The sequence below is a fragment of the Pieris rapae genome, chromosome 24 (assembly GCF_905147795.1).
Source record: "Pieris rapae chromosome 24, ilPieRapa1.1, whole genome shotgun sequence".
Classification (NCBI taxonomy): Eukaryota; Metazoa; Arthropoda; class Insecta; order Lepidoptera; family Pieridae; genus Pieris; species Pieris rapae.
In genome coordinates this window covers 4,498,235-4,718,111 of record NC_059532.1, presented here as the reverse complement: position 1 = coordinate 4,718,111, position 219,877 = coordinate 4,498,235, and the positions used below count along the sequence as shown (strand labels likewise).

The 219,877-nt window shown below is 36.0% G+C and overlaps 13 protein-coding genes, 8 long non-coding RNA genes and 1 pseudogene across 26 annotated transcripts; 12 read left to right on the top strand and 10 right to left on the bottom strand.

Moving 5' to 3' along the window:
- Window positions 1-20,777: 20,777 nt before the first annotated feature.
- LOC123690323 lies at window positions 20,778-25,388 on the bottom strand. Of its 2 annotated transcripts, none has more exons than XM_045633591.1 (3): window positions 21,845-25,388; window positions 21,506-21,742; window positions 20,778-21,354 (listed from the first exon to the last, which is right to left on the bottom strand). In XM_045633591.1, the coding sequence occupies exon 1, from the start codon at window positions 23,097-23,099 to the stop codon at window positions 22,122-22,124; it is 978 nt and encodes a 325-aa protein (XP_045489547.1). In that variant the 5' UTR covers window positions 23,100-25,388; the 3' UTR covers window positions 20,778-21,354; window positions 21,506-21,742; window positions 21,845-22,121. The 2 variants fall into 2 exon arrangements, with proteins under 2 accessions (XP_045489547.1, XP_045489548.1); XM_045633592.1 differs by having other exon boundaries at window positions 21,506-21,667.
- Window positions 25,389-26,658: 1,270 nt separating this feature from the next.
- Window positions 26,659-49,347, bottom strand: LOC111001588. Of its 3 annotated transcripts, none has more exons than XR_006751010.1 (3): window positions 48,615-49,141; window positions 47,893-47,975; window positions 26,659-28,293 (listed from the first exon to the last, which is right to left on the bottom strand). It is a non-coding gene; the product is annotated as an uncharacterized LOC111001588 (long non-coding RNA). The 3 variants fall into 3 exon arrangements; XR_006751011.1 differs by lacking the exon at window positions 26,659-28,293 and adding an exon at window positions 49,249-49,347 and having other exon boundaries at window positions 46,815-47,975; window positions 48,615-48,761; XR_006751009.1 differs by lacking the exon at window positions 26,659-28,293 and having other exon boundaries at window positions 46,815-47,975; window positions 48,615-49,145.
- A 29,247-nt stretch (window positions 49,348-78,594) lies between these two features.
- LOC123690322 lies at window positions 78,595-80,250 on the bottom strand. Its single transcript, XR_006751008.1, has 2 exons — window positions 79,536-80,250; window positions 78,595-78,760 (listed from the first exon to the last, which is right to left on the bottom strand). It is a non-coding gene; the product is annotated as an uncharacterized LOC123690322 (long non-coding RNA).
- Window positions 80,251-86,699: 6,449 nt separating this feature from the next.
- Window positions 86,700-89,204, top strand: LOC123690394 (piggyBac transposable element-derived protein 4-like). Its single transcript, XM_045633853.1, has 3 exons — window positions 86,700-86,704; window positions 87,297-87,376; window positions 87,971-89,204. The coding sequence occupies exons 1-3, from the start codon at window positions 86,700-86,702 to the stop codon at window positions 88,522-88,524; spliced, it is 639 nt and encodes a 212-aa protein (XP_045489809.1). The 3' UTR covers window positions 88,525-89,204.
- A 2,234-nt stretch (window positions 89,205-91,438) lies between these two features.
- LOC123690393 lies at window positions 91,439-95,397 on the top strand. Its single transcript, XM_045633852.1, has 3 exons — window positions 91,439-91,497; window positions 92,969-93,162; window positions 94,915-95,397. Exons 1-3 carry the CDS (start codon window positions 91,439-91,441, stop codon window positions 95,295-95,297), a joined length of 636 nt encoding a protein of 211 aa, XP_045489808.1. The 3' UTR covers window positions 95,298-95,397.
- LOC111001541 lies at window positions 93,559-94,825 on the bottom strand. Its single transcript, XM_022271471.2, has one exon. The coding sequence runs from the start codon at window positions 94,479-94,481 to the stop codon at window positions 93,717-93,719; it is 765 nt and encodes a 254-aa protein (XP_022127163.2). The 5' UTR covers window positions 94,482-94,825; the 3' UTR covers window positions 93,559-93,716.
- An 11,179-nt stretch (window positions 95,398-106,576) lies between the features above and the next one.
- On the top strand, window positions 106,577-107,997 carry LOC123690319. 2 transcript variants are annotated; one of them, XR_006751005.1, is made up of 3 exons: window positions 106,577-106,801; window positions 107,064-107,234; window positions 107,427-107,997. It is a non-coding gene; the product is annotated as an uncharacterized LOC123690319 (long non-coding RNA). The 2 variants fall into 2 exon arrangements; XR_006751004.1 differs by having other exon boundaries at window positions 107,064-107,254.
- Window positions 107,998-110,083: 2,086 nt separating this feature from the next.
- LOC110999554 (chymotrypsin-2) lies at window positions 110,084-113,707 on the top strand. The gene is made up of 5 exons (XM_045633586.1): window positions 110,084-110,164; window positions 111,249-111,426; window positions 112,113-112,359; window positions 112,649-112,801; window positions 113,524-113,707. Exons 1-5 carry the CDS (start codon window positions 110,101-110,103, stop codon window positions 113,677-113,679), a joined length of 798 nt encoding a protein of 265 aa, XP_045489542.1. The 5' UTR covers window positions 110,084-110,100; the 3' UTR covers window positions 113,680-113,707.
- A 2,227-nt stretch (window positions 113,708-115,934) lies between these two features.
- On the top strand, window positions 115,935-119,491 carry LOC123690317 (chymotrypsin-1-like). The gene is made up of 5 exons (XM_045633590.1): window positions 115,935-116,256; window positions 116,566-116,743; window positions 117,613-117,859; window positions 118,330-118,482; window positions 119,221-119,491. The coding sequence occupies exons 1-5, from the start codon at window positions 116,253-116,255 to the stop codon at window positions 119,377-119,379; spliced, it is 741 nt and encodes a 246-aa protein (XP_045489546.1). The 5' UTR covers window positions 115,935-116,252; the 3' UTR covers window positions 119,380-119,491.
- Window positions 119,492-123,040: 3,549 nt separating this feature from the next.
- LOC123690316 (chymotrypsin-2-like) lies at window positions 123,041-126,718 on the top strand. Its single transcript, XM_045633587.1, has 5 exons — window positions 123,041-123,139; window positions 123,557-123,734; window positions 124,966-125,212; window positions 125,487-125,639; window positions 125,982-126,718. Exons 1-5 carry the CDS (start codon window positions 123,091-123,093, stop codon window positions 126,141-126,143), a joined length of 789 nt encoding a protein of 262 aa, XP_045489543.1. The 5' UTR covers window positions 123,041-123,090; the 3' UTR covers window positions 126,144-126,718.
- Window positions 126,719-127,666: 948 nt separating this feature from the next.
- LOC110999553 (chymotrypsin-2-like) lies at window positions 127,667-133,528 on the top strand. The gene is made up of 5 exons (XM_045633589.1): window positions 127,667-127,757; window positions 129,444-129,621; window positions 131,525-131,771; window positions 132,085-132,231; window positions 133,338-133,528. Exons 1-5 carry the CDS (start codon window positions 127,709-127,711, stop codon window positions 133,494-133,496), a joined length of 780 nt encoding a protein of 259 aa, XP_045489545.1. The 5' UTR covers window positions 127,667-127,708; the 3' UTR covers window positions 133,497-133,528.
- A 1,149-nt stretch (window positions 133,529-134,677) lies between these two features.
- On the bottom strand, window positions 134,678-143,198 carry LOC110999556 (chymotrypsin-2-like). 2 transcript variants are annotated; one of them, XM_022268655.2, is made up of 5 exons: window positions 143,062-143,198; window positions 141,566-141,743; window positions 135,448-135,694; window positions 135,090-135,242; window positions 134,678-134,941 (listed from the first exon to the last, which is right to left on the bottom strand). In XM_022268655.2, the coding sequence occupies exons 1-5, from the start codon at window positions 143,075-143,077 to the stop codon at window positions 134,783-134,785; spliced, it is 753 nt and encodes a 250-aa protein (XP_022124347.2). In that variant the 5' UTR covers window positions 143,078-143,198; the 3' UTR covers window positions 134,678-134,782. The 2 variants fall into 2 exon arrangements, with proteins under 2 accessions (XP_022124347.2, XP_022124348.2); XM_022268656.2 differs by having other exon boundaries at window positions 134,798-134,941; window positions 135,161-135,242.
- Window positions 143,199-146,621: 3,423 nt separating this feature from the next.
- LOC110999552 (chymotrypsin-2-like) lies at window positions 146,622-150,083 on the bottom strand. The gene is made up of 5 exons (XM_045633588.1): window positions 150,017-150,083; window positions 149,406-149,583; window positions 148,357-148,603; window positions 147,930-148,082; window positions 146,622-147,134 (listed from the first exon to the last, which is right to left on the bottom strand). The coding sequence occupies exons 1-5, from the start codon at window positions 150,063-150,065 to the stop codon at window positions 146,973-146,975; spliced, it is 789 nt and encodes a 262-aa protein (XP_045489544.1). The 5' UTR covers window positions 150,066-150,083; the 3' UTR covers window positions 146,622-146,972.
- A 2,133-nt stretch (window positions 150,084-152,216) lies between these two features.
- Window positions 152,217-155,254, bottom strand: LOC110999551 (chymotrypsin-2-like). The gene is made up of 5 exons (XM_022268651.2): window positions 155,157-155,254; window positions 154,526-154,703; window positions 153,906-154,152; window positions 153,479-153,631; window positions 152,217-152,733 (listed from the first exon to the last, which is right to left on the bottom strand). The coding sequence occupies exons 1-5, from the start codon at window positions 155,203-155,205 to the stop codon at window positions 152,572-152,574; spliced, it is 789 nt and encodes a 262-aa protein (XP_022124343.2). The 5' UTR covers window positions 155,206-155,254; the 3' UTR covers window positions 152,217-152,571.
- Window positions 155,255-163,052: 7,798 nt separating this feature from the next.
- LOC123690318 lies at window positions 163,053-164,413 on the bottom strand. The gene is made up of 2 exons (XR_006751003.1): window positions 164,020-164,413; window positions 163,053-163,619 (listed from the first exon to the last, which is right to left on the bottom strand). It is a non-coding gene; the product is annotated as an uncharacterized LOC123690318 (long non-coding RNA).
- A 2,512-nt stretch (window positions 164,414-166,925) lies between these two features.
- LOC110999557 (chymotrypsin-2-like) lies at window positions 166,926-171,550 on the bottom strand. Its single transcript, XM_022268657.2, has 5 exons — window positions 171,440-171,550; window positions 169,757-169,934; window positions 168,425-168,671; window positions 168,006-168,158; window positions 166,926-167,437 (listed from the first exon to the last, which is right to left on the bottom strand). Exons 1-5 carry the CDS (start codon window positions 171,486-171,488, stop codon window positions 167,276-167,278), a joined length of 789 nt encoding a protein of 262 aa, XP_022124349.2. The 5' UTR covers window positions 171,489-171,550; the 3' UTR covers window positions 166,926-167,275.
- Window positions 171,551-171,826: 276 nt separating this feature from the next.
- Window positions 171,827-177,949, top strand: LOC123690320. The gene is made up of 3 exons (XR_006751006.1): window positions 171,827-172,472; window positions 177,094-177,342; window positions 177,489-177,949. It is a non-coding gene; the product is annotated as an uncharacterized LOC123690320 (long non-coding RNA).
- A 4,534-nt stretch (window positions 177,950-182,483) lies between these two features.
- Window positions 182,484-184,661, bottom strand: LOC123690321. Its single transcript, XR_006751007.1, has 3 exons — window positions 184,568-184,661; window positions 183,943-184,138; window positions 182,484-183,822 (listed from the first exon to the last, which is right to left on the bottom strand). It is a non-coding gene; the product is annotated as an uncharacterized LOC123690321 (long non-coding RNA).
- Window positions 184,662-189,267: 4,606 nt separating this feature from the next.
- Window positions 189,268-196,303, top strand: LOC123690392 (zinc finger BED domain-containing protein 4-like). Its single transcript, XM_045633851.1, has 3 exons — window positions 189,268-189,444; window positions 195,737-195,974; window positions 196,071-196,303. The coding sequence occupies exons 1-3, from the start codon at window positions 189,268-189,270 to the stop codon at window positions 196,301-196,303; spliced, it is 648 nt and encodes a 215-aa protein (XP_045489807.1).
- A 557-nt stretch (window positions 196,304-196,860) lies between these two features.
- Window positions 196,861-198,568, top strand: LOC123690391 (annotated as a pseudogene).
- A 9,410-nt stretch (window positions 198,569-207,978) lies between these two features.
- LOC123690330 lies at window positions 207,979-211,713 on the top strand. The gene is made up of 4 exons (XR_006751013.1): window positions 207,979-208,128; window positions 208,360-208,558; window positions 209,734-210,281; window positions 210,877-211,713. It is a non-coding gene; the product is annotated as an uncharacterized LOC123690330 (long non-coding RNA).
- A 3,603-nt stretch (window positions 211,714-215,316) lies between these two features.
- LOC123690331 lies at window positions 215,317-217,030 on the top strand. Its single transcript, XR_006751014.1, has 3 exons — window positions 215,317-215,643; window positions 215,850-215,947; window positions 216,801-217,030. It is a non-coding gene; the product is annotated as an uncharacterized LOC123690331 (long non-coding RNA).
- Window positions 217,031-219,877: the final 2,847 nt, after the last annotated feature.

Here is a 219,877-nt window from a genome sequence, read left to right as displayed (position 1 = left end):
ACCGTCATGTGAACTAAGAAAATTAGGTTTCTTAGATCCTTTAAATTAATTATTTTAAATGTATTGTTTATCAATATATCATATATATTATTTATTCTTTATTAGACACAATATACAGGAATGTTTCGATAAAGTAGAGTGCACTGGCCCCCACACTAGGATTCCCTGTGTTGTGGGCAGCCAGTCTCTTCCTTTTCACATCTAAACAGTATTGCTTAATTAATTCTACATAACAAATTTATATCTATACTATTTTTGTACAATAAGAATGTTTTCTGTATCAGTATAGGACAGCTTAACAAGATATTGTTTGAGTTTTTTAGTAAAAGTATGTAATGTGATTTTTGTAATGTTAGTGATAATTTTGTTTTTAATGAAGTGGCTAAAGATGAATGGGCCTCTGAAGGAGAAAAAACGTTGAGCGTAAAAAGTGCGATTTTTATCCTCTTTGACTATATTTGCAGCATGCATTCAGTAAATTCTATGTCAAATATCTTAAGGTTGCATTAAAAAAGTTTAATAATTTTATATTGTGGTTAAGTAATTTTAAATTTTCTAACTTTCCGCGAAATTTCCTTAATTTTTTCTTTCATAAGAACCTTCTAATAACGAACAGAACAAAAAAAGAATTAGCGAAATCGGTCCAGCCGTTCAGGCGTGATGCTGTGACCAAGGGAAATAGGGATTCATTTTTATATATATATAGATTACACTCCATATTATCTAATACGATTTTGAAGGTTCGTCCAATATAATAGAGCTTAAAGGCCTGGATTATTCCTTGGTCCATAGATTGCAGTCGTGTATGGAGGTAAAAATGTCCCTTTGCTATTTGAATGCATAGCTTCAAGTTCGCGAGTACGAGCTGGTGCATTGTCCAAAACTAGAAGTGCCTTAAAGTCTAAATTCTTTTTTTTTTCAAGTAAATTTCGACTTCAGTAACAAAACAATTCCGAATTCAGTCATAAAATACAGCTCTTGGTACCAAAACCCTGGCAGGTTGTCCTAGTTATGATTTTTTAAAGCACGTGGATTTAGCGACCTGTAAAGCATCAATCTCCAGATGCATTAGAACATATAAGCAGTGTAACACTATCCTTTGCTGCATTAAATCCAGAATAAAGAAATTGGGTTGCATTTTTTTAAATCTGCGAATGACAGAAGCGCAAATGAGCAACTTTTACTGTACTCAAAAATCCACCCCATTTAAGACCAAACATTCACTTTACGAGTCTTTTGTAGGTTTTTTTTTAATTGTCTAGTAGGCTTACCTCCCCGGCGACTTACGCCCCGGGGCCGAGGAAGCTAAGATTTAATAAGTTTTTCAGTACAAGTTATTTATTTCAAGTAAAAGAACAATGGTATTTTTGGACATAAGTGAGGTGGTTGGGTTTTGCTATTTGATACAATAATTCTCCCCCAACCACCGCGGAGAAGTCCGCGTCTTAAAACTAAGTACAAATTCTTAAAATTAAAACTATAATTTGAAATTAAAGTTCTAGTGCAGTTACAAATCAAAAATTGGATATATTGAGCAATTAAAGTAAAGGTTTTTTTAAATAAAATAATATTACAATTAAAACTTAAATAGTCGGTGATTACAAAATGGGAATTGTTGTATTATAATTTTTCTTATAATAAGTATAGTTACAAATAGAAATTTTTACATTTAGAGAAGTTGAATAGTGTTGATGCTTTACCTATTATGTTAATTGTTGTATAATCATTTTCTTAAAATTAGGTACACATTAATATAATTTCTAAATTAGTAGCGTTGGTGCTTTACATGCGAAAATAAGAATTTAAATAAAACATAGTTACAATTTCTGGTTAGGTTGGTGGATTATTGTAATCTTTGAATGCGTCTATAATTTTTGTGCCATGTTTAATAAGGAGGTTAGGGTTTTGGGATTGTTATTTAGGAGGGAGTAGGGGTGTTTTGATTTCCTATTTTTCTGTAAGTGCGTATGTCTCAGATTTTCATATCTAGGGCATTCCTCTGTAAGGTGTTGTAGTGTTTGTGTGGTGTCTGTGTGGTGTCTGTGTCGCATGAACACGTGTCATTATCTGTGATGTGAAAGCGTTTTAAGTGATCTTTAGCAAAGGAATGTCCCGTGAGTAGCTGTGTAATTTGGAATGTGCTTGGGTATTGTTTTATGAATGTGTTGATGTTGTGAATGTTCTGTTATAGGTTTTTGGTGTGCTGAGCTGTAGGTTCATCATTGAACCGTTCTTCCAACAGTCTGATTGTTTCGCTCTCTGTTTAATGTATGCCATAGGGCACTGTGCATAGAAAAACTTTAGGTGGGAGTTAGCTGCTGATTTGGCCGCTTCATCGGCCGCCTCGTTGCCTGCAAATGTCTTTTAAGATGGTTTACAGCATACCTACATAATCGTGTTCAATCGGTGGTTATAAATGGGTTTACTTCTTCTCAAATAGTAGTGACATCCGGCGTCCCCCAGGGCTCCATTCTTGGGCCGTTGCTCTTTTCCTTATATATTAATGACATATCCAAATGTTTCTTACACTGCAATTACTTGCTCTACGCAGACGATTTAAAGTTATACAGAAAGGTAGTTACACTTTCTGACGTGAAACTTATCCAGGAGGATCTCGATAGGCTTGATGACTACTGCCAGATAAACAAATTATTCTTGAAATATAGTAAGTGTCAGCATATCGTGTTTACAAGAAAAACACATAACACAATCACCGCCAACTTCACCCTTGGATACCATGCCCTCGAACGTGTGCGGTCTGTAAGGGATCTTGGTGTCCTTTTTGACTCCAAATTAACCCTAGATAAGCACATAGGCTTAATTATTAATAAAGCCTACCGCATGTTAGGTTTCATAACACGAGTCACCAGACCCTTCAAAGACAAAACCACATACATCCACCTTTATAGGACGCTCGTGCAATCCCAGTTGGAGTACGCCTGTCCAATCTGGAATCCGCATTACGCTATATATGTCGCACAACTGGAGGCTGTACAAAAGAAATTTTTACGCATTTTAAATTATCGGATGAATAGTGGTAGGGCTAATTACAAGGAACTTTTAAAAAGATATAAATTACCTTCTCTGAGTACTAGGCGTAATCTAATAGATTGTGTCACAGTGAGAAAAATATGCGTAAATGAAATAAGTTGTTCAGATCTTCTTGAACTCATACCATTTAATGTTCCTGCCAGGTCTCTACGCTTACATAGAACTTTTAATTTTCAGACTCCCAGAACCAACATTGGGTTCCGCGAGCCTCTTCACAGGATGTGTTCTTCCTTAGATTCAATCAAAAACATTGACCCTTTTTCGCACTCCACTACTGCTTTGTTTAAGAATAAAATAAAGCAACTCTTAATGTCTTAACTTAATATTACTTTTATGTGTGTTGTTGTCATGTATTATTTTTTGTATCATATATAAGTGTAACCTGTTGTAGATTCATCCAGTGTGTTTGTATTTGTTTTATTTTTGACTGTGTTTTTTTATTAAGGATGTCTCTGTTTGGTTTCCCAATAAATAAATAAATAAATAAATAAATACCGTGATGACCTTTGATCCAATTGAACTTGAAGTTTATGTTTGAAATGTTTTTGTGTATATCCGTGACAATGTTATGTGTGTTGTTTGTTTGGCCGATCGCTTGAAGCGCGGCCATTGAGTCGGAGTTTAAGGTGTATGTGTGTATATTTGTCTGTTTTCGTGAGTGAGTAATAGCCCAGTCGCTAACTCCCTTGAGGGCGACTAATTCGGCCTGGAAAACTGTGCATTTCGGATGTAGTATCCACTTGTGTATAATTTGTGTGTTGTTAGGAGAATAGGCAACAAACGCGGCTCCTGTTTGCCCCGCCTCTTGCTTGCTCCCATCGGTGTATATGTTTATCGTATTATCTGTCGAGTGTTTATTGAGATTACTCTTGTACGTGATGAATTTTATGAGTGGTCTGGAAGCGGGGTGTAGTAGATCCGTAAAAGGTGTTGGTCGTTCTACTGGGATGTCGTCCGGTATGTACTAGCTTACCCCTATGATACGCGCACTTTCGATCTCGCAGGACTCAAGGACTTTAAGGTCCAAGGGGGTGAAACCCGGGAGAGCGATCTCCGCGTTCGTGGAGACGTTTTTGAAGGCCCTGGTTGCTCTGATTGCAAAACCTCTCTGAGTTTTTAGTAGTAGTTTTTTATTGGAGACGTGGCCCCAAATTGAGGCCCCGTAAGTTATAATGGGCTCAATTACCAATTTTATGTTTTCCAAGTGTGGTCCCCAAGTGGGTCGTGTGTATATAGTGAGTTTATTAAATAAATGAGTTGCTTTGGTGGTTATATGTGTGATGTGGTGTTTGAATGTAAGCTTGTTATCTAGAATTATGCCTAAGTATTTAATTTTATCTGTGAATAGTGGTGTGTTATTAAAAGTTGAGTTGCAATTTTGCGCTAGTTTAGAAAAGGCCATTGTTTGAGTTTTGTCAGGTCCGAACTGAAGTTTAACTCCGTCGCCCCATTCTTTAATAGTGTTGAGTGAGTTAGTTTTATCCTCCAATGTTTTGATGTCAGAGTCTGTAATTAATAAGAGAACGTCGTCGGCGAAGGCTTGGATGTGACACCCCGGTGGTAGTGGAGTATTTACTAGTGTGTTAAGGATAATGTTCCAGAGTATCGGTCCACATGCCGACCCTTGAATACATCCCTTCTGTGTTGTGTTGTGCGTGTGTTGCCCATTTGGTGTGTAACTGTTCTATCAGTGAGGTAGTTTTGTATTAGTTTAAATATATTAAGCGGGCACTTTACCGCACCTAATCTACTCAATACCACCGACCACCAAGCGTTGTCAAACGCAGCCTTAATATCGAGGGATACGGCTTTAGCTTTATTTATGATGTCGAGAGTTTTGTGTAGGGTAGGGGAATGATTTTTACTACCGCCTCTTTCCTAATGGAAGGGAAGTGTGAAATAGTCAAGCAGCAATTAAATAAGTTGGTGATGAATTCCGGAAACAGACGAGCGAACATGGCACAAATGTCACTGGTAAGGTGGTCATGACCCGGTGCTTTATTATTACCGATCGAGCTGATGGCGTCGAATATCTCGGTGGTGGTAAATTCTCCGTGTTAGGGAGAACATTGGCAGCCCCCCTGATGTCGCGGTGTTCGCTCGAGTCGGGATCATCCCCGGGGTAGAAGTGGTTTAGTAGTGCTTCGGCAGTCTCCTGCTCGGTGTTTGTGTATGAGTTGTTGATCATAAGTGTAGCCCAAGAGCGAGGGCGGCCGTGTGTGATTGTTTCGAAAGTGGGTGTATTTCCCACATTGCACAGGTGCAAGTCCGAGGAGCTCATGAGGTCGACCAGAGCGTGACCCCGTCTATTGCTACGGGGGTAGCGACCTCCGCCCCAGAGTGAATGCCATGCGTTGAAGTCACCGCAGACTACGATAGACGCGTGAGGGTGTTGAGTGATGAAGTGTTCTAGTCTGTTGAGAGTGTCATTATTGTCTGTTTCTGGCTCTATGTATACAGAAGCCACGTATAGTGTGGAGGTATGGGTGGGTATGGAGATGATTACCAGGTTGCCGGTAGAGTGTTGTGTGAGTAGCATAGCATTGATGTGCGGACGTGTACTATACACGCTTTCGTATTTCCTCCCCGATTGGTTTGGAATGTGCGTAGGCCTGGTATGTGCAGTGAGTGTGTGTTGTTACCTAGATATGGCTCGGAGATGACTGCTATGTCAGTGTGATTGTTATCGAAGTGTAATTTGAGTTCGTGAAATGCATTGCGAGACCTATCGAGGTTCGCCTGTAAGATATTAAGATGAGCGTGCATGTTTAATTGTAATTGATTTTGGCCTCGACGCGGGCACGCATGGACTTCACTTTGGGGCAGTTTTCGCCGTCAGCGCGATGACCGACATCGGTCTGGGTCTTAAACTGGTGGTTGTGTTCGGTGCAGTTAATGCAGCAAGGCTTCTCTGAGGTCGCCTTGCTGCATTCACCCGTTGAGTGTGTCTTTGCGCACTTAGCGCAGGTGGAGACGGTGGCTGGACAACGGTTTTTGGTGTGCCCAAAACCTTGGCAGTTTCTGCACTGTAGGAACGGTGAGAAATTCTCACAATGGACCCTCTGGTAAGTGATAGCGACCCTTTCGAGCTCCAGGAACTTGCGCCAGGCTGTACAGGTTTTCGTTCCTGTTGTTTCTTTTGAATTTAACGTCGAACTTTTCCTCTTTCAGAGATGGATTCTGGTCTTTTATTATATTAATTAGGTCCTCAGGGGGAGTGTTTTTGCTGATACCTTTAATATGTATCATGGGATCGAGACGGCGCTCCTCTTCCGCATTGAGCGAGCCCGTCTTTTTGAGATGCGTGAGCGCGTGTTGTCGGTTTTCGTTATTAATAAAAGTGATCTTTAATTTGCCCTTTGACAGGGGAGATATTTTTAACGGTGCGTAGCCGCCCTCTCGGAAATTAATCGATTTCCTAACTTTATCGACAAGTTGTTGGGGGGTTGAACTGGGTTCTCCGCTGACAACTACAGACGGCACCGACTCCTTTTTAGAGGTGGCTGTGATGCTGGCATATGATTTATTGAGCCCAGAGGGGGCGTTGGTGGTTCTGGTGGCCGAGTTTATATTATTGATTTTGTCCATTAATTTGTTCATTTTTTTGTTGTTGAGTTAAGGGGTGCCGTTGTGCTCTTTTAGTTTGTGGAGGAGTTCGTCCTGTTGGTGCGCAAAAGTATCCGGGCTCTGATTTATTGAGCCCAGAGGGGGCGTTGGTGGTTCTGGTGGCCGAGTTTATATTATTGATTTTGTCCATTAATTTGTTCATTTTTTTGTTGTTGAGTTAAGGAGTGCCGTTGTGCTCTTTTAGTTTGTGGAGGAGTTCGTCCTGTTGATGCGCAAAAGTGTCCGGGCTCTGATTTATTGAGCCCAGAGGGGGCGTTGGTGGTTCTGGTGGCCGAGTTTATATTATTGATTTTGTCCATTAATTTGTTCATTTTTTTGTTGTTGAGTTAAGGGGTGCCGTTGTGCTCTTTTAGTTTGTGGAGGAGTTCGTCCTGTTGGTGCGCAAAAGTATCCGGGCTCTGATTTATTGAGCCCAGAGGGGGCGTTGGTGGTTCTGGTGGCCGAGTTTATATTATTGATTTTGTCCATTATTTGTTCATTTTTTTGTTGTTGAGTTAAGGAGTGCCGTTGTGCTCTTTTAGTTTGTGGAGGAGTTCGTCCTGTTGATGCGCAAAAGTATCCGGGCTCTGATTTATTGAGCCCAGAGGGGGCGTTGGTGGTTCTGGTGGCCGAGTTTATATTATTGATTTTGTCCATTAATTTGTTCATTTTTTTGTTGTTGAGTTAAGGAGTGCTGTTGTGCTCTTTTAGTTTATGGAGAAGTTCGTCCTGTTGATGCGCAAAAGTATCCGGGCTCGTTTTGCTAGGAGGACCTTGCGGTTGCTCAGTTGTAGTAGGTGTTGGTGTTGGGCAGGGTGGGAGACGCGTGAGCCTGGTCTTAATAATTAGTGTGGCATTTTCGAGGGAGGCGTGAATGCTATTTTTTATTTCTGTCTTTATGTTTCTTGAGGCCCCGAGCGCCTCTTTGGCTTTGGTAAGCCATTCGCAGGCTTCGTCGATTGGGTTTGAATGGTCGCTGATGACCAAGTTGGTGGGACAGCGGGCAAACGACGGGAGAAGCGCTTCTGACTGCGCGCTAACCGCAGCGGGCGAGGGGGTTTGTCTGATGATTTTGGGTGGTGAGCGGAACATATTGAGTTTATTACCGAGCAGTATTATGTATTAAGATGGAATTTACTTTGCGATTGTATTTATATTATTATTGTTATATATATATATATTAAGCCTGTTTAAGAAAATTGAGTTTTAAGATATTTAAAACTAGTGAAATAAAATTTAATGCGCTTCGGTGGTAGACGGGTGACAAAGGAGACCCGACCCTAATAAAACGCTCGCTGGCGCACGTGCAAAAACAAAAGGCGACCGACGCTCTGGATGTATTTATTGCTTGAGTAATTTAGTTTCTGAGTCTAAAATGATTTTATATTTGTAATGGCGGAGACCAAGAAAAGGTGGGCCGAGGGGCAAGTGGAATGCGGCGTAAAAAGAAGAAATATGGGAAACACCACTCACCTTTAGTCCTCAGGCACTTCACTTGTCTCCGTGGGAGAAGACCACGTATAGAATATTAAGCGGTAAGTACTTGGTACTCTGCGGTAGCGTAAACACGGTAGTAGAAGTGAGCAAGCGTGACCTCGCGACGGCGGTAGTGGCTTCTCTCTGAGGCGCGGGCGCAAGTCTCATAGTCCCCTCCTTCCACTCTTTAATATTGAGAGAGAGAGAGTGGTGTTTAAGGAACGGGTGCGGTTGGGACAGAAAATGAGGACAGAGAGGACTAACGTGATTGGATGGCGTGAACATTGCCCCCGGCCTAAAAAACTTTTAGGTTTTTTATAAAGAGAAATAATAATAAAAAGACAAAAAAAATAGTAATAATGATGAGAAAAGAAAATTGATATTCGCGATTGGTAAAAAGATCATAGAACTATATGAGTTTGTTTAACGGTTTGTAAAGCGATTTTGTAAAGCGGGTTGTAAAATATTCATAAAGCAGTTTGGAGAGCGGTGTATTAAGCGGTTGATCGAGCGGTTTTAAAGCGGTTTTATTAGCGGTTTTATAGCGGTTTTGTAAGTTGTTTTGTAAGCGGTTTTATCAGCGGTTTTAAAGCGGTTTTGTAAGTTGTTTTGTAAGCGGTTTTATAGGCAGTTTTATTGGTTCGGTAATGGGCATAAACGCACAACAGGCCTTTTATAAATTCCCGTTGCAGTTTTGACTAAAACTACTCTACAAATTCCATCTTTTCCGGGATAAATTTCCATTACCTTTCCTAAAGGCCAAGAAAGTGGAGAAACGTTATCTGTCACTATAACTACAACTGTACCTATTGTGACAGGATTGGCTTGTGTATTCCATTTTGTTCTCGACTGTAGCAAATGGAGATATTCCAATTTCCATCGATTACTGAATGATTGTATCATACCATCCAACAACGCATATCGTTTTAAAAGTGAAACTGGTTCATCATCTACTTTCATTCTAGCGGGTATAAATTTTACTGGTGATGACATCAAGAAGTGAGCTGGAGTTAAAGCTGTGAGCTCAGATGGATCCTCACTTAAAAGTGTAAGCGGTCGAGAATTGATAACTGATTCAATTTGTGTAAGAACAGTTAACATTTCTTCATACGTTAGTAACTGTTCACCTACCACACGACGCAAATGGTTCTTAAAAGCCTTAACAAATATTTCGAAACAGCCACCAAAATGAGGACTTCGAGGAGGATTGAACTTCCACTGTATACGATTATTTGCAAGCTCAGTGGCAAATGTATCATAAAATTCACTCGAGTTTGTAAGTGTAAATATATCTGATAATGCATTTTTTGCTCCAACAAAATTCTTTGCATTATCTGAATAAAGAACAGAAATAGCGCCACGACGCGCAATAAATCGTTTGAATGCAGAAAGAAATGAACTGGTACTAAGGTCTGTAGTAAGCTCAACGTGTACAGCTCGAACCACCATACAAACAAAAATGCAAAGATAAGCCTTCATAGAGCGGACTCCACGTTTTCGATAAGGAATTATTGAAATAGGACCAGCATAGTCTACAGCGGTATGGACGAAAGCTTTAGATTCGTTTACACGATAGTCTGGTAAGTCACCCATGAGCGGTATAATAGGATGAGGATTTGCTTTAAAACAAAAGTTACATTTATGTATAACTGATCGCACTATGCTGCGGCACGATAGTATCCAATAACGTTGTCGAAGAATCGCCATTAAAGTGACTGGACCAGCGTGACAGTTATGACGATGATAATAGGAAATAATTAACTCAAGTATCCTGTCCTTTCGCGGTAACAAAATAGGATGCTGCTGATCATACTGTAGATTGGCATTTTTTAATCTACCACCAACCCTTATCAACCCATCAGCATCTAGAAAGGGACATAATCTTTGAATAGAACGCGAGCAGCGGCCACTAGTTTTAAGGCTATGGATGACATCATAGAAATATACCTTTTGTAAAACCTTAAATATCTGTATTTCATCAAAACTAATATCGTCAGCAGAGATATTAGTAGATCTAGGAAATCTTTTTAGAAAACGGTATATCCATACCACTGTACGGAGAAACAATAACCAAGAAGAAACTCGATGAGACAGTTGTAAAATTGGGTTTGGATCACTCCACACTGTAGCAGGAATAGAGACTATTTTTCTTTCTTCTTCTATATCAACAGCTGTTTCAGAGTTTAGAGATGTAATTTGCCACTCAGATGATTCCAGTTCTAACCATTTTGGGCCAGTAAACCAAGTAGAATTATTTACAAATGCAGTGGGTGATAAGCCGCGAGATATACAATCACTAGGATTTTGATCACCCGCAACATGGTGAAATTTTTCATTTTTAATTAAATTTTCTAACTGCGGTTGTTCTACTATAGAACATAGCGAAATAGCGGTATAACTGTTACAGTTATTGGTGCAATCAGAACCCAATAAGGGGACGTTACCGATGATAATATACCCGAATATTGTTTCGAAAGCGGTAGGAGTGCCAGGTGCGCCAGTAACACGACCCGACAACATTATATCGGCGTAATGTGGTGCACCAATAAGTATCTCTATCTCTGACGGATGAAAATAATTTTCATCCGCCAAAGTAATATTGTTTAAATGTTTCAGCGAAGACTTTTTAACTTGTGCCACCGGTAAACAGTCTGTTATTTTGTCTATAGTAAAGGCATTTAAAGGTATAGAATTATTATTAATCCGAGAAGAAAGAACGGTAGAAACTTCTCCTATTATCGGATTTGAAGCGGAACCTATACCTTTTACAAACTTATTCGAAAATTTAGTAACCTTTAAATTTAATCTTTCGCAACATTTCATGGTTATAAAAGTGCTTTGAGACGCACAATCAATTAAAACACGAACTGTATGTGGTTTACCATTTAAATCATATATATATACTTGTGCCGTACCTAATAAACATGTATTATTACTTTCGGAAATAGCCGGCTGAATATTACAAAGTGAAATATTTGAGTTATTAATCGGCTGATTGTCGCTGCGTGGAGGTAAATTAGGTGTATTATTAGCGGGAGGCCCAGCAAGCGGCGCAGTTGCATTGCTCATGCGATTCAAGTTATTAGCGTGCATGTTTTCTTGAGAAACAGTCGCATTACGACACAGCGTAGAATGATGTCTCATGCGGCAATTACGACAATTCCATGCAGACTTACACTTATTTAACATATGCGATAAACTTAAACAGTTAAAACACCCTTTATTGTTTTTGATAAAAGTGTATTTATCATCTATAGACAATTCGTTAAATGAATTACATTTATATAAATTAAAATGATCGATGCGTTTACAAAATGAACAATTAGACCGCTTCTCTGTAAGCGACACAAACGCACGCGAAGAAACCGGTTTGTTATCGAATGTGCGAGTAGTATCCAAATGCTGAGCTATTCTATTATGCTCGCGTACGAATGCAATTAAATCTTTATAACTAGGTATTGTAGGGTTGTTAATATTATGTAATTCGAAGGAACGAATTGTACTAGAATCTAATTTCTTCAATGATAAATATAGTAATATAAAATCAGCTAAATTTTCTAATTGTAATGATTCTAAACTTGATATTGCGGTGCAGTAATTGTCAAGAAACAATTGTAAATTTTTATGTGAAGCGGTGGTAAGCGGTTTGAAGTCTAGAATCTTTTGCATATAAGCTGAACCCAAACTTCGTTTGTCATGGTATTTGTTTATAAGCGTTTGCCAAATTAAAGCATAATTTTCAGCATTTGGAATTATACCTGCACAAACAGAGAGGGCCGAATCAGATAATTTACTTATTAAATATTGAATTCGTTCGTGATCTGAAAGATCAGGATTTTCATGAATGGTACGTTTAAAGGATTCGTAAAATAACGGCCACTTAATGACATCACCGTTGAAAATCATTAATTCCAACTTTGGTAAGCGAAACGATTTGCGTTGGTGTTGGTTTGCATCAGATAAATCATTCCTACCTACAACAAATTTATTAAATTTCTCAAAAATGAATTTACAGTGACAATACATGTCTTCAAATGAATTCATGCAATTAAAATTGACAGTGTATAAGGGATTAATAGTTAATTCGATAACATTTATTTTACTCACTGTTTCACAAAACGAATCCCGAATATTATCAATTGATATCATACCCGATAAAAAAGAATTTATGTCAGCCTCCTGCGAGGTTTTCTTTGACCTATCGTACAAGTCTTGTACACGTGAAAATAAATTGTCTCGTTTTGCAATTAAAACGGCTCGATCAATTTCAAGCGAACTGTTAGCGCCTTGTTTCTCAGAAGCCGCTTTACGAGTCTCCATAATGACAAAGATATATATATATATTAAATTAAATTAACTTAAATCGCGATTTGAAACAAAGGACCAAACAATGTAATGGCGGAGACCAAGAAAAGGTGGGCCGAGGGGCAAGTGGAATGCGGCGTAAAAAGAAGAAATATGGGAAACACCACTCACCTTTAGTCCTCAGGCACTTCACTTGTCTCCGTGGGAGAAGACCACGTATAGAATATTAAGCGGTAAGTACTTGGTACTCTGCGGTAGCGTAAACACAGTAGTAGAAGTGAGCAAGCGTGACCTCGCGACGGCGGTAGTGGCTTCTCTCTGAGGCGCGGGCGCAAGTCTCATAGTCCCCTCCTTCCACTCTTTAATATTGAGAGAGAGAGAGAGTGCTGTTTAAGGAACGGGTGCGGTTGGGACAGAAAATGAGGACAGAGAGGACTAACGTGATTGGATGGCGTGAACAATATTTATTATGGCGGGATTTACTGGGTTGCAAAGAACCTAAACAGTGCCTACCGGTGAATTTTAACGCGGAGTATTAATTTGACTGTAACAAGCCGTGGTGTGAGGAGTGAAGTGTAATATTAAGAATTTAAATTAATTAAAAAAACAAAAAAGAGTCGCTGAAGGCTAAAATGGATAAAATGAACTGCCGAATGACTTCTATATATCGCTTTTGAAAAAATGCCTATATTAAACGTATAAAGGGAAATTTAAAAAGATTTTAGTTGATAACTGAAATGAAATAAAATTGGCGCGAGACAAGAAACGTTTAAAATAAAGAAATATTCAAAATTTAAACAATTAAATATGACAAATAACTACAATTACTGACTATTCGTTGACGGCTGGCCGAGAGGTTGACGCAGCAGCAGCAGATCCGTGGGTTGAAGACACACACAGGTAAACTCACAGAACACGGATTGTAGTAGCAAATCGATCGCACGAACACAAACTTTCAACTCGTTATACGCGGTGGAATGAGAAAATTCCCGGTAAATAGATGATTATTCGCGAGAGCGGAGACGACCGTTCGAGATGGCAGCTGAATTGAGCCTCCATCAATTAGGTTTTTTTTTTGATCTAGTAGGCCTACCTCCCCGGCGACTCACGCCCCGGGGTCGAGGAAGCTAAGCTCAAATAAGTTTATTCAGAACTCTTGTTTTTATTAAGTAGGAATAATAATACAGTTGAACATGGGTGAGGTGGTTGAGGGCGAGTTTTGAGTTTTGTTTTGTTATTCGCGAGAGCGGAGACGACCGTTCGAGATGGCAGCTGAATTGAGACTACATCAATAATCAATTAGGTTAGGTGATTACGGTCTAAGTAGCTACAGTAGTAGTTATCTGTCTAATTGATTTAACTTTTTCTTTAATTGAGGCAACGTGGGACGGTTTCAGTAAGTTTGAGTTTATTTAAGAAGTTAACTAGTATCATTTTTAAGATATCAGACTTTTCTTCTTCTTTATTTTTGTTAACCAGAGCACAACCATGTCTGGCTAGCAACACAATCATAACCACTCTGAGGTTTAGGAGGAGATCGAGGTTTTAAGAATACTGTTTTTTTATATGAGGGATTAATAGAACTATAACGACTTAACTGCGGAAGAATATGCGGGTTTTGGTACTTCGGGAATTGTTGAACTTAATGCATATGCGCATGAAGGCTTAACAGAAGGAAAATATTTATTGGTTTCGGCATAAGACAAGCAGCTCTGAGCCATTTTAACTTTGATTTCTGTCTGTCTCACAAACTCTGGATATGATTTATCTATCGCTGAATGTGACCCTTCGACTTAACACATTACACAGGATCATCGACCTGTCAACATGACATACCGGCATGTTGGCTTCCACACTTGTTATTAGTATTGGAGTCTTAGATCGACATTGAATTTCGGCAACATTTAAAATATTGTATTATTGGAAAGATATATATTTCTACTGGAAGCGCATAATAGCACAAGAAAATCTATTGAGCAATTTAAGTAAAATAGTTTTTGAAAATTTAACTAGGTGGCAACACTATATATGAAGATTGGTTGTAACTGTGTGTTCTTGCTGTCATTCATCTTATTACCAAATGAAAGTTATATTTGTGCTAATTACTATCGTTTCTTTGATAAACGACCCATAATCCTTCAGGTTATGGGCCCAGTAGATTCTGCAATTGAAAGTTTTAAGAAAAATAGCAAAGAAAAAGTTACAATCGTATTGTGAAGAAATTGACAAAATAACCTCAAAATGGATTCAATGCGGTCAATAAACTTAAAAAAATTTGATGGAAATAACTTTAGGCAATGGAAATTCCAGATAAAGTGTGCCCTAAAAGCAAAAGGGATTGATATTTCAGTGCCTAAACCGGCTGGAAATAATGTTGAATGGACAAAGAATGATGGCATGGCCATGTTTATTATAACATCTTCGATGGACTTCAAACAAATAACTTTAATAGAAAATTGTGAAACTGCTAAGGAAATAATGATAAAACTTGAATCAATATACGAACAGAAGAGTGAATTATGTAAAATGTTGATCCATGAAAAGTTTTATCAGTATAAAATGTCTACAAATGACAGTGTAGCTCAACACATTTCTAAAGTGGAATCATTGGCCAAGCAGTTAAAAGAAAGTGGCGAAAGTATTAGTGAAATGGCTGTGATAACAAAAATACTTGGAACACTGCCTCATAAGTATAGATCACTCCGTCAAGCGTGGATGTCTTTGGATCCAGAGCAACAGACTCAATCAATGTCAGTGTCAATGTCAGTTGTCAATCTCACTGCTCGTTTGTTAGATGAAGAAGCTAGTTTACAGTGTGAAGAAGAACAAGAAACCGCTCTTCTTGTGGCTAAGAAAGGATGGAAAAATAGCCCAAAACAAAGTGAGCTGAATAGAAATGCTAGTAATTCAAATCAAAATAAAAACAGTAAACACAGATTTGAATGTTATAATTGTGGGAAACGAGGACATTTTTCTCGAGAATGTCGTGCTCCAAAGAAATCCAAGTATAGAAAACCTCAACAGGAAGGTGCAGACTTGTTAGCGTTTAATGTAGAAACCAAATTCCATGAAGCTGAAGACAATGTGTGGATTTTAGACAGTGGTGCCTCTGCACATATGACCTGAACGTAATACGAACCTAATACGATATGAAAGGAGTTCTTTGTAGAACTATTGGAATGTAACCAGAAATCATTGACATTAGGAAACAAACAATCAGTGGAAGTGGCTGGCATTGGCAAGGTGTTAATAAAGAGATGTGTCAATGGACAGTGGGAGAACAGTGAACTACATGATGTATTGTATGTTCCGAATTTGCGATGAAATCTGTTCTCAGAAGGTGTGATAATGCGTAAATCCTATATCATTATCAAGAAAGACTCTGGTGCATTCATTTACAAAGGCAATGACTTGGTAATGTGTGAAACAATAACAGAAAATAATTTATACGAATTGAAAATTAAAGCTGTGGTCTCAGATACCTGTAACTTAGTTCAAAATGATCAAAATAACATTAAAATGTGGCATGAAAGACTGGGACATGTTAACCTAAAACAAATCAAGAGTATGAGTGCTGATAATGTGGTAGAGGCTTGAAACTGAATAACAGTGATAAAACTGATTTTGTTTGTGAAGGATGTGCATATGGAAAGCAGTGCAGATTTCCATTTCACAAATCTACTAGAACTACAGCCAGGTGACCTTGTATATAGTGATGTCTGTGGACCTATGAGTCATACATCTATCCAAGGTATGAGATACTTTATATTATTTAAGGATGCTGCTACAAGTTACAGGCATGTATATTTTGTCAAACATAAAAGTGATGTGATGGACATATTCATGAAATACAATGCTATGATCAAAAATAAGTACATGCATAGTGTCAGAATATTGCATACTGATAATGGAAGAGAGTATGTGAATAAAACCTTCAATGACTATCTCAGCAAAGAAGGTATAATTAGTACATCTTAAGTTACGTGTTTTATTTTTAACTTCCAATGAAGAGTTTATATTTAGTATTTACTATAACCCTGCAGACGACATCTGAAAGCCGTGGTGTTTGTGAGGGACAGACAACTTAAAAACATTCATTATGATATGTCTATGTCATTATATTTCGGCACGAAACAAAGGATACCCAGCATATTATCACAATTTAAAAATATTATCTTAACAAAAATATTAAGTATCATGTCACTCTTAAAGTGATACTCTCCGCAAATGGTCTAAGGATTCGACTAAACAGGATGGATAGATATCTTAAATTTCAAAATGTTACTAAAGGTGATGAGTACCAAAGGTTTCATATAATATTTTGTTAAGATTAAATGTATAATAATAAATTTGGATCAAATCTATAAGCTTTCAATTGCTCAAATTCATACCAGTGTAAGTGATCAATATTGATTTTTATTGATATGTTGGAAATGACATTGCTATAACTTATTTTATAAATATAGAAGCTATATATATTAAAAAAGTAGTTATTGCTGCTGACTCCAGTTTAGCACTAAACATACCCTTTATGAGCCTGAACCATTGATTTGTTTCATTTATAAATAATTGTTTTAATCCAAATCAAAGAAAATCTAGGGCAAACCTTTATTAAGATAAAGGCGCACCCAACGTGCCATTCTTAAGATATCCTTCAGAAAACCTTTCCGCTACCCAACTTCAAAATTGTACAGTGAAACAGGGCTCCTAACTGTGAGACAACTATATTTAATGGCAATATGCAGGCTTTTTTTGGAAACAAACACCCCCTACACCAAATCTAACCAAACGCAAACCTTTATATAAAGCAACCTAAAAATCGCACTTTTTTCGCTCAACGCTCTTTCTCCTTCCGAGGCCCATTCATCTTTAACCACTTCATTCAAAATAAAATTATCACTAACATTTCCAAAATCACATTACATACTTTCACTAAAAATCTCAAAAAATATCTTGTTAAGCTGTCCTATACTGATACAGAAAACATTCTTATCGTACAAAAATAGTATAGGTATAAATTTGTTAAGTAAAATTAATTAATTAAGTAACGTTTAGATGTAAAAGGAAGAGACTGGCTGCCCACAACACAGGGAATCCTAGTGTGGGGGCCAGTGCACTCTACTTTATAGAAACATTAATGTATTTTGTGTCTAATAAAGTTATTTCTTTCTTTCTTTCTTTCAGATATAGGATTTTTATTCATACTATTGAATCAAAAATTATGTGCAAAATAGTGTATGTAATAAGTGCCTTTGTTACCATAAAAGTCTTAATAATATTTGGCTTATTTATGAAACCAGTTTTTAAGAAACTTTACTTAGAATTACAATAGTATTCCATACATTCTTTTTAAACTTCACAAGCCACTACACTTCAGGTTATCCTAATCGAAATAGTTTTAGGTTTTGTGTGTTGTTGTATTAATTACAATTAATAACTTGCATAAAACAATATGATTAAATTGCTATTGCTATGCCATATTATTGTGTATGTAGGTATGGTCACATACCACATCTCACTATTTACAATTTTAACAGATAACAATTGAACCACCAATTGGAAGAAGGGAATAAACGCCACTTTTTGACATATTAACTTTTATACACTTTTATATTCGTTAGACGTAGGGCTAAGTTGTGAGTTCGAAAAAAGAAACAAAGTCCATTCATTTCGTATAGGTTCATGCGGCAAAAAAAATTGTTAGTTGGAAGAAGGAAACAAATCCTTCCTTTATTCCCTTCTTCCAACTATTAACTTTACGAGTATAGAAATAATATTTCTTTTTGGCTGTTTTTTTATTCGATAAAAAAAATCGCATCACATAGTGGTGGGGGGCGTTATACTAGCGATCTAATAGCCGCCATTTTAGTTGTATTTGAGACTGCATTCGTTTGGTTTCGCGTCGAGGAGATTCTTAACCTATAAAAATTATTTCACCATTAAAGTTTAAATTTAATATGACCAGTGAAAGTAGCTTTAACGATTCAACTGATAACGAGTCAGAAGCTGAGACTCCAAAAAAGAAGAAAAGAGGTGTTAGAAATATCCATTTGTATAAAAAAGAAAAACGGAAGTCACAGCGTCTACTTGGTCAATCTTATGTGAGTACAAGTACTGGGAGGTTAGTGCCAGCTAAATCTAACAGTAATAGTGACTGTCTCTGTAAAAGAAACTGCACTCAGCAGTTTAGTACTGAAGAAAAACAGCAGTTGTTTGAATCGGTTTATAATGGACGACCGAAAAATGAACAGGACATATATATTATATGATGAGTCTCATTGAATACGCAAATATTAATCGCCACCGTTCAAAACGCGAAAATCCAAAAAAACGTGACAGCACTTTCATATATTTTGCAATGAAAGGAAATGAAAAAATTCGAGTTTGCCGTCAAGCTTTCTCCATTTTATACGCTATAAAAGGTAAGGCTATTTTTCGCCTTACCTCTCTTAAATCAGAAGAAAAACTACCTGAAGATAAACGAGGGCGGCATCGTAATCGAGGTAACGTCTTATCAAACGAAGCAATCACGGCTATTGATGAACATATTCGGTCGTTTCCATTAAAAGAATCTCATTACAGCAGCAAACATATACAGTATTTAGAAGCAAACTTACACGTTAAAATAATGTATGAACTTTTTCTGAAAAAATACCCCCATTATCAATGCGTAAAATACGACTATTACAGAAATTATTTTAATGATAGTCATGGCTACAGATTCGGTCGGCCACAAGTAGACGTTTGTTCGACTTGCGAAGAACTCGAAGCAAAAATAAAAAGCTCATCTCTCAATGAGAAGGCGAAGAGAGTGGCGGTTGCAGAAAAAATCATACATCTTAAACGTGCTAAAAAGTTTTATAATAAGCAGAAAGAAGTTTTGGCCTTATGTAAAGAAAGAAAAGATGTAGGAGCCATTGTATTTGATTATATGCAAAATCTGCCCATTCCTAAGATCCCAGTTCAGGAAATGTTTTATTTAAGAAAACTATGGCTGTATGTGTTTTGTGTTCATGACTTAAAGACGAATTCAGCTGATTTCTACACTTACCATGAGGGTGAAGCTAAAAGGGGCCCAGATGAAGTATGCAGCTTATTATGGAAAACTATACAGAACATGGATCCCTCTGTCAAAGAACTACACGTTTTTAGCGATGCTTGCGGGGGACATAATAGGAATAATACCCTTATAAGATTCTTTCTCACTCTTGTTGCAAAAAATCGTTTTGAGAAAATATATCAATACTTTCCTGTGCGTGGCCATTCTTTTTTACAGTGTGACAGAAGTTTTGGGACAGCTAAAAGACTCATTAGGAGAAGAGACAGAATTTACGTTCCAAATGAATACAATAATCTTATTTCGGCAGCAAAAATCAAGGGTTTTTCAGTTAAACCTGTTTCTTCAAACGAAATACTTGATTTTAAAAACTCATGGCAGCAGTGTTTTAAGAAAACCTGTAAGTCATTAGACAAGGCCACGACATTCAAGATTTCGCAATATAGAAGCTTTGAGTATAGTTCAAGTCATAAAGGTTACTTGACATGTTCCGAATTTATTGATGGTTTCGTCAAACCTACATTTTTGCTCCAAAAACCTTCTACAATCCCGAAAATACCTGAAACTCTGGCATATGTTACTAAAATACCTATAAATGAGAAAAAAATGAATGACATAAAAAAAATAATCCAATATATTCCTGACGAATTCAAAGATTTCTACAATTTAATTCTGACCTGGCCAACTACAAGATCCGAAAGTGAAGAAATTGAAGAACAACAGAGTGTCCTTACCTGTTTGTAATAAATAAATAGTTTTTGTCATTATATTGTCTATTATTTCAAATTATTTTGTACCTGTTATATGATAAATTGGAAGAAGGGAATAAATCCACCACATTTCGATGAACACACATAGATAAATATTATACATTTAAGGCAAATCTGTTGGTGAATAAATCAGGATTTATATTTTCTTAATAATCATTGATGTCCCATAAGCTTAAAAATTGAAAGTTATGAAGTTTTTTTTATTATCTCTGTTCTTATTTTTTGGATTTATTCCCTTCTTCCAATTGGCGGTTCAATTGTATTACAGCCATCAGCGGTAGTCATCAAGAACGAAGCAGATAATGAACAATGATGGAAAAGAAGATATATTAAACTGAGATCAACAATTGATTTATATGAAAAATTGTATGACTGTGTTTAAGATAATTGTGTACTTCATAACATTTATTTTTGTATTTAATAATATTATATTAATAAAATGATTTATTAAATCTACTATTTATTTAATGACTGCCTAATAAAAACGTAGCAACCTTAAATACATGGCTAAGGAGAAATAAAATATATTTCTATGTGTGTTTCTGTATAGGTAAATAAAAGAACAGAATAATAACTTATACAACATGATTTAATGTCAATAATAAACTTTTAACACGCTACAAAATAACTTTCAGTAATACAAACATAAACTTAAGTATAATAAAAACTAATCAAACCCAGCCTCACAAAGAGCTAATCAATTACTACTTTATTTTGTAGACAAATAAATATATTTATTTATTTTAATATATTTTCTAATCGGTAAAAAAATTAAAAAGCTTAATAAGTACTTAAACTATCATGTACATCATGATGGTATTTTATACTTGTGTAAAGCAGAATAATGTTTTTATTCAAAACCTTAATGTTATACCTATCAATATATATAAAGATATAAGAACCGCCAATTTTGGTTGTTCAGGCTGTGATATCGTTTATTATAAATTGAAGGATAGTTGAAATTCAATTATTTGAAAATATCTGCACTATTGTGTCTTTCTATATCCAGGGTCCTTGTCATTGATACAAATGTGACATTCTTCTTCAAAGGCAGAAAAATTCAACCAGGATTTTTTGAACATTGGAACTCTGAAATTATTACATTAATAATTTTAGTATACTTTACCTACTTATAAAATAGAATGAATCTACTGGAGACAAGAAATGATGAAGAGTCCATTGAAAAATTGGTTCTGAGATAAAAATTATATTTTATTGCTAAAATGATCAAAATGTTTACCTTAGATTATCTATTTACTAGACTCTTCGTTCATCTCAGCAGCCCATATAGGAAATGTTTTAGGTTTCGTAAATACCACATAATGTCTTGGGTATTGGAAAAAAGCGATAGTAACCAAGGCCGAGAAACCAATTGGTCGTTTCATGCCTTTTTCTTCGCCATCTATAGATATTGTATTAAGTATTTTTTAATTATTGACATAATTTATTAATTGAAATAGAGGTTTAAAGTGGTGTTCTGTAATAATAAAAAAGTTCTATTTTACTAAACTTAATGCTTATAGATATAAATTTATCGTAAAAAAATGCTGTATTTATAAATATTAATTTATAAACTTACCACATATATATAGATTGTCCTATATTAGAATATTTTCACATAAAACAGCCTTTAACTTCGCTAAAAAATGGCTAACTCACTTGTAAATCATGATTTCACCTAGGAAAGAGCAACTTTTAATTTGACGTAAAAAATCGAGTTCACTGCCGATTTTAATTCACACGAGATGTCAAATGGTGTCATCAGAATGCGAAATAACAAGACTATTTGAGCATAAGTGATGTGAGTCTTTTGTGGGGACTGGCAACACTGCGCGGGAGACGCTTCACGCCAGTCATTACCAAGCTTCGTCGCCGGCAGGTCGTACGATCGTACCCCTTGTAGTCCCTTGTAGTCTGGCAGTAGCGCCAGCATTCTGAATGTCTATTGGTTCAAATCCAAGAAGATTGCTGTTTGGAACCAAATTCCCAGGAATTAGTGCGTCTGGGAGTGGTAGATAGTCGGCCATGTTGTTAGTTGAAGCAATCACTCTCCGTGATGTCACAAGCGGAGATATGTAGCACTCATAAGTGTTGTGGTTGTTTGCAGCAATTGGCCCAAAAGAGCCGCTTGGTTGCGCAATCCCATCTACAACTACCGGACCAAGTGGTATAGCTGTTGGTGGTAGGTTGAGTCTAATTTCTTTGCCATCCTGGGTGATGACGGGTGCTACGTGTGATATATAGTCCACAATTGATTGTGGTAGAACCTGGTAGTCTGGGAGAACCTCTCTTGCATCCGTTCTGAGATTGAGAACGTTTTGGCCGGCTAACCTGGCTGTCTCTAAAATCTCTAAATTTAGGTGCACCGCCATTGCATGAGTAAACATGCTTAGAGGCAATCGCTCGTGTAGGCGTGGGTCTATGCCGCGCATCTTCTCATACGTCTCGTTTATTAGGGGAATAAACCCCGAGAACTCAAAATTTTGGCAATAGACGTCTTGTGCAGCCAAAAGCGAAGAATGAGGACCAACGTCGTACATTGGTTCGTCCCTGTATGGCGTTGAAGTAGTACTTGGTACTACTGTTTGCTCAGGTTCTTGTGGCCGTTGAGGTTGCTTGGGCTTTTTCTTGCCTTTGAAGGCAGTTGACCGCTCGGTTGGTTTTCTCTCCCTATTTTGAACTCGAGCTGGGTCAAATTCCTCAGGCTGGAAACTCATATCTCTGCGGTTGCCGCCGGAATTATGGCTTCTGCCACGTGGATTTCCACTATTATTTTGATTCATCTCAATTTGAGGAAAATATGTTTTGTCATATAAAACGAATTGAATATACATGTATGTTTAAATATATGGGGTTTCATTTATAACAACTCTACACCCCCATATATTGGTGACTCCGACGTGATTCAGTACCCGACGTGATGGACAAACAAGACGCGCGTGACGCTCCCGCGATCAATAGCGTCAGTGTCAAAGTGCCGCCATTTTGGCCCGACGAACCAGTGCTATGGTTTGCACAGATTGAGAGCCAGTTCACGTTGGCAAATATCACGGCGGACACTACTAAGTATAACTATGTAGTGTCAAATTTGGAATATAAGTATGTCTCCGAAATTAAAGACATAATTAAAAACCCGCCCACTACGGGCAATTATCATCATCCCAAGAACAGCGGGTGCGACAACTTTTAACGCACGAGGACACCGGAGACCGGAAGCCATCCCAATTTTTAAGACATCTACAAAATCTCGCAGGTCCGGAAATGCCAGATGACTTCATTAGGTCCATATGGTCGAGCCGATTACCAACGAATATTCAGATCATAATTGCGTCACAACCAAAGAGCTCGCTAGACTCCTTGGCGTCGCTAGCGGACGCAGTTACTGACGTCGTGTGTCAAGAACAAATTAACCACGTGGCGTCCCCGTACGACGAGATAAAAGACTTAAGGAATTGCGTTGCCGAGCTAACCAAGCAGGTCGCAGCCCTGTCTACTTATACATCTCGGCGTCCACGCTCGTGATCGGGACAGCGTGCATACGGGTCGCGACGCCGATCACACAGTCATGGCCGTTCACGGGATGCTTCAACGAGTGGCGTGTGTTGGTATCACCGCACATTCAGAGAAAACGCAACAAAGTGTCGTGCGCCATGTTCGTATAAGGGAAACGCAGCAACGCAACAACAGCAGTCATTAATGGCGACGAACAATGGCTGCTGTAACCACGTGCGTCGTATTTTTGTCGTAGATAAAAACACAAGACGGGATTTTTTAATAGACACTGGTTCGGATTTGTGTGTGTATCCTTATAAATATGTTAATAATAAGAAGTTAAAAAACTGTGACTACAAACTTTATGCAGCCAATGGCTCAGTGATAAATACATATGGAACAATCAATTTAAATTTAAACCTCGGTTTACGCAGAGACTTTCATTGGCGGAGCCTATCAATAACACCACTGCAGTTCCCAGTATGCCCCCTGCAAAGAAGCCTGATTATGTAACTCGTTCAGGCAGAAGAGTTCGATTTCCGCGCCACTTTTATGACCTATAGGTCTCCGGGGGGGCTGATGTGGGGACTGGCAACACTGCGCGGGAGACGCTTCACGCCAGTCATTACCAAGCTTCGTCGCCGGCAGGTCGTACGATCGTACCTACGCCACGTATCGCGACACAAGCCAATAATAGTAGTTAAACGATACATTGTATTAATTTATTAAGTGTAGTGAATATACATGTGTGTTTAAATATATGGGGTTTCATTTATAACAACTCTACACCCCCATACTTTAATTATAGTTCCAAATGTAAACAATCTCACTTGAGTGGCGCTTTTGTCGCGGTTATTGTTTATCAGAATACCAAATTGTAACCTGACACCTTCAGGAGTGATTTGAGTGCGGAATCCGCTGTGAGAATTTGTAAAGTGAGTTACAGAATCGACAGGCAGTAACTGGCAATAAGTATGTATTCCCCCTATTACCAAAGCCCACGTATGAGACAGTAGCATCAGAATGGTCTACTAAGGTACATGTCCCTCACTTAATACCAAGCATTCAACATGACTGCCCCTATCATATCCGATAGTATTGCCAAACTTAGCAATTTGGACGCACAAGTAAAAAATGGCACTAGGAGATACAGGGACAACATGGATATCTTATCCTCTTATCTTATCTTCAAACTAGATTTGCCCCATTTTAGCCGTGATTTAAGCCAATGGGTGGCGTTTATTCATTTATTTGATAGTTAAGTGCATTCAAGAGGTGATTTGACATCTGCTCAAAAGTTGGCATATTTGTTGGCTAGTCTCACCGGGGAGGCTAAAGGGTTAGTCCACCATTTAGCACTTGTGGACAATAATTATGATATAGCCAGAGATTCACTTATGAGGCGTTATCAAAACATGCGTAGGTTGGAGGATAGCCACGTAGATGTCATATTAAATTTACAGAGTAATGTGCACAAGTAGAAATGTTATTTACAAGTCTTTTACCGTGGGTGATTGTGTTCTCAATTCAACGAGATGAGGATGGAGTATACTCAACTTTTGAGAAGAGCATTTCACAATCTATAGATGTCGATTTACATGGTTTATATGTGTAATGAATTTAAGATTACTTGTTATTATTTTACAAATTCATTATTTAAGTCACGTTTATTTTTAAATAATATTTATATTCAATTTACAAGCTACCTTATTTTGATGATTGTACTTGATTCACGATGTAACGAATTTATGATGATATGTTATTACTTTACAATTTTATTATGTTTATAATTATTAACAGTATAGATTATTTGATGATTGTATTTGTTTAATATGTTTTACTCGATGTAAGTTAGTTGATTGATTCGATACCGACAGTTACAAACATAATGACGGGTAGTCTTGATACGATCTAAAATAAGTGAGGGTATTCGGACCGATCCGCTTGATAAGGACGGACGTTAAATTGTAAGCTGTGTGGTTGTTTAAGAATAAGAAGTGTTGAAAATATACTTAATTATTGTTGTAACAAAGCAGGCGTTTATTATTATACACCGAGAATCGAATAGGGCGAATTCATCACAATTCAGAAGCGGGACAAGACCCAATCTAAGTCTAGAAAACACACAAGACACTAGAAGTCACAAAATAATGACTCGTAAATTCACAACTAAAGATATTGAAATGAGTCTGAAACAGGCTTTGTTGGAGCAGAAGAAATTGCAGGATCTCAATAATAGATTGCTGCAAGAACGCGAGGACAGTGAACGGGAATTCAGAATATTGTTAGGAAAAACAGTGGACTTAAATGTGAACTATCTGAAATACATATGAAATATTCAGATATTGTGGATCAGTGTGTGCATTTACAGGATTGACTCTTATAAACAGTGCTATGATACTCAGGAACAGGCTTTGAATCGCACCAGTGACTTGGAATTAAGTTTGTCAGAGGCACATAAAACTGTGCAAATACTTGAAAATAAGGTTGCCATAGAAGCTAATGCCTCTCAGAGCTTGTTCAGTAAGTTAAAAAGCTGTGATCCAGGTATTGTAAATGAACTATGTAACAATATTGATATGTGGGTGCAATAAGTCAAACCCAATCGGTTCCCTATATTTTATAAGTAGGAAAAGAATGAAAAAATATGTCCGGCTTAGTAAATTTATTAAAAAAAAAACAACAAATTAACTAAAAGGAAAAATTATTTGAAACATCACTTATTACTAAGACAACAACATACATTATTAAAACAGAAATGGAAAACTTGTAAAGAAAATGTAATTGAAAGTCAATGTTCATATGTGAGCATAAGTAAACAGTTAAATATTAAAATTAATTAACTGGAGCAATGTATAAATAATAATGTCATAATCATCATGGCATGTTTAAAAAAAATATAGATTACTAAGTCTATATTTTTTTTGTTTGTTGTGTCAAGGCATGACATCATTGATTTATGTAATTATAGTACTGAGAGGTATGCATCTCTCACCAGTAAGCATTGTACTTGTGCTATTGAGCAAAGTAATAACTTAATTTATAATGACCAAGTTCCTTCACAGCTGAATAGAGATAATTCATCACCAAAGTACCATGTGCCAGAGTTTTATCCTACAAGCAGTTCAAACACTCAAAGAAATAATAATACCTACATATTTTCAGATAGGTTAGGCCTTAGGGCATGGGCTGGGACAGTTATTGGGGTATGAGTTACCTCAAAATGTCATTATTTGTTTACCTGGAATGTCTTACTCAAGGGATTGTTAAAATATTAAATTATCATTGTGTAGGTAGCAGCTCTTAATAAATATTATTGTGTGTTGACAGTATGGGGAATAAAAAAACCCACATTACTCAAACAATCACTAAACTTTTGGAGTTTGGCAGAAAAAAAAATGTAAAATAACACTGTGTTCTTTTCTATATGCAAGATTATAAATTTAATCGACAGATTTATAATTTAAATCAATTTATGCACCATCTGACATGTCTTCATAGTGACGTATTTTTTATATTTTGATTGTAACACGTTTGTTACTAAACTACTAAATACTAAATTTACACTGACCAAAGATATACACTGTATCTTTCTTATAAAATAAAAAAGAACAAATTGCTAAGCTGTTATAGCATATAATTTTAAAGAAACTGTCAAATTGATAAAGAAATATGATTGTGATTATAATAAAAAGGTATCGGTGACACATAGTAAAACTGCCACGAAAAATGTACCTTTTACAAATTTAAACTAGGACCTAAGACAAAAGCCAAGCCAGTTTTATTAAGAATTGTTTATCAAAATGTACAAGGTTTGGCTGGCAATTAATTAGAATTAGAACTGTTTACAAAAAGTCGCGAAATTGAAGTTATTTACATGACAGAACATTAGCTAAGAAGTTATGAAACTGTTGTCATTGACAACTTCCAATTGTGTAGCATATTATATTATATATATACTATTCGTGGTGGTTCATTAATATTAGTAAATAGTTGTGTCAAATACAAAGATCGTAAGGATATTGTAAGTCTATCAATTGAATGTGTTATTGAATTATCTTGTGTAGAACTGGAGAATTATGTTATAGTATGCGTGTACCGGCCCCCTTCCGGGGATTACTACAAATTTGAGTCAGTAATGGAAGATGTACTTAAAAGACTGACTAGTAAACGAAAATCGGTCATCATTTGCGGAGACCTTAACATAAACATACTTGAAAGTAGTTCAGTAAGCGCTAGATTTGTTTCAAATTTTAAATGTTTGAATTTTGTAAACCAATTCTCTGAACCAACTAGAATCACCTCCCATTCAGCGACTTGTTTAGATAACATATTTTTGAGTGACAAATGTGTTTCTAAATCAGTAATAACAAACCTTACTTCTGACCATTGTGGTCTGATAGTTGGCTTCTCTGATAAGTCGCGCGCGAGCTCTCGTAGCGTACGGACGTGTTTGGTGGGAGCTCCCGCTCCGTCGATCCGAACGCCTGCGCTCAGACGCCGCCATCTTGATTTCGTATTGAGGTCAGACAGACGCTGCGAATATTGAACGGTGTAGTGAGACTTTATTATAAAAGTGAGACTATTTAAATAAATGAACGTGCTACAGCCCCAGGGCTCTGTCCCTGGGGCCATGGAGGTCCAAATTTCTGGACAAAATAACATAATAAGTGAGAAGAGAGCCTTCGACGGGCCACGCCCTGACGCCCAACAGAATAAAATCCAAGACTATGAAATGGATAGTGCTACGACCAGTGGAGTGTCGGACATGAATAGTGCGGCAGAGAATATAATTGTGAAACCCGGTGACGGGGGATTAAAGAAAATAATCTGGGAAGGACGGGACAAAGAACTCGGACTAGTGAAATGTTATCATTGCAACAATGATCTACCAGTGGGGAATAGAACATGGAGCGCGTCGCAGATGAATACGACGCAATTAAAATGCGACAAATGCAAAAAAGTTACAATCGTGAAGATAGTGATTAAATCGTGGATCGCTCGAGTCGGGCTCGCGATCGAACCAAAATGTGAAATAACGATTGCCACGGCCTCGCCGAAAAATCTCATGGGAATCGAAAGAAAATGTAACAAGTGCCAGAGAATCGGAGTATTTGAAATAATTGACATTTTAAACATTATTTCAACCGAAAAAATCCAGTGCGTGAACTGTAAATAAAACCTTCATGCAATTCGATTTTGATCCGAAAAAGCTGGGGGAGAAATCCGCAAAAAAGAATAGACGCGGGAATCGCGGCGGCGTGAAGCATCGGCCAACGCCCAGTCTGGCGAGACATGACGCAACACCAGTGCCGCGGAGTGGGGGAGTCTCGACGTTTGCACACGGCACCAACGTCGCGCCGGCTTACGTCACCACGCCGACTGCGCACGGCACTACAAGGAGTGGGGGAAATGTACTAGGCTCACAGCAACGCGCGGGAGATATCGCACACAGTACGCCCCGCCCACAGACCAACGGAGTGGGGCTTCTGCAACTGACAGATCCCCGCTTTCTCACTGTTGCTAAGCGGAGAGGGATAAAGCTAACGAAGGAGGAGGAAGATATAGCGTGGAGAGCGCGGGAATTAGAAAAATCGTACGGTCGTCTGCCTCCTTGTGCACACGAGCCTCTACGCGTTTTTAATACTGCTATTGTTTTAATTGTAAAACACATACGCAGAAACCATTGAGTAGCCGCCTGCACCCGTTTTACGCCGACACCGAAGCAACGAACGCGCTGCGTCTATCCCGGCTTCCCACCAGAGGGTCTCACCGGGGATGCGCATGCGCGGGAGGCGCTAAGGTGTCCAGGCTGTGCCTGGCAGACTCCAGCTCCCGTCATGGAGCGAAAATCCCGCCGCGATACGTCTGGCCCGCGCGCCAAGGAACGCTCCCGCTCGCGCGGTGGAGCCGCGCCGCCGCCGCCGTCGTCATCGTCAGAACACAGTGCTCCCGCGTCGCGCATGGCTGACCGGTCCCTGAGCGGCTCTCGCTCGCGCAGCGATCGAGCCCCGGGACCAGGAGCCGAAGAACCGGGCGAGACAACTGTTTTTAAGAAACAGCTCTCGTCGCGGTATACTTCGATTGTATACCCCGCCGTATCGGCCCCCCACAACCCCGCCCCCGCGGAAAAAACTTTACCGCGGTACACTGCGTCGCAGAATGACCCCGAGGTCGCTGGTGACTCGCGCCCGGCTGGCGCTCGAGCCCCCCTCGCGGGTTATAGTGATAGTGACACTCAGGACCTATTAAATGTGCTCAGTGATAGTGATGCGAGGCCGCAGCTCTCGTCGCGGTATAGCGATGGCGAGAGCGCCCTCACCGCAACACCGCACAGGCCACGCCCCTCAATGGTGGCGCCACCGGAGCAACAGCACCTAACGGTGAGTCCACCAACTTTATCAATCCATGAAGACGAAAGTATTGCCCATGGGCAAGACCCGGCGGAGCTGCTGGCCTTCCTAGAAGGCGACCTGCGCCCGGCGCAGCCCGTGTCGCCCCGTGCCGGCTATGAGTCGGATGCGCTGTTTGTTGCGCAGACGCTCATAGGCCGGTTCGCAACGGACGGACTCGCGCGCGCCATGTGCGAGTATCTGTCGCAGACGCGCAGGCGCCTTTTAAACGAGGGCCTTTTAACTTCGCCGCTATCGAGCGACGAACACGATGCGCTCGTTAGAGTGAAACGAGCGCATCAAGCTCTACGCCGCCCGCCGCCGCCGGACTCAGACGAGGACGCCGCCGGGTCGGCGCCTAAGCGCGTATGCGCGCAGACGACGCCCCCTGGCGTCAATCAACCTCAGCAATCTCAGTCTACACAACACGCGCAACCGGCGCCGCTCTCTCAGAGGGACTTAATAATAATCAACTATTACTGTATAAATTGGAAATCACACACTACGTCAAAAGCCGTTCAAAGCGAAGCAGTAAAGTAACAAATAGCTTAGAACAATCATGGTCATCTGATATGTTTGAACAGAAGTTCACTGATGAGAGAGGCTTGGAAATAACTGTAAAAGTACCAAGAGGTCATAGAACTAATAGTTCTCATCGTCATCATGCTCCTAGGGGTAAAGAAATAGATAATGAATCGGCTAAAAGAGTAACATTGTTGGAGACGGTAACCTCTTCCACCACTACTTCTACTACATCTTATCCTTAAAGTGAATCATGCCAACAATTTAAGATGACGCTGGAAGGTGTAATATTTTGGAGCTATGTTCAGTTGGATAAATTAAAAACCGGTGAAATCAATGGAACTGGGTGTTTATCTAAAATACCTAATAACATTAGTTGGAAAACAAATCAAGGGAATGTTTGATTGTGAGTGTAGAACACTTCGCTTCCATTCCTTATCAATGTGGGAGTCCGTTTCTGTGGTTTTCCTAACTACAGCAAAATAGCAAGTTATCAATAGGTGGAAGTGGTTGATGGTTTGAATAATATGTATAATGATAACATGGGAACAGGGGGCATAAATACGAACTCAAACATCAGTGTTCTTCAGTCTCGCCATAACTAGTGTGCTAGTGCATTACCTACTCAGAAAACCGAAATGCAACTTTCAAAAATCATGTCTTCATCTGCAACCACCGCCTTGGCCAAGCTCAACACTTTCGGCAAAAAGGGTGAAAAGGCTCGCCTCAAAGTTTCATGCATCCAGTATGCAAACCATAGTGCACCTGGAAAATGGGTTCATTCTTACAGTACCTTACCGTTTCGATGACCTAATTGAAGATATGTTTAAATACATTCAGACGGAGGAGCCCTATTTAATAAATAAAGGGCCAAGCAGAAGATCATGGATTATACACTTTGAGGAGGAGCCCAGGGTCAACCGCCGAATAATCAAACCCCAACCATCCAGCAAGAGAAAATAACTTACAGACACACACACTACATACATTGAAAATGCCATAAATAAATCACCATGTCTTTTTTAATTGCAGTGTGACTGATTGAGATGAACAATAACCCAGTGCACTTATATGACAATGCTAAATGAGAGCAAGCAAGAGTGGATTCAGTATATATCGACCAACAGACTGTTGAAGTTGTGGACACAGTGTATCACTAATAAAACTACATGGAGATGTAAACTTAATACTTACGCAATTATACCAAGCTAGCAACTTTGGTGATATAGAAGTGTACGCGGTGATCCGGCTTTGGGATCTTATTGCAGCGCATCAGGAAGACACTTTAGGTAATATAAATGTGGATGTGATCTTCATTCAGCATTTGAATGAAACCCTAAGTGAGTGTTTTACACAAAACTTCACGGAAAGAGTAGGTAACCTTCTGATAAACACATTATTAGTGTGTTTAAGTGCAGGGATAGAGGTTTAATCTTTTTGTCTAGGTAATAATGGATTTCACTAATGCTCGATATTTGATTGATATAGATGGATCTCCAATTGAGGATTATTTACTTTAAAGAGCTTGCAATCTATGATTTACATAGAAATGAAGTAACTTTATTACATGTGAAGCTCCCCGATTCATTAATATCTAAACGAAAAACTAGGGAAGTAGTATTTTGTGAAAAAAATATTCACGGACTACCATTTAAATTTTTTTAGCACCGACTTGAGTTATAGTAATGTAATAAATAAAATTAAAGATTTTGATAAAAAAAACAATTTATTTGGTTATATAAAGGGGGAGTAGTGAAAAAAAATCTATTAATTTTTTCACTGAAACTCAATCGATGAGGTTATGTAATGATGAATTGTCTTAACTTACGTCTTCAACAATTATTAAGAATTAAATTCTACTATGAAAACCGTTTAAATTTCTTTAGAAAAAGATTTAAGCTTAGCCAAGTGAAAACATTGTATGAAGCCTCCAATCTTCTAGATAGTATATATGATCAAACTTCACTTGTAGATGTTGAAATCAAATGTTTTACATTAGAGCACTTGTTTTATTCATGTTTATTTAAAAAAATATGTTTATATATATACCTATTATGAAATAAATTACATATACACCTAACCACATTGTTTTATCTTTACCACATCCTTGTCAGATAAAAAGAAAAGATTTTTTTATTAGTATACCTTCTTTTGTGAGGTGGTTAATTTTGTTTTTTTTTTAATAATGCACGAGTGCCCTTTCTGTAGTGTTGCAGTCGCAAACGATCAATTAATTGCTCACTCAAGAACAAAACGTCATAAGTTATTATGTAAGCAAGATTCATCATTACATTTAGATTCAGCGTTCCAGTGTAGAATTGTGTCCTATAGAATCAATGGATCATCAACACTATAGGATCCTAAGCTATACTTGGCTGGAGCATCGGGAAATGTGCAACCCTCGAGTTAAAAACATACAAACAAATCAAAACTAACTTTGAACTTTTCTGTACATATGTAATGATTGTCATGGATGTGGACAAGAGGAAAGAAGAGATGGTTAGAGATCTAAAGTCATTCAACACAAAGAATGTGACTTTAGACCTTTCTACGAATTTATGCTCATTCTGTGAAGAGGTTTGTTCCCAAATGTTACGGAAATGTGAAGAGTTTCAGGAAAAGGATAATTTTCTCTGAGAATTTAGTAGCTGTGCAAATGAATAAAACTAAAATAAAGTATGATAAACCTATTTACATTGGTTTCACTGTTTTAGAACTTTCAAAATATGTCATGTATGAATTTCAATACTCATATAAAGGAAAATTACAAAATAACGTACTTACAAACGAAATTACAAAATTCGTTTATAAAGCTCCATGCTACGAGTGCGCAGATTTTTAGTAGCTGTATTAGAGAAATTAATAAGTCCATCATTAAACCCAAAGACATTATAATATTAATAATAGGTGCAAACGATAAACGTCCTTATACCTTCATCTCACAATTGTGTAATGTGTTAAAAAGGAATGGTCGCATTATCAGAGAGTTTATAGGTCTACGATCAATAATGTACAGTTACTTTATACAAGATGATGATGATGATAGTCACTTGACTATTAACCCTTTTCTTGATAGTGTATCTGTAGAGATACACCAGAATTAAAAAAATCTAGTGTTATTATTTTTAAGCGAAACCATGATATTTTTTTAAGAATATTTAGGCCATTTATTAGTTTCGGAACGCAACTTTTTGTGTTGATAAGACTGATAAGCTGTCAATCTTCACTTTAGTTCAAGATCCGACAAGTTGCCTCGCAAAAAGGTAGAAAAGTTATGATTTTTTCTTGTTTTTATGTATTGAATGAGTGGATGTGTTATTAATTATAGGTATATTTAGCACTAAAATATTTGCTTTCGACGTTCTTTAATTGTCTGGTTGATGCTTCATGTGACTTTTTTAAGGAATGTATCTCCTCGTGCACATTGCCAAGAAACTAACAATTCTGTATATATTTGATATGTATCTCATGGTACACACTGCTAGCTTTACTAACAACTTTTCAGCATTGATGAAATGATGGTGCCATATAAGGGCAAAAAAGCCCGTAATCGAAAACAATACATAAAGAGCAAGCCTCGCAAATGGGGGTACAAAATATTTGTTAGAGCTGGCGTTTCGGGCTTCATTTATGATTTTCTCGTATATGGAGGTGAAGACACTTTCAGATACCACCTATTTTGACCAGAAGAAATGAGTTTGGGCTTTGGGGCAAAAGTCGTCTTCTCATTATTCCCGATCCAGCATGTTCACTTGTGTACTTTTACAATTTTTTCACCAGTCTAGAGCTAATACATATGCTCCGATATAATATGGGTATATTCTCCTTAGCACCATAAGGTCAAATAGACTACGTGGTGCAGAACAAAAGCATATACCTGATAAAGCCCTCAAAAAAAAGGCCGCGGATTTTATTCACGAGTAGTATGCAATATAAACAAAGTCTGTATTGTCAAATGGCATGACAACAAAATGGTTTCTGTGGCAAGCAGTTATGTTTCTGAAACTCCTGTTACAGTGATACAACGTTACAATAAGGATTTAAAAAAAGAAATAAAGGCACATCTGCTGCAATCGTTAGAAAATTAAACTTTGACAATTATAGGAATGCCCTTGATTTCGATTTTAAACTCTATGATAACATGCATACGTTTGTTAATGATAAGCATGATGTTTTTACAAAAAAATTCAGACAAAAAGTCATCTGTGGTAATGATGATAAAAGATACATTTGTCCTGAAGATTGTATAACCACTTAAGCTTGGAGGCATTATAAAATTAAATAAAACACAGTGTTTTTTAAGAAATTTATTTTATTTCTTCCTCTTTCTTTCTGAACCCTCAAACACCCACTAACACCTGCCACACAGAGCTCAAATTACACCGGTTTCAAAGTGTTCCCGAACCGGCGTATATATGCTACTCACGGAGGCTTTTCTGCCTACCTGTATAGGTTTAAGTTGAAAGAGAGCGCGGAGTGCATATTTGGATATCATCATCTGCTGACCCATATTTTTCTTACGGCCAGCACATTGCTAATGAACTCCGTAAATATGATTCACGCACTTTAATATACGTCAAGCAAGCGATTAACAATGTGATATTTGAAGCTGACCCAGGAAAATAATCGAGTTATGGGTATTGTACCCAAAATTATTCAGTCACACTACACCTCAACGCCGTCTCCTCATTCCTCGACTCCGACTTTTCAGATTCCAGACACTACTCCTACTGCTGAACGTGAACCAACGCCATTGCCTATGGACGATTATTTCCCCTAAGTACTAATAAAAAAATTCAGCATCATAAAGTTTTAGCTCGTTCACCGAATGATAATGGAATTGTTGAAAGATTTCATTCAAATATTCTTGAATATTTAAGAATATAAAAGTTACAGAAACAGAATGAACCGGCAGTCAATCTCATGCCTTATTCTATTTTAGCATATAATAGTTCAATTCATAGTTTAACGAAGTGTAGGCCATTAGACCGCATTACGGGACATTTTGACCCACGTGACCCTATTGGCATTGACTTAACTGAAAATTTATAACAACAATATTCTCAAGACAATAGAAAACGAATGTCTCAAGTATTAATAAGTCAAGATGTTTATATAGCTTGGGCGAATATTTGGACTATAAGTTTGACAACAATTCATTGTAAATAGCTTATAATGTTATTATTATATGACTTGATGAAAACTAATGTATCATTTGCATGCCTATGTTTGTGTGTTTTTTATAATTGATCGGTATAAATGTATGTATCAATTTCTTGCAAATAAATGATTTATTATTATTATTAAAACGAGACTTAATTACACGAACGAACACAACTGACTGAAATTAGGATAATAACAGTGAACCAGAAAAAGAATATTGTTACTTGTACTGACCAGCAAGTGTTTATTCGTAATCCTTTAGCATCTCGACAAGCTGCTGAGAACTTCACCTTCCTATCCACATTTATACAAAGGAAAAACGAAATCCTATTGCAAAATCACGCCTTCAGCGAAGCCCTAAAGATCTCACCTCGTTATAGGATTCCAATTTTGTTGATGATCCTTCTACATAAGACTCAAGGACAATTGAATCTTTGGACAATGGACAAGGACTACTTCCATTCAAACTAGGTCCTGCTAAGGTTATTTTGTCATTATCATTCCATTTTTAATTACATAAATTTAGATAATATACAATCTCAGATAGAATAGGTAAAAAAATTCAAGTCGGCAATTTAAGTAATAAGACATCTATGTTTAGCTCATGTAGGACATTTGAAAAGTAAACTTATAAAAATATATGGCCAGCTTCGTGCTTTTTCAATGTCATCGTTGTAAAAGAGGACTCAAAGGCATTGCATCTATAGTTATTATTCTATTTGTTTATTAATTAAATCTATTTCTGGTAATTAAGATTATACTGTTGCAATTAAACAGGAAAATACTATTAATTTGTTACAAGAAAATGATGCAACAATAGAGTCTGAAATCAATACCCGAATAAGTTTAAACAAAGAATGGACTGCCCAAAGTTCCAAACATATAGAAAACATTATAAATATAAACCTAAACCTATGTTTTGCTTGGTTGACCGTTTCGAGTTTGTTGTGCCTACTTGCATTTTTGTTACTGTATTTGTTTTGTGAATTTTTGTATAGGTACCTTCTGTGCGTTTTAGTAATAATTATTTAGTCTTGTAATGTTTTTCTCAGTAAGCGAATTTTTTTAATTCATATGAGAAATAAAGTTATTCTAACCGTTTTATAAATAATCAGGAATCAATTGACAAATATGTAAAATTAATTTTAGATAAAGATAATCAATTGGACGCCGATTTAATGGAGTATGCTCATTTGGCTCAGCATCTCTTCATTCTATCAGAAATACTAAATAAATATAGAGGATTTATCTGAGGAATTGTTAAAACACAGTTTTAATTCATCACACCAATTGAAATGGTATTCAGATTGTATTAATAATTATTGGATGACAAAATAACAATTCATTACGATTTTTCTCAAAACTATGAATGGAAAATATCAGAAGTACAGTCAAAGACACAAGTTACGTTACACACCGGTGTCATGTTTTAAGGCTGGAGAGAAATCATTTTGTACAATCTCGCCTTCTAATGTGCATCAGCCTCCTGCAATATGGGCGCACTTAAAACCGATCATAGATTTAGGTAAAATCTTAGTTGCCAATCTTACAACAATCCACATATTTTCAGACGGTCCCACTTCATAATACCGCCAAAAAGAATAACTTTTACCTTATTTCGCATTTTTATTCCGTATATAATGTTAATGTTACTTTGTATTTTTTTTGACAAGGAAAAGGTGTTGCTGATGCTATAGGGGGAGCGGTGAAGAGATACCTAGACAGGCAAGTTGCTTACGGTAAAGATATTACGAACGCTGTTGATGTTTCTTAAATATGAAAGTTTTCAGTTAACGCAGTTGAAGTATTTTAGCTATGGAATATTTTTACAATTGCCTATTATTAGCGCAAAGCTTAAAATGACAAAATACTGACTGCTACGGAACCTGAAGGCTTCATTAAAGCCTTTGACGAAAACGGAACTTCGACAAGGTGAAGTGGCCAGCTACTGTTCGGATTTGTCGATATGTGTATGGCTAGATGTTAACATAGCTGGATCCCGTACCATTACCTCCAAATCAGATCTCGACAAAAACACAATCGACTGACATTTAAGTCAAGCATTGTCCTAGACTACAATAAATCCATGGGAATATCAGCGATACTGATGACTGGATGGACTTCTTATCCTACGTGAGAATGCGGCTGTATGGTGGCAACCAAAACTACCATTATATCGTGGAAGGATTTCGAGGATGCTTTGAGAAACCGGCATATGAAATTTATTTAGATGCCTGTGGAATGAAGCAAGCACCTGGCGTATCTACAGATGATTTCATCACAAGAAAGAGGATGTTGTTCTCAGAATTACATAGCAATGAACAACTGAACTCTAAGTAGCAGCTAAATATCGTCTAGGGATTGCTAAACCTTCAAATAAAAGAGAGGGTACCTAGGGAGAAGGAACAGGATTTTGATGACATTTTGAAGCAAGCATGGAGGCTCTACTAAAAGAGAAAGCAGGAAAAGTAAATATAATAGACACCAGCGAGAAAACCGTAGAAACTTGTAAAGCTGAGGCCACACGACACACACAAGAAAGGTGGTACGGTGTAATTTCTGCAAGAAATTAGGTCACGTCTTAGAGGAATATAGAAAGAACACTATGGAAGCTAGAAACGAGCAAACGGATACAGCGCCATCTAGATTCAAAGATGTGAACTTTTCGTGTTACGGTTGTGGAAAACCGGGGGTTTATCGGAGTAAAACAGGAAGATATGCAACAATAAACAGACCGAGGTGCCAGACAAAGGTGGTTTGGGATTCTGTGCCATCAATACAGCTGGAAAAGGGATCTCGTACCATGGTGTTTATCGAGGTCAATGGTATTAAAGGCAGACCTTACGTAGATACGTGTGGCAAAGTAAGCGTCACGTCGTTTGAATTATATCAAATGTTAAAGGCTCGACAAAGCTTCTCCGAGGAAATGGCTACAGACACGTTGGCGGATGGATACTCAATAGTACAGAGATTGCTATGAAAACTTTTTCGAATTTCAATTTTAGAACTCTTTGGTGACCAAATGTAGTATATTTCATTCGTTTGTCATATTTTTTTGTGAATTGGCGGCAAATCTAAAACTCTTGTTACACGTGAAAATTAACCTAACGCGAGAAAATTTTCGGTCAATATTTATTATGACTTACGTTGTGGGCTTTCTCAACAACAACAAGCCTATGATAGGCTGCTGAATAGGTTTAACGGATGGAACGTATACAAATAGATACTTGGGACAACCTGATATCGCATGATGTCTCTAATTTATAGCCCACAAACGCCATATACAAAATGAAAACATTTTTATACTAAGAATTGCATATTATTGTCACAAAAAAAGTACAGATGAGCAAGACCTGCCTGAGGAAAATGATGTTGTGAAGTTGGACCTAGCAACGAGGCTTGTGTCTCTACGAATCCTCCAATCTATCACATCCAGATCAAAATGATTGTTGGCAAAATAATTTACTCCTATCAAAAAGCGCGGATATCATTATTCCGAGGTTTCTGCGGACAGCATTCTCCATTTCGGACCGCAGTCTATGGCTAGCGGAGGCGGAAGTGACGTCACGCAACTGAACGCAAAGACAAGTTGAGGGGAACGAAACCACGCTACAATGGCGGACTTAAGTTTTTTCTGCGGCAGCAAACAAATTGATATTGTGAGGAAAAATTTTATTATGTTGGTATCATTTAATCTTTCATCTGTGGCTAAAGCAGTGTCGATTCGTATTTGAAATACAATTAGCCCATTGAAATGTTACATTTTTTACCCAACTCCCAACTCGAGGCCGCAGTCGATGATGGGGGTCCCCATCTCCTTCATTGGAAGGCGAATTAATTGAAAAAATTTCTTCTCACAACTCACAGGCCATTGATATTGCCCTAGCGAGCGATACGCATCTAGCCGACACACCAACAGAATAAGCGTCACGGAGACTGGAAGTCAACCATCAACCTAGCTCGTATATCGCCCTCCCAGCCTATTTTTCAGGTTCAGTTTCATATTTGCGTGACGTGAGTTTAAATAGTGTATGCAATTGCATATAATTAGATATTAAAACACTCGTGTAATCTTAACGTCTTTGTATCAGTGACATATAAATATAGCTCGATTACTATTAAATTGTATTTAAATTTTCTAGTTTGTAACAATTGCAAATTTAACGATTTAATGTACAATTTTTCTATTTTAATAAATTGTACTATAATAACACTGTCGTATTATTTAATGTGAAATATCTATCGCAAAAAACATTGTCACAACTTAAAAGTGCACTACGTACTTTTAAACGCGGGCCGCGAACGTATTTGCACGTAATAGTTTGTCTCTCAACAAGTCAAAGGTTGCCTCCTGCCCGTTTGCCCCCTGTTCTATATAAAAAAAATACCTGACGTAGACAATCGATTTCGAGCAGGAACAGGATGCTAAGGGTCTGTTTCACAATGTATATTTAATGACGTAGAATAAATGATCCCTGTATCTTATATTCCAATCCATCTTTTTATTGTGATTCGAAAGAGCTTGGATTCCTCAACTTCAAAAAATGTCGACGCAATAACCTGAAAGAATCGCCAATTTCAGCAGAGAAGTTGAGTTTCTAACTGACTTGCTGAACATAAAAATGTACTAGAAAATAAAAAGAGTGACTCAGTCACCTGGCTAATACTACTGGAGAGGAAATAAATTATCAACAAAACAAATCGTCGACAGAATAAACCCGTAAGATCAGCTGAAAACATTAACCGCACCGCCGCTGCTAAATTAAATTCCATCCATACAAAGTTCAAATAGTCCAAAAAATCAAACCCGAAGACCTCACAAAGCGAAAAACTTACTGTGAACAAATGTTAGAGAATTTCGGACCGGAAAATGACCTGGATAAGGTTTTCTTCAGTGATGAAGCCCATTTTCACCTCGAAGGCTACGTCAATCGACAGAATTGTCGCTACTGGTCGCCGAGCAACCAACATCAAAAGCAATTACAGAGTCCTAAGGTAACCGTTTAAGTAACAGAACTGCGACACGAATAATCGAACCCTATTTTTTTTGAAGATAATCGCGGCACCGCAGTAACTGTTAGTAGCCATCGTTACGTAGCGATGTTAAACAATTTTGTTGTGCCGGAGATGCAAGAAAATAACGGGCCAGATGAGGAAACGTGGTTTCAACAAGATGGGGCGGGGCTACCGCTCATACTGCTAGGGTGTCGATGAGCAGGGTCAGGGCTTTATTTCCTGGTAAAGTCATAAGCAGGTTTGGGGACATAGCCTGGCCACCTAGGTCCCCAGATTAAACACCAGCTGATTTCTTTCTCTGGGGCTATTTAAAATATCGATTTTTTGTCGAGACGCCGACGAATATTGCGAACTAGCGAAATGTGGAATCGACTACCGGCGGAGTTCCTCCCTGCGAGATACAGGCCTTAAAGGCCGGCAACGCTCCCACTAAAAATGGGTGTCTATGGGCTGCGACGACTGCCTTTTGGGCGTCCCGCAGGATCGTTTCCCCCCCTATTATATAAAAAAAAGACATTCAGACTGTGGCATTATCGTTACATGTAAGTAACCACTAAACGATTTTATGTGTATTCTGCCCTCGCTCGCATGTAACTTCAGAACTGCGTGATATAATTAGAGATTTGCCTAAGGCTTAGGCAATCTAATTATATCACTTTGGCTATTTGGCTTAGGCCCTAAGCTAATATATGTGGCTGGAGATTTCAACGCTGACCATGTGGCATTTGGGTGTATAACTAAATTGACAATTTCTATTTTGACTCAAAACGAGACATTATTTTAATTATACACAAATAATAAATAGGCAGTGGGAAAAAATCAGTTTTATAAACAGTGCAACGTGGTTAACACGAAATTCTGAATAGCCTAAATATTTGGGAATTGCCACTATCGAGGAAGACATTAAAAGATCAACCGTGCTATACAAAATGAGTCTTCAGCAACACGTCAAGCTTCGAGCCCCTTAGAAGCGACGGCCACTGTGTATCAGATGTAAACGGCGAGCCGCTGTCTGACAGTTTTACTATTTACGGAGGGAATAAAAAAATATTAGATTTGCGTTCCCTGTTTGCCATCATTTCTAATAAAATCGTATTTTGTCCATGTTGACCCATGCTGGTATAAATGCTTTTATTGTGTATATGTTGAATAACAGAATTGAAAGGAAGAAAACTAATCTTAGGAAGAACTTCATCAAGCAATTGGGACTTTCTTTGCTCGAAGACCACATTAGGAAAAGGAAAGACAATCCACATATACCACGAGATAGAAGAAGACGCGTGCATAAAATTTTTCATGAAGTTCCAGGACCACCACAAAAGCAACTAAGGTCTCAGAGATGTTCTTTCTGTCCAAGAAACAAATATAAGAAGACTCTGAACGGTTCTTTCAAATGTAAGGAACATGCGAATTTGATGTGTCAAAATTGTACTGATTTGGATAACGAATGATCTCCCTTATATAGGCATAAAGTCTATATAATATATATCTATATAATATCTAGTTTTATAAAGTAAAATAATTGTATTAATTTTAAGAAATACTTTTGTTGATTTTTAAATTTGTTGTAAATGTTTAATTTAATAAATTTTTTATTTTATTCATTAACTTTGTGATGTAGTTCTATAAAATAACTCATTCAAACTTATTGCACTTGGCGCATACATAAAGTAGAGGCAAGCCCTTGTGGGGTTAATTTAATCCCACGTTGTATAGGTGGGGATTTTTTTTCACCTTGTATACCGAAGGTTAAAAACCTAATTGTAATATTAATTCATTGTAATTTTTTTTAAATATATTCTTTAAACTAAATTTTAATTTTTTGACAGAACAACCACCTTAAACTAAAAACATCCACGCAAGTTCATCTTCATGAATTGAAGACACGTTACCTAGTACTTAAGGTCAGCCACACGAATTAATTATTACACAGAAATATTGTACTTATGTGTGGTAGGTAGTTAAAACCGTTTGCCTTGTTTGTAATGTTTTTTGTCGCTCGTCGACATAAAGCTCGGAAGACGTTCTACAACAAGCAGCCATATTTTACTATCGCCAGAGAGCAACAGATATGAATTATTGAAAACCAGATTATTGACTGTAAAAAATTAAAGTGCTGTTCATCATACCGAAATAGAAGGACAACTTGGACCACGCACAAAAATTGTCAAAAGGTAGAGTCGATTCTAAATTCCCGGTTATTTCATCAGTTTTTTCAAACGACCCCCTTAAAAGCCTGCATATATTTTGGCAAATGAAGAAGACGATAATATCTTATCAGAGAGGTTTGTCAAGCCCTGTACTAAGTGATTGTACAGTCGATAATGATGATAATGGTGATAATGATGATAATAAGGACAATTATTCGTTAAATGTTGAACGAGCGAAACCAGATTGTCGCTGTCGATTGTGAGAAAAAATAGACATAGGCCATCCAAGATAAGACTTGTGCTACTTTGGTTCCTGATACATATGCTTTTACATGCACCCTAATGATTACAGATGATACCTATTCTATGGAATCATCTGAGAGTTACTCAGTTGAATCAAGTTTCACATTGAAAACAATAAGCTTGATTATTATATCATCGAACAGTTCCTTCCCTTAACCACTTCTACAAAATCTTTAAAACCACTTCATGAAACCGAGTTCTCCGACATCAACAATACTTCAATAATCCAGTGGACATGGACAATATCGCACACTATGAGACAGCTAAGCATCCTTCTTAATTTCAGTTTAGGAATTTAAATTTAGATTTAGGAATTTAAGTTTAATTTTTTAATGTTTTAATGTTTGTGTGTAGGTTAGTTGGTGTGGGTAATATAATGGAATTCTATCGCATTAGTTGTAACTGTTAAGATAGGAAAATTTACTGGAAATAAATAAATTGTTACAAAAGGATAAGAAATTTGAAATACCTCAATAAATTAAATTTAAGTTCACCGAGCAACCACACACTAAGCCCAGCCCTAGTTCACCCATGAATATTATAAATAATATTACCTATCTAGGTACATGGTCTTCAGATATCTTATCAATGTATACACAATATTGTAAATCTATTAAGAATAACTTTATACTTTTCTAGCACATTCTTCTCCATCTGAAACTACTATTTGGAAAGCTACTACAGTCATTTTTAACATGTAATTTTGACTCTAATTTGTCTAAACTACTGAGAGTCTGACAGAAAAATGCAGAGCATGGAGCTTTCTGCATGGGTGTGATTCTTAAGGATCAACTGCCCAACTGCAATGTCTTTGCTGGGAAAAGTATTACTCATAAAACATATGAAAAAATATCCTCTGCAATGTAAACAAGACAAAACAAAGTAATTCGGGACAACAAATAAAATTGTGAACATTGGCAAAAACTTCAGAAGAAGACTAACAACAAGGCATCAAAACGCTTATCCAAGAAAGTGGGCCTTCACACATTTAAGTACAATATTTGTAAGAAAATATACATTCATAGCCTTATTTTTGCAAAAAATCAAGACGAACTGACACAAATTAGATCTTCTTTCTTTTGCAGTTTTCTTGGGCAATAATATTCAAGTTATTGAAAAACAGCGGCACAAGAAGTGGAGGTCTGCCCTCTTACACCTTCCCTAGGATTCATTTAAATGGTAGCTAAAGAAGCACCTCCTGGACTACCCTTCCCCATAGGCAAAAAGGCTTAGTTCTATGTAAGAAAACATTGAACAGTCTTAATTGACAATAAAAACATGAAGTGTTACTGATATAACTCATAAACAAACCACCACATCTTTTAAAAGACAAATTTAATTAATTACCCCTGTGCTTATAGTTAACTTGTTAGAACGGGCCTTAAACTTATAATATTAGTGCTTGTTTATTTGTGTTTGTGTGACTATCTCACCAGAAAATGAGAGATGGCAAATTTATGTTGGTATAACACCGCCATATTGTAACAACTGCATATTAGTATTGTTTACTCGAAATAATATTCATTTCCTTTGTTATTAAGATGTCTAATAAGGCCAAACAAATAGCTGCTGCCATAAGAGTAAATTAGACAGAAGAGGCACTCATAGCTGCTCAAATGATTAAATCATTCATATCTTTAGCAGCTGATCAGTTCAAAGTTCCATGAAGAACATTGGAAAGGAGAATGAAGCAGAATAACACAAATATGCATCCAAAGGACTATCTAGATAATTTGAAGATGAAAATGAAAAAATCCTACACATACCAGACATAGTACATGTACTTATTGACAATTATAAGAGGCTCAAACAGGGTAGTTTTATTATAAACTTTACACTTTCTATGCATGTGTTCAAACACAATAAATTAAAAGAGAAAACGGTATCCCAATCCTTCCCCCCTTTTTTACATTCAAACTGATTTTACAGATGTATGTAAACCTCGTATATAATTATAAGAATTCAATTCAAATCCAAAAGAATAGTTTCTAATCACTTTAAGTGATAGAAGAAAAACAACCTTGAAAATACGACCCACGAGTTAAGACTTGTCCGTATGGAATTTGCAGGATATAGTCAATTTTCTCGAATTTTTGCAATATATTTTATCAATTTTTTCTTACTTCCGTGATTATAGCCAGTTAGCTGTTAAATACAAATTGTATTGAACAGGAATCTACCTATATCCAACAATTCAATTGTGTAATCAAACACACAGTACACACTACACAGAATACGACATAAGTATCGGTAAAGTTATGTATAATGGACGACAGACGACAGTCGACAGTGGACTAGTGTTGCCAACTTAATTTTAACGAACCCACCAATTTTGACGTCGCAACCCACCAGAAAACCACTAACAGCCACACTATTTAATATTATAAATGTAAGTGTGTTTGTTTAATTATCCTTCTCTCGCGCCCAAGGAAATATAGGAGCGATGTGACTTTTATGCCCGCAGATAGGAGGAGGTTAGGCAAGCAGCCCGCGAGCACAATTTTTTTTGTTTTTACCGAGGGAAACACATGTTTTACTTAAGAAAACAGTAGTCTATGTCACTCTTTACTTTAGATGGAAAGTATACAGCTAGAATATATTTTTTGATATGATTTGATGATTTATGATATGAATAAAAGAACAATATTGTAAATTAAATTATAAAATTAGTTTATTTTCATTACAAAACAACTTATAGAAGACATACAAAATCGTTAAAAATCATCTTCAGCAGAGTCGGTTTCCTCTGCACCTTCAGATTTTAAGTACTTACATTTCTTTCGTTCATATTTTCTGGACTACAGAATTGGAAATGGAAATGAAATGGAAAATGGAAATTTAGAATGAATTTAACTTGTTTTCTATTGACGTTCAGAAGTGTCTTTGGTTACTTATATGAATAAAATTATTTTTGGGTTTGAGTGTGAATTTCATTAGGAAAACACAAATATAAAGGTGATGATACTGAAACACATTTAATTTTGTTTTCCGCACAGCAGTATATCTAAGATATCATTATATCATCTGTGGTTTGTCCAGTAGCTGTCACATATTGCCGCTTTTATTTTATATCTGACTGTATCCACTTTTCATTTATTATTAATTCTGTGTTATTCTTATTCCATATTCCATGATTCAACTTTCGTTTTTTTTGGCGTGAACTCCAAATGTGGCGATCGATTTAATTTTTTTTTAATTGTTTTTCGTAAAAATATCCTGTGTAAATATTACTAAAACTTATTTTAGTCAGTGTAACTAATTGTAAATTTTGTTAACTACTAAAATGAATTAACCGGAGGACCCGGGTGGAACCCTGAAACCACCCAAAATTGTTCGTAAAAGAGGTGCGAAGCAATGTGGACCTGAAGTAGGCGGCGGTGTGATGTGATGACTTTATTCCGTTTTTTAAGCCAGGTTATCTGAGACTTTATCCTGAACGTACAAATACAGACTTCAAAAGTTTTTGTTGAAAGCCAGGACCAACAGGTTTAACTTGGAAATAAAAGCCCAGTTTACTTAAATAATATTTTTACTTCGGAGGTGAAAGGTGTCGTAGTGTTACATAGAGTAAATGCCAACAAAATTGCGATTGTTTTTAAAAAATACAATACTGCTAATACTTTCATCACAAATACAGACTTTCACAAAGCACAACTTAAAGGCACATATTCCTGCAGCGCAGATAAAAAATTGGAATCATTTGATATGTGCCTACCAGCATTTCAAACAAGGAATTATATACGAAACTGTCTTCGATTTATGAAATTATTTCAGTGAGAATGTAATAAAATCGGAACTGTATAGAGAATGGCGAATGTTAAGAAATGTCGATTTATCTTTAGACCATACCAAAATTCCCGATATTATCGACTTTTGGAAACATGTACACGAATTAAGAAATGGAGACGAATATCAAACATTCCCTACATTGTGTGTATTGGTAAAAAAACTTTTGTGCGTACCACAAAGCAGCAGAAACAAAATTACGCAACAGAATATCGACTACAAATACCTATGTACTACGTTTTTTTAGTTTTTGGGGGTTGGCAAAACTGAGCCAGCCATTTATTATTTGAAAAATAAAAAACTTCTGAAAAATTTGGTTGGCCGTTGATGTTTCTTTAGTGTAATTGTTATTATAATTTAGCCGCCTTATAATTTAGTTTTCATATCTCTCTTGTCAGATTTGAAATATGCCAATAATAATAAGTCCAGTGTTTATGTTTTTCTGGATGTTGAAGGTGCGTTTGATAATGTAGACCCTGGCATTTTGGTTCAAGTTCTTTCTGACATTAGTATACCAGGCATACTTTGCCAATGGTTATTTAATTTTTTAACAGATAGAACTTTGTATATAAGGTATAATAATAATCTCCATGGTCCCAGAAGTTGTTAGCCAACTCAAATAGTAGTTGTATAAAAAAAACTAGACAATTCGAAACAAAGCTCTGCAAATCATTTCTGTGGCTGTGTTTAACTTCCATACAAACTATGGAAGTTGAAACCAAAATAATGCCACTTTGTCTTAGAAGACTCTGCTAAGAGAGAGATGAGAGAGAGAATGATAATGTTCTAATAAAAAATAGTACCTTTTCCTGTACAAAGCTCGGCCCAGCTGACTTCAGGAGGTGAGCTCTTATGAGGTTATTTCCCAGTTCTCCCTCTCATTGTACTGCAAATGAATGAAGATTTTAAAAAAGTTATTAAACAATCAAAGTGGACATGCTACTCATACTCATATTCCTGTATTATATTTGAGACCAATATTGTTACTAAAAAAGTTTTTAACAATTGTGAATTATTAAGTTTTCTTTCCGACAATAATTACTATACTTTGTATACAGATGGTAGCAAAAATGAGCTCTTTGTGCTGTTTATGATCCCTAATCCAAGTTTGGTCAAAGTCTTCTTCTGGACCCTAGCAGAGGTATATGTGGTCCTCGAGGATCGCACATATAAATATTTTTAATAATTTCTTAATTTTAACAAACAGTTTAAGAATAGTCCAAAGTTAAGTTAAGTATAACCAATCTCAGATTTCACTTTAAAAAAAACTATATTTTGTATAATTTTTAAAAATTTGTTGTTTATTTATGAACAAAAGGGTATACAGGTCTCTTTCATGTGGATTCCATCACATAGGGGCATAACAGGAAACGAGATAGTAAGTAGATAAAATTACACGTAATGGAATCAACATGTTGGATGTTAGCTCCATAGTAAAAGTACCTCTGACCGACTGTTATCAATCTATTAACAACCTGGTCATATTATGGAGGTAAATGGTATAGAAATGTTCAAGCAAATCTACCTGTAGCACCATGGTATAACAAACTGAAAATGGCCAGTCGCGACTTTATTACGACTATAAACGGATTGCGTTTTGGTCACTCCACCGTCCCGGCCCACCTGGCTAGGTTGGGCATAGTGGCGAGCAGCCACTGCACCTTCTGCAATCCTGTTGGTGATATCGATCATATCATATTTATTTATGTGAGTGCTTTTCGTTTGACAGATTGATTCTTGTAAAAGAAATTAATGACATAGTGCAAAATCAAGTGAGAGTGACAGTGCAACATCCCTCCCGCCGCCTGAGTGATACGTTTAAAAATAGATCTTATTACGTGCCTCTATATAAATTCATCAAAAATACAGTGGGAAAATTATAAAAAGTCAAATAAAAATACTGAAGACTTGGCCTGAAGGTCTAAATCTGTTTCAGTATCATCACCTATTTGTGTGTTCTGAACGTCAATAGAAAACATGTTAAATTCATTTTAAATTTCCATTCATTATGCCAATTCGCAAGTGAATAACGCAGAGGGGCAAGAATCTTTTTTTAATGGCCAAGTTTTAAGTAAGAACAATTTTTTTGAGCTGGAGCAAATCAATCCAAAGGATTGGGTTCATTTCATTAAATAATTGTCAAATTTATGAAAGCTTACTTGATTAATTTACGTTTAACAAGATTATTGAATTTATTCTGTTGTAATTATTTAAATTCGTTTGGAATCATATTTTACAGACTAGTATTCTACTAAAATATAAAAAGTAATCTGTAATCTGTGCCTAGACAGGAGGCACAGAATACTTTTTATATTTGGATAGACTATCTGCGGTTCTGCCGCCGTGATCCATAGAGAAATAATATATGCTAAATAGCGAAAATCTCCCTTAACGAGCGGCGTTATTATATTATCCGCTGGTTACAGGTAGCCGATTCGGCTATTTTTTTTCGGAAACATTTAATTAGCAAATTATTTTTGTGCAGAAAAAAAAAAAATTTACAGCAACAATCAGTTACAATTATTTAATCTTTTTTCTGTTGAAAATAATTTATTGTTAATTAATAGTATGAATTTAATAGATATAAAGCAGTAATATTAATGAATTTATTTCAACTTTCCCGCCTTAATAACCTGTGCGCTATGATGGGGCTACAGTTTACACGCGCGCTCTGGTAGGGCGATTCGAGAAAAAAAACATTCTGGTAACACTGGCTGTGACATTCACTAAGTGTGCCAATGGACTTTGTATCCGGCTAATAAATAAATTAAAAAAAAAAGATATTCACCATGTTCTTAGAAATTCTTTTTTTTTTTTTTTTTTTTTTTTTTTTTTATGGCCCGCACGGTTTGTGCATTGTGGCCCAGGGTCAAAACAGGGAAACGGGTAAAATAAATGTATCGGATGAAACGGAATTAAGGAAAGGAAAATAATCTATAAAATAAAAGATAAATTCTTATAGAGATAGATATAAAAGGAGTGTAAGAAAAGATATTTACATATATACATTCATAAGATCTAAATTTTTATATCATTACTTAAGATAAAAGCTGCTAAAAGTTTATATATATGTGGGTTCATTGTTGAAAGTAAACAGGATATGGATGAAGGGAAAGGAATTTGAAGGGAAATGAGACCGTCGATAAGAGCCGACCGTTCGCGCCGAGAACAAACAAAAATGATGTGATTCAAATCAGCTTCAGCATATCCACATTCGCACGTAGGGTTGTCAATAATATTAAACTTAGCAAGGTGAGCTGGGGTGCAGACGTGTCCCAGACGCATACGAGACAGTATTGTTGTAACTCTTTTACCGAATCTCAGTCTCCAAAACCAGGGCTTAATGGGTATAGAAGGTTGAATAGCACGATAATGGCGACCTTTTGAACAATCTTGATTCCAGGATTCAGTCCAGGAATTCCGGAGATAAATCCCAGAAAGAGCCATCAAGTCATGCGCATAGTTTCCAAAAATATCCACATCTCCACTATCCACTGCCTCATTGGCAATACGGTCGGCTTTTTCGTTTCCAGATATTCCACAGTGACCAGGAATCCATGCAAATGATACGGAATAGTTTTCTTTCAAACATTTCAATAGTAAGTTTCTAATTTCGGAAATGACAGGGAATTGATAATGTGATCCAAATGGGAACCGGGCTAGGGCATTTAAAGAACTAAGCGAATCTGTAAAAATTACAGTTTTTTGAAGTTTCAGTAGAAGGATGTATTCTATAGCTTTGAATAGGCCAATACATTCGCCAGTGAACACGGAGGATTCAGGAGGGAGTTTAGTTTTTTGGACAATATTGTAGTTAGAATGTATTACACCAACACCTACACATCCATCACTGGAATGTTTAGATGCATCTGTGAATATTCGATGCCATTGTGGCCACTTAGTGTCAACAATATAATTAAATGTAAACTTTTGGTTTTTCTCAATTTTAACAAGACCTATGCTTGTATGTATATCAGGAGAGATTATAAGGGAATCGTAACTATATTTGAACAAAGGATTGGAAGTCGCTTGGTGAGTAGGAGCCTTAAGAGAAGTAAATCTTGTGTAACTTGTAACCAAACATGGTGTGCGTTTGTTTTTCCAAAATTGAGAAGTGTGGATTATATATGTCAGGGATGTCAGTTTAGGTGTAAGAATATGGTTACTAAATTGCATACAGCGGAAAAGGAATTTATCAGATAGAAATTGTCGGCGTAAGTTTAATGGTGGCTCTACACATTCGGTTCTCATACAATTGATTGGGCTTGACTTCATAGCTCCTAAGACTATTCTCATTGCTTTTGCTTGAATACTATCCAGTTTTTTGAAAGCAGAAACATTTCCTGGTTCTAACAGAAAAGTACCGTAATCCATTACACTTCTGATTATGGCGTTGTAAATCAGTTTTAAGGAGTGTGAATGCGCTCCCCACCAGATGCCCGATAAACATCTAAGAATATTTAAATTTCGTTCACATCTCGCTGTTACATACTCACAGTGGGATACACCGGTGAGCTTAGAATCTAGAATTACCCCCAAGAATTTGACATTATTAGTTGAGGGAATCAAAACATTATCAAACTTTACCTGGATCGGGGGAGGCTTACGCATTCTGGAAAACAACACAACCCTGCTCTTGGATACAGATATGTCTAGACCATTCGAAGTCAGCCATGAGTTTAAAAATGAAAGGGAAGATGTTAGAATTTGACAATTATTTTCAATCGATTTGCCCGATTTGTATATAAGAAGATCGTCTGCATATTGTAGTACGTTTGTTGATGCCTGCAATGATGTTTCTAAATCATACGTATAGATGTCATAGAGCAAAGGACTGAGTACAGAACCCTGTGGTAATCCTTTCCATACGGTCCGAGATAGTTTGACATCTTCAATAAATAAATTTATGTATCTTTCACTGAGCATATCTATAATAAAGTTTGTTAGAATTGGTGGTACGTTTAAGCATAGCAGTTTTTCCCTGAGAACCGAAATAAGAACATTGTCATAAGCTGAGCTTATATCTAAGAAAGTAGCTACTACTGACTCATTGTTTGAAAATGCTAATCTTATGTCTGTAGTGAATATTGCTAAGCTATCCATTGTGCTTCTACTTTTTCTAAAACCGAATTGGGTCGTTGCTAATAGATTTTTACTCTCTAAAAACCATTCTAAACGGATTTTTACTAGGTGTTCTGCTATTTTCATTAAAACAGAAGAAAGGACAATGGGTCTGTAAGAAGAAGGATCATCGGTTGGCTTATTGTCTTTTAAAATAGGTATAATTGATTGAGTGATCCAAGACTTGGGAATGCACCCAGAAATCATAATGGAATTTATAATATTTAAGTACAGAATCAGCACACGGTCCGAAAGATTTTTCAAAAAAGAATATGGAATCCCATCTTCTCCTGGAGTAGAGTCTTTTACCTTATTAAGCACACCTTTAAGTTCGATCAAAGAAAACGGAGCGTTTATTCCACTTAGGTCATCAAAAATGTAAGCAGGAATAGATAATGGAGGATATCTCTGTTCCGGTACAGAAGGGGGAGCAAGATGATCCATAAACTGATCAGCTAGAGTTTTCGGTAATTTAGAAGAAGGAGAATTATTATATGCAGATCTAAATCTACGAATATTACGCCAGACCTCTGACGGGCTGACATCTGGACTAATGGAGGCACAAAATGATTGCCAACCATCGTATTTCTTTTTCTTAAACAATTTTTTAGTTCTACGGGCAGATTCTAAATATAACTCGAAATTTTCTTCTGACATATGCTCGCAGTATTTTTTTTCGGCCTGTTTTCTTTCTTTTATTGCAGCTGTACATTCATGATCCCACCAGGGAGGTGAAGGAATTTGCGATCGGATCTTAGTTTTAGTGCAAAAAGATTCATCAGCAGCTTCAATCAAAACCTGAGAAAGAATTTCTGCGGAGATCTGGCTACCTTCTTGAGAATAAGTATTAGTTTTCTGCTCTACTATTTGGTTGAATAATTTCCAATCTGCATTGTTTAATCTGTATTTAAAACGAGGAGAGCGATTGGTTTTGATAGGTTTGTATGAAGGAAAAGTAATAACAAGTGGAAAGTGGTCACTACCATACGAAGATGCTAGAGGGTGCCAGTCCAAAGTTGAAGCTAAATCAGGTGAACATAAAGATAGATCAGGCGCACTTGCACCTTCGCGTGGACCAGTAACACGAGTTGGCAGCCCAGTGTTTAAGATACATATACCATGAGAATCTATAATATCTAATAATTGATCTCCATAATAGTTGGAAGAAGTGCTTCCCCAAGATTGATGTTGGCAATTAAAATCACCTAGGACTAAGAAAGGCCTTGGGAGGATGGAGAACAGTTGATTAAGATGAGAAAAAATATTTACATTAGGACGAGAAAAATAAATAGATACTATACAAATTTTATTTACAATAGCAGCAATGACTGACAAGTCATCACCGAATGAGGGAAGTGGAAATAAGGAATAGGGGAGATTATTTTTAATGACTATGGCAACACCGCCATAGCCGTCAGGTCTGTCCTGTCGGATAATAACATAACCTGGAATTCGAAATGTCAATTCCGGGCGAAGCCATGTTTCCGACAGAGTTGAGACAAAAGGTTCAAATTTATTATGCAAATAGATTAAATCGTTTTTATTGCAGATTGCGCTTCTGCAATTCCACTGGATTATTTGTTCGCGTTCGGGACGCATAAGTGGATTTTAATTGAGCTAAGGAAGCAAGTGTTGGGCGGCGTTGTTCGGTTACATTGTTGTCAGAGTTAGAAATGGATTTTATTTCAGTCAAAAGTTGGATAACATCAGAGATTGAGAACATTGTTTCGTTATTGTTGTCGTTACTGTTTATTAAAGCGACCCCGTTAGGAGAAGCTGGAGCATCATAGTCCTTTATTAAACTGAAGTGTTCTGTTTTGTTATACCCCAGTCGTTTTAGTTTGGGGGTTGTTGGTTTAACAAATATGTTTTTCTTATAAGATCTACTATACGACGGAATCGAGGAAGAGGCAGGCGATACAGATGGCACAGGAGAATTAGGAGAATTATGCATGTTTGAAAACTTTACTATTTCAGCAAAAGATTTTGACACAGGATCATACACTTTGTTTGCTTCTGCATAAGATACACATTTCTGAGCCATATATAATTTAATTTTAGTCTGTCGTTCATATTCTGGACATTTCCTGTTTGTAGCAAAGTGTAGACCTGAACACAGACAGCAAGATGCTGCATCATCTTGTATGTTGCATGTGTCCCCAGTATGGCCTTGGCCACACTTGTAACATCGGGGTCGAGAGTTACAATTGGACTTAGTATGACCAAATCGGCAACAAGAATAACACTGAATAGTGGGGTATGAATAAAGTTCCACGGGTAGGGCATTGTAGCATACAAACACATGTTTTGGTAGAGCTTGGCCATCAAAAGTTATAACAACAGTCTGTGATGGCTTCCACTCAGGTGGGGAGCTGTTACGCACTTTATAATTTAGGCGTCTAATTTTTATTATTCCTCCGCTGCCTACAGGTAAGGAGATATTGTCTAATATATCTTCAGGAGACCATTCTGCGGGAATACCTCGCACAAGCCCCATTCGAGTCACATTAAATGAAGGAATAAAAGCTTTAAAATTATTAATTGTCAGGCAAGGGTTATTAACAAATTCATTTGCAAATTTGTGGTCTGAAAATGATAGGGAAATTCGGTTTCTGCCTATCCTTTTAATGCTACCATTAATAATGTTTTTAAATGAATTTTTCTTTAGGAAATACCCAAATTGGACTGGGTGCAGGGAGGCTATGCCAGTATCTGAAGAAAATTTTTGCACATGAACTACAAACGGCCCTATGTCATAGGCCTCATAAAACGATCTGCCTGTAGGATTTTTTGGAGACTGAGAACAATCTGATGGGGGGTGTTGTTGGATATTAACAGTTACACTTGTTTTATGTGCTGTTTCACCTTTTTGCTGAAAACTATCTATATCGTTAGCGTTCTTAATCTCAGTACATAATGAGGGAAATTCAATATCCGGTATTTGGCACGAACAATCAGTCTCTTTTTGCTTGTTACGACGCGTCGGGTCAAATCTTTTTTTCCTCTTATTACAATGTTTGCAAATTTTACCTAATCTCATTCTTTTACGGTCACTCCGTTGATCCACATCTGTGTCTACACTGGACTCGTCCAGTTTAGAAAATCTATTTTCTACTACAATATTACATGCAACCTCGGGGGGCGAGCCCCCGATATCCGGGGGCTCGTTCATTTTATCGCCTGATTCCAGGCCTTGAGGAAAAAGTATAAAACTTACCAAATATTGAAGAATATATACACAAATTAAAAAAATAAACAATTAAGTTAAACTACTACATACGATTATATACAAATTGATCTTTTATATCAATTAAATTAAATTTATAAATTTTACTAAAAAACAAAACTCCCGCCACGACCAACGTTTCCCGCCTTTTTTTTCTACTCCTAGAAATTCTTTGTGTCATCCATTTTACAATTTTACACAGTGTGACCAGATTTAGCAGAATTCTGCGATTTTAGCAGAATATGACCTCCAATTCACAGCGTAGCATATTATGTCGCAGATTGGAAAAATTTGGCAGTTATTAGCAGAATTTAGAAAAATATAAGCATAACATTAGCATTATGCAAACTTAATAAGTTAACTTTTATATATTTCCAAAAGAAACAACCAATCTACCAATTCCAATTTATTAAACACTATATATATTCATTAAACTTTATTTTTATGCCCTATATTACATTTCACCCATCCCAAATAAAATGAATGTAATATTTCGAGGGGAGTAGGTATTCCACAGCACAAAGAGTACCTATACAAAGATTCAGCCGATATGCTTGTTTTACTTCTAAGCTGTTATATAAAAACGACCTACTTGAGGAACACACATCCTTCGGACTTATTTACTTATTTTTTACCTTTAAATGATATCTATCTCGTAATATATGTCAGTAAACTAATTAAAATATTAGCCCAAGATGCCAGACAAAAGGCAGAAATCTTAACATTCCAGCAACGTATTCAATCATTTTTGATCCAACTTTGTGTTCAACTAAAACAATGTTTACCCCTGAATAAAGAGTTTGAGTAATTGCTCAAGTTCTGTGGATCAAGACATTGTAATTACAATGTCTTGATCCACGAATGTTGTCTACAAGGATTTTTCAAGTCTTGCCGATTTGGTATCCCAATTTCCAAATTTGATCCATGAACCTGACGTACAAATTATTGACAGCGATAATACAGGGAGCTGAAATTGGATAAGGCAGCTGTTAGAATTAAGTGGAAGCTCTAACCCCACGCCTATGAATACTGAACGATTTTTGGGCCACATTGCAAAAATGACTCGAGCAGATGGAAATAAGTACACACAGTTTGGTTGATTTCGCGAAGGCCATGATGATTTTACCAATGTCCAATACAGCTTGTGAAAGAATATTTTCTCAGGTGAATAATGTAAAAACAGGGAACACAGGAACAGATTTAAAAATGAACATGTGTCTGCAATCCTACATGTAAAACAAGCTGTAAAAGAACAGGATGGATGCGTAAATTTTACGCCTACAAAAAATATGTTAAAAATAGCCCAAAATTCAACTAAGTACACTTAATTCAAATATTGACGAGTCAGATGTCACGGAAAATTAAGGAATTTAGATTTAAAATTAAATTTTAATTTTTCAATAAAAAAAAATGATACCTACAAGTATTAAACCTTTTATTTTATAAAATAGCAGAATTTTAACAGTTTTTAAAAAAAGGTTAGCAGATTTTGGCAGATTTTAACCAAGTAGCTAGCATAATGACAAATTTAAATATGGTCACACTGATTTTACATAACTTGCTCCCAACACTACCAACTTTTAAGTAGATCAACCAACTTTTAAGATTTCTTAAAAAATCTACTACTTTATCTACCAACTTTTTGTTTATAAAAATTGTTATTTTTATATTGTTTAATTTTCTTTTACGCACACAATAAGTTAACAAAAAACAGCGCGCTTTTGCGTTCTTGACAATTGAAATATATCGATATACATCAGCCAATAAGAAACCTCAGCTTATTTATTGGAGTTTCGACTAATGACTAACTTCAAGACTCTCATGAACTTACTATGTATTTTGATATATAACGCGCAGCGTTAAATGTTATTGAATAAAGTACATTAGTACTATTAGTCTATCTAAACATTAAAAAATAAAATGATTAGTAATGAAAGTGAAAGTGATGAAAATTCTCCTCCACGAAAATTGAGAAAAATTCATATTGAGAATATTCAAAATTCTGGGAAAAAGAACCAGAATAATATGCAGGTTGGATTAAACCTAGTACTAAAGGGAACAAATTCATTTAATGCACAGTATGTAATTGTGATTTAAAGTGTGGTGGAGGAAAATATATTATTAATAAACATGCAAGAAGTGATTACTTTTTTACGAAAATAAATAAATTAAAGGTATCACATCTTAGGGTAGGATTTTATATAAAACACGATATTATAGTTGGAAGATCTACCTACTTTTCGAATTGAAGATGGTTGGAAACTACCAACTTTTGAAATTGAATCTACCTAGTACCAACTCGATTAAATTCGAGTTGGTAACACTGAGTCTGTGTGTGTTTGATTACACAATGGTTTGATATTGGTTGATTGATGATTCCTGTTCAATACAATTTGTATTTAACAGCTAACTGGGGTTGGATTCACGGAAGTAAGAAAATTGGTAAAATATATTGCTAAAATAGCTTTCGAGAAAATTGACTATATCCTGCAAATTCCATACGGACAAGTCTTAACTCGTGGGTCGTATTTTCAAGGTTGTTTTTCTTCAATCACTTAAAGTGAAACTATTCTTTTGGATTTGAATTGAATTCTTATAATTATATACGAGGCTAACATACATCTGTAAAATCAGTTTGAATGTAAAAAAGGGGGGAAGGATTGGGATACCGTTTTCTCTTTTAATTTATTGTGTTTGAACACATGCATAGAAAGTGTACAGTTTATAATAAAACTACCCTGTTTGAGCCTCTTATAATTGTCAATTAGTACATGTACTATGTCTGGTGTGTAGGATTTTTTCATTTTCATCTTCAAATTATTTTTGAGCAGCTATGAGTGCCTCTTCTGTCTAATTTACTCTTATGGCAGCAGCTATTTGTTTGGCCTCTTAATAAAAAAGGAAATGAATTTATTTCAAGTAAACAATACTAATATGCAGTTGTTACAAGATGGCCATATGGCGGTGTCATACTAACATAAATTTGCCATCTCTCATTTTCTGGTGAGATAGTCACACAAAAAATAAACAAGCACAAATATTATAAGTTTAAGGCCTGTTCTAACAAGTTGACTATAAGCACAGGGGTAATTAATTAAATTTTAGAGACTTATACTGTTTTAATAGATAAATCAATTGGTCTTTTAAAAAATGTGGTGGTTTGTTTATGCATTATATCAGTAAGACTTCATGTTTTAATTGTCAATTAAGACTAGTAAACTCAGGAGATCAGTCAGGCTTAACTATTGGGAGGCCACATTCTGTTTTCCATGACTGTGGAAGAGATATATTAGCGGCTAATAATAACAGATTCCTGCAGGCTAATAATTAGCCAAAGCAAATTGAGTTTTTAATTACAATGTTAGGATATTTTTCCATATTGTTGTTGTTGGATAACTTCCCATTGTGTCATCATGTACATACCATTCCCATAGTGGTTCAAGGCTGAAGCAGTTTTATCTATGGCGATTAATAGTTGAAAGTCTACCATCATTTGAAATACACAAATCTAAGACATCCATTTTTTTTATTATACAATCAGTCTGTGAATATAAGTAGATATGTTGAGTGCTTTTTGACGTGTTAGGCGCTACTCCCAGCAGAGCCTGCCTATTCTTATTTAAACTCATTCTGTTGGGTTGTCCTGGTCAAAAATGTCTCGCCGCTTTTTAAGTTGTCAAGTAGTTTCTGGTATAGTTAGCTGTCCTGCTAGCTGATTGGGGTGCTTTTGAAGTCTTAGTTTGTACTTATACCAGTTCCTCTTATACCATGGGCATATTAAGACATTCATGGTCTTCTGCTGTTTTGATAAACCATGAGGTGTTTGATATTTGCTTGAGTATGTAATTTTGATCTCTTTGTATTATTATTGTATTTGAAACACTAGCGGATCCCCAGAGCTGTATTCCATATGTCCATATCGGTTTTAGAATAGTTTTGTACAAGCAACTTATTGTCAATGGATAGTTTTGAATTTGAATAATGGGACGCATTAGCCAGTAGAGACCCTTTTATTTGTTGTTTTAATTTCTTCTCGTTTCGTTTGAATATGTTTTTTCCAAGTGAGTCTGGTCTAAATGCATTCCTAAATATTTGACTGTATTTTGAAAAGACAGCAATTAAATTAAATAACTACTGACCTCTACCTTTGATTGAGTAACCACCAAATGCAATATGATGATCATAAAAGCCACCACTCGTAAATATGTCCTGTGGTAGATTATTATTAATGTAACTGAGCTGTTAATAGCTGCCCACTTGAAGGTGGACAGTATATACAGAGAATTGTTAAACTTCTATGTCCAGTTGATACAGATACTGACAGATATCTAGTATTTAATATTATACATATTATAAGGTATGGTTTTATCAGTGTGCGTGCCATTGTGTGCATTGTTTGAATGTTAGTTGTAAATATTATATCCTGGTATTTTTGATATGGTGAACTAGGTTTGATGATGAACTTTGATAGGAGGCCTTTCTTGCCAGCCCTGAACTTTTATGTTCGGACTTTAGTTTCTCCCATACCTTTTTAGATGACACATCTTCTGGTGGAGATATAAGTAAAACACTGCTCCATATCTTTAATCACAGCGCAAAACGATATAAATAAGAAGTGCCATAATATTGGTATAAATTGGGAGATGTTTCCCAGTACAGAATCTTTGAGTCCATACTCTATGGAACTTAATGATATGATGATGGTATAAGATGCTGGTATAAGATTTTCTTATTACTATCATCAGTACAATTTAAAAAAAATATCATTTTTTAATTAATAATTTAATATAGCCTGTCCAGGATTTTTTCAGCGAACCCATTGTTTATTTATTTTTTAATATTTTAAATTTCATTTAAAATATGTTTCGTTCATTACTCACCCCGGTGAAGGACGATTTAGGGCTGGATCTTAGACCATATGAATATTTTGTTAAAGTTCGATTTATTTTCGTTTGTCAGTATATGTCTAGTGATGCTCCAAAGACTTAGTGACGGATTTATCGAGAGGTTGAAGTTCATGGGTTGTGTTACTAGGGAAACAATAAAGCACAATATTCATTATCAATACAGTAAAGTCCGTTTATAATGACATCGAAAGGAATTGACAAACAAGTCATAATAAGCGGACGTCATACAAAGCGTTTTGTGAAATGAAAAACCTTTTTATGTAAATATGAGTCTACTTAAGTAGTTTAATACATAAACATAGTAATTACATATGTATACATCAGTGGCGAAGGGTGAAATTTTGGCAAAGGGAAGCCGGTCCAAAAAATGTTGAACAGCATTCTATATGAATTAAAGCCATAATAACAAACAAAATCCACAGTATTTAACCAAATCTGCGATTAAATTACCTTACAGAATCAGTCACAGTTTAAATAACACAAATATTAAAATATAACAAACGAAATTATCACGCACCAGTGGTATAGGAACACATGTCACATACTAAAAATAATCTATTTTCAACCAAACGAAATGGAACGCGAAAATATGCCAAAATAAAAAGAATATGACTTGCGAAGGATTTCATTATAACGCTAATTCTTTTTAATTTTGTCGTGTTTTCTTTCTCCCGTGCCGTGGTTCAATAACAATGATTTCTTTGTCTCTTTCTAATAGAGGAGAGGAGAGAACTGCAAGCCGGTCGCGATCAGCCTTATCTTTCTTTAAATTTTACGTACAGTTAGCGAGCATTAGAAAGAGATGGTTTGACACGCTCTGTCTCTTTTCGCCTCATAGTAAAACGTTGGCCGAGATAAGCTGTAATTCGTCGAGTTACCTTTAATGTAATTTAGGTACGAAAAATTGACGCGCTGATTAATTTACGACTATAAAATGAAATGTGATACTTAGGGTATTGCTAAGAATTACTATTGCTATTGTAAATCGCGCAGGCATTTAATTAATAATACTTTGTTAATGAAATAGAATGTAAATACTTTTGTATGAATATGGAACTGATTTTTGAAAGGTAACCCGGTGGGAATCGGCTTGTATGGACTCTTCGCCACTGGTATACATACATATTAAATCAAAATTCCACGTAATCAGCACATTATAACACATACAAGTGTATTTTTATTGTAAGTAATCTGTAATTTTTGTCTGCTTTTGTTTTTTCATTTTATTGTATAAACAATCTTTAATGCTATTGTGTATAGAAGACATAACTATGGCCAAATTATCATTTTCAATATTGCTGTGAACAAATCGTGATAATAATTCTGCAGCTTTTAATGCCTCTTCTGCGGTAGGTAATGGTTCTTCCTCGACATCTTCCCCATCACTTTCGAATTGTTCCTTAGCTTAAATGTTCTGTACGATATTTTCATCGGTGGGTTCTTCGGATGTGAGGAGAGCAAGCACTATCGATGTCAACATTATCTTCCCACATTTCAAAGAAATACTTTTATACATACCAACTTATTGTCTGAATTGTCTCTTAGAGCCCACTGATTGGAGAAACTTCTTAAGAATGGACAAACAGACGTATTTCAAATTACTTGGACTTGTGACGGCAATAATAAAAAAATTGTGCGAATAATACAATGTGTATTTAGTATTTTTATTATCGAGTAAATTACGATATTGACAGCCCGGACTCTCAAGAAAAACCAATAATTATATAACTATTTATTAATTAAACTTATATTTAAATTACAGAGAATACATCCGTAGTCGATTCGAGACACGAATATAATGCTAATATATTTTATTAAATCAAAATGAATAAAACGCGGTAAATGATGAGGCAGCAAAACGATTCCTTGAAGCCCGCACGCTGACCATACACGTGCTGCAACGTCAGCGATCTTCTTTAGGGTACCGTATGTAATTAGTATTACAATCATTTATTAGAGTAAAAGTAAAATATTTAAAAGTAATTATTTAGTGTTGTCTGAATCTGTGTCGCCTATAGCTGTAACAAATGATTCATACAATAAATTATGGTGCTGTTGTGAAGATCTAGGCTCATTTACTGAATTATTCACAAAAACAGAATTTTCATTATTCTGGTTTGGCAGATTCATATATATTTGCGAATAAATTGCATTGTTCTGGTTCAAATGAGTGTCTACAATGTGCGAATGAATAGTAAAATTGTTGGTCTCAGCCATGAATATCGCATCATTAATTATTTTTTGGCAGTATGTAGCCATCATTGCCGGCAAATTTCTTAATTTTTCTGCAGTATGTTCACCAAATGAGTCATATTACTGTTTCACTTGTGGAGGTTCTTCCAATTTCTTTGCTATCTTTGTTAGAACATTGTCGGCTTGGGCTTTGGTTTTTTGGTGTCCTTGACGATGAAGCCACACTACTTTGTGAAAGTGGCGATTGGGAAGTGGAGCTTGTGAGCCGTGGTCATAATTTTCCTCACATATTCTTCTATGTTTTGACATCCTGTAAAATTTGTTGCACTTAGGTATCGAAGTAAACCAATAGTTTACTACCGAGTTCACCAGTAAGATTATCTTTGATTTTGCTTTGACGTGACGTTTCAAGTCGATAGGTTCACCGAGCTCACGTTCAATACACGAGTCTCACGAGTCCTCACGTTGTAGATATGTTTTAACTGCAAATCTCCACGTGTGTGCAATAGTTTTCCCGACCAGTAAGCTTTTCGACAATTACCAGAGGTTTGTATGACGACATTCTGATTATTGACTATATTTGGAGAATGTTTAATGATATTTCGATCCGTAAAACGGACAGTCACTTCGAGGTTATGTTTCGTATTAACTCACGTGGTGGCTGAGAAACGCCAGGCCTGCAACTGGATCGGGCAGTCCTCTTGGGACTTGGGGCCACTGCAGCACTCTCCGGCGAGCGATTGGCCCGAGCTGCAATTGCCAGAGCACAAACCGTGCTCTGTTCACGTGCGTGCACAGCGGATAACCATGTTATATGGTAACGTCATTTGAGATTTATAGTGACCGTCAGTGACTGGCGTCATCTGTCAAAGTCAGTTGCAAAAATACGAATGTGACGTAATAGCTTTGTGACGTCAAAACTATCAAATGTAGTTTTTGTATATTCTGATTGTAATTTTTAATTATTAACATGCTATTATAATGTAAGTAGGAACGAAAATCAAAAATCTAAAGATGAGATCAATAATCACACAAAAAAATTTTAATCAACATAATTATAACAAAAATACTTTCCTTATAGTTAAGTTACTCTCATCAACAAAAAAAAAAATCTTTTAATCACATGTATCATTTTAAAAAACTGGCATTGGTCAAACTTTGGTTATTTTTATTGTCAGTCGGGGCATAATTGTTAAGTCTACAACATCATACATATTACTAAATCTACTGATAATTTTATAAAATCTTATATCTAATATGTATGACTATATATGTAAACATAAGTTATGCTAAAAAAAATACAATTAAAAATATAAACAAGATAAGATAATTACACATTAAAATAAAATAAAATTACAAAGAATGTCGGAACTTAAAATAGAGAAAAAGAAAAATAATCAGCAAAACAGCGAATTACGTACGTAGCTAGTTAGCGTCCTACAGGTTTGAGAAAGGCACCCAACAATGCTTTTTCTAAAACCGATCAGCCCACTATCGAATATATCCAGCTCCGGATAAGCTGTGTTCAATCCGTTATAGTTGCGAAGAATTCGAACGAGAGGTGCCTGAACTCTAGTTTATTAGGTCTAAAATCATCAATATAGGAAAATATTGATGATTTTAGACCTAGGGAACGAGTATGGGACTACAATTTTAATACCCTGTAAGAGGTCACTGCTCTGTATATGATTATGTTGCAATTTATGTAAAAAGGTAACACCGGCTAAAGTCCTCCGATCGTACAGTGAAAGCATATTAAATTTTTTAAGCCGCTGTTCGTATGGGTGCCTGTGAGAGAATCCTCTGCTTTTGAACGCTAGGTGTCGCGTAAAAGATCTTTGAATGCTTTCAACGCGTTGCGGATGGATCGCATATAGTGGATTCCACACAATACTGCCAAATTCAACATGACTGCGCACCAGAGCATTGTACATAATTGTTTTAGTCGTATAAGCAAAGCAATCTGCATTCCGTTTAAGAAATCCAAGCATTCGTGCGGATGCGGTGACTACTTTATTGACCTGTGATATAAACGTTAGTTTTTTGTCAATAATAAGCCCCAAACCACGAATCTCCTGAACCTCCTTCAATGGTGCGCCGTCAAGCCGATACACAGAAACAAGTGGTTTTTTTCCTTGTGTATTTAATATGAAAGCACTTGTTTATATTGAGGAACATACCATTTAATATGCACCAATTTTGTATACCATTAAGGTCACTTTGAACTAGAGCAGCATCACAGACAGAGTTAATTACTTGATAAATTTTCAAATCATCAGCGAAGAGAGACGCTTTACAGTGCTTTATATGATTCCTAACGTCATTGATAAATAATAAAAATAGTAACGGTCCCAAATGGGATCCTTGGGGAACACCAGATCTCGCAATGTAGGGAGTAGAATCAGCGCCACCAACAACAACTGACTGCGGCCTGCTACAAAGATATGACTTAATCCAGTTCAGAAAATTTCCTTCTATTCCATAACCATAATAATTAAAATACATAATAAATAATTGTTTGGCACATTGCAAGCACACATGTTTTTTACATGTATTACATTGGTAATTTGATTTGCGATTTAATGTAGGAGGACAACTGGCACAGGTTTTCCGTGTTTTCGGCCTATCCTCTAAGTTTTGTGGTTCAGGTGGCAAATCAGAACCCAAAATACGTGCTAAGTTGACGCGTATATCGCGTGGAATGTGAGTATTATAAACTCTGCGCTGCACGTGTGATAATGCCGCGTTTCTAGCCTAAATTTTAATAAATTGTCCTCAATCAATAGCATTGACACCATCAGCTTGATATAAAACATGTGCATTCACCGAGAGTACCTACACATGTCAGACCTCGTTTTTTTAGAGCGTCAAACAATTTAATCGATGTGAACCAATTGTCGAACGTTACATTGCGGTTCCTACCGTGTATAGGTTTTGTCAAACGAATCACTGCTTGTGATGGAACTAAAAACTTCTTTTTTTCGTTTGTCAACGTTTCACCTTACGCGTAAACCTTACGCCTTGGCTGAGCGACCTACGTCCCCCGGATGATTGGGGGTGGCCTGCGTTTTTGGTGGTGAGCAGTTCTTTGACTGCTTTGTCTACAACCCTGCTTACTTCCGCCGCGGTGGCCCCGGCTACGGGGGCGCTCAGTCGTAGCAGTGGATGTAGTGCGCTGTAGGGGCGCAGGAGTGTGGGCCGCCGGTCCTCTGCCTTTTCGCCTGCCTCTGCGGCGGGGCCGGCGCGTGAAAACCGCTGTGTCCGTCGACGAAACTGTCGGTAGTACCTGCGAAGAAGAAGCATGAGAATGCTTGCCTGAGGGCGTAGGCGCAGGTGCAGGCGCAGGCGCGCGGTGTTGTTGGTGCTGTTGTTGATACGCCACGGTTTCGCGCCTCATCTTTCAGCACAGGGCACGTGAAGTGGTTAGCAGGGTGTGGGCCCTGGCAGTTGGCACACTTGGGTGTGCTTCCTTTTGGTAGGGGGCAATCAGCCGCGCGATAGCCTTCCTCGCAGCGGACGCATGCAATGCGTCGGTGGCATTGATGAGACGCTTGCCTCTCCAGACATCTATGGTCACGCCCGGCATGCAGAGTAGCTCCTTGACATTGTAGATGGCCGGAGTTAGCTCGGGAGTGCGGCACAGGATTGCGAGGAATATACACCCCGGTCTTCCTTTCGCAGCACGGATGGGCTGTACGTGCTCAGGCTCGAAGCCGATGTCGCGCAGCTCGGTGAGAATCAGCTCTGGGTTGGTGTCCACTGGTATACCGCGGATGGCGACCTTAAGCTGGCGATCTGCGGGCAGAGAGTATGAATAGTATACGACCTGTACACCTTTTTTCTCTAGGTCAGCCAGGTACCGTTGGACGACTCGGTATTCGTCCCCATCCTCAGGCGTGATCTTAAGGCCCGTGCCGAACTCTCTGGCGTTGATGGTCCGTTCCAGGCAGGTTTTCATCTCCTTAACGTGGCTTAGCCAGTCAGGGAGCGACTCGATGATAAACGGCGGTTATTTGGGCGCTTGTGCTGCTGCCGTTGTAGTAGGCAGGGGCGCAAGTGTTAGTCGCTTTTCCACTGGGGCAGCGTACGTGGGTGCCACTGAAACAGGCACAGGCGTCACTGAGGTAGGCACAGGCGTCATAGGCGAGGGTAAAATAGGCGCGGTCGTCACAGGCGCGGGTGCGGGCATCGCAGGTGCGGCGGGTTTCGAGGAGGCTGTAGCAGCGCACACTGCGGGTGCTAGCGTCTCCATCAGGCGGCGACGGCGCGGATCTCATTGAGACAGCTGCGCCGACTGTGGCTGTGCAAGCGGCGGCGTTATAACCGCACACTTGCGCTTGGGGGTCGCCCGGGCTTCGTCTTCGTCCGAGTCGGGTGGCGGTGGGCGACGTAGCGATTTAGGCAGCGTATCTTGCTCGTTCCTGGAAGTAGGTGTCGCTGTTAGTAGAGTTTCTTCGCTTAGTTTCAGGCTGTGGTGTGTGTGTGCTAAGTAGTAGCACATGGCTTTAGCAAGTCCGGGCGTGGCAGCTTCGTCGCGAAGTGTTTTCATGATAAATGTCACGTCGCTCTCGTATCCGGCACTGCCGTAGGTCGCCTTCTAGCCTCGCGAGCAACTCTTCTGGGTTGCAGACGACACAAAAAGAACATAACATTATATTTAGGAATTGGTTTTACAACAATATTTCGTTACAATAAATATGTTATACAAAAAACCACGTTCCTTAATACGCACTTTAAAAAGTCTCCGCGGGGTGAGGGGGGTATCATTTAAAAGGATAAACCTTTTTTTTAATGAGGTGGAAATGGACTAATGCAGGCCCGCATCAAGAATATCGAACTTGACGCGGGGACTGTGGGGCTGGATCTACATTAACTATTCAGAGGGGTAGCGAGACCCTACCCACTTAACACCTAAACTAAAACCTTCCCGCACCTAAAACAGGCCATTCCTAGATCCACTTCTGATGTACACACTTCTCTTGTATGCCCCAGTCGCATGCATTTAAAGCATCTTAGAGGTCGTTCTTCACGTATTTCTACTCTGGCCGAGCTCCACTTCTCTTCAAGCCTCCCTTCGGCTACCTTCTTGGCAGCAGAGATGGGACATAAGATAAATATGTCCCCTATACCATTGCCACGCCTAAGAACTTGCCCAGGTTTAATTTGGTGAGCAGAGCAACCACCCTTAGCTGCCACGGCTGCCACCACCTCCTCAACGGTAACACTGTCGTCGAGGTCTCGGATGTAAAGATCCGCACATTTGACGGGTCTCTCCACTCGAGCCACGTCCGCCAACACCTCCCGAAGGCTCTCCGCGAGGCGGTCGGCCTTTTCTCCCCTCTGGGAACCCGGGATTTCTAGCATCCGCGCCCCTGTAGCTGTTGTACGCACGCTCACCCTTTCAATGCCCAAACCTGACAGGCTGATTTCCTGCTTGGCTCTGGACAAAAGGGCGGCGTACGTGTGGCCCCTTTCTGCCGCCTGCTTCCGCAACGTTAAAACAACAGCAGCAGTGGTAGGCTCCACGAGCGTCCGCGCAGTATTGCGTTCAGCCTGCCCATACTTTGCACCTCCAAGACCATGTTGCCTCAGACCAGGTTTTGCTTGGGATTGATTTGATGGGAAGTTGATCGTTCCGCCGATGTAAAACAATGTCTCGGTTTTCTAAATTTTCTCCTACGACGACAATACCACTTCATCAATTGTTGGCGCATTAAAACGTCCAGCATGTTGTCAAGAAGGTGCCTTATCCGCTCTGATGACAATTTTATGATTATCTGATGGCATGCGGTCTTATTCAGTTGTGAATAATGCAACTAATTCATTGTGTTGATGGAAAAATGTTTGAATTTGTTCCACAATGGATCTTTTCACTGAGTTGTTGTGTGCGCAACGCTGATCGACTTCTCTTGCTGAATTGCCCATAAAATATATATATATGCAAAAATGTATAGTCTTCATCAGGCACTGGCAATAAGGAACCTGTTCTATGATATATTTGACCCTGAATCTGCAAGAATGTAAATATGTATTTAGGTAATTGTTTGTATCACCATGTGGCTCGCAAAATACTGCCACAATACTTTACATCATTTCAAATTAAAACTACTTTAAACCTCGACATTGAACAGCCGCCTTCCATGGCAGCTTTAGGCTTTACCAAGTATTGGAACACCTTGCTCATGCCATTATGAAATGCAACATGTTATAAAATGTTGCTGATTAACTCATTGGGTATAGACTATTATTATGTATTTGACTTATTGTTTACAAAATAAACACGTCTACACAACACTGGCTCAACATATTTTGCACCACCTACATGGTTGTATAACTAAATAAAATTGTTTGCCATTATACTTTCTTACCTTGAAAGTATGTATAAATTGTCTCGAATAACTTTTGTTGCGCCAAATGACGTCAATTTCAATGCATTGCAATGTGGACACACAATATTCATTAGTCGAATAGCAACAATTTGCTTGCTTAGTAAAAATTGCATTGATTCAAAATGTGGCCAATCGCCTTGATATTGACCATTTTGGCATCTGAACCGGATATTGGCTTTTCTACTTTTTTAAGCTCTCTGCTATAGGAATCTCTTAAATTCTTCCACTTCTTTTATACATCACCAGCTGAACTAAAACAATAACGTATTATTATTTACAGATATTTGGTTACTGGAACACCATATAGAAAGTTATCATTCAATTTCCGTATATCAAAAACTGCAATTACAAACATAGTGAAAGAAGTGTGTAGTGCAATTTGGAAGACTTTAGTAATAAAACATGTGCCTATACCTACATCTGACCGCAAAGCTTGTACCATTGCTTTTGATACTTCATGTAGACTGTACACAAAGTCTTCTACAAATGGATCGTCGGTTACTTGCAACATTTGGAATAAGGCCCCTTGTTAATATTAAAATTTGGCTCCCGGAGACGTATTTCTCCGCACTCATCGTCTCTGTCAACTGGTCGAAAGGTTTCAAAATGATGCACAATTCCCGGCAAATTCGCCATTCTTCAGGCGTCAGAGATTGCATGATTTCGTTAGAAAGAAAAGAAAAAAGCTGTCGTAGTTTTAACCCTTAAATGCATGTTTTTTCCCTTTTCGCTACCATAAATTGTAACAGTTTAATTTTAGTTTGTTCAAGGATTGAAAGACTTCACCGCTTTGCTGATACTCAAAAAGATCGGATCATTTTCATCATTCATTGTAAGGACTAGCTGTAGACCTGTCCGATGTCAATTCAGATAGTGATTGAATTGGTTCAGGTGAAGATGCTAAATTTGTTTTCGTGTTTCTAGATTCCATAAATGGTGATAAAAAATTCATTTGATCTTCATATTTCCAAGGTGTTACTGGCATGGCAGCTTGACCGCTTTTCTTATTTCTTTTACGTTTTAGTGCACTGGCGAAAGAATTACGTAACTTAGTCCAATCCTCTTTGCATGTTTCAACTGAAACAATACATTTTGGCATGTAGGTATATACTTATCTAATTTTATAATAATAACAGATTTTTGGCTACAGGAAATTTATTTCGTTCGATGGCGTTCAGTTACCGTATGGGAGTGTCAACAGTAAAAGCAATAGTTGAAGAAGTTTGCGATGCCATCTGGAAGATTATGTCACCTATTGTAATGCCACAACCAACAGAACAAACATGGCGAAACATTGCAATAGGATTTAAAAAGAATTGGCATTTTCCAAATTCTATTGGAGCTTTGGATCACGCGGACGACTCCATCCTTCCCGGGGTACGTGGCGGTGACGCGTCCCTTGGGCCAAGAGTTACGAAGAATGGCGTCGTCCACCAGCAGGACTAGATCACCAAGCTTAGGGGCGTTGACACGGCTCCTGGGATCTCGCCGATTCTGTAATATAGGTATACTCTTTAAACCAGCGATTCCAGAAAATGTCAGCAAGGCGCTGCGACTGTCGCCAACGCAAACGGGAATTTACGTCGGCCTCTACAAAACTTCCAGGCTGAGGGACACGAGCAGGCCCTCCTAGTATAAAATGTAGTGTTGTGAGAGTCTCCAGGTCATCTGGGGATGTTGACACTGGTGTCAGCGGACAATTATTGACCGTGTACTCTGCTTCCAACAGCAAGGTAAAGAGTACCTCCTCTTTAGGGTGACGTTCGTTTAAGGTGGCAGCCAAAGATCGTTTGACCGATTGGACGTGTAGTTTCCAAGCTCCTCCCATGAAAGGAGCTCCAGGAGGAATAAAGTACCATTTTACCGTTCGAACTTCTGCCTCTTGTTTAATTCCTTGATATGCAGCCCTTTTAAGCTCCGAGTCTGCTCCTTTAAAATTTGTACCAATGTCGCTATGGATCTTACTTGGACAGCCTCTCCTAGCCATCAGTCGCCGAAAAGCCATGACAGCGCTATCAGCAGTTAGACACCCAGCAAGTTCCAAATGTACTCTGCCCTGGTTGTAAGACAAGTAAACAAAGCTACATATCTTTTCTCATGATGGCGCCCAACTGTTATACTAAAGGGCCCAAAGTAGTCAAGTCCTACGTATGTGAATGGACGTTGGTGATAGCCTAGCCTAGTATTAGGATGATCGCCAGTAGCAGGGATGGCAGGACGAGCTCGTAGGATCCTGCATTTAATGCAATTCTTTATTATATTTGTTCGGGTACTAGCCGATGATGATAGATTGTTGATAATGTATGTATAAGTTTATTGGGAGAAATAATTACTTGATAATATTTCTAAATGATAACGAGTGACGCGCGACGTGATTGATGTCTACAAACGTACTGAAAGTAATGAAATTAGGTTAAAGTGTAAAATGATGATGCGGCGAAATGATGTGCTGTTGCTGTGTGCGTGCCTTGCCCGTACATGCTCCCGGGGGCGGAATAGGAGAGAGAAAGTGATTTGATGACCTTACTCTAACATGGTGATTGACAAACTTTGTTTAAAGTTAAAATATATTTTACTTGATTATTGATTCTATTCTTATTTGAAATCAATATTAAGTAATTCCCAGATTAGTTTAACTATTTCTAAATAAGTACTTAATATGATAAAGTCTCTAAATTGTTGCTTCAATTCTAGGAAAAACTACTTTATTATGTATAGGCGACGAGCCTTTATCTAACTGACTACAACCCGGATTATTCACTTTAGGCACGATTTGCCTTTCACTAATATTGCCTTTATCAGTGATCATTTCACTTGAAATATCGACAACCGGGTTATCGCATTCACTGAATGTTTTCATGCTGATGCACTGACACTGACGCCTCGGTGAGGGCGTCGGTCCGGCGGGTCCATCTACGGTCCCGCTCCCACGATGCAGTAGATGGCCACGTAGTGGTGCATGTCGTGGTAGGAGACGCTGGCCGCCAGGGTCGCGCTCTCCTTCACCTTCTGTATGTTGTCCCGTATGTCCTCTAACGCCTTGTCTGACTCTTGCGTGTCAATGGTCGGGGGTATGATCGGAACGGTTATATTGATGTAGTTGTTAATCGGCGATAATACAGGGAGACTAATGTCAGCCTTATTATCCACTCCGCTAAGACGCTGTTTATGCCCGTGTAGTATGAAATCATCTGTTTTTATAATACATTTATCGTCTATTGTTAGTAAGCCAGCGCCTGTTATCAGTTCGACGGTAACTTGATCCGAACATATGATTCTCGCCTTTGTTTGATTGCATATGAAGAATAGGTGAGTGTTTGGTCTGTTTGTTTGTAACCATTTGTCTTTACAAAGGTCAATTACATAATTGCACTCATTTGAGGATTTATTCTTTGAACAAAAGGTAAATTCATCTCTAATGTGATAAATGGGTCTTGACAGTAGTTGGCAACACAGAATGTCTCCATTGTGCAAGCATGATGTTGCGTCTGTCTCTGTCATCTCGATGTATGTGTCCTTGTGTATGTTTATAGCTACATATTCGGAAGTAGGCACAATACTTAACATGTTATAACTTTGAACCTTCCTTGGTATTGAAGTAATTCTATACAATTCGTAGGAGTCCCTCAGAACTAAAGGCACCTTGATTTCGAAAAATACATAACTTTCTGTGAACCTGGTCTTTATTTTTAACAAGTGATATATCTTTCTTAGGTCAGTCATGGTATTGTCAATGGGTAAGCATAATTCATTTGATATTTGATTCGAAATAATATTTAATTCTTTCCTTAGTTGGTTTGGAGTTATGATGTGAAAGTTGAAGGTTCCTTGATAAATATCTGTAAGGGTGTCTAAAAGCATCTCTTGTATGTTTTTAAAACATTGAAGCATGTTGGTTGCCGTAATAGCGCCAAGCGCAAACTCATTTACGCTGACTGTGTTTTACAGTTCCAATTTCACGTTATTTATAGTTTTTTCAAAATGTAAAGTCTGTTGATTGATGAGTTTTTGCTGTTTATTTAATGTGTCTTCTGTTCTCTTTAAGACATTGTACTCTGACTCGATTATAGATGTTTGGTTCTTCCACAATGCTAGTAAGTGGTGTTGATTATCTGACATAAGCATAATATCCTTCTGGTACTGTTCGGCGCACTTCTGATCCAATACGCCGAAGAGCGAGTTCGCGAGATACCCGACACCATCAATGAGTCCGCGGCGCCAGCGCGTGTTCTTATCTGCTTGGGGGAACCCGCTTGTATGTTGACTCAGCAGCATGTCATTGTTACTACAAGACAACTACGTCACGGGTACTCGGAACTTAATTACTAAGTTCCGAGTACCCGTGACGTAGTTGTTGTAATAAGATGTCGCATGATGAGTGTTTATTTATGATCGAACACATGTTTGTTAAATGATTAATGTATTTATTTAAGCCCTGGTAATATGGATTTATGTCGTAATAGACAACGATCTTCCAATCTTCTTTGATAATTTGAACGTCTTGTAGCTTAGCCAGATAGAGACCTTGGTTATCTCTAAATCTTGTTATGTTTGTAGGAAAGCAATGTATGTTAGGCAGAGCATTATGCTGAGGAGCAGAGTGTTCCACAGCGCTGGTCATTCTGCCAGAGACCACATCAGCTAGTTTGCGCCTCAGTCGCAAAAAAAATAATATATTAATACTCCGTAGGAAATGATAATAATATCTAGTATTATTGAAACTTAGCAATATCGGTAACAAAGTCTTGTGTAATATAGTGTGAAGTAAATAGGTAAAATTGAAGGTTAACATATGAATAATTGTTAAGTTTTATTATTACAATTTTTTTTTCTTTTTTTTGGCGGATTAAAAACTAGATTTCGTGGGATTTTTGTTGAGTTAATAGATAAGTTTTATAGCTGCGACTAAAATTAGACTTTAATTTAAGACTCTTAGGAGGAGGGATATCATTCCAACACTTCGTCGCACTATATTTAAAACTCCCACGAAATGAAGCTGTCCGATGCTGGGGAATGGCGAGCTCCTGAGTACAACTCCTTATTTGTTGCCTGTTGACATAACTACGCCAGAGGAGCTTTTTGTACAAATACTCAGGTTGTTCAGTATTTACCACATCAAATAATAAACATGCCAAATACAATTTTTGTCGACCTTTCATTGTGAGAAAATTTAAGTTATTCAAATATGGGGTGACATGTGAGTGAGGTGGTATGGTAACACAAAACCGGGCGCATGCATTTTGTACCCTCTGGATCAACCGTTGTGCTTTAGCATTTAGACAAGGCCCGTACACCGGAAGAGCGTAGGTAAGTTTTGATAGCATTGTGTTATATCGTGTGTGACCATGTGCTGGATCGTTAGATATTGTCATAACATTTGAGTAATAATTTTCATCAAAATGGCTTATAAAAAATTGAAATTAAAGACGTGTAGACAGGACAACGTCTGTCGGATCCGCTAGTATAAATATAAATTAGATTCATTTTAATTTTCGACATCGGTAACTTTATTATCAGTTTGCCCTAGGCTTTTCCATCTATTTGTGGCTCCAGCTACTAGTTGTGCAATTCGTTCTGATATTCCAATGAAGGACTGTATGTATTGACTGTAGCATTTTTTAATAAGGAAACCGTCACCGTGTAGGCCTGGTGTGGTTCCTATATGGTATAATATGTAGTTTTCATGTTGTTCAATCTTTTCTCCCATTCTCCTCAATTCGCTTAGGCCAATAATGTCCCACTTTATAAAACCTAAGGCATATTCCAGTTCTTGTAAAGATTCGTCTGTTCTTAGAGTCCTGGTGTTAAGCGTTGCTATGTAAATACTATTTCTCTTATCTTTTATGACATTTATTTCTTTTCCGTTGTTTTCGTGTGTATTGCATTGTTTCTTTATCACCTACTACCCCCTAGTAGGTGATAAAACAAGCGTAAATACCATTTTCGACTTTACTCGAATCCGATAGCGTCCTAAAAAGCTATTCATTAAATCGACCCGGCCCATATTCATATTGTTGTACTCTTGCACAATTTTGAGACAAGGGATGTACATTTTTTGCTTAGCCTTATCATATCTTGTCACTTTTCCCACAGGCTCGGCACCAACGTAAGTCGATAAAAGAGTAACGACTTTATTATCTTTCCATGCAGTGGCAAGTTTAATTTCATTTAAAAAGTAAACATTTAAATGAGTACCGGCATCTCAAAAAAATAACCACGGTGTTTAATGAAAACATGTAATTTTTCAGATTTAAGCTAGCAAATATAAGGACTAGAGACAAAAAACAATTAATGAATCAGTGGAAGTGTACTTAATTGTATGCAAAAAGAGTTATCATGTTATCGCCGAGAAACATTAAAAACTGGAGGTGGACCAAAGCCACCATCACCTCCAGAAACTATGGACGTGGCAGAGATGATACCGCAAGAGTTTAAAGTCGATTTTAATGAGTTCAATTGTGATGGTGTTGAGGATGTTAATTATTAATATGATGAATGGTGATGCTCAAGGTTGAACCTCTCAAGCATAAGCATATGCTCTTAACTTAATTCCCCTACAGGGTAGTCAGAGAAAATCGAATACATCAGAACGTCCATGTTGCACTTATAGTACCGAAACTCTGTTCAACCAGAAGTGAGCCCATTCTCACTTATAATGGGCAATGGGTATAATACACCTTAACACCTGAGTGTGAACTACTCAACAATATAGAAGATATGAATCACGAATGACTCAAGAAATTATTGCCCAATGTCCGGGGGTAGGCTATTAGGTGCATAAAAAAAACTACTCAACATGATACTTAAATTAATAGATGTTATTTATATATATTTCAGAACATTACAAATAAAGTCATTTTGGATACCCCAAATGAGAATATCGAAAATAAAGACAAGGTAATAAAATCAGTTTTGACATAACTTGAATACTTACTAGAAATGCCAGACAAAGGTGTGCACAACAGTGACAACATAACTTAACAATTTCATTATTTTGTAGGATTATAATCCAAAAATTAAAGAAAATTATGACGAACCGATAAACAAGAATCCTCTAATAACTCCCAAGAAACCTACAAGGAAAACACCAGTATTATATTTAAATTATCTCTAAATAGAATAAAACAAAGTTGCTATCCAGGTCTGTAGTATATGCAATTAGTTTTTCTAAACTACACAACATTATGATCTGGTTTACTCTAATATATAGACTGTTCTTCCAGGAAGATTTTTTGTATAATATGAATCATAATTTTTTTAAGTTGTGCAAAAACAAACAACTATCAAACTTAAAAGTTTTCATCAATAAAAATGTCTCTCACTGCGGCTCCACGCAGTGTGTTTTGAGATGAGGGTACTGGTTGGTGGTGAAGGCAGGGTATCTTCATCATCATCAAAGAGGGCTTCCTCTTTTAAATCAATGGCTATATTGTGTAATACTGCCAAAGCTACAATATACATCTAAGTGTTTGGCAAAGATGTTCTAAATACCGACAATCAACATCTAAATCTGTTTTTCCATACACCAAAACACCTCTCTATGCTATTACGAGTTCTGATGTGGGCATAATTGTATGATTCTTCTTTAGGAGTGGTTGGATTTAATATTGGTGTAAATAAATAAGGAGTGCAAGCATAGCCAGAGTCTCCAAGTAGTCTGCCATGAAATTGTTCCCACTCGAAACATTGTTTTAATTGGCTTTCATTGAAAATCCGTAAGTCATGAGTACTGCCACGCCAATGAGCAATGATATTCATAATCTTTAATGTTGCATCGCATACAACTAGAACATTTAAGGAACTGTATCCTTTCCGATTTATATAATTTTGACCACTATGTCCTTGTACTTCGGTTATTCTCATGTGAGTACAGTCAATTGCACCTATTACATTTTTAAAACTAGCTATAGCTTCAAATTGTTCTATATGCTTTAACTGGTTGTTTAAAGACGTGGGCATTTTGATATACTCTAGTCTTTTCTCTAATATTGCCCTTGCTACTCGTTGGCATGCTGTAGACAGATTGCTGAGTCAGACCATGAATGTCTGCAGCATCATCTGAAAATTAATAAAAATAGTTTAGTTAAGGTATATTATATGGAAGGATATAGTAAATAATTCATGTTCAGGTGTAAAATACTTATACATACTTGGTTGCGACTTCAATATCTCAAAGCTAACAGAAAGACAAACCACCCCCATGTTTGTCTTCTCTTAAAAAATTACCAAATAATTGGTCTAAAAATAAAACACCAGCCTTTGAAAATCTATATTTTCTACGGAACTTTTCATCGTCCTAAATATCAAACGGATTTCTTCTTATTTCATATGTTTTTACATTTCTTGCACTGGTCATTTGACTTATTAAATTATTATTTATTTGTTCAATTTCTTCTACTGCTTTGATATCCATTATATTATTGAGACAAATAAAAAATAAAGTCGTCAAAACACAATACAATCAACACTGATAATAAAGTAACTGTTGGTTTTAGGTTATGTCAGTGTTATACACGGCGGAGGCTGGAATAACGCTAGTATGAACAGTTATGCCGACGTTATACTAGGTGTAGGTTATTCCAGGTTTATTTGTTGACATAATCCTTATTCTTAGGGTATAACATTTTATTGCACGTTTGCACATTTAAACCTTTATTCTCAATGTTTGATAAATAAGGTCGTATAAAGTTGTTTTTTAAAGAAGATCCCGTAGCAAAAACAGTTATCCTGTAAAGACATCCGCCGTCTCCGCCCCATACATCAAAGAAAATGGTAAAACTGTAGCATCCCTGTAAGTCTTCAATTTTCCTATATATTCGTATTTCAGTTGTGTCTGAAAACAATCAGTGAATTCTTAAGTGCTAAAAAGAGAAAGGTTGTTTTACAAAATTACCATCTTATACTTGGTTACAATTCCAATTAGAAATGAGTGCAGCGCCTTATTAGTTCTCAGTGACGCTAGCCGTCGTCGCATCGTTATCACAATTGTTTTGTCTAAGCCATATCCTATGTGACAATTCCTAAGTGTTAAATGAAACGAGTATTTTATTTAATCACTGTGTTAATTATATTTTAATGTTAACCAGACAATGGCGAAAAAGGAAGTAATTATATTACACAGAGCAGATCATAGATACCAGATATAACATAGACAATAAGTAATGTATTCTATAATAATTGCTGAAGGCACCAAATTTACATTCCATAGACTAACACTCCTACTAAATTTGAGCCTTCTATTAAAGCTTACAAATGAAAACCAAACATTAAATAGCTTAGTTATAAAACTTTATATAAACATACTTGAGCAACACAGTAATATGATAGCTTTACATTTTTTTTTTTTTTTGGTTTCTCAATCACACCAAGTTTCTCTCTGAAATATTGAAATTTTACTTTACATAGAGCTTTTGTAAATATATCAGCTAACTGACTATTAGTACTAACATATTTCAAATCTATCAATTTTTGTGCGTATTTTTCTTTTACAAAGTTATACTTAATATCAATATGTTTACATCGTTTATGAAAATCATTATTCTTGATCAAACAAATAGCACTTTGATTATCTATATGAAGATTAATACAACTCTGTTTATATTCGTTAATATCAAGCATTAACTGCCGAACCCAGAGAGCTTCTTTTGTAGCACAGCAGGATGCCATAAACTCTGCCTCAGTGGTAGACAGAGCGACGGTTGATTGTCGTTGAGTGCTCCACGTCACTGCTGCTCCATTTTTCATGAAGATGTAACCAGTGATAGACCTTCTGGTGTCAGGATCATTGGCATAGTCGGCATCAGAGTAACATTCAAGTATGTTACTTTGAGTTGATCTGAAACAGAGTCCAAAATGTTTTGTTTCTTTTAAATACTTAAAAAATACGCTTTACCGCATTCCAATGCATCTGATCATAATTATTGAGGAAGCGAGCAACTGTCGACACTGCATACATGATGTCAGGTCTGCTCACTATTGCAGCAAATATGAGAGAACCCACAGCTTCTCTGTAAGGAATGTGTTTGTTGTTGCTATCAGACTCAGTGCTTTTTACCAAAGTAACATGCGCATCAGCAGGAATGCTATTAGTATTGGTATCACACATGTTAAATCTTTTCAGCATCTCTTCAATGTATGTACTTTGATGCACAAATATATAATCATCACATCTTTCTATATGCATTCCTATAAAATGTAATGATTTACAAATCTTTACATCAAATTCTTTCTTTAAGTCATTTATTACTTGAGTAAGAGCAGAGGCATCTGTAGACAGTAATAATCCATCGTCCACATACAGTTATAAATATATTTTAATACCATTGATGCAGCCCACATAAACACATCTGTCAGCATGACTGTTCTTAAAACCATATTTCTTTAAAACATTATCAAATTTAGCATTCCAACACCTAGGTGATTGTTTTAAGCCATACAAAGATTTCTTGAGCTTGCATACAATATCTTTTTGAACAGTAAGGCCCTCTGGCGGCGTCATGTAAATCTGTTCTTTCAACTCCCCATATAAAAATGCAGTTTTAATATCAAATTGTATCATTGACATTTTCTGTTCTGCAGCAACAGATAAAAGTAAGCGAATTGAGTCATACCTGACAGTTGGTGCAAATGTCTCAGTACAGTCAATACCGCTTTTCTGTGTGAATCCTTTAGCGCATAGCCTTGCTTTGTACCTTAGTCCTTCATTTTAATCCTTTATACGAAACACCCATTTACATCCTATAACTCTAGCTTCAGGTGGCTGTTCTACTAACTGCCATGTACCATTATCACTATGTGCTTTCAGCTCTTCTTCAATCGACTTCATCCACAAGTTAGAGTCTTTTGATGACAATGCTTCTGCATATGTTTGTGGTGTGACAGAGAGTGGTACATTACTTGAGCATAGGTATGTCTTAGGTTCTGTGTTCTTTTTAATTTTATTTCGAGGACGAAGTGTAATATTAGAACTCTGAGGATACTTCACTGACATCTCCGGTACATACTCAGGGTCATCAGAACCATCGCTGTGATCCACGGGTGTATGAGACGACAAATCTGTGGTGTTATCTTCACGGTTTGAAAAACTTTCAATTACATGATCTGATTCTTTATTTTCTGATTCTGACAATGAGAGAGGAACCACATTTCTTGTTATACTATTCTCTAGGAAAATTACATTTCTACTTTTTATGATATTTTTTGTTTTGGAATCTAATAATCTATATCCTTTACTATTTTCACAATAACCAACAAAAATAAGTTTCTGTGATTTAGAGTCCCATTTCTTAATTTTCTCTTTAGGTATTTGAGCCATTGCATAACAACCAAATAAGTTAGCATTGATTAACATATAGCCCAGTCATATTAGGTAAGAAAAGGGGTCAACCTCGGAATGAAAGATAATAAGCTGCAAATTGGTATGAACCTTTGTTTTGTCATTCTAAATGTTGTCTCAAAAGTCACAATCGTTATCGTGTCCGCGTCTCAAGATATTCAAGGTCAATGGTCACAAAAATCGGTTTTTCGCGAATATCTGGCTTCCTATCGGTTAAATGAGATTTGCATTTATTATAAAAGTTGTAGGCTATAAAATTCCCTACAACTTTTGTTTAAACTTTTTTTTCATACGACCAACCGTTTTGAAGGTAGAGCGCGAAGTGCACATCGTACAGACATAAACCTGTACAACTGTCAACACTTCCACCAACAAGTGTAGCAGCTCATCAACACATAAAACGTGTCTACTACCAGATTCAAACGTGGTTAGGGAAGGACTTAGAACCTCAAGAATGGGGCTGGATGCTTGAAAATGAAATCCTGGAGCCCATACGAACGTTATTACCTCCAGCACCAGCCGAACTACTAAACGTAAGATTTTGCAATTGCAAAAATGGTTGTGGTTCCCGCTGTGGATGCAGAAAATCAGGGTTACAATGTTCTTTAGCTTGCGGCCAGTGCAACGGACAAGCTTGCCTCAACGCTTCACTGTATCCAAGTAATCCCGATGAAGAGAATACATATGATCCCGATATTCTGGAAGGTTTGGAGATGAACATGACAGATAATGAGGATGATGACAATGAATCGAACATTTTTGAGCGACAAGAAGAAGAAGAAGACGAAGAAGAAGAAGATAATTAGCTTCCATTTCCAATTTCATTACAATTAAAATCAACAAAGATACTGTTGATATTTGAACTCACATTTTGATAAATGTATATTATGCCGTATTTAATAATAAATAAAAATATGTGTAAAATATATACTCTTACTATCATTTTAACTTAAAATGAAACTAAAATATATAATCCAGAATTAATAATATTTTATACTTAAATAGTTAAATATGAATAATTATATATAAATAATCAAGTTACTTACTTTAATTAAATATAAATAATTAATAGTTAGAACATAAATAATAGGCATTGTTTAATAATTATAATTATTGTAAATAATTGACTTTATAACGTACTGATAACCATAACTCACGCTTGACCTTGCATTAGGCCGTATATGACTGTACGATGTGCACTTCGCGCTCTACCTTCAAAACGGTTGGTCGTATGAAAAAAAAGTTTAAACAAAAGTTGTAGGGAATTTTATAGCCTACAACTTTTATAATAAATGCAAATCTCATTTAACCGATAGGAAGCCAGATATTCGCGAAAAACCGATTTTTGTGACCTTTGACCTTGAATATCTTGAGACGCGGACACGATAACGATTGTGACTTTTGAGACAACATTTAGAATGACAAAACAAAGGTTCATACCAATTTGCAGCTTATTATCTTTCATTCCGAGGTGAAACCCCTAATATGACTGGGCTATACATCTGGCTTTTTCAAGCAGTGTCCTGTTCATACGTTCAGATAAGCCATTTTGTTGAGGCGTGTATGGAATTGATGTTTGATGTTGTATGCCGGATGACTTCAAAAATTCAGTAAAATCATTATTTATATACTCAGTTCCATTATCGGTTCTTAATACTTTAATTTTAGTGTCAAGTTGGTTCTCTACAAGACATTTGTATTCTTTAAATTTATTAAGACATTCAGACTTTGATTTTAAAATGAAAACAGTCACTTTTCTAGAATAATCATCAGTAAAGGTAAGAAAATACCTTGCATTTCCAAGTGACTTCACTTCCATGGGCCCGCATACGTCGGAGTGAACAAGTTCTAGCAATTTTGTTGCTCGGAAACCTTCACTTTTGAATGGCAAGCTTGTTTGTTTACCTTCTATACAGGAAATACAGGTCACATTACTGCTCAGGGACATTTGCACACCTTCAGCACAGGTGTCCAGCTTCTTCAGGTCAATGTAGTTCAAATGACCCATACGCTGATGCCATAAGTAGAAATCATCATTTTCTGTTGAAGCAGATATGTATGCTGGAATACTATGTGTATTTAGCCTGTACATATTATTTATCATTTTAGCAGCTGCAACTTGCTTGTTTGTTTTATTCAAAATTTTACAACCTTGTTTGTCAAATTGTACTTGACAGCCACTATTTATTATCTGACTGACAGAGAGAAGATTCGTAGCCAACTCAGGAATATAGAGAACATTCTGTACCTTGATAGTTTCCAACTTACCTTGTGTATTGACAACATTAATATTTACCTTTCCACAGGCCTTCACAACTAGCTTCTTGTCATTAGCTACTCTTATTGTGGAAATTGGAGGTGTAATTTCATCGTAAATCAAGTTACGATTCATTGTCATATGCATTGAAGCTCCAGAATCAATATACCAATTATTGTCGTTGTTTATTGTTGCAGATAGCACAGCAACATACCCAGAATCTGTGTTCTCCTTAGACTTCTGTTCCTTTTTCTTACTTCGGCAATATTTGCTTATATGCCCATATTGATTGCACACATAGCACCTTGGACCTTTACTTGTTTTGTTTTTATCTTGAGCTTGTTTGACAAACTGATTTCCCTTACTTTTGACATACAATGCACTAGACTCAGAGCTTTTCACTTCTTGCAGAAGCTTAGTCTTCACAGAATCAGCTGTAATTGTCACACCAGAGCTTTCAAGTGCCATGATCATTGGTTGATACATTTCTGGTAAACCGGCAAGTAATAAAGTCCCAAGCCATTCATCATCGACTTCAAAACCAATGTTTCTTAACTTGTGAGCAGTGGTCATGATCTTGTTAACATAATCTTCAATGTTCAGACAATTTTCAAGTGTTGTATTGATCAGATCTCTCAACAGACCAACTCGGCGTGTCAAACCTTTGTCATCGAAAGCTTTGGCTAAATTATTCCAAACTTCTTTAGCTGTTTTGGCTTCTTGTATATGTACATAGTTGATGGGATGTACTAATAAGATAATTTTCGACTTCGCTTTTGTGTTAAGTTTGGGATCAATTGCTTCATTGTCTTTCGCGGTGACACAACTCCATAATTCCTCATGTTCGAGGTAGGTTTGCACTGCAAATCTCCACGTAGGATAGTTTTCTCTTCCAGTCAGCTTTTCAATCAGTGCCATCGTATTATTTGAAGAAATTTTTTGCTGATGAAGAAAATTGAAAAACGCGTGGCGAGTTTTGAGGTTATACTGAACTCAATTTCGTACTTTTCACTTTAACTATTTTGTTTTTAAATAAAATCAGGTGGTCTGGGCCCATAACCTGTTAAATGAAACGAGTATTTTATTTAATCACTGTGTTAATTATATTTTAATGTTAACCAGACAATGGCGAAAAAGGAAGTAAGCTTAATTATATTACACAGAGCAGATCATAGATACCAGATATAACATAGACAATAAGTAATGTATTCTATAATAATTGCTATCTATGTTCTAAACTATCTATGTTCACGAGTTCGCAAACTTATAAATGTTTTCAAACGCCTTAGAAAACCTTCTGACCCACATACAACCAAGATAGTGTATACTGCATTATGCCAGTCGATATTATCTTACTGCATATCGGTATGGGGTGGAGCGGCATTGTCCTCGATGCTGAAAATTGAGCGCACCCAACGTGCCATTCTTAAAATATCCTTCAGAAAACCTTTCCGCTACCCAACTTCAAAATTGTACAGCGAAGCAGGGCTCCTAACTGTAAGACAACTTTATTTAATGGCAATATGCAGGCTTTTTTGGAAACAAACACCCCCTACACCAAATCTAACCAAACGCAAACCATTATATAAGCATCCTAAAAAACGCACTTTCTTCGCTCAACGCTTTTTCTCCTTCCGAGGTCCATTCATCTTTAACCACCTTATTAAAAATAAAATTATTACTAACTTTTCAAAAATCACACTTCATACTTTCACTAAAAAACTCAAAAAATATCTTATTAAGCTGTCATATACTAACACAGAAAACATTCTTATCGTAAAAAAATAGAATAGGTATAAATTTGTTAAGTAAAATTAATTAATTAAGTAACGTTTAGATGTAAAAGGAAGAGACTGGCTGCCCACAACACAGGGAATCCTAGTGTGGGGGCCAGAGCACTCTACTTTATAGAAACAATTATTGTATTTTGTGTCTAATAAAGTTATTTCTTTCTTTCTTTCTTTCTGCTGAAGGCACCAAATTTACATTCCATAGACTAACACTAAGGAAGGTATTATTGTACGTGAATCTAAGAATAGGTCGGCCGTTGTTGTCCGACAGACGTTGATTTAAATATTCGTAAATAAATTTGATGGTAACCGCGAAAAATTTGCTTGCTACTCAAAACCAACAGGACACTCTACTAAAATATATTGTAGGTCAATTATAAGGACGCGCAGAGACTGCTTGTTGTGTAAAAGAATTGAGAATTGGCAGCAGCTTGAATATTTCTTAAAATCCTTCCGCCAGCCCAAAGGAAACACATGTATGAAACACGGCAAATTGCCAAAAAATATAAGTATGCTTTAAAATTTTACCGCTTATTCCTCTAATTGTGAAATAGGAGACTTCCAGACCTTAATGAAACAACCTGAAAATTGCTTGAAAATAATTCATCATTCACAGATCTAAAACGGAATGGGACCTTATTGTACTTACTGAGTGCTGACTACGCCATACAAATATTATTCCCCATATTGACGGATATAATCATGCCACCAGAACGCATCCTACCTAATTTACTAAGTACGCCATCTAGCGACCGTTCTCGCAATCACTCCGAATCACTCAATTCCGAAGTTAAGCTGCACCGTCTAAACAATGCCTAACATAAATTTCGACATTGTCTATGGTTTTGGGATTTCCCGAATGATGTATTAAACTTTTTGAAGTTTGGATTTGTTCGTTTAAACATTATTTCATTATGTCGAAAAGAACCTATTTAATGATTTTTTTTGATTGATTTTAATTGATTTTTTGCAAAGAAGAAAAAATAGTTATAGCTCAAAAAGAATCGCAAAGGCAACCAAGCATACATCTATATTATTTTCATGTAATACAGATTTAAGAAGTGGTTTCTTATTATTGACACCCTGTATGTTTTGTTGCATTAATGGTAAATAATTCATAATTTTGTTAAGTTTTGAATTAAGATATCCTTAATGTGAGCAGTTGTGTTTGCTGTATTAGAATTGCCTAACATAACTAATGTTATGATAGTTTTACTCAAGAACTGATCATCTTTAATGAGCTGATCATAAGAACCAATATTAGGAGCAGACTGCACTGGAGTTGAAGCTGTTACACTATCTGAAGAATTTTGTATGTGTGATAACTTTTGTTTTTTAGGTTGGACAGTAGATGTAGCTAATTTACTGTGAGGTAACCTGTTTTAAATATTGACCATACGGTATTTTTAATTAATCAATTGTAACTTAGCCCTATTACGGTAACAGAAGTAATAGATACCTAATAAAAACTTTGTATTGTATAAATTTAAACTAAGCGTAAAATATTTTTTTTAACACCAAGACTCCACGTCACAGTGGACGCTAATTTCTTGTTAAACATATACTACTGAAAAACACTTACTTTGTATAATTATTCACTCATAGCAATTCAATGGAATAGAATGAACAACGTTGAGTTAAAGGGAATACCACAGACCGCGAATGAAAACCGGCTGGATTTAATAGTAAGCATAGGATCCAAAGTTAATTTTGCTGTGACGAAACAGCAGTTAAACTTTATAGCCCGCACACCATCAAGAGACTATAATGATCCGAAGCCGATTGTTGCGTGTTTCAACAGCAGGTATGTTAAGGAGAACTTTGTGGCAGCTGTGAGATCTTTTAACAGGGAGAGCACCCTATCTGCCAACCTTTTAGGACTTAGAGGCTCCGCAAAAATATTTGCTAACGATCACCTGACCACCCGCAACAAAGTTCTTTTAAATAAGACAAAGCAGTTAGCCAAGAAAATGGGCTGGCGGTATGTTTGGGTCAAGCACTGCAAGATTCAAGCACGAAGAAGTGACTCGTCACCAGTTTATGTAATAAAGTCAGACAAGGATCTTCAGAAAATAACGAAAGGAGAAATGTGACTTTGTTCTCGCACGGTATTTTATCCAGCTCCGTTTTTCATATTATTATCATTACGCTTTATTATTGTTACCATTATTTTTTTACATTTACACATTATTGTTACCAGACCTCTCTATTGTTCGCTCTGGGTTGACCGATTTGTAACAAGTATATACATTTTAGCTCACCGAGTCAAATTGATAATTGTGAATACCATGGGGATGGTGGGCCCACCCATGCTGGAAGCGGTAGTCGTGGCCGTGGCAGTCGTGGAAACCGCGGGGGACGTGGAAACAGTGGAGAAACGGTGTATGAAACTATGAGGTGAGCTTTTACTTTAACTTATTGGTTTTTTTTCTCTTGATTCCCTAAAATATTTAGATTTTTTTTATTTCATCAGTGACCTAGATCTAGTTCGCGCTCAGCGACAAGTCACTAATGGACGTGTTGCGGCATTGTCAGGGGAAGCTCGTAAGGAGCTTCTGAGCCGCAAGCGTGAGAAACAATTGACACGAGTGCTTTTGCCTGACGCGCCACCCAGGAAGCGTCGCGTACAGTTAGTGTTTTTACTATATTACTTACTAGCTGACCTGGCAAACGTCGTCTTGCCAAACTACTACCTTTAACTCAGCGCCATCTGTTAGAATTGTATCAAATAATAAACAAATGTTAATGTTATCGTAATTTTAGTAAGGATGCCTATTTTTTTGAAAATGAAATATAGCCTATGTCACTCAGGAATGATGTAGCTTTCCAACAGTGAAAGAATTTTTCAAATCTGCCAAGTAGTTTCGGAGCCTATTCAATTCATACAAACAAACAAACAAAAAATCAAACCTTTCCTCTTTATAATATTAGTATAGACTATTAAATATTCGTTGAATATTTCGATAAACTTTATTTTTATTTGTTACAGAAGACCATCGCCGGATTGTGAGTCGTGCGAATTTATAGACAGCGAATCTGGTGACGATTCTAATAGAATTGTTATTTTAGGTAAGGAATATTTTATATTTAAATATAGTTTATTATGTAATCCATATTAATTGAAAGTACGTAATTGACATAGAAATATCTGTTTTAGAAAATAGGCAAGTGGCACCACCCATGCAGGATAACAATGGTGACGTCAAACAAAGACAAAGAGAGACTTTTACTGGGACTGGAGGACCGACTTTTACTATTTCAGACACGACAAGTGTCGTCGATATTTTTTATAAGATGATTGACAATGAATTTATTGACAAACTTTGTACAGAGACCAATCGATACGCCGACCAAAAAATTAAATCATTAAAAGAAGCAAACAAGTTTCTTACAACTTCGCGGCTTTATCGTTGGTCGCCGACTGATAGGGACGAAATGATCACCTTTCTGGCACTTATAGTATTACAAGGCCTATTCCCTCAACCGGAGGAGGAATCCTACTTCGCGTTCAATGGTTTCGGCACTATGCCATATTTCCGTAAAATCATGACCTACAACAGGTATCTTTTACTTAAATCAATACTCCATTTTGTGGACAATGAGACAGTAAAAGAACCGACTAGACTCTTTAAAATTCAGCCGATAATTGACTATTTTAACGAGAAATTTTCCACTTTATACTATCCTTCACAATCATTGACGAATCCCTTCTGAAGTGGCATGGGAGACTAGGTTTTGCTCAGAAGATTTTGTCGAAGGCTGCACAAGTAGGTGTAAAAACTTACGAGTTGTGCGAGTCTTCCAGTGGCTATCTCTGGAAGTTTTTTGTATATGTTGGAAAAGAAAAGAAAAAAACTACTAATGATATCAGACCTGATGAGACCATCCAACCATCGGCATCGAATGAAAATGACAATGACCGTCCCAACAACATTGACGATACAAACGACAAAACTGACGACGCTGAAATGACTGACCAAACATCGACTGGAAATATAAATAACCGTCCCAGTAATGCTACATCAAAAATTGTATACGACTTGGTAGAGCTATTACTTCATCGTGGACATACATTAGTAGACAATTTTTACAATTGCCCATTATTAGCACGATGTTTAAAACGACAAAATACTGACTGCTGCGGAACCCTAAGACTGAATCGAGAATTCGTACCCGATTCATTAAAGACTAACGAAAACGGAACTTCGACAAGGTGAAGTAGTGGCTAGCTACTGTTCCGATTTGTCGATATGTGTATGACGAGATGCTAACATAGTTAGCTTGATCTCGACATACCATTACCTCCAAATCGGATCTCGACAAAAACACAATCGACTGATATTTAAGCCAAGTATTGTCCTAGACTACAATAAATCCATGGGAGCCGTGGACAGGAAAGATCAATTCCTGTCTGCTCAGCCCTTAGAACGTACCAAAAACAAAATTTGGTACAAAAAACTTTTCCGGCGCATGTTAAATGCTGCCTTATTTAACAGCTTCATCATTTTTAGATCGGGAAATCCCAAGATTTCCCATAGGCAGTTTAGGACAATTTTGGCGAACGACTTATTAAAAATACACCGACATATTGACCTGACTACGGAACCCCGACTTATAGTATCTCGAGCCGGACCGACACAAACGACGCGACCAACAACGACCAATAGACCTCAAGTTGAACATCGACACTTCCCTGTTAGAAATGGCCACAAAAAAGCTCGATGTTGGATGTGCGCCCAGCGAAAAGCCCCTGCCCGAACTATATGGAAGTGTCTGGAGTGCAATATCAACCTTTACATTGAAGGTTGCTTCATGGAGTACCATATATAAAAAAAATGGCGATTAAAAAGAGTGGCGGAGAGTTTATTGCCAGTTCTTCTCTTCAGTTCTACGCCCTTGATTTGAGAACTGGCTGTAAATGTAAAATTAGAATCATTTAATGTATATTTCTTTTTTTCGTTCACGTTAACTGATGAATAAATGAATTTTGATTGATTGATTTTTAAAATTTTTATTTTACTGTTTTAATTATTTTATAATTTACAATTTCGATTTAAATATTTTATTATTAAAAATGGCTCATTCAAATTTACGATAGTGTTGTTCTGTTATTCACTTAAAAGAAACAATTGAAACAAACCGAACATACCTTAAATTTTAGTTAGTTAAAAAACTACAAGGTGTATGGGAGACCTTAGATGGGCGGCCATCTTGGCATAAAAAGTCATAGCGACTCAAGAGGCTATGGTAAGATTACGAGAAGTGGTTGTTTTGTTTTGATTTATTAGCCTACTCAATGTTGATTAAATATAAACATCTTGACTTTATTTGAAAGGGTAATTAGTCTAGTTTTTTGTAAAAAAAAATTGTTGTTATTATAAAGAAATCATTTATATTTTTCACGTATGGCCTATATCTATAAATAAATAATCTATAAAATATAAGCATTTTTGCTCAGACTCAAACGTTTAATCCCCTTTTTAAGTACTAGTTTATTAACATTATTTAATTATTAAAACAAGTATTTTAATCTAAATACTTTAAGCTATTCTGTAGTATTTTTTTCATAGTTGTAGTTATTATATTTCAACAGATATAATGGTTTTTGTTGGGATGTATAGGGCGCGATGCGCGCGGGTCTAGGCCGCGCGAGTAGATGTACAGGTGAGATGTAAACAGTCGTGCGGCCCGTACAATATAAAAAAAAAAACGGGGGCACGGCGCCCCCCGCGGTTGCATTTGTTACTATTTCTAATGAATCCGGTATGGATTCTGACTGTTCTTTGGCCTCTAAAAGGAAGCTGAAGCGCAGTCACAGGCAAAATTTACACAAAATGTGCAAACATTGCAACAAAAGAAAACGTAAAAGTACTTCAGAACATTCTAAACCCTCAGACAGGCCTTCTTGTCAATGTACAGATGAATTTGCTGAGACGACTGTGCCACCACTAACCAACAATTTGCCTCCATAACACTTCAATGCCTGTTCTTTCCACCGGTATTTCTTCTAAAACCACCACACAAATTGGTTGGGCTAGTTACGATGCCAATGACCACGGCCCGTTTGTGGTAAATGTGCATAAAATACAGTCTGCTGAAAAGACAGGCGTACTTTTATTAAAATACTAATTGTAAGGGGCGACATGCGCCATCAATTAGCATTGAACTTGACCAGCGAAAGTACGTGTATATATGCAATACAAATTTAAAAAGAAGTCAAGAGAGTTTCATTTACCGGCCCAGTCATTCCCTAATGAATTTTTTTTATAGAACAGGGGGCAAACGGGCAGGAGGCTCACCTGATGTTAAGTGATACCGCCGCCCATGGACACTCTCAATGCCAGAGGGCTCGCGAGTGCGTTATTGTAAGTCCTATGTCGAATTGGTTCGGAAATACTTCAGAATGAACAAGCCGCGTATTTCTAATAAAATTTTATTTTAAATTAAATTGTCTTTTTCAAGACAGAGTACTTATAGAAGAGAATAATGTCTTTAGTGAGTGGTGGTGATGAAGACAGGTCTACAAAGTCACATGTAGATGAAGAAGAGGCAAGAAGAGGCGATAGTGTACTTCAGTATAGGAAATAATAATGGTTCCGACAAATAAATAAATCTCCAGCTATCTCTGTCCGACTTTTATTCTAATTTACCAGCGTTATAATAATATACCGACAAAAAAATTCAAAGCATACCGAATAAAATACCTAAATTTTGCTGACACCTATGAACACAATCAAATTACATTTCTACTTAAAAATATATTAAACTTCGAATAACAAAACTAAACTTCTGAATAAAATACTGAACCTCCGACGAGATTACTGGGTTACTGACAACAGAGGTCATGTCAAAATAATCATTCTTTTACGAATTTTATGAGTTATTTAATTTTCTAGTGTTGGTTACCAAATATATTTTTTAACTCTCAACATTGATGAAAATACCGAAACTGGTCGGACCGCGCGAACGGCGTTTGGGTCGCGTTCGGGTGTTTTCGCGTACGTTCGGCGTGACGTCGGAAGTTTCGAGCGCAGTGCGCTTGCAACGACAGCTCGCCGCGTGTTTCGTTTGTTTGTTTACATAAATAATTATAATATTTGTATTTGTAGTTGAAACTAAGGACACTGAAGTATGGATGAGGTACCTGTGTACCGTTCTGACTCTGATGAGGAAGAAGTGGGAGCTGAACCGTCAGTACCGGCGAAGAAGAGCCGTCATATTAAAAGTTGGGTGTTAATCAAACGGTGCAGTGAACAAGAAGCAGAAGAATTTGTGAATGATGAAAAGACTTGGTCAAGAAATTATACGCGGGATAGTGAAGAAGGCCAAAAACGGTTCTATCGTTGTAATAAAGTAAAATCCAAAGGGCCACAGTGTGATTGTGCCTTGTATTTATTGTTTGTGAACGATTGCGAAGATGTTCTTATTTTTAAGACTACTTCAGAGCACAACCATGACCAGATTGGTACGCGAAGTGATTACGGAATTTCGGAAAATGTTAAAAGAGAATATAAGAGAGAATAAGCTGTTTGATTTACGTCTAAAGCCAAAAGCTATATTAGAGGCTCTGAACAAGATTGAAGGGATAAAGGTCCCTTCTAAAAGGCAACTTAATAACTACTTATATGACAGAAGGCGCGAAAAGTATGGAAGAGCTACAATTTACTTAGGTGAACTTGAAAAGTGGATTTTCGATCGAACAACTATTCCCGATGATGAAAATGAAGTTTTTGTGTTTAGCTATTACGTGCTAGAAGATAAAGTACCAACTTTTCGTCTTGCATTGTCAACAAAAAAATTACTCAACATTGTTTGTTCCACTGACGTACTTCACATAGACGCCACCTACAAACTCATATGGCAAGGGTTCCCTGTTTTAGTTCTTGGTACCACTGACAAGAACCGCAAGTTTCATCCGCTTTGCCTTGGTATCTCCACAAATGAACGTCAAGAAGATTTCCAAATGATTTTTGGTGGCCTCAAAGAAAAGGCACTAAGTTTATTTGATCACATATTGGAACCTAGAGTTTTAGTTTGTGACGCTGCTCAGGCTATAATAAATGCTTTCATAGAAGTTTTTGGTAATGCACCTGTTGTTCGTATGTGCTGGGCTCACGCGAAGAAAAATATGCAACAGAAAGTTCAGAAAACCGTCCAAAAAACAAAACAGAAAGAAATCATACAGGACATAGACACGCTACATAATGCTACTAGCCCAGTCATATTAGGTAAGAAAAGGGGTCAACCTCGGAATGAAAGATAATAAGCTGCAAATTGGTATGAACCTTTGTTTTGTCATTCTAAATGTTGTCTCAAAAGTCACAATCGTTATCGTGTCCGCGTCTCAAGATATTCAAGGTCAAAGGTCACAAAAATCGGTTTTTCGCGAATATCTGGCTTCCTATCGGTTAAATGAGATTTGCATTTATTATAAAAGTTGTAGGCTATAAAATTCCCTACAACTTTTGTTTAAACTTTTTTTTCATACGACCAACCGTTTTGAAGGTAGAGCGCGAAGTGCACATCGTACAGACATAAACCTGTACAACTGTCAACACTTCCACCAACAAGTGTAGCAGCTCATCAACACATAAAACGTGTCTACTACCAGATTCAAACGTGGTTAGAGGTGAAACCCCTAATATGACTGGGCTATACATCATATGAAGTATTTAATGCTGCGTCACAAGCATTTGTTGAGAAATGGCAGACTCAAACCGAGTTTGTTAACTACTTCCAAGAAGAATGGTTAAAAAAGCATCCGAATTGGTTTTTAGGTGCAGCGCCATGTTCACCTGTCACAAATGATGCGTTAGAAGCTTTTAATCGGAATATTAAAGACCACAACACCTTACGTGAACGTTTTCCGCTTTCACATTTCTTGGCCATTGCGACTGAGATGGTTGGTCAATGGTCTATAAATAAAATAAAATAAATAAATAAAATAAAATAGCCTTTATTGCTGAACTTATTTTTACAGTAATTTTTCTTACAAATACGTTTATAACTTTTAACAGTTTCTTTTCTTTTCATAAATCAGGTATCGGTAAACGGTCGTTTCTACATTTCAGCTTGTCTTTCGACATAGGCCTCCTCTAAAGATTTCCACTCTGTTCTATTTTTCGCTATGCGCGTCCATATTGGGCCCGCCACTTTTTTGATCCCACTTTAACTCTTCTATTGCCAGCTCTAGTTCTTGGAGTTTTTCAGGTGTTCTAAGAGATCGACAGTTAGTTGCTATGTGGATGTCATTTACTTTGTTTTTCATGTTAATGTTATTTTTTTCCTTTAGAGGGTCGTGGTCATTTTTCCCCACGATGACCAGTCGGCTTGGGGAAGTATTTTGTTTTGTTATTTTATGTTGGTTCATGTTGAGCTGTTTATTTTTCCGTTTACCGACAGTTAATTGTTATTCTTTGTTAGTTGTTGTCTTAGCGGGAAGAGACGAAAGAGAATTAGCTCTAATCCTCATTACGTCGAAAGCATTTGGTCTATTGTTAATCGGCGGCATTAGAGTTTGTTGTTTCCTTGGTTGAGCATTGTTTTGTGGGGATGATGATGTTTCTCTTTTGCGCTTTTCCTTATTTATGTTAGTATTTTTTCCTTTTACTACTAGTTTGTCAAATTTCAGGTACGCGATATTTCCCTTTTCTCTCTCCTCTTTTAGCTGCGCCTGCAACGTTTTCCTTTTCTCTATTACTTCCTTTGTGTAGTCTTCTGTAACATATACATTTTTGAAGTTTTTCTTCTTTCCCATAACTTCATTCTTCTTCCATTCGCTCGTAAAGGAAATCAGAATTGGTCTTGGTTTTCCAGAAGACTTTCCCTTTCCTAGACGATATATTTTGTTTATCTCATGTTCTTGTAATTGTATGTCAAGGTCAGTTTTGAAAATATGTATTGTATTTTGTATTAATTCTTGTGTAGACCTTTCGCCTTCATTTACTCCAAACATTATCAAATTGTTTTGCTTCTTTCCTCTTTTTAAACTTTCTACTTCCTTTTCGAGATTTTCTACTTTTATTTTTAAGTTTCTATTTTCTGTTATAATAGGTTGAAGTTTTTCGTCTAATCTCTCCATTATATTATTTGTTATCGAATCTTTCAATTCTATTGTTTGGTTCAAGATTTCATTCTTCATTTTATCAAACAATAGTTGAAACTGATCCTCCATTCTTGTAAACTAAATCTGCGTGTTATGGAACGTAATTAGTGGTAGTTTTTATTTACTTGCTCTGGCAACACTAGTTAGCTGTTACTGTGACAAGTGTCAATGTCATTGATCTTTTGTCTATGCTCAATATGATTGGTGGATTTCTAACCTCTAATTATCACTTTTTGGAGATACTTTTGTTGAAATTCAAGAACTTACGTGATATTGTGTGAAATCGGTAGTTCCACTACACGGACGACACTTCAATTTGTGTTTTGTGACGTCGCAGTCTCAAGAACAGTGTACGAAATTATTTTTTAGCACTCAATAATACGGAGCTACACAATTACGATGCTTACAGTATGACAGCCCCCATACGAGACCTTACTTCATAGGATCAATGGTCTATACAAAGCTGCAAAGAATCTTTACCTGAAGAACCTACTATTGAGCTAAAGGATTGGACTGATGGTTATTGCTGGGCAAAAAAAGATTTTATCATCCAACACAGCATACACAGAATACTTGATCCCAAGTAGCCAAGTAGGAGACGTAAATTACGGCGAACAGTGGTTAAACTTCGATGATTACAAGAGGAAACATTTTGCTTTCTGGAAAGTCAAGGTCCCAAAAAATGGAACTGAAAATGTAAATTGGAAAAAAGGATCCTGCACTTGCCCGCAGTTTTATAAAAAATACATTTGTAAACACCTTCTTGGGCTCGCTATCAGATTGAAACTCGCGACTCCGCCTTTGGAAGCGAAAGCATTACCTATAGGACAAAAAAGAAAACGGGGTCGTCCTACTAAATCCAGACCTGCTCTTATAATTCAATGAATTCTTATAACGCGAAATATTATTAAGATTAGGTACTACTTACCTACCTCTTTATTTTAGGTCATAAGAAGAAATGATGACATTTTCTACTACTGATTAAAGAATATTTTAAATATAATAAACTGAATTTTATTTTATTCTTTGCTCCCTGTACCTGTAGTAACTAGAATTCATGATTATAGTAAGTACATTTTTGTATTTTTAATAACTTTCTGGACAAGCGCCAACAATAGAAATTTAAGTATAACATTGTAGTAAAAATAGCACAGAGTTTATGAAAAATTAAATGTAATTGATGAATTTCTAGTTGGCAAGTAAAGGTAATAATTACAAAGCATTGTTATCAGTAGAACATAATTTTATATGGTAAAAAAGTATTACAGCAATTAACAGTCATAAGATTTTTTCTAAGATTTAAGTATATCATTCGGTCGTTTCGTCATTTTTAGTCGGACAGAAGTAGTCGGAGATTTAGTATTTCGGGCAGTAAATATTATATTTTTAGTAAGGACATTTTTAAATTTATTATCGGAGCTTTTATTACTACCCCTTCAGTATTCTTTAAAATCGAACGATAAGTATAAACCTTATTCTAAACCCGATTATCATTGTACGTGCATATAAAAATGCCTTGAGCAGTCTCCTGAGGTCTTAAATTTTAAAAGAATCTTAGTCTATAAACATAATCACATAAATATAATCAAGTACAGCTATTGGCAGGTATACACATCTGTCAATGTTCACAACCAAGTAAATTCGGAGAAACATCATTCCCTTACGCTTTTCAATAATGGATAGTAACATAACTACAATTCAGGAATTGGACAGCGCTGAAATTGGTAAGTCTGTAACCTTAGACGTTGAACACTTACCTACTTACCTGCAACAATATAACAATAAATTGTAACTTAATAACTTCACTGTACGATCGGAGGACTTTAGCCGGTGTTACCTTCTTACATAAATTGCTAAATAATTAAATGCAGAGCAGTGACCTCTTACAGGGTATTAAAATTGTAGACCCATGCTCGTTCCCTAGGTCTAAAATCACCAATATTTTCAAAGTTCCTTCTGCCAAAACCAACCTAGGAGTTCAGGCACCTCTCGTTCGAATTCTTCGCAACTTTAACGGATTGAACACAGCTTATCCGGAGCTGGATTTATTCGGTAGTGGGCTGATCGGTTTTGGAGAAAGCATTGTTGGGTGCCTTTCTCAAACTTCTCTACTTTAAGTACCAACATTCTTGGTAATTTTATTTTATTGTGTATTTGTCTTATCTTGTTTATGTTTTTAATTGTATTTTTTTAATTCCTATTTTTAGCAAAACAGTACAAATTAGATAGAAGATTTTGTAATATGTTTGATGCTGTAGACTTAATAAATAAATAAAAAATTGACAGTAACTAACTTGTCGGCGCATCCGCTAACATCAGACATCAGGTTGACTTTTAGCTGTCAAAGTCAGCCTAGCGAAGCGTCATTGTGGATGGTTGTGAGAGCGGCCATGTTGACACACTATTGTTCGAGACGGCGCCCGCGCACATCGCTTGTGACGAATCGCTTTGAATCTTAGTGATAGTTTAATCTAGTGTTATAATTAAGTTGAAGACGTGTTGCCTAGACTGTACAATGCTCATTTGACTGGGTATTTCGATTATTGAGCCCCGTGCTGATTATACAACTGTAATTGTAACAAGAACACCTACCTACCCACATACACAAGATGAGTTTTGATGAAGGCCATCCTGCCCCTTCATCAGAAGTGGGATCGGATTAAGCTAGAATTGAGCAAGAAACACCAAAATCGGATGCAGAAAAATTGCTGAATAACATGTGAATGAAAAACACTTTTTAACGGATTATAGTTATGTATTATTGTATTTAAACGCTTTGACCAACCGAAAGTACTTGCGAAAGAAAAAAGATTCTTTCCAAGATTGGTACGCGAAGCCATTGAAATCAAAAAACACGCCAATTTCAATAGAGAGGACGGCCTAAAATTATCAAACACCTGGGATCCAATAATATCCAAATTAAAATCTCAAAATAAACAATCCGCGAAAATGGAGGACACCGTGAGCAATTTCTGCAAAAACCCTACATCTTTTAGTCGATACCAACTCCGGGGAAATAAATACAGATAACACAACATTTTCTGCAGCTGTAATACTTTTTGACATTTAACACCTTTGTCTTCAGTCACCGTGACCCCGCACGCTGTAAAGCACGCGAAACGTCTTAAATTTAAAATTATGTACAAATAATTATAAGTTTAAATACAATAATACATAACTATAATCCGTTAAAAAGTGTTTTTCTTTAAATGTGTAAAAGTTATGTTAATAAAAGACAATACTAACATGTGAATGCTTTTATCTCATGTTCTCGCAGCCCAGCCAACGCCAACTGTGAGTACTAATCAGGCAACATAATTCTTACCATTTAATCCGAGTTAGTACGAGACTGACTTGCCACTGTGCTTTTGTTATATGAGACGAAATAATATGTCGTCCAAGTCAGAGTCATTTATGTTGACTGACTTGTTCTGGATGTTTTGGAGATTATGGTAAGACGAAATATGTCGTCCAAGTCAGAGTCATTTAAGTTGACTGACCTGTTCTGGATGTTTTGGAGATTATGTTAGCCTACATGCTGTCTAGTGACTAGGCTGTGTCATCCGGCTTAATTGTAGAGAGACACCCGCCTTAAGTCTTAAGCATAATAGAGCATGGTGATAATTAAAACTAGTCATCAGTCAGGATGCCGAACGGACTATGTACGATTGCAACTCATTGTTTCAGAAAATCGCCCGAGGACGGTCGAATGTCAGTCCGGCCGTGTCGGCGCATCCGCTAACATCAGACATCAGGTTGACTTTTAGCTGTCAAAGTCAGCCTAGCGAAGCGTCATTGTGGATGGTTGTGAGAGCGGCCATCTTGACACACTATTGTTCGAGACGGCGCCCGCACACCGCGCTTGTGACGAATCGCTTTGAATCTTAGTGATAGTTTAATCTAGTGTTATAATTAAGTTGAAGACGTGTTGCCTAGACTGTACATTGCTCATTTGACTGGGTATTTCGATTATCGAGCCTCGTGCTGATTATACAACTGTAATTCAGGTCTCCTGTTACAGAGACCAGTCTTTCACATACACTTTCAAATGTTATCGTCTTAGTTTTAATCATTGTAACCTTGTATGTATATGTGAGAGAAGAAATAAAGAATATTATTATTAAAAAAAAATTGTAACAAGAACACCTACCTACCCACATACATCACACAAGATGAGTTTTGATGAAGGCCATCCTGCCCCTTCAAACTAACAACATAAGAAGCATTTATAGCAATCTTGACGATTTGTGGCAAGATTATCTCAAATAGAAGTTGATATTTTGATCCTGACTGTGCAGACTTAACTCTAACAAACCGATACCAGAGTTATATACTTATTCTTCATATCTTACGACTAGAACAATAAATCAAAATGACTTCGTCACTTCCCCAGGTAAATGAAATAAATCTTAGGCACGCTTCCGCTCTACAAATAAGCATTTCTAAAACATTTAATAAATTAGAGCCGTTAAGACCAGTTTTGGACAGAACGGTGCACGCTTGGCTAAAAATAACATCATTATCGGCTTATTTAGGGTGGAAAAGGGTTAAGATACAACTGCTGCATTCTCAAAAGTTATTACCGAACATCTTAGTGTCTCTGTTGAGGATCTTCTTCTCTTCACCGGAGAGCGACCTATTTGGCGAGCGTATGGCGGTGGTGTATTTGAGGGTATACTCTATACCTCTGATTTGAGGGTATACTTGGAGAGTATAAGGGGTTAGAATAAACTGTGTTTTATGTTATTTTAATTAATTTTGTATTGTATATATTATAGTCTATTTTATTGTGAGTTTAGCCATGTATGTAATTAATAAATAAATAAAATCTTCAAATAAGTTGTTGCCATCGTTTAGGTCAGGCTAAGAAAGGTACTCCTAGGCCTATATTGGTGAAACTCCGTGATGTTCACTTGACAGATAGCATATGGTAGTAACACTCAACTGAAGGGTACGGGTTTAACTATATCTGAATTCCTTAATAAAGTCAGGTATGATACCTTTATGGAGGCAAGAAGGTTATTTGGTGTCTCTAAGTGCTGGACTAGGAATGGCACCATTCACACTACTGATGGCACCAGTACCGTGTAAATTCTTTGGCCGAGTTAAAAGATATCCCTCTTCTGTAACTACTGTTACACAAACCAGTCTCTGAACCACTGTCTCTAGGGACAACAAACGTCCCAATAGGTCAATAGTTTCAGTTTTCATGTCAATTTACCTACATAATTCGCAAATGTGTCGGGTTTTATCGAACTATGACATCCATTATCAAGATATTGATGTTTTCCACCTCAAAAAGAGAGATGTCAAGAAGTACTTGAAGAAGCGGGAAGACTCTGTATTTGTTTAAGTAGTAGTTTTAAATTCTTAGTATTAATTGTTGTTTTTAAATGTTAAATTTTAGTTTACTTAGTTTTTTTTAATGTATCTTTATCTATTAAAGCCACGTATTCATTACTAAATATTTGTTAATAATTTGAATTCGTGTATGCGGTGATATTAGTTGTTTCTACTACGTATTTGCGTGTTGTTCCCACGAGTATATAAGTGCGTGCTCCTATTTCACCATGCCTCCTGCTGATAGAGGACAAATCTTTGTTTTTAATTTATTTTTTTATTTTTTATTACTCAATATGTCATATGGAACATGGTGTAGTGGTTGCAGCTCCTTACAAACATTGTGTAAAAAAAACTTGGTGATTAAAAAGAGTGGCGGAGAGTTTATTGCCAGTTCTTCTCTTCCGTTCTACGCCCTTGATTTGAGAATTGGCAGAAAATGTAAAATTAAATGCATTTAATATTTCTTTTTTTTGACGTTCATAAGTGTACATTGTTACCTACATGAATAAATAAATTTTGATTTGATTTGATTTAATAAACACTGTTTATAAACAGTTCATAAACATAGGTGATGAACCATTGTTTATGATACGTGTTGCCGTGCTTGTTTATGATGCGTGCAAAAGTCAACGGGTGTGGACGTGTTTTGCGCGAGTTTATAAAGATGGAGATTGGTCCAACAACCAAATTTCGAAGCTCATAGAGCTTTATCAGCAACGTAGTATTCTTTGGGACGCCCCAAATAAAGACTATAAAGATAAATTTAAAAAAAATGATGCTTGGACCGACATTGCTGCAGAATTGCATATATCGCAAAAAGAAGTGGAAACAAAGATGCATATTCTACGCTCACAATTTAGTCGTGAAAAGAAAAAAATTAAAACATCAAAAAGGACTGGAAGCGATTCCGAGGAAGAGATTAAAAGCAAATGGCAGTGGTTTGAATCGCTGTAATTTTGATTGTGTGGTGCAACAACGTCTGGAACATCAGATACACCACCTTTTCTTCTATTTTTTTCGATTAATGCTCTTGTGAATTATTATGTAAGCAGCAGAGAGCATCACTACCTCCTCGGGCGACATCCAGTGAACAACTGACAAGTGTGGACGGCCAAGTTTCAGAAACATGTATTTATTGTTAACTTATTTAACGCTAGTCATAAACAGTTTATCAACAAATGTTTACTAATGAATACGTGGCTTTAATGCACTTGCTTATTTTCTATTTTATATACATAAATTGTTTATCTATGTAATCTGTTTTGCCTTTCTGTATTGTCTTAGTGTTTTGTATTATAATATGTATAAGTATAAGCTGTTAGATTACTTATAATTAAATAAATATTTTGATGAAGATTTTTCTCCATCTGAAAAATCGTCAACAAGAATAGAATATTACTTTTCGACATAATTGTTATCCAACATGCATACTTTGAACGACAGACTTATAGGTTTCGTTTAAGATAACAACTATTATTAGAAAATTGCGCATTTTTTCAAGAAAAAAACAAAACATCAACAACAACTTTGTGTGTGACAAAATTTACAAGGGTCACTAGACATGAGTGACCGAAAGGGTCCTAGAAAAACCTATTTTTCGCCATTACAAAACCCTAAAATGGTACAAACAGTAACAAGTAGAACTGAGTCTGAGGCCGTTGGAAATGCATAAGCATTCAATAAATAAGAAGTGAAACACTTGTTACATTCCGAAGGGAAGAATCTTTATTAAACTCTGCTATTTCTTTCTTTTCTTTCCTACTTTTTCTGAAAGTCCGAAAATTTAAGACCTGCTTTATACTACTGAATCAGAGGAGTTTATTGATGTGAATAAATCTATTGCAATTTGTGCACCAGCTACGGAAGAAGATATTGTACAAGAAGTTGAAGAGGAAAATCACGAACAGGACTGAAGAACAATTTACAGTGACAACTTTGAATGTCTCAGTAATTTCAATGTATTAGGAAAAATGTTTATTTTAATGAACAGTTTCACATGCCATTGTTATTATGACTACACGAAAAACTACTACAATAGACTAAGTGAATGAAGAATTATAAAAAGGTTAAGACACTGAGCACAGGATACTTTAGACAACAGTTTAACATAAAAAATTATGAACAAACAATATAGTGATTAGTTAGTCATGATCGAACAATTTTTTCCTTCTGCCCTATTAACACCACAAAATTATGACTCGTAAAGCTACAACTGAAGAAAAGACTGAAGCTGGCTTTGCTGGAGCAGAAATGGCAGGATCGCAATAATAGATTGCGAGAACGTGAGATTAGTAAACAGGAAATTCAGAATATTGTTAAGAACTGAATGTGAACTTTCTGAAATACATATTAAATATTCAGACATTTTGGTATAAGTGTGTGCAATTACAAGATATTGTAGACTCTTATAAACAGGTGTATGATACTCGTGAGGCTTTGAATCGCATCATGACTTGGAATTAAGTTTGTCAGTCACATAAAACTATGCAAATACTTGAAAATAAGGTTGCCATAGAAACTGATACATCACAGAGCTTGTTCAGTGAGTTTAACAACTGTGATCCATGTATAAGTAAATGAACAATATCACAACATTGGGTGCAATAAGTCAAACAATTGGTTCCCTATTTATACGTAGCAAGACTTAAAAATATGTCCGGATTAAGAAATTTATTACTTATTACTACGTCAAGAACATGCATTATTAAAAAAGAAATGTTCATATGATAGTATAAACAAACAATTAAATTTTTCAAATTAGACAACTAGAGTAGTGTGTTATTAATTGCACTTCCTTTACCCCGCATGCTTTATACCGGTACCCCCCTGACACAACAACTTCATAAAAGCAGAGAGACATCGCAGACCAGAGGCAGACAGACAAGTCAGAGGCCAGGTCTCACAGGAGACGCCTTGCGCGAGTTGCGGGATCCCCCCCCCCCCCATTCAGGCTGAGCTATTCCAACAGCCCGTGCCGAGTTGTAAAGGCCCTTAAGGCCAACAGCGTGATTCCATTCAAAAAAAAAAGACCAAAGGCTTTTTGATCGGACACCTAGGATTGGACCGGTCAAACTTCAAATAGTCATAAGTGCAATATAGATAATTGTCGCGATTATATCGGGCCGACTTAATTATAATATTTAGTTAAGTAACCATTTATTGTAGAATTTAATTAAATCATTTCAATACATTTTGTTTTTTTTGGGAATAGCCGCTGGCCCTCACTTACCTAATTAGTATATAAATAATATGTGTGGGTCATTCGCTCAAATTCGCGGCCATGTCAAACGCTACCACGCCAATTTTATTTAAGTTCTCTTTTTGTTTACTTTGTAGCTGCTTAATTATTTAAAATACATTGATTCATATGAATTGACCGAAAATTTTAACAGATCAGCTGAAGCGACAACAGTTAAAAGAAAATTGCGCTTCAAAAAATATTAAACCCGGAGTGTTTATCCTAGTCAAAATTATTGCAGAGGGCAAAAAGAAAACGGAATACAAGTATGCTGCCATTTGCCAGAATAACGCCAGTGAGGACAATAATCATGACATATTAAAAAAATGTATTAATAGAATATCAAGTATCTGCGAGGCATGACATGATTGATTTATGTATTTATAGTACTGAGATGTATGCATCTCTCACTAGTAAGTATTGTGCTTGTTTTACTGAGCAAAGTAATAATTTGATTTATAATGACCAAGTTTCTTCACAGAATGAAGATAATTCATCACCAATGATCCGTATGCCAGAGTTTTCTCTTCACAAGCAGTGCAAAGTCTCAAAGATCTAGAATGCAATATGTACCTAAATGTAGAGAGCATTTTAATACTACTATTCCATCTCAACCTCATCGACTTGTTTGGGAATTTTGGAAGAGCTGGTTTATGAGAAAACAACAATCAAACGGGATAAAGATAAAAAAAATATCAGAAGCCAAAAATAAAACAAGAATATTCGAATAGCTTCAGGCAATTAAAGTATAACTTGTTGAATCGTTGTCGATTATATATATACAGTAGAATTCATTTATAACGACGAACCCATTTTTAGCGTTGATATTATTTACTCAAGTTCGGTTTAATAGTTAGATACTGAGAAAATGTAACCGTTTAGTGCGACTCCGGTTTGAGCGACAAACCGTTTATAGCGACCATTTTTTACGATAATTCGTCCGTTTATTCGTTTGTGTTTTGTTTCAATTTAAGTAACGAATGACCAATACCTCTGCCCCCTCACTTTGCCCGCGCGCTTCACCGTTCAATTCTCCTAATTGGCGCGCGTAAATCACAGTTAGAGTTTGTCAACTGTTATCAGTTCATAAAGCGCCATAAAATGATTTCTGTGAAGAGAAAGTGTTTTACAATTGAAGAAAAGAGTGCATTATTACACAGATTAGAAGCTGGTGAATCAACGCGACCCTCGCAAAGGAGTTTGGCGTATCTCATTCTACAATATCAACAATAAAGAAGAATAAATACAAGATCGAGCCGCTATTAAATGCCAATGTTTTGAAATGCAAACGTGTAAGAACTTCTACTCATGAGCAGTTGGATAAGGCATTGTTACAGTGGTTTAAGTTTGCAGCGCGCACCAGAGAATACCTCTTAATGGACCTCTGCTACAAGAGAAAGCAAATTTTTTTGAAACATATTATAGAAACTATTTGTCAAACACCAAGCAAGCACCCATCAACCAACCTATCCAACGTTGGTTGAAGAAAAGGGGATAAAAGTCTAGAAATGTTAGCAGAAAACGGACAATAAAAGAATTTATTAATAAATTCCAAGCAGTTGATAAGCTTTTACAATTATAACATTGTAAATACTATTTATGTTAGTCCAAGTTAAGAGAATATGCCTACTCAAGTTGAAAAATTGAACAGAAAAAACTGATGATGATGATAAAACATGTAATTGAGAAACCATTTTTTTTTTGCCCATGGTGCAGGCGAAAGAAGGAGGCTTATTTATATTCATATATCTGTACAAATATAAGTTGAGGCATTCATAAGTAACTCCTGTATGTTCAGCTGGACCTTGTCAGGCTTCTCATACATTTTTAAAACCTGACAACACAAGATGCTGTATATTGAAGGACGAGCACACAAAGTAGAGGTGAAGTGGAGATTGAACACTTGATGTTTGACAATGATCACAGCATGGTGATCTAACCATTTTGAGACGATGGAGATGGTAATTTAAACGACAATGACCAAAGAGCCTACAACAAATAATTGAATAAAATGTTTTATTCACGAAGCCACCTTTTTTTACAGGACCAAGGTACAGAGTTAATTTGAACATCCAAACTATTATACCAAGCACCCTCAGAATGCTTTCTATGCAGTGATATGAACATTTTCCCCATGCTTCACACATACCCTGATTTAAAAGACTAACTGCATCTGTGTGGGGCACAGACATCAATATCAGAGCAGGTTATTAAGTTTTCAATATCAACAATTTTTTTTGACAAGAGAATCTACTTTCCCATTAATTACTACACCAATATGCGATGGTACCCAAACAAATCGAACAACTATGTTTAACAGTGACAATTCAACTCATAGTTCTTTTATCTGATAAATTATATAATTAGTATCAGCATTTAATGTATTATTAACGAAGTTTTTCAAAACTAATACTATCACTAACTATGATCCAATATTTATGTTCTGAATAACAATTTTTAATATATAAATTTAAAATAGCAACAGCTTCAGCTGTAAAAATACTAGTAGTATTAGAAATTCTCCTAACAATAGCTATATTTGAAGAAGGCTCATTAAAAGCAAAAGACACTGATGAATCACTCTTGGCACCATCTGTATACACCATTTTATGATGTGACCACAGTGAATTGAGAAACAAGACAAGTCCACACCACCGACATTTTGTAACTCAAATTTGTGCACCTATGTATATGAGTGTGCGATAAAAATTTGATCCGAAAATATCACATGTATTTTTGGACATACACCATATTTTTATATCTTGCAAATTAAGAAATATATGTATTATTATTTTTAACAGAAACGATGTTAACTAATAACCTAAGCTCACCATGATGTCTAATGTTTTTTTTTTTAATTTATTTATTGGCCGGATATGTCACTCAGTCAGTGTTGCCAACTCGGATTTTGAAATAACGTAGCCCAGATTAGAAAATTACTTAGATTTAGTTAAAATGTTATAGAAAAAGTTCGTAAGATCTACATACCTTTTTTATGAGTAAAATGAGTGATTTTTAATTTCCTTATTACATTCTGGTAAATTTAATTTGTACATGTTTTCGTTTTTGTTGTTTGAATCCAAAAAAAAAATAATAGACACGAATAGGTATTACATATTTTATATATTATTTTACGCAAAACGGACCAATTTCGAGTCTAGTTGCGGAAATTGAGCCCACCTACCTAACCTAGGTATTACATAATTATATTTTTAATAAAAACTGAACCGCCTTCAAATTTTCAGAGCTAGACCAAAGTTCAAAGAACTATCAAAATTGGTTAACCCAATCGAAAATTATGAGGTAACGGCCCCTTATATTATATTAACTGACATTATTTTGAAGGAAGCGCACAATAAACTTCCTCCACGCATCTAATTTAAAAACTAGCGGTCATTTATATAAGTCCTAAAATCTTACATTGAAAACTGATATCGATTTCAAATACAGCAAAACGACTTTAAGGCGTATTTTGAGAATCATGGGGTACAAATATAAAAAGTGTCAAACGTAGCATTTTAATGGAACTTTATGATATTGAAGATAGAAACTAGCAACATTAGCTACGCTCCGTAGTCCGTGCTATAGGTATAGTCGAGCGCAGACTTTGGTGTGCTGTGCCAGCCGCCAGGATGTAAAAACACATGTACATACAAAAACACCCACACGGCACACAATAAGTTGTTTATTAAAGTACCGCACGTTGATTTAAACATGAGAAGAACTTGGTTAAAGAGAGCTGGCAAATATCCGCATAATCTTTCAAAAAAGACTATAAAGCATTTATTTTTGTGAAGATCACTTCGATGTAAGAATTGCAAATAATTATAGTTACAATTTCATTTGTGACCAGTTTTATTCAAACATATTTATTATTTTATTAGCTTGTCTTCTTAGTGTTACTAATGTTGGAGCATTGGCATTACTATAAGCTGCATATGTCTTAAAAGCAGGATTTATAATATAATTAATAATGTCTATGTTTAATCAGTCCCAAAACATTACAACTCGGAGTTTATTTGATTAAGTCAAAATTAATATACAAATAATTTTAATTAATCTAATTTCAGTTGCAAAATGACATGGAAAGCTACCATAGGTATAAAATTAAGAATTTATATGAAATCTAATTGCATTCCTTCAAAATTTGATTGTCAAAATACATCAACAATGGAACCACTAATAATTGATAAGAAGAACTTGAGGCAGATTCTGAAGAAAAACAAATGAAAGATTATGAGGTACCAATAATATATGCTAGGTAATTTTTATCAGTATAGTTGTAGTAGATTTATCATATTTCAAAAATAATGATAAAGATTAATAATTTACACAAATTTGACAATAGTCAACTTAATGTATTTGCCATTATATCAGTTTTGATGATTGCTATCCAATCAAAACATTACAATTATTTTCTATATATATTTTAGTATAAAGTTTAAATTTATTGGTGCTTTCATCGAAGAAATGAAAAGAGTTTTTGTTAACCAAGAAATCATAACAGGCAGTTAATAGATGACATTCTGAAGTAGTTGGAATAAATACTGAGATTTCTTGATCTGCTGTGTCTGGCCCTAACATGCCCTTGCCAACACAAGCCTAGGAAAGTGCAAGGGCTTGGTTCTTTAACAGATTCTTTGCAACTTCATAAGCTGAGTTTGGATTATCCCAGATAAAAAACACCATCAGGACATGACATCAAACAAACACGATACCAAAGGCAAGAACCAGTTTGTTGTACAGATCCCCATTATCCAGGATGTCGCGCTTACTAAATGCTGTCTCCGATACTATCAACTAGATTAATAATAATAATAATAATGTATTTAATTTTCTCCCTTAAACATTAACAATAATAATTGTATGTTTGCAGAGTGAATTCGCAGTAGCGATATAGTGTAAATTATGTGTCTAATTTTTATGTACATTGTTATATTTTTATTAAATGTTTCTACACATTGTCGTATTGGCATAGGCTGTATATATAATGTATGTCTGAAATAAATAAATAAAAAAAAATCAATAGTACACTTATATAAATTTATTTGCTCTTTTGATTTTTTTGCTAAATCCCTGGTTTTGGTCACTCAATCATTCACAGATCATCCTTACTTAACCTTTCATTGCATGATTTTTTATATTTTTTTAAAATAAATCTGGGTGATCTAATTAATGCTCTAGATCAGAGTTCCCCAAACTTTTTTGTGTTGTAGATCCCTTGCCATGTTTTTCCGTGTTAGGTAGACTCCATACTTATCTGATATTGATTTCCTGTAAATTTCTAACTGTAGTGAAGTGTAGTGTTAGACACTTAAAGTAAAAACACATGTTAATTTATTCATTGAATTTTTTTTTTGTTTTTACAAGTTTATAATGTATTGCGACCACAAAGCGAATACCAACATCCTACAACATACACAATTTTATAAACATATACTTACAATATTTTTTTACTTTATAAATAATGTATATGTTTTGATATTATAAGATAGTACGACGTAAGTAAATAGGTACTATCAGTGTATGGGTTGACGAGTTTTTTCGCTGACGTAGACCCCTTGCAGATTGTCATAGACCCCTAGGGCTCGATATAGACCACTTTGAGAATCACTGCTCTAGATTATAGGAATAATATTAAAAAAATCATCGAGAACCATTTCTTTTTTGATTGTAATTATTCTTCTAGTACACTAGTACTAGGACGCCCTCTTTTTTTAGCTTTACGCTGAGAGTATAGCCACTGACAAAGGTTAGGGAACAGAACAATAAATAAAAAGAATTTTACATCGAACGAAAATTACATAGAATCAGCAGGTTATAAAACTATCTCTAATACAATACACTACACTATAGAAAGTAACAACTAAGAACAGTAATTAAATATGTCATATAGAAAATTATTTGTATACATATGTACCTACTTACTTATAAATTTATATTAAGAAATAAACATATATTTTTATATACATTATGATTTAATGATGAGGGCAGCCCTCTTTTAGCTTCTTTGGTAGTTCTATTGTTGCATAGCACAAAGGCCAATTCATTTCTGAATTGACCCATTGTAAGCAGACTCTTATTCGGTTCACCTCTTGCCTGAGCATTTTTTTTATAATCAATCCAAGAGTTTATAATAGCTAGATCAAATAAATTTAAAAAATTACGCAAATACCACTTTTTACACTTTTTGATTATTCATTCTCAAGAAATAGACAAATCATGTTCCACATCGCCTATTACTATGTATATACAGCTCTCACGGAACTAGATAGTCAGCATTACATAATATCATTTCCAAAACCTACAAAAGTTCAACTCGTCTATTACCACGAAACATAAAATTCTTTACGGCAGCTATTTCGCAACAATACCCAAATCGTGTAGGTATGTTAAAATCCTCAGAAATTACGGCCACCAACATCGACGACCGAATCAAGGGAAAGAGCGGTCTAGAAATCATAAATTTTTCTCGAATGGATACCATTCAACAAAATCAACCAGGTGTCCAACTAAATCAAGCGATCTCACGAAGACACAATATGCGAAATGGAATTACACTGAAAGCACCTGCAGAAACATATGATTCATCAAACATAATATACCACACAAAGTTGAAAGCCTTAATTATAATATGTGGCTAAAATATTCTAAATATTCCTTTTGGAGTAGACTCTTGGGCCGTGGGATTCAAGTGCCGTGCAATTGTAGGTGACCAAATTAGCTGTTTACGTTATGTCGTTTGATACGTGAATAAATTGTTCTAAAAAGAACAGTTGTACGTTTGCGTAAGATACAAGTGTGTTCTGAAAAGAACAGTTTTGTCAGTGTTGTCGCATAGGCTGTAAGCATATCGAATGATCTCAAAAGAGCACATTCGAACGCTTCAGCCGCTGCGCGCAGAAAAGGGTCAAATTTTGCTCCGCAGGATACTGAAAAAATTGTTTATAATATTAAAAAAATAGTAAGTACGTAATCACTTTTTAACCCGTTAAATTACTTTTCTTTAAACATAAAATTAATTATGATAAAAAGTAATTTCGGACTGTTTAATTACTTTTTTTTCGACTAAAATTTTAATATATAAAGAACGACTCAACTTTTAAAATGAACTTAAGAAAAATGTTTTTTCAATTGGGAATAGTATTTCTACTTTCGCAAGGGCTCTTCGGTAAGTAAATTTTATTTCAATTTTAAAAACTATAAATATACTTAATTGAAATTTGATAATTTTTAAGTGTGCTAAATATATGTGATACTAGCGGACCTGACAGACGTTGTCCTGTCTACACGTCTTTAATTTGAAAATTTCAAACTTTTTTTAATAAGCTAAAACATTCTGGACCATTTTGATGAAAATTATACTTCAAATGTTATGACAATATCTAACGATCCAGCCCATGGTCTACAATAACACAATGATAACAAAACTTGTTTTTAATTTGATCGCAGCGCTAACTGTCGGGACAGACTAAAATTCGAATAATTTTTAAAATTTGACACTGCGATGGTAGCGCCGTCTGTCGGATCCAATGTAAAACATTCCAAAATCAACAACAACTAATAAATTGAAAATTAATTAAAAAAACATTGTCCAGCGGACAAAATTGTGAATCTAAACCATTCCCAGATCCCCTTGAACACACACAAAAAATTTCGTCTAAATCGGTCCAGTCGTTTAGGAGGAGTTCAGTCACATACACACGCACACAAGAAATATATATATTAAGATATATATTTCTTAATGACTATTTAAAATTATTTCCACTTCCTTATCTTAAACATACATATTCCAAATATGATACATGATTATACAATGTGCGGTTATTAGAAGCAATTTTTCGCTTCCAAATGTACAATAGGTGATATTAGTATGTCTAGTAATATAATATAGTTTAGTGTAGATAATATAGTGAGCATTAACCCTAATATAATATTCTCTGCATAATTAGGAGCTTAGGGATCGGGTGGAAGACGCCGTAAATCTCTTAGTTTATTTTAAATTCATCAAAATCACATAATATATTTATTTCCAAAACACAAATAAAGTATTTTCTAAAAATAATAATAAAAAATTCATAAATTCATAAATCTATCTTCACTATTCGTATTTATATCTTGGAATCGCACACGAAACGGAATTGACTATGATTTATTATATAATTTATTTATTAGATTATTTATATATAAATAAAAAATAAACGATAATAACGAATGTTTTTTTTAATCATTTACTTAATAAATAAATTCGTCAGCCGAGTCTGAGAAACCTGATGGCGACACCCGAATCCTGGGTGGCAAGAATGCTCCTGAAGGATTCGCTAAGTACCAGGTTTCAATTCGCAAGAAACCAGGTAAGGATGAATGGCACCATTGTGGAGGTTCTATTCTAAACGAAGAGTGGGTGTTGACGGCCGCTCATTGTACCTATGGGTTAGTACAAATTTACTTTTTAATCTCCAATGATGTTTTCCTCTAGAATTTAGCTACAAACGATAGATTGGTGCGTAGCTCTTTGGATAAAATGTTAAATGAAATGAACCAATACCACTTAGATTCCTTCAAGAAAATGATAGGATACCAATTCCTCAAAAGCCGGTAACGATAACACTTACGAGCCTTCTGGCAATGTGAGTGTCTGTACACATCACTGAACATCAAATGAGCCTCACATCAGGATCCTAAAATACAGAGCTCACGACATCAGAAGGTAGATGGAGATTATAGAGATCTAGACCTCTTTGTGAGACTTGTTTGTTGTCAATTATTGTATTTTTGGGCATTTTTAATTTATCATTTAAAAAGTAGTAATAGTTATTATATATATTTGATATATTTTTTTTCGTTTTATCCTAGCTCCCGGCAGTACAGTTGACTCCTTCACGGTTTCTAACTCAGGCCACGACTTTCTGTTATCAACTTCATTCACTTTCTGGTGACGCTTCTATTTCTTCTATCCACCTTCCTGTTTTGGAGTCTTTAAAGCTCACCTTTTGATAGACTAGCACGATGCACAGCATTTTCCTATATATACTGTGATGTTTAATGTTTTGACTGTTATGTACTGTCTGTATTTTAAATAGCTGTATGAATACTGAATATAATAAATATTATTTCAGGAATAAGATGAGCGAACTCTCTATAATGGTCGGGACTAATAAACTCCTTTCTGGTGGCACCCGTTATAAAATTAAGAAGATGATCACACATGAGAAGTACGCGAAAAAAGATTTAAGAAATGACATAGCTCTAATACAAATAGACGGTAAAATCGCCATGACAGGTAATGTTAAAGCAATTAAGCTAAAGAAGGAAGCTGTATCTGTCGGAACCAAATGTACTTTGACTGGTTGGGGATTTGTTGACGTGAGTACTAATCTTGACTTAATACTGATAAACCCCTCTTTATAAACAATATTTAAATATCCATCAATTACGTTGAACTGGGCCTAAGATTTTTGTATCTGTTACATGATCGTTTATCAATCTTATAGGCAAGAAGATGGTCAGCCACCTCTATCTGGCACAAGTCGACTTTTTGGTCTAAGTCAACACCGCTTGACACATAGTCAGAATGTCCATTTGTGTACAGCCAGGGACAGAACATACGACTCCAAAGATGAAAGTCGCACTGACAACATTATTTATATTACAGAACTATAGAAGAGTGCCGAATGATCTCCAATATTTAGAATTCACGACGATAAGCAATAAGGAGTGCAATAACAAGCTAAAGAAATCCTCCTTCGCCCCGATTGATGAAAAACAACTTTGCGTGAAGCGACCAGAAAGAAAGGGAGCGTGTAATGTAAGTATGATGTCAAAATCAAGATTAAAATTCACCCACTTATTCAATTAAAAGAATGTAATGTACTGACAGATATTGCGTATAAATAGCATCTTCTACGGCATTGGCCCTGAGCAGTCATATTCAAAAGTAGGTGTTCGGATTAATATGCAGCTGAGTTTTATCACCTCGTAGTTCGTCGGTTGTGCCACGTGACAGCTGAGTTTTTTAGGCATTTATTGCCGCGAACCACCACTATGTGGAACTAGCTGCGCAGTGAATTGTTTCCGAATCAATTCGCCTTTGGGTCAAGAAAGGAGTGTAACGATTCTTAAAAGGCACACGCGAGCCCTCTGGCATTGTCGGTGTTCATGGGTAGTGGCATCACTTGATAGTTAAGGCTTTCCTTAAATCTATTTAACAAGCACGTTCATGAACCGCGCCCTTAATAACCTTACCGAAAGGGTAGGACAGAAACCACTACATCTCAACTGGTCCTGTCATTCCTCCCTTTATACTCATGCTTGTCAGTCACGGGTACTATTAATTTCTCCCTGGATATCGTCCAGTCGTCGAGGAAAAGGCCTACACAAGCCAACTTTGCCATACATGATTGCCTTACGTGTAAGCTGCTTCTCAGGCATCCGTTCAAGATGGCCAAAACCTTGTGACTGCGAACTTTTTCAGTGTTATTTTGACAGATGCGAGAAGTTGTCTCGACTAATAATTTTATGGTTCACCAGGGAGATTCTGGAGGTCCTCTGGTTGTCGCTGATGATAATAAAGAGTTCGTCCAAATAGGAGTCGTGTCCTGGGGTATCCCGTGCGGCAGAAACTATCCTGATGTGTTTGCCTCAGTTTCTGGTTATCATGATTGGATTGAGAAGAACATGAAATGAAAACTTTTTTTTAATTGAATAAAGTATTGTGTAGCAAATTATTTATTTTATTAAAAAGACGTCTGCCTACGACAAAACTACTATACTACTAAGTCCTACCACTAAAGTATTTTCGAACTTAGGAAAGAACTGGCACGCTCTTTTCAAGAAAAGAGCTTACCAGTTCTTTAAAGCACGGCAACGCACCCTCGAGCCTGTATGTTTGATCCAAGTCAAGATGGCGCCACGAACCCAATCGAGGTGTTGATTGATTTTAAACTATAAAACAATTTTATAATAAGGAAACTAATCATCATCAAGCATTCTCTGATACTGTTCATTGTACAGCTTGTTACAGACTGTGAAATGTGTTCAAACTTAAATCATTATTACATTTAACACGTGACATGTTATAATTTATTACATTAATAAAAAATAAAAGATACATTCCTGTAAGAATAGAATTAACTATGGCGGAGCATGCCCTCTCACAATATTGCTGTGCGTAAACCAAGGTCCTTAGGGCCTATTTCACAATGTATGGATATTTTGACGGGTGAATTTTCTATTGAAAATTAGGGTGTTTTTTTGATATTAATTCAAAATAAGGTGAAAATATAAATATTTTTAATCAATTAAATTACAGCGTGTTTGGGATATAAAAAGGTAAATTTTCAACTTCATTGAAAAAAAAATTATTTTTGTAAAAGATAAAAATAAAAAACCAAAATCTTGGTTTTTTGAATTTTTCACATAAATTTTGAGGTTATGCGAAAAAGTGAAAATACAAAAGTTTTAGATCTTTTTATTACCTACAACTTTGCCATTTGACTTTTTTCGATAGGACTTTTAGTTTTGCCGGGAATCGAGAAAAATCCCCTTCCCGAGCTCAGATCGCCCGTTCTTTATTTTTCCTTTCATTTTTATAATTTTCCCCTTATTTTCTAACGGGTTTCATCCTACTATTATTTTTTTTTCACTTTTGGAGTTTACTCCTAAAGAATCGATTTTCATATATAAGGCGCCCGGTATGAGAAAAATATGACATGTCAAATCTACTGATGCATGACCTCGTTGGTTTTTTGGTGCTTTCTAATGTGGTTGGATTATTTTAAAAAATAAATGATAATTGTCAGATAATAATAATTACATAATTTATCAACATTCCTAATGAAATATTTGTGCACATCTGAAATTGACAATTGTGAAAAGTTTAATGTAAAATATTTCGCCGATTAGTTATAATAAATGTATATGAAACGAATAAATATATATTTATATATGTATATTATTTTCATTAATTTGTTAATTTACCCTTTCATATGGTATTTATCTTATTTTCCGTTGGATAAACTCTTTTTGCGTATTTTTAGACAATCGTACTTAAGGAGTAAACTCTAGTCGTGCGTCGGAGCGTCGTTTAGTGTGTAGTGCGTCGTTTTTTTACTATTTTTAAAGGCTTCTACCCTGGTCTATTCAGATTTCGTAGAATATGGTGTAACGGTTGCAGTTCGTTGCAAACATTATTTTTAAACAAAAATCTTGGTGATTAAAAAGAGTGGCGAATAGTTTATTGCCAGTTTTTCTAGTCCATTCTTCTATCTTAATTTAATAATTGGCAGTAAATGTTAAATTAGAAGCATTTCATTTAATCTTTATTAACGTTCATTGTTGTTACCTAACTTACATTATGTTACCTAAATCAATAAATGATTTTAAATTTGAACATTTTTATTTGTAGCCCATATTCCCAGTATTCTTCTCTTCACACAGATGCTAGATTAGAGGAAAAAACATTATTTATAATAAATTGTATCTGATATTTTATTTTTTAAATTTCCATACGAAAGGCAATGTCTATTAACAATAATTGAACTGTAAATTAGTGTTTTTTCTTTCCGTAACATCGTTTTTAATTGCTTTTTTTATCAAAAAAGTAGATATAAATAGGAGTAAAGACAAAGTATACCTAATCAGAAAAATGTTTGTGCAGCTAGGGTTGGTGCTCCTACTTTCCCGGGGACTTCTGGGTAAGAATTGATTTATATATTTGTAGCATATACATGTACTTTATTATTATCTACACATAATAATAAAGTACATGTATATGATACACACTTGAGTTTTTTACGCCGGCTTTTTCTCTGGGCCTACACACTCTGTCTTTGCCGATGAGTAGGGATGCCTACAAGTTCGAATTGATTGACGTGGAATAAGTGATACCTAGATAATCTTATGTTCCAAAATAAACGTATTTTATTTTATTTCATACATCGATATCATTTCATCAACACTCGCACGTACTTATAGAAAAACCGGTCTTGCATGATTCGCGCGAGTGTTTGCGTGAACGCAAGTAAACGGCTGGTACGTAGTTAGTGCGCTTTGGACCATGTTAAGAGCATTAATTGTTTATTCTCGATTTTATATCATAAGTGAATTGTTACCAAAACGTAAAATTAAATTTATTTATTTAAAAATGATGGTTATTCATCTACCCCACATATTTATTCAAACGAGGCCAGGGATACATTCTTCCCTACCAAGACTCTCACACATCGCAGAATTCACTCCGTGGTTTGAATCCTCGGCGAATGGGTTGGTTACATACACTTTGACAAAAGAATGTATGATCTGTGATCTGTAAGTCCAGCTCAGACGAAGTGGGCCGCCTTCAAATTCTTCCACTTGTCTCTGAACCTCGTCACCATTTTCCAAACATTTATTCCATCCTTATCCCTTTTATTCCATCTTTCCAGCTTATTGATGGGCGTGCTCTCCTTTTTCTTCCCACTGGGCCATTCCAAGTAAGGGTTCTATTCCGGTCTTTTTTGACCGATCAGTCATCACAATCGCGTTATTCATAAGTAAAATCATTGGCTGGCTAATAAATGTGTTTATTCACAGGCGAGTCAGATACATTTGGCGGAGATACGCGGATCGTAGGGGGTCGAGATGCTCCAGAGAACGTTGCAGTTTACCAAGTCTCCATACGTAGGCACAACAGTAATCAAGAATGGCACTCTTGTGGCGGCTCTATCATACACGAAGAATGGGTGTTAACAGCTGCTCACTGCACATATGGGTCAGTAACATTATTATATATAAGATTAGAACATTATAAGATTCCTTCAAGATTCATATGGTTAGGAAACCTGTTTTGTATTCTGGATAAATATAGCCTATGTTGCTCTGGGATTTGACATTCTTATGGTAGGTTTTAAAGAACTGGCCTATTAGCACTGTTGTTCTTCTGGCTTCAGCTTATGATTTTCATCACTGAGATTGTACGTGTGCAACAATAGACTATCAGTCTACGGTAAAGGAAAACATCGTGGGGAAATAGGCCATAGACTCAATAATATCGGCGGCTTGCGTCACGTAGAGGCTGCTCACCTTCTTGCCTATTAGAAATGATAATGGAACATATAGGTGCCAAACCAAAAGGTTGCATAGTCGCAGATTTTTTCGTATTCGTTTCAAGGATACAAATACAATAGCTTTCTTTATAATGTAATTTATGTCCTAAATGGATATTTCAATAGAACTCTCTTAAATCTCTCTAAATATTTTTGCTAAAACACTTGATAAATTTAAACACATGTGAAACTGATTGTAATCGAACCCAAAGCCATATTATACAATAAGTGCGATTACAATTTATTTCAAACTCAGAGATAAAATACTGTCTAATAAATCACCAAAATACCTATAATTTATTTTTCCTACAAAGATTATAATGATAATTAGATTATTATAAGATTAATTGGAAACACACAAAAATACATGGTTGAGATATTATTTCAAAATTGAAAATTTAAATTATTTAGTCCCTGTGGTAGTATAGTACCTTTGGTGCTGGCATTTCCTGGCTGTATTGTGATATTCACTTTCGAGGAAAACACCAGCTCTGGAGTTACCGGTACTATATATGTACCCAATTGTAATTTACAGTACTGATGCCAAAACACTGTCCATAGTGGTTGGATCAACCCAACTGAGATCAGGTGGCGACCGTTACAAAATAAAGAAAATCATCAATCACGAGAATTACGCGAAAAAAGATTTTCGAAATGACATAGCTCTGATAAAAATCGATGGCAAAATCAAAATGAAAAAGAACGTTGGGCCAATCAAATTGAAGAAAGAGCCTGTGGCTGCTGGAACATCTTGTGCTTTGACAGGATGGGGTAAAATTGACGTAAGTAATCAGACAAATTAGGTGCAAGTATTGGTACGACAACGAATTGTCGTAAAGACGGTACTGGAATTGGTCAAAGTTAATTCGTCTGTGATTTTTTTATGTGTAGTAAAGGAAAAGACATTAAATATTTTTAAACAGTCCTTGTGGTAAGAAATTAATCTATGGGATGTTCTATATTTTTATAAATCACAACCCATTTTTATCTTTGTTAAATTGATATATTTCTTCACAAACAACGGTAATTAATTTATATTCTTATAGAAACGCTCATAGAAAAAAGTACATCTTCACTCATCTTAAAAGTTCTGAGTGACGTCTGTTTTCTTCTTTTCTAAGTGTCCTGTATTTATATTGCCACATACATCAAAATCGTATAGAAAATACTACACCATATAGTATGTACATTTTAGTGCGTATCTACGATACGCTACAAATCCTTCAATACATCAAATTGATTTGTTTCACAGAATCGTGGAACTGTGCCAAACCAGCTTCAAGTTCTGGTGTTCAGGAGTATTAGCAATAAGGACTGCAATAAGCAGTTAAAAGGTTCCAATTTCCTACCCATCGATCAGAAACAGCTCTGCGTGAGAGCTCCAAGTAATAAGGGTGCTTGTAATGTAAGTTTACCTTGGTGACATGGGATGAGATCCGGAGTCAATACAGTGTTCGTTGCCATGGTTACAATTCCTTTTACACAGAGTTAAAAACCTGAGATTAGCAGTAATATTTACTTTGTATATTCAAGTTCCTTTGTCTGTGATCGTATTTGATCTACAAATGATTCTAATTCGATATTCCCATAGCATTGGTTTTGTGATGCGATAGATAGCTTTTAGGAGAGTGATTTGTAATCTAAAGCAATTTTGAGTTGCCATTTTTTTTTAATAACTTCGTCGCTATGGCAACAAACATGTAGATATACTTATTTTTATGTTATTATATTATGTAATGTGTAAAGTATTTGAAAATCCCAACATGAGGATGTGATGATGGATGAGGCCTCCACCACTTCGGATCGCCAAAAGATAATAAATAATAGAGAATAGACAATTATGGTTATAGAAAAAAAAATATGGCAATGTTGGTCTAGTAGTTTTATCTCTCTCATCTCTGAGGTCGTAGGTTCGATCCCCGGCTGAGCACGAGTTTCCTCCTATGCGCATTTAACATTCTCTCGTCAAGAAGAAAACACGGTGAGAAAGTTAATAGCTTACCTTAGAACTGGGAGGGTGATCTACCTACTTTCCAAATAGATTGAAAATTATGAAACAATCTGTGACTAAAGAGGTCTTAGCCCAAACCTAGAGGGTTTAGCGCCACTGATTTATTTATTAATGAAGACATTCCTTCCATAGGGAGATTCGGGAGGTCCTCTGGTCGCTTCTGATGGAAAGAATGGCCTTGTTCAAGTTGGTGTCGTGTCCTGGGGAATCCCTTGCGCTAGAAACTACCCAGATGTTTTTGCATCAATTTCTGGTTATTATGACTGGATTACGAATCATATGAAGGATTAAATTATGTGTTTCGACACATCATAAGTTGCTAACCTACGTATAAATCTGTGAAGTCTTTCTTTTAAATTAAATGTATTATATGTAAAGTAATATGCACACTACAATGTATGGATGCCACATGTAAAAATATAAATTTTTATTTTGAATGACACTATTTTTTTTATTTCTTCACTGATGCCTCAGTCTAATCTAAGTAATAAATATTAAAATACAGTCTCCATCCCTTTCAACGTGTCTTTCGCTTTGCAAAGACACGTTTTTGTGTTCTTTTTCAAATGAACACGGAAGAAACAAATAAAAATATTTTTGTCTTAAGTCATTCATAATTGCACCTACAATGAATAAATGATTTTTAATTTAAATATATATTTTTATTTGTAGCCCATATTCCCAGAGTTCTTAACATAGATTAATATATATGTATATATATAGATAGCTTAACATAGATGCTAAATTAGAAGAAAAACAATATTGACAATAAATTGTATCTGAAATTCAATTTTTTTAAATTACCATACGCAAATTATTAAAATTAATTAATACAAGTGAAAAGTTAATTAGTTTTATAATTAGTTTTATTTTTGAAGTGAAACTTCTTTATCGACGTATGCGAGAATTTTTTTAAGAAAACGTCACGTTTTTCGGTTACGCGCTATGTTTCTTTTTTTATCGAAGTTTAGTAAAGTGACGTAAATAATATAATGTAATATATGATAATAATAACAGCAATATATTCCTTTTGAAGTTTGGTTTGAAATACGAATAACAATATATTAATTTGAAAAGTGATAAAATAAAAAGACTATACAAGAAAACTGAGAGTGATTATACATTTCGTTTTATAAATTCACAACACGTATGAGCATGATTTTAATATTTATTTGAGGTTAACCTTACTTTTTGATTGTAAGCATCAGTGCCTGTATATAAATCTGTTAAAATTAGCAAGTATTAATAAATATGACTGAAAATATTGTTTTTCTTAAGGCTTAAGCCTTATCTACTCCATTTTCGTGAAGTTGAAAGTAGTAGAAAAATGATAAGTCGTAAAGAAGTTTAACTTCTTACCTGTGTACTCTGGTACACACACATATTTTTTTTCCTTTCGAAACAATTTTTAATTGCACTTTTTTATCAACAAAAAACATGTGCAATTCCCACGTGGTAGAAGTGAAACCCTGGAGTACTTTCGCCTCTCCTTCGGTTGATTTCTGTGTTAAACAAGATACAAAATTTAAAATAGAAACTTGAGAGGTGTCAAGGGATACCCGAATGGAACGAAGTTCCTTTCGATTAATCGGTGAAGGCATTGTAATAAAATTTTATTTTTTAAAGTTATAATATTTTTTTTTATTATTAACAAATATAATGTTATTAAAACTTAATCAGTGGCTTGTGGTAATTGAAGTAGGAAACATATGTTTGGGAATCTATTTTATTTATGTCTTGAAAAAACACTTAATACTTTGTTGTTTTCATTTCTTATCCCTAGGAAAAGAAAAAAAAGACAATATCACGAGGTGTTCCCAGGCGGTCATCCATCCAAGTAATGACCTCGCCTCACGTTGCTTAACTTCGGTGATCGGTCGAGAATTAATTGCATAGTTCCCAGTTTACCTCATTATTAATGCTAAATCTCGAAATATTATTTCTAACTTTAGTTTTTATCTGTTTTTTCTCATAAGTTTTTTTTAAAAAAGCAATACGGCTTTTAATAAAACGTGTTAGTTATAAGTTTGTTACATTCCAGGAATTAATGTACACTGGACATGAGCTCTTTTAATTTCTATTGAACATTGAATAAAGAATTTTTGAAATTGAAAATTGAATTGAATGTGCGATAGAAGAATCGTTTAGTTCGTCGTTAAAATAGGCAGTTGGCCCGCAGACGGTGAGGAAATTACTTACTATTTTCTTGCTCATAGAATTCCCCACGGTTTTATTTTAGTCTAGTCTATGCATATGTTTATAATTCCCACGACTGTATCTATTTTATTATTTTTTGGTTTTTAGAACATTTATCTTAAACATTGCAATGTATGTTTAACATAAAACCGTTTAACTTAAAAAGTTTTTTTACCTATTTTTATTTTCTAGTTTTTACTTTTTATTTCGCATTCTGTTTAATTCATTTAGTGCTTCATTATTGCAAGGTTTCTTGCCCGTTATTTATATTATATTGTATTCCGCTTGTTGAGCCCTTTCATTTGATACCCATATTGATGGGATTAATAAAACATACATTATCCGCCATTTTGTAGCGGCGGCCATCTTGAATTTATAATGATAATGAATAAACATAATTGTATTGTCACCAAAATCCAAAGTGTATGCAAAATTTCAGATTAATCGGTTGACAGAAAGAGGGTGAAATTTGAATTACTAAATTTGACCCAAGAAGAAATTAAAAAGAATAAAACAAACGGGGTGAGCTAAATAAAACCGTTTAAAAACAAAAGAGCATCTGCGTTTTGGTTAGTAGTCCTATAATAAAGTGGCAGTGTGTCTAGAAACACCTAAAAACAAAGTGACATCTTTGAATTTTCATTACTTTCTAATCACAGAAAACACATTTTAAGTAGTTTTTTTTTTCAATCTTTTGAGTATTAATAGAAATTGAAGTGAGCCTTTTGAGTATTGTTATTCATTGAAGCGAATGAGTTTAGGTCATAATGCCAGATCTGACTGAATTGCATGTCTCCCGAGCTATCGCTTTGCTTGAAGAGGGTCGAACTATGCGTTATGTAGGAAATGATCTAGGAGGAGCCCCTTCTGTTATCTACAGATTTTGGAAGCGATACCGTGAGACGGGAGAATACTCACGAAGGCGTGGTCAAGGTCGAAAGAGAAAAACTACACGATTGCAAGATCGCTACATCGTCAACTGTGCTTTACGTAACCGCACCACAACTGCAAGAGATCTACAAAATACACTAATGACGGCTACTGGTGTAGAAATTTCCGAACAGACGGTAAGAAATAGGTTGTTGGAAGCCAATTTGAGATCACGCCGACCAGTTCGGCCTGTGCGTCTAACAATTCAACATAGACAAGCTCGCCGACAGTTCGCGCAAAATCACGCTAATTGGCAACTTCGACATTGGAGGCCTTGGATGGATTGGTAATTAACAAATTAACAAGGTAGAAAATAGCGTACAAGTTAATTTAAATCTAATTTTAGTTTAAGCAATAGAAAGGAGAAAAATCTTGTTCCGCTAATTGTTTTGAGTCGTATATAATATTCAAAGTAGATGTCGTGACCATAGTTCCTTATCTCTGTTTATTCATTTAGAGATAACAAGACTGGAAGCTTATTGACTGTTTGTAATGTATAAATTAATTTCTAAAAAATTTGACAGCTGGTAGCGACCTTTAATCTTAACAAATACAAATAAAAAAACATGTATTCATATTTAGAGGTATTTAATCATAATATGAGAATGTGCCCCGAGGATAATTCAAAAATTGAACTAAAAAAGGACCACCCTAATATATATCCATAAAATCTAAATTAGAAGAAAAGTCAGTATTAATAAATTGTACCTGAAAAGCTAAATGTTTTAATTATTTAGAGATAACAATAAAATTAATTAACCTAGTGAAAAGTAATTAACTATTATTTCTTTTCGAAAAATAGTTTTTAATTGCATTTTTTTCATCTACAAAGTTAATATAAATAGGTCTTAAGGCAAAGAATACCTAATCAGAAAAATGTTTGTACAACTGGGGTTAGTACTTCTACTTTCGCGGGGACTTCTGGGTAAGTATGGATTTATACATTTGACCGAACGAGGCCAGGGATACATTATTCCCTACCAAGTCTCTCACACATCACTCTATGCTTTCATTTCCTGTTAGAATGCGCAGAATTCGTTCCGTGATTCGAATCCTCGAAAAATTTTATTAAATTACATAGACCCTGTCGTAATGTGTAATATAAGTACACGACCTCCGCCTGAAAAATAAATTCAATTAAAATTCTTCCACGTGTCTCAACTACACCAACATTTCCCGCAATCCCTTTTATTTCATCTTCCCATGTTTCTGGTGGCCGTCCTCTCTTTTTTCTTCCCACTGGGCTATTCCAAGTTAGGGTATTTTTTGTCCCATCTGACATCACAAATGCGAGCGCGTTATAAAAGAATTGAGGCAGGCTAATAAATATGTTTATTTACAGGCGAGTCTGATGCATTTGGTGGAGATACGCGAATCATAGGGGGTTTTAATGCTCCTAAGAACTTGGCGAATTACCAAGTCTCCATACGTAAGAAATACCATAATCAAGAAATACACTGGTGTGGCGGTTCTATCATACACGAAGAATGGGTTTTAACAGCTGCTCACTGCACATATGGGTCAGTAACATTATTTTTATAAGATATCGTAATTAGATACGATAACCAATTTGGGTTTCGACCCAAGCTGTCTACTGATGGTGCTATACTGAGTCTTAAGCACACCGTTTCCTACTATCTGCGTCGGAGGACGGCGGTATATGCCTGTTTCCTTGATCTTTCCAAAGCCCTATACGATGCAGTGTGGAGTAAGACAAGGTGGACTGAGCTCTCCATCTCTCTTTAATTTATATATAAACGCTTTGACTGAGACGCTTAGCAGCGAACGTGTCGGCTGTCACGTGGACGGTGTGTGCGTTAACAATATCAGCTACGCAGACGATATGGTGCTGCTGAGTGCGTCGGTCTGCGGGGTTACACGGCTCCTTAAGCTCTGTGAGGTATATGCGGCTAGTCATGGCTTGAAATATAATGTAAATAAAAGTGAAGTCATGGTCTTTGGGGCCGGGTGGAAGGGTGTGTCCAGTATACCCCCCATATCTCTATACGGGGTCCCCTTAAAAATTGTACAAACATTTAAATATCTTGGTCACATTTTGACACCCGACCTCAGGGACGATGCTGATATAGATAGCGAACGGAGAGCGTTGTGTGTCAGGGCGAACTTGATCGCCCGCAGGTTTGCGCGATGTTCAATAGATGTGAAAATAACCTTGTTTAGAGCATTCTGCACATCATTCTATACGAGCGCCTTATGGTCGAAATATACTCGATTGTCATACAACGCTTTCCGTATCCAATATAATAATGCGTTCAGGGTGCTGTTGCGGCTGCCTCGATTCTGCAGCGCATCGGGGATGTTTGCTGAGGCGCGGGTGGATTGTTTCTACGCCACCATGCGCAATAGATGTGCATCCTTGGTGCGCAGGGTGAGAGCTAGCGGTAACGGCATCCTCCGCATGATCGCGGACCGAGTCGATTGCCAATACCTCAATCACTGTTCCGCTATTTCATGCGGAATGATTCCGGTATGAATATAATGTAAACCTACTAACATTTAGATTTAAGTTATTAAGTTGTACTTACTATCATTGCTATGGAACCTTGTTTTCCGAAATAAACAATTAAATTAAAAATTAGAACATATTTTAAAGTTTGGTTTCTGTGGCAGTGTACCTTTAAAGATGGCATATCCTCGCTGTATTGCGAATTGCGATATTCGGTAGTGCGAGGAAAGCACCAACTCTCGGGTCACTGGTACGACACATTTCTTACTAATTTTAATTTACAGTATGAATGCCAATCGACTACTCATTGTGGTTGGAACAACCGAACCAAAATCAGGTGGCGACCGTTACAAAATAAAGAAAATTATCATTCACGAGAAATTCTCAATAAGAAAATTGATAAATGACGTAGCTCTAATGAAAGTCGACGGTAAAATCAAAATGAATAAGAATGTCAGGGTAATCGAATTGTGGAAAGAGCCTGTGGCTGCTGGATCAATTAGTATTCTGACGGGATGGGGATTTACTGACGTAAGTACTCAGACAAATTAGGTCCTAGTTATCGAATTGACAGTAGTAGACCTAACTATCTAGTCAAAGGCGGTAATTCGTCAAAGGATTTTAGGTTAGGTTAGGTTTAGTCTGTTCTTTCTAATGAGTGCTAAACGGGCAAATATGAAATATTTTTAAACAGAATTTGTTTGTATAATAGATGAATTTGTGATAAGAAAACCCTAAGATGAATATAAGGCACCAGGAGTGGATGGATCCACCGATGTAGCTGACAAATTGAATTGTTTTACAGAATAGAGGAACTATGGCGAACAAACTTCAAATGCTGATCTTGACGATTATTAGCAACAAGGACTGCAAGGAGCAGCTAAAACGTGCCTTCTTAGCACCAGTCGATGATAAACAGCTCTGTGCGATAGATCAAAGAAAGGGGGGTGCTTGCCTAGTAAGTTTTAGAGTCACAACAACGGTTTTTGTTGCCATGGTTACCATTCCTTTTTCACCGAGGTTAATAACTGATGGACTCTTCATTTTCCTATTTTTATTCTTTATTGCAATCTGGTGTATCTTGTATAAATATTTTTTTTAAATAACAACGTAGCTATGGCAACAAACATTACATTAGAAGTATTTAAAAATCCCACAATATCAAAATGAGGTTGAACCTCAAAATAACAAATAAAATATTAAAGACGCCATATGTACTGATGGAATTTAACTTTGTAACAACACAAGGAGGTTTTAGTGCCACGGATTTATTTTATTAATGAAGATATTCCTTCCATAGGGTGATTCAGGAAGTCCGCTGGTCGTCACTAATGGAAATAAAGGTCTTGTTCAAGCTGGAGTCAGGTCCTCGGGAACGATTCCGTGCGCGAAAGGCCAGCCTGAGGTTTTTTCTTCAGTTTCTAGCTATTATGACTGGATTATGAAAAATATGAAGAATTAAATTGTGTCGACAAATTATTAACCAAACGTATCATATAGACCAGCTATATGATACGTTTTATTACATATAGTTATTTTTTATTATTATATGTGCAGGCAGTCCTCGTACTTACGGCATTTTAGGTTCTCGAAATATGCGACGTAAGTCGAGACGTATTTTTTCATATGTTTACATGTAAAACTCAAGGGTTAGGTACCATACGGAACCCATGAAGAAGCAATATTTTTTTACGCATTGCAAGATATTATAACTTTTCCAAAAATTTCTCAGCTCCATGCCATCATTTTCATTAGCCTTAAAGCCTGTGAAAAAGTTCTCCTGAGATAAAAGGCCTTAAAAGACGCTATAACTCCTTGATCCATCGGCTGTAACAACGAAGTGGTGTTTGATGTGCCGGCCCCACGGACATTGACCTTGTGACAAGTGAATTCTCCTATACCGGAAATCGAAACAAATGACGTATCTTGAGGAATAGTATCAAAAAATTGTTTGACGTAACTTGAAACGATGTAAGTGGAGGACTGCCTGTATAGCATTATGCACGCATATGACATTTAATAAATATCAATTGGTATTTAAAAAATATATTCATTTATTTTGAAGTACGGGTTTTTTTTTTAAACAGACTCCATTTAGGGACATTAAAGGACAATAAACTTGATGTGTTCTTTTTTCAAATAACACAATCGTATGTAGTCAAGTCTCAGTAATTTCAGATTCGTTCCCCAGTTAACGCTGAATTTAGTTTTTCTATAAAATATTTAAAAATCTACAGTTTAAAAAGGGGCGTATATTCACTCAGTAAGTATCGCAATAGGCCTAGCGAGGAAATTCCGCTTTTAAGGTAAAAAGGAAACGAACTTTTTTAAATTTGTTCAATTTTTCTTTATTTAGATATATATTGTACTATTAGTATGTTAGTTAAGAATAGTACATAGTATTGTCTTTTATTAACATAACTTTTACACATTTAAAGAAAACCACTTTTTTACGGATTATAGTTATGTATTATAGTATTTAAACTTATAATTATTTAGACATAATTTTAAATTTAACCTTTCAAACTTTTTGACATTTAACACCATTGTCTTCAGTCACCGTGACCACGCACGCTGTAAAGCACGCGAAACGTCGGTTAAATTTAAAATTATGTCTAAATAATTATAAGTTTAAATACAATAATACATAACTATAATCCGTAAAAACTGTTTTTCTTTAAAAGAATATTGTAATTACAAGTTTTTCACTTAAATATAAATTACTCCTGGCAGCTCATTAAAAGATTACATTTCAAAATAGCCTTGAATAGCAATGAACTCGCAATTTTGCTCCGTAGGACACTGAAGAAATTGTTTATAATATTAAAAAAAACATTATAAACATTTATTTATGTTATATAAGAAGTACAAATTAACTTTTTAATCAGTTAAATTGCTTTTGTTTATTTACATAAAATTTATTATACTAAAAAGCAATTTAAGTTTTTAATTACTTCTTTTTTCGACTAAAATTTTAATATATAAAGAACGTCCGAACTCTTAAAACGAAACTGCAACTTAAGAAAAATGTTGTTTCAATTGGGAATATTATTTCTACTTTCGCAAGGGCTCTTCGGTAAGTAAAATTTAATTTTAATTTTGAAACTTTGGGATATAATTGAAATTTGGTAATTTTTAAGTGTGTAAAAATATATATGATACTAGCGGATCCGACAGACGTTGTCCTGTCTATACGTCTTTAAATTGAAAATTTCAAACTTTTTTTAATAAGCTAAAACATTCTGGACCATTTTGATGAAAATTATTATTCAAATGTTATGACAATATCTAACGATCCAGCACATGGTCTACAATAAAACAATGATAACAAAACTTTTTTTTAATTTGATCGCAGCGCTAACTGTCGGGACAGACTAAAATTAAAATTCGAATATTATTTAAAATTTGACAGTGCGATGGTAGCGCCGTCTGTCGGATCCAATGTAAAACATTCCAAAATCAACAACTACTAATTAATTAAAAAAAACATTGTCCAGCGGACAAAATTGTGAATCTAAACCATTCTCGAATCTCCACGAACACACACAAAAAATTTCATCAAAATTGGTCCAGACGTTTAGGAGGAGTTCAGTCACATACACACGCACACAAGAAATATATATATTAAGATATATTCCTTAATGACTATTTAAAATTATTTTCACTTTATTATCTTGAAATGAATTTAAATGAAATCGTTTATTTGCTAAGAAACTGGTGCAATTAGAAACAATTATTTTAAAAATCCGCACAATCCGCCATATATAAATCGGCATGCAAATGTCATTAATTTTATTATGCCACATAATAGAAGTATTTACATAATGTCGTAATAATAGGAAAGTTAAGTTAATTAGAATTGGTGTTAACCAAATAAAGCCGCTTTCTGTGTCCCTATATTCGTATGTATGCTTAAATCTTAAAACTACGCAACGCGACACAACGATTTTGATGCGGTTTTTTATAAAATATTTTCGAAGATTTAAAACTTGCAGGCTATAAATATCACTTTGAATTTAGCAGCGATCGGACGCATTTATTATCAGAGCCTACTAATAAAACCTAATAAAAAAGGTGATTTTCATCAGCATTGCACCCGTGCGAAGCCAGGGCGGGTCGCTAGTATATAATTTTTAAAATTTAACTTTAAATACCAGCTCGTAATCAACATTATCAAACCTGAAATGCCTGGCAAAACTTAAAGTATATCCGATACAAAAAGGAGCCCCAAGACCCAAGAGAACAAAATCAAGTTTGAAATTCTTCTCTAAGGTCGCGCCTGCTTCTGTGTTTGTCCGGGAATTGAGCCGGGGCTGACGTTGTCACCTCCAGTTGTCTTATTGCCTTCGTATTAAAATATAACAATACAGCTCAAACCGTTGCTCATATTTTAACGCTCAGTAGGTGCGGAGGGCCGCTAGTGTTGTCAATGTCCTGTACATTGACAACACTATTTTGTTTAGCAACCAAATGCTGAATAAATACGACCAATATTTTAGCCTTGACTTGTTTAAGCTATCGCTGAATATGCTTAAAAGGTGTATTATGAGTATCCATAGTGCTATATCAGCTGCATCACGAACTCACCCCACAAACACACCTTCACGTCCATATATACACAACACAGCCGAATAAATTATTACGTATTTAATATTTCTTATTGATTTTTCGGTTCTGTTAATATTTCAACCTAAACTCTTTGTAACTCAAGTCTAGTATAATTGTTTTTTTTAATCATTTACTTAATAAAAAAATTCGTCAGCCGAGTCTGAGAAACCTGATGGCGACACCCGAATCCTGGGTGGCAGGAATGCTCCTGAAGGATTCGCTAAGTACCAGGTTTCAATTCGCAAGAAACCAGGTAAGAATGAATGGCATCATTGTGGAGGTTCTATTCTAAACGAAGAGTGGGTGCTGACGGCCGCTCATTGTACCTATGGGTTAGTACAAATTTACTTTTTAATCTGAATACAACTGCTATAGAATTTATTGGCAACAAATCAAGTTACAGGAAATATTCCAATATAATACACCAAGTGAGGTTTGTATTACAAGATCCTTCCTTGTTACATTTTCTGTTATCCTAGCAACATAGGAGCATTACAATTGAAACGAATAAATTTACATTACAATTCTCCTTGTTAGTCTGCCTTTTGAAAATGTTCCGTATGTACAAGTCGTAGAGGGTAGATGAAAATTAAGAGTTGTATGTAGTTTTGTATGCTGTATCATAAAAGAAGGCTAAAATGTTTTTTTGGGGTGGACACCCCTTATCACTCAGGGGTGTGATATTTTTCAATCCTATAAGTGATAGGGATAGTAGTCGATTTCGATAACATGCATAATAACGATATTATCGAAAATAAAATCAATTATATAATATTAACTATATACCTCTCATACACAATACCCCGGAACGACGCCATAAATAATAATAAGTACCTGGATGGCCGAGCTTTGCTCGGTATTTTATTTTTTTATAAATTGGAAATTATATATAAGTACGAATTACATACTAATAAAATGATGAAAATTACATACTTATATATGCTGGAATAGCTTTAGTGTTGTTGTGTCGTTAAAGCAATTAAAAAAATAGTATTATTATTCGCCGATAGATGTCAGGAAGATTCATTTTTCAGTTTAAATTGGGACTACTTTTTTAATAAGCTAAAACATTCTGGACCATTTTGATGAAAATTATTATTCAAATGTTATGACAATATCTAACGATCCAGCACATGGTCTACAATAACACAATGATAACAAAACTTTTTTTTAATTTGATCGCAGCGCTAACTGTCGGGACAGACTAAAATTAAAATACGAATATTATTTAAAATTTGACAGTGCGATGGTAGCGCCGTCTGTCGGATCCAATGTAAAACATTCCAAAATCAACAACTACTAATTAATTAAAAAAAACATTGTCCAGCGGACAAAATTGTGAATCTAAACCATTCTCGACGAACACACACAAAAAATTTCATCAAAATTGGTCCAGTCGTTTAGGAGGAGTTCAGTCACATTCACACGCACACAAGAAATATATATATTAAGATACATATATATACAAGAATTGCTGGTTTAAAGATATAAAATAAGATAATCTAGGGCGCTACAACCTAGAACCTATTAATAAACAAGTAGGTGATGCCTCAGACTTGAATGACAAACTACAGATGTTTGGGTTTAAGAAAAGGCAACGATGTTTTCCTCTAGAATTTACCTACAAACGAAAGATCGGTGCAGGACCTTCAAGAAAATGATAGGATACCAATTCCTCAAAAGCCGGTACGAACACTTACGAGCCTTGTGGCAATGTGAGTGTCTGTACACATCACTGAACATCAAATGAGCCTCACATCAGGATCCTAAAATACAGAGCTCACGACATCAGAAGGCAGATGGAGATTATAGAGATACCTCTTTGTGAGACTTGTTTGTTGTCAATTATTGTATTTTTTGGCATTTTTAATTTATCATTTAAAAAGTAGTAATTAAAGTTATTATATATATTTGATATATATTTTTTTCGTTTTATTCTAGCTTCCGGCAGTACAGTTGACTCCTTTTCGGTTTCTAACTCAGGCCACGGCTTACTGTTATCAACTTGATTCGCTTGCTGGTGACGCTTCTATTTCTTCTATCCACCTTCCTGTTTTGGAGTCTCAAAACAGGAAGTCTCATCGTGCTATTCTATCAAAAGCTCACCTTTTGATAGACTAGCACGATGCACAGCATCTTCCTATATATACTGTGATGTTTAATGTTTTGGCTGTTATGTACTGTCTGTATTGTAACTAGCTGTATGAATACTGAATATAACTAATATTATTTCAGGATTAAGATGAGCGAACTTTCTATAATGGTCGGGACTAATAAACTCCAGTCTGGTGGCACCCGTTATAAAATTAAGAAAATGATATCTCATGAGAAGTACGCGAAAAAAGATTTAAGAAATGACATAGCTCTTATACAAATAGACGGTAAAATCGCCATGACAGATAATGTCAAAGCAATTAAGCTAAAGAAGGAAGCTGTATCTGTCGGAACAAAATGTACGTTGACTGGTTGGGGATACACTAACGTGAGTACTAAGCTAGACTTAATACTGATAAACCCCTCTTCATAAACAGTATTTAAATATCCAATCACTTGCGTTGAACTGGGCCTAAGATTTTTGTATCTGTAACATGATCGTTTATCCATTTAATAGTCAAGAAGATGGTCAGCCTCCTTTACCTGACACAATTCGACTTTTTGGGTCTAAGTCAAGCGGGTTTATTCGCGATGTTTTCTTACACCACTTGACACATAGAAAGTCTATTAGTGCACAGCCAGGGACAGAACATACGACTCCAAAGATGAAAGTCGCACTGACAACATTATTTATATTACAGAACTATAAAACTGTGCCGAATGATCTCCAATATTTAGAATTCACAACGATAAGCAATAAGGAGTGCAATGACAAGCTAAAGAAATTCGCCGCGATTGATGAGAAACAAATTTGCGTGAAGCGACCAGAAGGAAAGGGAGCGTGTAATGTAAGTATGTTGTCAAAATCAAAATTCACTGACTGATTCCATTAAATCAATATGAATAAGAGCGGGCACCAAAATGTACTGACAGATATTGCGTATAGATAGCGACTTCTACCGCATTTGCCATGGACAGTGTTCAAAGGGACCTCCCTTTGTTATGTTTATCCGAACACCTGTTCGGATAAACATCTGCAGCTGAGTTTCATCATCGAAGGAAGATGTTGTCGGTCGTGCTACAACTGAGTTTTTTTGGCATTAATTGCCTCGCACCACCACTATGTGTAAACTATCTGCTAGTTTAGTTTATAGTTAGCTGCCAGAAACAGAAACAGAAGAGAGCTATTCGTGCAATTTATAATTTAAAATGTAGGGAATCTCTGAGAGATAAATGTAAGGAAGTTAATATACCTATCCCTCGCAATATATTTATGAAAATATTATGTATGTATACAAAAATAGTGATAAGTATACTAGAATAGAACATACGCACAATGTCAATACTCGGAACAAACGCAGGCTGCAATTTTCCCGTACTAGACTGTCTAAAGTTAGTAATTCTTTTTTGGGAAAAGAGATAGTCTTCTTTAATAAAATCCCAGAGGCTCTTTTATCTCTGCCTTTTATTAAATTGAAGAAATGTATTAAAGAAAAGCTGTGTAAAAAGGCTTACTATAAAGTTAGTGATTATCTAGTTAATAAAAGGGCCTGGGACTATAGACAGCTATATTTGTTTTAAATATTGTAGAATAGTTTGATGATTTGCTTTTTTTTAAAAAAAGACTACAGAGAGTTTTTTACGCCGGCTTTTTCTCTCGGCCAACACCTTCTGTCTTCTTTGCCGATGAGTAGGGATGCCAACAGGCTCGAATTTAATGACGTGGAATAAGTGATACCATTATGATCCTATATTCCAAAATAAACGTATTTTATTTTATAAAGAAAAGACCTACACAACCCAACTTCGCCATGCACGGTGTATTCCTTGTGTATCTTCTACTTGTAAGATGCTTCTCAGGCATCCGTTCTACATGGCCAAAACCTTGTGACTACGAATTTTTTCAGTGTTATTTTGACATTTTGTCTCGACTAATAATTTTATGCTTCAACAGGGAGATTCTGGAGGTCCTCTGGTTGTCGCTGATGATAATAAAGAGTTCGTCCAAATAGGAGTTGTATCCTGGGGTATCAATCCATGCGGTAAACAATATCCTGACGTGTTTGCCTCAGTTTCTGGTTATTATGACTGGATCGAGAAGAACATGAAATGAAAAATTTTGTAAATTAAATAAATGATTGTGTAGCAAAAAGATTTTTTTAATAAAATCCTGTCTACGACAAATATACTAGATGCCCTACTGACTCCACAAGCCCACTACGGTATATATAATACGGTATATATAATAAGGTACTTTTATTCATTAAGTAAGTATAAGTAAGATTTAAAACTATAAAACAATGAAATAATAACGAAACCAATTATAATAAATTATGATTCTTTAAAATAATAGAAGGAATCTCAAAGATTAACAAAAAAAGCAAAACTCCAGCATTCCCACTGTTAGTTGTGAAGCTTGTTACAGACTGTGAAATGTGTAATTGAACTCAAACTCAGTTCATTATTGCATTCCTTGTTATGCATTTTAATATGCCTGTTAATATTTTACACGTAACGCTATAATTTATTACAATGAGGACCTTGGTTCGGCACAGCAAAGTTGTGAGAGGGAGTGCTTCATCAGTTAGTTAATACTTACAAGGTACATTATTTATTTGCTTTGGCTTCACATTGTGAAAAGAACAATGTACTTACATTATTAATAAACTTAACTTTTATAAAATAAATTAAAGTCTATCAGGTTAAATAAATTAAGGTCAGATAGTCTGTAACAGCGTAATATTTAAAAAAAAAATAATTTCTTTAAATATTTGGTAAACCTCAAATTGGGTGAATGCTCCAGATTGATACAATCCCAATTTGGACGTAGGTGGAACCAGTTGGCCTTTACGAGGAATTTCTCAGAGAGTAAAGAGCCTTTCTACCTTCTCTTTTTTAACATATCAGGATATTTACTAATAAGTTTATATGCTTCCAGTATATATAAGCTAGGTTGGGTAAGGACATTGTTCAGAATGAAGTGAGTTTACATTTATAATATTGGCACGGTTTATATCCAGCGAGCGATTCTTAGAATATTCCATAGAATCTTCGTGAACACACTAAAATCAATGAAAGAATCTTTCAGAGCAATCGCCCGTCTGACGTAAATCGACCTTCACACGAAAATATTTTATTTTGTTTCTTCCGTGTTCATTTGAAAAAGTAAAAAAGTGTATTTCCTTTATGTAGACTATATTTTATGTTCTATTAGTTAGGTTAGACTTAGGCAACAGTGAAGAAAAAAACGTGTCGTTTAAAATAAAAATTTATATTTTCACATGTGGCGTGACTTATTGCTATTTATTATATGTAGTCTGAATACTGCTTTACATTTTAAAATAGACTTTAGACTTTTATATGTAGGTAAGCAACTTATGATTTGTCGAAATACATAATTTAATCCTTCATATTTTTCGCAATCCAGTCATAATAACCGGAGACAGATGCAAAAACATCTGGGTAGTTTCTACCGCACGCAGTCCTCCAAGACATTACTCCAACTTGAACAAGGCCTTTCTTTCCATCAGAACTGACCAGAGGAGCTCCTGAGTCGCCCTAAAGAAGTTATGCTTGAATATATGAATTGAACATTATTGTTAATCTCGGGGGTTTGAATTCTGAATTCTGTAAAAGTAATAGTAACCATGGCAACGACTGTAGTTGTTACTCCGAATCTTATCCTATGTCACCATGATAAACTTACATTACAAGCAACCCTCATATTTAGAGGTCTCACGCAGAGCTGTTTGTCATCGATGGGTAGGAGGTTGGTACCTTTTAACTGCTTGGTGCAGTCTGCATTGCTAATACTCTTGAAGAGCAGAAATTGAAGTTTGTTCGGCACACCTCCACGATTCTGTGAAACAATTTAATTGCATACATTCAAGTGTCCATTTCTTACCACAAAGTCTGTTTACAAATATTTAATATTTTCCCTTTACTACACATAAAGCACAGACAAATTAACCTGAAAACCTTTAAGGATTTCTAGTACCGCCTTTGACTAGGTAGTTAGGTCTCGAAAATTTGATAACTATCACCTAATTTGTCTGAGTACTTACGTCAATTTTACCCCATCCTGTCAGAGCACAAGTTGATCCTGCAGCCACAGGCTGTTTACCCAATTTGATTGCCCCAACGTTTTTCTTCATTTTGATTTTGCCATCAATTTTAATCAGAGCTATGTCATTTCTCAAAGCTTTCCTTGTGTATTTCTCGTGATTGATAATTCTCTTTATTTTGTAACGGTCGCCACCAGATCTCAGTTGGATTGTCCCAACCACTATGGATAGTGCTTCGGCGTCAATACTGTAAATTCAAATTGGATAGATATGGTCATAGTACAAATTATTTTAGTTTGATTTTAATGTCAATTTTTTAATATTATTATTTCAACCATTTAGGTCAAGGACTATTGTAAATACGTATATTTGTGTATTTTAAATCTTTGTAGTAAATGTAAAAAACAAAACTCATTGAAAATTAGAACAAATTACAGATTTATTATAAACTAGCAGACTCGGCCAAGCGTTGCTGTGGCTAAGGTTTTTGTTATATTACATAGTAGTAAATTAATCAAGGGTAACCGTAGGAGAACTTATGTGAAACGTTGGTACCACGACACGGACCTAAACTAAACTACCTTTAACTCAGCGCCATCTGTTAGAATTGTATCAAATAATAAACAAATGTTAATGTTATCGTAATTTTAGTAAGGATGCCTATTTTTTTTGAAAATGAAATATAGCCTATGTCACTCAGGAATGATGTAGCTTTCCAACAGTGAAAGAATTTTTCAAATCTGCCAAGTAGTTTCGGAGCCTATTCAATTCATACAAACAAACAAAAAATCAAACCTTTCCTCTTTATAATATTAGTATAGATATACAATAAATTGTTAAAAACACATTTTGCGTATGATATGGCTTTTATTACTTTGAGTTTCATAAGTGTTTAAATTTATCAATGTTTTCGTAAAAATAAAAGAAATATCTAGTTTAACACATATAATAGGAATTACACTATAAAGATAGTATTTAACGAATACAAAATCTGCAACTTCACAACCTTTTGGTTTGGGCTTCATGTTTCTGTATATGTTCCATGACTATTTCTAAAAGGCGTGTAGGTGAGTCTTTACCGTAGACTGAAAGTCATGGTGCACACCTACAATCTCAGGGATAAGAATCATAAGCTGAAGCCACTAGGCCAACAGTGCTCTCATTCTTTGAAACTTTTTTTTTATAGAACAGGGGGCAAACGGGCAGGAGGCTCACCTGTTGTTAAGTGATACCGCCGCGGACACTGGACACTCTCAATGCCAGAGGGCTCGCGTAGGTCGCGAGGGTCTTTTAAGAATTGGTATGGTATTCTTAGAAAAGAATTACTTAAACAATCATCAGGTGAGCCTTCTGCCCGTTTGCCCCCGGTACTATAAAAAAAACCATTAGAATGACCAAATCCTGAGCAATATAGCCTACATTCATATTCAGAAAAAAATGGATGGTGATTCAGTTTTTAGTTGTCATTATACATTCAAAAGTTAAAGACGTGTTTCTCTAATTGATCCGCCGGCACTAGCAAAATTAAACCCGACACTAGCAAAACTAAACCTTGCGACCTCACCATATGGTCGACTTCGAGCCACATAAAAATTGAATAACATTGTATCGAGAACCGGTTTCCGCAAACAAAAGAACTGCATTCCTGAGCGATGAGCGAGCGCCCGGTTGAAGCTAAGTGTAATTTAAAAGACATTTAAGTATTTTCGCGCCGACGAATCATTTAATTTACAAGTTTTAGTGTGAGATTTTCGACTGATACGTATGAAAAATGGCCACAGAATCCGAAAAGGCAATTAATATACTCGAAAACATAGCCCTATTCATCGAGAATGAGGAAGTTTTTATACAAGAAGATTTATACTTGTGTATGTTGGGAGATTTAAAAGACATGTTGGCGGCAGTCGAGTCTGACAACAGTACACAATCGCCGCCAGAAGAACAGCAAAATAAGAAAGTTTACCTCCCGGCTATACATTTACCTCTTTTTTCGGGCGAGTACGAACTCTGGCCTAGTTTTAAGTATTTGTTTTCATCACTCGTCCATAATTGTACAACACTAAGCGACGTCGAAAAACTCCATTACTTAAAAAGCAGTGTGACAGGTGAAGCAGCGACTTTATTGAAGCACATTTCAGTAACCAGCGCTAACTACATTCAAGCATGGGGAACGCTGAACCATCGATATGGGAACAAGCGTCTAATAGTGAATGCATTGTTGAAGCGACTTTTTGCCCAGAAGAAATGTACCAGCCAAGCCGCAACACCACTGAAATCTCTACTCGACACCACCAACGAAGTATTACAAAGTCTAGAAAATTTGGAGGTGTCGACGGAGTCTTGGGATCCAGTAATTATATTTCTGGTCGCACAGAAGTTGAACCCAGGATCCCAGAAGGAGTGGGAACAAAATTCTTACTCAGAGAACTCTCAGGATTTGTCGACTTGGAGGGATCAGCGCAAGTTTTTGGAGGCAAAGTTCAGAACATTGGAATTAGTCAATTCCACCACTACTTCAAAGCTTGCCAAGGAACGAGTCCTTCACGTTATAGCCACAGAAAGACCAAAGCAAAGAAATTGTGCTTTATGTACAGATGCGCACACGTTATGCCATTGTAACGTATTCACCAAGATGTCACCAAACGAACGTAGAGAACATGTCAAAACAAACAAGCTCTGTTTCAACTGCCTCGGGGTTGGACATTCGGTGTTTAGGTGCCGTTTGCCAACATTATGCCGTGTATGTAAGAGACGTCACCACACTCTTCTACATCTATCTAATTACGGGGAGGCATCGGCTTTTCATGTTGTAGCTAATCAACCGATGTCATCCAATCAAGCAAATGTAGAAGAAAAGGAAGTTCAAGCAATGGTTGCGTCACACTATCACGCAGGGCGGAAACAGACAATTTCACTATTAGCCACTTCAATAGTAATTTTAAAGAATGAACGTGGATATACTACTACATTGAAGGCGCTAATAGACTCAGGATCTCAAGCATGTTTTATAAGTGAGAAGGCAACTCAGATCCTGAAACTACAGAAGAGAGCAGTAGATCTTATCGTGTCCGGACTTGAGTCCACGAAGGTTAGAGTGAGGCATGAAGTTAATGTTAATGTATCATCACGATGGAACAATTTCATTTTACCTATTAAAGCCTACGTGATGACGAAGCCCTTAACCTCTAACATACATTCGGGCACAATAATAAGAAGAGATTGGCCGCACCTTGCTGGCATTCAACTGGCAGATGAAACATATTCCGCTTCCTGTAACATTGATCTGCTGTTGGGTGTCAATGAGTATGTAAACAGAATGAAGAAGGGATTAATCAAAGGTCCACCAGGTACACCATGCGCACAAGATACATACCTGGGATGGATCCTTATGGGTGGAATTGACATCAAGGTCAATCATGAGCAATCCTTAACGGTCATGAAACAAGAAGTTGATATAGAAGATTTACTGAAAACAATATGGGAAGTTGATGAAGATACGAAAAGAAACCTAACACAAAACGAACAGTTATGTGAAGATATATACACTAAGACACAGAAGCGAGATAAATGTGGAAGATACGTTGTCAAATTACCATTCAACATTGAAGAACCTAAATCAACAGACGGAAACACGAGAGAAATAGCAATGAAAAGACTAATGCAATTAGAAAGAAGGTTCAATCAAAATAAAGAATTAAAGCAAGAATATAAGAAAGTAATTCAAGACTACATAGATCTAAAACATATCGAAGAAATACATAAAGAAGAAATAAATAATAAATCAGTCTACCTACCTCACCACGCCGTGATCCGTAATGATAAAGAAACTACGAAGACTCGTGTCGTATTTGACGCCTCGTGCAAGGTCTCTCTCAATGACGAACTGTTGACGGGTCCTGTACTGCAAGACGATCTGAGAAACCTGATAATGAGGCGGAGAACTCACGCCATTTGTTTTGTTGCTGATATCCAGAAAATGTACCGTATGATATCGGTTGACCAAGAAGACACAGATTATCAAATTTTGTGGAGAAACGACCAATCTGAAGAAGTTAAAGACTACAGATTGTTGACTGTTACATTTGGAACAGCTGCTGCTCCCTATCTCGCCGTAAGAACCCTTATGAAATTGGCAGAAGATGAAGGCGACCGGTATCCAGAAGCTGCTAAGATATTGCGTGAAGATTTCTACGTGGATGACGTAGTGTCTGGAAGTGACAGTCTGCAACAAGCAATAAAGAATAGTCAAGATGTTAGAGAACTTCTTCATTTGGGCGGATTTGAACTAAAGAAATGGTCGTCCAACAGACGAGAATTCTTGGAAACAGTTGATCCTAGCAATAGATCGTCTAATGCTAATCTGGAACTAAAGATTGATGGAACAATAAAGGCACTTGGCGTACAATGGAATTTAGGAAAAGACAGATTCGAGTACAATTTAAACTTACCTTCAATCAATGAAGTGATCACGAAGCGAAGCATTCTGTCTGACATCCAAAAGCTGTTTGACCCACTCGGCTGGATTGCGCCTAGCATCGTTCTGACAAAAATACTAATGCAAGAACTATGGCTGGAAAAGATAACTTGGGACAATGCATTGAATTCAAAAATAGCCAGCAAGTGGATCACATTGCGATCTGACCTTTATGTGAATGGAATCTACATAGAAAGATGGGTAGGTACAACGTGCGCCAACAGAGAGTCCATCGAACTCCACGGTTTCAGCGATGCATCCATCCAAGCATATAGCGCTGTAGTATATTGCAGAGTGACGTACCCAGACGGTACGAACAAAACGACGCTTATCGCAGCAAGAACAAGAGTAGCTCCATTGAAAACAATATCCTTACCTCGTTTGGAGCTCTGCGGCGCGTTGTTACTCTCAAGATTGCTTAAGCAAGTTGGTCAAGCAATGAGAATACCTGCAACTCAAATTTATGCTTGGACAGATTCGTCCATTGTCCTAGCATGGTTCTTTGGAGAGCCAAACAACTGGAAGGTGTTTGTGGCAAACAGAGTTGTTGAGATTACAACCAATGTATCTTGCAGTCAGTGGTATCACGTTCAAACTCAAGATAATCCAGCTGATGTTGGTTCCAGGGGGATGCTAGTAGAAAATCTTAAAAAATGTGATTTATGGTGGCATGGGCCAGACTGGTTACAACAATCGAAGATACAGTCCACTCAAACAAACAGATATTGAAAGGAAAAATAATAAAATACAAAATTTAAAAATAATTTACAACAAAAATGAACAAGAGAAGAGACTACTCACACAATTTGAAGAATTTGATACACTATTAGAGCTACTTAGAACAATCACATACTGCCGAAGATTCCTGAAACAAAAAACATTAAAGGACAGAATAGATAGTAAAATCACGACTGAAGAACTACACATATCGATGCAAATCTGTATAAAAAGAGCACAAGAAGAAGAATTTACAGAAGATATAGATTCGTTAAAAACAAAGAAAAGAGTTAAGTAAACAAGCAAACTAAAAGCACTAGATCCTTACCTTGACAAAGATGGAACCCTTAAGGTGGGCGGTCGGCTCAGGAACTCTGAACTGGCTAATGAAGTGAAGCACCCAACCATTTTGGGTCACGCAAATAGACTTACCTATTTAGTGGTCGCAGAAGCACATTTGAAGACGCTGCATGGAGGAGTGCAACTGATGGTCTTACCAGAGTCTATAGTGTAAAGAATGGAGATCATATAACAAAGAGATGCGTAACCAAACTATGTGCGATGCCCATCGAAATCGATTAGTGCTATATAGTTGATAACATTTATTATTTTACTATTTTTCTTGTATAAATTCTTTCTGAAGCATCATATGCCTATACGTAATAACTTAATGATTGTTGTAGAAGCAAACTCAGAACATGTGATTAATTACAGATAAATTTTGTTAATCTTGCTTATTTTGAAAGGACTTTAGTAGTCCTTTGGTGGGCGGCTTATGGTGATTCAGTTTTTAGTTGTCATTATACATTCAAAAGTTAAAGACGTGTTTCTCTAATTGATCCGCCGGCACTAGCAAAATTAAACCCGACACTAGCAAAACTAAACCTTGCGACCTCACCAATGGATACAGAGTACAATGTTACTTACCCAAATGTGCAGTGGGCACCTGTTAAAACCCATTCCTCGTGTATGATAGAGCCGCCGCACGAGTGCCGTTCTTTATTATTGTGGTGCCTACGTATGGAGAGTTGGTACATCGCGAAGTTCTGCGAAGCATATTGATCCCCTACGATCCGCGTTTCTCCACCAAATGCATCAGACTCGCCTGTGAATAAACAGATTAATTAGCCAGCCGCAATGTTATGACTTACGCCCGCGATAGTGATGACAGATGGGTGAAAAAAGACCAGACACTTTTTTCACCCACTTTTTTCCAAGTAAGGGTCATACTTCGAATGGCTCGGTGGGAAGAAAAAAGAGATCACGCACATCAATAACCTGGAAAGATGGAATAAAAGGGATAAGGATGGAATAAATGTTTGGAAAATGGTGACGAGGTTCAGAGACAAGTAGAAGAATTCGAAGAGGCTCACTCCGTCGGAGCTGGTAATGTTAAACATAATGATCGAAATCACAGGGATTTATAGATTACAGATAATACATTTTTATGTCATTGTGTATGTAACCAACTCATTCGCCTCGAGGATGCAAATAACGGAGTCAATTCTGCGCGTTCGAACAGGAAAGGAATCAAGTGATGTGTGAGAGCCTTAGTAGGGAAGAATCTATCCCAGGCCTCTTCGGATAAATATATAAATCAATTATTACCCAGAAGTCCACGTGAAAGTAGGAGCACCAACCCCAGTTGTACAAACATTTTTCTGATTAGGTATACTTTGCCATTACACTTATTTATATTAATTTTCTTTTTGAAAAAAAAAAAATTAAAAATTGTTTCGAAAGGAATAAAGAAAACTAATTATAAAAGTAATTAACTTTTCACTTGTATTAATTGTATACTTGTGTTAATAATTTAAAGAAAATAGAGTGTCAGATACAATATATTGGCAATATTGTTTTTCTTCTAATTTATGTTAAGAAGAACTCTGGGAATACGGGCTACAAATATAAACATATATTTCAGCACATTTTCTTTTCAAAGTGTAAGATTTGGAAACCCTTTTAAGTAAAAAAAAACCTGTGTCAGGGTTCCCAGCTCTTCCATAAACTTGGTTTATTAGGTTATTTAAAGTAGGTTATTTAAAGAAAAAAATCATCATCATTCCTAGCTAGATCGATTTAACGCCCCCGTATACTAAATTGCCTGAAAATCGTTGGAACCGATTCCGAGATTCCAATTGTATATATATATACAAGAATTGCTCGTTTAAAGATAAAAAATGACAGACAAATTAACCTACCTTTGACAAATTCCAATACCGACTAAAAGTCAAAAGTCAAAGTCAAAATTCATTTATTCATGTAGGTAACATAATGTACACTTATGAACGGCAAAAAAAAAAAATATTAAATGAATCTAATTTTACATTTACTGCCAGTTCTCAAATCAAGGGCGTAAAACGGAAGAGAAGAACTGGCAATAAACTCTTTTCTTGTTGTACCTAATTTGTCTGAGTACTCACGTGAAGTTTCCCCCATCCTGTCAGTGCACAAGTTGATCCAGTCGCCAAAGGCTGTTTCTTCAATCTGATTGCCCGAACGTTCCTTTTCATTTGGATTTTGCCATCGACTTTTAACAGAGCTATGTCATTTCTCAAATTATGTCTTGCAAAATTCTCGTGATTGATGATTTTCTTTATTTTGTAACGGTCGCCACCAGATTGAAGTTGGGTTGTGCCAACCACTATGGTCAGTGCATCGGCGTTAATACTGTAAATTAAAATTGGGTACATATATGGTACCGGTAACCTCTGAGCTGGTGTTTTCCTCGAAAGTGAATATCACAATACAGCCAGGAAATGCCAGCATCAAAGGTACTGCCACAGGGAATAAATAATTTTAACTTGATTTTAATTTTATTTATCAATTTTTAAATATTATTATTTCAACCATTTAGGTCATGGAATATTGTAATTACGTATCAAATATACGTGTGTTTTTAAATGTGTGCAATAAATTGTTAAAAACTTATTTTACGTATGATACGGCATTGGATTCGATTACTTTGAGTTTCACAAGTGTTTAAATTTATCATTGTGTACGTGAAATATTTATTCAGAAGAGGGGTACATGAAATATCTACTATATCACGTAGAATAGGAATTACATTATAATGTTAGTATTTAACGAATAAAAAAATCTGCAACATTACATCCTTTTGGTTTGGGCTATGTCTGTTTCTATTACATTATCATTTCTAATAGGCAAGTAGGTGAGCAGCCTTTACCTAACACAATGGTGCACATGTACAATCTCAGTAATGAAAATCATAAGCTGAAGCCAGAAGAACAACAGTGCCAGTAGGCCAGTTCTTTAAATCTTACCATAAGAATATCAAATCCCAGAGCAACATAGGCTATATTTATCCAGAATACAAAACAGGTTTCCTAACCATATGAATCTTGAAGGAATCTTATAATGTTCTAATCTTATATATAATAATGTTACTGACCCATATGTGCAGTGAGCAGCTGTTAACACCCATTCTTCGTGTATGATAGAGCCGCCACAAGAGTGCCATTCTTGATTACTGTTGTGCCTACGTATGGAGACTTGGTAAACTGCAACGTTCTCTGGAGCATCTCGACCCCCTACGATCCGCGTATCTCCGCCAAATGTATCCGACTCGCCTGTGAATAAACACATTTATTAGCCAGCCAATGATTTTACTTATGAATAACGCGATTGTGATGACTGATCGGTCAAAAAAGACCGGAATAGAACCCTTACTTGGAATGGCCCAGTGGGAAGAAAAAGGAGAGCACGCCCATCAATAAGCTGGGAAGACGGAATAAAAGGGATAAGGATGGAATAAATGTTTGGAAAATGGTGACGAGGTTCAGAGACAAGTGGAAGAATTTGAAGGCGGCTCATTTCGTCTGAGACTTACAGATCACAGATCATACATTCTTATGTCAAAGTGTATGTAACCAACTCATTCGCCTCGAGGATTTAAATCAAGAAGAGAATTCTGCGCGATCGAACGAGTAATGAAAGCATCGAGTGATGTGTGAGAGAATTGGTAGGGAAGCTATTATTATTTAATTATTATATTATTAAGGAAGATATTTATACAAACGAGGCCAGGGATCAATCCTGGCCTTGTTCGAATAAATATATAAATGGATTCTCACCCAGAAGTCCGCAAGAAAGTAGGAGCACCAACCCCAGTTGCACAAACATTTTTCTGATTAGGTATACTTTGCGTTTATTCCTATTTATATTCACTTTTTTGATAAAAAAAAGCAATTAAAAACGATGTTTCTAAAGGGAAAAAAAGAAAACGAATTATAAAACTCATTAATTGTTAAGTTATTGTTAATATTGTCTTTCGTAGGGAAATTTAAAAATATAATTTCTTTTTTTATTAAAACGGTTTTAAAAACGTGTTTTAAATGCAAACTACAGATATAATCAGAAACCCTATGAAGGCTCCTTATAATGCAAGTATTTCAGTTACGTGCTATAAATAGTATTTTGAATCTGTTATTAAAATGTCACACAGATAAACTTTTTGGATTTTCAACGATTAGACGTTACCAGGCCATAAAATAATTAAAAAAAATCAACGATTTAGAAAAGAAGCACTCGTTTGCAAATGTTATGTTTTGTCTCTATGTTAAATTATTTGCATAAAGACATCAATTTTAGCCTTAATTAAGACCAATAAATACTTTAAAATTAAATAATTAATTTTTACTCGGATGAGCAAAAAAGGTGACAACGCCGCAGGCAAGGCGGAAATAATAATCGGCTCAAATTTCCCTTTTAATTATTTTACCCTTAATCCAATTACCAGGAGGAACACCATGCTCCTGTATAACAACTACTTCATTATTTCGGATTACAAGATATTAAGTAGACTTGCCTACTCATTTCAGTGTGTAATTACCTGGCAAGCAGGTGTAAACAGGTAAGTCAAAAAAGGTGACTCCATCGATCTGCTAACATACCTGTGTATCAAAAACTATCTGTCAAATAAATTTCATTTGGTTATCAAAAGTATGAAGGTGATGAAAGAAAAACGATAAAAGTTAATTTAATTAAAAATAGCCATGACCACTTTTCGATAGGAAAGCAATTATAGACATATTTGTTTATAAAAAAGATGTAATAAAAAATACGTCTCATCTGGTTATCAGATCGGTGAAGGACGACCTCCCACGGGCTCTTAGACCAGCAAGTTAGAGTGGTATCGCCGATAACATTTTTTACAAGTATCTTCGTAAGTACTACAGTAGTATACTTAGTACGTACTTACGTAGTATACTTTCGATATAGAAACAAAATAGACACCAATCCTAAATACTTTTAGTGATATGTAAAAAACAAACGCAGCAGTACTAATTGTTACCCCTTGGACATGTCTGATGGATATACTTATACCTCTGACGGTTACTGAGTCTGTAAACTTTTTTCCACACACTAAAATAGTATACGCTCCTAGTAACAACATTAATTTAAGCCAAGGCAAGGAACAGAAATCCTTATTTTCTAAACTTCTTTATTTTTCTTCTTTTAATTATGAAATTCTTCTTAGAAAACTAACAGTCAGACGAGTAGTGCTAAGTATTTGGTAGAACTGTTTGAACGTGAACGGCGGTGTTTGTCAATCATGATCTCAGTCGTTTGGCATCATGGTGGACGCTACACCCAGTGACAACAACAGCGTGGAAGAATGTTTCGGATACAGAATTTACGTTGCATTTCATATCTCTTTATCGTCGATATTGTGGAAAATAAAATTGAAAGATTATATGGACAAAAACAAGAGAAGCGCAGCAGTAAAAAAAAATGACAAATTTACTGAAGATCTGTCGCCGGAACATAACGGAGGAAGAAGTGAGAAAGAAAATTAATATACTACGTACAAGTTTCTAGAGCGAAAACAACGAAGTGAAGTCTATGCTTTCTGGTTCTGGTACCGATGATCTGTATATACCGACATTATAACGAATTAGAATTTCTGCAAGATCAAATGGAGGAAGAATCAGGAATTAGCACAATAATAGAAACACAGGTAAACTAGTGATACAGTTTATTGTGAGATATTTTTTTACACGTTTGTTTTGCCATAGACCAGCACCCGTTGTGTTAAAATACTAAACCGTTATGTTATTTGAAAAAAGAACACATCAACAAACTAACTGGAGACTGTATTTCAACTTTTAATACACAGGCTAGATGATAATGGTAAAAAAAACGTGTACTTCAAAATAAAATAATTTTTTTTTAAATACCACTTTCTATCTATTAAATGTCACATTGTAGTGTGCATAATGCATACATGTGATAATAAAAAAAGGACTATATTTGATAAAACATATCTTTATCTGGACTGTAATATGTCCAGTTAATAATTTTTCAAAACAACTTAATTCTTCATATTTTTCATAATCCAGTCATAATAGCTAGAAACTGAAGAAAAAACCTCAGGATGGCCTTGAGCGCACGGAAACTTTCCCGTGGACATGACTCCAACTTGAACAAGACCTTTATTTCCATCAGAGGCGACCAGAGGACCTCCTGCATCACCCTATGAAAGGAATATCTTCATTAATAAAATAAATCCGTGCCACTTAAACCTTCTTAGTCACAGATTTATGTACTCGTTTCATGACCATTTTTCAATCTAATAGGCAAGTAGGTGATCAGCCTCATCTACCTGACACAAGTCGACTTTTTGGGTATTATTCAAGCGGGTTTCCTCACAATGTTTTCCTTTAACGTACGAGCGAGTGTTGAAAGCCCATTGGTGCACAGCTGGGGATCGAACCTTCGACCTCAGGGATGGGAGAACACTGCTCAATCTTTATTAATTACCGTTCTTTCAAATGTTATTATTATTCGTGTAAATATATATTTTTATGATTAATTAAAATAAATTGACGTGTTAAGTACGAGATTATTTTTACTTTTTTGTTTTCTTTATTAAAGACAATTTTGTTACTAATATGAAAGAGTTTGTTATTACCATGCGTATGAGTGTGTTGTTACAAAGTTAAAAGAAATTGAAATTCCACCAGTACATATGGCGTCTTTAAGATTTTATTATTAAGACAACATTGTCATATTCGTTATTTTGAGGATCAATTTTGATATTGTAGGGATTTTTAAATACTTCTAATGTAATGTTTGTTGCCATAGCTACTTTGTTATTTAAAAATATATTTATACAAGAAACTCCAGATTGCAATAAAGATTAAAAATAGGAAAATGAAATCTTTTGATGTAACTATCTACATGACCGTCGGAGGAGTCATCAGTTATAAGGTGAAAAAGGGATGGTAACCATGGCAACGAACACCGTTGTTGTGACTCCAAAACTTACTAGACAAGCACCCATCTTATTTTGACCTCTCACGCAAAGCTGTTTATCATCGATTGGTGTTAATTTGGCACGTTTTAACTGCTCGTGGCAGTCCTTGTTGCTAATAATCGTCAAGAGCAGAATTTGAAGTTTTTTCGGCATAGTTCCTTTATTCTGTAAAACAATTCAATTTGACAGCTACATGGGTGGATCCAACCACTCCTGGTGCCTTATAATCATCTTAGGGTTTTCTTATCACAAATTCATTTATTATACAAACAAATTATGTTTAAAAATATTTTATATTTGCCCGTTTAGCACTCATTAGAAAGAACAGACTAAACCTAACCTAACCTAAAACCCTTTGGCGAATTACCACCTTTGACTAGATAGTCAGGTCTACTACTGTCAATTCGATAACTAGGACCTAAATTGTCTGAGTACTTACGTCAGTAATTCCCCATCCTGTCAAAACACAGGTTGTTCCAACAGCCACAGGCTCTTTCCACAATTCGATTACCCTAACATTCTTCTTCATTTTGATTTTACCGTCGACTTTCATAAGAGCTACGTTATTTGTCAAATCTTCTTCTGAGTATTTCTCGTGAACGATAATTTTCTTTATTTTGTAACGGTCGCCACCTGATTTTAGGTCGGTTGCTCCCACCACAATGGGTAGCTGATTGGCATCGATACTGTAAATTAAAATTAGTAAGATATGTGTAGTGCCATTGACCCGAGAGCTGATTCTTTCCTCGCACCAGTAAATATCGCAATACAGCGAGGATATGCCATCATTAAAGGTACACTGCCACAGGAACCAAACTTTTAAAATATGATCTAAATTTCTATTTGTAGAAATAATGAAAAAATGTATGTTTAACGCTGGCAGCATTTCTTGACTGCATGTATTTATTAAATTACTAGTAATCTTGCAGCTTATATACATGTTATAAAACAAAACACTAAGGGCCTGTTTCACAATGTATGGATAAAAGTTCCAAATAAGATACTTCGAATTTCATGACGTATAGCGCTGACAGTCGTGAAACGCAAAAATACTATTTATCATACCAATAAGTAACAAATAGCTTATTTGGAACTTATCCGGACATTGTGAAACAGGCCCTAAGACATAGAGAAAGCCAAAAGACATATGTAAACAATATATATAAAACAGAAAACAATAACCTATATTAATAGAACGAGATACATTTAAATAGCACTAAAGGAAATTAAATAAGTCTTGGTGACTCCGCCGCCATTCTAATGAGTCTAAATTAAAATGTTTGCAAGAACCTGCATAACTATCGAAATATTGTTTTTGTTTTAGCTTAGAATTTTAACAAACTTTTTTGTGTATTTTCTACAGCTTTTTTATATATGTACATAATATGAAGACCAGATAAAACCTGCATAATCCAGCACGCTTCTGACATAATTATGCAGTCTTTTTATATTCTAACTAGGACATCTTATAAAAATAATGTTACTGACCCATATGTGCAGTGAGCAGCTGTTAAAACCCATTCTTCGTGTATGATAGAACCGCCACACCAGTTATATTCTACATTATTGTATGGCCTTCGTATGGAGACTTGGTAATTCGCTATGTTATTAAGAGTATCATGACCCCCTATGATTCGCGTATCTCCACCAAATGCATCAGACTCGCCTGTGAATAAACATATTTATTATCCTGCCTCTCTGTTTTTACTACTTATTAATAACGCGCTCGCATTTGTGATTTCAGATGGGTCAAAAAATACCAGAATAGCCTAGTGGGAAGAGAAAAGAGAGGACGGCCACCAGAAACATGGGAAGATGGAATAAAAGGGATTGCGGGAAAGGTTTGGGAAATGGACTTGTAGTTGAGACACGTGGAAGAATTTTGATTGAATTTATTTTTCAGGCGGAGGTCGTGTACTTATATTACACATTACGACAAGGGATATGTAATTTATTAAAAATTTTTCGAGGATTCGAATCACGGAACGAATTCTGCGGTTTCTAACAGGAAATGAAAGCATACAGTGATGTGTGAGAGACTTGGTAGGGAAGAATGTATCCCTGGCCTCGTTCGGACAAATATATAAATCCATACTTACCCAGAAGTCCCCGCGAAAGTAGAAGCACTAACCCCAGGTGTACAAACATTTTTTATGATTAGGTATTCTTTGCCTTATAACCTATTTATATTAACTTTTTAGATGAAAAAATGCAATTAAAAACTATTTTTCGAAAAGAAATAATAGTTAATTACTTTTCACTAGGATAATTAATTTTATTGTTATCTCTAAATAATTAAAACATTTAGAATTTCAGGTATAATTTATTAATGCTTTTCTTCTAATTTAGATTTTATGTATATATATTAGGGTGGTCCTTTTTTTATTCAATTTTTGAATTATCCTCGGGGCACTTTCTCATAATTATGATTAAATACCTCTAAATATGAATACATGTTTTTTTTTATTGTATTTGTTAAGATTAAAGGTCGCTACCAGCTGTCAATTTTTTAGAAATAAATTCATTTATACATTACAAACAGTCTTCCATTCTTGATATCTCTAAATGAATAAACAGATTTTATTATTCTTTATTACTCAAGATGTCATATGGAACATGGTGTAATGGTTGCAGCTCCTTACATACATTGAGTGTTTAATAAAAACGTGTTTTAAATGCATAATACAGATATAATCAAATAAACCCTATGAAGGCTCATTACAATGCAAGTAATTCACTTACAGGCCATAAATAGTATTTTTAATCTGTTATTAAAATGTCACACGGATGAACTTTTTGGATTTTCAGCGAGTCGACGTTACCAGGTCATAAAATAATTTAAAAAAAAATCAACGATTAGAAAAGAAACACTCGTTTGCAAATGTTATGTTTTGTCTTTATGTTAAATTATTTGTATAAAGACATCAATTTTAGCCTTAATTAAGACTAATAAATCATTTAAAATTAACATATTAATTAATTTTTACCTGGATGAGAAAAAAAGGTGGCAACGCCGCAGGCAAGACGGAAATAATAATCGGCTTAAATTTGCCTTTTAATTATTATACCCATAATCCAGTTACCAGGAGGAACACCATGCTCCTGTATAACAACTACATCATCAACTTCGGGTTCTGAGTTATTTTTAACATTCCATTTGTACCTATTATTTCGGATTACAAGATTTTCACCATCCATCCATGCATCGATTCCAAAAGTCGGTGACCATTTTTGACCGGTGTATCAACCGCCAACGATCGCCATAACTAATGTCTACATAAGTCTCATTTTGATCAGCTACATTTAATACAGGTTCGCCGATCAAAAAATGTACAGGCATCGGTGGAAGAGGATCATTAGGGTTGTTACTTAATACAATCAGTGGTCGTGAGTTAAGGCAGGCTTTCATTTGAGTCAGTATAGTTGTAAGTTCCTCGTAAGTTAAGAGTGGTATCGCCGATAACATTTTTACAAGTATTTTCGTAAGTACTACACTAGTATACTTAGTACGTACTTACTAGTAGTACTTACGTTGTATACTTTCGATATAGAAAACAAAATAGGCACCAATCCTAAATACTTTTAGTGATATGTAAAAAACAAACGCAGCAGTACTAACTGTTACCCCTTGGATATGTCTGATGGATATACTTATACCTGTGACGGTTACTGAGTCTGTAAACTTTTTCCCACACATTAAAATAGTATACGCTCATAGTAACAACATTTATTTAAGCCAAAGCAAGGAACAGAAATCCTTATTTTCTAAACTTCTTTCTTTTTCTTTTTAATTATGAAATTCTTCTTAGAAAACTAACAGTCAGACGAGTAGTGCTAAGTATTTGGTAGAACTGTTTGAACGTGAACGGCGGTGTTTGTCATACATGATCTCAGTCGTTGGTCTCATGGTGGACGCTACGCCCAGTGACAACAACAGCGTGGAGAATGTTTCGGATAGAGAATTTACGTTGGGTTTGATATCTCTTTATCGTGACATGCTGATGTTGTGGAAAATAAAATCGAAAGATTATATGGACAAAAACAAGAGAAGCGCAGCAGTAAAAAAAAATACAAATTTACTGAAGATCTGTCGCCGAACCATTACGGAGGAAGAAGTGAAAAAGAAAATTAATATACTACGTACAAGTTTCAAGAGCGAAAACAACAAAGTGAAAAAGTCTATGCTTTCTGGTTCTGGCACTGATGATCTGTATATACCGACATTATAAAGAATTTGAATTTCTGCTAGATCAAATGGAGGAAGAATCAGGAATTAGCACAATAATAGAAACACAGGTAAACTAGTGATACAGTTTATTTTGAGATATTTTTTTACACGTTTGTTTTGCCATAGACCAGCACCCGTTGTGTTAAAATACTAAACCGTTGTGTTATTTGAAAAAAGAACACATCAACAAACTAACTGGAGCCTTTTTTTCAACTTTTAATACACAGGCTAGATGATAATGGTAAAAAAACGTGTACTTCAAAATAAAATAATTTTTTTTATATACCACTTTCTATCTATTAAATGTCACATTGTAGTGTGCATAATGCTATAAATATGATAATAAAAAAAGAACTATATTTGATAAAACATATCTTTATCTGGACTATAATATGTCCAGTTAATAAATAAATTTGTCCAAACAATTTAATTCTTCATATTTTTCATAATCCAGTCATAATAGCTAGAAACTGAAGAAAAAACCTCAGGATTGCCTTGAGCGCACGGAAACGTTCCCAAGGACCTGACTCCAGCTTGAACAAAACCTTTTTTTATATCAGTGACGACCAGCGGACTTCCTGAATCACCCTATGAAAGGAATATCTTCATTAATAAAATAAATCCGTGACACTAAAACCTCATTAGTCACAGATTTATGTATTCGTTTCAATCTAATAGGCAAGTAGGTGATCAGCCTCCTCTAACTGACACAAGTCGACATTTTGGATCTAAGTCAAGCGGGTTTCCTAACAATGTCTTCCTTTATCGCACGAGCGAGTGTTGAAAGAACATTGGTGCACAGGCGGGGATCAAACCTTCGACCTCAGGGATGGGAGAACACTGCTCAATTTTTATTAATTACCGTTTTTTCAAATGTTATTATTATTCGTGTAAATATATATTTTTATGATTAATTAAAATAAATGGACGTGTTAAGTACGAGATTATTTTTACTTTCTTGTTCAATCTCAATCTCAATTTTGTTACTAATATGAAAGAGTTTGTTATTACCATGCGTATGAGTGTGTTGTTACAAAGTTAAATTCCATCAGTACATATGGCGTCTTTAAGATTTTATTATTAAGACAACAATGTCATATTCGCTATTTTGAGGATCAACCTCATTTTGATATTGTAGGGATTTTTAAATACTTCTAATGTAATGTTTGTTGCCATAGCTACGTTGTTATTTAAAAATATATTTATACAAGAAACTCCAAATTGCAATAAAGATTAAAAATAGGAAAATGAAGAGTCCATCAGTTATTAACCTCGGTGAAAAAGGGATGGTAACCATGGCAACGAACACCGTTGTTGTGACTCCAAAACTTACTAGACAACCACCCCCCTTTCTTTGTTCTGTCGCGCAGAGCTGTTTATCATCGACTGGTGCTAAGAAGGCACGTTTTAGCTGCTCCTTGCAGTCCTTGTTGCTTATAATCGTCAAGATCAGCATTTGAAGTTTGTTCGCCATAGTTCCTTTATTCTGTAAAACAATTCAATTTGACAGCTACATCGGTGGATCCATCCACTCCTGGTGCCTTATAATTATCTTAGGGTTTACTTATCACAAATTAATTTATTATACAAACAAATTCTGTTTAAAAAAATTTCATATTTGCCCGTTTAGCACTCATTAGAAAGAACAGACTAAACCTAACCTAACCTAAAACCCTTTGACGAATTGCCGCCTTTGACTAGATAGTTAGGTCTACTACTGTCAATTCGATAACAAGGATCTAATTTGTCTGAGTACTTACGTCAGTAATTCCCCATCCCGTCAGAATACTATTTGATCCAACAGCCACAGGCTCTTTCCTCAATCCGATTACCCTAACATTCTTATTCATTTTGATTTTACCGTCGACTTTCATTAGAGCTACGTTATTTATCAATTTTCTTATTGAGAATTTCTCGTGAATGATAATTTTCTTTATTTTGTAACGGTCGCCACCTGATTTTGGGTCGGTTGTTCCAGCCACAATGGGTAGTCGATTGGCATTCATACTGTAAATTAAAATTAGTAAGAAATGTGTCGTACTAGTGACCCGAGAGTTGGTGCTTTCCTCGCACCAGCGATTATCGCAATTATTAAGCTTCGCTAAGAATTTTAACAAACTTTTTTGTGTATTTTCTATAACTTTTTTATAAACATAATTTGGAGACCAGATAAAACCTACATAATCCAGCACGCTTCTGACATAATAATGCAAAGTAAAAAAGTCAAAATGTATTTATTCATATAGGTAACATAATGTACACGTATGAACGTCAAAAAAAGAAATATTAAATGAATCTAATTTTACATTTACTGCCAGTTCTAGTAGCAAAGTCTTTTTATATTCTAACCAGGACATCTTATAAAAATAATGTTACTGACCCATATGTGCACTGAGCAGCTGTTAAAACCCATTCTTCGTGTATGATAGAACCGCCACACCAGTGCAATTCTTGATTAAGGTATTTCTTACGTATGGAGACTTGGTAATTCGCTAAGTTCTTAGGAGCATTAAAACCCCCTATGATTCGCGTATCTCCAACAAATGCATCAGACTCGCCTGTAAATAAACATATTTATTAGCCTGCCTCACTGCTTTTACTACTTATTAATAACGCGCTCGCATTTGTGATGACAGATTGGTCAAAAAATACCAGAAAAGACCCAAACTTGCAATAGCCCAGTGGAAAGAAAAAAGAGAGGACGGCCACCAGAAACATGGGAAGATGGAATAAAAGGGATTGCGGGAAAGGTTTGGGAAATGGTGGTGTAGTTGAGACAAGTGGAAGAATTTTGATTGAATTTATTTTTCAGGCGAAGGTCGTGTACTTATTATATTACACATTACGACAAGGTCTATGTAATTTATTAAAAATTTTTCGAGGATTCGAATCACGGAGCGAATTCTGCGCGTTCGACCAGGAAACGCAAGGAAAGAGTGATGTGTGAGAGACTTGGTAGAGAATAATGTATCCCTGGCCTCGTTCGGACAAATATATAAATCCATACTTACCCAGAAGTCCCCGCGAAAGTAGAAGCACTAATCCCAGTTGTACAAACATTTTTCAGATTAGGTATTCTTTGCCTTAAGACCTATTTATATTAACTTTTTAGATGAAAAAAATGCAATTAAAAACTATTTTTCGAAAAGAAATAATAGTTAATTACTTTTCACTAGGTTAATTAATTTTATTGTTATCTCTAAATAATTAAAACATTTAGAATTTCAGGTACAATTTTTTAATACTGACTTTTCTTCTAATTTAGATTTTATGGATATATGTATATTAGGGTGGTCCTTTTTTTGTTCATATTTTGAATTATCCTCGGGGCACTTTCTCATATGATTAAATACCTCTAAATACATGTTTTTTTATTTGTATTTGTTAAGATTAAAGGTCGCTACCAGCTGTCAAATTTTTTAGAAATAAATTAATTTATACATTACAAACAGTCAATAAGCTTCCAGTCTTGTTATCTCTAAATGAATAAACAGAGATAAGCAACTATGGTCACGACATCTACTTTGAATTGAAACTAAAATTAGATTTAAATTAACTTGTACGCTATATTTTACCTTGTTAATTTGTTAATTACCAATCCATCCAAGGCCTCCAATGCCGAAGTTGCCAATTAGCGTGATTTTGCGCGAACTGTCGGCGAGCTTGTCTATGTTGAATTGTTAGACGCACAGCCCGAACTGGTCGGCGTGATCTCAAATTGGCTTCCAACAACCTATTTCTTACCGTCTGTTCGGAAATTTCTACACCAGTAGCCGTCATTAGTGTATTTTGTAGATCTCTTGCAGTTGTGGTGCGGTAACGTAAAGCACAGTTGACGATGTAGCGATCTTGCAAACGTGTAGTTTTTCTCCTTCGACCTTGACCACGCCTTTGTGAGTATTCTCCCGTCTCACGGTATCGCTTCCAAAGTCTGTAGATAACAGAAGGGGCTCCTCCTAGATCATTTCCTACATAATGCATAGTTCGACCCTCTTCAAGCAAAGCGATAGCTCGGGAGACATGCAATTCAGTCAGATCTGGCATTATGACCTAAACTCACTCGCTTCAATGAATAACAATGCTCAAAAGGCTCACTTCAATTTCTGTTAATACTCAAAAGATTGAAAAAAAAAAATACTTAAAATGTGTTTTCTGTGATTAGAAAGCAATGAAAATTCAAAGACGTCACTTTGTTTTTAGGTGTTTCTAGACACACTGCCACTTAATTATAGGACTACTAACCAAAACGCCGATGCTCTTTTGTTTTTAAACGGTTTTATTTAGCTCACCCCGTTTGTTTTATTCTTTTTAATTTCTTCTTGGGTCAAATTTAGTAATTCAAATTTCACCCTCTTCCTGTCAACCGATTAATCTGAAAGTTTGCATACACTTTGGATTTTGGTGACAATACAATTATGTTTATCCATTATCATTATAAATCCAAGATGGCAGCGCTACAAAATGGCGGATAACGTAGGTTTTATCAATCCCATCAATATGGGTATCAAATGAAAGGGCTCAACAAGCAGAATACAATATACTATAAATAACGGGCAAGAAACCTTGCAATAATGAAGCACTAAATGAATTAAACAGAATGCGAAATAAAAACTAAAAACTAGAACTAGAACTAGGTTTTATTTTAGGCTAGTCTATGCGTATGTTTATAATTCCCACGACTGTATCTATTTTATTATTTTTTGGTTTTTAGTACATTTATCTTAAACATTGCAATGTATGATTAACATAAAACCGTAAATAAAAATAGGTAAAAAAACTTTTTAAGTTTTTTTACCTATTTTTATTTATTTTCTTCGACAATGCCTTAACATTATCTAGTGGCCAGTAATAATTAAAACCTTAAGTAAAAAGTTTAGTTCTACTTTAAAGTTTTGTTTCCGTAATTGTTTTGAGCAGTATATATAAATTAGAATCGTTTAATGTATATTTCTTTTTTTTTTTGACGTTTATAAGTGTACATTATGTTACCTACATGAATAAATGATTTTTGATTGATTAATTGAATAGATCTGCTATCCGTCGGCAGCGTGTAAAAAATGTTGCAGAGTCGCTCAAAAACGAGTTTACACCTCATTAATCATTAACAATCCATTGGGATGGTAAAATTGAATATATTACTGGCACGCAACCATAGATTAGGTGCCAATTCTTGTATCAGAATATGAAGTTGATCAACTACTCGCAAAAATTGGAACATGGAACAAGCGAAGCTTGTGCGTCAGCTGTCTACGAAGCTATCTATCTTAATATATATATTTCTTGTGTGCGTGTGTATGTGACTGAACTCCTCCTAAACGACTGGACCGATTTAGACGAATTTTTTTGTGTGTGTTCGAGGGGATCTGGGAGTTGATTTTGGAATGTTTTACATTGGATCCGACAGACGGCGCTACCATCGCAGTGTCAAATTTTAAATAAGATTCGAATTTTAATTTTAGTCTGTCCCGAAATTTAAAAAAAGTTTTGTTATCATTGTGTTATATCGTGTGTGACCATGTGCTCCATCGTTAGATATTGTCATAACATTTGAATAATAATTTTCATCAAAATGGCTTATTAAAAATTGAAATTTTGAAATTAAAGACGTGTAGACAGGACAACGTCTGTCGGATCCGTTAGTAGTCATATATAATATATATATATATATATATATGTATATAGTCATGGAATTTGAGCGATAAAGTAAAATGTTTGTGTTCTGACTACTAGCGTAAATACCGGCTTAAGGAGTGGAATAAGTTTCTTTTGGAGCGCAAAATTGACAAAAATATACTTTGAATTCGTTATCGTCTCCACATAAAGGAATTTAGCAAAACGTCTTTAAATCAATAAGATATTACGCTGGAGGAAAATATTCTTGCAGACGTTACCGCAGACAGCATTTCTTTTGCCAAAAAGAAACTTCAAGTACATAAACCTCGAGATGACTACAGAGAACTGTTGAATCTTACTATCATTTACTTGGGAGGTGTTCCTGACAAAAAAACTGGTAAAAGCCCTGCACCGTATAAAGATGTATTTATTTAAACATCAGCAACATCAGAAGAACGAAAAGGCTGTGAGAGAAACATGTATTTTTACGGTGATGATTTAAGTCAAATATTGGTTTAAAGCCTCTACGTGTCAGTCAGCACCAAGAAACGACTTACAATTATTAATTTTAGTTCGTTTAATTTTTAACCTTTAATTCGTTCAGTAATTGGGCGACAGCGGGAATTTATAAAAGTAGACAACGGTTGTTTGACCTTTACGCTGAAAAGTCATAATGAAGAATTTACTCTCTATGTTAGAAATTATTCTAAATTATTTAAAAAAGTTTGTTACGCAGCCAAGTCCTTATATATAAAAAACAAGATTGAAAATAGTACAAATAAAACTAAAATGACTTGGAAGATAATTAGTAGCATAATTGATATAATTGCCCCCCATCTAGCTATAATTTTCAACAATTGTATTGAAAGTGGGGAGTTTCCCGATCTTATGAAACATAGTAAAGTAATTCCTTTATTTAAAGCAGGTAATATGTCCGACCCTAACTTTAGACCTATTTCCGTACTACCTACCTGTAGTAAAATCTTTGAAAAAACTATATTAAATCAACTTGTAAGTCATTTTAACGCAAAAAAATTATTACACAATAATCAGTTCGGTTTTACCAAGGGTCGCTCGACAGCCGATGCCGGCGTTGAGTTATATAGATATATAGTTAAGGCTTGGGAGGAGTCGCATGACGCCTTAGGTGTTTTCTGCGACTTATCCAAAGCATTTGATTGTGTCCAACACGAGACCATAATCGGGAAACTCCGCCACTATGGCATCAAGAATACCGCACTGAATCTTCTGACTTCGTACTTACATGGTAGAACTCAGAAGGTCGAAGTGAATGGTAAGAGGTCCTCTGGGTCGGCAGTGGATATGGGGGTACCACAGGGCTCAATTCTTGGCCCTTTCCTCTTTCTTGTTTACATAAATGATCTACCTTTCATGGTAGAGAAAAAACATCAGATAGTTTTGTTTGCAGATGATACGTCCTTGATTTTTAAAATCAAAAGACAAATAACCAATTTTGACGATGTGAACAACGCTCTCTCTTCGATTGTCCATTGGTTTAGTATGAATAACCTTCTGCTTAATGCTAAAAAAACGAAATGCATTAAATTTTGTGCAAGAAATGCGACGGTTATGGGTACTAGACCAATTATAAATAATGAGGAATTGAATCTGGATGATACAACTGTATTTCTTGGGATCACCTTGGATTCAAAACTTCAGTGGTCCCCTCATATCAACGGATTGGCGAAGAGACTTAGCTCTGCAGCTTACGCGGTTAAAAAAATTCGCTCACTGACTGATGTCGATACAGCTAAACTTGTTTATTTTAGTTACTTTCACAGCTTAATGACTTATGGCTTATTGTTATGGGGTCACGCTGCTGATGTCGAATCTGTTTTCATTCTGCAGAAGAGGGCTATTCGTGCAATCTATAATTTAAAACGTAGGGAATCTGTCAGAGATAAATTCAAGGAAATTAATATACTTACCTTTCCCTCGCAATATATTTATGAAAATATTATGTTTGTATACAAAAATAGTGATAAATATACTAGATTAGAACATACGCACAATGTCAATACTTGGAACAAACGCAGGCTGCAATTTCCCCGTACTAGACTATGTAAAGTTAGTAATTCTTTTTTGGGGAAAGGTATACTCTTCTTTAATAAAATCCCAGAGGCTCTTTTATCTTTTTAGCCTTTTAATAAATTTAAGAAATGTATGAAAGAAAAGCTGTGTAAAAAGGCTTACTATAAAGTTATTGATTATCTAGTTGATAAAAGGGCCTGGGACTAGTGCTGGGCAGGCTGCCTCTAATTAATTTGATATATTTGTTTTAAATATTGTTTGATGATTTGCTTTTTTAAAAGAGTACCGAGAGTTTTTTACGCCGGCTTTTTCTCTCGGCCTACACCCTCTGTCTTCTTTGCCGATGAATAGGGATGCCTACAGGTTCAAATTTAATGACGTGGAATAAGTGATACCTAGAAGATCTTATGTTCCAAAATAAACGTATTTTTTTTTTTTATTAAAAGACGGATCATTAGGGTTGTTACTTAATACAATCAGTGGTCGTGAGTTAAGGCGGATAAGGCTCTGCTGTTACCGCATTCCGCATAAGGCGATTGTTGGTAGCACCTTGGGGTTTTAGTGGGTATGCACAATGGCGAGTCCCACATAACCCTTCTCCACCAAGCAGTCGCGCCGCGGAAGGGTATGCGCAATGCGAAATGCAAGTAAAAAAAAAAGAAAAAAAAAGGCTTTCATTTGAGTCAGTATAGTTGTAAGTTCCTCGTAAGTTAGAGTGGTATCGCCGATAACCTTTTTACCAGTATTTACTATAAGAGGTATACTTTCGATAAAGAAAACAAAATAGACACCAATCCTAAATACTTTTAGTGATATGTAAAAAACAAACGCAGCAGTACTAATTGTTACCCCTTGGATATGTCTGATGGATATACTTATACCTCTGACGGTTACTGAGTCTGTAAACTTTTTCCACACACTAAAATAGTATACGCTCCTAGTAACAACATTAATTTAAGCCAAAGCAAGGAACAGAAATCCTTATTTTCTAAACTTCTTTATTTTTCTTCTTTTAATAATGAAACTCTTCATAGAAAACTAACAGTCAGACGAGTAGTGTATTTGGTAGAACTGTTTGAACGTGAACGGCGGTGTTTGTCAAACATGATCTCAGTCGTTGGTTTGGCATCATGGTGGATGCTACGCCCAGTGACAACAACAGCGTGGAGAATGTTTCGGATACAGAATTTACGTTGCATTTCATATCTCTTTATCGTGACATGCCCATGTTGTGGAAAATAAAATCGAAAGATTATATGGACAAAAACAAGAGAAGCGCAGCAGTAAAAAAATGACAAATTTACTGAAGATCTGTCGCCGGAACATAACGGAGGAAGAAGTGAAAAAGAAAATTAATATACTACGTACAAGTTTCAAGCGCGAAAACAACAAAGTGAAAAAGTCAATGCTTTCTGGTTCTGGTACCGATAATCTGTATATACCGACATTATGGTATTATAACAAAATGTCGGAAAAAAAAACGCGGGAAGCTTCGAATTTGGCGGGCGCGATTTTTGTTTGAATTTTCTGTAAAATAATATTTTTAAAAATTTAGTGATCAGAATAGTTAAATATTGTATATATTTATAATTTGTATTATTATTTATATTTTTCTTCTTCTTTCTTCGAGTTTTGGTAAGCTTTTCTGAGTTTTATGAACGAGCCTCCGGACCCGGGGGGCACGGCGCCCCCCGCGGTTGCATTTATCACCATATCTAATGAATCCGGTATGGAATCTGACTGTTCTTTGGCCTCCAAAAGGAAGCTGAAGCGCAGTCACAGGCAAAATTTACACAAAATTTGCAAACATTGCAATAAAAGGAAACGCAAAAGTACTACAGAACACTCTAAACCCTCAGACAGTCATTCTTGTCAATGCACAGATGAATTTGCTGAGACCACTGTGACACCACCAACCAACAATTTGCCTCCACCTAGTCCTTCCACAAATAAGACAACAATGCCTCTTCTTTCCACTGGTATATCTTCTAAACCCACCACACAAATTGGTAGGGCTAGTTACGATGCCAATGACCACGGCCCGTTTGTGGTACATGTGCAGAAAGTACAGTCTGCTGAAGATGATAGCACAGTTTTACACCCAGTTGTATTCGGGAGATTTTTAAAAAAATTTCTGTTTAAAAAAATTTTAGATGGTAGTTTAAAACGTATTGGCAGAAATAAAATGACATTAACTTTTAGTAAATATACAGACGCAAACAGCTTTATAAATTCAAACTGCTTACCAACTAACAACATGAAAGCTTTTATCCCTACTTTCAATATTACAAGGATGGGTTTGGTTAGGGGAGTACCAACAGAATGGTCTCCTGAAGATATTATGGAAAACACTAACATACCCATTGGATGTGGGGAAATTATAAAAATCAGGCGACTTAATTATAAAATCATGGTCAATAACTCACCTACGTGGAAACCTTCACAAACAGTTGTTTTTACATTTGATGGACAAGTTTTGCCTAAACGGATATTTATGTGTTATAATTCTATGCCGGTTAAATTGTATGTGTATCCCACAATTCAGTGCTTTAATTGTTGCCGCTTTGGGCACACCAAGGTCCAATGCAGGTCAAAGCCCAGGTGCTACAAGTGTGGTCAAGGCCACACTGGAGATACTTGTAATGTAGAGGAAGACCATGGTTCTTGCTGCTTATGCTCTGGGCTGCACTTTGCTTCAAGCAAAAAATGCCCAGAATATGTGAGACAAACAGATATAAAAGTAACAATGGCAGAGAATAGCTTATCTTATATTGAAGCGTCAAAATTACATCCCCCAATTTCGAAATCATTTGCTGATGTTGTATCCTCTCTCCCAAGTAAATCTCTTCCTGGTGGAAATACAGTATTGCCTGGTTCACCACCTCCACGTACAATATCTTATAAAAAAACAGTTTTCACTAAACCCAGAACGCCTCCTCAACACAGTAAAGGTTTTCGATCATGTAGCACATGAGTCTCTTGTAAGAGACTACAATATGCCAGAGCCTTCTAATGGATGTGCATTACCATAATCGCCTAATGCAAATTCACAACAGACAATAATAGGGTTAATTACTACATTAATTAAATTACTTTCTCAACCTAATTTATCTATACCGTCCCACGCTGCTAATTTAATTAATTCCTACACTGATAATAATAATGGCCAACATGGACAGGTTAGTTCAATGGAACTGCCGCAGTATTATAAACAAAAAGCATGAAATTATACACATTATAAATAATTTTAATCCTTTTATTTTTTCTTTATCTGAAACCTGGCTAAAGCCAGATCAGGTATTCAAAATCCCTGGTTATTCTTGCTTAAGAGAAGACAGGGCTGATGGGTATGGTGGTGTATGCCTGCTCATCAGAAACTCAAGCATCTTTTCTTCCTTCCCTCTTCCTTCACATAGTAACAGCTTTTCTATCATTACAGCTACTGTTGATGGTATCTGTTTTGTCTCTATATATGTCCCTCACCCCTCCTTGCAAATATTCAATGAAATTAAAAACTTAATTTCAGTTCTCCCTCAGCCTTTCATGATTCTGGGTGATTTCAACTCTCATCATACATCGTGGGGTAGTTCAGTATCTAATAGGTACGGGTATGAATTATTGGATATCTTAGACATGTATAACCTGTGCATTTTAAATACGGGTTCTCCTACTCGCCTTACAAAGCCTGGTGAAGTAATTAGTGCCATTGACCTGTCCATCTGTAATCCCAATTTAGCATCTTCTCTCTCTTGGTCTACTTTGTGTTCATCTTACAATAGTGATCATTATCCCATAATCATTTCATTTCCCTGTAAAAAAATAGTAATATGTTTATTAAAAAGTCTCGCCTTAAACACAAAATCATAGACTCGAAATGGAGTCAATACAGTTTATTAGTAGAAGAGAAACTGAATAATTGCTCAGAAGATAATGTCACAAATAGTAATTATTTACAAGATGTTTTGTTAGAATCGGCTGATAGTGTTTTTCCTAGGAAAAAGCCGAGTAGTAATAAGTTGTCATCTCCACCATGGTGCGATGAAGAATGTACCACAGCTATTAAAAAACGCAAGGCAGCTGAGCTTAATTATCGCAATGATATGTCTATGGAAAAATACGAGGTCTTAATGAATGTAATGAAAGAGGTTAAAAAACTATTTAAAAAAAAGAAATCTGAGGGTTGGAGGAAATATTGTAGCTCTTTATCACCTGGAATAAATACTTCTGTCATTTGGCGAAATATCAAAAGATTCAGGTCAGCTATCAATCCTTCTAACCCGTCGTTGCTTCCTATAGAATTAGCTGATCAATTCCTTGATCGCTTGGCTCCTCCTTCTGCTCCAGATCTCATCCACTTTTCTACACAAAATAACTCTGATGTTGTCCCTTCCTCACTAAATCTACCTTTTACGTTATTAGAATTAAAAGGTGTATTAAATTACGTTAAAGACAGTGCTCCTGGGGAAGATGGGATCCCATATTCCTTTTTGTCTCACCTTGGCGAAAATGGATTAAATTACTTTTTAAATTTAATAAATAAAGTTCTTTTGACAAATGACATACCGCCATCTTGGCGAAGTCAAATAGTGCTGCCATTTTTAAAACCGTCCAAGATTTGATCTGATATTAAATCATACCGTCCTATAGTCTTGTCATCGGTGATAACAAAAGTTGTTGAACATTTAATTAAAAATCGGCTTGAATGGTATATAGAAAATAATAAATGTCTGTCACCAACTCAGTTTGGATTTCGAAAAGGTAAAAGTGTGTGTGACAATTTAGGCATATTAGTCACGGACATTCGTAATGCTTTCTCAAATAAAAAGTCAGTAGTCGCAGCTTTCTTGGATATTAATTCGGCTTATGATAATATTTTGTTACATATTCTAAAAAGTAAATTAGATAAATTAAAGGTTCCTTATTTTTTAAATAATTTCATTGTAAATCTTCTATCAGAGAGGAAAATTATTTTAGATGTTGGCGGCCCTTACCTGCCTAGTAGGCTGGTATGGAAGGGCTTGCCACAAGGGTCTGTGCTGAGTCCTTTATTGTACAATATTTATACACATGACCTAGAAAACTCTATCGGAGATTCAGTTAGTATATTACAATATGCCGATGACTTGGTTATTTATGCCTCTGATAAGTCTGTAAGTAATGCTGAACAACGTGTCTCGTCCTCTTTATCTTTCCTAAAACCTTGGATGGATGCAAATGGCCTAGATCTGTCTCCCTCAAAAAGTACCGTCGTACTTTTCACTAAATCCAGAACTCCTCCCTCACCAATTATAAGATATAATTGCGATAATATATTACCCGTCAATAATCAAGTAAAGTTCTTAGGAGTTATACTTGATTCTAAACTAACAGGTCAACCACACTGCGAATTTGTGGTTGGTAAATGTGAGCGACACTTGAATATGCTGAGATGTCTCAGTGGAGTTTGGTGGGGTGCTCACCCGGCAACATTGAGGTTGGTATATAATGCTGTCATCAGAAGCGTTCTTGATTTTGGGACCTTTTTCTTAGATCCAGGTAATGTAGCAGGCTTTAGAAAACTAGATCTCATACAGTCTAGGGCTTTGAGGATTGTTTCTGGTGCTATGAAATCGAGCCCAGTTAATGCTCTGCAAATAGAATGTTGTGACCCTCCATTAAACTTAAGGCGTCAATATCTGTCAGATAGATTCATTTTTAGAACTGTCCAGTTCCATAACCATCCCCTCATTTCCAAACTGGAATCTCTTTCTCAAAAATTACCCTCTTCACATAAACCTTTACCTTGTCTATTAAAAAGCTTGCTGAAATTTAAACAATTACAAGCCCCAACTCATTCCTTTTATATACTTCCCCTATTTAGCTCTTCTTATGATTCTCTACTTCTTTCTCCTGAGATATGCTTTTCTATTGGCATTGAAAAATCTGATTTTAATGCCAATGCAAACTTTAATTCCAATGTCAATATGAAATGGCCTAACTGGCATCAAATGTATACAGATGCTTCTAAACACTCCAATGGGTGTGTTGGTGTTGGAGTGTACCACAAACAGTACAACATAGTTCAGAAAATTAAATTACCTCCAGAATCATCAGTCTTTACCGGTGAATGTTTTGGACTACTAAAAGCTCTTGAATATGTGCTGTGTTTCAAACTCAACAAAACCGTTGTATTTACCGATTCCTTAAGTGCATTACAGAGCTTAGCAAAATTTTCACTTAAACTAAACCCATTCTTTCATGTTATATTTGAATGTAGGAGAAAGCTGTTGCAATGCCAATTACACAACTATTTAGTATCATTTTGTTGGAAACCTAGTCACTGTGGTATCTCTGGAAATGTGAAAGCTGACAGTTTGGCTAACAGTGCTACTGTGACCGGTGACGTATACCCGTACAAGAATTTTGGCCATGATCTTGCTGCTTTGCCCGGCATATATCTCCACAAATCGTGGAATATGTGTTGGGAAAAGAACGGCCGGATTAAGGGTCGTTTCTTGTATGCTATACAGTCTTCCGTTCCCAAGAAGCCGTGGTTTGCCAAATTGTCGCTTGGTAAAACTGCCACTTCTACTATAATCCGTATGCGTCTGGGACATAACAGCCTTCCAGTTCATTTGCACAAACTCGGTATCGTAACTAGTACCGCTTGTGAGTGTGGCGAGAGCTATTCTGACTTGAATCATGTTTTCTTTTCTTGTCCTAAGTATGACCATTCTTCCTTATATACTTCTTTAGTTTCTCTGTCCGCTCCCCTTCCTACCAATATTTATTTACTTCTTCGAGATTTAAATCCCCTTGTATATAGTATTATAAGTATGTTTATTGTAAATAATAGTTTTAGTTTTTTCATTATGCATAAACTGTAAATAATTAAAACAACGAATTATAAAAATCCCATACTTGATGCTGGCTAATGCACAAACAGTGTTAGAGCCAAAGGAAAAAAAAAAAAAAAAAAACAAAATGTCGGTATATACCGATATATACAGATTAACAAAAAACGTAACAAATAAACTATCTATGTGTCAATATGCCATGGTAAGGAGCATGACTGGGTTAAAAAAAAGACAAAGTAAGGAGTAGCGACATCAGAAGAAGGACTGGGGTACACGGGGTTTACACGTTCAACTTATGAAATTACTCTAAACATTTGTTTTGCCATAGAACAGCACCTGTTGTATTAAAATACTAAACCGATGTATTATTTGAAAAAAGAACACATCAACAAACTAACTGGAGACTGTATTTCAACTTTTAATACACAGGCTAGATGATAATGGTAAAAAAAACGTGTACTTCAAAATAAAATAATATATTTTTTAAATACCACTTTATATCTATTAAATGTCACATTGTAGTGTGCATAATGCGATACATATGATAATAAAAAAAGAACTATATTTGATAAAACAAATCTTTATCTGGACTATAATGTCCAGTTAATAAATAAATTTGTCGAAACAATTTAATTCTTCATATTTTTCATAATCCAGTCATAATAGCTAGAAACTGAAGAAAAAACCTCAGGATGGCCTTGAGCGCACGGAAACTTTCCCGTGGACATGACTCCAACTTGAACAAGACCTTTATTTCCATCAGAGGCGACCAGAGGACCTCCTGCATCACCCTATGAAAGGAATATCTTCATTAATAAAATAAATCCGTGACACTAAAACCTCATTAGTCACAGATTTACGTATTCGTTTCATGACAATTTTTCAATCTAATAGGCAAGTAGGTGATCAGCCGATAAGTACGAGATTATTTTACTTTCTTGTTTTCTTTATTAAAGACAATTTTGATACTAATATGAAAGAGTTTATTATTACCATGCGTATGAGTGTGTTGTTACAAAGTTAAAAGAAATTAAAATTCCACCAGTACATATGGCGTCTTTAAGATTTTATTTTTAAGACAACATTGTCATATTCGTTATTTTGAGGATCAACCTCATTTTGATATTGTAGGGATTTTTAAATACTTCTAATGTAATGTTTGTTGCCATAGCTACGTTGTTATTTAAAAAAATATTCATACAAGATACTCCAGATTGCAATAAAGATTAAAAATAGGAAAATGAAATCATTAACCGATGGAACTATCTAGATCACCGTCGGAGGAGTCCATCAGTTATAAGGAGAAAAAGGAATGGTAACCATGGCAACGAACACCGTTGTTGTGACTCCAAAACTTACTACACAAGCACCCTTCTTATTTTGACCTCTCATGCAAAGCTGTTTATCATCGATTGGTGTTAATTTGGCACGTTTTAACTGCTCGTTGCAGTCCTTGTTGCTAATACTTCTCAAGAGCAGAATTTGAAGTTTTTTCGGCATAGTTCCATGATTCTGTAAAACCATTAAATTTGACAGCTACATCGATGGATCCATCCACTCCTGGTGCCTAGGCATCGTTTTCTTATCACAAATTCATTTATTATTAAAACAAATTCTGTTTAAAAAAAATTCATATTTGCCCGTTTAGCACTCATTAGAAAGAACAGACTAAACCTAACCTAACCTAAAATCCTTTGACGAATTACCGTCTTTGACTAGATAGTCAGGTCTACTACTGTCAATTCGATAACTAGGACCTAATTTGTCTGAATACTTACGTCAATAAATCCCCATCCTGTCAGAGCACAGGTTGTTCCAACAGCCACAGGCTCTTTCCACAATTCGATTACCCTAACATTTTTCTTCATTTTGATTTTACCGTCGACTTTCATAAGAGCTACGTTATTTGTCAAATCTTCTTCTGAGTATTTCTCGTGAACGATAATTTTCTTTATTTTGTAACGGTCGCCACCTGATTTTAGGTCGGTTGCTCCCACCACAATGGGTAGCTGATTGGCATCGATACTGTAAATTAAAATGAGTAAGAAATGTGTCGTACCAGTGACCCGAGAGTTGGTGCTTTCCTCGCACCAGCGAATATCGCAATACAGCGAGGATATGCCATCATTAAAAGGATACTGCCACAGGAACCAAACTTTTAAAATAAGTTCTAAATTTCTATTTGTTGAAATAATAAAAAAATGTATGTTTAACGCTGGCAGCATTTCTTCACTGCATGTATTTATTAAATTACTAGTAATCTTGCAGCTTATATACATGTTATAAAACAAAACACTAAGACATACCGAAAGTCGAAAGACGTAATTTTAATTGTTTTCTGTTTTATGTAAACAATATATATAAATACTAGCGGATCCGACAGACGTTGTCCTGTGTACACGTCTTTAATTTCAAAATTTCAATTTTTAATAAGCCATTTTGATGAAAATTATTATTCAAATGTTATGACAATATCTAACGATCCAGCACATGGTCACACACGATATAACACAATGATAACAAAACTTTTTTAAAATTTCGGGACAGACTAAAATTAAAATTCGAATCTTATTTAAAATTTGACACTGCGATGGTAGCGCCGTCTGTCGGATCCAATGTAAAACATTCCAAAATCAACAACAACTAATAAATTGAAAATTAATTAAAAAAACATTGTCCAGCGGACAAAATTGTGAATCTAAACCATTCCCAGATCCCCTTGAACACACACAAAAAATTTCGTCTAAATCGGTCCAGTCGTTTAGGAGGAGTTCAGTCACATACACACGCACACAAGAAATATATATATTAAGATATTGTTTACATAAAACAGAAAACAATAACCTACATTAATAGAACGAGATACATTTAAATAGCACTAATGGAAATTAAATAAGTCTTGGTGACTCCGCCGCCATTCTAATGAGTCTAAATTAAAATGTTAAACTAAGAATTTTAACAAACTTTTTTGTGTATTTTCTATAGCTTTTTTATATACATAATATGGAAGACCAGATTAAAAACCTGCATAATCCAGCACGCTTGTGACATAATTATGCAAAGTCTTTTTATATTCTAACTATACTACTTATAAAAATTATGTTACTGACCCATATGTGCAGTGAGCAGCTGTTAAAACCCATTCTTCGTGTATGATAGAACCGCCACACCAGTGAAATTCTTCATTATGGTATGGCCTTCGTATGGAGACTTGGTAATTCGCTATGTCATTAGGAGTATCATGACCCCCTATGATTCGCGTATCTCCACCAAATGCATCGGACTCGCCTGTGAATAAACTACTTATTAATAACGCGCCCGTATTTTGTGATGACAGATGTGTCAAACAGTGTTGGTAAAGTGGAAGAATTTTGATTAAATGTATTTGTTCGTCGGAGGTCGTGTACTTATGTTACACATTTTAACAAGGACATGTATTTTGTTTAAATTTTTTCAAGGATTCTAATCAGGGATCTAATTCTGCGCGTTTGAACAGGAAAAAGAAGCATGTGATATGTGAGAGCCTTGGTGGGGAAATATTTATCCCTGGCCTCTTTTGGATAAATATTAGGTCCTTACATATGAAATTGGCGTATTTCATACTGGCCACTTTAATCACGATGATCTCTTCTTTGCTAAGGAATTCCAAATTCAAATTTGTACACCTATTTACTCATGTACTTGTGCTTCGATGACCGTCATTCATTTGTTTTTTTCTTCTGTTTTTTTTTGTTTGCGTCACTCATTTTACAAAATGGAAAACTTAAAGTATCGCATTATTTACGAGTACGAGCTCCGCCGTGGCACTAGTGCTGCGGAAACGACTCTAAGGGTGAATGATGTGTATGACGGTCATGTTGCAAAAGAAAACACAGTTCGTTTTTGGTTCCAACGTTTTCGTTCTGGAAATTTCGACCTGCAGAACAAGCCCCGTGGACGGCCTGAGACCCAAGTTGATAATGAAGTATTGAAGGCTATTGTGGAAGCGGATCCATCGCAAACCACGTCCGAGTTAGCTGCAGGCTGCGGTGTTAATGATAAAACTGTTGGGATGATTAAAAAGCTTGAAAGAGGAGTACCTCACGAATTGACTGTAGCAAACCGGCAAACGCGCGTCGACTGCTGTTACATTTTTGAACCGGCACAATTATGAAGGTACTTTAAACCGAATCATTACCTGTGATGAAAAAAGGATTCCTTACGATAATCGGAAGCGCTCAGCGCAATGGTTGGATCCTGGCCAGCCGGCCAAATCCTGCCCCAAGCGAAAATTTACCCCAATAAAGTTATTTATAAGCGTTTGCTGGACTAGTGCCGGTATTGTTCATTGCAGTTTTCTCAAATCTGGCCAGTCTATTACGGCTGATGTCTATTGTCAGCAATTGCAAACCATGATGGAAAAGCTAGCAGCTAAACAACCTAGGCTGGTCAATCGCTCCACGCCACTGCTACTTCACGACAACGCTAGACCACACACTGCACAAGAGACGGCTACTCAATTAGAAGAGCTTCAATTTCAATATGTCTAAGACATTCTCCGTACTCCCCGGACCTTGCTCCAACAGATTACCATTTTTTTTCGAAATTTGGCAAGGGAAAAATGTTACTCTGATGGGGCAGTCCAAATCACCTTCACAGATTTTATGAGAAAAGATGGCAAAAGTGCATAGAAAACAATGGTTTATACTTTGATTAATTAAATAAATTATATTTAAAACTATTAGACTTTTTGTTCCTCCCATACAAAACGCCAATTTCATATGTAAGGATCTAATATATAAATATATTCTTACCCAGAAGTCCCCACGAAAGTAGGAGCACCAACGCCAGTTGTACAAACATTTTTCTGATTAGGTATACTTTGCCTTAAGACCTATTTATATTAATTTTTTTGGGTGAAAAAAATGCAATTAAAAACTATTTTTCGAAAGGAAATAATAGTTAATTACTTTTCACTAGGATAATTAATTTTTATTGTTATCTCTAAATAATTAAAACATTTAGAATTTCAGGTACAATTTATTAATACTGGCTTTTCTTCAAATTTAGATTTTATGGATATATAATTAGGGTGGGCCTTTTTTTGTTCATATTTTGAATTATCCTCGGGGCACTTTCTCATAGGATTTAATACCTCTAAATATTAATATGTTTTTTTTTATTTGTATTTGTTAAGATTTAAGGGTCGCTGTCAATTTTTTTAGAAATGCCAAATACTAATTGGATTAGCAACGTCATACATTACAAAACTAAAAAATTGAAATCTAAAAGAAACGAAATTTTAGAAATAGCAACCGATTTCTACCGTGATCTTTATAACGACGAGCAAAAAACATCAACTTAAAGCAACAAGAAAGTTTTTGAAGAACCCATTCCAAACATACTAAAAGACGGAGTTCTTAAAGCCCTAAAATCACAAAAAATAGGGAAAACACCAGCCTGTCGATTCTGTAACTCACTTTACAAATTCTCACAGCGGATTCCGCACTCAAATCACTCCTGAAGGTGTCAGGTTAAAATTTGGTATACTGATAAACAATAACCGCGACAAAAGCGCCGCTCAAGTGAGATTGTTTACATTTGGAACTATAATTAAAGACTCACATCACTTACGCTCAAATAGTCTTGGTATTTCGCATTCTGATGACACCATTTGACATCTCGTGTAAATTAAAATCGGCAGTGAACTCGATTTTTTACGTCAAATTAAAAGTTGCTTTTTCCTAGGTGAAATCATGATTGACAAGTGAGTTAGCCATTTTTTAGCGAAGTTATAGGCTGTTTTACGTGAAAATATTCTAATATAGGACAATCTATATTTATGTGGTAAGTTTATAAATTAATATTCCATTCAATTTTCAACCGTGGTGGAAGGTAGTCCATAGTCGTGTTAAAAGTATTATTAGCCGTGTTATAAGTGTTTTTATTCAATTTTTAACAATAGTGTTAGCTTTTATAAGTCAAATTTGAAGTAATACAGAATACGTAAAATCAGTGAAGTGAATAATAGTGAATCTAATCAAGCTATGAAGTGCCATGGCTGTAATAACGTATTAAATGTCGATCATTTTTTAAAGTGTAATAATTGCAAACGCAAGTTTTGTTATGAATGCCTTGATGTTGCTGCCGGGTCGACTAAGCAGCTCAGTGCTGAGCAATTGGCATCACTTTATTGTCCTCTGTGTCAGAATGTAACTCGGCGTAAAAACAATGACGATAATACTCCTGTCCGGCGGGGTCGCAATAACCAATCACCAAGCGCCTCCTCATATATAACGACGTGTAAAGAGCCGGAGTGTGATTTTGCTACGAAAACTTCTGCAGGCGCTGACTTTTCTAAGCAGCCGGTTACGTTGGACAGTATTAGCAAACTTATAGACTTGAAACTGTCCCCTGACTCATCGTTTATGCTAAATCTACGGTCCGCGCTTAGAAAGGACTTGAAGGACATGGTGACCGACGAGGTTAGCCGAGCTGTTGAGTTGGTAAAGGCTGACTTCACGACGACAACGGATTTTATCATCTTAGAACAAAATGATTTGAAGTCAAATATTGCAGACAAAGACAATCGAATCAGGGTACTCGAGACTGAACTTACGAAATCTCAAAACACGTTATCAAAACTCCAGAGTCGTTTATTTACAGTTGAAAAGATTTCACGTGACTTAAACCTCGAGATTCACGAGGTACCCGAAAGCAAGACTGAGAATCTGATGGAGTTATTCAAAAAACTCTGTGAGTGTTTAAATGTTGTGGTATCTGAGAGTGATGTTAAAGCATGTCGTCGTGTAGCTAAGATGGACTCAAACTCCAAAAGGCCGCGAAACATACTAGTTACCCTCTCAACGCAGCGTCAGCGTGATACACTCTTGTCTGCGTTGACTCGCTTCAATAAGTCCCACCCTGACACCAAACTATCTACTACCGATATTGGTATTGGCGGCTCGTCGTCGAGCAGGATATACTTGTCTGAACATTTGTCTCCTGAAGCTAAAGAGTTACACCATGCGGCACGTAAATTTTCTACTGACAAGAACTACAGGTTTGTTTGGGTGCGATATGGCCAAATTTATGTTCGTAAGGATGAATCAAGCCCGGCCATTCTAATTAAAAGTCATGATTCCTTCACTAAATTGTCTTAATTGTTATTACTACTACTAATTTGTTTGTTTATCATTGCTTAGTAAGTTACTTGATCAATTTTTGTTTTTATATACTGAATCACACGTTATTTCCACAATGATTAATATATTTTATCAAAATGTAAACAGAATTCGTAGCAAGTTAACTCAATTTTCTTTAAATCTGTTAAATTCTAACTTCGATATTATATGCTTGACGGAAACGAACTTAAATATGAGTGTTTTCGATGGCGAAGTTGTTGACGCCCGTTACAATCTCTTCAGACGAGATCGTGCGGATTCCTCCAGTGCTAAAACCGAGGGAGGTGGAGTTTTACTCGCCGTCCATAAAAAATACCAGGTCATCCGTCAAGCATCGTGGGATAGTGATATGGAGGATGTCTGGGTTACTCTTATTCCTGAAGCACGTGACACTTCTCGAATAAATTTATGTGTTTGCTATTTGCCTCCTGATATTAGAATTAACAAGCTTGAACTCTTTTATAGCCATTGCCAAAATTTACTTCTTAATCGTTTCCCTTTGGATAATTTCTTATTAATTGGTGATTTTAACACACCTGATTACTCTGATTCGATTAATCCCTCTCTGTCAATTTCCCCTAACCCGAGTAAGAAGCTCCTTCTACTAAATGAATTAATGTCACTGTGTAATCTAAAACAGCATAACTTTATCACAAATGCAAACGCTCGCTTGTTGGATTTGGTGCTTTCTAATATAGATTGTATAAGTGTCAATGAAACACTTGCATTAAGTTTGTTAGATAAAAATCATCCCGCAATTTTGATTACTCTTTCTCCGATTCAGATTTCTAAAGGGCTTCAACGCGCTAACATTAAACGGCTTAATTTTGCTAAATGTAATTTTGAAAACATTAAATCTGAACTCCAGTCTGTGAACTGGTCCGAAATCTTATCGTCCCCTTGTATTGATGAGTGCACCGAAGCTTTTTATGAGCTTTTATTTGAAATAATATCAAGAAATACACCAAGTTGTTGTAGCAAATTCTCATCTTATCCAGTCTGGTACAGCAAATCCTTAATTAAATGTAATAAAGAAAAAAACTTATATCATAAACGGTTTAAGAGGTTTGGGAATCCCCGCGATTACGACGTTTTCTCTTTGCTGAGGGAGAGATGCAAATTTCTTACCAAGATTTGTTACGACAAGTATATCGCATCCATCGAGGACTCGTTGGTCAAGGACATAAAATCATTTTGGAGATTTGTGAATAATCGTAAAGGCCATATTTCAGTGCCTCACACCATGACACTTGAAAATACTTCTGAGACAGACGGTCAGGGGATATGTGACCTTTTTTCGCGATACTTTGGTTCAGTTTTTGACGATAAAACTAATAAAACTATATACACTGACCAATCTGGTGCTGTAAATAACACGTATTTTAATATATTATCTGGCTTTTCTATTACGGTTACAGATATCAAACGTAAAATAGATAGTTTGGATATTAACAAAGGGGCGGGTCCTGACCTTCTGCCTCCTATTTTCATAAAAAGTTGCGGAAAGGAGTTGTCCATTCCATTATGTGTTCTCTTTAATAAATCGTTAACTAGTGGTGTGTTTCCTAAGCGCTGGAAAACTGCCCACATAATACCTATTTATAAAAGTGGTGATAAGTCCAATTGTAAAAACTATAGACCGATAAGTATTTTATCTTGCGCTGCTAAATTATTTGAGTCAGTGATGTATACTCATCTGTTCAGTCATTTTAAGCCTGTTCTTTCAGACAAGCAACATGGTTTTGTTAGAAACAGGTCTACGGTCACTAACCTTCTGGAATACAAAAACTATCTCTGTCAAGTGTTTGCCACAGGTGGCCAAGTTGACTCTGTTTACACTGACTTCTCTAAGGCTTTTGACAAAGTAAATCACCATCTGCTCTGTCATAAGTTAGCGTCACATGGTATCCACGGCAGTTTATATAGATGGATCTGCTCATACCTAGACTCTAGAACTCAGTTGGTTGCGTTAAAGGGCTTCATCTCTGCACCTATCGCAGTTACATCGGGAGTACCTCAGGGTTCCCACTTAGGGCCATTATTCTTCGTAGTTTTTATTAATGACCTTATTCAACAACTGTCCTGCAATTGTCTCTTATATGCAGATGACTTAAAAATATTTACTTCTATTACTAATTTAGATGACTGCTTAACATTACAGCGTGATATCAATACCGTATCACAATGGTGCAAGACGAACTACATGTATTTAAATATAGACAAGTGTTTTGTCATATCGTTTACTAATAAACGAAACAAAATCGTATGGAACTACGTCATAGATGGTCAATTAGTTAACAGATCAGATGTTGCAAAAGACCTAGGTATCCTGTTCGATGACAAGCTTTCATTCCGTGCCCACTATAGTCACATCACGTCTAAAGCAAACCATCTACTGGGTTTTATTCTTAGATCCACAAAAGGTTTTAAAAATCCTCGTAGCACCTTGTACTTATACTTCAGCCTCGTAAGAAGTATATTAGAATACGGTAGTCCTATATGGTCGCCGAATTATAAGGTGCACATTGACGATATTGAACGAATTCAGAGGAAATTTCTCAGAATTTTATGTTATCGTATAAAACCTGGCCGGTCTAACTTAAATTATTGCGATAGACTCCTGAAATTTAAAGTTCAACCATTAGAATCCAGACGCATAGTCTTCGACTTAGTTTACCTTTACAAAATCACCCACTCCATTATAGACTCTCCCGAACTACTAGCTCACATTAGCCTTAACATTAGATTTAGTGCCCGTAGAGCTAACGAAGTCAATTTATTTTCCCTTCAAACTTATAAGAATAACATCTCTTTTTACAACCCTTTGACCAGGATGGCTCGTCAATATAACGAGATGGCAAAGAGCAACCACTTACTTGTGGACATATTCTGTCGCAACATCAATAAATTCATTAGTGTCGTTAAAGACATCCTCCATCGTAGGTTAAGTGCTGACCCTTGTGGTCCTGGTTAACGTTACGTTAAATTGGTGTCGAGGAACTTATTATTATTATTATTATTGTTTTTTTTTTACTATGTTACCTTTGTTAGTTATGAGCCTTTTATTGATGTAACATTAATTTTGCAGTGTGCACATGGTTTTACATTAGAATCCTGTTCATAACTATTAGTTTTAAGTTTATTTTTGTAAAGATTATAATGTGTTTTGTGCACCAAATAAATAAATAAAAATAAATAAATATTTATAAATACAGCATTTTTTTACGATGAATTAAATCTATAAGCATTAAGTTTAGTAAAATAGAACTTTTTTATTCTTACAGAAAGCCCGTCCACTTTAAACCTCTATTTCAATAAATACATTATGTAAATAATTAAAAAAAACTTAATACAATATCTATAGATGGCGAAGAAAAAGGCATGAAACGACCAATTAGTTTCTCGGCCTTGGTTACTATCGCTTTTTTCCAATACCCAAGACATGACGTAGTATTTACGAAACGTAAAACATTTCCTCATTCCTATATGGGCTGCGGAGATGAACGAAGAGTCTAGTAAATACATAATCTAAGGTAAACATTTTGATTATTTTAGCAATACAATATAATTTTTATCTCAGAACCAATTTTTCAATGCACTCTTCATCATGTGTTGTCTCCAGTAGATACATCCTATTTTATAAGTAGGTATACTAAAATTATTAATGTAATAATTTCAGAGTTCCAATGTTCAAAAAATCCTGGATGTATTTTTCTGCCTTTGTAGAAGAATATCACATTTATATCAATGACAAGGACTCTGGATATAGAAAGACACAATAGTGCAGATATTTTCAAATAATTGAACTTCAACTTAATAATAAATGATATCACAGCCCGAACAACCAAAATTGGCAGTTCTTATATCTTTATAAATATTGATAGGTATAACATCAAGGTTTTGAATAAAAACATTATTCTGCTTTACACAAGTATAAAATACCATCATGATGTACATGATAGTTTAAGTACTTATTAAGCTTTTTATTTTTTTGTTCATAACAATTACTTTTTCTTAACTGATTAGATATATTATATTTGTCTACAAAATAAAGTAGTAATTGATTAGCTCTTTGTGAGGCTGGGTTTGATTAGTTTTTATTATACTTAAGTTTAAGTTTGTATTACTGAAAGTAATTTTGTAGTGTGTTAAAAGTTTATTATTGACATTAAATCATGTTGTACAAGTTATTATTCTGTTCTTTTATTTACCTATAGAGAAACACATATATATTTTTTATTTCTCCTTAGCCATGTATTTAAGGTGACTACGTTTTTATTAGGCAGTCATTAAATAAATAGTAGATTTAATAAATCATTTTATTAATAAAATATTATTAAATACAAAAAAAATATTATGAAGTACACAATTATCTTAAACACAGTCATACAACTTTTCATATAAATCAATTGTTGATCTCAGTTTAATATATCTTCTTTTTCATCATTGTTCATTCTTGCTGCATCTGCTTCGTTCTTGACGACTACCGCTGATGGCTGTAATACAATTGATATCTGTTAAAATTGTAAATAGTGAGATGTGGTATGTGACCATACCTACATAAACAATAATATTGCATAGCAATAGCAATTTAATCATATTGTTTTATACAAGTTATTAATTGTAATTAATACAAACAAAACACAAAAACTAAAACTATATTGATTAGGAAAACCTGAAGCGTAGTCTTGTGAGGTTTAAAAAGAATGTATGAAATACTATTGTAATTCTAAGTAAAGTTTCTTAAAAACTAGTTTCATAAATAAGCCAAATATTATTAAGAGTTTTATGGTAACAAAGGCACTTATTACACTATTTTGCACATAATATTTGATTCAATAGTATGAATAAAAATCCTATATCTTAATAAAGGTTTGCCCTAGATTTTCTTTGATTTGGATTAAAACAATTATTTATAAATGAAACAAATCAATGGTTCAGGCCCATAAAGGGTATGTTTAGTGCTAAACTGGAGTCAGCAGCAATAATTACTTTTTTAATATTGATTGCTTCTATATTTATAAAATAAGTTATAGCAATGTCATTTCCAACATATCAATAAAAATCAATATTGATCACTTACACTGGTATGAATTTGAGCAATTGAAAGCTTATAGATTTAACAAAATATTATACGAAACCTTTGGTACTCAACTTTAGTAATATTTTGAAATTTAAGATATCTATCCATCCTGTTTATGATGATAATGATGAATCCTTAGGCCATTTGCGGAGAGTATCACTTTAAGAGTGACATGATAATATTTTTGTTAAGATAATATTCTTAAATTGTGATAATATACCCAGATGCTAGGTATCCTTTGTTTCGTGCTGAAATATAATGAATGTTTTTAAGTTGTCTGTCCCTCACAAACACCACGGCTTGTCATCTGTAGGGTTATAGTAAATACCTACTAAATATAAACTCTTCATTGGAAGTTATAAATAAAACACGTAACTTAAGATGTACTAATAAATAAATTTATAACTTACCTTTAAGCGGCCCCTTTGCCAGATGGGCTTTACGGTCAATATCATCTTAACAATATTCATAAGGTAATAGGTTATAATTGGCAAAACGTTTTTATATTTACACTACATTAAACAAGTGTATTTATCTAATTTGAATTTAATCTAGGTCCCCCAAAACATGATTGATGTTCGTATTCTATTTTTTATTTTTATCGAATAAAATAGTAAACATGTATTTTGTTTATAATTATGAAAATTTTGACAATTAACTCTTTTTATAAATAAAATGGGTTAATTGTCACGATATTCATAGACAAAGACTCAGTAAGAGGCTTATTACACTACGCGATATTCAGACAGTCTTACTAAGATTTAGCATAATGTAATAAGAGTTAGCAAGTTAGCCTGTCTAATTAGACTGACCGAATGGGTTCGGCGGTGCTTACTTGCTGAATATCGTGTAGTGTAATAAGACTTAGCACGCTTAGGGCTAGCGCGCACTGGTGACTTAAGTCACCGTGACTGTTTCGTCACTCACATCAAGTATATGAGTATGTATGGAGGTGCGCGCACGTTACAACGTAAATATTGGGTGACATTTTTGTCCGCCGACCAGCGGACAAGCCCGTGACGAAACTGTCACCGCGCCGCTAGGATTTTATAGCAGCGCGCGCACGGGCAACAAAATTGTCACTCAACACGTAGTTCTTCCGCCATTTGCATTCGGATCGTCGTCTTTAGCGCACGCAAAATGGCGTCAACGTCTACGCAAAACGTTAAAGTGCATGAAGAGGATATCGATAATGATTTACTTATTGAAGAAGTTGAAAAAAGAGCAGCAATTTACGATAAAAAGCTGAAAGAGTATTCAGATTCTAATTTGACAAGCATGGGATGAAATCAGTCGTATATATTTTCTACAGTTTGGGGTACGTTGTCGTCACAAGAAAAAACTGAAGCTGGTGAGTATCTTTTTATTTTTAGTATTTGTAGCTAAAACAACAGTTGTACAAAAAAGTGAAATTCAGATTTTGTCATATTGCCATGACATAGCCCCTTGTGGTGAAGTAAAGTAATTCGCAAAATAATTACGTATATTTGCTGCTGATATGGTTCTGTCTGATGGATTTGTTGCAATACCTTTTAATGGACAATCGTAAACAGTGTCAGTAAATTGAATGCCATCTCTGCACCGTACAAAATTATGTAAAATACAACATGTTTTTACTATTATATCAGCAAAATCAAGACTGACGTCAAGGGGCCTGTGCAAAATTCGCCATTTGTTACAAAGTATACCAAAAGTGCATTTAACCATGCGTCGTGCCCTAGTGTGGCGATAGTTGTAAATTTGTTTCATAGTAGACAATGATTTTCTTGCATATGGTCGCAAAATATGCCTCGACAAGCGAAATGCCTCATCAGCGACCAAACAAAATGGCATTTTTTTCCATTTTCATCATATGGCAAATTACTGCAATTAGTTATATTATAATAACTAAGGCTGCAATTTCCCCGTACTAGACTATGTAAAGTTAGTAATTCTTTTTTGGGAAAAGGGATACTCTTCTTTAATAAAATCCCAGAGGCTCTTTTATCTCTGCCTTTTAATAAATTTAAGAAATGTATTAAAGAAAAGCTGTGTAAAAAGGCTTACTATAAAGTTATTGATTATCTAGTTGATAAAAGGGCCTGGGACTAGTGCTGGGCAGGCTGCCTCTAATTAATTTGATATATTTGTTTTAAATATTGTTTGATGATTTGCTTTTTTAACAGAGTACCGAGAGTTTTTTACGCCGGCTTTTTCTCTCGGCCTACACCCTCTGTCTTTGCCGATGAGTAGGGATGCCTACAAGTTCGAATTGATTGAGGTGGAATAAGTGATACCTAGATGATCTTATGTTCCAAAATAAACGTATTTTATTTTTTATTTATCAACTCAAAGAAACCAGGGAAGTCGTCAAGTTATGTGAGTACATTGAATTATTTTTCCATTCGTGTTGCTCTCTCCTCGTCACAATTTTCCGCCCTATGAAAAATACTCCTGTGTCCTACAGGATCGTAGGGTTAGTCTAGTAGACTTGAATCGTCAATTAAGTGAAGGCTCGAATCGCCCTTCAGTAGGTTTAAAAAAATTTCCTTAGAGCTCGAATTGCCCACAAAGTTTAGACAGTAGTTTGAATTTAAATTTTAGTAGTTTAGAACATAAAATGGATCCTGATACAGTTTATAACGCCCTCCGTCCATTTCCTGAATTCGATGGGAATCCACATATTCTTCCTAAATTTATAAGAATATGTGATCAGATTGTCATTCAATGTGTAAAATACGATAAGGATATGAATTATCTAATTTATGTGTGATTAATGGCATCCTAAATAAGATTACTGGTCCAGCCGCTCGTACTATTAATTCAAATGGCATTCCTGAAAATTGGTTAGAATTTAGAAATAGATTAATTTATAATTATTCTAACCAGACACGCGACCGCTCTTTACAATGTATGTAACTTAAATGACGTTGTGGTTAATGACATTTTCTTTTGAATTATTGTATGTAAAGGGAGGATAAAACTTGCCGAGTTTCTTGCCCGTTCTTCTCAGAACAAGACCTCCTGGTAGTCTTGCGAACGGATGGCGTAGTTTTGCTCTTTCGCGAATTTTGTAAAAGTTTTTGACATTCATAAGCATTAGCCTTAAGTCGCATCTAAACTGAATAAATAAATTTTGATTTGATTTGATTTGAATGACTTAGCATTAACGACACAATCTAATCCACAGGAATTCTATGACAAATGCCAAAATCTTTTTAGCACTATAATGTCTTATGTATCGTTGCACGAGACATAAGAGACAACTGTACAGGCTAAAAGAATTTTATATCGCAAATTAACTTTACAAGCATTTGTAAGAGGTTTAAAAGATCCTCTCGGGTCCCGAATAAGGTGTATGAGACCTGAAACTGTTGGTTTTGAAATTTGTCCAGGATGAACTTAATGTAATGTATTTACAGCAGCGAATTTAGCAACAGATCCGAGAAAACCATTATCATCATCAACAGCACACAACACACACAAACAACTTACACATACACAGCCTAAATTTCCTTCTATTAATAATAACTTTAATCCTTCTAAATTTTTACCCGGACCTAGCTGGCAAAAACCTAATTTTAATCCCCAATTTAATAGCCATCAGCGTATGCCACCAAACCGGAAAATTGAAATAGTCTCTAACTCGGATTATAGTAGAGAGATTACATAACACTATACAAGAATTATATCGCTTACAGAGAGTCGTATTTAGAAAAGAATCAAAAAATTAACTTAATCACACATTCATACAATAACACAGTGCATAGTTCTATAAATATGACACCGTTTGAAGTCCATTTTGGAAGAAAGGCAAAACTACTTAGCTTTGACAATCTCAAGGTAGTTATACAAAACTATACGGCTCAACAGCGAGAATTTTCAAAGAACTTAAATAAAAATGTACACGAAGTATTAAAACAAGGAAAAAAGGTTAGAAATGAAAGAATTAACAAAAAGGTAAAAAACCCTAAAGTATATAAAATAGGTGATGTAGCTTATTTAAAAAATAGCATGGCAGATCGACACAAAACTAAACCTAGATTCTTAGGTCCGTTTACCATAGCTAATATAGAACCACATAATAAATATAAATTGAGTAATGGTCGATCATATCATGTTGAAGAACTAAATATTGTTCCAGACTCATCTTCTTCATCACAGCATTCAAGTTTAGAAAGCTAACCCCTTCGGAAAATGTAATTCTAATAGAATCCAAACCAACTCGATTACTAGAAGGACGGTGGGCAATTATTCATAAATTAGATATAAAACCTATAAGATATAACTTAGATAATATTGAAAGTTCTATGAAAAATGCTCTCACTAGATTTAAATCTGATGAAGCAAAACATATATATCAGAGGATTGATATTATCTTATAACATGTTAAGGAAATTTGTCAACATTTAAATATACAGAGTAATAATCGTGTTAAGCGAGGGTTAATTAATAGATTAGGATCTGTAATTAAATCCATTACGGGAATTTTATTTTTACTTATATAAGTTTAGTTTAGTATAAGAATAAAAGACCGGACACACCGTCTGTTGATTAATGAACATTTAATGTAAATATTGAAACATAAGTAAGCTAAGAAACAATATTATATTGTAATCCTGTAAAACACGTCTAGTATATTTAATTTTAAGAAACAGACCATTGTAAATAGGAGGCTGGGAGAAAGAATTTATCAAATAGCATCAACTCCCAGCCCCCTAAAGGCAAATTTGTAAACACAAACGTTATTGTAAATAAAAAAACGTGTATTTTTATTTAGATGATGTATGAATGAAAAGAAAGGACGATTAGCTTAGTCGTCGCCCCGGTGATATAGTAGCCGGGGAAGGTAGGCTTATTAGGAACAAAAAAAAAACACCATCAGTAGCCACGGTTTATGGTTTCTGTCGTTGAAAATCCCCGATTATCACTGCGTGCACGTTCATCGACACTGGAAATTCCGAAATCAACTTTGCAGGTTATAATGCGAAAAAAACTCAAGTTTCAACCTTATAAAATTCAAATCGTGCAAGATTTACACGATTCTGACTTTGAATTAAGAAAAACTTACGCAGAGGTAATGTTGTTGAGATTTCCTGCTGCTACTCGGATGAGCAACATATTCTTTAGTAACGAAGCCCACTTTCATATCGGAGGATATGTAAAGAAGCAGAATTTCCGTTACTGGGATGTCCGCAACCCAAGATTAATGCATCAATAGCTTTTACATAAGCCTAAAGTAACAGTCTGGTGTGCCATGTCTGCATCTGCAATCATAGGGCCTTATTTCAGGCGTCACACGAGGCGGGTGTCAGTACACGACGCTATATCTAGATATTTTGGAGCAATATCAAAAGCCTTAAAATTATTTTCCATTAATGCGTCGCTAAATGACGATATTGCAACAGCTACAGATATATTAAACAAACTAAACGATCCATTACGCCTTCTTCAATTTTTTGATTTTGTTTTACCTATTTTTAATAAATTAAATCGAGAAATGCAATCTGAATCAGCAAGAATACACATGTTGTATTCCCAAGTTTGTGTTAGTTTAAGAACTTTGTTCGATTGTTTTTTGAAAAAAGACTATTAAAAAAATCATCTAGAAAACATTTCCTTATAATACATATATATATTCCTTATGTCTAAACTATTGTAGAAAAACGTATATAATTCTTATTTTATTAACATACATACTGTAACCATAATAGTCTTTTCTTTACTTCTAAGCAGTTTGTCGATCCGAAGTGGTGGAGGCCTGATGACCTGTAACACAGGTGCACAACCTTTAACAGGCATCAGTCTCACATAAACAATAACAATTACTCCAAAGAAGAATGACAATTATTTAGATACTTTACTGTAACATATTGTTACGAAGACGGGTCAACTGCAATGTTTTTAGATTTTTCCACTACTTAGAGAACTTTTCAGCAGGCTGAAATATGATTTATGACCGTTTCGGGAGAGGGTCAATCACATATTAGAAAATCGAAATTTACGTAATGTTGCCGTAGTTTTCAGGTGGCTGAAACATTTTTTCAGTCGGTTTCAGAACACGTATAGACGAATGGTACACTTTTCAGCAGACCCGTTTTCAGGCGTTTTCAGGCCTGGTGGTGGTGGCCTGGCCCTTCGATGAAGGAATATTCTAGAACGAATTTTCTAGGTGTGGGACAAGCACTGTTTGACACGCGAAAGAGAGAAAAGATAAGAACCTTCTCGAAGCTAGACCGAGAACTCTAGAACGCCGTACGACAAGCACGTAGCAGTGTGCGAAAGAGATAGCAAGTACGCGCGTTCTAGAATTAGGCGATCGCTACTCAGTAGCGCTCCCGCCTAGAAAGTTCTCGTAAACATCGGAAACATCGTTCGAGATTCTTCCCAGGGATATATAAGCGAGCCAAAACGCGATCACTCAGTTCAGTTTTGAATGCGATTCCAAGCGATAAACAGCGAAGAGAAAAAGTGCGAATAAGTGCGAACCAGTGATAAAGTACTGAGTGATTTAAGTGAACAGTGACAGTGTTTCATTGTGTGTGTTATTAGTGCTTTTCTGTGCGTAATTTCAAGATATTAGTGTAAACAAATTCCTCATAGATTTTATTGAAATAAACCCTTGAATAATTCGACGGCGTTTTCTATCCGATCCCCTAGCTCGTAACATTTTGGTGTCAGAATTGGGGATAGAAAAATGCCAATTACTCCAAGGGAGAATCCAGAGGAGTTTGTAGAAGAGTCTCCAGCTGCGGAGGGAGTGCAGACAAGGGCACAAGCAGCACGTGACGCCGCGCGGAGACAGAGTTTTGATGCGAACGGCGGAATGGGCGAAAGCAGCGACGCCAACATCCTCCTTGCTCTGCGCCAAATGATGGAAGAACAGGCACAGGCACGACGATTGATGGAGGAGCAGGCACGCCGTCAGGAGGAGCAGGCACGCCGTCAGGAGGAACAGGCCCGGCATCAGGAGGAACAAGTTCGACAAATGATGGAAGAACAGGCACGACGTCAAGAGGAACAGACACGCCAAATGATGGAAGAACAGGCACGACGTCAAGAGGAACAGACACGCCAAATGGTGGAAGAACAGGCTCAGACACGTCGTATGATGGAGGAACAGGCTCGTCATATAGGAGATAAATTAGGAGATCTTAAACAAGAAGTTGATAAAAAAATTGAAAATTTGGAATCTGACGTGGATAGCAAGCTAGCGAAACAGGACAAACGGATTCTCGGATTGGAACATGAAATGCAGTGCTTGAAGACCACGGGTGTCGTAACGTCTGTAGCACCATCTGGAAATCTAAAAGTGCCTCCCTTTGATGGTAAATCTTCTTGGGGCGCGTACAAGGTACAGTTTGAGACTGTAGTAGAGTCAAACGGGTGGAATGACGATCAAGCTGTCGCCGCCCTTATTATGGGACTGCGAGATGAAGCCCTGGACGTGTTGGAAGTTATGACAGGAGATGTGACGCTGACGCGACTGCTGGATGCTTTGGAGTCACGTTATGGAGACTCACATTTAGAGCCAGTTTACAGGGCTCAATTACGGGAGAGAATGCAGCGACCAAGTGAGAGTTTGCAAGAATGGGCTCTGGAAATAGAGAAGCTGCTAAGGAAAGCTTACGCATCCTTACCAGATGTAGCAGACAAGATATTAGTGCAAACCTTCATAGATGGAATAAGAGATCGTGAAGTCAGGCTGAGAGTGAACCTTGGTCACCACAAGAACCTGAAGGACGCTCTAGCCCATGCGTTGGAGGTAGAGGCGATTCAGAAAGATCCTCAACCTTACCGCATTAGGGCTGTCACGGAAAGAGCTACTGGTCAACGTGGGCCAACCTGTTACATCTGTGGGGAAGTAGGGCACATGAGGTTTTCGTGCCCTAAGAAAGACTTCCGAGGTGATGTAAAGGCTAGACGTGGAAATACTTTAGTCATCGACGGAGAAGTCAATGGAACTAAGTGTGATGTGACACTTGATACTGGAGCTTCACGAACAGTAATCAGACACCAACTTCTGAAGACATTTTCTAGAAGCCCTTCTAGAGGAATTGCACATCTTGTTACAGCTACGGGTCAACGCATAGCCGATCGGGGAGAAGGTATCGCGACCTTCAAGATTGGTGAACGTTTTTACAGACACAAGGTTGTTCTTGCCGACATAGTAGATGACTGTATAATCGGGTTAGACTTTATGAAGTTTTACAAATGTAAGATAGATCTGAAAAAAGGGATCTTCAAGTGCGGAGAACAGGAAGTCTCCTTAAAAGGCAACTCTTCAAATGGTGGTTATGACGTCTGTAGAGTAATCGATGTGGACGGACAGGCCAGTAAGCAACAAGAGTGGAACGCAGTTCGAACATTTCCGGATAACTATGAGGAAGCCTTGTCAATACACCTATCAAAGGCAGAGGAACAATTAAAGAAATTTTCTGATATGTTATCGATCCATGAAAGAGAGCTAATAAGGAGTTCAGATGATGCGTCTCAAAGGCCAAGTGAAAAAGTCACCAAACAGAACGGAAGGGATGGTCACGTGAGGATGCTTAGAACAGATACCATTCGTTCAGATTTCGGTGGTAGATTGATGCAGATAGCACAGCAAGAGGATTGTGACATTAAACCAATTCTGGACTGGATGAAATCTTCAGCTGTCAAGCCACAATGGAGTGAAGTTGCATCTACAAGTAACACTACTAAGAGTTACTGGGCTGAATGGGACAGTTTAGTTCTACATAATGGAGTGTTATGTCGCAAATTGAAAAATGCTCAAGGCGATCATTTGCAGCTAGTGGTGCCAAGATCCAAGGTTCGCGACATACTAGACATGTGTCATATTGAGTTATCTAGTGGACATTTAGGAGTAAAAGGGACTCTTAGGAAGGTTAAAGAAATATTTTACTGGATTAATTATCGTGAAGATGTAGAAGACTGGATCAAGAAATGTAAAGCTTGTGCAGGGGATAAGGATTCGCAGACTCGGTCGCGATGGAAAAGGATAATGATGAAAGAAAGTGATGATGCTCGGGACGAGCATGTCTAAGGAGAGGGTAGTGTTACGAAGACGGGTCAACTGCAATGTTTTTAGATTTTTTCACTACTTAGAGAACTTTTCAGCAGGCTGAAATATGATTTATGACCGTTTCGGGAGAGGGTCAATCACATATTAGAAAATCGAAATTTACGTAATGTTGCCGTAGTTTTCAGGTGGCTGAAACATTTTTTCAGTCGGTTTCAGAACACGTATAGACGAATGGTACACTTTTCAGCAGACCCGTTTTCAGGCGTTTTCAGGCCTGGTGGTGGTGGCCTGGCCCTTCGATGAAGGAATATTCTAGAACGAATTTTCTAGGTGTGGGACAAGCACTGTTTGACACGCGAAAGAGAGAAAAGATAAGAACCTTCTCGAAGCTAGACCGAGAACTCTAGAACGCCGTACGACAAGCACGTAGCAGTGTGCGAAAGAGATAGCAAGTACGCGCGTTCTAGAATTAGGCGATCGCTACTCAGTAGCGCTCCCGCCTAGAAAGTTCTCGTAAACATCGGAAACATCGTTCGAGATTCTTCCCAGGGATATATAAGCGAGCCAAAACGCGATCACTCAGTTCAGTTTTGAATGCGATTCCAAGCGATAAACAGCGAAGAGAAAAAGTGCGAATAAGTGCGAACCAGTGATAAAGTACTGAGTGATTTAAGTGAACAGTGACAGTGTTTCATTGTGTGTGTTATTAGTGCTTTTCTGTGCGTAATTTCAAGATATTAGTGTAAACAAATTCCTCATAGATTTTATTGAAATAAACCCTTGAATAATTCGACGGCGTTTTCTATCCGATCCCCTAGCTCGTAACAATATCATGTTATGAAGTTTTGTAAGTTTTTGTGAGAAATGAATAAATATATTATAAGCAGAAACTGAACAGAGGGCAGTAGGTGGTTTCGATCCCCACCCGCTTACTATAAAAGAAAGGCCTCAGTGTGCCACGCTAGCGGCTAGCATTCGCTGCCCGGACGTTGACTAGAGTGGTCATTGGTTTCGAAGCCGCGTACTGTGAGTTCGTTCCATGTTATTTTTATTCGGTGTGATTTTGTGTTATTAAGTAAGTGAATAAATAATCGATTATTTTTTTCTTACCATCGATTTTATTAATTGTAAAAATCGATTTTTAATAAATCGATTATATGAATTAGGCATTTTAAATCGATTTTTGTAAATAATGCCATCTATGCGTTGAATTAACAAATGGGTAAGTAAGTTTACAAAACGTGAACAAGTCGATAAAAAATCAGCGCCATCTTTACGTACAAATATATAATAAGTTGTGATCTTTTGTGTCTTTTTTTATTTCTTCGAAGTTTTGAAGTGTGAAAATAATTGTTGTTAACCATAAAAATGTCTTCCACTGGTAAAACACCTAGAAACTCCTGGCGAAAATATTTAGTAATAAAGAAGGATAATGCCACAGCAAAATGTAAATACTGTCCAAAAGAGTTAAAAACATGTAGTAATACTACAAACTTGAAACAGCACATTGAAAGGAAACATTCTGATATCTTACAAGCTGACGAGGTAACACTAATCATTTGATGTAGTAGTTATTATTCTAACATTTTTAGAATATGTAGAATTTTAATTGCAAACACAAACCAACTGACAACAATAACACAGTGTTATTGTTTTAAGAGAAACGGTTGTGTTTTTAGAATGTTTTTAATAATTAAATTTAATTAAATTAGTGGTAGCAATAAGGCGTATTAGAGCAATCTTTGTGATAATTTTTTGTGATCTTTAAACAACACAATACAACTAACAATTTGATAAACAATATACATTTTCTGGAAAAACATGACATGAAAGCACATTCCAGCGGCTCAAATAGAAAAAACTGGAGTTATCGGATTTGTCCCTACAAATATATCAAATAGGGAACTATTTACTAAATAATGAAATAATTGCAGATAGGACATTTATGAAAAAAGTTGGTAATGAATTAGTCGGAACACAAACTGTTAGTATCACATTTTTGGCAAACTCTTTACCTGAGAGGGTACAATATGACCTATTTTTATACAGAGTATTTAAATATGTACCTCCTCTACAACAATGCTTTAAATGTCTTAAATTCAATCACTAAGCTAAAATTTATAATGGCAAAGAGCGTTGCTCTATTTGTGCAGGTGAACATTCCTATAAAGATTGCTGTAAAGCAAATGAGATATGCTGTGTTAATTGCAGTGGACCTCATTAGTTAGCTATATCTAAATTGTGTCCCTTAAAAATGAAGAAAATAATGGAAAAGAAAAATAAAATAACATATACAAGCGTTGCCATCGCAAAAGCTAATGATGAATTCACTCCTCTTCCACCACGCTCCAACCCAGTAAATAAAAAAGCGATTAGTCTATACTAATATTATAAAGAGGAAAGGTTTGATTTTTTGTTTGTTTGTATGAATTGAATAGGCTCCGAAACTACTTGGCAGATTTGAAAAATTCTTTCACTGTTGGAAAGCTACATCATTCCTGAGTAACATAGGCTATATTTCATTTTCAAAAAAAATAGGCATCCTTACTAAAATTACGATAACATTAACATTTGTTTATTATTTGATACAATTCTAACAGATGGCGCTGAGTTAAAGGTAGTTTAGTTTAGGTCCGTGTCGTGGTACCAACGTTTCACATAAGTTCTCCTACGGTTTCCCTTGATTAATTTACTACTATGTAATATAACAAAAACCTTAGCCACAGCAACGCTTGGCCGAGTCTGCTAGTGTAAATATAAAGCCTATCAAAGCTGTAAATATTAATGATGTAAAATTACAAATTATTAAAAACAGTGATGTACTTATGGCCCTGGTACAAATAGGTAATAGGACTGATGATGAACCTATCACTACAACATTAATTAAAGATATACTTATTAAAAATCTGTCAACATAATTGATAAATAACTACATACAACACCCTCTCTACGTATTGCGCAATTCAATGTTCAAGGTGCAAAACATAAAAAACATCTTCTTAACGTGGTTAAAAGACCATCAATCTTTTTATATTTCCGGTTATAATTTCTACAATAAAAATTCAAAAAATACCACGAGAATGTGTAATTTTTTACTCAATTAATTATTTTAGGGTCAAAACAATTAATTATTTTTTGCATTTTTAGGAGTCACTTCATCGCTCGGAAACACTGCTTGGAAAACACTGCCGACCAAAATATGTTCACCCTTCCAGTACTACCAAATGAATGTACTCCAAAGAGCGCTAAACAAACCAGGAGGGATGACAATGTGCTCTCAGATGTGATGGGAATACTGAAAACAGCCAATAAATTGGACAATCCGATAGGTATTCCTGATACAACGAAAAGTTTCGCTTCCTTTATAGGGGCTAAAATGACTAGTTATTTTCCACAAACTAGGACTTCGGTGGAACATGCTATTTTTGAAATAATTATGAAAGCTGACAGGGGATATTACGAACCGTGGCGTCATCAAAATAACCATGCTTATGGTTCACACCAAGATGATATTCCTAAACGAAAGAAAACACAAGTGCCAGAAGAAGAAATAGCTGTTTTAATAGAAAAAAGCATCGAGTCACGAAAAAAATTCCAGGACGAATTTCAAGAAAATAGTATTGCCAAACAAGATGACGACAAACTTTTTTGCTTATCGTTATACAAAGAAAACAAAAAAGTGCCAGAAAATAGGCGTTTAGCGACAAAAATTGATTTACTTCAAGTAATACAAAAAAGGACAAATCTTACCGCCCCCTGTTCGTTACAATACTCAGCAGATCACACCTATGCATTGGCAAGGACATGGACAACAGTATACAAGCCAGCAAGGATATTTTACATCTGGATCAACTCCTCCTGTTATTCCGTCACCGTCACCATCGCAATTAAGTTCTGGCTCTCAGTTCTGGCTAAAGCTAATTGTATAAGTATAACAGTATGTCAAAGAGCGTCTCGCGGGGCTCAAAACTGTTTTTAATGCGCAAGCCTGTCCGCAAGACATTTCATCAGCATATCGCCCAATAGTTTGTTTCACGGGCCAAGAGGTGGCCCACCTAAAAGGTGTCAATTATTGTTAATGATATAAGAGTGTCGGTGGGTCGTAACATGAAATATTTAGGGCTCATTCTTGATTGTAGGTGGAAGTTTGAGGATCATTTTAAAACCCTTGGTTCGAGACTGGTTGGTGCAACAGGGGCACTGAGTCGTCTGCTTCCGAATATAGGAGGACCTGACGAACGGTGTCGGAACCGCTGCTTGTGTATTAGCTCCACCTTGCGAGTCAGAGGCTGAGGTTCTTACTTCTGTATACAATTACCGGATGGAGCTGAGGGCTGAAGGTATTTACCCTGGTCTTGGGGAATTCGAGGATTTGAGACGAATGGCGTGAACAGCTACAATGCAGAAGTGTTACCAAGACTTAGCTGATCCAATTGCGGGGCTTAGAACGGTAGAGGCTATTCGTCCAGTACTTAGTGACTGGGCAAATAGAAAAGGTGGTACCCTTTCGTCTTGTGCAGGTAATGACAGGACATGGATGTTTTGGGCGATACTTGCATGACATAGTGCGGCGGGAATCTACAACTAGCTGCATGGACTGTGGCTCAAATAATGACACTGCAGAGCATACGTTGGAGGATTGTCCACAGTGGTCTCAGTTACGTTATAATCTTTGTTCTGTGGTGGGTTATAACTTTTTTTTGCCTTGTGTTGTCCATAAAATGCTCGCCAGTGACGAGGTATGGAATGCAGCGGTATCCTTCTGTGAGCATGTAATGCTACAGAAGGAATCAGTGGAACGAGAAAAGGAGCGCTTTAGGACGAATCCTAGGGGTAGAAGACGGGGAGTAAATAGGACAATATATACCCATCTCCTACCTCCTATGTAGTGTATATTGCACCGAAGGTTTTTGAGTGTAATATGCCGTTGAGGTCCGGTAGAATGCGATAGCAACCCCGGAGCTATAATCTTATGAAACGACATTTCTAGTTAAATCGAGAAACATGGAGAAACTACTATTTAAATTTATAGTATTGGGGTCAACGGATGGAAAATCAAATGTGATATGCATAACCTCTATTGAGATGGTGTCTCACACGGACGTGTATTTGAGATGCCAGTTAAAGCCTGTAAGTTAAAAGGCCGGCAACGCACTCGCGAGCCCTCTGGCATTGAGGGTGTCCATGGGCGGCGGTATCACTTAACATGTGAGCAGGTGAGCCTCCTGCCCGTTTGCCCCCTGTTCTATAAAAAAAAAAGCAGACTGCTATTTTATCTTCCAATGTATAATATAATAAAACGAATTAATAATTGAAAAAAGAGATCACTCGTTGCGCGCAAAGCTTTTTTTGAAAAATTAAAGGAAAATGATGATGCCTTGAAGATCATATCTCTTGATTGTCAGAAGAACCTGCCTCTCCCAAAAGTCCCAGACCAGATTTGCTATTATAGCCGTCAATTATATTTCTTTAACCTTATAATGGTAGAGGGCACTTCTACCCTACCGATGATAAAAGAGCGCGTTTTCTCATACTATTGCACAGAGAATGAATTTAATAAATACAATGGATATTGGGCAGGGCTGATACGCGTGAAGCAGGGAGAGAACCGGACACTGAGACCATACGCTCCTGGCGCCTGGATGCCTGCCAGCGCGTGATACAAGACTGGAGAACCGACTTAGACAGGGTAGAGATGGGTGGACATACAATAAGTCCCATATTGCCCGTCCTAACCAAGTGGCTGGAGAAGAAGCGCGGCCCTTTATCCTTTCGTCTGGTGCAGGTCATATCAGGCCATGGCTGTTTTGGCAAATACCTCCACCGCATCAGACGGGAAACCGACCCCTGCGTGCCACCACTGCCAAGAGGATAACGATGATGCCGCGCACACTCTAGCGGCTTGTCCGGCGTGGGCGGAGGAAAGGCGCCACCTGGTTGCGGCCTTCGGGACGGACCTGGGCTTGCCTGAAGTTATAAAGAAGGCGGTGGACGACCTTGACAAGTGGACCGTCCTAACAAGATTCTGTGGCGTGGTTATGCGGTTCAAGGAGGAAGCGGAGAGAGCCCGAGAATGTGAAAAAAAAATATATATATATATAAATAAATAAATAAAAAAAAAATACAAAAGGAGAAAAAAGGGAGGAGGAAAAAACAAAAAAAAACAAAGGGACTAATTACTAGTGTGGTGTGTAATTATTTAAATTTTAATGTGTGTTAAGTAAACAGAGAGAGTCGCGAAAGCGGCAGTCGCTAGACGGGGCGCGGTGAAAAGGCCTAGCTGTTACCCGCCCTCGTCTCATAGCGAACAGTGGGCCCTGGTGGTTTTAGTGGGTATGGGGTCATCGTATCTTACGGCCTTGACTCCCACACTCCCCGCGCCACTTAACAACTTGCCCAGGCGCGGGCGCCCGTAATCGGGTTTCCCCAGGTAAAAAAAAAAAGTATTCTTCTAAGTAGGTATATTAGAGGACTTATAACTTATAAATTAGTAATAATGGCTCCTAAAAAAAGTGTGGCATGCGATCACTTTACCGATAAAGGTGATTATAAAGCAGAGTGCAAAATGTTTAAAGCGGTTTTCTCTTTCAAATCTGGAGTCACAAATCTCACAAAACATATCCAGAGGAAACATCTTGCTGTAAATTTAGTTAGGAGGGATAATAATTTGAACCAACTAGAAAATCAACCTATTCAAGAAGCACAGATAAATGCCCCACCAATGTCACAAACTACTGCAACCGGTATTTCCTCTCAAACTGCGACGACGTCGAGTATGGTACGAACTCATCCGTCCAGCATATCAGCATTTCTGAGACGCGATTGTAATAAAATAAAAAAGGAAATTGATGATCACTTAATGAATCTTTTTGTATGTGACATGCAGCCTTTTTCCATAATAGAAGATAAAGGATTTCGTGAATTGATCAAGTTTGCATTCCCAAATTATATAATACCATCAAGAAAATATTTTGCAAACAATTTATTGCCAGGGCTGTATGAAGAAGTAAAAACGGCCACTAAAATTTCTGTAAGTGAAGATGCAAGCAGTATATGCTTAACCACCGATATTTGGACGTCGAGAAATAATGACTCCTATCTGGCGATCACGGGTCATTACATTGACAGGAATTTTATTCTACAATCTGTACTTCTAGAATGTAAAGTTTTAGAAAATAGTCACACTGGTGTACATTTGACCGAGGAGATAAAAAATGTAACTCAGGATTGGTCTATTCCATCTGAAAAAGTGCTTCTTGTAGTTTCCGATAATGGTGCGAACATAACGAATGCTGTAAAGCAAATATTAGGGTGGAAACATTTCAGCTGTTATGCGCACACATTAAATCTAGCGGTACAAAAGATATTAGGAAACTCCTACATTAAAGACACTTTAAGTAAAGTAAAATCAATAGTGTCATATTTTAAGCGTAGTAATGTGGCTTGGAACAAATTGAAGACTTACCAAGAGCAAGCCAATAAGGTGGTGAAGAGGCCTCTTCAAGACGTCCCGACACGGTGGAATTCCACATTTTATATGTTGTCACGATTTGTCGAGTTAAAAGATGAAATTAATTGCGCAATGAGCAATTTAGATGTAGTGAATTGCACTCGTTTAACAAGTTACGATTGGGATATATGTCAATCATTAATTTGGGTGTTGCGTCCATGTGAGGAAGTTACCAGAGAAATGAGCGGTCAAAAATATGTTAGTGGTAGCTCGGTGATTCCCATAACGGTTGGCCTTACCAATGCTCTGCAGGAAATTGCTACTGAGACATACCGACAAGAAAACAATATAAGTATATTTCCAGACGAAGTTTAATTTTGCCGCCAGGATTTACTCTCCGAAATTAATAATCGATTTCAAAATTTAGAAAAGAGCCGTACCTTAACTATCTCTACATTTTTAGATCCAAGATATAAATTATATTTCCGAAATGCAACCGTAGCAGAAAATACTAAACATCACGTTGTGGGTTTAGTAACATCTATGATCCAACAAACAGAAACTAATCAACCTACAACTACAGGCTCTGAAGCACCACAAGATGTCCAAGAAAAAAAATCAAATAGTTTAATTTGGCAACATTATATTAAAACCATGAAAAATGTACGGCCAACTGGTACAGCCCACAGTAGGGCTATCATAGAAGTACAAAAATATATAGATGACAGTGTGTTACCACAAGACATGGACCCTTTGACATGGTGGCGAGCTAACCAAGGTGTTTACCCTAACTTAGCCAAACTGGCCAAATTAAAATTAAACGCAATGGCCACCAGCGTTCCATGTGAACGGTTATTTTCCGTTGCCGGAAATATATTGACAGAAAGAAGATCGCAGTTTGGTAGTCGAAAAGCCCAGCAATTAATATTCCTGCAGCAAAATAAAAACCACTAAAAACGGTACAAAAAAAAAACCTGAAAAAACTAAAAAAATATTGCAAATTAAAATTGTAAATAAATTGATTTGAAATCTTTTAACTACGCCGGCTAGTTAGTTTAAATATAATCAATGTTATTTTGCATTAATTTACTTATATAGAAATAACTAGAATTCATTAATAACCATCGTCATATTCTTAGCCGACAGTCCTAAGCCTGGTAAAGTAGGAAGGAAAGTTTTCATATCTCATAATGCATAATTACGTATAGGTACTTGAAACATCGTACCTACATTATATTGGAGGCATACCATACTTATCGCATACGTTTACTTATCGAAATCCTACCACACCCAAATACTTAGAAGTATTTTGATACCTGGTATTTGTACCAGGTATTTAGTGATACCCATACCTTAAAGGCCGGGTATGCAGAATGGCAGGTATATCTCATCTCTATTACATTCTAAATAGCTTCATCCTGCCATGGAACTGATCCAGCTTCGGACATGAAATAGTTTACGAATTCTGTTCGAACTAAATTGGCAGTATTACCACCTCGTGTTCTTACTTCATGGGGTAGGTTTTCGTAACTTAATTCTTCAGATACGTTATTATCACTGTTTGAGCCCTCCTTGTCCCTTATAAAGTTGTGTAGAACAGTACATGCCTTAACGGTCCATACAGCTGTTGTTTTATCGATGTCTAGAGGCCGATGGAATATTCTCCACTTATTAGCTAAGATACCGAAGGCACATTCAACGTATCTCCTAGCTCTATTCAAACGATAGTTGAATATTCGCTTATTTTTGTCCAGATGCGTCCCGCCAAACGGCCTTAGTAAATTTTCGTGTAATCCGAAACCTTCGTCTCCAATGACCACATAAGGAACTCTCGTTTCTGAGTCTCTTGTTAATGGGCATGGTGCTGGTATTTGTAGACTGCCGTCTAGCATCATTTTCCAAAATGTTGTCTCCTTGAATATTGATGAATCGCATTCTTTTCCATAAGATCCGACACTGACGTATACAAAGCGATAGTCGGAGTCTACGATCGCTAATAATATGATGGAAAAAAAATCCTTATAATTGATGTACAGTGAACCGCTATTTAGTGGTTTTTTAAGTCGCGATATGTTTTCCGTCGACAGCTCCGAGACAGTGGGAAAAATTTGCTTTTTTGTTAAATCCACTTGCTATCTGTTCCCATTCGTCCACTGATGTAGGAAGTCGCATAAATTTTACACTTAAATTGTTCCATATGCATCTTGAAACTTCTTTGATAATGTTGCTAACAGTCGATACACCAACGCGATAGGTGTAATGAAGATCTTTAAATGAACACCCGGATGCTGCATACCTGAAAATAAAATTAATTATTTTATTACTTGTTTTAGGAAAACTTGTTATGAAAAAGTGGAGACAGATGAGAGATGCCTGGGTAAGAACACTAAAAGATAAAAAGAATTGCAAGACGTCTGGTTCCGCTGTCTCAAACACGAAGCCCTACTAATACCATAATCAGATGCTATTTTTGAAAAAAGTAGTTGCTGCTGGTGAAACGCACAAAAGCGTCTCTGCTAAACAAACTGTAGAACACACCGAAGATGACACCACAAGATCGAATGAACCTACAAAGGAAGATGACAGTGTGACTACAATGACACAACTTGACAATGACAGTCAAAAAGACAAACAAAATCTAACCCCCCCGCCAAAACGCAGAGAACCAGCCAAAAGAAAATTTAATGAAATGGATGCCAAAATGATGTCCTACATTGACTATCAGATAAAACCAAAGAAAATTGAGCAGGAAGATCGCAATCTATCGTTTTTCAGAGATATTTTGCCGTCTTTGGCGTTGCTTGATGATGACCAAACTTTGGAATTCCAGTCAGGGGTGTTAAACCTATTAAAAAATATTAAACATAGGAGAGTTGGCCAGTCAACTTATGACTGGTCAGCCTATACACAAACATCTGGTGCTAGTCACTATCAATCCCAGGGCTATTTTAGTACACCACAGCCTACTGATAGTGCACTATCGCCAGTACAATCTGTACACAGTGATGCTACGTTATTAGATCTGTCTGAGTTTTAAAAATAAAAGTACGTACCTTAAAAATATCGCTAGTCTTTCTTCTGGGCAGATACTTTTCCTCCAACGAGTATCTTGCTTTTTTAAATCCTTTTCCAATAGTTTAAGAAGTTCATCAAAAGTGGACATTAACATACGAAAGTAATTGAAAAATTTCGATTCATCACCTCGTAATTGACTCATAAGTAAACTGTAAGCACCCTCTCTAGATCTTTGGGCCATAAGTGGATGCTGCCAATAACGTCGAATCTTCCTTCTCCGACGATAGTACCAATACAACACGACAGCGTCCATCCTTGTAGAATAACGGCGGTATACTGCGAGAGTTTTCTGTTCACACATCGGATCCAGTAATGACGGATCCGTTGAACGTTATACGGTGCATATGTGTGAACAGAGCATAAATTTATGACGTATCCATTAAAAACGTACAAGTAAAACGGACTCCCATGTGTGAACGGGCCTTTAATGTTAGGCGCTCAGTTGTTGGAGATATTTGTTAGACAAACTTAGAAATGGCTTACAAACAGTTATGGTAGCAATTTACATTTCTCCGAATCCAAAATTGGACGAGGTAGAGCATTTTATTCATCGCACTTTACTGGTGTACACTGAAGAAGGCTCGAAAATACAAATGGTAATAAACTTCCACTTATCTTGGCTGGCGATTTCAACATTAACTTCGCTGATAAAAAATCAGAGCGGTTGACAACTTTTCTATCAAATATATATATATATAGAGGTATAATAGCGTTACGGTTCAGTATTATCTATCAGCGGTGTGAGGAGAGTACTGCTTGGTATTGGTAGACTACAAGGGGATGAGATGGGAAGACTTCCAAAGAAATTTCAGTCTTATACTAATCTTATATATATAAAAAAAAGTCGTGTTGGTTACACCACTTATAACTCAAGAACGGCAGAACAGATTTGGGTAAAAATTGGTATGTAGGTAGCTTAGAGCCAGGAGACGGACATAAGATACTTTTTATCCCGTTCGACAGCGTTCCCGTGTGACTTGACATGAAACGTCAGTCACTATAAAACGTGGTATAACAAAAAGGATCAGACTTAGCCGAACATTAAAAGATTTACGCAATGTCTCGAGATGTTTTGGAGGAGCAATGATTTTACTGTCTGGCGATTTCCGCCAAATACTGCCAGTAATTCCAAGATCTACGGCTGCCGACGAAATAAACGCTTGCCTCAAATCGTCAAATCTATGGCGCTATGTGAAGAAACTGCAGCTGACAACAAACATGTGAGTTACATTGCTTAACGATACATCTGCTGAAGATTTCTCGGAGCAATTGCTGACTATCGGTAATGATCAAGTACCTGTCGATGAATGGAATCAAAAGACGAACTTATCAACAATATATTTCCAAACAAAGAGAAGCCACAAATAGAGAGAGATGGAAAAGCCTAGGGGAGGCCTATGCCAAAAGGCAAACTGATACCGATGTCGAAAATTAAAATGAATCTAATTTATATTTATATGATGTTATCAGTAATAAAGGCTATTTTGATTTGATTTCCAAACATTATTTCTAACTACAAAAATAATGAATGGTTGAGTGAGCGAGCAATTTTAGCGGCTAAGAATAAAGATGGTAGATGACCTGAACTACATAATTTAAAATAAGATCATTGGAACAATGCATTCAAATCTATTGACTGCGTCGCAAATGAAGATGAAGGCACCAACTATCCAATTGAATTTTTAAACTCTTTGGACGTGCCTGGCTTACCACCGCACAATTTACGCCTAACGGTTGGCTCCGTAGTAATCATGCTTCGAAACATAAACCAACCAAAACTGTGCAACGGCACGCGCTTGGTGGTTAGAAAATTGATGAACAATTCATTTGTTCCATTGAACAAAACTGAAAAAAATCAAGAGCAAACCTCAGATCAATGCTATACACGCATAAAGATTGCATACATAAAGATTTAATTTAATTTATCTTAATTTCAACATATCGATCAACGGGTAATTTTTTCTACATCAAATGCTTGAAGCAATGTGATGATTATATCAAATTAAAACAATAGGGGCCGATAGGACAACATTGTGTTTAAATAAATATGAAGGAATAGATAGAGAAGGCAATACACACGAGATGTGGAGAATCAAATATAAGACTAAAGAAATTAGGATATTATCTTAGGTTAGAAGATTACTAAATTTTTTACCCCTTTTAATTTTATTTTAACCCACCCGAAGCAGATTATGATCCACACGGATAGTTTTTAAAACAAAAAACAAATCATGATTTGTCCAATTATGCTAAGGAAGAGCATCAAAAACATTTGCTGCACAAAGAGACCCACCAACAGACCTTTGAGCAAATACTGCTCACATCACGATTCTATATTACCATATAGAAGAATATATGTATAACCACACATCCTACAATTCATTAAACTAAATGTTGCTGGATGCTGCAGCCAACTAACTCCGAATAAGAAATTTTGTTGCAAGCTGGCCAAGCAAGTGCATGACAGCACTATATTTAACAACAGTCGGGTGAAAGATGTTATAGAATCTCAACAGCTAGGTAACTGCTACCTTTTGGGAGACTGCGGATATGATCTAAAAAATATCTGTTAACACCATAGGCCCACTGATCCCCAAACTGCAGTCCAGAGACTCTACAATGAAAGCAAACAAATAAGAAATGTGGTAGAAAGAGCATTTGGAGTGTGGAAAAGAAGGTCTCCATAGGCTCACAATTGGGTGTCTTTAAAAAATGTACACCCTATCATTGTTCCAAGAGAGACCGGGCTTTTACAATGAAGTGTAAAAATAATCTACGCAGTATTAGAATATTTCTGTGTTTTATAACCATTAAATAGAGAATATAAACCAGTCTCATGGTATTCCAGAAACAGTTTTGTTTTTTTCTATCCACATTAACAAGGCCCTACTGTTGGTACTTATACCATTCGATTTAAACGACAACAATGAAAGGATTTCATGATTATCACTACAGTGAGTGTTACATGATACACTGGTGATTTGTCATATGGAGCATAATTCCACGATTTAGGCTCCCTATTAAATTAAGTTTGCGTTAGTGAGTACAAAATAATAATACACAGCCATTTGATTTTCCTAATTATTTCCTGCCTTTTTTGGTTTATTGGGATATTAGGGATATTTTATCATTTTAATTTATATACACTAACTTTAAAACTTACAGTAATAAAGGCTATTTTATTTTATAAATAACACTTATATTGTTCTTGAAAGACAATTTTAAATGGACAAAACCTAGTTGTAGGTTGATATATTGGAAACACCCAGATGAAAATGTATCCTTATAAATAACCACAAAAGGATTTGGGTCTGGTCATTGTTGACTTCACCTGAATCAAAAAACTTTTGTAACTGAAAAATGTTGTTACAATTTCGACTTAAATACTGTTTCCAAAGAAGCTTTATCAAAATATCAGGAAATTGGAATTTACACAAAGTTATTCTTGTTTTCAAGAGACTAAACTAACTATCAGTTTTTGGAGCATGTAGTTTTTAGACATTTTAGGGTTGAAAACCCGCTTCCGCTACACATTTGTAATGCAAGATTATAGTAACAATTAGCATGAGACCGCAAGCAGCAGAAAGACCTTCACATGTTTCTGTGAGATGAGGCAAAATGTTTACAGATTCTCTTTTGCAATTTAGCATTTTTATTAACTTAATAAAATCTGTTGTTCTAAGTCCTGACAATAACTGAGTTTATTATCTCTCATAACACATACCCAATAGTTGTCAACACAAGACAAAAACAATATAAAAACAACACCCAAATGCTGAGACAGCCCATACAACTTGCGCCTTATCAAAACATAATCAGGATTCATATTTTAATTTGACATCCTGAATAATGTTTAAAATGAAAGCGATTTTTGGTATAAAACTAAAATAATTACACATGATGGTAAACCTGCAAGTCTAACAAATGACTGCAGACGCTGTGTAACAAGATAAGACATTGTGAGAATTTTTGATTAATGGACTAACCTTAGAATAATAAGACATAGAAACCAAGTCCGCGCGTCAATTTTGAAGCACCTTAATTGGAGCCATAAATGGCTCCAAACGCCGGGCCGCTCCGTAGTGTTCAATGTCAACGCACGGCGAACGTGTCTCGCGAAAAAAAAATTATTATGACGATTTGTGCAGTTAAATTGTGTCACAACACATCTGAAAAACAAAAGAAATGTGATAACATCACTTTTCACAGGTAAGCTTTCAGTATTTCATAGTATCTTGTAGTTAATTAAGTCAAAATAGAACAAAACAGAAAAGTTTTAATTCAATGCACAGTGTTGCCCGATTGTTAAAATATTTTCCCATTTTAACTGACTTCATTGCTCCGACAAATTAATTTTAAAACAGTTGCTACTGTTACTTACTGTTGTTGTTGTTTAATGTAGGTGTTTGTGTGATTTAGCGATATCGTATACCTGAAATTGTATTACTTGAAAGTTGAGAAGTAAACGAACTTTATTTCCACACTTGTTAAAATTACAACTTATAGGAGTATTGCGTGTTGTTGTTCAAAGGATTCCCATCGACCCTGTTATTGCTGACAAGTGGGTGAAAAATATAAGGCTTAGTCGTGGAGAAGTATATTGGAAGCCAACCAAAAATACACGAATATGTTCAAAACATTTTAAGAATGAAGATAAGTACATAACACAGGGTGGATCGTGTAGGTTGCGTCGAAATGCTGTCCCTGTTAAGGTATAATTATCAAAGCATTATTTAGTACTTATTATGTGTATTTTGGGATTTTGTGACACAATGTTGATAAAAATAAATGAAGCAAATGATAATAAAATTACTTTTTTCAGGATTTACATATTTCATGCACAGGCACAGATGATCAATTGGATGAAGAAGATAATGTGGATGAGATTTCACCTGTTCATGGGCTATCGGTGAGTGTAATGGTTAATATAAACAACTTGACTGTCAAATGAGTCACATGTGACTCTTAGGAAAATAAATGTTTTTCCCCACGCCCATTAGCCACGCCAATTTTTGAGTCATAAAATAAAATATAAACAACTATTTTTATGAAATATATTTATTTAATACAGTGCTAGTGTGAATGCTATTTTACCTTACAGAAACGAAAAAGACGTTTGGTAGTTTTTTAGACAGTGAAGTTGTTAATAACTATTTAATTTTAGTAAACTGTCTATGTAGTAAACTTACTTACCTGACTTTTTTTAGGGTTTAAATGCTGCTGAAGACAAAACGGAAGGTGTTCGTGGAGCTTCAAATAGAAATTTAGTTACTGAAAGTTCATCGCAGCCTGTAAGTAATCGTTAATAATTCCAATCAAAAGTGTTGAATTTGGGTATTTAAAATTTAACTGTAGATTTTTAAATTGGTCATTTCCTTGTTGCACCCAGAATTTGTAAATATTGTGGCATGAACTTATAAGAACTTTTATTTTACAGAGTACGTCACGCGGGAATGTGAGGCGCCCATCAGACGACGAATTCGACTATATATTCGACACTCCTCGTAAGGCCCTCCTTCGAAAAAAGTTAAAGAAAAGCACATTACTTAATCTCAAACATAGAAAAGTTATAAAAACTTTAAAACAAAAGACCCGGCGTCTCCAAAAGAGGAATAAATCGCTCAAAGGAATTTTAAGTGAACTACAAAAAAAGAGATTCATTAGTAATGATGTGTCTAATTTATTGTCTGAAAATGTTTTTGCAGCCGATTTATTCAATAACATGGTAAAAAAAATTAAAAAAGATAAAAAGCGTCCTATGCCAAAATACACACCTGAGTTCAGAAAATTCTGTCTTACATTGCACTACCATAGTCCTCGAGCATATACATACGTTCGTAATACTTTTGATACGTGTCTTCCACACCCAAAAACGTTGTATAATTGGTATTGCAGCATCGATGGATCACCGGGTTTTACAAATGAATCCTTTAAACTTTTAAAATCAAAGTCCCAAAGCTCGGACAAAACGTTAATATGTGGACTGATTGCCGATGAAATGGCGATAAGACCTCAAAATATTAAAGGAGGTCTGGGAAATGTAGATGTTGGCACAGGCACAACAAGTGGTATAAAAGCCTCACAGGCTTATGTTTTTATGCTTGTTTGCCTGAATGAGCGTTGGAAAATCCCTTTGGGATATTTCCTAATTCACAGTTTGGAGGGAAAACATAAAAAAAATTTAATAAACATATGTTTAGCTAAATGCCATGATGCTGGAATTAAAGTTGTATCTCTTACCTTTGATGGTCACCCCACCAATATTTCAGCGATGGAATTGTTAGGTTGTCGGGTGAAAGATCCAAAAAATATGAAAACCACCTTTAAGCACCCTTCATCAGATCACGAAGTGGCGGTATTTCTAGATCCATGCCACATGATTAAGCTTATCCGTAATCACTGGGAAGACAAAAGCCAATTCCTCGATGAGCAAAAAAATGTTGTGGATTGGAACTACTTGGTACTTTTAAATGATTTGCAGGATACAGAAGGACTGAACATTGCGAACAAGCTAACACGAAGACATTTAGAATTTAGAAATACAATTATGAAAGTTAAACTGGCCATGCAACTTCTTAGCAGAAGTGTTTCTATCAGTCTAAAATTTTGCCGCGAAACCCTAAAACTGGACAAATTTGAAAAATCTGCGGGCACAGAAAATTTTATTATGCTTTTGAACGACCTATTTGATGTTTTTAATTCAAGAAGATTAACACAATACGGATTTTGTCGGCCATTGTCAAAAGATAATAAAGTAAATATATTCGATCTTCTTGAAAAAGCCAAAAAATATATCTTAAATTTAAGTATAAAAACTACTAGGAAGCGTACGTACCATGAAAATGAGGCTGCTATAAGAATAAAAGTTAAAAGTTTTGAGTCAGTCTTAAGTGTTCAAAGTAATAAAGTTTTTAAAGGAATGTTGATATGCATAGAAAGCCTAAAACACTTGTATAAAACTCTTGTTGAGGATACAAAAGAAATGGTCTATATTTCTACGTACCGTTTGAGCCAAGATCATTTGGAACTGTTCTTCGGCATGATAAGAATGAATGGAGGGCATAATGATAATCCAAATGTCCTTCAGTTCAAAGGTGCATACAGAAAACTATTATGCCACATGGAACTACAAGCAGTGGTAACAGGCAACTGTGTGCCATTAGAAGATATTTCTGTCCTGACTTGTTCTTCTGCAATAAAATGTATCAATCAAACCACTTTTTCTGAACGTTTTGACGATGACGAAGAACAGCCGTACCAAGAATCAGAAAGACACGCACCTGATGTAGACATTGCTTCTCTGATAGCTTCGACTGATGACCCAAACTACAAAAATTATGTCGTAGGCTACATTGCAGGGAATGTTGCGAGATACTTAATGAAAAAAATTAAGTGTAATTTTTGTATCGATAGCATGCTCACAAAAGAAAAATTGTGGTTTCACAAATTGGTCACTCTAAGGGACAACGGCGGTTTAATTTATGTATCAGAAGCTGTTTACTTAATCTGCGGCATAGCCGAAAATTATTTCCGGAAGTATATGGAGGAGACAAATAATTTAGATAAAACATCAGAGACAAAACTTGCTTTGACAATTATGGAAAAACTTGTTGGTAGGTCTGTTTTCCCTGATGCAGAGGAACATGTAAATGAGAAAAATCATGTTAACAATTTGTCAAGGCTCATTATTGAAAGATATTTGCGCATTCGTCTTTTTTACGAGTCGAAAAAAGACAATGTAATGAAAACAGCACTATCAAAGCGGCAATTACTCAGGAAACAAATACAGTTCACAGGTTTCTAAACTGATTATTTTTTTAATAATTATTTTTTTCTTTTTCTTAATATGAAGACTATTCGATTAGAAATAATTGTTGATTTGATTGGTTTACTTTAGTTACACAGTATACAAATTCATAATTGTATACAATAATTAAAATATATATATTTTTACGTGTTGTTGTTTTCTTTAATTCGTTTCTTAAAAATAAACATTCCCGTATTATAACAATATTACACATCCACACTTTACCACACATAGCTATTTATGCATTATTGCCAAAAACAAATGGTTATCAGTGGCCGAATCATTACCCCACTTTCGGGAAAACTGGACCTTCACTGGCAACATTACACAAGTGTATGTGTGCGTGTCGCCGAGCGTAAGCACGTAATCGGCCCGCCTGTGTGAACCGGTTTAGTGCGTCACTTTTGACAGAGCGCTTGTATGAAGACTATCTTTCTATGTCTAATTATTCTAAGGGACTAACATACTAAAGTATTATGCTATGTCCAAATTAGCGCGAGTAAAATCGCGAATTAGATATATTTTGTTCGTACCTCAAACAAACTACAGGATAAATTCTTGGCAGAATAAAAAAGTAACCCGTGGAGACGCCATTAAAGCATGATATTTTTCTAGAAATTGTTCAAAATAATGGCCAGGTGACACCCGAGACGACAAATTTCAAGTTACCTATCTTATTTCTATGAGGATCCATAGCGTTTTATCATCTTTTCACATATTGAAAGTACAATAAGCAAACTCTCGATGTCTTACATAAATTATCGATGAAGAGTATAGAAATTAGAAATGTCTGCACTAAGGACTTAACATGAATCAAGACCGTTTGTTAATAAATAATAATATAATCAATAATGGCGATTGACGAAGTAGGGATGGCTACTGGCTAGGAGACAGGAATGCACAGTGCACACAGCACAATACACTATACAGTGCTGCCAATTCTGACACTTAGAATGCTTTTAAAAACACGGTAGTTTTTACGAAATTATGTTGTAATTTATATTTAAAAAGGTAAAATTACAATTTTTATATATTATATTAGCATTAGAATGTAGTAAATACAAAATGGCCAACAGCTATTTTAAGCACTTAGTGTTTAGAATAGGTATTATTTTCTGGGTGAGCATCGCGCAGTTATGATACCTCATACCTGTAAGTTGTAACTTAACAATTGCTTTTCATTAGGCGGCTCGGATTTAAAAGAACCTATTATTGACCGTTGTCTTTACTATCTTTCCGTAGTCAATCACAGTATTTATTTATTTAGCAACCATTCATTCAAAAACTTCTTATTACGTCTTCACTGGGCTGGTACTAATATTGAGCAATTTTCTCGATCAGTAGCGTTATCGCTATCATTCACCATATTTTAAAAACTAATAAAAACTGAGATTACAACACAAACAACTGTGACATCCTGATATGTATGAATGAAATATTATATGTTTTCGATTTGGTAACGGCAACGAGCCCTCTGGCATTGAGAGTTCATGGGTGGCGGCGGTATCACTTAAGATCAGATGAGCCTCCTGCCCGTTCGCCCCAAGTTCTATAAAAAAAAAGTTGTTCGCAATAATAAAACGCAGACACGAAATTCTACTACTCTTCGTGAGGGCAGAACTAGAAGTAATAATCTGTATAAATTACTACCTACTTAGTTTATTATCTGTGGCTTCGTACTATATCTTTAATTAATCTGTGGTTGTGATTATGTACTCGCTTTGTTTGTAGTTTGTACATAAATAAAACACAACACAGTGCTTCAGCTTTAGTATCAGCCTAATGCCATTGGGCATTATTTAGAAAAATGAAAAAGCATTTTACAAAAGAAGCAATCAGCTGCAACCAGATCAATATACCTGATTGAATAAATATCTACCATAATCCATATTGTTAGGTAAAATCATTCAATGTTAGCAACTTTGTAATTTTCTTACTTGGTATTCATTTTAATAACATGAGTATTATTTAACTATAATAATGGCTATGTATTAAGTTTATTAGAATATAAAGCTGGTCTGGGTACATAACTAATGTAAAAAAATAGTTTACAAAGTTGTGAAGTGAAAATTTACTAAACTTCAGTGTTTGAATTAATAGTTCTTACTGAAAAGAATGCTACTTGCAGCAAAAACTAACGGTGCTGTCATCAAATACGAAGAGACTCCAGTGCAAAATTTACGCTTTTGTTCAAATAAACACAGATGGATTTAGGTTATTTTGAAATTGAAAAAAAAATTTAAATGATCAAATTACGCCATAACATCAAAAGAAGATTTTTGCTTATCCTTCCATAGGTTTCCTGTTCCGTCCAATGGGACTTTGAAGTAAGTAAATCAACAAACATTTAGTTTAGATACACATCCCCTTAAAAGTACCTACTATATAATCTTTTGAAGATTGCTTAGAACTACGTTTTTTAATTTAAAGTAAAACTACTTCATAATTATACCTGTATCTTCAATGAAAATCTCATTTTTAGAGCATTAAATCATTCTAATCTGGGCTACTACTTGTTGATGTGGTTGAATAATTCCAAGTGCTTACTGTATGTTTCTGTTTATATCAATTTAAAACTTTTATTACAAACAATATGTTAAGTATACTAGAGTAGAGTACTATGTTTTTTTATAATTATCAAAACTCAATCTAATTTAATATTGCACTGGGTAAGCTGGCCCATCAGGCTGAAGTTAAACAAACAATGACTCCAGTGTATACAGTGCTGTACCACATACAAAATGTACAAATATTTTAATAATCATATAATAATAATAATAGCCTTTATTCAGATACATTTTATATGTACATTTAAACAAATTTCCATTTTAATCCTCTTCTAAGTGTATTTTGTGTGCCCTTATTTGGCAAAGGACTCCTCCAAACTCGGCACTCCTCTCTGCACTGTGCCACTCTCTGCCAAGTACCACCTGCTGTTTTTTTAATGTGGTCAATCCACCTTATCCGTTGTGTCCTTTTGCGTTTGCTATAACTTGGCGACTGTTAAAAAGTTTTTTGCTTTCTGTACCTCTTGCCATGTGTCCATTGCCATTTGTCCAGTGTCTGTTGTCATGTGTCTCTTGCCATTTCACATTTCACACCCATTTTCACTTTAGTTTATTGATTGTTATTGTAACATCTGTTACCTTAGTTATTTTCCTTAATACTGTATTCTTTATTTTGTCTCTTCTTGCTTCCAACTCTTCCATGCTTAATAATCATTTACCTGTAAGTAATACAAAGAAGTAGGAAATAAATCTAGGGATTTTAAATTAATCTAAATAAAAAAAAAATATTATGCCAAAATTGTTGGGCTTAGCTCTATAGTTTGAGACTATAATTATGTTTATGTTCTATTTAAGTCAAATAGACACATATATATTAGTCAACCTTTTTTTTACATAGAGGTAGGCAGTATGGATCTGAAAGGCATCTAGGTCCTCTTATTAGATTTATTATCTTCTTCAAATTTGTGATTCAATTGTTTATGTTTATTTTCCAGGAACCAACAGGCAAACATATTTTGAAGGACTTGGCTGTGAAAAACTTCACTGAACTTACACCTAACAAGCAAAAGCTGTATAAGAATGCAGGAAAAATCTATCTGAAATAATGAGGCTCTGAAGAACGTTTAAATGTGTTAAAAACTCCAAAAGATCTATATTAAGTGAACTAACATCAAATGAATCTACCAATGAAATATTTAAAAGCAAATAAGGTTTCATCAATCATTTTTTTTATACAAAGCCAACTGATAAATGCTCCTAGAAAATTAACTGGATGGAGATGGACACAAGTTTTAAATTTGCCGATCTGAGTGCTAGAGCACAGAAACACTGTGTTGGATTGAAAGTTATTAGCACAGTTTGCGATTTGGATGGTGATAATATATGTGACATAAATTCATTGGGGTCATCAAATGATCCACCATACTTTTACCAAGAGGGACGTAATTGATGTTGAAATAGTAAGAGAGAGATGAAATTGTGACTATTTTTTAAAACACAATATCCAATTTACACAAGACAATAGACGGAAATCAAAACATAGGTTAGTAAATTAATTTAATAAATTGCGGCACCAGAAATAGATTAAAACTTTTTATGCCTTGCCTTGAGCTTTATCTGCATGTTATAATCCTTTGAACTGCAAGTGGCCTTGTCTCAACAGATCAATATCCAAATGTTTTGGCCTAGGGGAGGCCTATGCCAAAAGGCAAACTGATAATAAAGTTACCGATGTCGAAAATTAAAATGAATCTAATTTATATTTATATTATTTAATTCAATATTATTATTAATGATTAAAAGTGCATGTAATCTTATCATAATTGAAATAAAAATGAAATTGCTAAATGTGCATGAAACTGATTGTATTAAAATAAATATGAAAGGCATTGTAATATATTGAAAATTATTTAGTACAAGAGAGATAGAACTATAATGTAATGTAATGTTATCAGTAATAAAGGCGATTTTGATTTTGATTTGAATTGCTGCTCCCCTCCCCTATTTTTAAAATGTTTTCTAAATAATTCCCCTACTATTTAATTGTCTGACCTCTGATTGGTTAATATAACGCATTAATCTTCAAATAATAGTCCCACTATTGACTGACATTGTAAATTTGATTTTTTTTTCTACAGGCGTTTTTCGGGATCAGCTTAAGCTGGCTGATATTGTTCGGATTTTCAAGAGTGGTGACAGAGGATGTGATGACGAAGAAATGGCGAGGCAGGATATTCTAAATGAACTCCAAATATCTTTTTTTTTAATTTTTTCACTAGAATATAGCCGCACTTTTACAACATGCATGTTTCTGAACCCTCGGTACAAACTTTATTTCGAAAACGAAAGTACTGCAGAATCCACACAAAATCATGTAATTGGATTAGTGACATCATTAATTTAAGAGGAAGCAACAGAAACAAAACAGAATATTCCAGAATCTTCTTCGGTATCCGGATCGGAAAACTCCATTTGGGCCCACTATTACAAAAAGATGCAAAATATTAGGCCCAGTTGTACCAAATTTTCTTGATCTGTTGTTGATGTACAACGTTACCTAGATGACACAGTCTCAAAGTGTCATTCGGCTTTAGAATAGTGGAAAGCTAACAAGAACTCATACCCACATTTGGCAATACTTGCACACAATAGACTAAATTCTCTGGCAACGTGAAAGATTGTTTTCTGCCGCAGGAAATATTTTATGTGATCGTAGGACTCCTCTTGGAGTAAGGAAAATTAAACAACTACTTTTTCTTACAACAGAATTTAAAAAATAAAGTAATTATTCAAGATTTGTGTATAATAATAGACTATTATCGCAAAGAAATTCAGAAAACCAAAAATCTTTCTACTGGCAGTTGCTGCTAAAAAGTCCAAAACTTATGTTTATAGTTCCTTGCTTTACTTCCTTACACCAGTGTTGGCTAGTAGAAAATCAGAAGGGAACTATCCGACCGAAGATACTGAATCTACTCAACCACAACAACAATCAGAAACTGAATAACAAAATATTGAACCGGAAGATATCAATCGTACCTACTTTACCTATAGTCAGTCAGAAAAAAAGAAAGATGTCCCCAATTAAATACTAAGTATGTTGCAACAAAAACAGAAAAAACCTTCTGCTAATATTGACGAAGATAACGACACGAAATATCTTCTTAGTTTCAGAAGCTATATGAAAACAATGAATGCTCATCAAAAAATTAATTTTAAAGTCGGTATGCTTCAATTGGTAAAAAAAATTACCATGGGAAACGAACCATCTCCATCAACGTCCCGGTACATTAATAATTACCAACAAACCCTCCAATTACTTATCTCCATCAGCAACAAACGTTCCATCTTATCAAAACATACACGTGCCCGTCCATGAGCATTATGCAGAGTCCATATCCATCACCACCAACTTTTCATCCATCTTCGCAGCAGCGAAATGTGCCCCGTAAGAATACCAGGAAGCCTATTATTATCCACTCAATTTCTAGTGTGACACCTCCCCACTCAACTATCCAACAAAGCCCCAAGCAAGATTATCCTCTTGAGATATCTATACCAAATACTAGTGTTGATGAGGCTACACAGTTTATAGTTCTCCAGCCTCAAGATTCACAGGAGGGAACAAGAATGAGGAATGAATGGGAGGCAAAAATTGCACCTTTACTTCAGCACTGCAATGAAAAGTTTTGTAGTTTGTATGTCCCGGATAAGTATCTGAGCATTGACGAATCACTGCTTCTCTGGAAGGGCCGCCTTAGCTGGGTTCAGTGTATACGTACAAAGGCGGCTCGTCACGGAATTAAAAGTTATGAACTCTGCGAAGCAAGGTCAGGTTATTTGCTCAGGTGCATTATATATCCTGGGAAAAACTCCTCAATGCATGAAGGACCCATCCAAGGGTTTGTAGCCCCTATGGAGGGGTTCCACGATGTTGGTCACTGCCTGGTGATGGACAACTGGTACAACCAGTTACCCCTCACCAGGTATTTGAAACAACGCGGGACAGACATAATTGGCACGTTGAACAAGCGGCGGCGCCATGTCCCCCCTGTCATCAAAAATGTCCCTGAATCTGTGGTGCGTGGCCATCATGTAAGTAGTCATTGTGGTGACATCAGTCTGGAAAGACGTGAAATTGGTGACCACTATTTCTACTTACCATGATGGACAAATGGTAATGGGCAGACGGGCTGGCGAGGACGTGGATAAGCCAATTTCCGTTTCTGATTACAATAAGTACATGGGTGGCGTAGATCTTAAGGATCAGAAGCTGTCAATGTAACTTATTGGAGAGGAAAAGGGGTCTAAAATGGTATATATAGCCTTTTTTATCGGACATTTCGGCGTATTCTTTGTTTTTATTTTTCGTAGATTGATTCTTTCTTCCATTTCTGCTTTCCGCTTGCCAGGTGGCAAAGGCCTCCTCCAATCTACTCCATTCTGGCCTTTCTAAGGCCACTCTACCTCATCTTGTTCCCTAACCTGGGTAGAGTTTGTTTACTGTTTTCTTTATAATGTTGTTTTTATTTATTTTTGGAGGGTTTCGGTCTAATTCCCCACGGGGACCAGCCGGGTTGGGGCTTAAAAGTTTGTTTCGTTCTCAATGAATGAGATTTAAAATGATCCAAAATGGTATATAAAAGTTCAAAAGATTGCTTAACATCAGTATTTTGAACACTTTTATTATGTATCAAAAACATCCCGTGAGCACCCGTCCTTTAACGCACAGGCAGTATCGCTATGCATTAGCAGAAGGATTGTGCAAGCGGTTTCCCAGGGCAGTGCCAGCGCGTTCTATGCAAGTGTCATCGGCACCTTTAATCCGGCTGGATAATGCTCAGGACCACTACCCAGTTCACACCGAGCCGATTGTCGGCAAACCGTCCCAGCATCGTCATGCGGCGTCGTTGCGCGCGGTGCACAGCGCGTCAGGTCAGAACCCAAGTGTCAGAAATGCAGTGCTCCGTTGTGTATTGGGACGTGCTGGGTCGAATACCACACGTTCGAGGTCTTGTGATTATTGCCAAATTTAACAAATAAATTACTTTTTATTATTAAAAAAAATTTCATTTCAACATATCCACCTATAATTTTATAAAAAATAACAACCTGTATACGGCACAGTTTGTGGCCGAGAACTCCCATGGACGCGATATCGCAAACAGGTTTTCGCATGGCTGTTTGATCTCGGGACATACAGTGTTGTTTGACATTTTGCGTGACCGGGACGTCAAAGGTTAATCTTCAAATAATAGTCCCACCATTGACTTACATTGTAAATTTGATTTTTTTTCTACAGGCGTTTTTCCGGATCAGCTTAACCTGGCTGATATTGTTCGGATTTACAAGAGTGGTGACAGAGGATGTGTCAATAATTGAAGGGCCCAGACGCAGAAGTCCCTTAAGTGAGTGATAGACGGGCGAGCAAGTACGCGTACTTATGGCTCGACGACCTTTTTCGCTCGTGTGTCACCGTAAGTACGCGTACTTTAAAACCGCCGAGTAAGTTCGTCGGCGATCCAACCGGTTTGAAATCTTACTCGTAGCTCGTCTTGGCTCGTACGTGTGGCAGCACTGCGAGCCAAGACCACTAGACCTGGTGGTCTAGATATACGTTTTAGCGGGAGAATTTTGGTTTTAGTGGCTAGTGGATTTTTCTAGTGGTTTAGTTTGTTTCATTCAGTGGTAAGCTACGACATTTAACCACTAGCACGATTGATATGTTTACAGGAAAATTTGCTAACGTTTACCTTATAAAGGAATATTTTGTCATTATGTAGGCAACTCTGAAAAATTACGTTGGTTATTTTCGGGAATTTCCCGAAACAAGTTTATGAATTTCTTAAATTATTTTGATTATGGACTTTATTCGTATGACTAATGGGTCAAATTTGATTTGAATTAATGAGATTTGTATGTGTTTGTTTCGTGTGCATGCACAAAAATAGAAATACACAACACAGATACTTATTAGTTTTGGTTATTCACTTATGCTATACATCGGAGCGACCTTGTTTGTTTGCAAATTTTTAGTTTATTTTTAAAACAAAATGCCAAAACCGCAATATACTCAAAAGTTCCGGGATAGTTCATAGTTGGTTAAGAGACTCCCAATTGACAGAGGACTGGCTGCAAGTGGTAGAAAGTACAGCTGGTCAAATTGCAAAGTGCAAATTATGTGGCTCTGTATTAAGAAATCATTACGGAGATTTGAAGAATCACGGGTTATCGAAAAAACACTTGCAAAATTCAAAGGTACGTACGTAACTAATATAATAGAAATTACGACGTGTCAAAAATTTATATTAATATAGTTGTATTATATTATAAATATGTTTTAGTGGTCTATATAGCCAACATCAACTTTCAAAGAATAAGTAGGGCTTTTTTAGAGTTCCGTATCCAAAGGCTGCCAACGGGGCCCTATTAATATGCCTCCGTTGTCCGTCTGTCTGTCTGTCAGCGGGCTGTTATCTCATAAATTGTAATAGGTAAAAAGTTGAAACTTTCACAGAATATGTATTTCTGTTGCCGCTATAACAACAAATAATAATAATAAATGAAAGGGGGCTCCTTGTATGTTTATAACTGACTGTCAAGTGTTAGCGATTACAAAGTTAAAAAATTGCGGTTGGAAATTTGAATCCGTCATTGGATTTTTTTTGCTTGAATGGTACGGAAATCTTCATGCGCGAGTCCGACTTGCACTTGACTGGAAGGTCAAGAAAGAGATGCTACGATTGAGAACGTCAAGAAAAAAATTAATTCATTAAGGGCTGGGTTCCGAAAAGAATATAAAAAAGTGCAAGATAGCAAGACGACAGGTTCAGGAACTGACCGGGTATACGTGCCAAAATTATGGTATTACAATCAGCTTGAATTTCTCAAAGATCAAGGCCAAGGTAAGTTTAATTATTTATTAAAGAATTTCTCTATACACACATATTATACGTCCGTATTCTTTGTTATGCCTGTGCCTAAACTAGGTAGGTACCTAAAATAGAGTACCTATTATAGCACTTTGTTTCATTACAATAATGACATAGTGATTTGTGATGTTGAACATTAAAACCAAAAGAAAATTTAGAGGGTTTTTATTTAATTACAGGTGAACAATCAACTGACAATATAGACAGCAGCGAACAGGAGACAGCTAATGATAATGAAAATACATTTGATGCTGAACACAGTGAAAATGATACCCAGGTAAAAATACTATTATTATATCATTCTTTGTTGCCATGACATTGCACCACTATAGTATTAAAGTAGGTTTCATACTTTTCTCTGATAATTTTTGCATTTTGAGTGGGGTTACGACTATGTGTTTGTTGCAGTGACTGTAATTCTCCATTTTGTGGTCTCAGCCCCAATTCAATAGTTCCATTTTCGTGATTTTCACTATCTAAGTGCTGATGTGGACTGTAAGCTTGTCTTAATTTTTTCCTTAAAAAAATTGTGCAATACACAACATGCCAAAACTATTTTGTTAATATTGTGCACACTGGTATTTATAGGCGATCGAAAAATGTGGAATCTTGCCGCCAGAATTCCAAAAACATTTTCTATAATTCTTCTAGCCCTGCATACTCTATAATTGTATATCCTCTTACTTGAGCTAGCCTGTAATTGCTTTTGTGGGTACGGTTTCATAAAATCTGTCCTCAAAGCAAAAGCCTCGTCGCCAATAAATACATAAGGCAATTCTTCTGAATGACCGCTTTGTTTTCTGGGGCTAGGAAGATTTAAGCGCTTGGAATTCAATCTTTGAAAGAATGTAGTTTTTTGTAATACACCTCCATCAGAAATACGTACATTTGTTCCAATATCTACATCAATAAATACATAATTTGCATTTGCAATTCCCATAAGTACAATACTGTGATACCCTTTATAATTAAAAAAATGTGAGCCGGCTCCGGCAGGCTCCTAAACAATTTGGAAATTGCCAATTGCTCAAACTCTTCAGCAATTGCTAGCCATTTTTCTTCTGAACTCGGGAACTGTAACAAAAAAACCCATAATTCAGTATAAATGATATTTACATTTTAATTTACAGAGTACCATTTGCAACGTGTTATCACGGCAATGGCCGCCATTGAAGACACAATATCGTTAATAGGTAAAAGATTACAAAACCCCGATGATGAATATGATGCTATAGGAAAAAAATGTCGCAATTAAACTCCGCAACATGACTGCTATTCAACAAGGCATAGCTGAAAAGCTCATCAATGAAGTTATTTTTTTGGGACGGTTTGAAAAATTAACATTCAATACAAGTATACACATGCCAGCTGCAAGAAACACAAGCATTTAACTTGACACAATACTCGCAAACTATTAGTATCCCGGACACCCTGGTTAAATATTTAACTTTAATAAGTAATAAATAACACAAAGCTTCTTCAGTGGACGACATCGCGATACGGTATGAGTAAGTTGGCGCGTGTGTCGCCGACGTCGAGCCAAGTAAGTTCGCGATCTTAAAACCGCCTACTTTAAGTTCGTACGTCTATCACCCACTTAAATCTCAAATGTCTTTTTTACTATTTATACACCAACCAGCCAGTAACTATAATACTATCTATACGACTTTACTTTGTGCATTAAATAATGCAAAACTGTATGCATCGTGACTTTCGACCAGCCCCAGTATGCTAAACCTCGAGAAGTTGTATCAACCGCACCTGAGGGCTCTGAATTATCAAAAATCATCATCAGACTTGGAGGATTTCATTTCTTATATAGGTGGGTTTATAGTATGCATGCTATGAAAAGTTTGTAACAAATTAGAAGATATCAACGTTAGGATGGATACGACCAAGCAGTATGTTGATGCAGATGATTGCTTAATCATGTTATAATTGAATGCAGCTCTCATTCAATTATAACGTGGACATAGATTACAGTTCACGGCAAATCGTTACTATTGGAACAATGAACGTTGTGTGTCAATATTGCATTTACACACAACGTTTATTTAAATTTAAAAATGAAGCTCCTGGTTTGTGTTGCGCGAGCGGCCAAGTCAAATTGACGCCATTGGAACCGCCACCAGAGCCACTACATTCACTGGTTTCCGGAAATGGGCCAGATTCTAAACATTTTTTGACTCATATCCAGCAATATAACAATTATTTTCAAATGACGTCATTTGGTGCAACAAAAATTAATAAGAAAACTTTATGCCAACTTTTAAGATTCAGGGTCAAATATATCACCTAACAGTTTCCTTATTGCCAACGCTGAATAATGACTACAAATTTTCGCAGATTTATTTTATGGGCGATTCAACAAGCCAAGTCAATCAGCGTTGTGCTCACAACAATTCGGTGAAAAGATCAATTGTGGAACAACTGCAAACGTTTTTTCATCGACATAACGAATTGGTTGCATTACATACGATCGCTTTGGACCGCATGCCGTCTGATAATCACAAAATTGTCATCAACCAAGAGTATTCTCAGGGATATATAAGCGAACAAATCAGTTCAGTATCGGATGCGAATTCAAGTGATAAACACCGAAGACAAAAAGTGCGAATAAGTGAAGACCAGTGAAAAAGTACTGTGTAATTAAAGTGATTAGTGACAGTGTATTATTGTGTGTAATTTCCGTTATTTTGTGAAAACAAATTCCTCGTAGATCCAATTGAAAATAAACCCTTGAAGATATCTACGGCGTTTTCTATGCGATCCCCTAGCTCGTAACACATTGGTGTAAGAATTGGGGATAGAAAAATGCCAATTACTCCAAGAGAGAGTCACGTCGTATGATGGAGGAACAGGCTCGCCTTATAGAAGAAAAATTAGGAGATCTGAAACAAGAAATAGATAAAAAACGAAAATTTGGAATCCGACGTGGATTGCAAGCTATCGAAACAGGACAAATGGATTCTCGGATTAGAACAAGAAATGAAGTGGCTGAACCACGGGTATCGTAACGACTGTAGCACCATCTGGAAATCTGAAAGTACCTCCCTTTGATGGTACATCTTCCTGTGGCGCGTAAAAAACACAGTTTGAGACTTTAGCAGAGTCAAACGTGTGGAATGACGATTAAGCCGTCACCGCCCTTATTATGCGACTGCGAGATGAAGCCCTCACCATATTAGATACCAAGACAGGTAGTGACGTTGAAGCAAAGCTGGATGCCCTGGAATCACGATACGGAGACGCACATTTAGAGCACGTCTACAGGGCTCAATTAAAGGATAGCATACAGCAAACCAATGAAAGCTTACAAAAATGGGGACTTGAAATAGAGAAGCTGGTGAGGAAAGCCTACGCACCCTCACTAGACGTTACAGACAAGATGTTGGTTCAAGCCTTCGTCGACGGTATTCGAGACACTAAAATTCGAATGGCTGTGAACCTAGATCAGAAGGAAAATAGTGTTGATACTGTCAGTCTCACGGAAAAACACTATTTGTCAGTGTTTATTAAAACATGGGAAACTTATCCAGAATTATGGAATACATCCTGCAAATCATATCGTCATACAGTTAAGAAAAATAATGCGCTTGATAAGTTGCTCGATATTTATAATAAAATCAAACCAAATAGCACGAGAGAAGTAAAGAAAAAAAATAATTCCCTACGAACAAATAACAAAAAAACAGCGAGCCTAAGCATGTAGGGAATCCATGAATGCGTCCAAAATCATCGATGCTTGGAGAATCGGCAGTTAAAGAACTAAAAAATATTCCTCTGTCAAAGTCAAAGTGACAACATCAAAAAAAATATTTTTGAAAATTTATAAATATAATTTAATGAAATAAAATTGAATAAGTAACAAACGAATGAAATATAATGCCTGCAAATAAACAAAAATTTAAAACACGTAAAATTTGAGGTGGGGAAAATGTGAGTGAAAAAATTGAAAAATTTTAATAGCGAACTCTCATATTTTCTCAGTGCATTTGCTTGTGTTTGTGCTTCCGCATTTATGCATATGTTTTTGCTTTCGCTCTTCGCTGTTGCCTACGTGGTTGCTAAGGCTGCCTTCGGTTATCCTAGCGCCTCTTAAGGTCACTTCCACTCGTCATTTGCAAGCTACGATAACAAGCAGTGATATTGAGTTTGAGTTTTATATTTTTTGTGTGTTTAAGTTTCTTTATTGTTTTATTTTAGA

What these genes read in the sequence shown, in the direction of transcription:
- LOC123690323 (XM_045633591.1), bottom strand. Translation starts at nt 23,099, where the DNA reads ATGTATATTCAATTCGTTTTATATGACAAAACATATTTTCCTCAAATT.
- LOC123690394 (XM_045633853.1), top strand. An exon ending in TAATAGAATTGTTATTTTAG is followed by an intron (nt 87,377 to 87,970) that starts GTAAGGAATATT and finishes TATTTTAACGAG; the next exon opens with AAATTTTCCACTTTATACTA.
- LOC123690393 (XM_045633852.1), top strand. Translation starts at nt 91,439, where the DNA reads ATGGATGAGGTACCTGTGTACCGTTCTGACTCTGATGAGGAAGAAGTG. An exon ending in GAAGAAGTGGGAGCTGAACC is followed by an intron (nt 91,498 to 92,968) that starts GTCAGTACCGGC and finishes GGGCTATACATC; the next exon opens with ATATGAAGTATTTAATGCTG. An exon ending in TAAAGACCACAACACCTTAC is followed by an intron (nt 93,163 to 94,914) that starts GTGAACGTTTTC and finishes TACTATTGAGCT; the next exon opens with AAAGGATTGGACTGATGGTT.
- LOC111001541 (XM_022271471.2), bottom strand. Translation starts at nt 94,481, where the DNA reads ATGGAGGATCAGTTTCAACTATTGTTTGATAAAATGAAGAATGAAATC.
- LOC110999554 (XM_045633586.1), top strand. Translation starts at nt 110,101, where the DNA reads ATGAACTTAAGAAAAATGTTTTTTCAATTGGGAATAGTATTTCTACTT. An exon ending in ACTTTCGCAAGGGCTCTTCG is followed by an intron (nt 110,165 to 111,248) that starts GTAAGTAAATTT and finishes TAAATTCGTCAG; the next exon opens with CCGAGTCTGAGAAACCTGAT. An exon ending in GCCGCTCATTGTACCTATGG is followed by an intron (nt 111,427 to 112,112) that starts GTTAGTACAAAT and finishes ATATTATTTCAG; the next exon opens with GAATAAGATGAGCGAACTCT.
- LOC123690317 (XM_045633590.1), top strand. An exon ending in CAGGATGGGGTAAAATTGAC is followed by an intron (nt 117,860 to 118,329) that starts GTAAGTAATCAG and finishes TTTGTTTCACAG; the next exon opens with AATCGTGGAACTGTGCCAAA. An exon ending in GTAATAAGGGTGCTTGTAAT is followed by an intron (nt 118,483 to 119,220) that starts GTAAGTTTACCT and finishes TTCCTTCCATAG; the next exon opens with GGAGATTCGGGAGGTCCTCT.
- LOC123690316 (XM_045633587.1), top strand. Translation starts at nt 123,091, where the DNA reads ATGTTTGTACAACTGGGGTTAGTACTTCTACTTTCGCGGGGACTTCTG. An exon ending in GCTGCTCACTGCACATATGG is followed by an intron (nt 123,735 to 124,965) that starts GTCAGTAACATT and finishes TTTAATTTACAG; the next exon opens with TATGAATGCCAATCGACTAC. An exon ending in GAAAGGGGGGTGCTTGCCTA is followed by an intron (nt 125,640 to 125,981) that starts GTAAGTTTTAGA and finishes TTCCTTCCATAG; the next exon opens with GGTGATTCAGGAAGTCCGCT.
- LOC110999553 (XM_045633589.1), top strand. Translation starts at nt 127,709, where the DNA reads ATGTTGTTTCAATTGGGAATATTATTTCTACTTTCGCAAGGGCTCTTC. An exon ending in ACTTTCGCAAGGGCTCTTCG is followed by an intron (nt 127,758 to 129,443) that starts GTAAGTAAAATT and finishes AAAATTCGTCAG; the next exon opens with CCGAGTCTGAGAAACCTGAT. An exon ending in CTGGTTGGGGATACACTAAC is followed by an intron (nt 131,772 to 132,084) that starts GTGAGTACTAAG and finishes TTTATATTACAG; the next exon opens with AACTATAAAACTGTGCCGAA.
- LOC110999556 (XM_022268655.2), bottom strand. An exon ending in GGTGCCCACTGCACATTTGG is followed by an intron (nt 135,695 to 141,565) that starts GTAAGTAACATT and finishes TTGAATTTACAG; the next exon opens with TATTGACGCCGAAGCACTAT. An exon ending in CAGGATGGGGTAAAATTGAC is followed by an intron (nt 135,243 to 135,447) that starts GTAAGTACTCAG and finishes ATTGTTTCACAG; the next exon opens with AATCGTGGAGGTGTGCCGAA.
- LOC110999552 (XM_045633588.1), bottom strand. Translation starts at nt 150,065, where the DNA reads ATGTTTGTACACCTGGGGTTAGTGCTTCTACTTTCGCGGGGACTTCTG. An exon ending in GCTGCTCACTGCACATATGG is followed by an intron (nt 148,604 to 149,405) that starts GTCAGTAACATT and finishes TTTAATTTACAG; the next exon opens with TATCGATGCCAATCAGCTAC. An exon ending in CAGGATGGGGAATTACTGAC is followed by an intron (nt 148,083 to 148,356) that starts GTAAGTACTCAG and finishes ATTGTTTTACAG; the next exon opens with AATAAAGGAACTATGCCGAA.
- LOC110999551 (XM_022268651.2), bottom strand. Translation starts at nt 155,205, where the DNA reads ATGTTTGTACAACTGGGATTAGTGCTTCTACTTTCGCGGGGACTTCTG. An exon ending in GCTGCTCAGTGCACATATGG is followed by an intron (nt 154,153 to 154,525) that starts GTCAGTAACATT and finishes TTTAATTTACAG; the next exon opens with TATGAATGCCAATCGACTAC. An exon ending in GAAAGGGGGGTGGTTGTCTA is followed by an intron (nt 152,734 to 153,478) that starts GTAAGTTTTGGA and finishes TTCCTTTCATAG; the next exon opens with GGTGATTCAGGAAGTCCGCT.
- LOC110999557 (XM_022268657.2), bottom strand. Translation starts at nt 171,488, where the DNA reads ATGTTTGTACAACTGGCGTTGGTGCTCCTACTTTCGTGGGGACTTCTG. An exon ending in GCTGCTCACTGCACATATGG is followed by an intron (nt 168,672 to 169,756) that starts GTCAGTAACATA and finishes TTTAATTTACAG; the next exon opens with TATCGATGCCAATCAGCTAC. An exon ending in CAGGATGGGGATTTATTGAC is followed by an intron (nt 168,159 to 168,424) that starts GTAAGTATTCAG and finishes ATGGTTTTACAG; the next exon opens with AATCATGGAACTATGCCGAA.
- LOC123690392 (XM_045633851.1), top strand. Translation starts at nt 189,268, where the DNA reads ATGTCTTCCACTGGTAAAACACCTAGAAACTCCTGGCGAAAATATTTA. An exon ending in ATATCTTACAAGCTGACGAG is followed by an intron (nt 189,445 to 195,736) that starts GTAACACTAATC and finishes TTTTGCCGCCAG; the next exon opens with GATTTACTCTCCGAAATTAA. An exon ending in CCAAGAAAAAAAATCAAATA is followed by an intron (nt 195,975 to 196,070) that starts GTTTAATTTGGC and finishes AAAAATATATAG; the next exon opens with ATGACAGTGTGTTACCACAA.